We start from the raw sequence: 288,358 nt of genomic DNA, 5'->3' as shown, positions 1-288,358 counted from the left end.
AACTTTTTCCAGGGGTGTTGAAGTCCAAGGTGGGTTTTGAAAATTTGATAGAAATTCCCCAGTGATGGGGGAAGGAAGAGGCATTCTCTTAGGCTTTCTAAGAGGACTGTTCAGGGAACTATAAGTTGCTTGGTATTATTTCAGCACAAATAGAGAAAGATTGGTAGCAGAAAAGCTAGAGAGTAAACAAACAGGAACCTCATCGTGAAGCTTCTCGTGTGCTATTCTCAAAATGAGGGCAGTAGAGAGCTAGTAAAGGATATTAACTGCAGGAGAGAGAGAGAAAAACACAAGTTTTATTAAGATCACTTAGGAGAGAGTGTAGGAGGAAGTAGCTATAAGCAAGGTGCCCTTTTCAATAAGTGTTTAGAGAGAGAGCGAACAAGAGTGAAAACTTGAAACAGACGATCTGTAATGGTCTCTTTATGGAAAAGTTTCAAAAGGAGTTTATTCCTACATGATGCTTTATGCTGCATACAAGTTCCTTCTATTTTGTTTGTGCTTATTTCTCCTTGAGAGATGTTGAAAGGAGAGACGCATCTAGTTTGTTTATAAACTAAAAAGTTTACAAGAAAGCAAAAGTAACAACCCTGTTCTCATCATTGCTAATGTGACCACAAGAATGTTATTTCTAGTGTTGCCAAATGTGGTCTCCTTTGCAGGAGAAAACAGCTGAAGCAATAATAACTAGGTCAGTGATTCTAATGATTGGATCTAGGAACAAATTAGCCAATGAAGAAACATCCCTTCTTCTGATGTAGCCATTTTTGAGGGAGGTGGATTAGTGAGCAGTGGGGCCCTGTGTGGAGTAGGGGCTAGAGAGAGGACAGCCTGAATCCTGGGCACAGGAGGAACTTCCTATGTGTATCCTGCTTGTCTGGGTGATGATTGAGACTGGGTTCTACCTTTTCTTGCTTCCCCCTGAAGATGAGAGTCAGTTGCAATTGAAGTCACAGTCCAGGAAAGGTCACTAACATGACACTTGCCTCCAGACACATCTCTTCCGTGAGAAAACACCTAAAACAAGAGACTACACTGCTCTGGGGTCCATGGTAGGAGAATATGAACAAACAACAGATATTCCCTGTATACAGGTGCTGGCTCACAAAAAGAGGCTGACAGCTGTTGGCACTACTTTCTTTTTGGATTGCTACCTCTCGAATAAACAGGCCTATTTGTTTTTAAAAACCTGGTGGATAGTTGAGAGAGAATTGGGATAAATGGGTCCCACCCCACCCCTGTTCTCAGGGCCGAGCTCCAGCTGAGGTAGGTGGATAATGTTTAAGCTTAGTCTTAAATTGGAATAGTGAGAGAAATGGACATTTATAGGTAAAAGAACACAGTAGTGGCATTGAGGGACATAAATTCTAGCAACCGAACTAGGGGACTTCCCTCTCATCCAGGCATCCTGAATGGAAATTAGGAAAGTTCAATAGCAGTGCAATAAGGGAAAACTTCCAAGAATTCCCTTTCAATCCCGTTTGATGTATGTTTGAATTATCGGTATAATGAGAAGAAGAGAAAAGGATATATTGAATGGGTACTGTCACAGGCACACAGTCGGGCCCTGTAGTAAGATCTTTATATGTGCTATCTCATTAATTCTTTAATTATTGAAATTATTTTATGGCCTAGGAAAATGAGCTTTAGAAAAGACTAAGTAAATTGCTGACGACTACCAGCCAGTAAGTGGCAGAACTGGAATCTGAATCCAGGACTCTTTGATTACAAAGGTCTTGGTTTATATTAGACCTCGACTATATTTAAAACAAAAATTTTTTAAAACAAAAATACACATAACCTTACCCATCTTAACCATTTTTAAGCATGCAGTTCAGTGGTATTAAGTCCACTCATATTGTTGTGCGACATCAGCACAGCCATCTCCAGAACTCTTTTTTACCTTGCAAAGCAGAAACTCTATACCCGTGAAACAATAACTCCCCATTCCCTGCTTCCCTCAGCCCCTGGCAGACACCATTCTACTTTCTATCTCTATGAATTTGACTACTCTATGTACCACCTAAAAGAGGAATCATACAGTATTTGTCTTCTTGTGCCTGAGTTATTTCACTAAGCAGAATGTCTTTAAGGTTCATCCATGTTGTAGCATATGTCAGAATTTCCTTCCTTTTATGGATTAATAATATTCCCCTGTGTACATATACCACATTTTGATTATCCATGAATCGATCAGTGGACACAAGTTTCTTCCACATTTTAGCTATTATGAATAATGCTGCTATAAACTTGGGTGTACAAATATCTTTTCAAAACCTTGTTTTCATTTCTTTGGGGTATATACCCAGAAGAGGAATTGCTGGCTCATATGGTAATTCTATTTTTAATTTTTTGAGTTTTCCGTACAGTTTTCCACAGCAGCTGTACCATTTTACAGTCCCATCAACAGTGCATAAAGGGATCTAATTTCTCCACATCCTTGCCAGCACTTCTTATTTTCTGGTTTTTGGTTTTGTTTTAGATAGGAGCCATACTAATGGGTGTGAGGTTGTATCTCATTGTAGTTCTGATTTACATTTCCCCAGTGATTAGTGATGTTGAGCATCTTTTCAAGTGCTCCTTGGTCATTTGTATATCCTATTTGAAGAAATGACTATTCAAGTTCTTCACCCTTTTTGAATTGCATTTTGTTTTTGTTGAATTTTAGGGGTTCTCTACATATTCTGGATATTAATCCCTTATCAGATATATGATTTGCCAATATTTTCTCCTGTTCTGTGGGTTGTCTTTTTACTCCATTGATAATGTCTTTTGATGCATAAAAGTTTTTCATTTTTATGAAATTCAATTTGTCTATTTTTTTTCTTTTGTTGCCCGTGCTTTTGGTGTCATATTCAAGAAACTGCCAAATCTGACTTTTGCCCTTTGTTTCCTTCTAAGAGACATTTAGTTTGTGCTCCTATGTTTAGGTTTTTGATCCATTTTGAGTTAATGTTTGTATATGGTGTTAGGTAAAAGTCCAACTTCACTTGTTTGCATGTGGATATCCAGTTTTTCCAGTATACCTCAGTTATATTTTCAAAAATGTTTTGTTTAACATAGATAGCAAATAAGTGCCTCAGGCTAAGTTAAATTTGTAATTCAGTATGAAAGTACAGTATAAGTAATTGCATCCTCCATTATTGGAAAGGAGATACTGTTTTGTAGCATAAAGAGAGACAAATCTCTCAGGGTTAGGAAAAAATAAAAAAAAGAAGAAGAAGCCAGCCTATTTAGTATAATATTTATCTATCTTTTTGTTTCATATACTTGTTCATCTATCCATCTATGTGGTACATGTGGGTAGTTGTAACTCAGTTCCAAAATTAAAAACATGAAGAATGGAAAGATCTGTAAGAAATAACTGGCAATCTACCAAGGGAGAAAAAGTATTCATAAGATGAAATAAACATGCTATACTTGAAGGTGATTGAAGCATACAAAGAAAACAACCTATTTTTTCCCCCCTAAAACATACAGATTTCAAACACTTTGGAATAAATCCTGTTATTATCACTAAAATTCAGAGAGACTCATAGGACCAAATTCATATTTTTAAAGTTCAAATGCAAACTTATGAAAGTTGAGATTTTCTTTACATTCACTGGGCTCCAATATAATGTAAAATACTGTCAGGACAGGGAGGTCAAGGAGCAAGTACTGTGATGTGTTGAGCCTCATCTCCTGGGGCTAAATCTTGCTAGCATCTTATACCACTCCAAAATGAGCTGACAATTTTCACTTCAGCCATTAATGGGAAAAATATTCAGTACAGTGAAGTCATAATTGTTTGACTTCCATTTTCCTGTTATCTTTAAAGAAGATGATTTAAGGTTTTGAAAAATCACTAGAATTTCCAAGTTCAGGGCCTTTGTCTTGGCACCCTTTTGCTAGAAAAGAAATATACTTGAGGAAAATTTTTAAATGATATATCAGTTTTGTATGAAACTTTTAATACTCCTGTTTTTTTTTTTTAAATGGCACTGCCATTCGCTTTTTTTTTTTTTTTTTTTTTGGCTGCTTTGGGTCTTCGTTGCTGTGCACGGGCTTTCTCTAGTTGTGGTGAACCGAGCCTACTCTTTGTTGCAGTGCGTGGGATTCTCTTTGCAGTGGCTTCTCTTGTTGTGGAGCATGGGCTTTAGGCACGCAGGCTTCAGTAGTTGCAGCACGTGGGTTCAGTAGTTGTGGCGCGTGGGTTCTAGAGCACAGGCTCAGTAGCTGTGGTGCCCGGGCTTAGTTGCTCCACAGCATGTGGTATCTTCCCGGACCAGGGCTTGAACCCATGTCCCCTGCATTGGCAGGTTGATTCTTAATCACTGTGCCACCAGGGAAGTCCCTCCTGTATGTTTTTAAATTACAGAAGAAAATTATAATTAGTCAGCTTTTATTTAAAATACTTAAAGAGGTGAATGTTCATTATTTTTAAGACAGTTAATCAAGATATAGTTTAATACAGCAACGTTAGTTGGGGTTCAGTCCTAGTGATTTTTCAGATTTAGAACAACTGTCTTCTCTATTTTAGGTTTTAAATACCAAATTTTATCCCAAAGAAGAATTTTACAGTAAGGTTGTAAATCCTTGCCCCTCCCCCAAAATACTAAAATAGAATTTAAAATGGAGACACAGGCATGGTTTACTCTGAAGCTTTAAGCACAATGATAAACTGTAACTCTCATAAGTTTGATATTGGAGCATCAGTGATCTGTGGGCCAAATCTAGTTTGCTGCCTGTTTTCATACACAGGGCAAGCTAAAATGAATTTACATTTTTAAATTATTGAAAACACTTTTTTTAAAAAGAATGCTATTTTGTGACACATGAAAATTACATGAAAACCAAATTTCAATGCCATAAATAAAGCTGTATTGGGACACAGCCATGCTCATTTGTTTATGTAATGTCTATGGCTGTTTTTGTCCTACAATGGCGGGGTTGAATAGGTGCCACAGAGACATGTGGCCCACAAAGTCTAAAATATTTTATGGAAAAAGTTTGTCAGCTTTTAGAGCCTCACAGAAGCAGCTTGCATTTTAGCATGAACATACGAAGTAAACAAATGCCATTAAGGAGTGCAGAAGAAATTTTTACCATACAGTAAATCAGCTATTTAATACAGAGAAAGAGAGGATACAAATGCACTAGGATTTGTTGATTACAACAGTTAAGAATTGAGACTAGTACTTTCTAACGGTAGTTTCTTTTTCTTGATAGGAGAGCCCCAATTCACCCTCTCTGTGTGAAAAAAATACAGAAGGCAGAGTGGAGGAAATATGGCACAAATCCATATCCTGAAGTCTTTAACAGTGTGACTCTGGATGGACAATGACTTTGGTCTTTAATTTTTTTTTAATATTCTTTTTAAGACTCTTGATAACCAAGTGACATTATTTTTTTAAAAAAATAATTAGTTAATTAATTTTTGGCTGAGTTGGGTCTTCATTGCTGCTCGTGGGCTTTCTCTAGTGGCAGCGAGTGGGGGTTACTCTTCGTTTGCTGTGCGCGGGCTTCTCACTGAGTGGCTTCTCTTGTTGTGGAGCATGCGCTCTAGGCACGTGAGCTTCAGTAGTTGTGGCTTGCAGGCTCTAGAGCACAGGCTCAGTAGTTGTGGCGCATGGGCTTAGCTGCTCCGTGGCATGTGGGATCTTCCAGACCCAGGGCTCGAACCACCCGTGTCCCTGCACTGGCAGGCGGATTCTTAACCACTGCACCACCAGGGAAGTCTCTGGTATTTAATTTTGATATGAAGAGGGAGAAGGCAGCAAATACTCAGTGCCTCTTTGAAGCGAAGGCAAAGATCCACTGAGCCTTTCCTTCCTGCATTTGTATAGCTGGTAATGGGTTATGGTAAAGCCTGTAAAATTACTTCAGTGTTCTCATGAGCAATGATTCTAATCCTTCTTAACAGTTTAAGTCACACTTATGTTGTTACTCATGCATTCTAATACAGGCTTTCTCCCTATCCACATGAAAAGGATTGAGTAGCACATGTGTCTTAAAATTTGGAGCAAATTATAAGCTACATCATAAACTTTCTTGGAGAATTTTTATGGCGCCTGTATAGAAACCTGCAAGTTCCTCAGAAAGGGTAACTCTGATCTCAGAATATGTTAGAGGGACCTAAAGAGGGTCCCTTGCCTACTAGCCATCCTTGAAGGTAGTGAGTTATTGGCTTTAAGAAGGTACAGCCACTGTCTCTTGAAGCCATCACGTAGCTAAGAAAGTGGCAGAGGGTGGCAACAAAAATATAAAAGAGAAGGGAAAATAGAGGCCCAGAAATGAAAATGATTGGTGCCTTCTTTCATGTGACACACACATGAAGCATAACAACAGTCTTACCAAAAATGATTAAAATAAAAATATATATATTCTAGTTTTAGATCCTATAAGACAAACAATTGATTATATAAATACTCATCGTCTATATTGCAAGAAATCACATCTCCTTGATCTATGCTCAGCTCCAGTATGTCAATAATTCTGGTCAGATGAATCACATCTGGAACTTGTCAAAGCAAGTCAACTTTACAAGATAGTTCCTTGTAGCAAGACCCCTTCCAAGAAGCAAGGCCAGTGCATTCTTTCCACACATTTCCACTGCAGCTTCCCATGGATAGTTATCATGAATATTAAAAATGAAGGATAAGTTCCCTAAACTTTACACTTTGCTTGAACAAAGTGAACACTTTATTGTAAAATTGGTTTAACAGCCAGCATCCCAAATTTTCCTGTCTTTTTCTTATTTTTTTTTTTTAGTTAATCTTGAGTAGGCAGTTATAGAAACTAATGTATTCATGGAATGAATATGCCCACTTCTCTCTTCCATGCTCTTTTGTGGTTATCAGTTTACATTTTCTCTTTTTCAATATGAAATTAGGGAGTCCTATGAAAGAAATTAAGAGAGGAACTAACCACTCTTCTTAAGGCACCTGAAAAGCATTGGATTCTGTTAGAACCCAGGATTTTTGCACTAAACAGCTTAGTCCCAACACTGATAATAATAACTCTTCAAATATTCCAGACATTAATTTACAGGAAAATAACAATTGCTAAAACCAAGACATGTAAGATGGTGTCTTTGTGTGGGTTCCCCTTAAGGCCAGTAACATTTATTAAACTGTGTTATTCCAGGGAGCAGGTATAACAGGCAGGAAGTTGGAGAAGCCAAGACAAGGATGTGTTAAGGGTCTGGCCACCCCTGTGGGTGACTGGTGCACAATCTTGCAGAATCCTCTGAGGGGGCTTTTGAAATGTGTTATAGAGCATTTCACCCAGGTTTAAAAGAGGAAGCAAGTATTTATTCACTGCTTTCTCTTCCCCGTTGGTCAACTCCCTCCTCCCTTCCAGGTTGCACATGCCAGAGTGGCCACAAGCAGACCTGCTCAAACTTTTCCCTGGTGAAAGACATGACCTTTATTTTATTGGTCAGCAAATAAATCTGTCCTCTACTCCAGAGACAAATACTATCTCAGTCGTCCCACGCTGTTTGCTATATAGACATCCTTAAAAAGACAGCCTAGAACAATAGTTATCAGTGATTCTATTAACAGGATGTGCAGAAAAGTGAGAGATCGATAGAAAATTATCTCCCAACATTTACGAGTGGTATTCAATAGAAATGGAGTTTAACAGGTTTAAGTAACAGAAATGTTAAGAGTCTTTTGAGACTGGTCACCCTGCTTAAATGAGATAATCTCTTCAGAGTCTCTTGCTCCTGGGTTGGGAAAATTCACACAATGATCTGAGCTAAACTATGAAAAAACTTAGAAGTTCTATGGGTCTGCCTTGACCCTTACCCATTCCCACACATTATTGTCATGACTAATAACTACATGTACTTATGTCATATTGACAACTTGTTCCATACATACATGTAAAACAGAGCTTATGTAAATTTATGTTTCACACCAAGGTGGGAAATCTTCATTGTTTGAATAGCAGTAAAGAGCAGAAGGTATGAAAATTTTAGCAACATTACATTATCGATGGTTAAAGTGTTTGAACAATCTATTTTATACAACTTATAAGCTGTAATTAATTTTCCTTTTGGAGTAACTTGGATGGGAATAATATCTTATTTATTTTTATATCACTATCACCTAGCACATTACCTGGCACATATGAATTATTAAACGAATAAATAAAAAACTAAGGTCACCTAAAGGAAAAGTTAAAAGATTAAAAAGAAACATAAATACCAATATTGAAGTGTAGCACTCCTTGACATACTTAATAGGGTATTGCCATCTTATCTCTACTTAAACATTCCTGTCCCTTCAATTAGCAAGCAGGTGGAAAATATTTATGAACACTTATATGGTGACACTACTTTGTATGTTTATGGGTTAAAAAAAAAACTTGATTTTTTTTCAATGTCACATTCTCTTTAAATAGCATAATGTATTTGACAGGTAACATGATACAATGGATAGTGTATGAGCTTTATGATCAAAGTTATTAGATTTAATCTCAGCTCATCATTCATTAACTCTGTGACTGTGGATGAATTACTTCATCTAAAAATAGGCACTGATTGTAATACTACCTGAACAGGTTCTTTTGAGGGCTAAATGACACAGCATGTTTGAAGCTCCTGTAAGACTGCTAGCATGCAGTAGATGTGATTTCTTTTTTTTTTATTTTTTTGCTGTATGTGGGCCTCTCACTGTTGTGGCCTCTCCCGTTGTGGAGCACAGGCTCCGGACTCGCAGGCTCAGCGGCCATGGCTCACGTGCCTAGCCGATCTGCGGCACGAGGGATCTTCCCGGACCGGGGCACGAACCCGTGTCCCCTGCATCAGCAGGCGGACTCTCAACCACTGCGCCACCAGGGAAGCCCCAGATGTGATTTCTTATATCAGTACCTGTGGCTGCTATAATAAACTACCACACACTGGATGGCTTACAACAGAAATTTATTCTCTCACAGTTATGGAGACCAGAGGTCTGAAATCAAGGTGTCAGCAGGGCCACCCGCCCTCTGAAAGCTCTAGAGGGGTCCTTTCTTGCCTGGTGCAACTTCTGGGGGCTCCAGGTATACCCTGGTTGGCGGCAGCATAATTCCAATCTCTGCCTCCATCTTCACGTGATCTTCTTGTTTTCTCTCCCTGTTTCTCCTTATGTGTCTCCTATAAGGACACTTGTCATTGGATTTGAGCCCTACCCAGATTAACCAGAATGATTTCATCTTGAGATTCTTGGCTTAATTACACCTGCAAAGACATTTTTTTTCAAATAAGGTCACATTTTTGGGTTCCAGAGACTTGGAGCTGGGCCTGTCTTTGTGGGGCACTATTCAATCCACTATAGTTACTGTCCCATTTTCCCTTCCTTCCTTAAATGTACACAGCATTTATCTTAAATTAAATCAGAGTATGTTCAAAAGGATATTAGCAAATTATACCTGATTGAGTGGCAGCTGAAGTCTCAACAAAAAGAAAAAAAAATGAACAAAGCAGTCAAGTGATTAAAAACAACTTCTTATGACTGATGAAAAGAGGTTTTATGTAGACAGTGACGTTGAGTGGGGAAGCAGATAGTATGAAAAAGAAGAAAACTAACTTTGCCTATTATGAAACAGACACTGTGCTTTTTTTCACATTAAATATTTTAGTGTAATATTTCAATAATCCTGTTAAGCAGGTATAAAACCAGGTTTTTCTTTTTTTCAAACACAGTGTGATGGTTAAACTTATGTGTCAACTTGACTGGGCTACGGAATGGCCAGATAGCTGGTAGAACATTTTTTTCTGGGTGTGTCTGTGAGGGTGTTTCCAGATTAGCATTTGAATCAGTAGACTGAGTAAAGAGCACCCTACCAATTCCGATAGGCATGATCCAATCCATTGAACCAAAAGAGAGTAGAGCAAAAAGGTAGAGGAAGGGTGAATTTGCCCTCTCTACTTGAATTGAGACATCCACCTTCTCCTGTCCTTGAACGTGGGTGTTCCTGATCTCAGCTTTCTGACTCAGACCAGGACTTCCACCATCACCCCCCCTCCCCCCTCCCCACCCCCATCTTCTAGTGATTTGCAGACACACTCAGACAAGTCTGGTCTGCAGAGTGACTCACTGCTTAGACTGTGCTCCCTACTGCGCCAACAAAACAACAGTATCATTTTATAACAGATACCAAACCTTGGAAAGAAAAGGCACGAATCTCTTTGTTTTATGATGGAAACGAAGTCACTATCTTTTCTCAGTTCCTCTTCTATTCCCTAATATGGCCATTCAGTGGTACCTACCATGTGTTTACATTTTTTAATGACAAATTGAGGAGACTGCTATTTTACATTTTTATCCAGTTAGGACTATTCTGCTTATGAATTTGGGGTGAGGGAAGAAACTGAGAGCAAGAGATCATCTGAACTTTCTTTTGACTTAAGCCTTTGGAGCTGGCAAGACACTCCCTTAAAAAGCCATTCCCCGTTTATGCTGCCAGATGCCCAGCTGTCCTACCTTACAGAGAACTTCAGTTGTTGTAGGACAACCTCAAACATACTTAGCAAACAACGTGGGGACAGGGATAAGACAGGAGGCTGTTTCTTAGCAGGGCACGGAAGTCCCTCATTAACCACCAGCCAGCGGTATTTTAAGAAAGGAAAATACAAAAACTTAAAAGGTAGCTTTGGACTTCCCTGGTGGTGCAGTGGTTAAGAATCCACCTGACAATGCAGGGGACATGGGTTTGAGCCCTGGCCCGGGAAGATCCTGCATACCGCGGAGCAACTAAACCGGTGCGCCATAACTACTGAAGCCCACGTGCCTAGAGCCCGTGCTCCACAACAAAGGGAAGCCACTGAAATGAGAAGCCCGCGCACCGCGACGAAGAGTAGTCCCCGGTCGCCGCAACTAGAGAAAGCCCATGTGCAGCAATGAAGATCCAACGCAGCCAAAAATAAATAAACAAATACATAAATTTATAAAAGAATAAAAATAAAAGGTAGCTTTGAGGAAAGCAACTGAGCAAGAAGTACTGTGCTGGATATTCTCTTTGTTCCATATCCCCTCTTCACCCTTCTGCACTCTGTGCCCTGGGAAGCTGATCTCTACTGACTGGACCACATCACCCAGGATCCTTTAACCTCTAGACTCTGGGCAAGGTTGGTTAACCGGCAGGAGAGAGGTGAAAAGGAAAGAGAGGTTGGGGCTTTGTTTCCCCATCTCCCTCCCTGCTGGGCCCCAAATTGACTGGCTGTGTTCCCTACATAAGGCTGCAGCAACCCATATCTCCTCTCCCAGTTTTCTCTCTCACCAGGTTGCAAGAACAGCTCCTCCATTCACCTTCAGGTCTAGAAAATGGAGAAGGTTCCCTGCCCCATCTCCCCATCTCTCCCACTGTTGTTAGTCCCCCCAGCAATTTCATTAGCCCTTAATTTTCCTCATATCTTTGTAAATAGTCCTTCACTAAACTCTCTTCAATTACCCTTTTAACTCTGCCTTTCTTTTTTTTTCCCCAGGACATCAAGCCTTACAAATTTTGGTAACTTTTTTTTTTCAGAGTAATTCTACTTATAATATTCTCACAAGGAAATAATCAGAGTTACAAAGGTATATGACCCCTTCTCCAGTGGTGAGCCTAGTTCCCTGTATTTTGTTCCTCTGACAATAGTGATTGTTTGGAAAATAGCCACATGACCTAAGCATACTCAGTTGGGGTGAATTTCAGGTCTCAGGCGTCTTGCTTGGAAACCCCCTGTCAATCAGGGGATGCTTTCTGTCTTCCAGACCAGGAGGCACAGTGGAGTATGGGAAAGAAATTGGATCTCTGATGACAGTCACTGGCTTCTTTGAAGCCCATCCTCACTCTCCCTCCTTTTAAAAAATAATGATTTAAACTGCATATATTTAAATTGTATAATTTAATGAGTTTTGATGTATGTATACCCTGTAAAACCATCACCACAAACAAGACAGTGAACCTATCCATCACTTCCACAAGTTTCCTCCTGCCCCTTTGTAATCAGTCACTCCCACCCCTCCCATTCCCCAGGCAACATCTGATATGCTTCCTTTCACTATAGACTAGCTGCGTTTTCTGGGTTTCATATAAATAGAATGTACTTTTTATATAAATAGGTGTACTTTTTTCCATCTGTCTTCTTTCATTCAGCATAATTATTTAAAAAATTTATTCACGTTGTATGTATCAAAAGTTCATTCCTTTTTATTGTTGAGTAGTGTGCCATTGTATGGATGTACCACAATTGTTTACCCACATACCTGCTGATGCACATTTGGGTTGTTTCTAGTTTTTGGCTATTACAAATAGAACTGCTATGATCAGGGCTTCCCTGGTGGCGCAGTGGTTGAGAGTGCGCCTGCTGATGCGGGGGACACGGGTTCGTGCCTCAGTCCGGGAAGATCCCACATGCCGTGGAGTGGCTGGGCCCGTGAGCCGTGGGCGCTGAGCCTGCGCGTCCGGAGCCTGTGCTCCGCGGCGGGAGAGGCCACAGCAGTGAGAGGCCCACGTACCGCAAAACAAAACAAAACAAGACTGATATGATCATTTGTATACAAGTCTTTGTATGACATATATTTCGTTTTCTTTTAGGTAAATACCTAGGAGTAGAATGGCTGTATAACACAGTAGGTATGTGTTTAACTTTTTAAGAAACTGCCAAGCTGTTTTCCAAAGTGGTTATACACCCCACTAGCAGTTTATGAGACTTCCAGTTCCTCTATATCCTTGCCAGTGCTTGGTATGATTAGTCTTTTTCATTCTAGTCATTTTAATGAGTGTATGGTAGTATCTCATTGCGCATTTTCCTAATGACTCATGATGCTAAGCATATTTTCATTTGTTTGTATGCCAAATGTATATATATTTTTTGTAATGTGTTAAAACCTTTTGTTCATTAAAAAGAAAAAAATTTCTGAGTTTTGAGAGTTCTTTGTGTATGTTAGACACACAAGACCTTTATCAGGTATTTGATTTGCCAATATTTTCTTCCAGTCTGTGGCTTGTCTTTCCATTTTCTTGACATAAGAGTTACAGGAGCCAGTAAATCTCCTTTATTATTTAAGGCAGCTGGAGGCCTAAATTTATAGGTTTATTTGTAATACTGAAAATCTGGAAACAACCTATATGTTCAAGAGAAGGGCATAGTTAAATAAAGAATGAAACATCAAGTTAAATAAAGAATGAAACATCAAATGGATGATTATATAAACTATATAATATATAATTATATATATAATTAAATATATTAATTATATATAATTAATTATTAAAATATATAATTATATATATATAACATTATATATAAACTATATAAAAAATGAGAAAGAAGGAGCCCCTGATATACAAGAGCTAGCCTGGTACTGTTGGCTAAGGCCTTACTGTTCCCCCGCTCAACATAAACAGTTTCACAAAACAGCAACATCCGACGAGGCCAGTCTGTGAAGGGGATGGATCAAGGCAAAAGCAAGTCCACTCTATACTAATGTCAGAACAGAACATGAACCTTGTCCAATTCACATAAACAAATGTTCCCTGGTCCTGGTTAGAGTGAATGACTCCTTGAACTCCATTCCCTTCCCTCCCCTGCTCTCCCCTTCAACTCACCTCATCTCACCATCACATCTCCTTCTCTGACTCTGAGTCTTCTGCCTCTCTGTTATAAGGACCCCTGTGATTACATTTCACCCACCAGGATAATCCAGGCTTATCTCACCATCTCAAGATCCTTAACTACATCTGCAAAGTTTCTTTTGCCATCTAAGGTAACCCATTCACAGGTTTCAGGAATTAGGGCATGGAGATCTTTGAGGGGACCATTATTCTATCTACCACACCACATAATTATGAAGATTAAATAAGAGAATACATGCAAAATGTTTAGTTTGATAAAATATTATTATTAAGCCTGTGAATTTGAAATTCACAAGCCAAGAATTTTTATATGGGCTGCTAGGTCATCTTTTCTTTGAGGTAATACATGCCTCATATTCTATCTGCCACCTGTGTAAAGAGAACGGTTGTGAGGTATGAGGAAATGTGGAGTAAAAACTGTCTGTTAAATTGCAAAGATTCATTCCTGCCACACCTGCAGACATTTTCATTGTGGCCCAAATGCAAAGATGTTTACTCACCAGTGAACTAGTTGGCTTCAACGTTCACTCCTACTCTAATGGATCTTCAAATTTAGATCCTCTTTTCTGAGTGAGTGTGAAGCTCATCTGGGACCCGCTCCTGGCTTTTCTTTGCACTCTTTTCCTCTCTTCCTTTCCCTTCTCCCTAAATTCCTGAGGAGAAGGCCCAGAAGTGTCAGGAGGGCGGGAGTATGAAGTCAGGGTGGGAGCACAGCTGGGACTGGCATCCTAAAATTGGGCACTGCTCATCTGGGTTGGGCAGCGCCAACCCCACCCCACCCTGAAATGGGAAGCAAATATTTTATGGTACCCCATGAGCATAGAGAACATGAGCATTTCCAGGTGCTGCGGAGAGGGGCTGGAGAGTGAAATTGAAGGTTGAGGGAGTCTTGCTTAGTTCATCTGAGCAGAGCCAGCTGCTTCTCTCACAGTCCTCCATAGCTGTGTGTAGGCAAGGCTGTAACTCATCAACTCTTAAAATGACAAGAAGCAGGCAGCATCCAGTTTCTTAAAGCCAGGAAGGAAATTCTTTTAAAATGCTGGGAAAAATGTAAGAATGTATTCTGCACAGTGGGGTCAGGAGGTCCCCAGGGGGGAGCTGTGTCTCATTTTGTGAAATGACCTGTAGAAATTAGGAATGTGGACCTTGTGGGAACCAAGGGTTAACACCAAGGATCAGAATGAACACTAAAGAATGGAAGTAACGTTCTTAGGAAAAAAAAAAAAACAAGACATTAATTTTAAATTATGAGCAGATGTGGTATATCTGGACCAGCTTTGACATATAGTTAGGAAACATTAATAAGTCCTGGTACTTACAACAGATCAATAATTGTAAGGATCACCAGTTATTGAGTTACTGCTATGTTTAGTACTTGGTACTTATTTATGTTATTTTTTATTTTTTATTTTTTAGCGGTACGCGGGCCTCTCACTGTTGTGGCCTCCCCCGTTGCGGAGCACAGGCTCCGGACGCGCAGGCTCAGCGGCCATGGCTCACGGGCCCAGCCGCTCCACAGCATGTGGGATCTTCCCGGACCGGGGCACGAACCCGTGTGCCCTGAATCGGCAGGCGGACTCTCAACCACTGCGCCACCAGGGAAGCCTATTTATGTTATTTTTAATTCTCAAAAAATCCTGCAAGATAATACATTATTACCTTGTTTTATTCTTTATGCACTTCTCAGTTTCAGTTTTCTTTATCTTTAAAACTGGAATGCTAATGACTATCTTATAATATTGCCGGGAGAATTGAATTTGAAAGTATTTCAAAGTGCCTGGCATTTATATTTGTGAAATTATTGTTGAATTGAGCCGAATGGATGAGGATATGAAAGATATTTTGATTATTTCATTCTGCAATTGTATTGAGTGCCTGCAACATTCTGGCCCAATACAAATAAAATCAAATATAGCCTGACTTTAGGATGCTCCCAGTGTAGTGGGGAAGATAGACAAAAAATTCACTAACCAGACAAGAAAGTTACTGATTAGAATTTATTATTATATATTTTAGGTTAGGATCATAAAAAAACATGCTTCCAAAACGCAGGAAGCTCATAAGTGAACGCTTAAAAGGAGCAAGTGGGAATTTGGGTGTGTGTGTGAGTGAGACATCCTGTCCATTCATTTGGGTCAGGGAATATTGCCAGTACTATATGTCAGGAAAATTCTAGGAAAATTCCAGGAAAATTCTGCCAGGAAAATATGCCTATGGGATGGGACTGGACAGGCAGGAGCTGAATCATGTCAGCTTTCTAAGAAGTTTATATTTTATGCTATAAATGATGGGAAGCCTTTAAAGGATTTTATGAAAGATGTACTCTGTTCAGATTTATGGTTTAGAAAGATTATGTAGGTAATAATGTGGAAGAGAGAGGCACAATGTTAGATGCAGGGAGAGTTAGGAAACTAAGAGGTAGCAGTATAGAGTAGTCATTTGAAATAGCTCTGGAGACAGGTGTCTGGGCTCAGATTTTCTGGCTTCATCATTTTCTAGCTCTATGGCTGTGGATGGTTTACTTAGCCTCTTTGGGCCTCAGTTTTCTCCTTTGTGAAATGGGAATAAGGATAGTAACTACCCCATAGGATTGATGTAACAATTAAAAGAGTTAGTAGAGATACAGCAAACAGCACAATGCCTGCCACATAGGAGGTCCACATAAATGTTAGCTTGTTGTTGCTGTTACCATTATTATTATTAATACAATACATTAGTGCAAAAGAGAAATGGTGAGTGCTTGGGCTAAAGCAGTGGCACTGGAGATAGAAAGAAGGGGATGGTGTCAAGGAAATGGCATTGAAAGGACTTGTTAACACAGTGGTTAAAGTGGTTTGAAAAGAATGGAAGGGCGGAGGACCTATCTGAATTCACTGTGTGAGTGGAGGAGGTCTGGATTCAAAGCTGTTCTGGTTGATATCCTTCCTCCTCGTTCTTTTTGCGTAGGTCGCACTACGATCTGTCATTTTGCATGTCCTTGTCTATATGTACTGGGCTCAAATTCTCATCCACAAACACATATGAATAAGAAATACAAATGTCTTTTCCTCTAGCTCAGCCTAAGTTCTGTTTTGAACTTTCCCCTCAGATGGCAGAAACATAATATCAGTTAAGTTGGGGTTTCTCCTCCCTTTTCCCATCGTTGTACTTATGTTCCAGGAGTGCCAGGGTGTGAGGTGGGGGTTGGGCATTAGATCATCTGGCCAAACTGACATCCTCTGGGGCCACCATCGCCTCACTGAGTCCTCAGTCTGTGCTCCACGCGGGCTGTCGTTGAGTCAGCTCTCGGGCTCATTCCTAAAGCCCCCTTTGGGTCTGGCCTCTTCTTTTGGGCAACAGTGGTCATTCTGCTGCTGAGTCAAGTGCTCCCATGACCTGCTGGGCAGTGGAAAACTCTGTAAGGTGTCAGGGTCATTCATCACCCTCTTGGGCACACAGAAGGTATTCCATGCTTTCTGCACCCTCTTGGGGAATGGGTGAGGCTGTCTAAGGTGCCTGTTCTCCAGGGTCTTCCCACCTGCAGGACTTCCCCTCTGTTCTTGGCTCTCCTAAACCTATCCCAAATTTCTGTAGACCCCTGCAGGTCTCAATTCAACCTGAGGGATGGGGTGAGGAAGTGCAGATGCTCTTTTCTCAAGGACCCCAAGCTTCTAAGATCTTATTTCTTCCCCTTGACTCTCCTCTCCTTCCACCCTCCAGGCCTGAAGCGGGTTCTTATTTTTGTTTCTTTTCTCCTTTTTCCTTTTTTTCTGAAAACTGCCCTGAGTCTGTTCAGGTCTCCTGAGGGCCTGGGTTTTGAAACTTAAAAGCAAGGAATAGGCTCTTTTAAAATATGTTTTCTTCTGTAACACCCCTTCCCTGAGGCAACGAAGGAGGGGAAGTGTTAAAAGATGGGAAAGTGTCAAAGAAAAATAATCTGTTAATACTTCATAGATAATATTCCACCACATTTTAAACAGAGTCATCAGGTGATAATCTACAATCTTTTTTGTCTTTAGTCTTTGAAAGTCTTTTATCTTTTCTCTAGTTGACAGATATGTTGTATGTAATTTTGATAATCATTTGATTTATTGATGCTGGACATGTAGGCAAGTGCTGAATATTGCCAGTGAAGAAATCTCTCAAAGGGAAGATGAAGCCTCTTTGAATTAAGGGGGAAATTAGGGTAGGGGTGAAAGATGGACTTCTCCCTCCACACTACCTTACAGCCATGGGGTAGAACAAGGCTGAAACTGGGAAATGTCTATAAAAAGCTGAGATGGGAGAAGGGATTTATCTCCAGCTAGACTAGGAGTACACGCACTGGTTTGCCTGGGACAGTCCTAGTTTATGCCTCATTTCCTCATGTTCCATCTGGTCAGTGCCCCCTTTCTCTCTCAAAATTGTCACAGCTTGGACAATAAATTATGTGATCACCCTATTTCTAGTTTATATAAGCCTATTAAAATGTTCCCATTTGGAGCTATGCTAGAGACACCAAAAGCCTTAATTATGAAGATTTTTCCTGATGTAATCATTCAAGAGCCTGAGATCAAGAAGGATCTTTGTTTTTAAATCTAGGATGATGTAAGTCAACAGCTACTTTGATATTAAAATCATAACTTCAATATGTATATAAATAAATGTATACTATTTAGTCATTTCTCCTTTGTTTCATTATACACATCTATCACTGTGGTTTTATAAACCTTTGCCCTTTCAACTTGTAGTGGCGAAGAGAATCTCAAATCATCTGTGGTTCTATGTTTCATACCAATATATTTAGAGTTCTTAATTATCCATGAGTAAAATAAAAGTAATGCTACCTAGATAACATCCTCCTTCTCAACCACTGTGTGATCTTTCACTAAGACAATTTCTAGAAAAATTACCAAATTTGTATATGTTAGCCATAGATAGCATATATGTCTGTATATTTTGTATTCTATGAGGCTGATTATATTCTGAAGACCAAAATAAGAGACCTGAAGCCATGATGATTTCCAGTAAACACAGATTCTCTGCTCTAGTCCACTACCCTCTTCCCATGAAGCACCTCTTGCCTTTTTAGGAGATCAGGTTGTCAGGAATGGTCAGAGAGTCAGCAGGTCAACTAGTTGTCCTAGAACCTAATGAACTAACTCTAGAGCTTAGAACGACTCCCTGCCTTCTTTCATTTTTTCTTGTTGCTAGACAATTTTGTTGGTTGTCCTCATTGGCAACCTTTGGTTTTATGTCGGAAATTATGTTTTTCAGCTTTATTATTAGGAAATAATAGTTCTTTGATTTTTAATAAATAAGCTTTTTTGTGTGTGTACATGGCACTACAGTTACCCTTTTAAATGTCTCACTCTACCTTTACAGTATATTTAATGTAACTTTTTTTTTTGTCCTTGCCAAGCAGCTTGCAGGATCTTAGCTTCTGACCAGTGATTGAACCTGGCGGGCCACAGCAGTGAAAGCACCGAGTCCTAACCACTGGACCACGAGGGAACTCCCTAAAGGTCACTTTTTTTTTTTGTGGTACGTGGGCCTCTCACTGTTGTGGCCTCTCCCGTTGCGGAGCACAGGCTCCAGACATGCAGGCTCAGTGGCCATGGCCAACGGGCCTAGTTGCTCCGTGGCATGTGGGATCTTCCCGGACTGGGGCACGAACCTGTGTCCCCTGCATCGGCAGGTGGACTCTCAACCACTGTGCCACCAGGGAAGCCCCTTAAAGGTCACTTTTGATGAAGAAATATATTGACTCTATTTCTACAAATTTATGTCTACTATTCAAACAATTTTAAGAGGTCACGTGTTATGAAATAATTCTTTCTATAATTTACAGTATTTCAAAGATAAAATTTAATTGTTCTTTGCTTTGAGGAACTTGTAGAATATGGCAGGGACTTCCCTGGCAGCTCAGTGGTTAAGATGCTACGCTTGTAATACAGGGGGTGCAGGTTCGATCCCTGTTTGGGGAACTAAGATCCCACATGCCATGCGGTGTGGCAAAAAAAAAAAAAAAGAATTTACATTGAAACTGGATAATGTAACTTGTAATCAAATTATTATCAAGACAAGCACATAAAAATCATATGAGTGAAATTTTTTTTAAGAAACAGTGCATACTCCTGTAATTTGTTATCTTTTTGTTATTGAGTAAGTTACCAGCAGAGACTATTAGAAACATGAAGGAGCTCATTTATTCCTTCAGATCATACGTGGAGAAGATGAAATACTCCAGTTCGTAGCGAAGAGACAGGAAAACTGAACATCCTACTGGGCCATCATTAAATGTCTATTGCTAGTATTTTGAAGATTTGGGGGAAATTCTCAGGAGATAGCAGGTTCTGCCTGGCGGGGAAGGGGTGGGAAATTAGAATAGGTGGCATATTTTCCATTGCAAATAAGACAGAAGATATGTTTTATTGGCTAAGTGAAGTGAAATCTTTCAACTGGACTTCTCTGACACTTTGCAACATTGGAATCCAAGATGGCGGGAAGACTAAAATAGGAAGCATGGGCAGGTATGTAGAAGAAGCTGGTATTCTGGTTGAATTGTTTAGAATGAGATAAACATAGGCAAAGAAAAGGTAAAACAGGGTACTTATAAAAAGCAAGTGGAAGGCAGTTTCTGTGACAAGGTCTTTGTGATGATTGGCTCTTCTCATAATGATAACAGCAATACACATCTTTTGTGAATACTATAAAGTGCCTACAAAATGCCAGGTGCTCTGCTAGCTAATTTTCTATGCATTATCTTGAATTCTAACAACTGTCCATAGTAATTTAACCTGAGTTTTTCTGGCTTTTGCTCTTACCTACTAATGCTTTTCAAAACTCCCTGCTTACCCTAAAATATTTCTGAGAGTCCTCAGTGGGGCCTCACGTGTTCACAGACAAGTTCAGCCAGTGACCATCTTTCCTGGGTACCGCTGTGTCTGCCGTACACACGTTGTTGCGGATTGCCAGGCACTAGTGCTGCTTCCTCTGGGCTTTGATGGGCATCAGCACTGTCCTACACTGCTGCTCCTGATTGGTACCATTGTTTCTGCTGGGCATCACTATCAATTCCATTGGCTACCACTGTCAATGGCCTGAAGTCTTGAGGGTTTCAAATTTATATGGTGTTCTATGGAGAAGTGAGGGAGAATGTATCTGCCACACACTGATAAAGGGGTACCAGTGTATGATAGCATTTTTTTCTTTTTTTTTTTTTTTTTCGGTACACGGGTCTCTCACTGCTGTGGCCTCTCCCGTTGTGGAGCACAGGCTCCGGACGCGCAGGCTCAGCGGCCATGGCTCACGGGCCCAGCCGCTCCGCGGCATGTGGGATCTTCCTGGACCGGGGCACAAACCCGTGTCCCCTGCATCGGCAGGCGGACTCTCAACCACTGCACCACCAGGGAAGCCCTATGATAGCATTTTTAATGAAAATAGTTCTCTCAGCTTTTTGCTTTTTATTTCTAATCACTCCCTTGCCACAGTAGGTTTTATTTGACAAATTAGGAAACTGAGTTTCAAAAGAGCTAAGTAAGTTAAGTAACTTGCTGGATCACATGGCTAGTAAGTGGTGGAACTGAGGGTTGGATATCAGTTTGTTTAAAGCCTGGACTTTCTCAATATACCATCATCCTTGGTATTTCTAGGGCATTTGATGGCTCTGAGTCTGTTTGGAACTTGAAACTCTCTCTTCCTTTTGCCTTTAAGATTGTTTAGACAAATTCTCCTCTAAATTAATTCTTCTTTGTTTCCATTCCCTTTTCTCACCTACTAACTATTGTTCAGTTCTCTTCCTCTTTCCATTACATTCTTTTTTGTACTGACTAGTTTTGCCTGTTACCCCTAAATAAATTTTTCCAACATCACTCATTAATATTTACTCTTATAAGATACCAGGTACTGTGCCAAGCAAAGGAAATGCAAATTTAGCAAGGAATTTATAGTCTAGTGTGGAAAATATTCTGATTATTAACTATAGCACAGTATGATAGGTGCTGTGAATGAGCAGGTATAGAGTGTGATGGGGGCAATAAAAGTAAGGTTGTAAGAGTTGAAAACTACAGAGAAGGGCAAAGAAATGAGCCTGGGAACTAAGGGGAAATTAGAGAAGGAGCCCTTGAACTGTCTTGAAGGAAAGTTGGTGTTAGATAGGTAAAGGGTAAAGGCAGAATGTTCTAAACAGTGGAAGCAGCGTTTACAAAGTCACACAGTCTGGAAGCTACATTACCTATTGCAATATTACCTCTTATAAGTAGTTCAGTAAAATAAGGGGTGTGGGAAGAAGTAATAGGGGATGATATGAGGGTATCCACAGGAAGCAAACAAAAGTGCTTCCGAAGCTAAGCAGATAAGGTGAATGAGTGAAGCAGGTTGGGTAAAATACAATATGGAGAGTGGAGACAGTGATAAACCAGAGAGCACATGCTTTGTCCAAATGGGCAACGATTCCTCACTCCAGCCTGATGTAGTCATTATGAATGAAGGTCTAAATATTGTCAGATATTTTTTTTTTCAAGAGAAATCTAACATACAGATTTTTATGTGAATTTTCCCAAACATATTAAAATATGTGGTCAAAAATATACATCTATCTGCAACATCTGGGCCAAATCAAGATAACCTTTGTATATTAGGATAAAGAGATTGAACTTCCTTCTAAACACATTTAGCAGGAAATCACTAATATTTTAAAGTGGAATTGCAATAGTCAGACTAGAGTTTTGCAAATGTTATCAGTTCACTGATAGAAGTATGGAGTATATATTGGAAAGGGGCAGGACTGGAAGATGGGTGATGTGTTAGGTATCTATGGTAGGAACCCAAATGCAGCAATGAGAACAGAGGCAGTGGAGATGGATGAAAAAGGGCAGATACGAGGGAGGTTTGGGATCTGCAGGGCTTGATGACATTAAATATGAGGGACAAAGAGGGAAAATCAAGGTAATTTTCTTGCCCTGTGGGCCAACAATTTTCTAGAAGCTAGAAATCTTTCCCCTTTCCCTTATCTGCAGCTCAGATAGGGAACAGGAAAATGTTCCAGAATTTTGAGTCAAGGCATATGTGATGAATGAAAGCCAAGGTGGGTGCTTATGAACATTTTATGGACCCCATTGAGAGACTCATAGTGCTAGGCCCTACACTATCTCTTACGCATGATAGCTGGTTATAACTATAAATTGGGTTATTTTCTACTGCACCATTTTCCTTTCAGAAATGTCTCTCTTTCTTACAGCGGCCAGTTTAGTTCACATCCTTAGACCCTGGTTATTACAATGGTCATCTGGTTAGTCTTCCTGATTCTCGGTCTCTGTTCTCCAAGCTGTCCTCAAGATGCTCCCTTTTTCCAACCAGTCAAGATTAAAGTCCTTTACCTGGCTTTCAAGGCCCTCCACAATCTGGCACCAACCCTCCATTTGCACTGTGTTCCGAACTTTGGCCTGATTTGTACCTTCTGATTTCTGCAGACTGGTCTTCTTAAAGCTCATTTTTGCTTCCAAAACTTGTCTCTGTCTGGAATGCCCTACCTTCTCCTCTTGTACTCAGGGAATGCTGTTTCCTCCTTGAAGTCTGTCTTTTTTAGCCTCATTGCTTATCATCGTTCTGAGTTCCTAAAGCAGTTTGTGGTTTCTACTGAATGGGCCACAAAAGGTGTCCTTGAAGCCCTAAAATGCCTGCCACACACAGAGAATGGCCAGTTGTTTCCCACGTAGGCCGCAATGATTCCAACAGGATGCTTTTAGTGAACCCAGTTCAGTGTTGCAGCCATGGTGAACTTGACTTGGATGGGCACTGTATATGCCAGAGTCAGCTGTATTTGGGCTGAACCATCTCTGAGGTTATTTGTCACAAAATGGACCCCAAAGGCATATTTCATATGGTGGTCAGTCCTCTTTGGGAGAAGGATAAAATGTTAGATGAAAAAAGGCATTTATATTCAGGTTGCTATTATGAGAAACACCACATTGTTAATTCTCTGTGTAGCCACTATATTTACCAGTGTAGGAGGAATACCACATCCAGGCACTCTGAATGGCTGGTGAAGCAACTCCCTTTGCTATCCCAGCTTCTGGCATATTTTTGCAAATAATCCCCATCACCAAAGGAGGTCTGTGCATGCATTATACTAAATCAAGCAATTCTGTATATTTTTTTTCAACAAATGTTCAAGGGCTTTACGTATCTTCCCAAGAAGACCTCAGAGGCATTGCAAATGGAAAGCACATGGGTATCTCTAGGCAAGATCAACTGGCCTCCTTTCAAGAGTCTTCGCAGGATGGATTATCTTGGTGAATTTACCACAGCCTATGATCTGGCTCTCAGTCCTGTAGATTTAGAAACTGGATTTTATCAACTCTTACAACGTAGATCTATTTGTCATTAGTGGCTTATATTAATCAGCCCACAAAGACTGATGGAAAAAGCCAGAACATCTATATATTAGTTATATACAGATGTTATATATATATTAGTAACTGTCCCAAAGACTGGAATGTTTGCTTAGAAAATGAAATCTGAGTATGGATTACAGTAAGGAGAGTTCCATGTGTCATACATCTGTGAGAGAGAAATGGATGAAGTTGGTGTTAATGCCAGGAACTGCACATAACCTGCAGCTGATGTTACTGCTGCGGCATCTGGCAGTGAACTACCATCACTGGGGGAGTGTTTGTCACAGATGTGATGGTCTTTCTTCAGTTCCGTGTTTGGTAATAGATAGATATACCTATCCCAAGGACTAAGATGCTTGCATCTGTGGCCAAGGACACTCTCCATTGGACGATTACAATGGTAAATCATATCTAAGAATTTGATTGGCTGACTGGATGGGAGGGTTGAGGGAGAAGTAAGAGTCAAGGATGGGCCCCAGGATTACGACTTGAATAACTGGATGAATAATGGAGCCATAAACTCAGGTAAGAAACACTGATCAATGTGTTCAGTCTTGGACATACTGAATGACTTGGGGATGCCTTTGAGACATCCACACTGAAGTGTCCTGTAGGCAGTTCCATATTCAAATCTGTCACTCAGAAGTGTGATCTGTGCCAGAGATACAAATTTGGGATTTGTCAGTGTATAGACAACTGAACTCATGGGAATTGATATTTTCTCAGTGGAAAGTATAGAGGGCAAAGAGTGGAAGGCCTAGGACAGAATTCTGAGGAACACTGACACTTAATTGTTGGGTAGCAGATGAGAAGCTGACATAAGAGACTAAGAAAGAACAGCCAAAAAAATAGAAAGAAAATGAGGAGTGTGCTAACATGGAAACCAAAACCAGAAACCATTTAAAGACAGGCGTGTAGGTACTTCCTGAACAGTGATGTAAGTTCCAAGTATAAAATGGCTTGGCACTGCATGGAGTTAAGTGTCTCGGATTTAGCAAGATTCCACCTGGTGCAGATACAGTCACTGGCAGCAGTATGTCCTGTGGGATTTTGAGGAGTCTTGGAAAAATCCACTGCATCTATCCGGCCATGGTAGGGGGTGGGAGGCATTTCATTTGGACTAAATTTATGTATGTTTCACTATATAAAAAGGGGATAAGGAACTTGACTGGATTAGCAACAACAATAAAACAACTAAAAGAAGATCTTAGAATGTAGCAATATAAAGTTTTCTGGTGACCTTAACAAAGCAGTTTCAGCATAGTGATGAGGCTGGAAGGAGAATGGGATGTGAAACCAAAGGCCTGCTCCTAGAAGAGTGGGTGGAGAGTGTGTGTGGCAAATATATGTTACTTAACATGAGGGGAAGAACTGGATCAGAGTTTTGCAAAATACCTTTTAAACAGTTATTGTATACTCAACCTTGGACATTTCACTTTAGCATGCTAGTTGGAGCTTTCTTTTCAAGAGCCATCAGTGATGACTTTAAAAAATTAAGTCTGGAAATGCCAGACTTTTTCTGGGAATATCTGATGCCCAAGGAGTATGACCTGAAACACTGAAACGAAAGGAATGCTGGTATCCCCATTTAGCTGCATATGCCTGCCCAGATTAAGGTCAAAGTTCAAAACTGAGAAAAATTAAACACACACTTAAGATGACATCTAACAACCTCAGTCTGCAGGATGGAACTCTAGTGAAATTAAGGGATCACATGCTGCACTCAGCCACATACTCAACTTTCACTGCTGTCTAGAAGCATCATTCTTGGCTTAAACTAGCAAAAAGAGATCTAAAAGCATGCCATTCCTTTGTACTCCCTTTGGGGACAAATTAACTTTGAAAACTTCCCAGAGATGTCTGATTCCTGCAGTACCAGGTAAAGAGGAAAATCCAGGTGCACCCATGAGCAGTAGGGTAGTGGGTATTTTCTCCTTTGGGGCTGGAGAGGGTCAGGGAGAGGGTCCCTTTATTTCTCCTTAAACAGTCATCCCCACATCCTCATGCTCACACAATTTAAAATAGCTCTCTAGACTTCCCATTCTCTTTCATCTAAACCTCACAATTGAGCACAACTGTTTGTAACCCACTTTCCAAAGGGCAAGAATCCAGTATACCAGGATGTAGCAGCTACTGTAGTGCACTAACCCTGGAAATGCAATAGCTTCTAACTCATTCTCCTGTTGTACCATTTCTATTTACCTCTGGCAAACAGGCAAATTCTAATCTGTATTGAAGACCTGGAAGGTATGCCAAAGCAATCAATCTCCCTCAAGGCTTTGCCTTTCTAAAATGCCCTCTCTCAGGACTGTGTTACTAGAGGACTTCGCCATAATGTTGCAGATTTGAAAACTGGAGGCTTTGGCATCAGGCAAATCTGGTTTCAAATCCTGGTCCTGCCATTTGCCAGCTGTATGATCTTGAGCACATTGCTTTGTTTCTCAGTTCCTGTTTTCTTATCTGTATAATGGGCACAAATAAGGTTATTGTGAGGCTTAAGTAAGATAATTCATGTAAAAGCCCCAACATAGTAACTGACATAGACCAAGGACCCTGAAAAAATATTAGCTATTAGTATTATTAGATATAGTTTAAAAGCTTGAAAATATTATCATAAATTTAACATCATTGGCAATAAGATTTCCAATATTATAAGTGAAAATTTATTGGAATCTTAGCTTAGTGAAAGAGCCTCATACATTAAAAAAATCTATTTCTAAACTTTAAAGAATATTTAAAGAGATTTTGATTATGATTTTTAAAAAGGCAAGGATTGAATGACCCTTTAAAAAGACAGCCCTTTTCCACTACAAAAGTAGCCTGAGAAAGCTTCATCCAAAATTTGTCACGGCATCAGTTTTAGGAACTCAGGCTGAGACATCATGCCTCCCCTGCCCCAACGCCACCTTGCATGCATGACAGTTAAAGAGTTGAATAAAATAATTCAAAGATCACTATGCCAAGATAAAACATATTTTAAAATTCAATACGGAAGCAGTGAATAAGCATTATAAATTTATACAGTAATGTAAAAACTGAAAAACCTTAACACCAACATTTTTAAAATATAATTTTCTTTTTTAGAGAAGATAAAAGAAAAGGGTAGAAAGACAGTTATGGAATTAATAATATAGAATAAATTTAGTTAGCTCAACTAGGTATTTTATTTTCTTGAATTACTTTTAAAATTAATTAACCTATATCTAACTCCATTTAACGTAGCTGTCATTGACTGGAAATGCATGATTCTCTTACTTTCCATATTTGTTCATTCATTCATTTAACAAGTATTTATTGATATCCACATTAAAGTTGGTTTATGTGGTGAGCTAAAACAGATATAATAGATTTCATAGTAAAATATTCCTTTGACAAGAGTATCTTCATACATCGGCAAAAAATGTTTATGCTTACATCATTTTTTGGTGTTGTGATTCATTATGACCTTTCAAAAGACAGATTTTAGAGAATGAAGGTCAAGGTATTTTGTATCTGTGACACAAAATAATGTGAGAACAGACTCGAAAGAATTTAACTTGAAGTGGTTGCTCTTATAACATACAAAACAGGCTTTGTCTCATTTTACTTGGCTAAGCTTGATAAAGAGGATAAGCAACAGTATTGTCCAGAGGCCAAAAGATCCTAGAGGCAAAAAATTACAGATGGCTTCACAATACAGCCCAAGTTACTGGCATCTAGTAAAGGATGGATTTAGAAATACAGTAAACTTTTGTTTAGCTTGGAATTCAAACAACCAGCATATGCAAATAGTTAAGATATTTTCCTGTCATATTCTGTACTCCATTTTTATGAAAAAAGACAAATAGGAAATATGCTGTTGTCAGAATTTTGGTTTAAAAACCAGCACCAACATATGCCATAGGGTCAGTATAGGTTTAATGTGATTTCTCACATCTTCCATATAGCTATACTGTGAAAACTGTTCAAGGTCAAATAAATCAAGTTATGCCAGACCGACATTTACTCTGCATTTATTCATACAGGAAACAAGTATGTATTGCTTCCCAGGTGCCAGATATACAATAGACCTGCAATACAATTCTGTGCAAAGCATTCAGGGAATGTGTGTGGATTAGAACCTTCATTAAGGAAATAGAGAAAAGGTTGGGAAAATAACTTGGAGCCTGACTCTGAAAGATCTTTGAATATCAGGCTAAAGAATCATGGAAGAATTTTTGAGGCAAGGCGTGATATGATCAAAGAAGTGTTTTAGGAATATTGTACTCATCTGGAAGCAGTTTGCAGGCTCATGTTCTCCCTCTTCCCTCTCATGGGACCATTGCTGAAATGGGCAGAGGAGCAGGGAGTGGGGTTCTGAGGGATTAGGACTATAACAGAACCTTTCATCTGAGATGGCCAGTGGATTTGCTGGACCAAGGGAAGTAAGCTGAGTCACAAATCATAAGGGAAAGTTGAAGTTTAATGTGACAGTGAGTGGTCAAGGGTCACAAAGTCACAAAGAGACCAGGAGCAGAAATAAAAGCTGGGATATGAACCAAAAATTTAAAAATAAAGAGGTGAAAAAGAAGCTCAACATCACTAATTATCAGGGAAATGCAAATCAAAGCCACAATGAGATACCACCTTGCACCTGTCAGAATGGCTATTGTCAAAAAGACAAGAAATAACAAAAGTCACATGAGGATCTGGAGAAAAGGGAGCCCTTATGTACTGTGGGAATGTAATCAATGCAGCCACTATGGAAAACAGTATGGAAGCACCTCAAAAAACTAAAAATAGAACAACCATATGATCCAGCAATTCCACTTTTGGGTATTTAACTGAAGAAAATGAAAACACTAATTCAAAAAGATATATGCACCCCATGTTCATTGCAGCATTATTTACAATAACCAAAACATGGAAGCAACCTAAGTGTCCATTGATGGATGATGAATGGATAAAGAAGATGTGGTATATATACACAATGTAATACTACTTAGCCATAAAAAAGAATAGAATCTTGCCATTCGTGACAACATGATGGACCTTGAGGGCATTATATGAAGTGAAATAAATCACAAAGAGAAAGACAAATACTGTATGCTTTCACTTATATGTACAATCTAAAAAAACAAAACAAATAAGCAAGCAAAAGAAAACAAAACAACCAAGCTCATAGACAAAAGGAACAGATTGGTGGTTGCCAGAGGGGAGAGGGGTGGGAGGAGGTCAAAAGGTACAAACTTCCAGTTATAAAAAAAATAAGTCATGGGGTTGTAAGGTGTAGCATGGTGACTATAGTTAATAATACTGCATTGCATATTTGAAAGTTGCTAAGAGAGTAAATTGCGGAAGTTACATAAGAAAAAAAATTGTAACTATGTAGAGTGACAAATGGTAACTAGACTTATTGTGGGAATCATTTTGCAGTGTATACAAATATCAAATCATCATGTTGGAACCTGAAACTAATATAATGTTATATGTCAATTATACCTCAATTTTTTAAAAAGTGAAAAACAACAACAAAAATAGGTGAAAGTGAATGAAAAAAGTCAGAGATGGAAGAGAAAGGAGGAGGAAAGCTTTGGGGGAAGTGAATGGGAAGGCCTACCTGACTTGAAGGGCCAGGAATGGTGGCAGTGGGAATGGAAAAGAAGGGAAGAATGGGTGAGACATGATGTAGGAGACACCATTCAGGTCTGATGACCCACCTCTTCTGTGAGAACATAAAAGTGGACCCTCTGTTGCCATATTTGTGTTACTTGAATCTGCCCCTTGTCCATAGCTGAATGGATCAAGGTGGATTACACCTGACCTAAACTGGGCCAATCACATCCTTTCCTGAGAATTTGAAATTTGGATTGAGTAATCTAGTAAGTTGGAAATCTTCCCAAGAGCAAAGATGGTGTAAATTTGGAAGCTATGTTGGCCACATGAAAATAAAAACTGAGGGCAGCTTTGGAACAAAGAGAGATAGAGGGGGTGGGGGTGATTTATAGTAAGATGTATGTATTTGGTCTTCATCCTCATTTCTGGCACAGAGCTCCTAAAACTCTTGGAATTTCCTAAGTGATGTGAGCTATAAAGGTGTCTTAAGTTATGTTAATGAGGTAATTTTTGGAGCCCACCTAAGGATAAGGGGTGGTGGCCAGGAGAACTAACCTTGTGATTAGAGCGTCAGAACTTTTATTCCCCACCTCCACCCCCCACCTCTGAGGGACTGAATCAATTGCCCATGGTCAATGATTTGGTCAATCATGCCTCTTACATAATGAAGACTCCATAAGAACCCCAAAGAATGGGATTTGGAGAGCTTCCAGGTTGGTGAACACATGGCAATTTGGGGAGCGTAGCATGCTTGGAGAGGGCATGGAAGCTCCATGCCCTTTCCCCATACCTTGCCTTGTATATCTCCTCCACCTGGCTGTTCCTGAGTTATATCCCTTTATAATAAATTGATAATCTAGTAAGTAAAATGTTTCTCTGAGTTCTGTGAGCTACTCTAACAAATTAATTGAACCCAAGAAAGGGGTTGTTGGAACCTCCAATGTATAGCAGGTTAGTCAGAAGCACAAGTGATAACCTGGACTTTTGACTGGTGTTTGAAGGAAGGGTTGGACAGTCCTGTGGGACTGAGCCCTTACCCTGTGGAATCTGACACTATCCCCGGGTAGATAGTGTCAGAATTGAGTTGAATTGTAGGACACTCAGCTGGTGTAGGAGAATTGCTTGGTGGTGTGGGGAACCACCCCCATGAACACACACATATTGGAATTAGAGTCAGAATCATTACCAATAAATTCCTTTTGCTGAAGCTAATTCAAAATGTGTCTGTTACTTGTATCAGAATTAGTAGAGTCTGGTGCCCAAACTTTCTCTACCATCAGACAAGGCTCTAGCAAGGGTGGAGGTGGTGTGTTGGTTACTTCTTTTCTTTGATAAGATTCCAGAAATTGTGCCTTGAAGGGATGCCAGGATTATAGCTATGACTAAAAGCAGGGTTACTAATCCATAGGGGTAGGGGAAGAGTGGGGGAATCAAGATATGGATGGGAAATAAAAAGATATGGAAGGCAGAGAGAGGGCAGACTGAGTCTGGTAGAAATATTAAGGACCCTTAGATGGGGTTTTGAAGCACTTTTGTTCTAGCTTATATAGGACTCCTGGGTGCTCTCAGAGTTGTAGGTGATAATGGTGACTAACTGGATATAGGGGACAATGACCTTGAGGTACTTCCAGGTTCTGAGTTAACTTCTGAATTATCTAATAATGATATAAATTTGTTAGTAAGTACTATAAATACTTAAATAGTTAAGACTACTGTCATTGCTGAATATATTTTATTATAGTCTAATTTATTGAGCATCTATTAATATGCAAGGCATTGTGTTACATACATTATCCATGTCTGTAATTCTCTAATAATATCCTCTAATAACTCTGCAAGGCACTTGCTGTTATATTCACCTTATATATTTGTGGTTAGATTAATTGGGAATATTTCAGTAAGTCTGAACTTTTGTGAATGCAGCCAGGGTAGCCTTAACTTTCCATGTGCTTTTTATGAAATAATGCAAACCCAAGAATATACAGTAAAACGGAGGTTTTATAGAAACATGTACATTGCCTGTGTGCTACTTTTCTGGGCTCACAAAATGGAACGATCACGGAAAGCACCAAAGTTCAGGCAGTTCTAATCATGCTCGCAAATATGAATGGAGGGAAATTCCAAGATCTGGAAAAAGATCTTATATATTTGCTTTTTAAAAGCAGGACTTGCCTCAGTCTTGCTATGTCTTTGGGGCCTGGTACAGAGAGCTGTGCCAGACATATCTCATCTTTAATTCTTTTCTATCTACTTCCTTTCTAAATAAAGGACATGGGTTATTGCAGCACCAGTCATTTATATTCCAGGAGTGCGTTTAGAAAAGAACAGACCTTTTGTTTTCCTTGTCCATCCTGTGGTCAAGGTACTAATGAGCAGGGAAATAACCTAAAGGCCAGTTGCACTTAAGAGAAGAATAGGGATTTGAGGTCTCCGAATTAGCTTACAGAATTAGTGCTCAAGCCCTGAATAATTGCAAGTTCTATGAATGTAAAGGGAGAGAAAATTATATCTAAGGGTGTTTTAAAATTTTTTATTTATTTGTTTATTTTTGGCTGTGTTGGGTCTTTGTTGATGCGTGTGGGCTTTCTCTAGTTGTGGTGAGAGGAGGCTACTCTTTGTTGTGGTGTGTAGGCTTGTCATTGTGGTGGCTTCTCTTGTTGTGGAGCACGAGCCCTAGAACACGAGGGCTTCAGCAGTTGCGGCACGTGAGCTCAGTAGTTGAGGCACATGGGCTCTAGGGCATGCGGGCTTCAGTAGTTGTGGCATGCAGGCTCAGTAGTTGTGGTGCACAGGCTTAGTTGCTCTGCACCACGTGGGATCTTCCCAGACCGGAGATCTAACCCGTGTCCCGTGCATTGGCAGGTGGATTCTTAACCACTGTGCCACCAGGGAAGTCCCTATCTAAGGTATTTATTAAAGAATTTTAATGCTTTATGAACTCCAAAGGATTTTATGACAGGTATACAGTCTTTTTTTAAAATGAAGCCTCCTCATTTTTTTCCTTAATGAAATGCTTAAAAGGCAATGAGTATCCTTCCAATGATGAAACTATAACTATGTGGTTTGAAAAGAGTGTGATTATGGGAATTATACAGCTTATTCCTAATCATTTCCATAGCAAGATATTCTGAGAATTTTAAAAGGCAAATAGCATATACCATGTGGAAAATGATAAAATATAATAGTAGAAGTGGGAATAATCTTTTAAAAAATATATCAGGAAAAGTTAATTAAAGCTCAATCATTTCAACAAAAATATCTCAGCCCCATACCCTTACTTGAACTTAGTTCTCTTTACATACAGGGCAATTAATGCCAGTCTCCAATATAAAATTGCTCTTAGACATTTTTTGAGAGGATCAGGCCGTCTAGTGGTAAGGAGACCTATCTATCACATGGGGCAGTGTAAATTCACTGTGGTTTACATCCGATGCTGAATGAGGATGGGGTAATTTTTAATGGATCACTTACCTTTATACAACAAAGAACTGTCACGTAAATATCACCTTAGCCCCAGACAGTATTTCATAAAAGCATACTGTTTTTCCTAACATAGAGAAAGGGAGAAATTCATCACAAATATTGAAAAACAGCACAAAGGAAATACCTGATTTGACAGTTCAAATAAAAAATTTAAATAATTGCTTATATATTTGAGAATCAGTTTCATATAATTGAGTTTCTTTTATCAAACTAAATGTTGGAGAATCCAGACAGCTGCCTAACAGCTAAGATTTAGTCCTGACAGATTTTAATTTGCATTATGTACTTACATCATCTAAAAATTATAATTCCTTTTTATGGCTGAGTAATATTCCATTGTAAGTCAGAAAGAGAAAATAAATACTGTATGCTAACACATATATATGGAACCTAAAAAAAAAAAACGTTCTGAAGAACTTAGGGGCAGGACAGTAATAAAGATACAGATGTAGAGAATGGACTTAAGGACACGGGGAGGGGGAAAGGTAAGCTTGGAAGAAGTGAGAGAGTGGCATGGCACATATATACACTACCAAATGTAAAATAGATAGCTAGTGGGAAGGAGCCACATAGCACAGGGAGATCAGCTCGGTGCTTTTTGTCCACCTAGAGGGGTGGGATAGCTAGGGTGGGAGGGAGACGCAAGAGGGAGGAGATATGGGGATATATGTATATGTATAGCTGACTCACTTTGTTATAAAGCAGAAACTAACACACCATTGTAAAGCAATTATACTCCAATAAAGATGTTAAAAAATATATAAATAAATAAACATGATAATTCCAAATAATCAGGGGCTATTACTTGATTAATTTAGTAAATAGTTCTTATGTTCTGGGAACTCTGTGTTGAAGGTAGAAATGTAACCAATTTATCTAGCAGTTTGAACTTACTGGAGAATAAACACGGAGTGGTTTTATTTTTCTCCAATCATTGCTCTCTCAATAGAATCGTAGGCAAATACATAACTTTCTAGTCACCCTCAGTTATTAAACAATCAGTCTGATCAGTTTAAAACTCTAACATCATCTTCTTTCCTCCCCAGCCCTGGCTTGATTGTGGCTCAGGGGACAAGGACAGGGAGGCAAGAGCTGCTTTTTCATGCTCTCTTCTCCCTCTCCCTCTTCAAGCTCTCTTGGGCTTGAGGGCCAGGAGAAAAGATAAAAGGAAAAGTGCACTAGTCTTTTTACTTAGCTGAGCCCATTACTGAAATGGATGTGCATCATTTCTCTGGTTAATGTTGATTCGACATTTGTGCCCTCTGTGCCAGATGTCTGACTGCTGTTTCTGGTGGGGGCATTTGTGGGATTCTTCAGAGGAACCACTTCCTTGACACCCTCAAGGATGGTTTACCCCATTGATTGCCTCTTGTTACTGGTGTCATGTCAACCAGCAGAATTCCCATCTAGCTGGGGCACTAGTACGATGGTTAAAGCCCTCCTACTCTCCTGATATTTGACCCATGGGAAATTCATGCATTCTTACTATGCCTATTCCCTAAAACCCCTTCTCTATAGCCCATTCCAATTGCTTTTCCCTGCTTAGGTAGATACAGGACAATCAAAAGGACCACTGCCTAGGAATCTGCCCACTTGGAGAATGAGATTCCAGTCTCATTGTATCATGAGCACCCCAGTCTCTATAAGTTACAGAATTAATAAGTTAATAACTCTTTAATTTTTTTTGTGCTCCATTCATGACTTGGGGGTGGGGTATGCTCTGAGAGAGTTTCTAGGTCCCAGCACAGGAAGGAGGAACCCAGATGGAGTCTGGAAGAATCTCTGAGTTAAGGAGATAGAGCTGAAAGTATAGGGAGACCAACACAGCTAGAGCTTACAGGAAGGAGAATCGCAGAGACGAGAGATATCAGAGAAAGAACTCCATAGATCTGCAGAGGGTCCTCTCAAGTATTCAGCTGAGTACTGATAAGCATGATCATGAAAGTAAAGAATCTCACCTTTGGCCAGGAAACATGTGCCTTTGGCTGGGAAGAACCACCCGCATGGATTAGAAGTAACAGGGCTAGAAATAATGTCCATTCCCCACCAGTCAGACAGGAAAACCTCCAAGTTTATGGGACACTAGGTACAGTATACAAATGCTACTTGCCGCAATAGTGGGTAATAATTAGCTCTAGACTGGGCACTGTTCTGCTTCTAACAATCTTATAAGCAAGACACAATGGGACCAAATTGTTTCCAAGTAACTTAACAGAGCCCAAAAATGTTTATAGACATACAAAAATATCTAGGACCCAACAAGTTAAAATTCACAATGCACCCAATCAAAAATTACCAGCTATACAGAGAAACAGGAAAATATAACCTGTCATGAGGAGAAAATTAATCAATTGAAATTGACCCAGAACTGATACAGAGTTAGAATTAGCAAAGACATTAAAAAATAGTTATAATTGTATTTCATATCATCAAAAAGTTAGAGACACTGACAATGTAAAAAGGACCCAAGTCTAACTTCTAGAGATGAAACAATATGTGAGGTAAAAATATACTAGATAGAATTAACAACAGATTAGATATGCAGACAAAAAAATCAGTGAACTCAAAAATATTAACAGAAATACACTAAAATGAAACAAAGAGAAAAAAGAATTTAAAAAATAGAGTCAAACAGTTTAATATACAGGTAACTGGAGTCCCTGAAGGAGAGGAGAGAGAGAGAGACAGAGACAGAGAGAGAGAGAGAGAAAGAGAGAGAGGGAGAGAGAGGGAGGGAGGGAGAGAGAGGAATGGAAAAAATATTTGAAGAAATTGTAGCCAAAAATTTTTCCAAATTTGATAAAAAGTATGAACACACAGAGCCAGGAAGCTCAATGAAACCAAAGCAGAAGAAACCTAAAGAAAATTACACAAAAGAACATCATATTCAAACTGCTCAACCCCAATGATGAAAAGAAAAATCATAAAAGTTGCCAAAGGGGGGAAAACAAAAGGACATGTTATGCTGTACAAAGGAACAAAGATAAAGATGACAGCAGATTTCTCACTGGGAGCAATGCAAGTGAGAAGATGTTGGAGCAACATCTTTAAAGTACTGAAGGGAAAAAACTGTCAAACAATTCTATAAGCAGTGCAAATATCTTTGAAAGGCAAAATAAATACTTTTTCAGACATATAAAAGATGAAAGAATTCATCATCAGCAGACCTTCACTGCGAGAAATGTCAAAGGAAGTCCTTCAGGCAGAAGGAAAATGACACCAGATGGGAAATATGGGTCTGCACAAAATAACGAAGAGCAGCAGAAATGTTACCTACACAGGAAAATACAGGCATGCCTCAGAGATATTGTAGGTTCAGTTCCAGACCACCACAATAAAGCAAATAATGCAATAAAGCTAGTCACATGAATTTTTTGGTTTCCCAGTACATATAAAAGTTATGTTTACACTATACTGTGGTCTATTAAGTATGCAATAGCATTATGTCTAAAAAATGTATACACCTTAATAAAAAAATACTTTATTGCTAAAAATGCTAACCATCATCTGAGCTTTCAGTAAGTCACAATCTTTTTGCTGGTGGAGGGTCTTGCCTCCATGTTTATGGCTGCTGACTGGTCAGGGTGGCGGTTGCTGAGGCTGGGGGTGGCCGTGACAATTTCTTAACATAAGACAACAATGAAGTTTGCACATCAAATGATCCTTCCTTTCAAGAATGATTTCTCTGTAGTGTGCAATACTGTTTGATAGCATTTTACCCACAGTAGAACTTCTTTCAAAAGTGAAGTCAGGGGGCTTCCCTGGTGGTGCAGTGGTTGAGAGTCTGCCTGCCGATGCAGGGGACACGGGTTCATGCCCCGGTCCGGGAAGATCCCACATGCCGCGGAGCAGCTGGGCCCGTGAGCCATGGCCGCTAAGCCTGCGCGTCCGGAGCCTGTGCTCTGCAACGGGAGAGGCCACAGCGGTGAGAGGCCCGCATACCGCAAAAAAAAAAAAAAAAAAAGTGAAGTCAGTCCTCTCAAACCCTACCACTGCTTTATCAACTCACTTTATGTAATATGCTAAATCTTTTGTTGTCGTTTCAACGATCTTTACAGTATCTTCACCAGGAGTAGATTCTATCTCAAGAAACCACTTTCTTTGCTCATCCATAAGAAGCAATTCCTCATTCATCCAAGTTTTATCATGAGAGTGCAGCAATTCAGTCACATCTAATTCTAGTTCTTTTGCTATTTCCACCACATCTGCAGTTACTTCCTCCACTGAAATCTTGGATCCCTCAAAGTCATTCATGAGGGTTGGAATCAAGTTCTTTTAAACTCCTGTAATGTTGATATTTTGACCTTATACTGTGAATCATGAGTGTTCTTAATGGCATCTAGAAAGACAAATCTTTTCCAGAAGGATTTCAATTTACTCTGCCCAAATCTATCAGACAAATCACTGATAGTGATTTGTCTTATAAAATGTATATTTCTTCAATAATCTTATAGCCTTATAAAATGTATTTCTTCAATAATAAGACTTGAAAGTCAAAATTACTTTTCAATCCATGGGCTGCAGAATTGATGCTGTGTTAGCAGGCATGAAAACAATAGAAACCTCATTGTACATCTCCTTAGAGCTCTTGGGTGACCATGTGCCTTGTCAATGAGCAGTAATATTTTGAAAGGAATCTTTTTTTCTGAATAGTAGGTCTCAACAGTGGGCTTAAAATGTTCAGTAAACCATGTTGTAAACAGATGTGCTTTCATCCAGGCTTTGTTTTTATAGAGCACAGGCAGAGTAGATTTAGCCTGATTTTTAGGGCCCTAGGATTTTTGGAATGGAAAATGAGCATTGGCTTCAGCTTCAAGACACCAGCTCCATTAACCTCTAACAAGAGAGTCAGCCTTTCCTTTGAAGCTTTGAAGCCAGGTGTTCACTGCTACTCTCTAGCTATGAAAGTCCTAGATGGTATCTTCTTTCAATATAAGGCTGTTTTTGTCTAGATTGAAAATTTGTTGCTTAGTGTAGACACCTTCATTAATGATCTATCTGGATCTTCTGGAAAACTTGCTGCAGCTTCTACAATCAGCATTTCCTGCTTCTTCTTGCATTTTTATGTTTTGGAGACAGCTTCTTTCCTTAAATCTTATGAAATAACCTCAGCTGGCTTCAAACTTTTTTTCTGCAGCTTCCTCACCTCTCTCAGCCTTTATATAATTGAAGAGACTTAGGACCTTACTCTGGATTAGGTTTTGGCTTAAGGGAATGTTGTGGCTGGTTTGATTTTCTATGCAGATCACTAAAACTTTCTCCACATCAGCAATAAGGCTGTTTCTCTTCCTTATCATTTATGTGTTTACTGGAGTAGCACCTTTTGTTTTTTTTTTTTTTTTTTTTTTTTGGAGTAGTACTTTCAATTTTCTTCTTTTCCTTTGCATTCACAGCTTGGCTAACTGGTGCAAAAGGTCTAGCTTTCAGCCTATCTCGGCTTTTTGACATGCGTTCCTCACTAAGCTTAATCATTTCTAGCTTTTGCTTTAAAGTGAGAGATATGCAACTCTTCCTTGCACTTGAACACTTAGAGGTCATTGTAGGTTATCAATTGACCTACTTTCAATAGTGTTGTATCTTGGGGAATAGGGAGGCCTGGGTAGAGGGAGAGAGATGGGAGAACAGCTGGTTGGTGGATCAATCAGAACACACACATTTATCAATTAAGTTCACTGTCTTGTACGAGCATGGTTTGTGATGCCCCAAGACAATTACAATAGTAACATCAAAGATCACTGATCACAGATCACCATAATAAATATGATAATACTGAAAACCTTGAAATATTGTGAGAATTACTAAACTGTGACACAGAGACATGAAGTGAGCAAATGCTGTTGGAAAAATGGTGCAGATAGACTCGCTCGATGCAGGGTTGCCACAAATCTTCAATTTGTAAAAAAATGCAGTATTTATGGAGCACAATAAAGCGAAGTGCAATAAAATGAAGTCTGCCTGTACATTTTGTGAGGAAAAAAGAAGGAAGAATTGAATTAAGCCAGCCTATCTAAGTTAGGCAGAAAACTAGAGGAGATTTTAGGGCAATGATGTGCTGGGTTGATATTAAACAAGATCCTCCAGAGAAAACATGGCAAAAGTTAGAAGTAAGGCAGCAGCAAAATGGTACAGGAGGAAGGGGAAGGAGTAAGGGTTAAGTTCTTCCTATAAAAAGGTATTTTGGGATGGGGTAAGTTTAACTACAAGTAAGAAAGAAAGAGTCAAGAGTCATTATATTAAAATCTCTAGATGACATTATAAGGTTAAGCTGGAACAGTGCTTATTGCTATGTATGTTTCAGGAAGACTTTTTTTTTTTACCTTTTTTTTGCTTTACTCTGGTTTTTATAACCTTGTAGACTAATTAATTTCAATAATTATTAAGTTTATAGAATGTCATTGAAATAAAGAGTATTAAAAAGTGTGATATGGCCTTCAATTGGCTCTTTCCAATGGATAACTTATTATCTCTAGTGGACAGTGAAAATATATTACAGTGTAAATTTTTAAAAGCCAGAGGAAAAATTTAACTATTGTTATTTAACTCAGAACCTTAGAAGGATTGAGTGGATATTACATAAAGGCTCAGGATTTTTTGTTTTTGCATTTTCCCCTCAGTGCTTGTCCTGGTTCCATATACATGTAACTATATAAAAAATAATCTTTATAATTTAGTTAATAGAATCTAATACTTCAGTATATTCTCTAGAAAATAACAGGATCCTCATGTTCTTCATAGCACATGTAGAAAGTGCTAATTTAGTATAAATAGAGAAGACCTACCTTTATAAATATATTAAAACTTATGTTTGTTTTTCTTCTCTGACACTTCAGGTATTTGATAATAATGACAATAATAATAACGATGCTTACAATGTAAGTTACTGGGCTAGGCTCTACATGCATAATCTAATGTCTTTACCAACACCTTTTTTTTGGTGGAGGCGGGGGGATTTTTTCTTTTTTAAAAAAATTTTATTGAGATATAGTTGATTTACAATGTTGTGTTAGTTTCAGGTATACAGTAAAGTGATTCAGTTATACATATATATAAAAATATATATATTCTTTTTTTATATTCTCTGCCATTATAGGTCATCAGAAGATATTGAGTATAGGTCCCTGTGCTATACAGTAGGTCCTTGTACCAACACCTTTTGAGGTGGGTATTTTTTCTTCCATTTTATAGGTGAGGAAACAGATGCACAGAGAAGTTCAGTGACTTATCCAGGTGCTCTGGGCTCCAACACAGGTCTGGGTAATGCCAAAGCCCATGCTCCTAGCCACACCCTGTGCTGCTCCCCCATACCTCTTCCCAATAATAAACACCATGACGGCTTTGAAATTCTAATTTCAGGATGTGGTAAGTAATCAGATGCTCATTAAGCATAATTATTCTAAGTCTGTGAGAGTTTTGAGGATAACTTTGGCATAATAATAATTTTGTGGCCAGAAGAAGGAAGAAACTCCTGATGGCCTCAAAAGAAAGTAATTAACATGAATTTGTTAAGCACCTACTATGCACCAGCCTTGGAAAACACTCTTCCAAGTTAGTTTTTCCATAATATAACTTTGTCTACTTAACTTTCATTTGTAAGAAACCAAAATCTATAAACTTTTAAGTCACAAAGATTACGGATTTTAAAAGATCTTCTTCTGTACTGCTTAGGTGAAGAGTAAGCTGTAATAAGGTTTCTGCTTGTTTTTCATTCATTTCCAATATGAAAAAAAGGTTGAGGGTTTATAAGAAAATTATTTTAAACCCCATGAGAGAACAAAGAAGCACATTCAGAGAAAATCTTGCTTTACCCCTAAATACAACAGCTTGTCAGAAGTGTATAGAAATCTCAGCAGCCAAATGTGAAATGTTTTTGCCATACCCAACAGACCATCTACTGAAACCCTGAGACATAAAGCAACTCATCAAAGCAGGAATCATCTAGAGAGAGGAAGATAACCAGTATATCGCTTAAGGCACCGGGTTTAAAACATTAAAGATGAGGAAATACTTTAGAAAAGATTCTGTGGCTATTGTTAAAATAGAATTTGCTCAGGGATTGTGGTTTAGTGTTCCAAAGTAGCTAGTTCCTTGAAGCTGTTTTTGTATATCCCCACTCTTCTCCTGTTCTAGGAACACTTAAAGGGCTACAGAATTGCAGAAAACTTTGGACCCTGTTTATTCCCACTTACCCTTGAAGTTCTGTTTCTAGTGAACATTATAGTATACCAAGGCCAGGCAAACTTAAAAAAAAGGAAAAAAGGAATTTTTTCAGCATTAATGTTGCCAATTTTGGATTGAATAAACTGGATAAATGGTATCATAAAATTCTTAATTTTACCAAATATGATAATAATTTATCAACACATTGTTATGAAACATTTAGTTGAGTCATATGATCTAGCATGTTTTTCTTTTCTATTTTTTGGCATGGAAATGATGTTTACCCTTTTTTCCTGATGATGATAAAATTTCATATTAATTTTGGGTTACAAAAATTATAAAGAAGACATGCATACTTTTCATATTAAAGAAGTTATTGTTGGGACTTCCCTGGTCATCCAGTGGTTAAGAATCCGCCTTCCAATGCAGGGGACGCCAGTTCGATCCCTGGTTGGGGAACTAGATCCCACATGCCGCGGGGCAACTAAGCCCGCACTCTCTAGAGCCCATGCACCACAACTAGAGAGCCCTCTTTCCCCAGTGAAGAGCCCGTGTGCCACAGTGAAGACCTGATGCAGCCAAATAAATAAATATTAAAAAAAAATTATTGACTTCTACCAGGAAACACATTTTTAGAAAGGCATTCTATTCTTCCCTCCATTACTAACAAGTCTTACATTATAATATGCACTGTGGCTCTGGGTCTGGCCAGAAGACTGCTCAGAACTGTGTTCAGTTTCATCTTCAAAATGGTCCACAGAGGACAAAGCCCAAGGCAACAGTAATAGCTCTGAATGAGTGGTTGAATATAGAGAGTGACTCAGAACTTAGCCTCCTGTAGGTACTCAACCACATTTTAAAAGTGGATGAGAAAAAGAAAGACATCTTTGGAAAAAATGGTGAAAGTAAGGAAGATGTTCAGGACTGTTTTTGGTCCTCTTTTTAAAACTAAAAATAAAATGTTGAACAACTTCATACTCAGAACCTAACCAAATATTTGGGGTTACTATTAAACAATACTTCTCAAATGGAGAAGTTGAAGGGAGGAAATTCTATGCCTACATTTAAGAAAAGGAAATAATGTCTGTTGTTAATCCACCAACCATGGGAAAAGGAGCACCTCATTTAAACTGATATTTACCAAAATGAAGGGTACTAAATATTGGTTAAAAGGGATTACTGTTTCCTTCCACTAGGCAATAAATATTTGCTATCCAGGCAGATAGATATGAATGCTATCACTGGTCAGTATAGCAAACCGATAACAATATAAATATGGCGTTTAAATGAGTCTTCATGGAACCTCTAAGATGTCAAGGAACCCCTTCCTATGAATAATCATCTGGAGCACGGGAAGGTAGATACAGAAAAACCGAAATATTTGGGCAGCTGGAGTTCTGGGCCCTGGCAATTGCTTCAGCCTTAGAAAGAGACACTCTGCTTACTGCTTGTTTCTTACTTTGGGCTTTTATACAAGATTATTTTTGAAAACAGATTAGCATCATTTTTTTAAAAAAACCTTGGAAATGCTCCATCTTAAAAACCTTCTACTATGTGCTGAATAAGAAGAAAATGTGAGAAATCTGGTCACTTTTGCCCTCACTCCCAATCAGGGGCAAAGTTCATTTGAAGTTGAATTTATAGCTCATACCATTACTCACTTTCAGTTGCCCTCATTCTTATCTCTATCTGCATCCACTTTCATCCTCTTTCTATCATATCAATAATACATATTTTTTTAAAAAGTCAGTATATGTTAATTTCTTTTCAAACTTTTTCAATGACATTTCTGTCTTCGAATGTTTGAATACCAACGTTTAGAGTCCTTAGGATTCTCTCACCAATTTCTCAAATGGAATTTTTGAACTCAGTTTATTTCTAAAAATCAACAAACTTATTACATGGTGTGGTTGATCCTGTCATTTCTCACTTTACTCATATTATAGCATTTTAATATTGTTTAGTCAATTTATTTTTTGATCCTTCCCACATACTTCCCTATACTTTCTTATTGATGAAAGAAAGTATGAATATTATTTGAGATATTAAACATACAGTTGAAATTAGTAATCTTTTCCAGAAATCCTCATTTCCTTTCCACTAGTTTGAACAGAAGGATGTCAAATCTTTCTGCAAACTGTTATCAACTCAAAATACCAATTGCTCCTTGTTTAAAGCTAAAATTTAACATCTCATCTGTGATAAAATATTTTGATTCCTTCTGATATTTTTGCTAAGCTTTGGAACATTATTTGCTATTTTTTATCAATTTACCAATTTCAGTTTTCTGTTATCAATCTTCAAATGGCATGTCAGCCTTTTAAAAATATTTAAATTTAAATTTCTGGTTTTTAGTGGTGATACTATTGCTTTGACTAGATTTGAGTTCCTTTTCATCCTTTTGGACATAATTTTTAATTTTTCAGCCTTAGGGTATTTTTATTATTCTTCTAACTCATTGGCGTACTGGTATGCATTAGAATACAGGTTCAGTATCTAGATTGAGACCCAAATTAGTGACTGAAACAAGGTAGATATTTATTTCTTTATTTCCTCTTGTGTAACAGTCTGGTGGTTGGTGCTTCAGGGCTAGATGGTAGCTTTACTCCAGGAAACCTGGTGGTTGTCCAGGAATCCAGGCTGCTTCTATCTTGTTGCCACAAGTTATTTCCCACACACACATTGCTCAAAACTATTCAGCATCACTTCTGCATTCCAGTTAGCACAAAAAGGGAAAAAAACATGGAAGGCATACTGTTCCCTTTTAAGGGTAGATCAAGAGGTGCATACATCACATCTGCTCAAATTCCATGCGCCAGAAGTCAGTAATGTGACTATACCTAGCTGCAAGCAGACTGGGAAGTGTAGCTTTTATTCTGAGCAGCTAAAAGTCAGTGGTTTCGTTACAAAATAAAGAAGGGGAGAATGGATACTGGACAACAACTAGCAGCCTTGACCACACAGACTTAATTTTGTGTTTCTAGAAATTGGTAACCACAATATTTCCATTTCTTATTAATGAGATTGCTCTGGATACTTCCTAAGCAATTTCATATTTATGGGGAATATACATTCACAATATGGGGGCTCTCAGTTGTGTTTAGGGAAAAAGGGAAAAGAATTTGGTTATTTTCCATGTTTCAGCCAGAGCCAGGTTTCTAAGTGGCGTGAAATCTGGGCGTGGTGGTGGTACAAAAGAAACTTAAGGGGCTGTTGGAGCATACCGAGACATTCTGCTGTTCCCATCTGCTTAAATCTTGATGAGATTGGGAAAATGTTTTAAAAAGAAGGACCATTGTTTTCAAAGCTCCCCTAAGGATTTCCCTTCCCTTGCCTTCCTCTTTCTTCTTTTTTTTCTCCTTCTCCCTTTCCTTCTATTCCCATACTAGCAGTTACCACTAAAGATGTCATAAGTAGTTTTACTGCCCTGAAGATCTTTAATAAAAGCTCAACAGCACTTTGATTGAGTTGGCTTAGACATGGTTGATTTAGTCTAAATATGAACAGGGCCAGTTCGGAAAGCAAATACAAGACTTCCCATCTAAGCTCTGGAGATGGTGGTGGCAGGGGAATCGTACCCAAAGAGGAGTCCAGAGATTTGCTCAGCTATCTGTTCAGCTAATGGGAGCAAGATATTCTTTTTTTAGAAAGATAGGCTTCCTTCATAGATAAGGGTCAATTTTTCTCCTTAAAAACAAAACAGGGACTTCCCTGGTGGCGCAGTGGTTGGGAGTCCGCCTGCCGATGCGGGGGACGCGGGTTCGTGCCCCGGTCCGGGAAGATCCCACATGCCGCGGAGCGGCTGGGCCCGTGAGCCATGACAGCTGAGCCTGCGCGTCCGGAGCCTGTGCTCCGCAGCGGGAGAGGCCGCAGCGGTGAGAGGCCCGCGTACACGCAAAAAAAAAAAAAAAAAAACAAAAAACAAACAAACAAAAAAAACAGGGTCAGAGGTCAGAATTATTTAGTAGCGAAAGATTATTTAGAAGAGAACTTTCAGTTGAATATGGCTCATCTGACTATCTTATCTGTGCTTGACAACGTTGAGAGGAAAAAAGTGTTTTCCCAGAAGGAAATTTTGAAGGTTGCCTCGTTATCATTTAAATATTATTTTAAAAACATCTCTATATATGCACATCAGTATCCAAAATACAAAATAGAGTATGTTCAACAGAATTAGATCCTGCCTTCTAGCAATTCAAATATCAAAATTGGTATTATTGACTCAAGCTAACAAGTAAACAGAAACCAGCAAATTCTACACATAATAGAAACAAATAGCAAATTATTTATAGTTTGCATAAGTTCAGTGACCAGCTCTGAGTTTTTGTGGTCTGAAAATAAGCCATAATCTTCTGACTCCCACTCTGGAGTTAAGACTTTTAGATTGCCTCTTCACAGAGAATTAGCTAACATTTTTAAGACTATGATGTCTTAAAAGATGTGAAAATTAGCTACATTTGTGCAACCTCAATTCCAGGCTTTCTAAGTATTTTATACTACAATATATTGCATTAGACAAGAAAACAGAACCCAGCAGAATATCACTTTTTTTTTTTTGGCTGCGTTGGGTCTTCATTGCTGTGCATGGGCTTTCTTTAGTTGCGGCGAGCAGGGGCTACTCTTCATTGCGGTGTGCGGACTTCTCATAGCGGTGGCTTCTCTTGTTGCAGAGCACGGGCTCTAGGCGTGCGGGCTTCAGTAGTTGCAACACGCAGGCTCAGTAGTTGCGGCACACGGGCCCTAGAGCACAGGCTCAGTAGTTGTGGTCTTAGTTGCTCTGTGGCATGTTGGATCTTCCCGGACCAGGGCTTCAACCCATATCCCCTGCATTGGCAGGCGGATTCTTAACCACTACGCCACCAGGGAACAACCAGAACATCATTTTTTTTTTTTCCTGAGAAAATCTTGAAAGGAATCTATAAAATGTTGAACAAGGCATACTTGTTAGAAGTTGCTCTTTATTTTAGGAAATGCAGTGTCTATTATTTATAAAAGTATGACCAACTTGTGAACATGTTTCTAATATGAAAATAAATGCAAGGTAAATGTTTTTATTTATAAGAAGAAAAACACCATTATTATCAGCATGGACTAAATTTGTAAATCAAGCTGATTAAATAAGTTACATAATCATAATCCAATTTCATTGAGATCAAACAGAAGACAGTATTCTGAAAGAAAAGGAATTGAAACATACACACTTTTAAGACCATCACCAAAACCTTTCAATTAATCAAAGTTTGAGGCTTCAGTTCTTTGATTTACATGAGTCATTCTTAACTTTTAGAAATGGAGACTACCGTTCTTACTTGAAACCAAAAGAGTGATGGAATTAAAAAATGAAGGCTGAAACTTTACAAATAATATGACTCTGCTCTACAGATGTCTCTTAATAGAGACTTCTATATATTTTAGTACGAAAGAGACTTGTTTAAATTACAAGTTTTAACAAGGAATGTGCTTGCAAAAGATCAGAAGTTGTAAGTGCCCTGTGGATGACATTAGTTATATTTTAGATTTTCTAGTGATTGTTTTGATAATGGCTTTCTAATATGAAAATTATAAGTAATATTATTTTCTGTTTCTGTGAAATTATGAAGACTTGATCAATTAAACATTCATTTACTTCTCTCTGTGCCAGGGACTGTACTATGAATATGACACAATGCCTTCAAAGGACAGATATGATATGTAAGCAAATAACAGTACAATATGGGGTGCCACAAGCTAGCATAGAAGTATGTACAGCAGCTATAAGGACAGAAAGGGGAAAGACCCCTCACTCGGGAAGGTGGAGTGGAGGAAGGATACAGAGGCAAAGAAGAGGAAGGCTCCCCAGAAGTGGTGAAGAATATTAAAGAGAATATTGAAGAGAAATTATTTACCAATAAAACAATTGGGGAAGAAAAGGGCATTTGCCCAGAGAGGATTCAATAAGTGTGGGAGCTTGGAACCTGTATGAGGAGTAACAAGTGATTAGTATGGCTAGAGAATAGATCTATACTCATAGGTTGGTGACTGATTCTACTTTGTCCCTTATCCACCACATCTACATTTATCAACAAGTCCTCTTGTTTCTACCTCAAAAATACCTCTGGAATATGGCTAATATCTCTAATTCCATCTCCACTGCACCAGCTCAATCCAAGCCACTGCCATCTCTAACCTGAACGATCGCAATAGTTTCCTTAATGTGTTTTTTCTGCCACTTTTATTCCCACTAAGAATAATCTTTAAAATTAATCAGATGGAGTTATTCCCTAATATGGCTCTGTTAAATGTAGCTTCTGTCTGTCCATTCATATTCTTCTTTGCATTTATCTTGACTGTGTTAATTAATTAATTAATTAAACTCTTCATTTTCAGTTATCCTCACTAGACTTTTAAGGAAGAGCCATGCTTGTTTATATGCCCAGTGTTTGGCACCGAGAAGAAGAAAACAAACAAATAAGGAAAGAAGGAAGGAAAAGGAAAAAAAAGGAAAAGAGATAAAAAGAAAGATATCAGATGACTAAATGTAATGGGGTATTCTGAATGAGATCCTGGAACAGAAAATAGGAAAAAAACTAAGGAAATCTTAATAAAGAATGACCTTTAGTTCATAAGTACCAATATTGGTTTATTAATGGTGACAAAGTATAGTACTCATGTAAAATGTTAATAAGGGAAAATTGGGTTTAGAGTATGTAAGAACCCTCTATACTATCTTTGCAATTATTATATGAATCTAAATGTATTCTAAATTAAAAGTTTATTTGAAAAAAAGAAAGGAGGAGAAAATAAAGAGGAAAAGTAGGCAACTGGGATTGCAGCTGGGAAAGTAGGCAGGGGTTAGTTAAGAAGTTCCTCATAAGTCATGCTAATAAGTTTGAACCTTTTGCTGAAGTGCTTAGATTTGTATTTTAGAAAAGAAAACTCTAAATGTGAAGGTTGGAAAACTTTGTCTTAAAGTACCAGATAGTCAATGTCTTAGAATTTTGTGCTGTATTAATTTCCCAAGATGACTGTAAAAATTTACCACAACCTTGGTGGTTTAAAATATCAAAAAAAATTTTTTTTTTCTCACAGTTCTAGAGACCTTAAGTCCAAATTAAAGGTTTCAGTAGGACTGCACTCCCTCCAGTGGCTCTAGGGGGAGATTCTGTTTCTTCCAGTCTCTGGTGGCTCTAGGCATTCCTTGCTTTTTTTGGCTTGTGTCCATATCACTCCAATCTCATCCTCAGATCACCTACTCCTTTGTGTGTATCTTCTATGTGTATCTCTAACAAGGACACTTATCAGTGAATTTAGTGCCCACTTGGATAATCTAGAATGTTAAGATCCTTTCTTTAATTACAGCTACAAAATGCTTTTTCTAAAAAAGGTAACATTCACGAGTTCCAGGGATTTGGAGGTGGACATATCTTTTGGAGGGCCATCATTCAACCCACTACCCAGGCCATCTGGTCTCTTTTGAAACTACTCATTTCTGCAGTTGTAGCACCAAAGCAGCCATGGACAATATGTACATGAATGAGTGTAGCTATGTTCTAATCAAATATTATGGGTTGGCTTTTTTTGGTCCATGAGCCATAGTTTGCTGACCCCTTATGGCAGTGCAAAAGAGGAATTGGAAGGCAGCAAATAAAGGCAGTTAATCAAGGCAGGAGGGAATTCCTTTTTTTTTTGGCCATGCCTTGCAGCATGTGGAAAGTTAGTTCCTTGACCAGGGACTGAACCCGTGTCCCCCGCATTGGAAGCACGGAGTCTTAACTGCCAGGGAAGTCCCAGGAGGGAGTTCTAAAGGTCAATATTAAGGATGAGAACGGTTTGAATAAGACAATGGCAATAGAGGTGAAAGGGAGAGTAAGAAATTGAGAGCTAGCGATTAGATTCAATAGCACTGGGTGTTAGACTACAGGGGAGAGGTCATTAAAGTTCATTACAGAAGTGGAAATCATTATTACACTGAATAGGTTAATACTTTTAGCTTTTCAAGAGGACAACCTGAGACTTTTCTACTTTCATTACCTGAAAAATATTACTTTTACCAAGGCAATTTTGTATAACCCATGCAGATAAGTAGTAAAAAATAGAAAGGTTCAAAAGTGTTAAGAGATTTTAGAGAATTCCCTGATGATCCAGTGGTTAGTACTCAGTGCTTTCACTGCTGTGGCCCAGGTTCAATCTCTGGTCAGGGAACTAAGATCCCACAGCCATGCAGCACGGCCAAAGGAAAAAAAAAAACAAAAAACAAAAAACGATTTTACTGTGCAGCTGGAACTACACAGTATGGGACATTTTGAAGTCAGAGAAGACAATAGTTAGCCAGCTGGTTTATTTCTTACAAGGAATGAAGCAATGCTAGGAAGGATGTCCTTTCCCATTAAACTCACAGTGTATAAATAGTTCCTCTTATCATGCAAAGAGTTGGATGGTTGAGATTATTAATTATAATTAATATTTATACACCCGTTTATAGTTTACAAAGTTCTGACACAATACATCATGTCATTTGATCCTCACAATATTTCTGAGGTAGGGAGGGCAGGTATTATTACGCCTGGAGTAAAAAGCAGTTAAGTGACATTTTCAAGGTCACGCAAATTCTGGTTTTCTGTCTCAAAATTCCCTAAATATTGAGCTATTTCCTTTTTAGTGTCTTTGAAGTTGGATCAGAGAGCTGTGACATCATGTGGCCCCTCTAGCTGGGGTGGTCAGCACGACCAGAAAGATAAAGATGAGATTAATGAGGTTCTTAACTAGGCAGTCAGGGTGGCCTTCCAGCTGTCCTTGGAGGGCAGATGGCCAAAGAGAAAATGCAGCCTTGAGAGCAGAACATGATATGGGCAGGCACGATGAGAGAAACTGGACCCAGAGCTGTGTTACAAAAATTATGGCATGCAAGAGATAAAGCAACAATGTCATGAATGTAATCCAAAGAAGTGAGTGCCAAACTCACCACTGCAACAGTTACTTGCAGAGTTTGTTAGAAACATACCATCCCAATTTCCAATTTAGGAGTCTTCTGATTCAGCCAATCTGGGGTAGGGGTCCTGAAGGATCCCCTTCCCACCCAGGAAATCTGGTAGAGAATGTCCACCAAATAATCCAGAGGAAAAAATCAGTAGACACATCTAGAAAGATTTTTGATGTTAGGGTAGCAAAGCGTTGGTAATATAATAACTTCTATTTTTAAGAAACAGCAGAGGGAGTCTAGGCCTCTTCTAGAGAATAACTGAATAATTTTTTTGACACCTGCCTTGTGTATGGCACCAGGCCAAGTACTGGGAGTATAGCAGTGAGTAAGAAATTAAGACAGAGTTGGTCCTTGTACTCACAGAGCTTACATTCTGTATGGGAGACTGATGTCAACTATTATTATTACAAGATAGTTTGTAGGTAATTGCTAAAAAAAAGAGAGAAGTACAGGATGTCAGAATAGGTGACAGGTAACAGCGGAGCCTGTCCCAGTCTGGAGATCAGGTAAAGTTCCCCTGAGGATATGGCATATGATTTCAGATCTGAAGGATGAGGTGGATTGACCAAGATAAAAGGGGAGAGGAGGATAAAAAAGACATCTCAGTTAGAATATTAATTAATTACTTCAAAAGTATTTTGAGAACCTACAACATGCCAGGTATTATTCTAGGTTCTAGGTTTTGTTTATTGACGGAACAATAAACAAAATGGATAAATTTCCTGTTCTCATGGAGCTTATATCCCACTTTATGAGACAAGGAAAATAAAAAATAAATTATTAAAGAAGAAATCATCTGATATCTGATAATAACAACAGTGTAAGATTTCAGTTCTCTCCAAATCAATCTATTGATTGAATGCAATGCTAATCAAAATGCCAGCAGGATTTTTTTTTGTAGAACTTGATAAACTAATTATAAAATTTATATGAAAACACATACAAAGAGAAAGTCTTAAAAAATAAAGTTGGAAAACTTTTATTACCAAATACCAAGACTTATTCTAAAGTGATAATTAAGACAATGTGGTGTCACAAGGGTAGACAAATAGCCCAATGGAATGGCACAGAGTTCAGAAAAAAACTCACACTTAATACAGAGCAAAGATGCCACTGCAATGCCACAGGGAAAAGGATGTTCTTTTCAATAAGTAGTGCTAGGTCAATTGAATATCCATGTAGAAAATCAGTAAACAAAAATCAGTTCTTGTGCAAACCAGAGGAGTAATACTCCTAGAAGTTAACATAGGAGAATATCTTTATGAACTTTGAGTCGGCCAAGATTTCTTAAACCAGGTACTAACCAAAAAGGGAAATATTGATAAACTGAACATTATTAAAATTAAGAACTTCTATTTATCAAGAGACACTATTAAGAGGGTGAAAAGACAAGTCACAGGGTTGGAGAAAATATTTGCAACATATGTAGCTGACAGGAGACATGCCTAGAATATATAAAGAATGCCTACAAATCAGTACAAAAAAGTGGGCGGGAGTGACACAGGCATTTCACACATGCCAAAAAATAAATAAATAAAAGATTACATAAAAGACCAATAAGCATAAGAAAAAAATGCTAAGACTTCTCAGTAATAAGAGAAATACAGATTAAAACCACGATGGGGTATTACTGCATACCTGTAAGGATGGTTGACATTAAAAAAAAATGAACAATATCAAGAATTAGCTAACTAGAAAAAAAAATAAAAAAAGAATTAGCTAGGATGTGGAGCAATTTGAGGGGGGTGTATATTGATTGGTACAATCACATTGAAAAGTGGCCTGGCAGTGTCTGCTAAAACTGAATATGTGCATATTGTATGCCCCAGAAATTCTACTCCTTGTTATATACCAAAGAGAAATACATTCTCAAGTGCACCAAGAGACATGTATATAAATATTTATAGCAACACAACTTGTAATAGGTCCAAAATGGAAACAACCAAAATGTCTGTCTTAGTCTGTCAGGGCTGCAATAACAAAATACCATAGACTGGTTGACTTATAAACAACAAACATTCATTTCTCACAGTTCTTGGGGCTAGGAAGTGCAAAATCAAGGTGCTGGCACATTCAGTGTCTGGGGGTGAGGGTTGCTTCCTGGTTCAATGTCCATCAACAGAAGAAAGCTTAAATAAATTTGGTATATTCTTTTTTTTTTTTAATGTTTATTTACTTTTTTATCAGTTATCCATTTTATACACATCAGTGTATACATGTCAATCCCAATCTCCCAGTTCATCATACCACAACCCCTACCCCCCACCACTTTCCCCCCTTGGTGTCCATATGGTTGTTCTCTACATCTGTGTCTCAATTTCTGCCCTGCAAACCGGTTCATCTGTACCATTTTCTAGGTTCCACATATATGCGTTAATATACGATATTTGTTTTTCTCTTTCTGACTTACTTCACTCTGTATGACAGTCTCTACATCCATCTACATCACTACAAATGACCCAATTTCATTCCTTTTCATGGCTGAGTAATATTCCACTGTATATATGTACCACATCTTCTTTATCCCTTTGTCTGTTGATGGGCATTTGGGTTGCTTCCATGACCTGGCTATTGTAAATAGTGCTGCAATGAACATTGGGGTGCATGTGTTTTTTTGAAATATGGTTTTCTCTGGGTATATGCCCAGTAGTGGGATTTTGCTGGGTCATATGGTAATTCTATTTTTAGTTTTTTAAGAAACCTCCATACTGTTCTCCATAGTGGCTGTATCAATTTTCATTCCCACCAACAGTGGAAGAGGGTTCCCTTTTCTCCACACCCTCTCAAGCATTTGTTTTTTGTAGATTTTCTGATGATGCCCATTCTAACTGGTGTGAGGTGATACCTAATTGTAGTTTTGATTTGCATTTCTCTAAGAATTAGTGATGTTGAGCAGCTTTTCATGTGCTTCTTGGCCATCTGTATATCTTCTTTGGAGAAATGTCTATTTAGGTCTTCTGCCCATTTTTGGATTGGGTTGTTTGTTTTATTAATATTGAGCTGCAGGAGCTGTTTATATGTTTTGGAGATTAATCCTTTGATGATTCATTTGCAAATATTTTCTCCCATTCGGAGGGTTGTCTTTTCGTCTTGTTTATGGTTTCCTTTGCTGTGCAAAAGCTTTGAAGTTTCATTAGGTCTCATTTGTTTATATTTCCATTACTCTAGGAGGTGGATCAAAAAAGATCTTGCTGTGATTTATGTCAAAGCATGTTCTTCCTATGTTTTCCTCTAAGAGTTTTATAGTGTCCGGTCTTACATTTAGGTCTCTAGTCCATTTTGAGTTTAGTTTTGTGTATGGTGTTAGGGAGTGTTCTAATTTCAGTCTTTTACATGAGCTGTCCAGTTTTTCTAGCACCACTTATTGAAGAGACTGTCTTTTCTCCATTGTATATCCTTGTCTCCTTTGTCATAGATTAGTTGACTATAGGTGCGTGGGTTTATCTCTGAGCTCTCTATCTTGTTCCATTGATCTATATTTCTGTTTTTGTGCCAGTACCACATTGTCTTGATTACTGTAGCTTAGTCTGAAGTCAGGGAGTCTGATTCCTCCAGCTCTGTTTCTTTCCCCTCAAGACTGCTTTGGCTATTCGGGGTCTTTTTTGTCTCCATACAAATTTTAAGGTTTTTTGTTCTGGTTCTGTAAAAAATGCCATTGGTAATTTGATAGTGATTGCATTGAATCTGTAGATTGCTTTGGGTAGTATAGTCATTTTCACAATATTGATTCTTCCAAACCAAGAACATGGTATATCTCTCCATCTGTTGGTATCATTTTAAATTTCTTTCATCAGTGTCTTATAGTTTTCTGCATACAAGTCTTTTGTCTCCCTAGGTAGGTTTATTCCTAGGTAGTTTATTCTTTCTGTTGCAGTGGTAAATGAGAGTGTTTCCTTAATTTCTCTTTCAGATTTTTCATCATTAGTGAACAGTAATGCAACAGATTTCTGTGCATTAATTTTGTATCCTGCAAATTTACCAAATTCGTTGATTAGCTCTAGTAGATTTCTGGTGGCATCTTTAGGATTCTCTATGTATAGTACCATGTCATCTGCAAACAGTGAGAGTTTTACTTCTTCTTTTCCAATTTAGATTCTTTTTCTTCTCTGATTGCCGTGGCTAGGACTTTCAAAACTATGTTGAATAATAGTGGCGAGAGTGGACATCCTTGTCTTGTTCCTGATCTTAGAGGAAATGTTTTCGGTTTTTCACCATTGAGAATGATGTTTGCTGTGGGTTTGTCATATATGGCCTTTATTATTTTGAAGTACATTCCCTCTGTGCCCAGTTTCTGGAGAGTTTTTGTCATGAATTGGTGTTGAATTTTGTCAAAAGATTTTTCTGCATCTATTGTGATGATCATATGGTTTTTATTCTTCAGTTTGTTAATATAGTGTATCACGTTGATTGATTTGGGTATGTTGAAGAATCTTTGCATCCCTGGGATAAATCCCACTTGCTCGTGGTGTATGATCCTTTTAATGTGTTGTTGAATTCTGTTTGCTAGTAGTTTGTTGAGGATTTTTGCATCTATATTCATCAGTGATATTGGTCTGTAATTTTCTTTTTTTTTGGAGTATCTTTGTCTGGTTCTGGTATCAGCGTGATGGTGGCAACATAGAATGAGTTTGGGAGTTTTCCTTCCTTTGCAAATTTTTGGAAAAGTTTGAGAAGGATGGGTGTTAGCTCTTTTTTAAATGCTTGATAGAATTCACCTGTGAATCCATCTGGTCCTGGACTTTTGTTTGTTGGAAGATTTTTAATCACAGTTTCAATTTCATCACTTGTGATTGGTCTGTTCATATTTTCTATTTCTTCCTGGTTCAGTCTTGGAAGGTTATACCTTTCTAAGAATTTGTCCATTTCTTCCAGCTTGTCCATTTTCTTGGCAAAGTGTTGCTTATAGTAGTCTCTTAGGATGCTTTGTATTTCTGTCATGTCTGTTGTCACTTCTCCTTTTTCATTTCTAATTTTATTGATTTGAGTCCTCTCCCTCTTTTTCTTGATGAGTCTGGCTAATGGTTTATCAATTTTGTTTACCTTCTCAAAGAACCAGCTTTTAGTTTTATTGATATTTGCTATTGTTTTCTTTGTTTCTGTTTCATTTATTTCTGCTCTGATCTTTATGATTTCTTTACTTCTGCTAACTTTGGGTTTTGTTTGTTCTTCTTTCTCTAGTTCCTTTAGGTGTAATGTTAGATTGTTTGTTTGAGATTTTTCTTGTTTCTTGAGGTAGGCTTGTTTTGCTATAAACTTCCCTCTTAGAACTGCTTTTGCTGCATCCCATAAGTTTTGGGTTGTCGTGTTTTCAGTGTCATTTGTCTCTAGGTATTTTTTGATTTCCTCTTTGATTTCTTCAGTGATCTCTTGGTTATTTAGTAACGTATTGTTTAGCCTCCAGGTGTTTGTATTTTTTACGTTTTTTTCCCCTGTAATTGATTTCTAATCTCATAGTGTTGTGGTCAGAAAAGGTGCTTGATATGATTTCAATTTTCTTAAATTTACTAAGGCTTGATTTGTGACCCAAGATGTGATTTATTCTGGAGAATGTTCCGTGCGCACTTGAGAAGAAAGTGTAATCTGCTGTTTTTGGATGGAATGGCCTATAGATATCAATTAAATCTCCTGGTCTATTGTGTCATTTAAAACTTGTGTTTCCTTATTAATTTGCTGTCTGGATGATCTGTCCATTGGTGTTACTGTTGATTTCCTCTTTTAGAGCTCTTAGCAGTTGCCTTATGTATTGAGGTGCTCCTATGTTGGGTCCATATATATTTATAATTGTTACATTTTCTTCTCAGATTGATCCCTTGATCATTATGTAGTGTCCTTCTTTGTCTCTTATAATAGTCTTTATTTTAACGTCTATTTTGTCTGAAATGAGAATTGCTACTCCAGCTTTCTTTTGACTTCCATTTGCATGGAATACCTTTTTCCATCCCCTCACTTTCAGTCTGTATGTGTCCCTAAGTCTGAAGTGGGTCTCCTGCAGACAGCATATATATTGTATTGTTTTTGTATCTGTTCAGCCAGTCTATGTGTTTTGGTTGGAGCATTTAATCTATGTACATTTAAGGTAGTTATCAATATGTATGTTCCTCTTACCATTTTCTTAATTGTTTTGGGTTTGTTATTGTAGTTCTTTTCCTTCTCTTGTGTTTCCTGTCTAGAGAAGTTCCTTTAGCATTTGTTGTAAAGCTGGTTTGGTGGTGGTGAATTCTCTTAAATTTGCTTGTCTGTAAAGCTTTTGATTTCTCCATCGAATCTGAATGAGATTCTTGCTGGGTGGAGTGATCTTGGTTGTAGGTTTTTCCCCTTCATCACTTTAAATATGTCCTGCCACTCCCTTCTGGCTTGCAGAGTTTCCGCTGAAAGACCAGCTGTTAACCTTATGGGGATTCCCTTGTATATTATTTGTTGTTTTTCCCTTGCTGCTTTTAATATTTTTTCTTTGTATTTAATTTTTGATAGTTTGATTATTATGTGTCTTGGCGTGTTTCTCCTTGGATTTATCCTGTATGGGACTCTCTGCTAGGGAAGTTTTCAAGTATAATCTCTTCAAATATTTTCTCAGTCCCTTTCTTTTTCTCTTCTTTTTCTGGGACTCCTATAATTCAAATGTTGCTATGTTTAATGTTGTCCCAGATGTCTCTTAGACTGTCCTCAATTCTTTTCATTCTTTTTTCTTTATTCTGCTCTGCAGTAGTTATTTCCACTATTTTATCTTCCAGGTCACTTATCTGTTCTTCTGCCTCAGTTATTCTGCTATTGATTCTTCTAGAGAATTTTAAATTTCATTTATTGAGTTGTTCATCATTGTTTGTTTGCTCTTTAGTTCTTCTAGGTCCTTGTTAAACGTTTCTTGTATTTTCTCCATTCTATTTCCAAGATTTTGGATCATCTTTACTATCATTACTCTGAATTCTTTTTCAGGTAGACTGCCTATTTCCTCTTCATTTCTTTGGTCTGGTGGGTTTTCACCCTGCTCCTTCATCTGCTGTGTGTTTCTCTGTCTTCTTACTTTGCTTTACTTACTGTGTTTGGGGTCTCCTTTTTGCAGGCTGCAGGTTCGTAGTTCCTGTTGTTTTTGGTGTCTGCCCCTAGTGGCTAAGGTTGTTTCAGTGGGCTGTGTAGGCTTCCTGGTGGAGGGAACTGGTGCCTGTGTTCTGGTGGATGAGGGTGGATCTTGTTTTTAGACTAATTTTGAAGGCGAAATATGAACTATGTGACTAGAACAAACTACTTATTTATTTATTTGTTCTTTCATTCATTCATTCCCAGCTTTGTTTAGGTATAATTGACATATAGTATTGTGTAAGTTTAAGGTTACAATGTATTGCTTTAATACATTTATATATTGCAAAATGTTTACCACCATAGCATTAGCTAACACCTCCATCCTGTCACATAATGACCATTTCGTTTTTGTGTTGAGAACATTTAAGATCTATTCTCTTAGCGACAAGTATATAACAGTGTATTATTAGCTAAATCACCATGCCATACATTAGATCCCCAGAACTTATAAATTTTATAACTGGAATAAACGTCCCCATTTTTTGGATGCTTTGTTCAGAGGCCCATGTTACAACTCACCATGTGGTCTCCATTGACAATGTGAGGGGTACATAGTCTCACTATTGTTGGGTGGTGGTGAAAGTCCTGATTCTCCATTAGGTATCTTCTGATACCTTTACAGCAGGGAGGAGGAATCTTGGGGATGCTCGAAATAATCTGTATTTTTTATTAAGATTGTGATTTCACAGATGTATATAACTGCCACAGCTCATTCAATGGTATGTTTTAAATGGATGCAGTTTTGTACATAAATTATTTCTCAATATGTTTGGTAAGAAAAAATGAGAAGGCCTTTTTAATATCATTCTTCATAACTGAAATCTATTTCTCAGTCAGTAATAACCCTAAACCAATTCTGTGATCCTGGTTCTACCCTCTGAAATCATGCCTATCAAGGCATGAACAAATTATTTATTCCACTGCAAGAATCTTTCAAATATTTGAAAAGAGCCAGCTTTTCTTCTCCATATTAGGTAGTACCTTTCCCCAATTCCCCACCCCTGACTCTCTTTAAAATATATTCTTTAAATCCTAAGCTATTTAAACTTCCTGTTTTGCCACCTTGAAATATAATTTGGTTTGTCAACATTACTTATAAAAAGAATCATCCAAAACTGATTGCAATTGTCTTATATATTATCTATTAAGTCTTGTTCAAGGGACAAAGAATAATTGTAGAAAGAGCAGAGAACCAGGTGTAGGCAAATTTGAGCTCACTGTCTCTGCCAGTGAGTGATTAGCTTGATCTTAAGCAAATCAATCCCTCAGTATAATGAGGGAGCTGGAATTATTTATTTGACCTAAGATTTGATTCAGGTCAAATCTTTAGCATCCAGAAATGAAAGCACAGGTAAGAAACCTCTGAGAAACTTTCTGAATTAGGAAATATAATTCAACTGAGACATTCTGCTTATAAGTGATAGAAGCTAAAAAAACCCCAACATTTTGTGACTTGAAAATAATTTTTTTTGTTTTGTATCAGATATGTGTTTGGAGGGATGTTCATTTTTCAATTTGCATGTGGATCAATGACCCCTAACTTCTGATATTAAGAAATTTTCCAGTCATGTGGTTTGTGACTTGCTATGCAATCTCTGTGGATTGGAAAAATTCAAAACATATGGCAGCTCAGATGTTAGGCTGGAAGAAATAAAAAAATTCCAGAGCTGTTTAGAAGATGCTTTGCTATATGTATATATAATGTTATTGGTATATATGAATATGTTGGGGAAATGCCACTTGGGAATGAAGTCTAAGGAAAGATATATCTTCTTTATACTTTAAGTCCACTCTAGGTAACAGCATATGTTGCAAATAAAATACGATTTGTTCAAAGCCAGAGATTTTAAAAATAAACTTTTTCTAATTGAACATTTAAATAACAACAACTACCAAATCAGTGACAACCATTGTTCAAAGGAAATAGTATGGTATGTAGAAGGAGCCAGGGGCCAGGTAAAGAGAAATTCAGGCAAAATTACTATATTAAAAAATCAAGTACTAATTTCTAGAATATTTCTTGAGTTGGAGAAATTTTCAGATAAATTGTGTGAATGGTACTTTTTTTAATCCAGGAAAAAATTTCTAATTCTCCAATATTATAGATCATAACCTACCAAATAATTTATTTAGTTAAAATTTCCCCAAATGACTTGTGATACAAAGCATCCTGCTGGAAAAAGAAGTTTCCTACTGGTTGGTTACTTGCCCATTTCTACAAGTGTGGGTGGAATATAAAGTGTAAACACAGGCTACAGGGTTTGGAAGGACTTCTTTTTTGGAGTTAATGCTGTAATTGTTTCCCTAGGATAGCATGGTTTAAGTGTTCTGTTAATTAAGGGACACATAAAATAGGAGAATATAGTTCCTAATGATCAATGACACCTGAAAATTTGACAGCTCTTTTATTCCACGATTATCTGAAAAAATTCTGACAGTACACATTAACTTGCTTCGCTTTTATATTAATCATTCTCTTATCTTACTTGTCGTTTACTAGGCTTGTAGCATTTTTATTTCCCTCCCAATCTCCATGTATTTCCTTTTTATATATATATATAAATTTATTTATTTTATTTATTTATTTTTGGCTGTGTTGGGTCTTCGTTGCTGCATGCAGGCTTTCTCTAGTTGCAGTGAGCGGGAGCTACTCTTCATTGCTGTGCACGGGCTTGTCATTGCAGTGTCTTCTCTTGTTGCAGAGCATGGGCTCTAAGCACACGGGCTTCAGTAGCTGTGGCACGTGGGCTCAGTAGTTGTGGCTCACGGGCTTTGTTGCTCCGCGGCATGTGGGATCTTCCCAGACGAGGGCTCGAACCTGTGTCCCCTGTATTGGCAGGTGGATTCTTAACCACTGCACCACCGGGGAAGCCCTCCATGTATTTTCTTTTTTTTTTTTTACATCCTTATTGGAGTTTAATTGCTTTACAATGGTGTGTTAGTTTCTGCTTTATAACAAAGTGAATCAGTTATACATATACATATGTTCCCATATCTCTTCCCTCTTGCATCTCCCTCCCTCCCACCCTCCCTATCCCACCCCTCCAGGTGGTCACAAAGCACCGAGCTGATCTCGCTGTGCTATGCAGCTGCTTCCCACTAGCTATCTACCTTACGTTTGGTAGTGTATATATGTCCATGCCTCTCTCTCGCTTTGTCACAGCTTACCCTTCCCCCTCCCCATATCCTCAAGTTCATTCTCTAGTAGGTCTGTGTCTTTATTCCTGTCTTACCCCTAGGTTCTTCATGACATTTTTTTCCTTAAATTCCATATATATGTGTTAGCATACAGTATTTGTCTTTCTGACTTATTTCACTCTGTATGACAGATTCTAGGTCTATCCACCTCATTACAAATAGCTCAATTTCGTTTCTTTTTATGGCTGAGTAATATTCCATTGTATATATGTGCCACATCTTCTTTATCCATTCATCTGATGATGGACACTTAGGTTGTTTCCATCTCCGGGCTATTGTAAATAGAGCTGCAATGAACATTTTGGTACATGACTCTTTTCGAATTATGGTTTTCTCAGGGTATATGCCCAGTAGTGGGACTGCTGGGTCATATGGTAGTTCTATTTGTAGTTTTTTAAGGAACCTCCATACTGTTCTCCATAGTGGCTGTACCAATTCACATTCCCACCAGCAGTGCAAGAGGGTTCCCTTTTCTTCACACCCTCTCCAGCATTTATTGTTTCTAGATTTTTTGATGATGGCCATTCTGACTGGTGTGAGATGATATCTCATTGTAGTTTTGATTTGCATTTCTCTAATGATTAGTGATGTTGAACATTCTTTCATGTGTTTGTTGGCAGTCTGTATATCTTCTTTGGAGAAATGTCTATTTAGGTCTTCTGCCCATTTTTGGATTGGGTTGTTTGCTTTTTTGTTATTGAGCTGCATGAGCTGCTTATAAATTTTGGAGATTAATCCTTTGTCAATTCCTTCATTTGCAAATATTTTCTCCCATTCTGAGTGTTGTCTTTTTGTCTTGTTTATGGTTTCCTTTGCTGTGCAAAAGCTTTGAAGTTTCATTAGGTCCCACAGTCTTCACCTTTTGGAATATATTCTTGGCCAGAATGGTTTCACCTGGACTTGCTTTAGCCCACACCACTCTTATTTTCTAGTGGAAGAACAATGTTCCTTCTGCTTAAATATATAATTTTTTTCTCCATCGACTCTGGGCCCACTCTATTCTCTTGCTCTTCCCATAATACACACAGACAATGCATCTACTCTCTCACACCCTCACTCAGACATGCACACACACTATTTGTGTGAATTCTTAGACATTTTGCCCATACATCAAATGAGCAAATGTTTGTAAACTGTAGAGCAGGGGTCCCAAACCCCTGGGCCATGGACCGGTACCTGGGCCATGGCCTGCTAGGAACCGGGTCACATAGCCGGAGGTGAGTGGCAGGCAAGTGAGTGAATCTTCATCTGAATTTACAGCCACTCCCCATCGCTCACATTACCGCCTGAGCTCTGCCTCCTGTCAGATCAGCGGTGGCATTAGATTCTTACGGGAGCATGAACCCTACTGTGAACTGCGCATGCAAGGGATCTATGTTGCACGCTCCTTATGAGAATCTAATGCCTGATGATCTGAGGTGGAGCCAAGGCGGTGATGCTAGTACTGGGGAGTGGCTGCAAATACAGATTATCATTTGCAGAAAGGTCTGACTGCACAGAGACCATAATAAATCAATTGCTTGCAGACTCATATCAAAGCCTTATCAGTGAGAATCAAGTGAAAACATGCTCAGGGCTCCCACTGATTCTGCATTTTGGTGAGTTGTATAATTATTTCATTATATATTACAATGTAATGATAATAGAAATAAAGTGCACAGTAAATGTAAGGCGCTTGAATCATTCCGAAACCACCCCCCACCCTGGTCCGTGGAAAAACTGTCTTCCGCGAGACTGGTCCCTGGTGCTAAAAAGGTTGGGGACTGCTGCTGTAGAGTGCTGTATACATTTTGTTGTGACACTGGTGTTTCATAGGCCACTAATCTGAGTTAGTTAAAGCAATGTAATAATGCAGGTGACTTTTTCCCCACCAAAGGCAACAAAGCAAGTTATTACTTTGAAACCATACCTCCTAACTGTTGGAATCCCAGCTCCTCTAACACTCCCTACCCAACTGTTTCCCAGCTGACAACTGGAGGAAGGGGTTTCATAAACTCTCCTGGCTTTAGCAATCCATCCTATTAACTATCGTAGGCACACTTTCCTGGCTGATTTTGCAGCTCTTACTTAGGCTGCCACTGCAGCCATGGTGACAGTTCCGTTCCTCATATCCCTGCCTGTGTTTGGGCAGTGTGCTGTTCCGAGGCCAGCAGGGACCTACAAAGGAGGGACCTTCCATTCTGGAAGGCTTAGCGGCACCAGGCCCTGGGAACGGTCTGGGAGCACTGCTTAGCTGCCTCTCCTCAGCAGCCTGATCCCCACAGCTTCTCTTGCTGCTTCGTTCTGAGTCTGATGCTCCCCGGATGTGAATGAGTCTTTCTCCTGTGCCTAGTACCGGGGGTGAGGGGAGCCTTAACCTCAGCAGTAAGCTACTTTTATTCTTTGTGCACTTCAACATGCCCACCTTTCCTCCAGAAAGTTATCTCATGTTCCCAGGCCTGGAAGCAGACAAGAACAGCCAGAAATGCCAAAGAACATCTTCAGATTTAGCCCTTTCCCTTCTCCGATGATTAGTAATGGTGGCAGTTGTTGTGAGAAAACCAATGTGTCTACTTCTCTTTGTGGAGGCTTCAGACTGGGCAGACGTGGATGCAGCACTCCCAGCTTTGTTCCAGGGATCACCAAAAATGTTAAAATATACGCTATTACATGCCCTGTGCTTTCTCAATGCTTTGACATATTTAAACATGAGATAACCCATGCTTAAATGCATTCTAACTCAATATATATCACAAATGAGTAATTATCTGCCAGCTGTAATAACATCTCTCACCACTCTCTCCCCCTTCCTGGGAAGGATTCTAGGCAGATGCATTATTATTGTTCCTTCATGGTGTTTCTTATTTCTGTTATTCTGTCTGTACTCCAATCTGTCTAGTATCTTAACTGGTTACTTGTAACACTGAAAATCTCTGTATTTGTAATTATGATACAATGGTGATACAAAATTATATCACCTCTAGAAATGATTTTGTTTCTAAGTAATATATAAACAACTTAATCTTTGATCATGTGATATCTTGCCAATTACTCTTTTGTCTTTGATAAAAAAAAATGCCTATTCTTAAAATCTGTTTTATACTCTGATCCCTGATATTTAGATATCTTTTAAAATGTCTGTCAGTGGCTTTTAAAAGTTCCCTCAAAGAATCTTTTTGTAGATGGAATATATCCCATGTTTCATTAAAATGGTCTTACAGGGCTTCCCTGGTGGCGCGTGGTTGAGAGTCCGCCTGCCGATGCAGGGGACACGGGTTCGTGCCCCAGTCTGGGAAGATCCCACATGTCATGGAGCGGCTGGGCCCGTGAGCCATGGCCGCTGAGCCGTCCGGAGCCTGTGCTCCTCAACGGGAGAGGCCACAACAGTGAGAGGCCCACGTACCGCAAAAAAAAAAAAAAAAAAAAGATGGTCTTACATAAATACTGGATGCCAGAATCTTGAGTATAACAGTCAGGTAAAGCCTACCTCCTTCAGATACTAACCATCTGAAGGAATGTGTTAATTCCTATTTACACTGGGACTCTATAATAATGGCAGAAGAATTTGTTCAATTTGTTACACAAATCTAAGTACAACTACCCATAGAGAATGTGCACTGGTTATCCCTTTCCCACTTACTCATTCTGAAGAAACTGGTTTTAATTTTTAATTAGGAAATAATTCTATGCCAGTGTGGAATACTGCTATTTGTCCCAAAGCTGCTGTTCTGGGATGTTTGCTTCTTACTTCAGGGTTTGTGTTACATTTTAGACTCTACTTACATAGTTACGCAAAAAACAGCCATTGAATATTGAGTCTTTATCGACTAATTTCTATGGAAGGCTTATACTCTTTGTAATAATACACTCTGGCTAGCTGTGGCTGGGGTCTGGGTCTAACTGGAGCACACTATCTGGCAGTCTCATTAAAATCAACATTTTTGGCTTTGGAGAACAGAAGATACTTTAAATTCATTTCGGCTGAAGAAGTCAACTTCTGCCTAAAAACAAGCAAATGGATCTCCCAAAATATAGGTACTAGTCTCTTCTGCATCATCATTAAACATACTCCTTAGAAGCTGGAACTCAAGGAATTACTTTCTAATTAACATTTGTCTTTTATTTTCTTGGTTACATAGAGACTTACTAAATCCTTCCCTAAAGAACAATTAACCTTTGATTTTCATTCATTCATCTTTTTCTATTTAAGCATCTACTAAATGTATAGATAGCACTGGACTCTTCTGCACACAATTGTGCATAACCCTCTAAATTTTTTTTCCGCCCAAGAATCCCATCCTACCAGACTTGATTTCTTTTCTTTCTGTTTACTTTCTCAGATATTAACTGTACAATTTTCAGAGTCTCCCAAATGCGCTTACCTTTTCTTTTCCAAGTCTGACAACAACACAGCATATTTCTGGCTGTCATCCAGAGAAAAACAGTCCTGAAACTACAACATGTCTTGGTTCCTGCTTCTCTAAAGCCATCAGCACCAATATTTCAATATCAGTTCCTCCTGATCAGAGTTTAAAAAGAGTGGAGGTTACAAAGTAGAGAAAAATTTTGATTATGTTGAACTTATGAGACAGAACCTATGGCATCAGTTGTATCAGCAGAAATCTATCTTCCTCCTGTGTCATGAATACCTATTATTTGTCTTTCAAGCTCTTCCAGTCTTTCAAGAAACTATATTTTGACAACAACCCCCCACCTTTATTTGAAATAAATACACCTTGTTGGTCCATGGCATGCCCAAAATGGATCAAAGATGTAAACTTAAGAGCTAAAACTGTAAATCTCTTAGAGGAAAACATTGGAGTAAATCTTCATGATATTGGAATTTGGCAGTGACTTCATAGATACGACACAAAAAGCACAGGTGACAAAAGAAAAAAGATAAATTGGACTTCACCAAAATTAAAAACTTTTGTGCATCAAATGATACTGTCAAGAGAGCAAAAAGAAAACCTACTAAATGGGAGAAAATATCTGTAAATCATATATCTGATAAAGATTAATATCCAGAATATTTTTAAAATATATAATAAAAAGATAATAATCAATAAAAAATAATAAATAACAAAAAATTGGCAGAGGACTTGAATAGATATTTTCCCCAAAAGATATTAAAATAACCATTAAGCACATGAAAAGATGATCAACATCGTTAGTCCTTAGGGAAATGCAAATCGAAACCATAATAAATGAGATACCACTTCACATCTGCTAGGATGACTAAAATTTGTAAAAGATGGAAAATAACAAGTGTTGGCGAGGAAGTGGAGAAATTGGAATGCTTCTGCATTATTAGTGGGACTGTAAAGTGATATACTAACTGTGGAAGACAGTTTGGTTGTTTTTCAAAAAATTAGAGTTATCATATGACCCAGCAATTCCACTCCTAGGTATTTATCTAAATAATTGAACGCAGGGACTGAGAACAGATTTTTTTTTTTTCTGCTTCAGATGCTTTTTATTTATTTTTTTTAAACTTTTTATTTTGGGGGCTTCCCTGGTGGCGCAGTGGTTGACAGTCCGCCTGCCGACGCAGGGGACACGGGTTCGTGCCCTGGTCCGGGAAGATCCTACATGCCGCGGAGCGGCTAGGCCCGTGAGCCATGGCCGCTGAGCCTGCACGTCCGGAGCCTGTGCTCCGCAATGGAAGAGGCCACAACAGTGAGAGGCTGGCGTACTGCAAAAAAAACCAAACAAACAAACCCTTTTTATTTTGTATTGGAGTATAGTTGATTAACAATGTTGTGTTAATTTCAGGTGTACAGCAAAGTGATTCAGTTACACATATATGTGCATCTATTCTTTTTCAAATTCTTTTCCCATTTAGGTTGTTACATAATATTGAGCAGATCTCCCTGTGCTATACAGTAGGTCCTTGTTGGTTATCCATTTAAAATACAGCAGTATGTACATGTCAATCCCGAACTCCCTAACTATCCCTTCCCTCCACCCTTCCCCCACTGGTAACCACAAGTTCCAGAACAGATTTTTACAAGTTTTATAGCTGCATTATTCACAATAGCCAAAAGGTTGGAAACAACACAAATGTTCATCCGTGGGTGAACGGATAAACAAAATGTGGTATATACATACAAATGGAATACACAGCCTTAAAAAGGAATGAAACTCTGATACTTGCGACAACATGGATGAACTTTGCAAACCTTATGCTAAATGACGTAAACCAGACACAGGACAAATACTGTGAGTTCACTTATATGAGGTACCTAGGATAAGCAAATTCTTCGGGAGGGAAAGTAGAGTTACCAAGAGCTGGGGGAAGGATTAAGATTTCTATTCAATGAGAATAAGCCACAGTATCCTGAGAGGCATATATTAAAAAGGAATTATAAACTTCTGGGGAAAAGGAGAGGAGGGAAGATTGGGGGCCCTGGCGATCCATTGCTTGGAGCTCGGCTTAGCCAGGCTGGGGGGTCCTCCGGGGACCGGTGAATAGGCGCTCGGCTCTGAGGGCCGGCGGGGAGGGGAGAGCGGGCAGCTGGGACGGCAGCTGGGGAAGGTGGGGACTGGGGCCTGTTGCGTCTCACAGGGAGGAAGGGACGGGAGAACGGAGACCCCGCGGTGAGAGGGGTCAGGGTGTCCGTAGGGAAGTGGTTGAGCTTCCCAGCCGAGTGTCGGGCGGCAGCGGACGGGCGCGGCGAGGTATAGGACCGCCGGCGCGACCCCGACCGCGACCCCAGCCCACGCGGCTCCTCAGCCGCCTTCGCGTCAGAAGGGGCGGGCGAGGCCTGAGGCGGCTCCGCCTCTTGAGGGGCCGGCTGGCGGACTTTTGTTTTGCTTTGATAGCTCCTGGAGCCCCACGTGTTTACTTCCAAGTGTGTTTCCCTCCTGGGGCGGGAGCTGGTGGCCAGCGCGCGTGTAGCCGCGTGCCCACAGCGACGCGACCTGCAGCCCCGCGGGCCCGGTGCCGGCGCCCGCGCTCGGGTCTCGGCCACTCACCCGGCCGGAAGTCTTCCGCCCTGCGCCCAGGAGTCTGGGGTGGGCTTTCTCGGATTTAGGGAACATCACGGGGGTATTTTTTCTTCAGACCCAGATTCGGTTCCTGCTGGAACTTCCCTGCCCCGGGTTCCCCTGGAGATCAGGCGCTCCGACTGTAAGGACCTCTCGGCCGAGACTCGGGGTATTAATTTGTTCCCACGTTCATTCTCTTACTTAGTCAAATTCCCTGCAGTCATTTGTGATGGTTGGTTTTTCCAGTGAATGTTGGTCTGAGTCTTCACTGATTAACGGTTTCTGGCAAATCAATATTTCGTGTCTGGGTTTCTGCACTTTTGAAATAAGTATATTTCTGAGAATAAAAATTGTAAGAGATAATAGATCTGAACATCTTATACAGTAAGGATTATAGAAGGTAAGAAGATGCTAAATTGTCACTAAAATAATTAGGTAAGGTGCAGGTCATTTCAACAATCAGCAAATTATGTAGTTACAGAAACAGTTTAAGTATTTTAAGTGATTAGTTAGAGCAGAAGCAAGCACTTAAAAAAGGAAAACATAATTTTATACCACATGCTGAAACTAGAACTTTGTAAAGAATAGTCTAATGTGGAAACTTAGAAAATCTGACTCTAAACCTAAAACTTAAAATTAATTAATCCAAAATCTATCATCTCCTACAATAACAAACTCATATTGAAATATGGTAACGTCCCTTGTAGGACCTATGTTTAGAAAAATATATTTATTTACATAATTCAAGTGCCGAATCCCACGGTCTTTTAGAACCTTCATGTTTTGATTACGTGAATCCTGAATTAGAAAAACAAATCACATTTTTAAACTGAATATTAAAGATTGGGGGATAAAATTTTAAGCCTCAGAATTGACGGAAAATTATTTTTATTTAAAATTATTTTTATAAACTGAACATTGCTAATGTATTTATTCCACAGTGAATTGTTATGGACCATCTGCTATGTATCAGGCACTGTTCTGGGTTATAGGAATACATTAATGAGTAAAAAGTCCCTGCTTCCGCTACAGGGAGAAAGATAAACAACTGAACAGTTATAAATTAGTGCTATGAAGAAAAATAATGCAAAGTATAAGGATGGAGTATTTTAGATAAAGGAGGTTTTCTTTCGTAGGACTGCATCACAACTAAAATATATACATAATGTTTTTATTCTGGACCCAAACAAGTTATATTCTCTTTTATGCCAGAACTAGGAGTCAAATCAAAAGTTCTCTTGAAAATATTTGCTGTTTATATAGGAGGTTTTTAGATAAATTTATGAAATTTTTTTTTCGGAAACAAATATTTTTAATTTGCAGTTTTATTGTTTTGTTTGCAGCTTCTTTTAGAATAAAGAGTTCAAACATGTGCGTGTCAGCCTTAAGAGTTTCTACTTAAATTCTGAGGTACCATATAAAAGTGGTCTGGAATGTTTTAATTTGGAAAACTCTTTTTGTTGTTTAAAATTATATAATTTTCCTAAGACTAGAAAGGGAATATTTTGTTACTTTTTGTATAATATAGAAACATGATTGGCATTTTAATTTATACTTTATCGGGTAATTGTTTTCAGCTTCTGAAATTCTTTACTTAAATAAGTTGTTAAAGACTCCAGTTAGCAATTTCTGAGTGACTCCCTTCTGCCTCCCACTCTGTTATCCTAGGCTTCTATTGTCCACATAATTAAATTGTTTTAGACATTTGTAGAACCATGCTAATTTGTTTCAACTTTACTGTTTCTTTTTGTTGGTGACTAAACGATTAATAAATTGAGAAAAATGAAGAGGACAACTAAGCTAAACAGGTAGAAAGGGGAAAAGCCCAATAACTAAACCAATGAAAAACCCCACAGTATTCTGATAAAGTAAGAACAGTCCTTAATGTAATCAAATTTAGCCCTCTTGTTAGTAGCATTTTGTCAAGGGGTGCATGTGGAAGTGTTCCTCTTTCCCCCACATACTTCCATGCGTGTTTCACTATCACATCAGGGAGGACTCAAAATTGAAGGGACTGGACTTCCCTGGTGCAGCAATCAATCAATCAATCAATAGGTACATACATACATACAAACATACATACACACACACTGCTCTAACTTGGTAATATGGATTTCTCCACGAGATGGCGCTCATATAGTGTCAGATTTTAGTTTCCATCCTAAGGAAACCTTTGCAATGTATTAACTATCACAGAATAAATAGAAATGTGATTTTATATTTTTTGGTATGTGCGTCTGATTTCATGTTTTGTCATATAGAATCTTATATCATGTTTCATCAATTAGAAAAAAGTTGAGTTGTAGTGTTGACGTGCAGGGGGAAGAATTACAAAGTATGTATCTGTAGAAATAATTCTACTCTCTCCTGTTAAATTTGAGGCTTTGCTCAGCCCTAGATTTTTGCTATATTCCCAGGTAGCCAGTGCTGAATGCTTTTATCCTTTACATTTAGATAACATCTTTGGATGTAAAAATTATCCTTTTAAAAAGCAATGTAAACATTTATATATATGTTAGGTAATATAATGTAAACATACGTATATATGTTAAACTAGTAAATTTGTTTATTTTGATAAATTCAAACATATATAAAAATAAACATTGAGGAAGTCCACGTACCTATTACGTAGCTTTAGCAGTTATCAACTCATTGCCAATCTTGTTTCATCAATAACCCTCAACATTTCTCTCTTTATTTTGAAGCAAATCTACTCTATCCCTTGATTTTGAAGGAAATCCCTGCATATGTACACAGTACATTGTTAGAAACACACGCATCCACAATAAAATGCACTATCCTAACTCAAAAATAATGGTATGAACAAAATATTTTAGGAGCCCGAAAGGAGCCATTAATTCTGCTTTTGGGTAATTCAGAGAAAACTTTGAAGAAGAAATGGCGTTTGACCTGTGCCATTAAGAATGGGTAGGAATTTGTCAGGTGGAGAATGGAAGAAAACACTCTTAAGCATTGGTGCAGAATGAAGAGAGGGGTACATATGTGAATATGTATGAATGAGTGGAGAACAGAGAATAATGTATTTGAATCTTTTAGCACTTTGGAGGAAGTTACAAAAGATGTTGCTGAAAGGCTATCTGTGGTTATTTTGGGAAATTAATGATTATAGTTTATGGATCCAGAAATTTTGTTTCTACATCTTTGTAAATAGAATATAAACTACTTTCTTTTGGGTATTTTTTAGATTTGTGACAAAGTCCAGTTTTTAACAATGCTGAAATCAAATGACTCCTTGTTTTCCTTGGATAATTTGTTTTTTGAAAAAACAGATGAAGCTGAAAAGTAAGTCTGCTTTAAAGAATGATAACAGTATATTGCTTAAGTGTTTTTGATTTTTAAGGCATTTTAGTTTTCTCTCTGGTAAATTTATAAATAAAAAATGAGAGAACAACAGAATGGCATTTCAGGTATATGCTTGGTAAACATGGAATTCAGATATAAAGGAGTAACTGAAGTTTAACATGTTACATGTTACAATTTTAAAAACAGAGTAGATTCTTGTCTGTTTGGCTTTCGTTCATTTGCATTTCTGGTTTGTTCAAATTATTTTTGGCTAAAGTAAAGACTGAAAGTAATGGTCAAAGAGTAGCTCAGGACAAGGAGTGATGATGGCACCTTTTGGAAACAGAAAGGGCAGTGTGCCAAAGGCCAAGTGTGATAGGCAGATTCAGTGCAGGCAGGAAGTAGGGGTGGAAATAAAGATGTGGTACCAAAGGAAATATGAATGGGGAATAGGGAGTCTGTTAAATACTGGCTTTTATGGATTTTCACATGTGAATCACTTTAATTCTAAGTTTTCTATGTATTTGTTCTATCGTATTACCCTTTTTAATGAAGCATTGAGTAAATTATTTACTGCTTCATTTATTCTTCCATTCATTCAAATATTCAAATATTGACTGAATGCTGAAAGGGATATAAAAAGAATGAAACAGACTTTTACTTTAAAAAACTTAAAGCCTATTTGAGGTTAAATACACATATAGAAAGGTCATTCATAAATAATGTGACCATGTAATTCAGACTGGGACACTTTTGAGAGTGAAAGAGTGCATTCAAATGAAGCAACAGGTGTTAATCAAGACTGACCTGGGCAAATTTGGAACATATGGTTGCTCTTCTAACAATACAAAAAACAAGTGCAAAGCAAATTATAAGCATATATTCACACAAAGAAATTTCAGATTTGGAGAGAGACTTGGGCCAGACTGTTTAGGTCAGGCTTTATGGTAGTTGGGGGAGACTTAAGGCTTTGAAGGACTGGATAATTCTTTTTTTTAAAAAAATATTTATTTATTTATTTGGTTGCACCGGGTCTTAGTTGCGGCAGGCAGGCTCCTTAGTTGCAGCATGTGGGCTCATTTGCTGTGATATACGGACTCTTAGTTGCGGCATACATGTGGGATCTAGTTCCCTGATTTTGTGAATGTAAGATTAGAAATGGATTTTGAATGAGCATATGCTCTGCTGCCTAAAACAATGCCTGGCACATAGTACTCAGTAAATAATTGCTGAATTGATTAATGAATGAAAAAAAAAACAGTTGAACTTCTATAGTTGGATATAGGGGTAGTGTCGGGTATAGGGGCAAGCCAAATAAAGAAAATAGTTTTGAACAAAGATAAGGATGGACAGAATGTGTTATCTGTTTGGTATACAAGTAGTTCACTTTGGTCTGTACTATAAGGGACATGTAGGAGAATTGAAACTGTAACATGACCTAAGGCCTCTAGGTAGTTTTGTGTTATTTAGAAGCCACTGAAGGATTTTGAATGGAATAACATGAAAACAATTCCAAATTAATGTGATAGGAGTACATGAAATATAGAGAGAAAGCCCAGAGGCAGTGAGGTCAATTAGAATACTGTTGTTCTCAATCAGACATAAGTTGCTTAGAGCCTTGATTAGGATAGTGCTAATGGAAATACAAGGAAGCGATGTATTCAAGAAGCTTTATAAGGAAGATGCAATAAGAGACATGGATATAGTGGGTAAAAGACTGTACTATGGTTTGGATTCTGGGTGATGGGGAGAATGATGACACCTCTGGAAAATACGGATATCAAGGAAGATTTGATTTTATGGGGAGGCTGAATAGAGAGCTAGATGTGTGCTTTTTGTATCTTGTTAACGTCTTTCTTGGATTTTCAGGAATAGTCTCTGTGCAGAAAGGAGTTAATATACCAGGTCCAAAACACTATCTTTGAAAAGGCCTACTTGTAAGGTTGGCCTCTGTCTGGAGTCTGAGAACTTGGATTTTAGGAAGCTTCCTACCGTTAACTTATAAATTGGCTCACTGTGTAAAAACTGTTTATAAAATTAATGTGATTTAGGGCTTCCCTGGTGGCGCGGTGGTTGAGAGTCTGTCTGCCGATGCAGGGGACATGGGTTCGTGCCCCGGTCTGGGAAGGTCCCACATGCCGCGGAGCGGCTAGGCCCGTGAGCCATGGCCGCTGAGCCTGCGCATCCGGAGCCTGTGCTCCGCAACAGGAGAGGCCACAACAGTGAGAGGCCCGGGTACCGCACCAAAAAAAAAAAAAAAAGAAAGTGGTTTATAATGAACATCTGCTCTTCTGGGAATCTGGAATTTAGGTATGTGCCAGAGAGGGATGCCTACATGAGTAGCCCTCAATAAAAACCCTGGGCATTAAGTCTCTAATGACTTCCTTGTTGGCGACATTTCACGTGTGTTGTCACAACTTGTTTTGGGGGGAATTAAGCACATCTTGTGTTACTCTAGTGGGAGAGGACCTTTGGAAGCTTGTGCCTGGTTTCCCCTGGACTTCACCCCACAGTCATGAGTAGGACTATATGCTGAGTCCTGTAAGTCGTCCTAGGGAATCATTGACCCTGGTAGTGATCTTGGGGTCTCTGTGACATAGTCCTAAATTTCAGTTGCTTTGGTGTATTGTCAGACAATCTGTCAGACATTGTCAGGTGATGTGTTGCAGATTTTTGATTTAGAAAATAGAGCTGTAGTAGCTATGTTTGAGGTGCTGTGAGAGGCAGAAAATTGAAAGACTGGGCCTCTCACTTCTGGGAGTTTAAAATTCTAAATAAAGAGAGAAGAAAAAGTCATAAAATCCTTGGGACTTGGCTTAGACAGTTTATGTGGTATTATTCTCAACTTTATTTTGTTACCTAATGCTTATCTTTTTCTTCTAATGAAGGACAAGCCAACTTTGGTTGGAAAGGAAACATTAAAACATTATATATTAATAGGATTGCAGCTGAAAGATAAGGAACGGTAGTTAACAATGCAAACAGGGTGACAAAAATCTCATCAATTACTGTAGGTTTACAAAGTGATTGTCAGTTTCAACTGTTTTCTTGGAATTTCCATGGTTATGGATGGTTCTGGACCAAGAATATTTGGGTTAAGACATTAATTCGTAATAATGTTTTAGGAGTACTCCAGAATACCAATACTGGTGTCATTTACACACTTGTGACTCATGATTAGATGTCAGGTGTATCATCAGTAATTTGTTACTTGTATTCGTTAAGATGCTAAAGTTTCAGAATGATTTACTACTTTCTTTTTTATATTGGAGCAGATTTAAGATTCCTGTCACAAGCATTTGAATTGGAGAAAAGAAAATGGAGTTATAGCCATTATTTAGGTAGAATATCTCACATAGCATTGTCATTAATCACATGACACACAAGGAAAAAAAGAAGGCTGCTATATAGGGATAAGTCAAAGCCACCGCAGAAAGGTAGTATATTAAGTTTAAGAGTCTATAATTGAGTAATGTTTCATTAATAAATACATAGTTTCTTTGTTTTTTCTTAAATAAAATTATTTTATTTTATTTTTTATGGCTCTGAAAATTCACATTTTAAAAAACACATATGGAGAGGTATTACAAAACATTTAAGGTAGCCCACGATTACATTTATTTGTTCATAGGCTGTGTAAATCTTTGTTTTTGAATTTTATTTACTTTTTTATACAGCAGGTTCTTATTAGTCATCCATTTTATACACATTAGTGTATACATTTCAATCCCAATCTCCCAGTTCATCACACCACCACCCCCATCCCCCTGCCGCTTTCCCGCCTTGGTGTCCATACGTTTGTTCTCTACATCTGTGTCTCAATTTCTGCCCTGCAAACCGGTTCATCTGTACCATTTTTCTAGGTTCCATATATATGCGTTAATACTCGATATTTGTTTTTCTCTTTCTGACTTACTTCACTCTGTATGACAGTCTCTAGATTCATCCACGTCTCTACAAATGACCCAGTTTCATTTCTTTTTATGGCTGAGTAATAGTCCATTGTATATATGGACCACATCTTCTTTATCCATTCATCTGTTGATGGGCATTTAGATTGCTTCCATGACCTGGCTATTGTAGATAGTGCTGCAATGAACATTGTGGTGCATGTGTTTTTTTGAATTATGGTTTTCTCTGGGTATATGCCCAGTAGTGGGATTGCTGGGTCATATGGTAGTTCTATTTTTAGTTTTTTAAGAAACCTCCATACTGTTCTCCATAGTGGCTGTATCAATTTACATTCCTGCCAACAGTGCAGGAGGGTTCCCTTTTCTCCACACCCTCTCCACCATTTGTTGTTTGTAGATTTTCTGATGAAGCCCATTCTAACTGCTGTGAGGTAATACCTCATTGTAGTTTTGATTTGCATTTCTCTAATAATTAGTGATGTTGAGCAGCTTTTCATGTGTTTCTTGGCCATCTGTATGTCTTCCTTGGAGATATGTCTATTTAGGTCTTCTGCCCATTTTTGGATTGGGTTGTTTGTTTTCTTAATATTGAGCTGCAGGAGCTGTTTATATATTTTGGAGATTAATCCTTTGTCCGTTGATTTGTTTGCAAATATTTTCTCCCATTCTGAGGGTTGTCTTTTCGTCTTGTTTATGGTTTCCTTTTCTGTGCAAAAGCATTTAAGTTTCATTAGGTCCCATTTGTTTATTTTTGTTTTTATTTCCATTACTCTAGGAGGTGGATCAAAAAAGATCTTGCTGTGATTTATGTCAGTGTTCTTCCTGTGTTTTCCTCTAAGAGTTTTATAGTGTGTGTCCGGTCTTACATTTAGGTCTCTAATCCATTTTGAGTTTATTTTTGTGAATGGTGTTAGGGAGTGTACTAATTTCATTCTTTTACATGTACCTGTCCAGTTTTCCCAGCACCACTTATTGAAGAGACTGTCTCTTCTCCATTTTATATCCTTGCCTACTTTGTCACAGATTAGCTGACTATAAGTATATGGGTTTATCTCTGGGCTCTCTATCCTCTTCCAATGATCTATATTTCTGTTTTTGTGCCAGTACCATATAGTCTTGATTACTGTAGCTTTGTAGTATAGTCTGAAGTCAGCGAGTCTGATTCCTCCAGCTCCGTTTTTTTCCCTCAAAACTGCTTCTGCTATTCAGGGTCTTTTGTGTCTCCATACAAAGTTTAAGATTTTTTGTTCTAGTTCTGTAAAAATGCCATTGGTAATTTGATAAGGATTGCATTGAATCTGTAGATTGCTTTGGGTAGTATAGTCATTTTCACAATATTGATTCTTCCAATCCAAGAACATGGTATATCTCTCCATCTGTTTGTATCATCTTTAATTTCTTTCATCAGTGTCTTATAATTTTCTGCATACAGGTCTTTCGTCTCCCTAGTTAGGTTTATTCCTAGGTAGTTTATTCTTTTTGTTGCAATGGTATATGGGAATGTTTCCTTAATTTCTCTTTCAAATTTTTCATCATTGTGTACAGGAATGCAAGAGATTTCTGTGCATTAATTTTGTATCCTGCAACTTTACCAAATTCATTGACTAGCTCTAGTAGTTTTCTGGTGACAATTTAGGATTCTCTATGTATAGTATCATGTCATCTGCAAACAGTGACAGCTTTACTTCCAATTTGGATTCCTTTTATTTCTTTTTCTTCTCTTATTGCCATGGCTAGGACTTCCAAAACTATGTTGAATAATTGTGGTGAGAGTGGACATCCTTGTCTTGTTCCTGATCTTAGAGGAAATGCTTTTAGTTTTTCACCATTGAGAATGATGTTTGCTGTGGGTTTGTCGTGTATGGCCTTTATTATGTTGAGGTAGGTTCCCTCTATGCCCATTTTCTGGAGAGTTTTTATCATAAATGGGTGTTGAATTTTGTGAAAAGCTTTTTCTGCATCTATCGAGATGATCATATGGTTTTTCTTCTTCAGTTTGTTAATATGGTGTATCACATTGATTGATTTGTGTATATTGAAGAATCTTTGCATCCCTGGGATAAATCCCACTTGATCGTGTTGTGTGATCCTTTTAACGTGTTGTTGGATTTTGTTGAGGATTTTTGCATCTATATTCATCGGTGATATTGGTCTGTAATTTTCTTTTTTTGTAGTATCTTTGACTGGTTTTGGTATCGAGGTGTCCTTCCTTGTCTCTTGTAACATTCTTTATTTTAAAGTCTATTTTATCTGATATGAGTATTGCTACTCCAGGTTTCTTTTGATGTCCATTTGCATGGAATATCTTTTTCCATCCCCTCACTTTCAGTCTGTATGTGTCCCTAGGTCTGAAGTGGGTCTCTTGTAGACAGCATATATATGGGTCTTGTTTTCGTGTCTATTCAGCGAGCCTGTGATTTTTGGATGGAGCATTTAATCCATTCACGTTTAAGGTAATTATTGATATGTATGTTCCTATTACCATTTTCTCAATTGTTTTGGGTTTGTTTTCGTAGGTCCTTTTCTTCTCATGTTTCCCACTTAGAGAATTTCCTTTATCATTTGTTGTAGAGCTGGTTTGGTGGTGTTGAATTCTCTTAGCTTTTGCTTGTATGTAAAGCTTTTGATTTCTCCATCGAATCTGAATGAGATCCTTGCCAGGTAGAGTAATCTTGGTTTTAGTTTCTTCCCTTTCATCACTTTAAATATGTCATGCCACTCCCTTCTGGCTTTTAGAGTTTCTGCTGGGAAATCAGCTGTTAACCTTATGGGAGTTCCCTTGTATGTTATTTGTCATTTTTCCCTTGCTACTTTCAATAATTTTTCTTTGTCTTTAATTTTTGCCAATTTGATTACTATGTGTCTTGGCATGTTTCTCCTTGGGTTTCTCCTGTATGGGACTCACTGCGTTTCATGGACTTGGGTGGCTATTTTCTTTTCCATGTTAGGGAAGTTTTCGACTCTAATCACTTCAGATATTTTCTCAGGTCCGTTCTCTCTCTCTTCTCCTTCTGGGACCCCTATAATGCGAATGTTGTTGCATTTAATGTTGTCTCAGAGGTCTCTTAGGCTGTCTTCATTTCTTTTCATTCATTTTTCTTTATTCTGTTCTGCAGCACTGAATTCCACCATTCTGTCTTCCAGGTCACTTATCTGTTCTGCCTCAGTTATTCTGCTATTGATTCCTTCTAGTGTATTTTTCATTTCAGTTATTGTATCGTTCATCTCTGTTTGTTTGTTCTTTAATTCTTCTAGGTCTTTGTTAAATATTTCTTGTATCTTCTCGATCTTTGCCTCCATTGTTTTTCTGAGGTCCTGGATCATCTTCACTATCATTATTCTGAATTCTTTTTCTGGAAGGTTGCCTATCTCCATTTAGTTGTTTTTCTGGAGTTTTATATTGTTCCTTCATCTGGTACATAGCCCTCTGCCTTTTCATCTTGTCTGCCTTTCTGTGAATGTGGTTTTTGTTCCACAGGCTGCAAGATTGTAGTTCTTCTTGCTTCTGCTGTGTGCTTCTCAATAAATACATAGTTTCTGATGTTATATCTTTATTGACATATATTCATACTTTTATATTTTATATAGCCATCCAGACAATGAAAAATCTTTGGATTGGTTTCTGCCACCTGCTCCATTGATTTCGGAAATTCCAGAGACTCAAGCATTAGAGGAAGAAATGGAAAGTCATAAACTGTTAGGTAAATTGTCCCATATTTTTTGGGAAGCCAAACCCATTCAGCTCGTGTCAATGTAAAAAAGTCTAATATTGAAATATTAGTTCTTTTATTTTAATGGAATAAAATGAAAGTTAGAGACCCATTCAAAATAGTGCTTAGCAAATCTTAAAATCTGAAACATTTTCCCTCTCCATACTTACATATACACACATACGTATATTATATGCATAAAATATACTATCACACACACCTGTTATATTGTTCTGTGAATTTGTTTCCTCTTACCATTAAAATTGTCAGTGCTATTTAGTTTTTGCCTTACCCTTTACTAAAGGTAGGATCCTCTCATTTAGGGAACCAGATTCATGAAATATATTGAGTGAAAAAAACAAGATGCAGATTATATATAGTTTGTTACCATCTTTACAAAGCTAGAAAACCAGCACACTCAAACAGTATTTGTGGTCTAACGTGATATTGTTGGTAAACCTGATTATTAAATTGAGTGGTAAGTTCATGCATGTACATTTTATTATTAAGCTTCATAATTTTTGTATATTTTATATATGAAAATACATATTATATACTCTTGTATGTACCAAATAATATGTAGAATTATTACATATATAGAATATGATAATTCTCTTATATGTTATATTAGAACACCCATATATAATACGTATTTGTAGTAGTATAGTATGTACACCTAAATGATAAAGCAAATTTAAGCCATGGGCTTCCCTGGTGGCACAGTGGTTGAGAGTCTGCCTGACGATGCAGGGGACACGGGTTTGTGCCCCAGTCCGGGAAGATCGCACATGCCATGGAGTGGCTAGGCCCGTGAGCCATGACCGCTGAGCCTGTGCGTCCGGAGCCTGTGCTCCGCAATGGGAGAGGCCACAACAGTGAGAGGCCTGTGTACCGCAAACAAAAAAAAAAAAAAAAAAATTTAAGCCCTAATGAGGCCTCCAGACTCCTTCCAAACCTTTCAAAGATGCTTATAAAGTCTCTGTAAAGACACCTTTAAAATTCTGTCACCTTGATGAAAGCATTCCTTTATCTTGATGTTAGAAGCAAGATTACAAATTTAAAAGCATTGTGTCATGTATTTTAATGCTGAATCTATTCAGTAACATTTTATATGATTGGTTGCTGTATTTTTGTGTGTAAATTATTTATATAATTTTTTAAATCTTCATAATTACTTATATAATTATATCATTTGTAGTAGGTAAATTGTAGTAGGTAAATACTTAAACATTATAAACAAAATAATTATAATTATATCATTTGTAGTAGGTAAATACTTAAAACATTTGTAGTAGGTAAATACTTAAACATTATAAACATTAACATATAATTTATGTGGGTCATAAATTAAACCTATTTTATAATGTAGGTTTAATATAAATTTCAAATTTAATTTCATTAATTCTTAACTAATTTCTGAGTATCCTGTAGTGTTATGATATACCATAAGAGTAACAACTACCTGTATTTCAAAATCACATATAGTATTACAGATTATCTTGTTATATTCATATTTACCTAGTAAGTTGTTTTGAAAAATTTTATTAAATTTTTCTATCATTATTTTGAAAATTTGTTTTCCAGGAGAACATGTAGTAATTAAAATATTCCATTTTTGTAGGTCAGAGAAAGAGGTCAAAAATGTTACCATCAAATTTGAAGATCACTAATGAAGACACAAATTATATTTCACAAACACAAAAATTCCAATTTGCCTTCCCTTCTAATGAATATGAAGAAGATGATCTAAATTTTGGAGGGGCAGGTAACAATGACTTACATGTTGCTGGCAAGCTGACATATGGTTCTTCTCAGAAATGGAAAAATCACACTGGCACTGAGATAGCACTTGAGAAAAATGTTCCGGATGATACGAAGTTAATTAATTTTGCACAAGATAAAGGAGAGAGCACGTCAGCCTTCTGCAAGAGGTAATTAATTAAATGAAATAAATAATATTCAATGATAAAGTTGAATATTTATGTGTATGTCCAGACGTATGAAGTATGGTAGAATCTGAATGAGAAAAATATCAACAACAAAGAGAGTCTACCAGGGACTTCCCTGGTGGTCCAGTGGGTAAGACTCCGTGCTCCCAATGCAGGGGGCTGGGGTTCAATTCCTGGTTGGGGAACTAGATCCCGCACACATGCCGCAACTAAGAGTTCACATGCTGCAACTAAGAAGTCCGCACACCACAACTAAAAGATCCCTCACACTGTAACTAAAGATCCTGCATGCCCCAATTGAGAGCCGGTGCAACCAAAATAAATAAATAAATATTAAAAAGCAAACAAAGAAAAAACCAAACAGAGTCTACTATGTACTAGACACTGTTAACTGTGGGATTCTAGCCATAGGTTCTTGCCTTCAGAGAACTTACAGTTTATTGAGGGAAAGGCAGATAGTAAATAAAAATAATTGATTGAATACTTTTTGCACCACAATTATTTTGATGAGATATATGGTTAGAGCAGAGGTTCTCAAACTTTGTTTACAGGACCCTTTTACCCTTAAAAATTACTGAGGATTCCCATAGAGCTTTTGCTTATTTGGGTTATATCTATTGATATTTAACCATATTATAAATTAAAATTATGGAAAAAAGTGTTATGGAAATTGTTTTGATCATATGAATTCTCTGAATCTTGACCACCATTTGAGAACTGTTGTTAATGTGAGGTCCTAATCTGCTCTGCACAATCAGGGAAGACTTTCCTGAGGAAATGGTATTTAAACTTAACATTAAGGAGGAATAGAATCAAGCTGAATGCAAATAAAGAAGGAGAGTGTGCCAGGCAGAAGGAATAGTATGTGCAAAAGTACTAAGGTAACACAGAGCTTGGCTTATTCTTAGAAATTTTTCTTTAGTTTAAGTAAGAGAGAATGCTAAGAGATAAGGTGTGGAGGGGCCAAGTCATTCAGAGTCTTGTAGGTCATGAAACACTTTGTACATTTAGGCAGTGCTTATTAAACTGTGGCCCATGAACTCTCTGCATCAGAATTACCTGGAGTGCTTGTTAAAAATTTGGATTCCTGCTTTCTACCTTAGACGTATTGAATCACAGTCTGGATAATGGTGGGGATGGGACCCAGGAATCCAAATTTTTAACAAATTTTCTAGATGATTGTTATGCACACTAAAGTTTGAGAACCGTTGTTCTAAGGTCCTGGGTTTTAAGTAGAGGAGTAAAATTAGATTTTCTTTTTTATTTAATGTCCATTTTGGCCCCAGTATGATAAATTAGAAGAGAGCTAGAATACATTGTGAAGGGTCACTTAGGCTATTTTATTAGTGTAGGTGAGAGAAGATGGTAGCCTGACCTAGGACTGAGATAATAGGAATGAAAAAGTTCAAAGTTTTTTAGGAGATAGAATTCCCACAGGACTTAAATGACGTTTGGATATGAGACCTGACTCCTAGGTTTCTGGCTTGAGCCAGAATGATGAAGGATGATGGTGTTCTTTCATGATACAGAAAACTGAAAAGGAAGAATAGGGGAACTTGGTGAGTACAGATTTCGACATGTTGATTTTGGGTACTTACAAATTGTCCAAAAGACAATTGGATGTATGGGTTAAGGATTCAGAAGAGATCTAGTTGACAGTTTTTGTTTTCTCTGTGACATAAGAGGCAAAGTCATCTGTGGAGTTTGAGGGGAAAAGTGGGGTTATTGAGCAGGTGTGAGAAGAGTGGAAGAAATTGCAGAGAATGGGAAAGCAAATAATTAGAATAATGGTAGGATTTTTGGACACTGTAAAGGGCCCAGTTGAGGTTGATGTCTATGAATTTTAAAATAAATTTTATTAACATGTAATTAACATATCATAAAATTCATTATTTTGAAGTGTACAGTTCATGGTTTTTAGTGTAGTCACAGAGTTGTGCAACCGTCACTACTCTCCAATTTTAAAATGTTTTTGCTGCCCCAAAAGAAACTCTATACTCATTAACAGTCCCTCCCCATTCCTCCTTCCCCCATCTAGCCCCTGACAACCACTAATAGTTTTCTGTTTCTGTGGGTTTACCTATTCTAGACGTTTCATATTAGTGGAGTCATACAATATCTGACCTTTTGTGTCTGGCTTCTTTCACTTAGCATAACATTTTCAAGGTTCATCCGTGTTATGTCATGTATCAGTATTTTATTCTTTTTTTATGGCCAAATAATATTTCATTGAATGGGTATATCACATTTTGTTTAATGATCTGTCAATTGATGGACGTTTGAGTTGTTTTCACTTTTTGGCTATTATGAATAATGTTGCTATGAACACTCACGTATACGTTTTTGTGTGAATATATGCATTTGACCCTTGAACAACACAGAGGTTAGGAGTGTGTTGACCTTCTGGGAAGTCAAAAAATGAAGTATAACTTTATAGTTGGCCCTCTCTATCCACAGTTCTGCATCAGTGGATTCAGCCAACCTCAGATTGTGTAGTACCATAGTAGTATTTACTGAAGAAAAAAATTCCAAGTATAAGTGATCTGGTGCAGTTTAAACCTATGTTGTTCAAGGGTCAAATGTGTTTTAATTCTTTTGGATTTATACTTAGAAGTGTAATTGCTGGGTCATATGGTAACTCGATATTTATCTTTTTTGAGAAACTGCCAAATTGTTTTACAAAGTAACTATACCACTGAACAGTCCCACTAGCAATATATGAGGAATCCGATTTCTCCAGGTCCTTGCCAGCACTTGTTGTCTGTCTTTTTTATTATAGCCATACTAGTGGGTGTGACGTGTACCATTGTGGTTTTGATTTGCATATTCCTGCTGACTAAAGATGTTGGGCAACTTTTCATGTGATTATTGGTTATTTTTATATCTTCTTTGGAGTAATGTCTATTCAGATCCTTTGCCTGTATTTTTAATTGCGTTGTCTTTTTATTGTTGAGCTGTAAGTGTTCTTTATTAAAATCCCTCATCAGTTATATGATTTACAAATAATTTCTCACATTCTGTGTGTTGTTTTTCACTTTTTTGTTCGTATCCTTAGCAGCCCAAAAGTTTTTAACTTTAATGAAGTTAAGTCCAATTTTTCTAATTTTTGACTGGACTTTTGGTGTCCTATGTTGATTGGACTTTTGGTGTCCTATCTAAGAAGCCATTGCCTAATCCAAGTTTGCAAAGACTTACTCCCACATTTTCTTCTAAGAGTTTAATAAATTTAGCTCTTAAAAAACAAAAACAAAAACTATTCTTTCCCCATGGAATGTCATGGCACCCTCACTGACAATCAATCAACCATAAATGGAAGGTCTGGGGGTTTTCTTACACCAGCCAATTATCTGATTCATCAACACCAATGGGTGTCCAACAGTTCAATTCAGTTTTCATACTAACTCCTGGAGTTAGCATCAGACCACATGGGTTAAGGGTTCAGTCCTTTGCCCTACTTGAAATGCCAGCCACAAATAGGGTGCCAGGCTACTGACATTTCTGCCTTGCAGACTACAAATTTGGGAGTTCCCAATATATTCCCACACACATTGGGTGTAATAATTTGCTAGAATTACTCACAGAATTAGAAAAATGCTTTACTTATGTTTACCAGTTCATTATAAAGGATACAACTTAGGAACAGCCAAATGGAGGAGATGCATAAGGCAAGGTATGGAGAGGAAGAGTGTGCAGAGCTTCCATATCCTCTCTGAGTGTCACTCTCTCAGCACCTTGATGTGTTACCAATCTAGAAGCTCTCCGAACCCCCTGTCATTTAGGAATTTTTTATTCATGGAGGTTTCATTACATAAGCGTGATTGATTAAATCATTGGCTATTGGTGATTGAACTCAATCTCCAGCCTTTCTCCCTTCCTTGGATGTTGGGAGTGGAGCTGAAAATCTCAACCCTCTAATCAAGTTTAGTTCTTTCTGGTGATCGGTCCCCATCCTGAAACTGTCTAGGTGACAAGAGTCACCTCATTAGCATAAACTCAGGTATGATTGAAAGGGGCTTATTATGAATAACAAAAGATGCTTCTATCACTTCTGTCAAGCAGGGAATTCCAAAGGTTTCAGGAGCTCTGTGCCAGGAACTGGGAACAAAAACCAAACATATATTTTCTATTATACCACACAAAGGTTTTTTTCCATGCTCTCAATTCTATTTTATTGATCTGTATGTCTGTCCTTATGCCTGGCATAAGGATATTTTTCACAATGGCATATCCTACATTTTCTTGATTGCTGTAGCTTTGTATTGATAGTAAAGTTTTACGTCAGGAAGTGTGAGTCCTCCAACTTTGTTCCTTTTTTTCAAGATTTTTTTGCTATTCTGATTTATTTGCATTTTCGTATGAATTTTAGGATAAGCTGGTCAATTTTTGCAGAGAAGCCAGCTGGGATTTTGATAAGGATTGTATTGAATCTGTAGGTAACCTGATGACTATTGCTATCTTAATATCATTAAATCTCCCAATCTATGAACTGGGATATCTTTCCATTTATTTAGGTTTTCTTTAATTTCTTTCAAAGATGTTTTGTGGTTTTCTGTGGACAAGTCTTATACTTATTTTGTTAAATTTACTCATAAGTACTTTATTCTTTTTGATGTTATTTTAAATGGAATTTCAGATTGTCCATTGAAAGTGTATAGAAATACAGTTGATTTTTGTATATTGATTTTGTTTCTTCAGTCTTGCTAATGATGACTTTGAATTTTAATATAACTCATCTACCTAACAGTTGTACTTTTTCCAGTAGTGTTCCACCACCCGGCTGCAATTATAAAAAACAATAGATAGTTAGATTCATCTAGAATTGCAGATTTGCAAGATAGTATGATAAAAGGCTAAAGGGGAAGAGGAGTTTAGAATATTGGTAAGAGAGTGGTTGAAAAGATAGGTCGTGGTATTAAATTCATTAAAGGTACGTGAGAAAAATGAAGGGGAAGATGGTTTGGGAAAAAATAAGGAGATTAATTATAGTAATTTTGTTCTTTGACCTCATTGGTATCTTGAGCAAACAAGCTAAAAGGATAGGAGGTTGTGTTCAGAGAATGATATGTCGGAATCGTTGATTTGAAAACAGGAGCAGTTCTGGATAATGATAATGTCTAAGGTGAGAGAGTAGGTGACTGAGATCATGTGAGGGATAAAGCCACTGAAGATAAAGCCTAAGAAACTGAGAGGGTAGGATTTTGAATGGGTTCTCTACATGAGTGTTGAAGTAACCCAGATGATGGCAGAGTTTGGGATTGAGAGGAAAAGATTCTAAAGTGACCAGAGGTTGATATATGATACATGCCATGAGGAGGGTTACAAGGTGGTATAGCTAGACAGCACAGATACTTTTGTGAGAGAGTGGAAAAGTAATGATGTAGATTTGGGGTGGAGAAGAAGGCTCTCAACCATCAATACATTGCATGTGGGAGAGTTAGCAGTTTTTTCCACTTAAGAGTTTTTTAAGCAGCAAGAGTTTTCCAGGAAAAATAAATATTTTTGTTAAGACCAGGAAGTAAATATAAAATTCAGTAAAGAAGCTGAGGATATGGAGAATGTGGAGTGGGAGTTCCAGAGGACCTAGGAAGAATCTGAGGTTCAGAGAATTTAGATAACTAGTATGTGGATAATATTTTTATGGTTTGAAAAACCTATTTCAAACTCTAAAGTCATGCAGCTAGAAAGTGGAGGAGCTTTGGATTTATATTCAGGTTTGTCTGATTCCATTTTAACTGATATCACAGCATGTAGCAAGGAGTCATCTTGTGGCATAAGGGTTTTCCTTGTCCTCAATACCATTTCATAATGGGATTCTATTATATTATCTAAGACTAACCATCTTCTTTTGAATTTTCTGTCTTCAAAAATAGAACTGCTGGCCTTGGAGGATGCAACTCTACAGTTTGTTCTAAAATACATTTCTCTCTCTAGTTTTTTGAAAGATTGGTCTTTCTCATACAAAAACCTGTCATTAAGATTAATAGTCAAAATAATTTAGAAAGTATTCTGTATTTGTACAGTACTTATTTGGGTGTCATTCCTTACAGAATTCTGTAAGACTGATAACCTGCCATCACCCTTTTACTTATTCTATAAGGTGCTAGTGTTGTATTAGGAACCCTATTGGACACTTCTTCCCTTAGGGCTATTGTGAACAAATTACTTTGATGGATTGTCTTTGAATCAGTCGAATATAGAAAATTACAATCATACAATGGCCTTTCTTTGTTTTCTAGAACTTTATAAAGAACTATTTCTTACACTAAAATGATTATTGAACAGTGTTTGGAAAGTTGGTGCTAGATACTGACAAGAAGTCTTAGTACCTGTCCACATGGGCCTCTCTATAGGGTTGCTTCAGTGGTCTCATGATATAGTGGTTAGCTCCCCTTAGAGTGAGTGATCCAAGAGACCATGTGGAAGTGACAATCTTTTATGACCTAGCCTTAGATGTCACACGCTTGTCCTTCCACAGTACTCTGCTAGTCTCATAGGCCAGTCCTGATTCAAGGAAGGTGACTAATAAAAGGGGTGAGCACCAGGAAGCAAGGATCATTGGAACTATCTCAGAGGCTGGCTACCACAGATGGATTTATCTGAGTGTTAGGAAAAGAAATAATTCAGTGGTAAATTCAGCAAATTATACTTTAGGAGAATGATTAGCTTTTGTGTTCTAATAAACCAAAATCTGTAGGTATTTTTAAAGGGACCAATTTTATGCTAGTTTTTCACATTCTAAGTAACTATTATAAATGCAAATATGTTTTGTTTTGCAGATTATTTAAAATATCTGACAATATACACGGAAGTGCTTATTCCAATGACAGAGTAAACTTGGACTCTCATATTGGCTCAGTGAAAACTGTCCAAATGGAAATGAGCAAAGGGAAATCATGGAAATATAGCAATAGTAAGCAGAAACCTCAATATTCAGACATTAATATGTTTAGAGCCAGTGATACTTTTTCTGCTTCTGAAATCAGAGAAGGCATAATCAAAGGACCATCTTTTTCAGTTGCCTCCCAGCCTCATGAAGTTCAAGGTAATTCCTTGCTTTTTCAGTTGGTTTTCTAAAAGTACAGTCTAGTCTGTTTTTCTTAGCATAGGTAAGGATACAAAAATTTGAGTAGGCTGTCTCTATGTACAATTTCTTTACTATATTGCATTGTTTTTTTAAACTGTGATCTAATATTGTTTTAACTGTGCTCTCAATGAAAAGTTATACAAATTTTATTGAAGTAGCTTTTATGGAAAAAGTTAAAAATATGCATAAGTATGTAGGATTTTTTTTTTTAGGGGTAACAGAAAATGGTTTCAATTCCTTGAAGGCTGTCACAGAAATCCGTATCCTTTAAATTATTTTACTATAGCAGCATTATATTTGAAGTCATAATTTTAAAACATTTTGTATCATTGTGTTTCTATTTGTTTGTTTTGGTTGACAAAGAAGAAGAGGGAAAAGTGAATCTTTTGGGTCATGTAAGAGTCCCAATATGTGTGATAGTGCTACTGAAAGTGTGATCTGTGGACTGGTACCAGTTGTGAACTGTTTGTTACCAGTCTGTGACAAGTACAGATATGAGATTTGTATTACTGAATGAACTGTGAGCATATTTACTTACAAATTGATACAGATAATTTCCTATATTTTGTGTAAGAACAGCGTATTGGTATAAACATGGGTAGGGGAAATGACTGAGAATGGGATATTCTATGGACTGGGGACATTTTTACAAATCTAGTAATTTTTGAAATAACCTAATTTGCAGATTATACCTATTTACATGTCTGGGTATTTCCAACGTAATTATTTTGAGTATATATGTGTGTTCTGGAGGTAACATTCTCTTTGCTTCTTTGATACTTTGTATATGTCTGTAACAGTGTACTTATTCTATTTTATTATAACTCATCAGCTGTTTCTGTAACTACTTCCCTATGACCTATGAACTCCTTGAAGGCAAGGACCAAGCCTTATGTATCTTCTTATCTCCAAATTCATTGAAAGCCGTATAAAGAGGAAAAGGTGTTCTGGCAAAAGAGTAGCCATGAGCAAGGGCAAGGGTAAGAAAGTATGGAATATGTTTGGAAAGAACAAGTATTCCAGTTTGGGTGAAAAAAGTCATGATTAAGGGAGTAGTAGGGGGACTACCCTGCTGGCGCAGTGGTTAAGAATCTGCCTGCCAATGCAGGGGACACGAGTTCAAGCCCTAGTCTGGGAAGATCCTACATGCCGCGGAGCGACTAAGCCCGTGTGCCACAACTGCTGAGCCTGCACTCTAGGGCCCATAAGCCACACTACTGAGTAGTTGTGAACCCCACAATTACTGAAGCCTGCAGGCCTAGAACCTGTGCTCTGCAACAAGAGAAGCCACCATTATGAGAAACCTGCACACCACAATGAAGAGTAGCCCCCACTTGCCGCAACTAGAGAAAGCCCACGCACAGCAATGAAGACCCAACGCAGCCAAAAAAATAAATAAATTTTTTTAAAATGCAGTAAAAAGGAATTGTATTTTTTTTTAAAAAAAGGAGTAGGAGGAAATAATGATGGATAGGTATTTTAGGATTAGATCATTTAATGCCATGAATACCAAGAAGCTTTTATTTTTAATATATTTACTAAGCCATGAAGAGAAACCATGCAATATTTTTGAGCAGGTCAAGTTACATTACCTAAGCCATGCTTTAGGATTATAGAATTAGTGACTCAAAGCTGGGGAAGGCTCTAGAATCCACAAAAGTTACGATCTAGTTGGCAAAACAGTGAATTCCAGATATGGGGCCGTTGAGCTAGAGAAATCTAGGGATGAGTGATTCTAATCCTGGGTACTCTGGGGACTGAGAATTCTGAAGTTTAGTTAGAAAATGTTTGGTTGACCACTTGTGAAAAATTGCCTCCAGTGCATATAACTGAACTGAATTAGAATGGGAGGAGGGGACAATAAAAGGATTATATATGATATAATAATGTCAGAAATGGCCAGCCATTAGTGCTCCTCTTCATCATGTTGTCTCAGTCTTGTTGCACTTCCTTCTCTCTGATGATCTAAATAGTGTGGGAATGTAGGAAATAGGTTAGCAGTAAACAGTTAAAAGTAGTTTCATTATGTGTATGATGGAAAATTCTTATCCCATACCTGAACTTGCCATAATGTGACTAATTTTTGAAGAGTTTTATAAAGATTTTCTTGCTATCTTAGCATAGCTGAAGTGCTTCTGTTGTTTAGGTCTCTTTGTTAGCTAGAGTACTGCCTACTCTTGTGTCCATTGATTTATTGTCCAAAAAGTTCATTTGCTGTCAAACTTGTTGAACTTGCTGCACTTTATTGTTTCCAAGTGTATATTTAAAGTGGAAGATTGAATGCTAGTTACGATAATTTGAGAGTCTGGGGATTACTTGGACTTATTTTCTGATTATTTTACAATAGTTTACTATATTTGAATCCTCAGGACAATAGAAGTTTGGTCAGATTGATCCTGCTACAGTACTGTTGTCATTTTCAGTTCTGCAGACATCCTGCTCCTTCCGCCCCGCATCCCGTTATAACATGTAATTGCAGTGAGACTGCTGAGAATTCTTAGGACAAAAGGAAAAATTTGGGGCTTCCCTGGTGGTGCAGTGGTTGAGAGTCCGCCTGCCAATGCAGGGGACACGGGTTCGTGCCCCGGTCCGGGAAGATCCCACATGCCGCGGAGCGGCTGGGCCCGTGAGCCATGGCCGCTGAGCCTTCACGTCCAGAGCCTGTGCTCCGCAACACGAGAGGCCACAACAGTGAAAGGCCCGCGTACCGCAAAAAAAAAAAAAAAAAAAAAAAAAAGGAAAAATTTGATATCAAGTGTTGACAGTGATGATAAATGCTATACTTAGTACCTGAGTTTTCTCATGAGCTAGAAACTGATTTTACATCTACTCTGAATCATAGATTCATTTTTGTGAGTGTAAATTGATGTGGAATTACCTGATGAGAGAAAAACCAGCATGATGACCCACTTGTGGGCTTGTTACAAATAAATATTTTAAAGGAAGAGATATATTTTGAAGGAAAAATGAGATTCGTTCAAAAACTGATGGATTGACAAACTCAGTATTACATTTTTGTTTTGGAATGAGTATTCTGACACAGTGCACAATTGAAAGTAAAATGAAGGTTTATAAATTATCTGCTTGATTTAATAAATGCAGGCCTGTATTAATTGAGTTCTTAATGTGTACCAGGCATTTGGGATATGTCAGTTAGTAAAACAGGCAGTGAATTCTTGCCCTTGAGAAGTTAACATTCTTGGGATGGGGGTGGAGAAGAGGATAGATCAGAACAATTGTAATAGTATATAAATAAGTCATATAGTATTTTAGAAGGTGATGAGTAATATGAAAAAAGAAAAAAGTGGGGCAGAGTAAAGGAGATTACATTGGGAATTCTGGAATGGGGGCTCAGGATTAGAATTAAATAGAGTAATTAGGGTATGTCTTCTTTAGAAGTTGAGATGTAAGCACATGAAGGAAGTGAAAGAGCCAAGGAAATATGGAGGGAAGAACAATCTAGGCAGAGGGAAGGCTTTACAGCAAAAACATGGCTGATGTTTTTGAAAAACATAAAAGAGTCCAATAAAGCCAGAGGAAATGAGTCAGAAGCAAGAGTAGTAGGACATGAGGTCAGAAACACAAAGGTTGAGTGGGGAGGCAAGATTATGTAGGGCCTTGTGGCCATATCCTTTGAGAGAAATGGGGAAATTTGAGCAGAGAAGTAATATGCTCTGATTTAACTTTTATCAGGATCACTTATCACAATCCATCAGTTTTTTAATATCTTCATAAAAATATAATTACTTAAATAACTATGTATTTGTGTTCTCAGATATATTATCTGTTTTATATCTCCTAATTGATTGTAACAGCCTCAGTTGCAGGAACTCATTTTCTTCTTTATTTACAACTTCCTGCAGCTTTCTGAGTCTAGTATTCTGCACAGTGTTTCATAAATGTAGTTGACAAATGTGATTCAGACTAATAAGAATCCATGCAAGTACAAATATCTCCCAAACTGGCAATAGACTCTTAACTTGGAGAGGGGACAGCTTATTCTTTATATCTATTAATATTTTTGAGCTTTCTTAGAGGAAGGACGATTTAAGTCCTTGTTGAGCCAGTATGCTGATAATTGCAATTAAATCCACCACTTAGCACAACGAAATTACCAAAAACAAAGGAATTCAGGGTTAGGTGACCAGCAGCAACACACATCAGCTAATGAAACATAATCAACAATTAAAAAATGAAATTTGGAATTTTAAAGAAGAGATAAATATCAAATGGCCTCATCAAGATGAATAAGAAAAAAATATCACTCTGGAAAAGATAAACTACATTCTTAGTTCTGATATACTTTTACATATGTTTTTGCATCTCTTCTATCAGATCTAATTGTCAAAGTATAATCCTTATATAACCTTGTTTCTCCAAAAGGACTTTACAAGTTCTTTTCAGAATATGGAAGGTGACTGGGGACTGGAATAATTTTAATTCCTCCCCCACCCCAGCTTTACTGAGGTATAACTGACAAATAAAATTATAGTACATTTAAAGTGTTCAATATGATAGTTTGATAAATGTATACATTACAAAATGTTCCCACCATCGAGTTAGTTAACACATCCATCACCTCACATATTTACCTTTTTTTTTGTTTTTTTGGATGAGAACAGTTAACACTTAAGTTCAACTCTCTTAGCAAATTTCAGTTATACAATACAGTACTTTCAACTCTACTCACCATTTTATACATTAGATCCTCAGATATTACTCATCTTGTAGCTGAAAGTTTGTACTCTTTTACCAGCCTCTGTTTCTCCCATACCCCCAGCCCCTGGCAACCACCATTCATTGTACTATTTTTATGTCTGACTTTTTTTTTTTTAATTTCCACTTATAAGTGATATCATGCAGATATCACAGAAAGGATCTGTCTTTCTCTGTCTGGCTTAATTCACTTTGTATAATGCTCTCCATTTTCATCCATGTTGTCACAAAAGGCATAATTTCCTTCTTTCTAAAGGCTGAATAATATTCTGTTGTATACATATTTTCTTTATCCGTTCATTTCTTAATGGTTATGTTGTTTCCATACTTTGGCTACTGTGAGTAATGCTGAAATGAACGTGGCTATACAGATATTTCTTTGAGATACTGATTTTGTTTCGTTTGGATATAACCCAGGGATTGCTGGACCATGTGGTACTCCTATTTTTAATTTTTTGAGGACACTTCATAATGTTTTCCATAAGGACTGCACCAGTTTATATTCTTACCAGTAGTGTACAAGGGTTCCGTTCATCCATATCCTTGCCAGCATTTATCTCTTATCTTTTTGATTATAACCATTCTAACAGGTGTTAGGTGCCAACTCACTGTGGTTTTGATTGGCATTTTCCTAATGATTACTGATGATAAGCACCTTTTCATGTGCTGTTAGCCATTTGTATGTCTTCTTTGGGAAAATGTCTATTCAGGTCCTTTGCCTATTTTTATTTTTATTTATTTATTTTTTTGCAATACGCGGGCCTCTCACTGTAGTGGCCTCTCCCGTTGCGGAGCACAGGCTCCGGATGCGCAGGCTCGGCGGCCATGACTCACGGGCCTAGCTGCTCTGCGGCATGTGCGATCTTCCCAGACTGGGGCACGAACCCATGTCCCCTGCATCGGCAGGCAGACTCTCAACCACTGCGCCACCGGGGAAGCCCTGGATATTTGGTTTGCAAATATTTTCTCCCATTCCATAGGTTGTCTTTTCATTTTGTTGATGGTTTCTTCTGCAGTGCAAAAGCTTTTTAGTGTGACGTAGTCGCACTTGTTTATTTTTGCATTTGTTGCCTTTGCTTTTGGTTTCAAATCCAAAACATCATTGCTAAGACCAGTGTCAAGAAGCATTTCCTCTTTGTTTTCCTCTAGGACTTTTATGATTTCAAGTCTTATGTTTAAGTCTTTAATCCATTTTGAGTGTATTTTTGTGTATGGTGTGAGATGGGGGTCCAGTTTCATTCTTTGGCATGTGGATATACAGTTTTCCCATCACCATTTATTGAAATGGTTATGCTTTCCCAATTCTTGACTCCTTTGTTGAAAATTAATTGACCATATATGCATGGGTTTATTTCTGGGCTGGATATTTTGCTCCATTGATCTATGTGTCTGTTTTTAGTGTCGGTACCATACTGCTTTGAGTACAATAGCTTTGTAATATAGTTTGAAATCAAGAAGTGTGTTACATCCAGCTTTGTTCTTCTTTCTTAGTATTGCTTTAGCTGTTTTGTTTGTGTGTGTGTGTGTGTGTGTGTGTGTGTGTGTGGTTTCATATGATTTTTAGGATTGTTTTTTCTATTTCTGTGAAGATGCAATTGGAGTTTGGATAGGGATTGCATTGAATTTGTAGATCATTTAGGGTAGTGTGGACATTCAGCAATATTAATCCTTTGAATCCATGAATATGAAATATCTTTCCATTAATTTGTGTCTTCAATTTCTTTCATCAATGTCTTATAGTTTTCAGTTTACAGATCTTTTACATCCTTGGTTAAATTTATTCCTCAGTATTTATTCTTTTTGATGCTGTTGTTAATGAGATTATTTGCTTCATTTTTCTTTCTGATATTTCATTGTTACTGTATAGAAATACAACTGATTTTTGTATACAGATTTTGTATTCTGCAACTTAACTAAATTTGTTTATTAGTTGTAACAGTTTTTTAAATTTGTTTATTTGTTTTGTTTTGTTTTGGTCTGTGTGTGTGGAGTCTTGGTTTTTCTATATATAGTTTCTTGTCGCCTGGAAATAGAAACAGTTATACTTCTTTGTTTCCAATTTGGATTCCTTTTCTTTTTTTTTTTTTTGTTGTCTGATTGCCGTGTCTAGGATATCTAATACTATGCTAAATAAAAGTGGCAAGAATGGACATCCCTGTCTTGTTCCTAACCTCAGAGGAAAAACTCAGTTTTTCATAATTGGGTATGAATGTTAGCTGTGAGCTTGTTATATACAGCCTTTATTATGTTGAAGTGTATTCCTTCTGTACCCAGTTTCTTGAGAGTTTTTATCATGAAAAGATGCTGTATTTTGTCATATGCTTTTTCCTCATCTATTGAGATGATATGATATTTATTCTTTGCTTTGTTAAAGCAGTATATCACGTTGATTGATTTGTGGATGTTGAACCATCCTATATCCCAGGAATAAATTCCATTTGATCATGGGGTATGATCCTTTTAGTGTACTGTTGAATTCAGTTTCATAATATTTCGTTGAAGTTTCTGCATCTATGTTTATTAGGGATATTGTCCTGTAATTTTCTTTTCTTATGGTGTTCTTATCTGGCTTTGGTATCAGTGGAATGCTGGCCTCATAAAATGAGTTTAGAAGCATCCCCTTCTCTTTTAGTTTTTGGAAGAGTTTGAGAAGGATTGGTATTAATTCTTTTAAAATATTTGGTAAATTCACCAGTAAAGCCATCTGGTCCTGGACTTTGTTGGGAAATTTTTGATTACTGATTCAGTCTCCTTACTAGTAATTGATCTGTTCAGATTTTCTATTCTTCATGATTCAGCCTTGATAGGTTCTTGTTTCTAGGAATTTTCCTTTTCTTCTAGATTATCTACTTTTTGGCATATAATTGTTCATAGTAGTCTCTTATGATCCTTAGTATTTCTGTCTTATCAGTTGTGTTTTCTCCTCTTTCATTTCTGGTTTTATTTATTTGAATCATCTCTACTTTTTTTCTTAGTTATCTTAGCTATAGTTTTGTCAATTTTGTTAATCTTTTCAAAAAGACCCAGCTCATTGTTTCATTGATCTTTTCTATTGTTTTTCTGGTCTCTTATTTATTTCTGCTCCAGTCTTTGTTATTTTTTCCTTCTACTAACTGTGGACTTATTTTGTTCCTCCTTTTCCAGTCCCTTGAGATGTAAAGTTAGGTTGTTTATTTGTGATATTTTGTTTTTCTTCATTTTTGTACTTATCACTATAAACTTCCCTCTTAGAACAGCTTTTTATTGCATCCCAAAAGTTTTGGTATGTTGTGTTTCCATTTTCATTTGTCTCAAGGTATGTTTTTGATTTCCCTTTTGATTTCTTCTTTGACCCTAATAGTTGTTCAGGAGCATGTTGTTTAATCTCCATATATTTGTGAATTTTCCAGTTTTCTTCTTTTAATTGATTTTTAGTTTCATGCTATTGTGGTTGGAAAAGATGCTTGATATGATTTCAGTCTTCTTTTAAAACTTAAGACTTGTTTTGTGCCCTAACATATGATATTTCCTGGAGAATGTTCCATGTGCACTTAAGAAGAATGTGTATTCTGTTGCTGCTGAAGGGAATGCTCTGTGTATATCTGTTAGAGCCATCTGGTGTAAGGTATAGTTTAAGTCTGATGTTTCCTTATTGATTTTCTTTCTGGATGATCTATCCATTATTGAAAGTGGGGTCTTGAAGCCCCGTACTATTATTGTATTGCTGTCTATTTCTATGTTCAGATCTGTTAATATTTGTTTTATATATTTAGGTGTTCCAGTGTTGGGTGCATAAGTATTTACAGTTGCTGTATCCTCCCAATGGAGGATTATATAATTATAATGACCTCTTTGTCTCTTATTACAGTTTTTGGCTTCAAGTCTATTTTGTCTGATGTAAGTAGAGCTACCTCTACTTTCTGCTGATTTCCACTTGTATAGAATATCTTTTTCCATCCCTTTACTTTCTTTGTGGGTCTTTAAAGCTGAAATGAATCTCTTATAGGCAGTAAATAATTTAGTCCTGTTTTTTAAAATCCATTCAGCCACTTTATGACTTTTGATTAGAAAATTTAGTCCATTTACATTTAAAGTATTTATTGATAGGTTGGACTTATTGTTATTTTATTGTTTTCTGATGTTTTGTAGTTCTGTTGCTCCTTTCTTCTCCTCTTGCTCTTTTCCTTTGTGATTTGATGATTTTCTGTAGTGGTATGTTCTTACTCTTTTCTATTTATCTTTGTGTATCAACTGTAGAGTTTTGTTTCGTAGTTACCTTGAGACTCGCATAAAAAAATCTTACAGTTTTAACAGTCTCTTTTGAGCTGATAAAACTAACTTTGAATGCGTACAAAAGCTCTACAATTTTACATTCACTTTCTCACATTTTATGGGGTTTTTTTTGTGGTACACGGGCCTCTCACTGCTGCGGCCTCTCCCGTTGCAGGGCACAGGCTCCGGACACGCAGGCCCAGCGGCCACGGCTCACGGGCCCAGCCACTCTGCGCGGCATGTGGGATCTTCCTGGACCGGGGCACGAACCCATGTCCCCTGCATCAGCAGGCGGACTCTCAACCACTGCGCCACCAGGGAAGCCCTCACATTTTATGTTTTTAATGTCACAATTTGTATCTTTTAATATTGTGTCTCCATTAATAAATTATTATAGATACAGTACTTTTGTCTTTTAACATTTATACTACAGTTATAAATGATTAACTACCACCATTACAATATTAGAGTATTCTGAATGCAACTATGTATCAACCTTTATCAGTGAGTTTTGTACTTTTATATGTTTTCCTGTTACTAATTAGCATCCTTTCATTTCAGCTTGAAAGAACTTCCTTTAGTATTTCTTGTAAAGCTGGTCTAGTGATGAACACCTTCAGTTTTTGTTTGTCTAGGAAACTCTTTATTTTTCCTTCAATTCTGAAGGACAGCTTTGCCAGGTAAAATATTCTTAGTTGGCAGTTTTTTCTTTCAGCACCCAGAATATATCATTCCACAATCTGGTCTACAAGGTTTTTGCTGAAATATTCACTCAATCTTATGGGAATTCCTTTGTATGTAGCAAGTTACTTTTCTCTTGCTGCTTTTAAGGTTCTCTCTTTGTCTTTAACTTCTGGCAATTTAATTACTGTGAGTTTCAGTGTGGGTCTCTTGAGATTCACCTTCTTTAGTAATTTCTGGGATTTTGGGATCTGGATGTCTGTTTCTTTCCCCAGGCTAGGATAGTTTTCAGCCATTATTTCTTTAAATAAGCTTTCTTCCCCTTTATCTCTTTTTCTTCTGGAACCCTTATAATGTGTATATTGGTCCACTTGATGGTGTCCCATAAGTTCCTTAAGCTGCTTTCACTCTTTCTCACTCTTTTTTTTTCGTTTTGCTCCCGTGATTGCATTAATTCCACTGCCCTGTCTTCAAGTTCACTGATCCTTTCTTTCAGTTGATCTGTCTTCTGTTGAAACCTTCTATTGATATTTTCAGTTCAGTTATTCTGTTCATTAGCTCTATGATTTCTGTTTGGTACTTTTTAATATTTTATATGACTTTGTTGGAATTCTCATTTTGCTCATGCATTGCTTTCCTGACCTTGATGGGCATCTTTATGTGTTATTTTGAACTATCAGGTAAATCACTTGTCTCTGTTTCATTAAATTCAGTTTCTGGAGATTTATTTATTTATTTATTTTTTAAACATATTCCCCTGTTTCTTCATTTTTCTTGACTTTCTGTCTTGGTCTCTGAACGTTAGACAAAACAGGTACCTCCCCAGTCTTGAGAGATTGGTCTGGTATAAGAGATGAACCTTGTCAGTCAACCTGGCCTGGGCTCTTAGTTACCTGTCAAACCTTTGTGATTATCCAAGCCTCTGCCTTTGTTCTTAGTGGCTCACAGAAGTTAAGGGTGTGCCAAGATCCATCAGTGTCCCAAAGGGGAGGATTGCAGTCAGTCAGCACCTAGATGCAGGTTGATTAGAAGCCAGAACTTCAGGCAGCAGCTGAGAAAGTATGCAATAAAATTCCTTTCAGGGAGAAACTGAAGATGGGCATTTTTGCCTGCCCCCTCTGCACTGAGCCTGGATGTATACCTGCGGGGGTAGTGGGATGTTCCTGTGCCCATTTAAAAGATGCTTATTTTCTTTGCTTATAAATGCAAGCCCTTCTGGCTTCTAGAACTGGGTGTTCTGAGAGCCCATCCCTCAGGCAGGAGCCTTAAAAATTGGGGCACTAGATGTGTGGTCCAAACCCTCTGCTCCTCAGGGAGGATCTGGGAGTTGGAGGTTTCTTCCCAATTGTATGGTGATGTGCCAGGAGTGGGATTTATGGCAAGAGTTTCTCAGCCTTTCCCACCCGTTTTGATGTAGGTATTTTCTCATTCATCTGTTGTAAAGGAATCATTCAGCTAGTTTGGGGATTTCTCTCAGAGGGAATTGCTCCACGTGTAGCTGTTTGTTCAGTGGATCCATGGGAGGATGGAAGTTCAGGAGCCTCCTATGTTGCCATCTCGGTGCTTCCCTCTATATCTGTTAATTCCTTTCTTATGATAAAATAGCAAGTATTAAGCATCATCATTAAATATTGTCAAAGTCAATATTAACTTAATTTTTAAGTTAAGAGTAACTGATTTTTAAAATTCTGAAATATTTAACTCCTTAATGTTATTCTCAGCAGCAAAATTTAGAAGTATTTTCAAAGAATTCCCATATTTCAACTATATACAGTCCAAAGCCTTTGATGATGTAAGTATTTTGTTTAATTATTTACTTATCTGCCTTTTCTTACTAGATTGTATGCTCTCTAAGGGCAGAGACTAGATCACATTCATCTTTTTGTCTTCAGTGCTACACTCAGTGACTGGTACATTATAAGAGCTCAAAAAATGTTTGTTAAATGAATGCATGTAATTTTCATAGGTGGGTTTTTTATATTTATTAGATTTATAACAATTTTTCTGGAAGCTAAAGAAATTATTTTCTTCTAGGTCTATCTAGCATATTACTTTGACCAAACAAGATGATAAATTATTAATAGTTTTATTTTTTGAGGGTGATAGACCTAGAGCCAGCTTATAATTTTAATAAGTTTAGAGGTAAAGATGTTTGAACTATTATTCCATAGAGTCTTCTTAAGGCATATTTTCTAACAAATTGAGAATTGAAAATTTCTGTATATTCTATGGTTGATTAAATTTTATTTTTTAGCTTCTTTATACAGATAGGAATTTTGTGATTTGTGCTCCAACTGGTTCGGGGAAAACTGTATTGTTTGAGCTAGCTATAACAAGATTGTTAATGGAAGTACCATTGCCATGGTCGAACATTAAAATTGTTTACAGTAAGTATTTATATATTGAAAGAGTGATAATTATAATAATGATAAACCATTGAGGTAAAAGTAAGAAATAAGTTCAAATTCAAGACATAAGAATTATTATTTGGTTTTCCATACTTTTTAAATAAAGACCTGTCACATTTGGTCTTATCTGTTAACATTAAATTCAAAACACATTTTCCCAGATTTACAAATAAAAATAGTATTGGAATTGAGAATTTGGCCTTTACATGTTTATTTTTAAAAGGACAGGGAAGATGAACAAATAGAATCAAACATTTTGTAATCTGAGAAATTTCCATAGGAACCTCTATTCTCTTTTTTTAGGTATATATTAAAAATTTTTCATCAAAATAATTTATACACATGGTTAAAAAAATCAGTGATCACAAAGGGTGATAATTTCCACCCTACCTTTCTTCATTCTTAGTTACAATCTCCTGAGGAATCACTTCTTTTTCTATTTTTAGTTCTGTTTGGTGATTACTTTTATAGTTCTAAATAATATGTTTATATTGTTAATTTTTAATTTATAAATACTAGGCAGCACCTAGATGTGTGCTAACTTTATTAACTATTTGTGAAAATAATTTTCAAATTGCACTGATATTTAAAATAAATATCTTATATTGTTGTAGTGGCACCAATAAAAGCCCTGTGTAGTCAGCGTTTTGATGATTGGAAAGAAAAATTTGGACCAATAGGATTGAACTGTAAAGAACTCACTGGAGATACAGTAATGGATGACTTATTTGAGATTCAGCAAGCCCATATTATTATGACAACTCCAGTAGGTGTTGCTTATATTTTATTATTTCCTTGGTTTATTAGCAAATATCTCTTTCTCTTCACCATGGAAAAAAGTTAAAAGAAAATACAAAGTAGAAGACTATAATTGCAATGTGAAGCAAACAAACAATACGTACTAGTATTCAGGGTACATACGGAATACTAACAAATCAATTAAGTAAAAGACAAACAACCAAATGGAGTAAATAGGCAAAAGATATGAATAGGCAGTTTGTTATTGTGGATGATTTGTAATCATACTTATTGCTTGTATTCTTTATCCAAATATTATGTATTGTAGCAGGAGGACCTTGGTAGAGCTTAGAAAGGGTAATTAGACTATACTTTTGAATATTTTTGATTAAACTTAAAAAATAAATGGGAGTTCAATTTTTTAAACACATGATTATCAAAATTCTTTAAAATTTTAAAAATCTTTAAGTATCTTTTGGGATACTTTTAAGACATCAACTAAAATATTGCCCATCATTTGTAACAAGTCATGTTAAAATTTTTACCAACATCTTAATAATACTTATTATAATTCCTTATCATGTTAAACCACTTGCATTTTTTCTCTAGGAAAAATGGGATAGCATGACTAGGAAATGGAGAGACAACTCTTTGGTCCAACTGGTTCGATTGTTTCTCATTGATGAGGTAGTGAACGCGTTATTCACTTTCAGAGATAAACATGAAGAGATGATTTGAATGGATATAAAGAAACAAGACATTTTCAACCAAACTCTATGTTTGCTTTATCCCTTCAAGTGGAAAATGCTTATTTTCTTAAGAAAGAGTGTTTAATATTGTTTTACATTTTAATTGACTAGATAGATTTTTATTTTTATAGCTAATGAGTCTTAATTTTTTTCTCAGATACACGTTGTAAAAGATGAAAATCGTGGACCAACTCTTGAAGTTGTAGTCAGCAGAATGAAAACTGTGCAGTTTTTATCTCATGCTGTAGAAAATACCAGCAGTATTATTCCAATGAGATTTGTAGCTGTATCTGCAACAATTCCAAATGCTGAGGATGTAAGTTAGAATTTTAGTCTATCAGAATTTTTTATGACTTAGTGAAATATTTAATCTTAGAGAAAAGTGAGGGTTTTTTTTTTTTCCTGTAAATCACCTAACCAACTTAATAGGAAAAGTATATTGTGGAAAGTTATGGTTAGATCTCATAGGGTATGACAGCATTAAGGCCATAAAATTTGGTTGATTGGGCTTAATAAAATATGTTTGGTGCAAGTCTATTGTTTAATAGTATCTAAAAGTCATACTTTCATGGGTTTTAGACACTTCATAATATGAGGTGTTATGTTACCCCCAATTCTATGTGCCTGGAATTGTGGTAAGCACTAATGATAGATGCAAAAGTGAAAACATATAGACCCTGCTCTTGAAGAGGATCTCATGGTTAATAGGGTACATGAACATGTAAAGAAATAATTGTACAGTATTATACTTTCTATAACAAACACATGTCCTAATTTTCTTCAGTTTTTTGGCAAACTTGAAAAGTAGTACAATTTCACTCTGCTTTCTTACTCCTATGTACTTCTCAGCCTACTGTAATATGACTTTTCCCCCAGCTAATTCTTAGAAATTGTTTCCACAAAAGCTGTTGTACAGTATTCTCTAATCCAATGTAAAATTTTGCCTTTATCGTTAGTTTAGCACAGTTAATCCTTTTTGTTCTTAAAATGACTACTTGTTTTGTTTATATTCAAGAATAATAGAGAAAATTTTAAAGTATGTGTAAATTAAAAAAAACCCAGCATTTGTCCTTCTAGATGTATTGATGGAATCATAATATACATACACTTTTATGACTTGCATGTTAGCTACAAATGTTTCCATGTTATTAACTACTCTTCTTTAATACAATTTTTTGTGGTTTTATTGTAATTTATTTAATACCTTAATGGTGAAAGATTGTTTCCATTTTTTGCTATTGTAAATAGTCTTGAAATTATATCTAAGAAAACATTTATTTCCTTAGGATGGTCTGCTAAAGTAGAATAACTGAGTCAAAGGGTATATAAAACTCTAAGAACACAGTGCTTTCAATAAATGTTATATTCATTTATACCTCTACCATCAGCCATTTCTCTGTATTCTAATGCTGGATAGTATAATAATGAAATTATTATTGTTATTACTTTTAAATAGTTCTCAAATTTGTTATTTGAAATGGTACCTTATTTTACAATTTTGTACTGCATTGATTACTGCATTGATTTACTGAAGTAAATATTAATATATTTGTCAACTATTTTAAGTTCTTATTTTGCAACCTGCAAGGTCATAGACTTAACCCTTTTTTCACATTGGGATACTAAACTTTTCTTATTTATTTGTAAGCAGTGACAAAATATCAATACTCTGTAATTCTTGAAACTCTCTTCCCCTTTGTGATAATCACTACTTCTGTGAATGCTATCTCTCTGTCTCTTTCTACAAGTCCTCTACCTCAGTTTTCCCCTGAGTTAAGGCCTTCAACCTTTGCCTTCTGCTCTGCTCAAACTGTAAATTCTTGTTCTCATCCCTACCTATGAGAGCCTTGAAAATGTTTTAATATTTCCTTCCTGTGCCATTAAAAACTCATTAATTTATCTTCCTGTCAAAGAAACAATCAGTTTCATAGCAGGGCACGGAAGCCTGATTACTAACCAGGCTATGTGAAGTTAAGGATGGCTCTCCACAGCTCCAGAAATTAACTAAGGACTCTAGCATTGAGTCTGAAATGTGCTTTTGGCACTGCTATCTCTCAGTGTTTATTTGTTCTTTGTTTAAAAAAGTTGTCAGCCTTTGCCAGTCTAAGCCAATCATTACTTTGCTACTCTTCAGCTAATATTTAGGATAACACAAGAGAAGTGTCAGCCATATCTGGGCATCATTCTGAAAAATAGCAAAGAAGTTACAGTGCTAGTGAGAAATTTGACTTCTCTGTTGAAATTAATTTTAATTTTACTTTAGACTCTTAGGAGGAAAATAAAACAAAATAATAATAATTAATTGGAAGTTTACCATGTTAAAAGTGGGTATAATCTTGAACTACTGTTATTGAAAATATTTACCAATATATCAATAGAACAGTGTCACTAGAATATGTAATGTTGAAAAAGACTACTTGACTAAATATTTTTAAACTTGACTTTAAAGTGAACTATAATTGGGCTTTTTAGCCATAAAACTTTACTAGAAAAAAATTTAATGTGTATGTTTCTGTCATTTAAAGATTGCAGAATGGCTTTCAGATGGTGAAAGATCTGCTGTATGTCTGAAAATGGATGAGGGACATAGACCAGTGAAACTTGAGAAAGTGGTCCTTGGATTTCCCTGCAGTAATAACCAAACCGAATTTAAGTTTGATTTAACCCTCAACTACAAAGTTGCCAGTGTTATACAAACGTACTCTGATCAGAAACCCACGCTTGTGGTATGGTTTGTTGGTTGCTTATTTTTTAGTGTAATGTTCAGTTTTTAATATGATTAATACAAAAATTATTCATTCATTTTTAGTTTTGTGCAACAAGGAAAGGTGTGCAACAGGCTGCTTCTGTTCTTGTGAAAGATGCGAAATTTATTATGACTGAGGAACAGAAACAGAGGTATATTTTAAATTTTTTTCTTGGAGGTAGAAAGACTTTTAGGGATAACCTAGATGAGATGAGAAAACTGGGTTGACCTTTTCAAGTTACTTGACCTCTCTAAGCCTTAGTTTCCTCATCTGTAAAATAAGGATAAAAGTAAGTTGGATGATTAAGACAATGAATCTTGATGCAACTGTGATCCTGTCTTCTTTATTTCATAGCCAGATTTGAAAGATTATTCATATTGCTGTCTTCAATTTTTTACTCACTTTCAATCCAGTATCTGTTGTAATCTTTTACTAAAGCTGATCTTGTTAATTGATCTCTCAGGAGCTTCTAACACATTTGACCACTCCCACCCAATTTAAAAATTCCAGACTCTGTGTTTCCATGATCATTTCTACCATGTTTCTTGCTACTTTGCTTTCTATTCATTCTCAGTCCCTTTTCACTTATAATACCTGATTCTTAAATGTTAACATTCTAGGGGTTCTATCCAAGGTTCATTCTTTCTAATGCCACACTCCTAGGTATTTGAGTCTCATTATCACATGGTTCAAAGAATATATGTATACACATATTTATATATGTCTGTGAATTTACAAATTTACAGCTCCAACACAGATCTCCATTCTGAGCTCCAGGTCTACCATCCACCTGCCTGACATCTCCGATTGTATATCTGTGGGCATGTCAAGCTCAGTATGTCCAAAAGAGAACCTTGTTTCTTTCTCTCAAGTCAGTTCCTCCTCCAGTGTTCCCCATCCTGATTATTTATCATCTCCCTAGTTGCTCATGCAGAAACCTGTCATTGACATCTCCTTCACCTTCTTCCCCATAGGCAATCAATTACCAAGTCCTGTCTATTCTTACTTGTAAATATATCTCAAATATATCATTTTATCTTCATCAGCACTGCCACCTTCCCCATTCAAGTAATTATTAATCTCTTGCCTTTTATCTGATGACCACAAACACACTCTTATCCCACTTTAATCTGTTATATTCATAGCAGAGTGAATGTTTAAAATTACAAATCTAAACATGTCATTTTTCTGCCTAAAACACTTTAATAGTTCCTTGTTGTCATTAGGCTAAAATCCTAAATACTTAATATTGCCTGCAATACCCTGTATAATGTGTTCTGTGAATACACCAAACTGTTATCCTACACAGAGCTTTCCTGAATCATATTTTCTTTGCCCAGAATTGTTTTTTACCTCTTATTCATCCTTCAAGTCTCACCTTTAATATCAGTTTCTTAAGAAGTTTTCCATGATTCTTAGTGTCCCTTTATTTGCTTTTACAGGCACCCTATATTTTTATTTCATAAAACTTACTGTAATTATAATAAATATGCTTTTGTTTAATTGTTATTTAATATCTGTTCTATTCCTTAGATTGTAAACGTCTTGAGGAAAGAAGGACTCATGGTCATCTTATTTACCCCTCAATCTTAGCAAGACTCAGCAGAGTGCCAGCACATGCTTACTACTAATATTAGCTTATTATTAATAACAATTTTTGGAAATAAATAAGTTTAGTGGTAGACCTCAAACCAAAGTTGGATTAGATCATTACATGTGGATATGAGCAGATACTGATTTTTCTGACTAATTTTCTATGGTGGGGGATGTACTTTTCTTCACTTTGGATCAGATCAGCTTTCCAATTACAGTCTACCCTGTGGCTACACCTCTGGTTACTTTTCAACCAAAGATGTGTACCAAACCTGGAGGATACCACTTTAACTTTCTGACATTTGACTTTCTATCCACTAAAAGGGTGGATCTCGAGTCATTTAGTGCATTAAAGAATTACATATGCAGACACCTATCCATGCTGTATATACTATTTTCATAATTTTACTTCTGCTTTAAGGATTTAACTTGATCTCCTTAGTTACAGCCATAAGATAAAAACTCTCTGTGGTGCAGCTTTTGTTACAAACATCAGCAAAACATGATTAAACAATAAGGTACAGTAGAGAGCCAGAGAAAGAGAAACCAAAATAGAGCTTATAGCCAAAAAAGTACATGAGGTCTAAGAGGTAGACAGAAAGGGAAAATGTGAAATTAATGCTATCAAGATAACAATAACATAGATTTCTTTCTACCTACCTCTTTGTTTTATACTCTAGAGAATATTTATCATATATCACGGTCAGTCTGTTACTCAGGCACAATAAACAGTTGAATAGATTCTCATTTGTATGTTCGGCTTTTACTTCATTCCCTGAGAAAAGCATAAGTGAAAAGGAGTGGAATGCCATTTTTGAGTTGCTATAGACTAGGGGAAGAGACTGCTGCTTATGTCAATTCCCCTTTAACCAGTCACATTCTAGCAGCTCCCACAAGATTTCTTTTTGCCCATAAACCCCAGATTCTGTTACTAAGGTTTCTAAACTTGTCTAACATGCCCAACTTTTTGTGTACTCTGGTCTCTTTAGCTTTTTTAAAAATAATTTTTCTGTTGTATCATGCATTTAACTTAAAAAAATTTTCTATATTTTAAAAAATTTTACTTAACTTCAGGAAGTTAATTGGTAGTATTCTCATTGTGAAAATGTTTCCTGAGCCTTTGGGGGTATTTTTCTCTCTTTTTTTTTTTTTGTGATTTTATTTATAATTATTTATTTCCCTATTTTCCCCAGTTTTTTTGAGATATAATTGACATATAGCACTGTATAAGTTTAGGGTGTACAGAATAAAGATTTGACTTACATATAGCATGAAATGATTACCACAATAAGTTTAGTGCGTATTCATCATCCATACATATAGATACAAAATTAAAGGAATAGAGATGTTTTTCACTTGTGATGAGAACTGTTAGGATTTACTCTTTTAACAACTTTTATATGTAACATGCAGCAGTGTTAATTATATTTATCATGTTGTACATTGTATCCTTAGTACCTATTTATCTTATAACTGGAAGTTTGTGCCTTTTGACTCCTTCATCCAGTTGCCCCTCCCCACCCCCTCAACCCCTCGCCTCTGGTAACCATAAATCTGATCTCTTTTTCCATGAATTTGTTCATTTTTGAAGTATAATTGACCTTCAACACTGTGTTAGTTCCTATTACACAACACAGTGATTTAGTATTTCCATACATTTCAAAATGATCACCATGATAAGTCTAGTTACAATCTGTCACTATGCAAGATATTATATAATTATTGACCATATTCCCACACTCTACATTTTGTACCCATGACTCATTTATTTCATAACTGGAAGTTTGTTCCTTTTAATCTCCCTCACCCATTTCTTTCCTCCACCCACCTCTCTCCCCTCTGGCAACCACCTGTTTGTTTTCTGTATCTATGACTCTGTTTTTATTTTATGTTTGTTCATTTGTTTTGTTTTTTAGATTCCACATGAGTGAAATCATGTGGTATTTGTCTTTCTCTGTCTGACTTATTTCACTTATTTGTCTTTCTCTGTCTGACTTATTTCACTTAGCATAATACCCTGTAGGTTCATCCAGTTGTCACAAATGGCAAGATTTCATTCTTTTTTATGGCTGAGTAATATTTTACACACACACACACACACACACACACAAGTACCACATCTTCTTTATCCATTCATCTATTGTTAGACACTTAGGTTGCTTCCATATCATGGCTATTGGAAATAATGCTGCAATGAACATAGGGGTGTATATGTCTTTTTGAATTGGTGGTTTTGTTTTTGTTGGATAAACACCTCGGAGTGAAATTGCTGGATCATATGGTAGTTCTATTTTAAAATTTTTGTGGAATCTCCGTATTGTTTTCCATAGTGGCTGCATTAATTTACATTCCCACCAATAGTGCATGAGGATTCCCTTTTCTCCACATCCTCACCAACACTTATTTGTTGTCTTTTTGATAATAGCCATTCTGACAGGTGTGAGGGTATATCTCATTGTGGTTTTGATTTCCATTTCCCTGATGATTAGTGATGTTGAGCACCTTTTCTTGTTCTGCTGTCCATTTGGATGTCATCTTTGAAAAAAAAGTCTATTCAGGTCCTCTGCCCTTTTTAAAATTGGATTATTTAGGTTTTTTTTTTCTTAGTTATAAATTAGGGACTTCTCAGTATGAAAGTTAGATATTCTCTGCTTCTTAAAGATGGTTTTCAAAAAATGATGTTGTGAAAATATTTTGATATCTGTAATCTTCAAAATAATTAACTAATACACTAAGAGTTTTTATGTTAATGGGAATAACTCAATAATTTTGTGTTTTTTAAAATAGGTTACATAACTGTGCATATTCCATAAGAGATTCAAAACTGAGAGGTAGGTTTAGAGATAATTTTTGAATAGTATTTTCAGCTATAGATAAAAAGAGCCAATTACTGATGAAATATCAACAGTACATAACAGATGATATATTTCTTTTATAGATATCTTAATACATGGTGTTGCTTATCATCATGCTGGTATGGAGCTGTCAGATAGAAAAGTAGTTGAAGGAGCTTTTACTGTTGGAGATCTACCGGTTCTTTGTAAGTAAAACGTATTCTTGTGAATATTATAAGATCTTTTGGAAAAAGAAAAAGCTCAGGTATTCTGACTCATTTCTGCTTTTCTTCCAAGAATCTAAAATTATATAACTATCCATACATATACGTGCTATAGTAAACTCTCTGGCAATTTTAGTTCTTTATCATCTTACTGAACATAGTGCAATTTGAAAAGTAAGAATTAGTAGCTTTTTGGTTTTAAGATATATTATTTTACGTTGTAATGTTTTCTTTTTCCTTTTTATTCTAAATTTCCTATATATGAGTTTTATTACATTTATAAGAATATATCTTCTATAAGAAAATGTTTACTTGAAGCAATAAAGTTATATGACTTAAAAGTAATATTCCATAATTTGATGCAGTTACTACCAGTACCTTAGCCATGGGAGTAAATTTGCCTGCTCACCTAGTAGTTATAAAATCTACAATGCATTATGCTGGAGGAATGTTTGAAGAGTACAGTGAAACAGATATTCTACAGATGATTGGTAGAGCTGGTCGACCTCAAGTAAGTGACAGTGTTTCACTTTTTGTAATTTATTTTAAAGACAAGATAAAAAGCAAAAAAAGGAAATAATTTTGTATTTTTTGTTAAACAAAAGATTAACATTTCACGTTTAGATTAGGTTTAAGCATAAATGTAACTAAGAAAATGTACTTTAACGGAGGAGTAGAAGTAAAACAAGTTTCACCAAAGGAGACATACTCCCTTCATTCCCTCTAAGCTCCCATTGGTTGATGAATGGTTGGGTTGATAAATGGTTGGGTTTATTAATGTGTATGCTTGTTAAAGAGTTTTTTTGGTTTTGAGTATTTTTGGTTTTGTTTGTTTTTTATTCTGAATAGGGATGCTATTGGCATTTTGGATGGGACAGTTTTTCATTGTGTAGGACTGTCATACATTGCAGAACATGTACCATCCCTGGATCCTAGCACAAAATGCCAACAGTGGTCCCAAGATATTGCGACAATTAAAAATCAGCCCATACGCATTATAAAACATGGCCTAATCTGACAAATTCTTGAATAAAGAAGTCATTCATATAGGTACTAAGGGAAAATTTAGGAAGAATATCTTTTCAAAGAATATCAAAATATTGTGTCATACAAATTTATAATTATTATAGGATAAATTAGATTATAAATAAATTGCCCCGAATCTTACAGCTTTTAACCAGTTACCTAAGTTTGTTTTGATATTACTACTGCCAAAATTATGTTACATTGAAACCAAAGTGGTACTTTTACATCTATACTCTTGGAAGGTTTTTAAGTCAAATTTTCAGTTAATATTCAAATTCAGAAGCATTTTTAAGGCCTTCTTGACCTGTTGTTTAAGACAGGGAACTGTTTAATATAAAATGAAAATCTTGAGTTATTGAAGAAGACTGGTATCAACATGTGCTTTTCTTTACTAAATTTCTCTGTTTTCTTTTTTTTTTTTTCCTTCCAGTTTGACACTACAGCTACTGCAGTTATTATGACTCGGTTAAGTACAAAAGAGAAGTATATTCAGATGCTAGCTTGTAGTGACACTGTAGAAAGCAGGTAATATGGAAAATATTCCCAAAAGATGTTAATACGTTAATGTTAATATAGGCTGTATTTTTCCTTTTAATATATTAGGGGATTTTCTTGAAACTTTTCAATAATCTAATTAGAAAGTGTGTACTTTTAAGAAATTTAATAGTTAAAAAAGAGACAGTGTAATATCTTTGTTCAGCAATGCTTCTTAGCATGCAGTTGCATGTATCCTTGTTATAAAAGGCCAAATTAGTAATGGGAGGAATGTAATTTTCACATCTTTTTACATCTTTAAAATTTGCATAATAGTAGGAGACAGGCAACCTGAGACCTTTTAGTAAAGTGTTTGATTATAATACTTTCGGGGAAAATAGGATGTAATCCACTCCCCACCCTTTTTTAAAGCAATAATGTCTTCTAGATCCATGGAGTAGAGAGAAATCTATAATGTTTTTAAAAGTTAAACTGACATTTTAAGGTTTTGTCATATTTTTGAAAATTAAGTTAACTTTCATGAATTATTAAAGTAACAATATTATTCAATTAAATTATTGAATTATTCAAATATTATTCTAAACAAGTAACAGTTGTATGGCACTGAAATATATATTACTAATGAAAAGGTTTTTTTTTTCATTAGTTTGCACAGACATCTTATTGAGCATTTAAATGCGGAGATAGTATTGCATACCATCACAGATGTGAATATTGCTTTGGAATGGATACGATCAACCTTGCTTTATATCAGAGCCTTGAAAAATCCATCTCATTATGGTTTGTTACTTTGATTTTGAAGAGTAGTAACTTTATCAAGCCAATTGGGCCTACTTTATACTAATAAGTCACAGAATAGATTATAGAAACTAATAGTTAGCAGAAGTAAAAACAATTATAACAAATACAGTTAGAGCAAGAGTAGAGAAACGTGAGAAATAGTTATCTGTTTTACTTCTAGTCTTTTAATAAGGTTTGAAATCAACACCATTAAAAATAGATCTTTTAGAAAAAAATTATCTCAAAAATTTTTTAAATGCCTAAAATTATTTAAAATAAGTTAAAGTCAAAAAGAGATTTTGAATTTTGTCTGAACTGGTGTTCAAATCAAAGTATATAGTAATACTGTTGCTGCTTGAATTTTCTTCTTGCTTCTAAAGCTAGCACACATATGGTTATGTTGCTTCTAGAGGGTTCTTTCATGTGGTACAGGTTATAAAATAAAAATGCTTGGGATTGCAGAATATCAAATTAAAACCTGACGTGTTATAATACCATTCTAATACACATAGGTTCAAAACTTTCAGACCTCTAAGGAAAAAAAATACATGTAGTATTCCTGGTCACTGTTATACAATAAAAATAACAAGAGATAGCCAATTGATATTGAAAGGATTTCACAACAGTGTTTATTTTCTATAGATGTTTAAGCCTTGTTTTAACTTTAAGCTACTTTTTTCTTCTATTTAAGATTGAGTTAGATTATTCTTTTCTAGTTAACTGGGGTATAAAGTGAGCTTATAAAGATGAATTCATCTCATTGTATTTTATTTTTAATAAATTGTCATAACTTATATAGGTTTTGCATCTGGATTGAGCAAAGATGGAATTGAATCAAAATTACAAGGTTAGATGCATTTCCTTCTAAAAAATTATATTCTATACATTTTAATGAAAAAGTTTAGTTATTTTGAAAGTAAGAATGCTCCGGGAAAGTATTTTTTAAAGTAACCTTGTTTGCAGAAAAGAAAATATGGATTTCTTTTTCACAGGTAAATAAAGCTTGGCACATGTACTTTTTTTCTGTATTAATCTATTTATTAATTCTATCAGAATATCTTCCTTTGTATAACATGTTAACTTGGTTTGTTTTTATTTTTAAAATGATCCTGGTCTTTGGAAATGTTGCCTATAGATACTCAACTCTTTATGTTCCTTTTCTAGTTTACTTTTAACTGAAAATATAAGCCAAGCTTGATTATGGGCTTCTTATCTTAATCTGTGCTAATGAAATATTCCTATCAAACCCAGTTTTAGTTTTCAGTTAATCACTCAGTATTTCATTACCTATCTTTTAAAATATCAAAATATTGTTAAGCATTTATTAGGAGTAGAAATTGCTGCCCCTTCATTGTATTGAGACTGTCTTCCAGGAAAAGAAAACATGTTCGATCCCAAAAAATATTTAGCCAATTTTAATTTATTCTCTACTTGGATATACACATATGGCAAATAAAAATGCAGAGATAAGGATGAAGCAGTAAAATTGTCTTTCTTAAAGAATAAATATATTGTTAAAACATGCTGATTAGGGGCTTCCCTGGTGGCGCAGTGGTTGAGAGTCCGCCTGCCGATGCAGGGGACACGGGTTTGTGCCCCGGTCCGGGAAGATCCCACATGCTGCAGAGCGGCTGGGCCCATGAGCCATGGCCACTGAGCCTGCACGTCCAGAGCCTGTGCTCCGCAACGGAAGAGGCCACAACAGTGAGAGGCCCGCGTACCACAAAAAAACATGCTGATTAGCAATAGCTTATGTTCATGATGCAGCTGTTGAGAAACAGATCTATAATATAGTTGTATTATTCTTTATGTATTGACCAAATTTGTAATGGAGTTTTAAAAGCATATATTTTTAATCATAATGATCAAATACACAAAATGAGACAGACCAAGAAATATCTTGCTATGTTCTGGTAACTGTAAAGATTTAACTTTTCTTAAATGTTCTTTTTTTTTTTTTTTCATTTTAACATCTTTATTGGAGTATAATTGCTTTACAGTGGTATGTTAGTTTCAGCTTCACAACAAAATGAATCAGTTATATATATACATATGTTCCCATATCTCTTCCCGCTGGTGTCTCCCTCCCTCCCACCCTCCCTATCCCACCCCTCCAGGCGGTCACAAAGCACCGAGCTGATCTCCCTGTGCTATGCGGCTGCTTCCCACTAGCTATCTACCTTATGTTTGGTAGTGTATATATGTCCATGCCTCTCTCTCGCTTTGTCACAGTTTACCCTTCCCCCTCCCCATAGCCTCAAGTCCATTCTCTAGTAAGTCTGTGTCTTTATTCCTGTTTCACCCCTAGGTTTTTCATGACATTTTTTTCCTTAAATTCCATATATATGTGTTAGCATACGGTATTTGTCTCTCTCTTTCTGACTTACTTCACTCTGTATGACAGACTCTAGGTCTATCCACCTCATTACAAATAGTTCAATTTCATTTCTTTTTATGGCTGAGTAATATTCCATTGTATATATGTGCCACATCTTCTTTATCCATTCATCCGATGATGGACATTTAGGTTGTTTCCATCTCCGGGCTATTGTAAATAGAGCTGCAATGAACATTTTGGTACATGACTCTTTTTGAATGATGGTTTTCTCAGGGTATATGCCCAGTAGTGGGATTGCTGGGTCATATGGTAGTTCTATTTGTAGTTTTTTAAGGAACCTCCATACTGTTCTCCACAGTGGCTGTATCAATTTACATTCCCACCAGCAGTGTAAGAGGGTTCCCTTTTCTCCACACCCTCTCCAGCATTTATTGTTTCTAGATTTTTTGTTGATGGCCATTCTGACTGGTGTGAGATGATATCTCATTGTAGTTTTGATTTGCATTACTCTAATGATTAGTGATGTTGAGCATTCTTTCATGTGTTTGTTGGCAGTCTGTATATCTTCTTTGGAGAAATGCCTATTTAGGTCTTCTGCCCATTTTTGGATTGAGTTGTTTGTTTTTTTGTTGTTAAGCTGCATGAGCTGCTTATAAATTTTGGAGATTAATCCTTTGTCAGTTGCTTCATTTGCAAATATTTTCTCCCATTCTGAGGGTTGTCTTTTGGTCTTGTTTATGGTTTCCTTTGCTGCACAAAAGCTTTTAAGTTTCATTAGGTCCCATTTGTTTATTTTTGTTTTTATTTCCATTTCTCTAGGAGGTGGGTCAAAAAGGACCTTGTTGTGATTTATGTCATAGAGTGTCCTGCCTATGTTTTCCTCTAAGAGTTTGATAGTTTCTGGCCTTACATTTAGGTCTTTAATCCATTTTGAGCTTATTTTTGTGTATGGTGTTAGGGAGTGATCTAATCTCATACTTTTACATGTAGCTGTCCAGTTTTCCCAGCACCACTTATTGAAGAGGCTGTCCTTTCTCCACTGTACATTCCTGCCTCCTTTATCAAAGATAAGGTGACCATATATGCGTGGGTTTATCTCTGGGCTTTCTATCCTGTTCCATTGATCTATATTTCTGTTTTTGTGCCAGTACCATACTGTCTTGATTACTGTAGCTTTGTAGTATAGTCTGAAGTCAGGAAGCCTGATTCCTCCAGCTCTGTTTTTCGTTCTCAAGATTGCTTTGGCTATTCGGGGTCTTTTGTGTTTCCATACAAATTGTGAAATTTTTTGTTCTAGTTCTGTGAAAAATGCCAGTGATAGTTTGATAGGGATTGCATTGAATCTGTAGATTCCTTTGGGTAGTAGAGTCATTTTCACAATGTTGATTCTTCCAATCCAAGAACATGGTATGTCTCTTCATCTATTTGTATCATCTTTAATTTCTTTCATCAGTGTCTTATAATTTTCTGTATACAGGTCTTTTGTCTCCTTAGGTAGGTTTATTCCTAGATATTTTATTCTTTTTGTTGCAATGGTAAATGGAAGTGTTTTCTTGATTTCACTTTCAGATTTTTCATCCTTAGTGTATAGGAATTTATCAAGTATCTTTTCTGACCACAACGCTATGAGACTAGATATCAATTACAGGAAAAGATCTGTAAAAAATACAAACACATGGAGGCTAAACAATACACTACTTAATAACGAAGTGATCACTGAAGAAATCAAAGAGGAAATCAAAAAACACCTAGAAACAAATGACAATGGAGACACGATGACTCAAAATCTATGGGATGCAGCAAAAGCAGTTCTAAGAAGGAAGTTTATAGCAATACAATCGTACCTTAAGAAACAGGAAACATCTCGAATAAACAACCTAACCTTGCACCTAAAGCAATTAGAGAAAGAAGTACAAAAAAACCCCAAAGTTAGCAGAAGGAAAGAAATCATAAAAATCAGATCAGAAATAAATGAAAAAGAAATGAAGGAAATGATAGCAAAGATCAATAAAACTAAAAGCTGGTTCTTTGAAAGGATAAACAAAATTGATAAACCATTAGCCAGACTCATCAAGAAAAAAAGGGAGAAGACTGAAATCAATAGAATTAGAAATGAAAAAGGAGAAGTAATAACTGACACTACAGAAATACAAAAGATCATGAGAGATTACTACAAGCAACTCTATGCCAATAAAGTGGACAACCTGGAAGAAATGGACAAATTCTTAGAAAGGCACAACCTGCCAAGACTGAATCAGGAAGAAATAGAAAATATGAACAGACCAATCACAAGCACTGAAATTGAAACTGTGATTAAAAATCTTCCAACAAGCAAAAGCCCAGGACCAGATGGCTTCACAGGCGAATTCTATCAAACATTTAGAGAAGAGCTATCACCTATCCTTCTTCAACTCTTCCAAAATATAGCAGAGGGAGGAACACTCCCCAACTCATTCTTCGAGGCCACCATCACCCTGATACCAAAACCAGTCAAGGATGTCACAAAGAAAGAAAACTATAGACCAATATCACTGATGAACATAGATGCAAAAATCCTCAACAAAATACTAGCAAACAGAATCCAACAGCACATTAAACGGATCATACACCATGATCAAGTGGGGTTTATTCCAGGAATGCAAGGATTCTTCAATATACGCAAATCAATCAACGTGATACACCATATTAACAAATTGAAGGAGAAAAACAATATGATCATCTCAATAGATGCAGAGAAAGCTTTTGACAAAATTCAACACCCATTTATGATAAAAACCCTGCAGAAAGTAGGCATAGAGGGAACTTTCCTCAACATAATAAAGGCCATATATGACAAACCCACAGCCAACATCGTCCTCAATGGTGAAAAACTGAAAGCATTTCCACTAAGATCAGGAACAAGACAAGGTTGCCTACTCTCACCACTCTTATTCAACATAGTTTTGGAAGTTTTAGCCACAGCAATCAGAGAAGAAAAGGAAATAAAAGGAATCCAAATCGGAAAAGAAGAAGTAAAGCTGTCACTCTTTGCAGATGACATGATACTATACATAGAGAATCCTAAAGATGCTACCAGAAAACTACTAGAGCTAATCAATGAATTTGGTAAAGTAGCAGGATACAAAATTAATGCACAGAAATCTCTGGCATTCTTAAATGTTCTTAACAGTTCATATTTGTCTTATTTTCAGTTATTATAGGTGGCTAAGTTTTGCCTATAAAGAATAGCCAAATTTATTATATAACTGGATAGAATGTTTTGGTTTGCTTGGAGCTCTGCCTTAAATTTCTTAGGAAGCGTCTTTAGCATACAATATGCTGTTTCCTAAATTTTGTTATACTTTCTTACTCAGTATCCTCCAGTACCTCTCCCATCACTCTTAGAATAAAATGCAAACTTTCACCAGAACCCACAAAGTCCTATTTGGTATCCCCATGCCTATTTCTCTAACTTCATCTCTTGTCACTTTCTCCTCATTTATTCCACTCTGTCCAAATTGGCTATCTTGCTGTTTCTTAACCACATCAAGCTTGTTCGCACTTCAGGTCCTTGCACTCTCTTTATTCTTGAAACACTTCTTGCATATTTTACGTGGCCTGAACCTTCATTTCATTCAGGTCTTTGTTTACATATCAACTCCTCAGAGAGACCTTCCTGGACTACCTTATTTAAACCCACATTTACAGAGACAAAGGAAAAACAATTTCCATAGTTAACTGCTGTTTTCCTGCTCTTGGAAAAGGTGATGTGTTTATGTTGAAAATTAGGATGACTACATCCTTACTTTAATCAGAAATTATAAGCTGTGTATCTGAAATACACGTAAGCTTAATTAAATAAAAGCTTAAAAAACTGTTATTCTTTAGTTCCTGTCTCAGCTTTATTTTCCTTCATAATACCTTTCTTTTTTTTTAATTTTTATTTTATATTGGAGTATAGTTGAGTAACAATGTTGTGTTAGTTTCAGGTGTACAGCACAGTGGTTCAGTTATACATATACATGTATCTATTCTTTTTCAAATTCTTTTCCCATTTAGGTTATTACAGAATATTGAGCAAAGTTCCTTGTGCTATACAGTAGGTCCTTGTTGGTTATCTGTTTTAAATATAGTGGTGTGTACATGTCAATCCCAATCTCTCCCTCCCTCGTAATACTTATCAATACCTGAAATTATTTATTTGTTATTGATTGCTTTCTTCAGTAAAATACAAGTTTTATAGAAGAAGAACCTTGCCTTGTTCACTACTATAAACTTTAAGCTTAGAATAGTGCTCAGCATATAGTAAGCATTCTTGTTTGATTAACTTACTGAATATTAATTTTTTTGAAGTTGAAAGTTGAGAGCATTGGTTTTTTTTTATTTAAGTGTAGTCGATTTACAATGTCATGTTAGTTTCAGGTGTACAGTATAGTGATTCAGTTTTATATATATGTATATTTTTCTTCAGATTCTTTTCCCTTATACATTATTACAAAATATTGAGTATAGTTTCCTGTGCTTGTACAGCAGGTCCTTGTTGGTTATCTATTTTATATATAGTAGTATGTACATGTTAATCTCAACCTCCTAATTTATCCCTCCCCCTCTTTCCCCTTTGGTAACCATAAGTTTGTTTTCTATGTCTGTGAGTCTCTTCCTGTTTTGTAAATAAGTTCATTTGTATTACTTATTTTTTTTAGATTCTACATATAAGTGATATCATGTGTTATTTGTCTTTCTCTGTCTTGCTTACTTCACTTAGTATGATAATCTCTGGGTCCATCCATCCATCCATGTTGCCACAAATGGCATTATTTCATTCTTTTCTATGTCTGAGTAATATTCTATTGTGTGTGTGTGTGTGTGTGTGTGTGTGTGTGTGTGTGTGTGTATATATATATATATATATATATATATCTCACATCTTCTTTATCCATTCATCTGTTGATGGACATTTAGGTTGCTTCCATGTCTTGACTATTGTAAATAGTGCTGCAATGAACATTGGGGTGCATGTATCTTTTCAAATTATAGTTTTCTCTGGATATATGCCCAGGAGTGGGATTGCAGGATCATATGGTAACTCTATTTTTAGTTTTTTAAGGAACCTCCATACTGTTCTCCCTAGTGGCTGTACCAATTTGCATTCCCACCAACAGTGTAGGAAGGTTCCTTTTTCTCCACACCCTCTCCAGCATTTATTATGTGTAGACTTTTGTTGATGGCCACTGATTGTTAATTTAATAGTGGGTAATTAAGAAAATTAGCAAAGACTTCAAAAGCCTTACTTAACCAAACACTTAAAACTATCAAGCTGCCTTAGCAATGTTGCTTAAACTAAAGTATTTTTCAAAGAACCCTGCTTTCTAAGGGCTATGTTTTTGTGAGTGGCTATTCTATATAACATTGAATAGGTTGTGGTATTCCCATTCTCTGCTGTTAACCGCCTCCAATCTCCTGGGCTTTTTTTTTTTTTTTTTAACATCTTTATTGGAGTATAATTGCTTTACAATGGTGTGTTAGTTTCTGCTTTCTAACAAAGTGAATCAGTTATACATATACATATGTTCCCACATCTCTTCCCTCTTGTATCTCCCTCCCTCCCACCCTCCCTATCCTACCCCTCTAGGTGGTTACAAAGCACCGAGCTGATCTCCCTGTACTATGCGGCTGCTTCCCACTAGCTATCTATTTTACGTTTGGTAGTGTATATATGTCCATGCCACTCTCTCACTTTGTCACAGCTTACCCTTCCCCCTCCCCATATCCTCAAGTCCATTCTCTAGTAGGTCTGTGTCTTTATAGCAGGGAACAGAGAGAACACTGAATGCAACAGGTTACTACAATTGCTCTGATCCCCATCAATCAGTGAGAGTGAACTTGCATTGCTTCCTATTCAGAGGTTCCTTCCAGGTGCAATAGTGTCATATTCAGAGATGCTGAAGTAAATACTAGAAACATCAGCTAAAATAGTCATAATGGTTACCTTAAGAGAGTGTGGCAAACTAGGAGGAGGGGAAAGACTGGTGTTTTTTGAACAATCTCTGTAGAACTATTTGACTCTTTATACTTTGTGTGTATATATCTTAAAGCTTTTTTAAAAAGAAAAACTACTGCCGTATTGGAAGTCAAATGGCAAAACAGTTATTTAGACCTGGAGCAAGTCACTTAGCTTCTCTATTCTTTAATTTTCTAACTTGTATATGAAATAATACTAATACCTGCCATGTTGTGTTTTGAGGATTAAATGAGATAGTACAAATATATCATTTTAAAAGCTCCAAGTTGTAAATGTTATCACTTGAGTGTTATTTTTATTATTTGTATTATTTTTACTGTTAGAAAAATTTTTTCAGCATATTAGTCAGCTCTTTTGTTTAAATGAGTTTTTTTTTTTTTAACCACTTAAATAGGGACTACAGTTCTTCCCAGAACAATTACACTGAAATACACCTTCAGGATATTTTATAATAAATTCTATTTTGTGTTGATTCTTTATTTTACTAAAGTAAAAAATGTGTTTTCTATAATTGAACAGAATTATGTTTGAAGAATCTGAATGATTTATCATCTCTGGACCTGATAAAGATGGATGAAGATGTTAATTTCAAACCAACTGGTAATTTTTCCATCATTGTTAGTAAATTTAACAATTGCTTACTTAAGGCTAAATTAAAATTTTTTTTCTACTAAAATTTAGATGATGGTAAAATTGTGGTTTCAGTTCTCAGTAGGGTATCATCATTATTAGCATGATCAATTTATACGAGTTTTATTTCTGAAATTATAGATCTTCTTTTTGACAGGCACAGAATTTGTGTTCGCTAACGCCAGTGACTTTTAGCAGAGGATTAAAATGCTCAAATCTTTGGGTTGCTTCAGTCCTGTCATAACTCTTGTAGCTATCCTTTTGCCAATTCTTAATTATTCAAACATTGCTTATATGGATGGTTACTTAGGCTCCTTTTCTCTCTGTCTCTCTCCTTTTGATTCTATATAGGGTATAACAGAAGCAAGAAAGAATGTTTTGTAGTTTTTACGACTCATGATTAGAAGTTTCTTAGGGGAAAATATTGACTTCATTATAACAAATTAAACTTTTTAAGAAGATATACTTTACTGAATAAAAATTGGGAAGTATAGGAAAGTTTAAAAAAATCAGACTATCTGTTAACATTTCATGTATCCTTCCATTTTTAAATGCGTTTTTACATACTTGCAACTGTACTATAGAAATGTATGATTTTGTATTATGTTTTTATTTGTATTTATTTGTATAAGGTTTTTAAAAGCAATTTACCTCCCTAACTCTCAGCCCTAGATTTATAACATTTGTTTCCTCTCCCATGGTTCTCATTCTGATAAACCTAATTTGTTTGTGAGAATTACCTTCTTTGTATTCTAGGATGTCTCACTAAAGGGGGCATGAGAATCACTAATATAACTTCTTCATCTATTCTTCAGATATTTTAATTCTCAAGAATCTTATTCCCACTATAATTCTTTCCCTGTGGAACTTCTTGAATCCACTGACAACATTCCTTCTGCCTTTAAACATACTTAATAAATGATATGTGTAATATTTGTCTTCTTTCTCAATCATCAGTGAATACTACCTGATTAATTTTCTTCTTTTTAACATTCTTTTGATTCTCTTTCTGCTTCTTTAATCAATTTCTCTTTGCTGACCTTTTTTGCTTTACTATGGGCTTCTTAAATGTGTAGATGTTGGACCTTTATTCCCAGTTTATGATAATTTCTTTGAAAACATAATTTACCTTCACAGCTTAAGCTATGGTCATTATGTAAATGAATTGTAGTTTTGATCCTGGTCTCTCACCTTTGCTATGACATTTGAACGTTAGTTTTCTATTGGAAATCTTTTCTTACATATATGACATGAAACTTGACACTCAGAGCATATAACAGTTAATTTGACCTGGAATACTATACAGTGGAATGAACATAAAATTTGTGTTCCAAATGCCTGGATTTCAGTCCCAGTTCTGCCACTATGCTTGCTGTGACCTTATGCTTACTGAGCCTTAGTTTATTTATCTGTAAAACAAGAATATATTACACATCCTACTTACCTTACTGGGTTGTTGTGATGATGAAATGGGATAATGAACATTTACAGCAAAAAAAGTTCCTCTGAAAACATGAGTCGTTGCTCTTTTTTGTCCAAGGTTAGGAAAATGTATCTCTACTTGCCTCGTATTCTCAATAGCATAACCGGTTTGTTAAGCCTATTAAAAAATGTTTGATATCTTTGGTTTCTCTTTCATTCCTCACTCATTCCATGTCCAGGCAGGAATGTCCAAAAGGACAATCCAATCTTGGAGCTGAAAATATTCCTTATCACGTAGCAGGGTAATGTTTCCTAAAGTGTGGTTGGGTTAACTACTTCCTCTCAAAGTCAACTGAGGGTGCTGTTATGTTAAAAATGAAATTAATGAACCCTACTCCAGACCTGCAAACCTCACCTTCTAGGAGTAAAACCTAGTAATTTAGATTTTAAGCTTGTTCCCTGGATGCTGCTTTTGCACATTAAAATTGAGAACTGCCTTGGGATTGATGTTTCAATAAATGGTATAGTGAAAATCTATTTAGATCTTCATGTCATACACCAATTTATCTTAGTGAGTGTTCTGGGGTGGGGGGTGAGAGACTCCAAATTAAAATAGAGAATGCAGTTTTACTCTAAACTATCTTCTCTAGGAGATTCATGGGGTTCAGTAGCATACTAAATGTGCTAAGAAGAAAGGTAGTAAAAAAGAGATGAAATTGATTAGCCTAAGATTTTTACTTTCTTATTTGTCCACAGAAATCTTTTAAATGGAAATCCATTAATATTGCAAAGAGCACTAATATTCTATCAGTGTTCAGTCTATCAATTTAAATGTTAATATCATCCAAAACACCTTTACAGACATACCCAGAATAATATTTGCCCAAATATCTGGGCACCCTATGGCCCAGTTAAGTTGGCGCATAATATTAATTATCACAGCAGCTTAACATAAAATATATATTCTAGCTGAATGTAGCTGAATTTTCAGAGGAATACAGAATTGTACATGATGCTGTTTTACCTGTTCCTCCTCTGGACCCAGTTTGGTCATGTACTCTTCTTTTAAAGCACATATTATGCAATGCCCAATCATTGGACATTTTGTCCTCTGTATTTATTAATTCAGCAGCCTCAACTCTTGTTACACCCTACACCATCAAGCTACTTAAAACACACACACATAAAGTGTTACATACATGTATGTATATATAACTTTATGAGGAATTTAACATGTCTTTTTAACTGTGCCAGTATTTTTATTAGGATCATTTAGGTTAGTGCTCTTGTTATAAGGTTGTATGAATTTTTTAGTTGTTTGCCTCAATACTTTTTCCCATAAACCTTGTTATTTTTAGTATGTAGTTTATAGAATACAAGATTTTATAGGAATGCATATACTATATATTTACAGGAAATAAAGGTTTATGTAAATGTATAGGAATACTATATATTTATTTAAGGCTAAGAATTTTTATTAGCTGTGATTTGTAATAGTTTCATTATCAATCAGTTTGTTGTATTTTCTAATTTTCATTATTTCTTCTTTGACCTATGGGTTATTTGGAAATCTAGTTCTTAATTTCTGTACATATGATGGTTTTCTAGTTATTTTTCTTTTCAATTTTTTTGTTGTTGCTGTTGTTTTTGATATTTGATACAGTTGCTTTGTATCAGATAATATTTTCAGTATGATTTCAATCTTTTGAGAATTGTTGAGACTTGTTTTATGGCCCAGTATGTGGTCAGTTTTTATAAATATTTTGTGTGTGCTTATCCCTTTGGTTTTAAGCCCTCTCCCAGATAAATATCTTGTTAGTTCTTTGCTGCCTTATAAAAGATATTTCATATGTTTCATTTATCTGACTTAGTTGCCTTCAGCAGAGGCATTGGTTCATAATTACTTAGCCTGCTGTTAATGTGGATGGAAACTCCTTACATATTATTTCTAATTAATTCTTTCTTTATGACTTCTTGTTCCTTTGTGTTACTATTACTTCATCTCTTTGAATATTTATTTTTTTGTATTTAAATTTTTAGTCTGTATGTTCCAGTAATTCTGCTTCATATAGTTTTTGCTTTTTTAGTTTGTGGTTATAATACTCAAGTATCTAGGTATTTTTATCTGTATGCTTGTGTTCTTGTCCAGATTTTTGGCTATTCTGCCTGCTAATGTGTATAGAAGAAGGTCTCAAAAGGCCAAGTCTTAGTTTGTGCAAATTTATGAAGGATTAACAACCTTATGAAAATGGGCAGTAATTGCAAAAGGCATGGAAAGTCATTAAACTGGGATGCAAATCTTACCTCTGTGAAGGAGAGTGAAGGAAGGAAGGAGAAAAGGAAGGAAAGAGAGAAGGAAGGAGAATTTTATCCTGCAATGCAGTCCTAAGACCATTTGGCAAAGTTGATGGGGAATCTTCAAGTCAAAGTTGCCCATCCTAAGAGTCCCTTGGCTTATAGATCTTTCTTAATATTCCTGCCATGCTCAGTCATTTGTTTGTATCTCCTGAGAAGTGTGATCTTGGTGTGTACATAGTGATAGATTCAGAACATAGCAGTTGGGGCCATCCATCAGAGCACTTCTTGCAGTAGGATATGTGAGAGGTGCATTCTCATGACCTCTGCTTCCACTCTCCTTACCCCAACTCTATGACTTTTACTTTGAAATACCCTGTATTTGCTATTATTCAAAAGCTATATTGATAGCAAGTTGCCTCTTTATTTCCTCTCTTCACTTGCAAATTTTAAAAAATTATTTCCATTGCTTCTGCCTTGACTCATTTTCTTTATAGCTTTCTTTCTTGTTTATTTTTATACCTTACCTAGGAAACCTTCATCCTTACTAATAAGCCAGCAAATATCAAGCCTTTTCTCAAAACCTTTCATTTTTCCTAGCAGGGAGATACCCTATATTAAGTTATAAACATCTAGGATAAGAGGAGCATCTTAAAATTTACCCTACATATAACATATACTAGTTCCCTTGGTAACCATATTCTCGCTATCTCACACACTGCTCTTAGAATCTCCCTTTGGTGGACCACTGCATTACTCACGTTTTGGCTGAACATATTCACTAGACTCCTAATTGAGAAAGTGGCTATTCCTGAGTCTAAGTTCTGTCTACTGTACCTTATTCTTGGTGCCTATAAGTGATGGAATGTCAAATTCTTTCCTCTTCAGCAAAACCTGTAGCACATACTTAAATATTAGCCTTTTCCTTGAGTAACAGTATGCCTTTTTCCTCTTCTCAGCTGTTTTTTTGTGTGTGTTCACAAGACTTGAAATTCTTTGTAATGTTCTTGACAACTTATAATTGAAGCCAGTAACCTTTTAAATGAATTCCATTTCATCAATTACTTATCCTCACTCTACCCATCCTCCTACCCACAGCCTACCTGATGTTTTATTTCCAAAACAATTTAGTTTCAGGTTCAAATTTAATTGAAATATTGCTCAAGAATTTTAAGTGGTCTTCTGTTATTTTACAAATCAAAACCAAAATCTAAACTCCTTTATAGCATTTAAAGGCTATTTCAGGGCCTCTGTATTCTACCTTTCATCATGTTTTGATAATAAAAGTAGGCAACATTTATTTAACGTTGGGCACTATGCTAAGTACTATGCATGTATTATTTCATTTAATCTTCTTCACAACAAACATATGAGATGCATACTTTTATTATTCTCACATTACATTAAGAAACTGGTAAAGTAACCTGCACATGATCACCTAGTAACTAGTAAGTGGTGGCCCAAAGATTCTAAGCAGGTCAGTTTGACCTGAATTTTAGTCTTATGTTTATCAAGCCATATCTCTCATTACATTATTCTGAAGAGTCTTTTAAACTTTACTCTTTTGATAAACAAGTTTTGTTTTTTCCTGAGGTCTAGAAGGTAATCCCACATGGACCATTCTTTTAGGCTTAATTTCCTCTGTACTTAAGTTTGTGTATGTAAACAGTATCATTAACTGGATTTTGTACTCTAGTCTAGCTATTTCACATGTGGTTATCTCCCTAGCTAACCTGTAGGTTCCAGAGACCGTGTCTTCTAGATTTTTTGGTGTCTTTTGTACCTGATGCTGTTAAAGGCACAGCAAAGATGCTAAGGAAATGTTTGTTAAATTGATGAAAATTCAAGTTGTTTCAGCTGATGGGGAATGTTTATTTTTCTGTCTTTTCCCACAGAGGCAGGAAGATTGATGGCTTGGTATTATATTACATTTGAGACAGTGAAGAAATTTTGTACAATCAGTGGAAAAGAAACTTTATTGGATCTGGTAAATTAATTTTCACAAGAAAATAAATATATAATGATATAGTATAAAATAATATTGGAGTAAATAATTTGTGTATCTCATGCAATTTAAGAATAAATGAGCAGAAAAGAAAGCATTTCTAATAGTGCTTATGTTTTTCCTCCTCATATGCCTTTGATTGTAAGATATAGAATAGTACTCCTTAGAATATATTTCCAATTGTATCTCTGTGTTAGGGCTAAGAAAATTCATATACATACCCAAAGTCAGGATGGCAACTGCCTTTCAACTTATGTGGTAATGCTGATTACCTTGGTAGTGGTTACCAAGTGTAATATGTTGAGAAAGAATGTGCTGAGAAAGATTCCAAGATGGTGTGGCATGGTATATTAGGAAAGTCTGCCATGAATGAGGGACACTGAGGGACGCATGTGCCTCCTACTTGCAACTCTTCCCTAAATCCTTTGCATCAGAATAATGATAACAGTAGAAAGAGAATAGTATTGGTGATAGACCAGGAAAAAGAACTGATTTTGGAGAAGATGGGAGTAAAAACAGGCTATACTAAGATATCACCAGTGGGGGCAACTTTGTAGCTGTAGCAGTGAATAGAACCATAGTCATGTTTTTGGCACCTGGTAACTGTATTGGTCCTTTCTTCCATTACTGGGGATATGAACATGAAACATGACATTTATATTTATTGTCAAATCCAAACTATTTATTTTTATTTAGAATATCTAAGTTGATTATTGTGATAAGATTATTATACTAAAAATTGCATTAAAATTGATGAGTAGAAGGCTTGTATTTTCATGTAAATATTATTCTTTTTAAATTTATTTTTTATTGAAGTATAGTTGATTTACAATGTTGTGTTGAATATTATTCTTAACTGAGAAGAAATCAAGAATAGAAACTCCCTAATGTTAACATTAACTCATCTGATTTTGAGTTCAGTAAGTGTGAAAGAGAATTAGAAAGGGTGTTAGTTTCATTTTACAGGTGTGAAAAACCAAAGCAGAGTCATTTGACAGAATTAAGCTCTAGAATACAGATTTCTTAATACCTACGCATTGTTTTCATTACAAAATAATCCTCAATAGGAATAATAATTTGCAAACTATAGAAGGGTAAATAATAATATAATAGTAGTAATAGCGATAGTAATGAAATCTTCATTTATTGAGTGCTTATTATGTGTTAGGTGCTACGCTGAATATTTTAAATTTTATCTTGTTAATCTTTACAATGTTACTGATATAGCCCCAGTGTGTAACACAGTGTCTGACATATAACAAGTGTTCGTAAACTTTCGTTAGTGAATGAATGAATCCTTAAAGAAGCAAAATGCATAAGGCAGGTTTTTAACTCTATTATGCTAAACGTGATGTCCCAAGGCAGCATTAAAAATAAATAAATACAGAAAAAATAAATGAGAGAAAAGAAGTAAAGAATGGAAATAACTAAATGAACAAATGCTGAAATTTTATAGGTCACAATGGTAGCCAGCTGCAAGGAATTTCTAGATATACAATTAAGAACAAATGAAAAGAAAACACTGAATACTTTGAACAAAGATCCAAATCGGATAACTGTCAGGTACAGAAATTAAATATGTTTTAAGTAATTTTAAAAAGGTTTCATTCAGTTAAAATAAATAATAATAAAAGTTTTGCCTTGTTTATTTACAGATTTCCAATGGGAGGAAGAATTAAAACAAGAGAAATGAAAGTAAATTGGTAAAGAAAATCAATTGTTAAATGTCTTAAAATACTGATTACCTGTCCCTGATTCATATTTATGAAGGTTTTTTTTTTTAAACTTATTTTAAATTTCTTTTCCTTAATACAAAAAAGAACATATTTACATAAGAATGAGGAGTCAGAATGTAGGTGCGAAATTAATTTCCCAAAACTCAGACTTTAATTAAAAGAGATAATTTGTGAATTTTTAAATCAACAAATGTTGAGAGTGTAATCTGTTGAGGGAAGTTAGACAATAGAAGAAGATATGCTTCTCATCCACAGGAACTTTCAAGTTGGCTTGAATGAGAACCATGTGTATAAAAATAATGGACAGTATGAAAACACATACACTAAATGTCTATTGAATGATAGTGGTATTCTGGGAAAGACATACTAAATGCAATGATATCAGTGAAGGAATGTTTTTGTGACAATGGGATGACTATTCTCCCAGGAAAGGGAAGTTTGTATAGAGGAGTAGTAGCTGGAAGAGTAAACTAAAGTTACATTGTATTTTAATGACTTTACCCAGTTTCCAATCACAAATGGTGCCAAGTGCTTGGTTTTCTGAGTATTTAGGTCTTAGTGTTAAACCATTTGATTTAGATCATTTCAGGTAAAAATGATTTTTTTTATGTGGCTCAATAAAACCAGTTGGCCAAAGAATTTCCTTTTTCTCCTTAGCTAAAGGAGGTCACTCGTTCTCTGGGATACTTCCTAACGTCTCATTGAATTTTATCTCCCAAATACCATGGCATCTCATAAACAAACTTCCACTGCTGTGTACAACTCATCAGGCAGATCTACAGCTTGGACAACAGAAGTTAATGTTCTGTTTCTTAGATCTATTTCTTTAGAAATTTAAATATCCTTAGAGATCATACAGAACTTAGAGATCCTGTACCCAGGTCCTCTCATTTTACAAATGAAGTAAGTGATGCCTAGATAAGTTGTGACTTGCTCGAGGCTATGTTGCTATACTGGGGGCTGATCTAGAACTAGAATCTAGATCTCTTGATTCTCACAATGTTTTTTTCAATATACTCTGTTGTATCAACTACTGAGTCAAATTAAATCAAGGTATTTTTCCACAAGCACCTTGTTGGGAACACTCTATTTGCAATTTTAACGCTTTCATTTACCTTACCTTAGATTGGGTCATACGTTCTTTTCATTGGGACTGTCAGATTTTAAAATTGATGACTTTATAATTGTTTTTATATGTATCATAATTTAACTTCCCATTATAATTTCCCACCTTTATGCAACTACTTGAGTGTGGCTAGGAAGAGTGAATGTGTGGGGGGTATTTTCTTAATCCAAAATGTACAGTCTTTTGGTGGGTGATGATGGCTAATAGTTACCACTTTTATGTCTCTCTCATATTCCTGTTACTTTGCTGAATTTCAGATCAGTTCTTTTTCAGGTAGGTGTTAATCCTTTTAATTTAAAAATTTTATCCTTCACCTTTCTGCCCTTTAAGGCTGTTTTTTAATTTTTCATAATTCCTGGGTCTTTCATCTTAAGCACTAGCTCTGTTTTCTTTATTTGGTATTTTTCAATGAACTTATAGGGTGTATTTCCAAGTCAGTGATTTCTTTTCACATTTGTTTGTTTCTTCTTATTATATAAGTAACGCATGGATTCATTTTTAAAGATTCAAAAATAAAATTTATAAAGCAAAAAGTCAGGTCTCCCTTGACCCCCAGAAGTAACTGTTATCAGTAGTTTGCTGTGGGTCCTTCCAATTTCCTTTCTATTTATTTCGTACATATATATGGGCTAATAAACATATGTTATGTCTACATATAAAAAAGGTCATACTATAATTATTGCTCCTGTCATGAAGTTCTTCTATATCAGTACATACACATCAACCTCATTTATTTTGATACCAATGTGTGTGTGTGTGTGTTGTTTTTTTTTTTTGCCGTACGCGGACCTCTCACTGTTGTGGCCTCTCCCATTGCGGAGCACAGGCTCCGGACGCACAGGCTCAGCGGCCATGGCTCACGGGCCCAGCTGCTCCGCGGCACATGGGATCTTCCCGGAGCGGGACACGAACCCGCGTCCCCCACATCGGCAGGCAGACTCTCAACCACTGCGCCACCAGGGAATCCCCCAATGTGTGTTTTAATAGCAGTGTATTCCATAGTATGAACATATTGTAAATTTTTTTTTTAACATCTTTATTGGAGTATAATTGCTTTACAATGATGTGTTAGTTTCTGCTTTATAACAAAGTGAATCAGTTATACATATGTTCCCATATCTCTTCCCTCTTGCGTCTCCCTCCCTCCCACCCTCCCCATCCCACCCCTCTAGGTGGTCACAAACCACCTAGCTGATCTCCCTCTGCTATGCAGCTGCTTCCCACTAGCTATCTTTTTTTTTTTTTTTAAACATCTTTATTGGGGTATAATTGCTTTACAATGGTGTGTTAGTTTCTGCTTTATAACAAAGTGAATCAGTTATACATATACATATGTTCCCATATCTCTTCCCTCTTGCGTCTCCCTCCCTCCCACCCTCCCTATCCCACCCCTCCAGGCTGTCACAAAGCACCAAGCCAATATCCCTGTGCCATGCGGCTGTTTCCAACTAGCTATCTACCTTACTATGTTTGTTAGTGTGTATATGTCCATGACTCTCTTTCGCCCTGTCACAGCTCACCCTTCCCCCTCCCCATAACCTCAAGTCCGTTCTCTAGGAGGTCTGCGTCTTTACTCCTGCCTTACCCCTAGGTTCTTCATGACATGTTTTTTCTTAAATTCCATATATATGTGTTAGCATACGGTATTTGTCTTTTTCTTTCTGACTTACTTCACTCTGTATGACAGACTCTAGGTCTATCCACCTCATTACAAATAGCTCAATTTCATTTCTTTTTATGGCTGAGTAATATTCCATTGTATATATGTGCCACATCTTCTTTATCCATTCATCCGATGATGGACACTTAGGTTGTTTCCATCTCCGGGCTATTGTAAATAGAGCTGCAATGAACATTTTGGTACATGACTCTTTTTGAATTTCGGTTTTCTCCATATTGTAAATTTTAACCACTCCTTTACTGATGAAGAGTTAGATGGCTTACAAACTTTTGCTATTACAAATAGTGCTGAAATGAACTTCCTTTTATTTACACCGTATTTTTCAAGAATTTCTGGGTGAAAAGGTATATACATGAAAAGATTTAATATTTAATGCCAAATTGCCTTCTAAAAAGCTTACCTTATTTACAGTTCCCACCCACAGTGTAAAAAGAATGACCATTTCCATAAATCCTCCCAATACTTGTTTTTTTATCTTGAACTTTTGTCAATCTAATGAGTGAAAAATTTTAAACTTTTCAAATCCCTAATTATTAGGAGGGAATATATATATTATTTGGTTTTATACAGAAATTTTAAATTGTTATAAAATCATGCATGTCAGTCATTTCCTTATGACTTCTAGGTTTTGTGTCTTGCTTACTTAGGAAGGCCTTTCCCATCCTGTATTTCTTTTTTTTTTTTTTTCATCCTGTATTTCTTAAGATTAGGTTCAACTACATAAAATGGTAATAAAATGAATTAACAGTAGATTCAACAAAATAGGCTACTTTTCTCTCACAGAATATACAACTCAAGGTAGATAGTCTAAGGTAGATATAGTGGCTTCAAGGTGTCATGAATACTATGTTCCTATCTTTCTGCTCTGCTATCCCACACATGACTTCTATTTCAAGGTCACCTCATTGTCCAAAATTACTACTAGAGCTTCAGCCATTACACTTGAATATCCTCTCTCTTTTCAGTAGGTTTCTTGGAAGTCCCAGATAACCCTTTCTCACCTAATACAGCTAAGTGCAAAAGAGACTGGGAAATGTCTTGGTGATAGTGTGCCTATATTAAAATTAGGATTCTGCTATTAATAAGGAAATAAAGAATGAATGTTGGGTAGATAAAGCAGTCTCTGCCACACATCCTAAGATCATAGGACTTTTTCTATCGTTTCTTCTAATACTTTAAAATCATTTTATTTTTACCTAAAGGCTTTTCATAGGCATCTGGAGTTAATTTTTATATGTGGTATATTAAGAATTTAATTATATTTTGTCCCTGAAAGATAGTCAGGAATGTTTGATAACTATGTTGTCTTTCTCTCTTTGCCTATTGATTGGGAATGCCACCTTCTCATAAACTAAATTCCTAAGGATCTGATTCTGGACACTTACTGTTAGCCTGTTTATTTTGTTGCCGTGACAATACCACATTGTTTTACTTGCTATTCTTTTATTGCATGTTTTGTTATCTGGTAAGGCAAGTCCGTTCTTACTGTTATTTAAAAAATGTTTTTGGATATTCCTGCATTTTTCCTCCCTGTGAAATTTAGAATCAGTTTGTCAAGATTTATAAAAAGTCCTATTGAAATTGGCTTTATCGATTAGTTTGTGGAAGAATTCTTCCTTTAACAGTTCTGAAATCTTTCTATCTAGGAATATGGTATCTCTCTCCATCTATTCAGATCTTTATGTCTTTCTGTGATATTTTATAACTCATCATTTAGGTTTTATATTTCTTGATAGGTTTATTTCTTGGTATTTTATGGAGTTTGATATTGTGAGTCCTTCTTTACATTGCATACCATTGCATTTTATGGTCAGTTATTGATGGTATATAGGAAAGCTATCAATTTTTAAAATTTTGATTGTTTTATCTGGCTATCTCACTGAACTCTCTTAATAGTATGAGTTGTCCTTTAGTTGGTTTGCTGGGATTACCTAGATAGACAATCATATTATCTGTAAATAGTGATAGTTTTATCTCTCGATTTCTAATAGTTGCAACTCTATTTTTCTTAACTTCTTGTAGATAGAAACTTTAGTATATGTTCTCTAGTTTTAGAGAGAGCAGACATCTTTGTCTTTTTACTGTTTTTAATTGTCAAGTTTCCAGTGTTTCACCACTGGGGAATTTCTCACACTTTTTGGATTCGATTGTGGAATCCATTAACCTCCTTCTCACTTATTTGTAAAAACAGATTTGAATTCAGAGAGAAGAGCAAGCAATCCATTTTAGCTCACCATTGTCTCTGGATCTAAAAGTTGGGTTTCTCTACAATTTCTTTCATTTTTTGTTCTTTGCAGGGTTACTAACTTTTTTTGAATCAATTTTTCTTACTTTATATGTTCCTGAGCTATTCATTTCACCCAGCTTGTCAGTTTTTATGGCATAAAGTATTTTGTCCTCTAATAAGTTAAAAATTTCCTCTAAATATATAATGTCTTTTCTAATATCTAATATTATTTGTATCATCTCCTTTTTTCTTAATCAGATTTGCTAGAGGTTTCTATATTTTGATCTTTTCAAGCCATTTATTTTTGACTTATTGATCATGTTTAATAGTCCTATTAATTTTACATATTTAATCTTTACTTTCTATTATTTTTTATTTCATTAATTTCCCATTTTGTCTTTATTTTTTTTCTTCTACTTCTTTTTGTAATCTTTTAAATTGTATTTTTCTCCATTTATTATTTTTTTAAATTTTCTATAAAATATGTAAGACTACAAATTTTCCAGTGAATACCACTTTGACATTGTTCTATAGATTTTCTAAATCTATTGCTATTCTTTCTAAATAGCTTGTAATTTCAGTTTTAGTTTCCTCTTAAGAATTATTTAAAATTATGTTTAAAATTTTTAAAGTAATACTTTTTAAAAATTGTCATTCTTTTATTGTTAATTTCTAATTTTATTGGATTGTAATTAGAGAATGTGGCCTGTTAGAGTTCTGCTTTATGATAGATATTGTGGTTTTACTTGTGGCTTAATACATGGTTAATTTTTATCATTATTCCATGTGGATGGTAAATGGATAAATGAATGATGTGTTCCTTAGGCACTAAATTGCATATTTTGCCATTAGGAAGAGTTTGCTAATTGTGTTACTCAAAGTGAAATATCACTCATTTTTCATGTAAAGTTTTATTAATCAAGAGAGTAATTTATTATATTGGAAGAGGAAAATATATTGAAAATATAGCCAGATTATATAATGGATCTAAAGATGTAATGTCAGATAGTTCAAGGGAATATATATATACCACCAATATATTTGGAAAAGCAAACAGAAAAGGAACAAGTACACAGTAAACAGAAGAGTGACATATTGTCTGATCAGCTGTGACTTGTGGAAATGACTATAAAAGTATAGGATGGATTATACAATAAAGGAACAAATCATAAGGAAATTGTCTTCTTAGGATTGTACATAAAAGGAGTTGTACTTAACCTGTGTATTTACACATTTGTTAGGTACTACAGGCCTATTGGCCCGTTTGTCCATGTTGCCTTTCTTGTCCTGTCTTGTAGTTTCTGCTGATGGAAAGAGGCAGGTTAGATGAGTCAACTAACTGTCCTATTGAATACTTTTTGCTTTTAATTCCGTTTTGTCTACTATTAATAATATTGCCATACTTGTTTTATTTAGTATATCATTTAATCTTTTTCTTCTTAACATTTTCATATTGTTTTATAATTTGTATAGATTGAATATAGTTAGATTTTATCACTTTTCTTTTTACCTGATCTCAGAATTCTTTTAATTGAGAATCAGTTCATTCACATTTATTATAATTACAGTAGTCCCCCCCCTTATCCATGGTTTCGCTTTCCACGGTTTCAGTTACCAGTGGTCAACTGTGGTCCGAAAATATTAAATGGAAAATTCCAGAAATAAACAATGCATAAGTTTAAAATTGTGCACTGTTCTGAGTAGCAATTCATAAGTTTAAAATCTCACTTCGTTGTGCTCTGTCCCACCTGGGACATGAATCATCCCTTTGTCCAGTGTATCCTGCCTGTTCTTCACTTAGTACCCATCTCAGTTATCAGATGACAGTTGCCATATTGCAGTGCTTGTGTTCAACTAACCCTTATTTTACTTAACAATGGCCCTGTGGAATTAAAGGAACCTCAGCTAAAATTGGAATCAGGACAGACCTGTAGGGGAAGCTCTCACACTCTGCCATGCATCACCAATTGCTCCAAGCAGAAAGAGGTGTACACCTACCTCTCTGATAGGAAAATCCCTCTACTTTACTATCCAGCAGGAAAAAGAAAACTTCTCTCTGCCCTGACAGCCCAGCCAGTCGGAGACTGTACCAGCCCGACTAATGAGAAGCCTCCATACTTTGTACTACCAGCTTCCTCCAATGGACTCTGGTTTTCACAGCCCCTCCTATCTCCCCCCTTTTCCCTGTAAAGCAAATTCCTTGTTCTCTTGATTTGCCTATGCTTTGCCATAGTTTGCATATCCTGAATTACAGTTCTTTTGGCTCTTCCTCAATAAACTTGCTTTTGCTATAAAGCAAGTTTATAAATAATACAGTAGCCAGTTATTTTATAACTGGCTACTGTATTATTAAAGTTGACAGCTCCAAAGCGCAAGAGTACAATTCAGATATGCCAAAGAGAAGCTGTCAAGTCCTTCCTTTAAGTGAAAAGGTGAAAGTTCTAGATTTAATAGGTTCTAGATTTAATAATTTAGAGGTTGCTATGCTGGTTAATAAGAGGTTAATATGCTGAGGTTGCTAAGATCTACAGTACGAATGAGTCTTCTGCCTGTGAAATTGTGAAGAAAGAAAAAGAAAGGAAACTGTAAAGAAGGAAAAAGAAATTTCATGCTGGTTTTGCTGTCGCACCTCAAGCTGCAAAAGTTACAGCCACAGTGCATGTCAAGTGTTTAGTTAAGATGGAAAAGGCATTATATTTGTACAATAGCATATTCTGAGAGATAGAGACCACACTCACATGACATTTATTAACACTATTAATTGTTCTATTATATTATTAGTTATTGTTGTTAACTTTTAGTGTGCCTAATTTATAAGTTCAACTTTATCCTGGGTATGTATAGGAAAAAACAGTATATGTAGAGTTTCATACTATCTTTGGTTTCAGACATCCACTGGGGAATCTTGAAATGTATCCCCTGAGGATACTGTGTTTGGACTTAATCTTATTGTATGTTTTCTAATTTGCACGATTATTGCTTGTTTCTTTTTTCCTCACTTATTTCTTTTGCCTTTTCTGCCTCTTTTTGGATATGTCAAGTTTCGTTTGTTTTTGTTCTTCTAACTAGCTCTTCTTTTAAAATTTTATATGTTTTTAACCAATGTCTATAGAAAATGAACATTTAAAAACTTCCCATATGAGATAAAACTTTTATCATATTTTCAATTTCCTCTTGCCTCTTGCTCTCTCCCATGTTCAGATCATCTTGGATTTTAGTTCCAGATTGTTAAATTTAAAATATTTTACTGTGCATTAAAAATTGTAGACTTAACCTAATTTCTTTTTTTACTGATTGCTTTGCTTACTTTCTGCTTTTTAAAATCTCTATCTTCTTTTTCCTTAGATATATAATTTATTTTTTTTGGATACATTCTCAAATAATTTTCTGAGTCCTTCTGAGTCTTTGTAAGCCTGAAATGTATTTTGCCCTATCATTTGAATAAGTTTGGCTAAATCATTCTTCAGATGTTTATACTGCTCTTCTTGCATCCATTGTTGGTGATCTAATCTGTTTTCAGTACTTTTTTAAAAAATTAATTAATTTATTTATGGCTGTGTTGGGTCTTCTTTGCTGCACGCAGGCTTTCTCTAGTTCTGGCGAGTGGGGCTACTCTTCCTTGCGGTGCGCAGGCTTCTCATTGCAGTGGCTTCTCTTGTTGCAGAGCACAGTCTCTAGGCATGCGGGCTTCAGTAGTTGCAGCACACGGGCTCAGTAGTTGTGACTCGTGGGCTCTAGAGCGCAGGCTTAGTAGTTGTGGTGCACAGGCTTAGTTACTCCGCGGCATGAGGGATCTTCCTGGACCAGGGCTCAAACCTATGTCCCCTGCATTGGCAGGTGGATTCTTAACCACTGCACCACCAGGGAAGTCCCCATGTTTTCAGTTCTTTATTAATAACTTTTTTCTTTATCTGATTTAGGAAATTCACCAGAAAGTCTGCGTGTGTCTTTATTCTTTATTTTGCACAGCATTCTGTGGACCCTCTTAATATGTAGACTTGTATCTTTCTTCAGCTCTGGGAAATTTTCTTCTATAATTTAATTATTTCTTCTCTATTCTCTCTGTTCACTCCTTCTGGAACTCCTGCTGGATGAATGTTGGAACTTCTGACCATCTCCTCCACATATTATACTTATCCTTTCATATTTTTTATCTGTTTGTGCTTGGCTTTTAGGAGAATGTCTTAGCTCAGTTAGCCATCTCACTAATTTGCTCTTCAGCTTTATGTATTGAGTTTTTTCAGTGATAAATTTTTTTGTTTTTTTGCATTAAATCATATCAGGGATTTATTAGAATTCTTCAAAGAATTTTAGGTGAAATTTTAAAGCATTGATATTTTGAAAGCTCCTACAACATTACAAAGAAAATAACTGATCAAATTTGTATTTTACTATATCTCTGCTTGGCTTTCTAAAATATACATGGTATTTCTTTTTCTGTGTGTGTGTGATTTTAAAAGTTTATTCTGATAGCAATACAAAACAAATTGCATGAGTAAGATTAACGGTAAGGACAGGGTTAAGAAATAAGTTTCTTTCTTTCTTTTTTTTTTAAAATTAAAAAGAAATTTTTTAAATTTAATTAATTTTTTTACACAGCAGGTTCTTATTAGTCATCAATTTTATACACATCAGTGTATACATGTCAATCCCAGTCTCCCAATTCATCACACCCTCACCCCCACCCCCCACTGTTTTCCCCCCTAGGTGTCCATACGTTTGTTCTCATCTGTGTCTCAATTTCTGCCCTGCAAACCGATTCATTTGTACCATTTTTCTAGGTTCCACATATATGTGTTGATATATGATATTTGTTTTTCTCTTTCTAACTTACTTCACTCTGTATGACAGTCTCTAGATCCATCCACACCTCTACAAATGACCCAGTTTCATTCCTTTTTATGGCTAATAGTCCATTGTATACATGGACCACATCTTCTTTATCCATTCATCTGTTGATGGGCATTTAGATTGCTTCCATGACCTGGCTATTGTAAATAGTGCTGCAATGAACATTGGGGTGCATGTGTCTTTTTGAATTATGGTTTTCTCTGGGTATATGCCCAGTAGTGTGATTGCTGGGTCATATGGTAATTCTATTTTTAGTTTTTTTAAGAAACCTCCATACTGTTCTCCATAGTGGCTGTATCAATTTACATTCCCACCAACACTGCAAGAGGGTTCCCTTTTCTCCACACCCTCTCCACCATTTGTTGTTTGTAGATTTTCTGATGAAGCCCATTCTAACTGGTGTGAGGTGATACCTCATTGTGGTTTTGATTTGCATTTCTCTAATAATTAGTGATGTTGAGCAGCTTTTCATGTGCTTCTTGGCCATCTGTATGTCTTTTTTGGAGAAATGTTATACATGGTATTTCTAATCTCTCTGAAAAAAATTTTAATTATATAAATCAATTATGCTTATTTTGAAACTCTTTTTCTGTGCACTTAACTCTGTTTCCTCAATTGTTATTTCATTTATTAATATTGTGTGTCTTTTTAAATTTTTTTCTCAAATTTTAGGTAGTTCTTCATTGTTTGCTTTTGCATTTGTAAATATATTTTTGCCTACCTATTCTGTTACTTACTATCTCTAATGATTGTGGAGAAGTAATTAGATTGACTCCCATAAAAGTGTGGAAATACCTTGCAATTTAAGAGTAAAGTCTTTCTACTTCTACTGGGGTTTTCATTTCTACCTGGAGAACTGTCCTGCCTCTCTGGCCTCAGTGTCTACACTCCCTACTTTAGCCTCTCAATACATACCACAACTGCTTAATGTTTTCCACAAATGAGAGAGAGTGACAGGGGTAGACTAAACTGCCTGCTCAGAATACAGCATTCCAGTGAATTGCTCCAACAAATACCCTAGGACCCTCTCTCCTTCTTGATCTATTAATTCTTCTGCATGTACTATGGATAATCTCCGGTTTTGTTTTTCTCATAGATTTGATCTTTTTCATAGATATGATTTCTAACATTCAACTTTCTGGCCCACCAATGGCATGCTTTCTTGCTTTCCTGTAGTTTTGTGGATAGAGACTAACACACAAAAACACACCTATATAGTTGTCCATCATTTTATGGAATTTAAAGAGGAGTTATATGTATGGAAGGCTCCATGTGCCATCTTGATTTTTTTCTCTCATTTGATTCTTTGGGCATTCTTATTCTATGTTTAGGCAGAAAAAGATGACTTCAGAATAACTTTTTCTCCTCTCAAGAGAGTTGTACAGCTTTATAGTACACCTTTAACTTATCTTCATATGAAGGATTTCTACTCTTTCTATACCTTCCTTTACTAAGTTGGCCAGTATACAGAAGTCTTTTGGGAAGTTCTGGTATCATTTTTATTAGTTGGCTAACTGTGGAAGCTGAGAGCAGGTCATAAATGGCTCAACCATTGATAATAACAATAGTAATAACCATTTCTTGAATATTTGCTGTGTTCCAAGCACTGCATTAGATGCTTTACAGGCATACCTTGGAAATATTGTGCGTTCAGTTCCAGACCACCACAATAACATGACTATCTCAATAAAGCAAGTCACACAGTTTTTTTGGTTTCCCAGTCCAGTGCATATAAAAGTTATCTTTACACTAGACTATAGTCTGTTAAGTGTGTAGTGGCACTGTCAAAAACACAGTGTACATACCGTAATTTAAAAATTCAAAACAATTACAACAGTAACATCAAAGATCACTGATCACAGATAACCATGACAAATATAATAATAATGAAAAGGCTTGAAATATTTCGGCACTTAACAAAATATGACACAGAGACATGAAATGAGCAAATGCTGCTGGAAAAATGGTGCTGATAGACTTGCTTGCTGCAGGGTTGCCATAAACCTTCAATTTGCAAAAACCCCACAATATCAGCAAAGTGCAATGAAGTGAAGTGCAATAAAATGTGGTATACTTGTACATACCTATGGCAGAAACTGTTAGCTTACTGTCCAATATTTATCTTACCTTCACAGGGAAAAGATTACATTTCCCAGTCAACTTTGTAGCTAAATAGGGCCCTGTGTCTAAGTTTGTCCAATTAACAAGATGTAGGCAGAAGATGTAAGTCTTCCTAGAAGGCTGCTTAAAGGAAATGGAGTCAGGTGGTAAAAAGGGCATCAATTGTTGTCTTCCACCACTTCCTCCAACATGTTGTATGGAGTGAATGTGTAATGGCTGGAGATCCAACAGTCGTCTTAGACCATGAGATGGTCTGAGAATGGAAGCCATACATGGCAGAATAGAAATATAGTAGGATCCTAGGTCTCTGGTGACTTGTTGGACTACCATACCAAGCCCTAGACTGCCTAACTCTGGAGTTCTTTTACATAAGAGAATAAACCATTTATATTTAAGCCTCTATAGTCTGGTCATGGTTGAACCTAATTCAAATTGCATCATTACTTTATTTCATTTAATCCTTACAATAACCCTGATTTAGTCATTACATAACTATCATGCAAGTCTGACCCCATTAGTTGAGATGGCAGAGGTGCCATCTTACCTGAGGCTGTGAGACTTTTACTTCTACTGAGGATAAGCTCAGGCTGGCCTTATCTGGTGGAGAGAGACAGACAGCCCTGCCAAGGTTCTGTACCTACTAGAATAAATCCCTGTTCTCCCTTCCATTCCTGCTTATTGTTACCAAGTTCAAGCTTGTACTGCTCGCCGCATGACAGGACAGTAAAACGAGAGACAGGTGTTGGGGCAAGGAAAAGCCACTTATTTGGAAAGCTAGAAGACCAAGAAGATGGTGGACTCATGTCCCAAACAACCATCTTACCCGAGTTAGAATTCAGGCTTCTTTTATACTAAAAGGGGAGAGGGTGTAGCTGGTTGTTGTTGCAGACTTCTTGGTGCCAGAATCCTTTGTTCTTGCAGCTGTCCACGTAGGTTTGGTCCCAATGTTCCTGTAAACCTCCAACATGACAATCAACAATCATTATTTTCTGTTCTGCAACTTTTTATCTCTACATGAATGTAAACATGTTATACTTTTAAAGGTCAAGCCTAGGAGGCAGAGCATTGAGAAAGGGCTATTATGTATATTTGAAGCCATAGGCAACATTTTTACAAAGGTTCAGAGCCAGCATGACTAAGTATGGGCAACAGAGCACAAAGGTTAGAGCTAAAGGAATAGATCCAATATGGAGTCAGGTTTGTTCTTCTCTTACATACTGCTTTTTGTGGTAAAGTTTCTGACAGAGAAGTATGATGTTGAAAAGTGTACTATTTTTTAAGGTATATTGATGTTAAACATAAATATTACCTCAAAAGTCTTATTTTTACTCTATAATTTTGTATATATTCTTCATTTGTGCATTCCAGAATAGTTTCACAAGTTTTATTTATCCAGCACTTGAAAGCACCCCATCCACATTTTCCCATCAGTTCCTTCTTTGTTAACAAACCATGTAACTTTATAACCATTTCTTTCTTTCCTTTTTTTTTTAGTTTCCAACTTTCTTTAATGCTAATCTTAATGCTAATAGGTTGTGAGATATGTTTTTTTAATTGAATGAAATATTCTTTAAATTCTATAGTGCTTTACAATTTTCAGAGGTTTCACACACATGATTTCATATAATCCCATAATAATCCTATATTTCCCCACCTTTGTATTGCCCCTCCCCCTTCCCTCTTCCCATGGGTAACCATTAATTTGTTATCTATATCTGTGAGTCTGCTTCTTTTTTTGCTTTATTCATTAGTTTGTTGTATTTTTTATTTTTTTATTTTTTTTGTGGGACGCGGGCCTCTCACTGTTGTGGCCTCTCCCGTTGCGGAGCACAGGCCTCGGACGCGCAGGCTCAGCAGCCATGGCTCATGGGCCCAGCTGCTCCGTGGCATGTGGGATCTTCCCAGACCGGTGCACGAACCCATGTCCCCTGCATCAGCAGGCGGACTCTCAACCACTGCGCCACCAGGGAAGCCCCTGTTGTATTTTTTAGATTACACATATAAGTGATATCATATAGTACTTGTCTTTCTCTGACTTATTTCACTTAGTATAATGCCCTCCAGGTCCATCCATGTTGCTGCAAATGGCAAAATTTCATTCTTTTTTATGGCTGGGTAGTATTCCACTGTGTATATATATGTGTGTGTATATATATATATATATATATATATATATATAAAATATATCTCACATCTTCTTTATCCATTCATCTGTTGATGGACACTTAGGTTGCTTCCATACTTTGGCGATTGTAAATAATGTTGCTATGAACATGGGGTATACAATCATTTCTAAGTAGATGATATAAAATAATTTTCAGAAGCGTATATTATAGCCAAAAGAAGTCATCATTCAGCTGTATGCACCCATTCTGTGAAGTTAGTTGCTTCTTTCTATTTTCATATATTGTTTGCTAAAACTAAACCATAAAATATAACTATTCTACCCTTTCTCTTTGTGTACCTGTTTTTGGTCTTACAAGAGATCCCCCCAGAGAGTAATACAAGTCTAATAATTTTAGTTAGAATCATAGGGGGATTTGCATATCAAGGTCCGGTTAGATAAGTAAACAGACGAAAGAGGTAGCAAAGACCTGGGAGATAGTAGGCACAATAGACGGTAACTTCTTTTCTCCCCTCTTTTCACCCCTCAAATTTTGTAGCCAAGCAACTGCTTGTTGCTAATAATCAACTAATAAGCTACCAACCTTCAAATGTTGAACAGAATTTTATCACCTAACAGTATGCTTTTTACTCAATAGGTACTTAATAAATATATGGTGATTATATAAATTGTGTTGTTTTCTATAATACCTATATATAGTAAAGCCCAAAGTCAGCTGCACTGGAGAAGAATATGATAACAAATTTTAGATGTATTGAGATGAAAAAAACAAAGTGCAAGTGCCCTGTGATCATTTGAAATTTATCAATCTAGAGATTATAACAAAAATCTTGAGAAGAAATGAGATTTTTGAGAGAAAGAGAGGTTGAGTGAATAAAGAAGAGTAGAAAAATGAGAACTGACCTTTTAGAGGCTGGGAAGAGGAAGTCAACAATTACAATAGTCAACAATTGCAATAATGATGATATAAGATGCAGAGTCATGTAGTGTCACAGAAATCAAGGCAGAGAGGAATTTTAAGAAGAGATACTTCAGTCACTGATGTCAAACACTGTGAGATAGTAATTTTTAAAAAGAAATAATAAAATTTCTTCTTTCCTCAGTCTTATTCAGGCTCAGCTAGGATGCATTCCCATACAAGACTTTGCTTTGACGCAAGATACTTCGAAGATTTTCAGAAATGGCTCACGAATTACAAGATGTATGTTATAGGATTAATGGATTTTCAATATTTTTCCAGTAAAATAGTATACTAGATTTAATATTGGAAACTCTTTTTTAGGGTTGTCAGATTTTATGGCTATTCAAGAAAAGTTTGCTGTACTGTTGAACAGTTTGATTTTAGCGAAGTGTTTTAGATGTAGACTTTGGGAAAACTCTCTGCATGTATCCAAACAGCTGGAAAAAATTGGTAGGTACTGAATACAGGTAGGCAATGTGTCAATGTCTGCAATTTATTTTGTATTTCATTGTTAGAAAAATTGTTCTAAGATGGTTATAGACCTTTAAGGAAAAATGTGTTTATGGGCCTAAATAAGTTACTATACTTTCCTTCTCTTGAAAATCTGATTTTCATTTGCTTATGCTTAAAGGATTCTATTTGAAATCAATTTGGAAACCTAATAAAAATTAATGTTCTTATTTTTAAATTTGTTCTCAAACCAAGAGTGAAATTTTGTTTTAGTAATTAGGTAACTATGTGTTGTTCTCTCTTCTACTTTTATGACTGTTTTGTTTTGATCTCAATGACAAGGTGCAGAGCTAGCAGTCCTGGTCATTCCTAATTCATTACAGAAAATTGTCACTTATTTATATCTTAACTTTTTCTCTTTTTTCAATAACATTTCAATATTAGTAATGATTTTCATAGAGATTCTATAGACAGGTTTCTTTCCTGTCTGTTGGGATCTAGCTCAGGATGTGAACTGAAAAACTCTACACGGTGCCATTTACAAAGACTGGGATATGCCTAAAGCACTTCGGAATTTTTCACTTTGGTGTCTTTGGCTTTGTGACCCTGTTCCTTCTTAGATAGCTAGAACTCCAAAAAGAGAGTTATTTCATGGCTGACAGTCTTATTAGCTTTATAATTTTGTATGCATCTTGGGGACATTAAAAAATTAGGTAATGGGTCACTGGGGATTGTCTAATTATTCCTTAGAACAAAGATCTCCAGCTATTTTGTGAGGAAGTACTACTTTGTATTTCCTTGAAGTTTGAAATCGGTGGGGGAAATCAGTCAGAGAGCTGACCAGTCCTGAGAACTGGGGTGAAGGTGGAGATTGAGTGGTGAAAGCAAGGTCAAAGTAGAAGAAAGATTCCTGATTAAAGGCTCACCTTCCTATCAATACATAAGTCCTGGCAAACCAAATGCCACGCCCATCCCACAGAGATAAGAGTTCTGAATTGGGAAGAAGGTTACATACAATATTTAGGAGATTTCAACTTACAGAAAAATTTGAAATTATATAGAATGATTATTAATAGTATAGCACTAAAACACTTATATTAGAAAAGTAGAAAGTTCTCTAGAGTGATTTCAGTTTCCATGTGATAAGATGAGAAAAAGAACAAATTAAACCCAAAGTGGGAAGAAGAAAAGAAATAATTTTAAAAGAGCATAAATAAATTGAAAACAAAACAATCAACAAAACAAAAAGGTGATTATTTTGAAATATCAATGAAATTGATAACACTCTAGTCAGACTGATCAAGCAATAAAGAGAAAAGACACAAATTTCCAAAAACAAAAATGTGAGATATAACTATGGATCTTATAGATGGCAAAATGATAGAAAGGGAATGCTATAAACATCTAATGTCAATAAATGCCACAACTTTGATGAAATGGGAAAATTCCTTAAAAAACACAAACTGTCAAGAGTCCACTCAAGAAGAAATAGACAACATGAGTAGGCTTATATTTATTAAAGAAATTAAATTTGTAGTTTAAAACCTTACAAAGAAAATCCCAGGCACAGAAGTTTACACTGGTGAATTCTACTGAACATTTAAATAAGAAGCAATATCAGTTCTACACAGACATTTTCAGAAAATTTAAAAGGGGGGGTAATACTTCCCAACTCATTCTATGAGGCCAACATTGCCTTGTTATCACAACCTCACAAAGACATTCAAGAAAGACAGACCTCAGTAATATAAATGCAGTAATTCTTTATAAACTTTTAACAAATTGAACACAATGATAGATAAAGGGGCTAACATATCATGGCCAAATGTGGTTTATTCTAGCAATACAAGATGAGTTTACCACTTGATGTCAATCAATGTAATTCCTCATATTAACAAACTAAAATAGACCATATGATCATCTCAATAATGCCCCAAAAAATTGACAAGATCCAAAATCCATTTCTAATTAAAACTCTCAACAAATTTAAAATAGAAGGAAATTTCTCAAATTGATAAAGGACATCTATGAAAAACCTACAGCTAACATCATATTTAATAGTGAGAGACTGAATGCTTTCCTTCTAAGATCAGGAGCAAAAAGGATGCTCACTGTAACTACTTCCAGTAAACATTGTACTAGGGGTTCTAACCAGTACAGTAAAGCAAGAAAACGAAACTAAAAGCATACAGATTGGAAGGGAAAGAAGTAAAAATGTTTTTATTCATACATGATCACATGATCATCTATGTAGAAAATTCCATGGAAGGTAGGAAAGGTTTAGCATGGTTGAAGGATGTAAGGTCACTATATAAAAATTAACTTTATTTCTACATACTAGTAAGGAAAATCAGAAACTAAAATTAGAAAAACTATGCTATATTAGTTTTCTATTGCCATTGTAACAAATTACCACAAACTTTGTGGCTTAAAACAACACAAATTTATTACTTAAAGTTCTGTAGATTAGAAATCTGATGTGGTTCTCACTGAGATAAAATCAAGGTTCGGCAAGGCTGTTTTCCTTTCTAGAATCACTAGGGATGAATCCATTTTCCTGCCTTCAACTTCTAGAGAATACTTGATTCCTTGATCACAGCCCTCTTCCTCTACCTTCAAAGTCAGCAGGTGATCTTGGATTTGGCAAAGAATTTCTTAGATACAACACAAAAGCACGAACTATATAAAAGAAAAAAAGTGGATTTAATCAAAACTGAAAACTTTTGCTTTTCATAGAATACTATTAAAGAAGGAGGAGGAGGAGAAAACAAGCCACCAGACTGGAAGAAAATATTTGCAAAACATATAACTGATGGAGGACTTGTACCTAGAATGTATAAAAAATTCTTATAACTCAATAATAAGACAAACCACTGAATAAAACAATGAGCAAAAGATTCAAACAGACACATCACCAAAGAAGATATGTATATGGCAAATAAGCACCTGAGAAGGTGTTCAACATCATTAGTCATTAGAGAAATGCAAATTAAAATGACAACGCAATACCAGTACACATCCACTAAAATAATTTTTCTTTTTTTTTTTAATTTTTTTTTGGCTTTGTGCAGGCTTTCTCTAGTCATGGCGAGCAGGGGCTACTCTTTGTTGTGGTGCATGGGGTTCTCATTGTAGTGGCTTCTCTTGTTACGGAGCACAGGCTCTAGGAACATGGGCTTCAGTAGTTGCAGCGCGTGGGCTTCAGTAGTTGCGGCACATGGGCTCAGTTGCAGCATGTGGACTCTAGGGCACGCAGGCCTCAGTAGTTGTGGCGTGCAGGCTTCAGTAGTTATGGCTCATGGGCTCTAGAGAGCAGGCTCAGTAGTTGTGGCACATGGGCTTAGTTGCTCTGTGGCATGTGGGATCTTCCCGGACCAGGGATCGAAATCGTGCCCCCTAGCCTTGGCAGGTGGATTCTTAACCACTGCGCCACCAGGGAAGTCGCCACTAAAATAATTAAAACTTGACAGAGTGCTGGAGAGGATATGGTTCAACTGGAACTCTCAATGTGGGAATGTAAAATGTTACAACCACTTTGGAAAACCATTTGATTGTTTCTTTAAAAGTTCAACATAAACCTACCATGCAACCGGCCCTTTCATGCTTAAGTACCCAAAAGAAATAAAAGCATGTAGACACACAATTCTAATAACCAAGACATTTGAAAACAGCCTAAATATCCATGAACACGCAAATGGAAAATAAATTGTGGTATATCCCATAGTATGGATATATATACTCAGTAATAAAAAGGCATGAAGTGTTGATACAAACAACAACATGGATGAATCTTACAATAATTATACAGAGTAGAAGAAGCCAGACTAAAAAGAAAACTATTTAATTCCATTTAAATAAAAGGCTAGAAAATACAATAGTGATAGAAAGCAGATCAGTGGTTGCTTGGGGACTGTGTGGGAGGGGACAGAAGAGGTAGCGAAGAATTACAAAGTGGCACAAGGAAACTTTTAGAGGCAATGGTAATGTTTATTAGCTTGGTTGTGGTGATAGTTTCTCATGCACACACATACATAAACACACAAAATCACATGTCAAGTATATTGTATGTGAATTATACTTCAGTCAGTAAAATTGTAAAAATAAATCCAAAGGAAACTATATTCACTCACCAAATGAGCAAAAATTAAAAGTCCTGTAGTGGAGATAGTATAAGGTTATGAACATTCTCATGCAGTGTTGGTTGGAGCCTAAGTCTCATGATATCTACCAATTAAAATGCACAATCTCTTTAAAACAGCAATTTCACTTTAGCAATTAAATTTATAGAAATATTTCCACATGGATACAAATATAAACATTGTTTATAATCACATAATCTTAAATGTCCATCAATAGCAGAATGATTAAGAAAAGTATGAATTATCCATAAAAATTGATTAATAAAATTTCACTATACTGGAAGAAGCCAGTCTTTCTGACTTTCTGGAATATTGTCAGTCTGGGCATCAGTTGCATTCTATCCCTTCCAAATTGTTGAACACGAACATGTTTTTCACACTTAGTACAGCTGAACAAAAAGAAACAAATATTGACCAGCAAAATTCATGTAATAGAAAAGTGAGAGAATCCAAACAAAAAAGTAAATCTAAGTTCTTATTGAGCACCAGGAAAAAATAATGAATGCAAATTGATTTTCAACAATGTTTATAAACTAAAAATTAAAAATCAGGAAAGGTTATAAGGGAAAATGGAAATGAACATTAAGGAATTAAGAATACTAGGAGTTGTGTCTAAAGATTGAGTAAGAGAAATTCCCAGGAATAGTTAAAGATATGAGTAAGAAAAGGAGTATCATACCCTCATCAGTAATATGTGTGCCTTAAACAAGGTGGTACTAGTTTAGGATTTTATGCTTCTGACAATATCTTCTATTTTGGGATTTGGTTAAAATCATTCATATGAGTGTAAGAATTAAAAATTACAGTTTCTCAAAGCATGAAGAAACAGAGAATATCCAAAGATGGAAGAGCACTTGATGTATTTAAGGAGCAAAATTAAAGCCGGTGTGGCTGGAGAATAGTCAGCAAGAGAGGAATGGTAGGAAATTAAATGGGAGAGGTAGGCTGTGTTCAAGTCATATAGGTAAGGGAGTTTGGCCATAGTAAGGAAATTGCCATTTTATTCTAAATGCAATGGAAAGGCATTGGAAATTTTAGGCAGAAGAGTAAAATTATCTGAATTAGTACAGAAACAGAGAACTCAATTTCTTGAGTTCCTGTTTCTTTAAAAGTTCAACATAAACCTACCGTGAACTCATTTCAAGACAGAAATGCTCAGAGAGCCATAGCTTCATGAAACAATATTCCCATCCCTGAATAATGTTGCCTTTTTTAAAAACATGAGTATAACCATAGATGTTTCTTGGTACTTGCTCTATGACATAAGGTAAAACTAAGGGTTGAGACATCATGTGGACCAAAGAATTCCTCTTTCTTTTATAAAGCACATGAGTGTTTTATTTGAGTTTGAAAAAATAAATATGAACAATCAAATAACGTCACAGCCCAATTAATCCAATTGAGAACATTTTTTAACAACTTTAAAAATAAGTCATTAGTCTGGCTCTTTAAATTTTTCTTTTTTACTAATGTAGTTGTTAAATATTTAAGTGTAGATTTAGTTTTAAGTGGATTGTTTAAAAACTATTTGATTAATTTTCCACAGGTGTAACATTATCAAATGCTATGGTAAATGCAGGTTTGACTACCTTTAAAAAGATAGAAGAAACAGATGCAAGGAAACTTGAACTGGTATTTAATATTTACTTATTCCTAATGTTACCTGAATTCTGTATAAATTCTAAAGCCTGACTTTTGTATCTTTATTTCTGCCCAAAAATGATTTCCCTCTCATAGTCATACATATATATATATGTATTTTTTTTTTTCGGTATGTGGGCCTCTAGCTGTTGTGGCCTCTCCCGTTGCGGAGCACAAGCTCTGGACGTGCAGGCTCAGCGGCCATGGCTCACGGGCCCAGCCACTCCGTGGCACGTGGGATCTTCCCTGACCGGGGCACGAACCCGTGTCCCCTGCATCAGCAGGCGGACTCTCAACCACTGCGCCACCAGGGAAGCCCAGTCATATATATTTTTAACTTAAGATTTTAGATAATAAGCATGTTAAAACTATTGACTCTAAAAAATATTTTACTAAAAGAGTTTTTAGTGTTGTAATAAGAACATAATGACATAAATATGTTTTAGATTTTAAATAGACATCCCCCTTTTGGAACTCAGATAAAAGAAACAGTGATGTATCTACCAAAATATGAACTTGAAGTGGAACAGGTAAGTATTTTCTATTTTTCATATATTTTGATTTTCAGGAATAAAGCTACCCATAGCTGACTTGGAGGTGAGTATGAGTAGTAAGGTTATTTTTAACACTTTTTATGCCTATCCTTTTTTAAAGATTGCAAGATATAGTGATACCATGGCAGAAATATTAGTGACTGTTATATTAAGAAATTTTGAACAGCTACAAACTAAAAGAACAGCACCAGATTCCCACTACGTTACCTTAATCATAGGTGATGCAGATAATCAACTGGTTTCTAAGCACAAAATTATGTAAGTGTGAAATTTCTATTTTATTTCTAAGCATATACTATAAAAGAAAAATTCTGCTGAGGAAAAGAGTAATAAAATCATGGTGCGATCAATTAAATTACATTTTCCTGATTCTATAACGGGATAGTTTGTCTATTAAAGAAGATACTAATATTGGGTCTGTTGGTTTAGATAATATTTAGTACTCAAATGAACAAAGTGTAAAGTCTATCACCATGGTTTGAAACAAGTAATAGATGACCTTTAGGAGTAGCTCTAATTCACTGTTGCTGAACTTTCTTATTTTGTTGCTTTTCTCCTATCATTCATGACCTTACTACTCTTTGAGTGCAATCTTCCTCCTACTTACTTCAAAATATATCTTCTATTTCCAAATTAAAATCTAACAAACTACTACCGCCATTGTAGGATCCAGACAACCAGATCCAATAGATAAAGGAGGTACCTTGCCTTATATCTAGTTCTCTAGCATGTCATTCTATAATTTTACTTCAGCCTTTTTTCTAATACTATTGCATATTGATATTTTCTCTCAGGATGTCATAAACAAACTCTAAAGATAATAGTTGTAGCTACAGCTAATATTTTTTGAGCACTTAGTAGGTTCCAGGTATTGAATTGTTTAGTCTTTGTATGAGATAGGTGCTATCATTATATATACTTTATAGAGGAGAAATTTGAGACCAAGTTTATATAGGTAGTTTACAGCAAAAACTAGTTTTGAAGCCAAGCATTCTTACTCCAGAGCCTATGCTCCTAGCATATAACTGTACCTGTAAGTTCAGGATGGCAGTGATTCTGAAATGGGAATCTCCTAATTTTTGCCAGTGTACTGGAATATGGCTTCCTAAAACATCCTGTGCAAGGTTCCTAATGGGACTGCAGTGACTGATAAGGATATCCTTTTCACTGATAATTACTCTCCTGCAACTAGCCATGATACACTTACAGAGAATATATAATTATACAAATCTTTATTCTCTGTGACAACTAAATCTAATGACAGCCTTGACTATAGGAGGCTAAAATAAGTTCAATCACAAAATTGGTTGCTGGTGTTGTGTTATTAGATACAGACTATTTCATATCATTTAAAAAAATACTGTTGAAGTTCTCACAAATCCATGTAACTTATGTATAGCCATTTTAAAGTGGTAGTGATTTAAGGTCAAGGTCATAGGTTATTGATAGCAATTATATATTCAAGCAGGCCTGAAATGATTCAGTGCAACTTAGAACCAGCTGTTGGGTGAACATATAGTTAAGAAAATTATGGTAACGGTAGCTCCATTGATACTCCATTTCCCTATTCTCAGAACTTGGGGAAGGTAGTTTTCAGTCTCACTTCAGTTTACTACCAGATAGGACCTATCTTAGGATCAGTTAGCCCTTGAACATTAATTTAGTATTTCATTTCATTTAGTGTTCAAGATCACTATTAAATGATGCATTACTCTTTTTCAGGGATTCTGTTTTGCTAAAAGCTGGAAATTGGGCTAAAAAGATTGATGTGAGGCGAGCTCTTAAATCTGAAGATCTTAGCATAAATCTAATTAGTTCTGAATATGGTAAGTTCATTGAAGTAATGAAGACATGAATGTAAAAAATATGATAGCATTTAAAAATTATTTCCTTTATGTAAAACAGAAAAACAACATAAATGATATTGTGTAAAAATAATTTATTTAAGTAAAATGAATAATTTTAAAGGAAGCTTCATATATTTGGATATGTAAAAGATGGCAGAGACTAGGATAATAAAATTAAAATTTTATCTGTTCATTTATAGACATTTTATTTTTTAAGATATATTTCAGTTACTGTAGGAACATTGATTTTTATGACAGATGTATAAATTTTCATTTGTTATACCTTTTAAAGTATCTTTAAAACATTTCTATCTCCTGGACTTGTTAGACTTTCCAGTTCAAAAAGGTATAAAATATAGCAGGTATAAAAACAAATAAATGGTCTCATGTGTGGATTTATATGACTTAAATAAGCATTTGTATGCTTTTTTTTTTCTTTTTTCAGTTGGACTTGATATACACCAGAAATTTACAGTCTTTTACTTAGGACCCAAGAGATTTGGAAATCAAATACTTATGCGAAAAAAACCAGAAACAGAGATGTCCCATTTTAAACATTCAATAGCAGGGCCCAGTAAAGGTAAATAGCTGTATTTAGTCCTGTTTTGCATTAAAGCAAAGATATGGCTGAGGGTAGTATCATCAGTATAGTACTGCTTCATTCAGATTGTGGATACTGTGGAATTAGATGTTTAGACTTTCTAATAATTGCATTAATAATGTATAGTAGGAATTCTTAGTGTTAATATTTGTCAAAATTGGGGTGATTTTTGGAGCAAAGAATTATTTGACTAGTTTTTTGTATACATTTCCCCCTTTTCATACCCACTCCATTCTTATGGCCATGTCAGGGGGAGAGCAAGTGATATACAAGAATTAATGGATTTGATAAGGCAAAGCAGGTGACAATTTTTTTTTTTTATTATGGGACATTCAAATAAAGACGAAAGTAGAAAGAAGTGTATATTGAACCTTCATGTACTCATCACCCACCTTAAACAATTATCAACTCAGGGCTAATATAGTTTCATCTGTACCTCTGTTTAGATTTCCCCTTGTATTTTTTGAAGAAAATCAGATATCATATTATTTCCTCTGTAAATGTTTCAGTATATATTTGTAAATGGTAAGGATTTAAGAAAAAAATACTGCATTACTCTTAGACATAAAAAGCTAATAGTAACTAATAATTATCCAATATTGAGTTAATGTTCAAACCGCTGATTACTCATAAATGTTGTAGATACATCATCTTGATACCATCTAGACATACCAGATTGGCTCCTGAATCATTTTGCTATGTCCCTAGTAGTCTTGACAGCTTCCTTGCTTTGTGAGGTTATATGATGTTCTAGGCTTAACCTTTTGTAATTCCAGACCCAGACCTGTAATAAGCCTTTTCTCCAAAGATACCTGGTTTCTTTTCATGATAAATAGTTTTCTGTGTGCTGGAAAAGCTCATTGCCATTGACTGATTATTATCTCTTGCCTTTTCCATGCACAGATTTAAGAAATATGTGATTTTTTTCTTTTTGAGATAAAATACATAATTGATTCATGGTTAAATGTCCAAATCAAATTCAGGGCTATAGTATTTATCCTTAAATTCAATAATCTGTTTCTCCTTTCTGCCATGCTGAGAGATTTGTTTCGCAATAACTCCCAAACTGATAGAATGTCACTAATTTTCTTTTTTTTTTTAACATCTTTATTGGAGTATAATTACTTTACAATGGTGTGTTAGTTTCTGCTTTATAACAAAGTGAGTCAGCTATACATGTACATATATCCCCATATCTCCTCCCTCCTGCATCTCCCTCCCACCCTCCCTATCACATCCCTCTAGGTGGTCAAAAAGCACTGAGCTGACCTCCCTGTGCTATGCGGCTGCTTCCCACTAGCTAGCTATTTTACATTTGGTAGTATGTATAAGTACATGTCACTCTCTCACTTTGTCCCAACTTACCATTCCCACTCCCCATGTTCTCAAGTCCATCCTCTACGTCTGCGTCTTTATTCCTATCCTGACCCTAGGTTCTTCAGAACCTTTTTTTTTTTTTTTAGATTCCATATATATGTGTTAGCATACGGTATTTATTTTTCTCTTTCTGACTTACATCACTCTGTATGACGGTCTCTAGGTCCATCCATCTCACTACAAATAACTCAATTTCGTTTCTTTTTATGGCTGAGTAATATTCCATTGTATATATGTGCCATATCTTCTTAATCCATTCATCTGTTGTTGGACACTTAGGCTGCTTCCATGTGCTGACTATTCTAAATAGAGCTGCAATGAACATTTTGGTACATGACTCTTCTTGAATTATGGTTTTCGCAGGGTATATGCCCAGTAGTGGGATTCCTGGGTCATATGGTTTTTCTATTTTTAGTTTTTTAAGGAACCTCTATACTGTTCTCCATAGTGACTGTATCAATTTACATTCCCACCAACAGTGCAAGAGGGTTCCATTTTCTCCACACCCTCTCCAGCATTTATTTTTTTATGATGGCCATTCTGACTGGTGTGAGGTAACACCTCATTGCAGTTTTGATTTGCATTTCTCTAATGATTAATGATGTTGAGCATCCTTTCATGTGTTAGTTGGCAATCTGTACATCTTCTTTGAAGAAATGTCTATTTAGGTCTTCTGCCCATTTTTGGATTGGGTTGTTTGTTTTTTTGACATTGAGCTGCATGAGCTGCTTGTAAATCTTAGAGATTAGTCTTTTGACAGTTGTTTCATTTGGAAATATTTTCTCCCATTCTGAGCGTTGTCTTTTCGTCTTGTTTATTGTTTCCTTTGCTGTGCAAAATCTTTTAAGTTTCATTAGGTCCCATTTGTTTGTATTTGTTTTTATTTCCATTTCTCTAGGAGGTGGGTCAAAAAGGATCTTACTGTGATTTATGTCACAGAGTGTTCTGCCTATGTTTTCCTCTAAGAATTTTACAGCGTCTGGCCTTACATTTAGGTCTTTAATCCATTTTGAGTTTATTTTCGTGTATGGTGTTAGGGAGTGTTCTAATTTCATCCTTTTACATGTAGCTGTCCAGTTTTCCCAGCACCACTTACTGAAGAGGCTGTCTTTTCTATATTTTATATTCTTGCCTCCCTTATCAAAGATAAGGTGACCATATGTGCATGGGTTTATCTCTGAGCTTTCTATCCTGTTCCATTGATCTATATTTCTGTTTTTGTGCCAGTACCATACTGTCTTGCTTACTGTAGCTTTGTAGTATAGTCTGCAGTCAGGGAGCCTGATTCCTCCAACTCTGTTTTTCTTTCTCAAGATTGCTTTGGCTATTTGGGGTCTTTTGTGTTTCCATACAAATTGTGTAATTTTTTCTTGTAGTTCTGTGAAAAATGCCAGTGGTTGTTTGATAGGGATTGCACTGAATCTGTAGATTGCTTTGGGTAGTATAGTAATTTTCACAATGTTGATTTTTGTAATCCAAGAACATGGTGTATGTCTCCATTAGTTTGTATCATCTTTAATTTCTTTTATCAGTGTCTTATAGTTTTCTGCATACAGGTCTTTTGTCTCCCTAGGTAGATTTATTCCTAGGTATTTTATTCTTTTTGTTGCAGTGGTAAATGAGAGTGTTTCCTTAATTTCTCTTTCAGATTTTTCATCATTAGTGTATAGGAATGCAAGAAATTTCTGGGCATTAATTTTGTATCCTGCTACTTTACCAAATACATTGATTAGCTCTAGTAGTTTTCTCATAGCATCTTTAGGATTCTCTGTGTGTAGTATCATGTCCTCTGCAAACAGTGACAGCTTTACTTCTTCTTTTCCGATTTGGATTCCTTTTATTTCTTTCTCTTCTCTGATTGCTGTCGCTAAAACTTCCAAAACTATGTTGAACAATAGTGGTGAGAGTGGACAACCTTGTTTTGTTTCTGATCTTAGAGGAAATGGTTTCAGTTTTTCACCATTGAGAGCAATGTTGGCTGTGGGTTTGTTGTATATGGCCTTCATTATGTGTAGGTGAGTTCCCTCTATGCTTACTTTCTCAAGGGTTTTTATCATAAATGGGTGTCGAATTTCGTCAAAAGCTTTTTCTGCATCTATTGAGATGATCATATGGTTTTCTCCTTCAATTTGTTAATATGGTTTATCACATTGATTGATTTGCATATATTAAAGAATCCTTGCATTCCTGGGATAAACCCCAATTGATCATGGTGTATGATCCTTTTAATGTGCCATTGGATTCTGTTTGCTAGTATTTTGTTGAGGATTTTTGTATCTATGTTCATCAGTGATATTGGCCTGTAGCTTTCTTTCTTTGTGACATCTTTGTCTGGTTTTGTTATCACGGTGATGGTGGCCTCGTAGAATGAGTTTGGGAGTGTTCCTCCCTCTGCTATATTTTGGAAGAGTTGGAGAAGCATAGGTGTTAACTCTTCTCTAACTGTTAGAATTCTCCCGTGAATCCATCTGGTCCTGAGCTTTTGTTTGTTGGAAGAGTTTTAATCACAGTCTCAATTTCAGTGCTTGTGATTGGTCTGTTTATATTTTCTGTTTCTTCCTGGGTGAGTCTCGGAAGGTTGTGCTTTTCTAAGAATTTGTCCATGTCTTCCAGGTTGTCCATTTTATTGGCATATAGTTGCTTGTAGTAATCTCTCTTAATCCTTTGTATTTCTGCAGTGTCAGTTGTTACCTCTCCTTTTTCATTTCTGGTTCTATTGATTTGAGTCTTCTCCTTTTTTTTTTCTTGATGAATCTGGCTAATGGTTTATCAATTTTGTTTATCTTCTCAAAGAAACAGCTTTTAGTTTTATTGATCTTTGCTATTGTTTCCTTCATTTCTTTTTCATTTATTTCTGATCTGGTCTTTATGATTTCTTTCCAACTGCTTACTTTGGGATTTTTTTTGTTCTTCTTCCTCTAATTGCTTTAGGTGTAAGGTTACGTTGTTTGTTTGAGTTATTTCTTGTTTCCTGAGGTAGGATTGTATTGCTATAAACTTCCCTCTTAGAACTGCTTTTGCTGCATCCCATAGGTTTTGGGTTGTCATGTTTTCATTGTCATTTGTTTCTAGGGATTTCTTGATTTCCTCTTTGATTTCTTCAGTGGTCTCTTGGTTATTAAGTAGCATATTCTTTAGCCTCCATGTTTTTCTATTTTTGTATCGATTTTTTTCCTGAAATTGATATCTAGTCTCATAGCTTTGTGGTCAGAAAAGATACTTGGTATGATTTCAATTTTCTTAACTTTACCAAGGCTTGATTTGTGACCCAAGATATGATCTATCCTGGAGAATGTTCCATGAGGATTTGAGAAGAAAGTGTATTCTGTTGTTTTTGGATGGAAAGTCCTATAAATATCAATTTAGTCCACCCTGTTTAACATATCATTTAAAGCTTGTGTTTCCTTATTTATTTTCATTTTGGATGATCTGTCCATAGGTGAAAATGGGGTGTTAAAGTCCCCTACTATGATTGTGTTACTGTCGATTTCCCCTTTTATGGCTGTTAGCATTTGCCTTATGTATTGAGGTGCTTCTATGTTGGGTGCATAAATATTTACATTTGTTATATCTTCTTCTTGGATTGATCCCTTGATCATTATGTAGTATCCTTCTTTGTCTCTTGTATTAGTCTTTATTTTAAAGTCTATTTTGTCTGATATGAGAATTGTACTGCAGCTTTCTTTTGATTTCCATTTGTATGGAATATCTTTTTTCATCCCCTCACTTTCAGTCTGTATGTGTTCCTAAGTCTGAAGTGGGCCTCTTGTAGACAGCATATATATGGGTCTTGTTTTTGTATCTATTCAGCCACTCTGTGTCTTTTGGTTGGATCATTTAATCCATTTACATTTAAGGTAATTATCGATATGTGTGTTCCTATTACCATTTGTTTTGGGTTTGTTTGTTATTGTAGGTCTTTTCCTTCTCTTGAGTTTCCAGCCTGGAGAAGTTCCTTTAGCATTTGTTGTAATGCTGGTTTGGTGGTGCTGAATTCTCTCAGCTTTTGCTTGTCTGTAAAGTTTTTAATTTCTCCGTCGAATCTGAATGAATTCTTTGCTGGGTAGAGTAATCTTGGTTGTAGGTTTATCCCTTTCATCACTTTAAATGTGTCTTGCCACTCCCTTCTTGCTTGCAGAGTTTCTGCTGAAAGATTAGCTCTTAACCTTATGGTTATTCCCTTGTATGTTATTTGTTGTTTTTCCCTTGCTGCTCTTAATATTTGTTCTTTGTATTTAATTTTTGATAGTTTGATTAATATGTGTCTTGGTGTGTTTCTCCTTGGCTTTATCCTGTATGGGACTCTCTGCACTGCCTGGACTTTATTGACTATTTCCTTTCCCATATTAGGGAATTTTTCAACTATAATCTCTTCAAATATTTTCTTGGTCCCTTTCCTTTTCTCTTCTTCTTCTGGGACCATATAATTCGAATGTTGGTGTGTTTAATGTTGTCCCAGAGGTCTCTGAGTCTGTCCTCAAATCTTTTCATTCTTTTTCCTTTATTTTGCTCTGCAATAGTGATTTCCACTATTTTATCTTCCATGTCACTTATCCGTTTTCTGCCTCAGTTATTCTGCTATAGATTCCCTCTAGAGAATATTTAATTTCATTTATTGTGCTGTTCATCATTGTTTGCTCTTTAGTTCTTCTAGATCTTTGTTATTTTCTCCATTCTGTTTCCAAGATTTTGGATCATCTTTACTATCATTACTGTGAATTCTTTTTCAGGTAGACTGCCTATTTCCTCTTCACTTGTTGGTCTGGTGCATTTTTACCTTGCTCCTTCATCTGCTGTGTGTTTCTCTGTCTTCTCATTTTGCTTAACTTACTGTGTTTGCGGTCTCCTTTTTGCAGGCTGCAGGTTCATAGTTCCCATTGTTTCTGGTGTCTGCCCCCAGTGGCTTAGGTTGTTTCAGTGGGTTGTGCAGGCTTCCTGGTGAAGGGGACTAGTGCCTGTGTTCTGGTGGCTGAGGCTGGATCTTGTCTTTCTGGTGGGCAGAACCGCGTCCGGTGGTGTGTTTTGGGGTGTTTGTGACCTTATTATTATTTTACGCAGCCTCTCTGCTAATGGATGGATGGGGTCGTGTTCCTGTCTTGCCAGTTGTTTGGCATAGGGTGTCGAGCACTGTAGATTGCTGGTTGTTGATTGGAGCTACGTCTTAGCATTGAGATTGAGAGCTTTCGCCGTTTGATATTACGTGGAGCCGGGAGGTCTCTAGTGGATCAAAGTCCTGTACTCGGCTCTCCCTCCTCAGAGGCACAGGCCTGACACCCAGCTGGAGCACCAAGCCTGTGTCAGCCACACGGCCAGGCACGTGGGGAGTTTCTTGCCTTTTGGGCGTCTGAGATTCTGCCAGGATTCAGTAGCTGTTCTGTAGGAGTTTTTCCACATGTAGTTGTATTTCTGATGTATTTGTGGGGAGGAAGGTGATTTCCATGTCTTACTCCTCTGCCATCTTGAAGGTCTCCCCACTAATTTTCTTTATTCTACATTATACACACAACAAAGTCTCAGGATAACAACACCAAAGTGCACTTTTTTTTTTTTTGGTCACACTGTGCAGCTTGTGGGATCTTAGATCCCTGACCAGTGATCGAACCCATGCCCCCTGCTGTGGAAGCACAGAATCCTAACCACTTGGCTGCCAGGGAATTCCCCAAAGTGCACTCTTAATGTCATTATTAAAAATACTTTAAGGTTTTTATGGTAAATATTTTTATTCTTAGACTATATCTCACTAGGCATGTGTAATCAAATTACTGTGTTTTAACATTACTTGGAATAGATCTTCTGTGTGTGGGTATCCCACCAACTGGCTACACATGTACTATTTTATTTATTATTTTATTTTCTGTTGTTTGAATAGTTTTTAAGAATTAATTCTGACTGATAGTAATGTAAAACATTTACAGTGTTCCATAGCAAGTCTACAAAACAAACACTAAATGTTGTTAATACTTGAGGCATAGGCAGTCTACCATACAGCTCTTCCTTATTCACTTGGTTCTATTTTCACTGCTTTGTGAAAGGCCCGGTAAAGGGAGCAATTAACAGGTACTGGGGAATGTGAGAGCAGCAGCTACCTACCAAAGTAATCTAAACAGTCATGTTCTCTGAATAGTATAGGTAGTTATAATAAACAGTAATTGCAGTGAATGATGGCAAAAGAGGACATACAGAACTACTCTGTGAGCCGAGGAGCACTCATCCTCCTCTTTAAAGAATTCAGAGGAGCTTCCACTTCTGGGTAGGATGAGGTAATTTGGGACAGGTCAATGCTCTGATAGCAGCAATTATAAAAGCCTACATAAGTTATAAAAATTACAATTTTTAGGACATCTATGAAAGCGAACTAAAGGGACTAAAATTCCAGAGAGGGAGAGCCATTCCAGGGCTGAGGAGTCAAGGATCCATAGGCTCTTAATTAAAAGGCCGGGTAAGCCATGCCTTAAAAAGGGTTTATATGATCAGCTACTCACCATGTTTGCCTGACAGAGAAAAAAAGAAACCCTCTATGGTGGAATATAACATAATCTGGAATCTGTAGATATAATGTCTGCCATACAATAAAAAAATTGTGAGACCTGCAAAGAGGAAGGGCCATATGACTCATAATTAACTATATAAGAAAATGAAGCAACTCTGTGGATGATTCAAATGGTGGCGTTGGCATTTAAAGATTGTAAAACAACTATGATTAATATTTTCAAGAAAATAGAGGAAAAAAAAGACGAAATGAATGAAATGATGGAAATTTTAACCAGAAAATTGGAATCCATACAGAGATTTAAGTGAACTTCCTAGAACTGAAAAATAAAATATCTGAAGTGAAGAACTCTTTGGGTAGGTTTAGTAATAGATTGGATATGGTCAAACACAGGATTTGTGAACTGTTATACATATCAATAGAAAATGTCTAAATGGAAGCCCAGAGATAAGAGAACAGAAAGAACAGAAAAGAGCATAATACTCAAAGTGCTAACATATGCGTAAAGGCTGAGAAGCACTGTAGAGAAAGAATGGGACAAATGCAATATTTAAAGAGACAATGGCTGAGAACATTCCAAAATAATGAAAGACATCAACTCACAGAGTTTAGAATTTCAGCAAACCCAAGCAGAGACAAATACATAGAAAACCACACTGGGGCACAATATAGCAGAACTGCTGAAAATCTTCAAAAGCAAACACAGAAAAACTACACACTACCCTCAAAGGGCAACAGTGAAACTGATAGCTAACTTCTCAGCAGTGATGATGGAAACCAGAAGATAATGGAACAATAGCTTCAGATTGTTGCCAGCCTAGATTTCCATGTGCAGTGAAAAATATCCTTCAAAAATTAAAGTGAAATTGAGACATTTTGAGAAAAAAAATAACTGAAGGAATTAATTATTACTGCTAAATTTATCAGCCAAATTTATTGGATTTGGTTCTTTGAAAAGATGAATAAATTTAAGAAGTCCCTACGAAGACTGATAAAGAAGAGATAAAACATGAATTAACAATATCAGACTTCCCTGGTGGCACGGTGGTTAAGAATCTGCCTGCCAATGCAGGGAACATGGGTTCAGGCTGTGGTCTGGGAGGATCCCCCGTGCCGCAGAACAGCTGGGCCCATGTGCCACACCTGCTGAGCCTGCACTCTAGAGCCTGTGAGCCACAACTGCTGAGCCGCATGCCACAACTATTGAAGCCTGCGTGCCTGGAGCCCGTGCTCCGCAAGGGGAGAGGCCACTGCAGTAAGAGGCCTGCGCACTGCAGTGAGGAGTGGCCCCCACTTGCCACAGCTGGAGGGGGCCTGCATGCAGCAAGGAAGACCCAATGCAACTAAAACTAAATAAAATAAATTAATTTAAAAAAAATATCAAGAATGAAAAAGGTGATATTATTACAGATCCTACAGGCATAAAAAAGACCCCAACAAGATATGAATAACTTTATACCAATAAATTTGACATAATTTGGGTAAAAAGGAACAAATACCTTGAGGAGAAATCTTACCAAAACTGACAGAAGAAATAGAAAATCTGAGTAGTCTTAACACTAATAATGAATTTGAAGCAATTTAAAAAAAAATCTTTCCATAAAGAAACCCTGAGCCTTAGATAACTTCATTGGTAAAATTTTCCAAATATTTAGGAAGAAATAACATCAAACTTACCCAAACTTTTCCAGAAAAAAAGAAAGAATATTTTCTAATATTTTAATTTTTTTGAAGGCCAGCATGACTTTGATTTCAAATCCTGACAAGGACATTAAGAGAAAGAGAAATTATTCATCACTCTATTCATGAATATAAATCCAAATGTTCTTAACAAAATATTAGCAAGTGGAATCCAGCCACATATTTAAAAAGCATAATACAGCACAGTTAAGTATGCTTATTCCATACATGCAAGAGAGCCTTAGCATTTAAAAATGGATCAATATAATCCTTACATTAACAGGGCAAAGAACAAAAAGGAAAAAAAACATGTGATCCTCTTGATAGATGTCAAAAAAACTTTGACAAAAATTCAATGTTAATTTTTCATTAAAAATATATAGCAAATGTATATATATAGCAAATATACAATAGTGAAATATTTTTAAACTTTTCTATTTAAATGGAGAATGATGAATGTTCTCTCTTACTATTCAATACTTCTTTTCAACATTGTGCTAGAAGTCCTAGTCAGTACAATTATATAGAAAAAGAAATATAAGGGATAAGGGTTAGGAAGAAAGAAATAAACTGTCATTACTTGAAAGCAACATGATTATGTACCTAGAAAATATAAAAGACTCTATGGACACACTATTAGAATTAATATATATATTTAGAAACATCACTGGATAAAGAGTCAATATTAAAAATTGTACAATAACATCAAAAAAGAATAAAATACTTCATAAATTTAACAAAATAAGTGCAAGATGTGAACACTGCAAACTTCAAAACACCATTGTAAGAAATTAAAGAAGACCTAAATAAATGGAAAGATATGCCATGTTCATGGATTGGAAGTCTGAATATCATTAAGGTGGCAACATTTCCCAAATTAATTCACAGATTCAATACAGTCCTTATCAAATTTCTAGCTTTTTTTTTTTTGGCAGAAATTCACAAGCTGGTTCTAAAATTCATATGCAAATGTAAGGGACTCAAAATAGCCAAATCAATCTTTAAAAAAAGAACAAACATGGAGACTCACAATTCCTGATTTCAAAACTTACTATAAAACTACAGTAATCAAGGCAGTGTAGTACTGGCATAATAATAGACATATAGATCAATAGAATATAATTGAAAGTACAGAAATAAATCTATACATCTATGGCCAATTGATTTTGAACAAAGATGCCAAAACAATTCGGTGGGGAAAGGATAGTATTGCAACAAATAGGGCTGGGCATCTGGATAGCCAGTTGAATTAGTTTGAACCTCTACTTCATACTATATATAAAAATTTTCTCAAAATAGATTAATGACCTAAAGATAAGAATTAAAACTGTAAAACTCTTAGAAGAACACATGGGTGTATATTTTCTTGACGTTGGATTAGGCAGTAGTTTATTAGATATGACATCTGAAGCTCAAGCAACCAAAGAAAGAAAAACAGATGAATTGGACTTTATCAAGGTTAAAAATTTTTGTGCTTCAACTGACACTATCAAGAAAGTGAAGTACAACCCAAAAGATGAGAAAATATTTGCAAATCATATATCTGATAAAGGACTAGAATCTAATATATATAAAGAAATCTTACAACTCAACAATAAAAACACAAATAACCCAATTAAAACTGGTCAAAGAATTTAAGTAGACATTTTTCAAAGAAGAGCTACAAATGGCCAATATACAACATGAAAAGATGTCCAACATCATTAATCAATACAGAAATTCAAATCAAAACCACAGTGTGGTATCACCCAGTAGGATGGCTTTAATAAAAAGATGGACAGTAACAAGTGTTGGCAAATGCAGAGAAATTGAAACCCTCATGCTTTGGTAGTGGGGATATGAAATGGTGCAGCTGCTTTGGAAAACATTTTGTCAGTTCCTCAAGAAGTTAAACATAGAATTACCCAGGAATTCCTCCTCTAGGTATATATCCAAACAAATTGAAAAATATTCATACAAAAACTTGTACATGAATGTTTATAGCAGCATTATTCATAACAGCCAAAAAGTAGAAACAACCCAAATATCCATCAACTAATAGATAAGTAAAATGTGGTACATTCATTCAATGGAATATTATTCAGCCACAAAGAGGAATAAACTACTGATACATGCTACAACATGGATGAACCTTGAAAATATTATGCTAATGAGAGACGCCAGTCACAAAAAATCAGATATTGTATGATTCCATTTATGTGAATGTCTAGGATAGGCATATACATAATGACAGGAAGTAGATTAGTGATTCCAGGGGCAAGGGGTAGGAAGAAATGAGGAGTGACTACTAGTGGGTTCATGATTTCTTTTTGTGGTGATGACAGTGTTCTGGAATTAGATAGTTATGATGGTTGTATGACCTTGGAAATATACTAAAAACCCACTGAATCAGGTACTTTAAAAAGGTCTTTGTGGTATGAATTCTATTTCAATTAAAAAATTTAAACATCAGTTGTATTACTACTTACCAGCAAAAAAAAATGATAGAAATCATAATTCTGAAAATACCATTTACAATAGCATTAGAAATCTCAAATATCTAGTAATATAGTAGCAAAAGATGAAAGACCACACTACAGGAAAACTAGAAATCTCATGGTGTATATGTTTAGATATAAAAAAGGAAGAAGGTTTCTGTCTATCTTTCAATGACTCCCTTTTTCTTAGAACTGACTGCCACATCACAGAAGTAGGTTGTTTGTCTTGTTTGTACTGCATTCTCCTCGGACCCCCGTTCTGGCCACTATTTTTCTGACAGCAAAATTATCAGCAACCAGGGTGACCTTCTTTCATTCAGTTCGAAGTCCAAATTCCTAGAAGAAAAAAAAATACCTCAGTTTAAGAAAGACAATTTAGAATTAGGACTGCACTAAGAGAATATAAAATCAGAGCTGTCGGTGGCCATCCTTTACCATGTACAGAAATAATCAAAGTTAGCTGGACCATGTAAGAGAAGACTAAATCAGAGGTATAGAAAGAAGCAAAGGTGAGAAGGCCAGAGCTGAAGTTCTGATGACTTTCCATTTCTTGGTTTCAGTCCCTCGTGATACCTAGCTGCATTGCTGCTTTTGGATTCTGTGAGATAGCTATGTTCATGTAATACATTTCCACCACCCACCACATGGGTTTTTTTTTTTTTTTAATAGCTTGAATTGTTTCTGTTGCTTGCAACTGTAGTGAAAATTACGATGTTTACTATACTTCCTACTAGCATGAGACTTTTTTTTTTTTTTTTTTTTTTTGCGGTACGCGGGTCTCTCACTGCTGTGGCCCCTCCCGTTGCGGAGCACAGGCTGCGTCCCGGACGCGCAGGCTTCGTCCGGGACGCGCAGGCTCCGCGGCCATGGCTCACCGGCCCAGCCGCTCCGTGGCATGCGGGATCCTCCCAGACCGGGGCACGAACCCGCGTCCCCTGCATCGACAGGCGGACTCTCAACCACTGCGCCACCAGGAAAGCCCTAGCATGAGACTTTTATGAGAGCAAAAGTCCCCCACATTTTCAGCATAACCCTGTGGAAAACAGATAAAAGATGCTCCCTATCAGGCAAATGTTTTATTATACACATACCCCCTTCACATACATATATTATATATAAAACCATCCCAAATCTTATGAACATTCTGATTATATAATTCAGTTCTTATATGCAAATTCAAGTATCCCCAAATAAAGCTGGATAATTATACCTTTATATATAACATACATACACTATCTGCATTTTCTTTCTCAGTAACTTACACAATGAAGGGGTCATAGATTTACCCTACTAAGGTTGTGACAACAGCCTTTTCAAAACAATACAGATTTCAGTTTTTCTGACCTCTTGTCAGACCATTTTATTAAATGATAAAAACTGATATTTAGTTCAGAGAATACAGTTGCTAAATGATTGTTTCCAAATGTGCTTGTAGGTTCAACAAATATTTTAATATTTTATATTGTCAAATTGTAGGACCATATTTAAAAACAGAAGTATGCACCTTAGAGTACAAATATAATTAGAAATTTTTTTTATGCTTCCTACAACTCTTTCAAAAAAATTTATTTTTTAGTTGTTTCTCACAGTTATAGTCCAAGAGATAAAATTTTTGTAAAATTTTAGGAAAAATATTTTTGCTATTTTTAAGATTAGACAGTGTGAAAAATACACCTTTTTAGTTGTAAATTTTTTTAACTTTTATTTTTATCATTTAAACTTCTTATCCTTTAAATGCATTCTCAATAAGAAATATGGGCTTTGTTTACTTTGAAGAAAATTGATTTGACATTAATAAGTTCATCTGCATTTGCTATGCCATTTTGAGTGTGAAAATTTAATGTACTTGAAGAATGCAAGGATAATACCAGTGCCCAAGCAGTTTGGAAGTGTGCACATTTAAATACTAGTCAAAAGGCAGTCTGCTTTTCTTTGTACTCTTTGGTGTATACATGCATTAAATTGCAAAATCAAGGACTCCAATTCATTAGTGCTATCCTTTTCTTGATAAATAACAAAATGATAGTGTAATATTTGACAAAAAAAAAGAAAGGAGATTTGCTTTCTCATTTAAAAAGTAAAATTATAAAGTGCATAAATATGATTAGCATATATCAGGAACTGCAAAATAAAAAGTAATATTCTTTTAAAAATATTAATTCCAGTAGCTTATGCACAGACCACATTATTTGAATTTATAGTTAGGATGTGAAGCTGTGTCAGGGATGCCTCCTATTTTTAATTTTTTTCTGGATTTTTTTTTTTTTTAAGCAACTGACCCTTACCCCACTGGTCATTATCGACCCTGTTAAAGTAATTTTAAGTATTTACTTCAAATATATTTCTAGTTCACATTAATGATTTATTTTGCTTTAAATACTTGGAAATGGGAACTTTAAAAACATGTAAATTAATATATTATGTGACAGAACTAAGAAAATATATGCATTTCAGATTATGATAGTGATGGGGTATGGGATCTGTTAATTTTATACCTAAGTGTACAGCTTAGGTCAGTTTTCTCTCAGAACCTTATTTTTCCCTCAGAACCTTATTTTTCCAATTGACAATCTCTGTAAGCTGTGTTTGTTAATAAGACAAATTCAGACAGTTCTCAGACTTAAGGAGTGGAGTTGCACTTATATATAAGTGGAGGAGCACTTATATTTTCTAAGTATCATTTCTAACAGAAATACAGTAGAAGTTTTGTCACTTAGGTAGTAATAGCCGTATGCTAGTATTCTGTAAACAAACTTGTATATAGTTCTCATTCCTAGCAAGGCTTGCCAACACTGCCTTGAAATTTTGGGGTGTCCCCAGAATCTCTATAATTAGATTTCCAGATCCTAGTTAGTTTCCACCACTGGGAACAAATGTGTATAGTCATTGTGCACCATCTTGTGGTAATGTTTAGAAGTTCATCTATTAGAAATTGTTGGATAAGGGACAAAGTGACTCCTTATCACTTACTTCAAAACAACAACCTTCAAGATGTTTCCTCCTATTCTTCCCACCCCACAAACTGTAGATTCCTTGCCTAAGTAAACTAAATGCATTATATGGGGAGAACTAAGGCAGCTAGTATAACTAGTAAAGCAGGGTAGTTGAGAGATCAGGCTCTGGAATTAGACCACCTGAATTAGAGTCTCAAATTTGCTACTTATTATTTCATAGTTTTGAACATGTTACTTAACCTCTTTATGAATCAGTTTTCTCATCTGTGGAGATATAATAGGACTGCTGTATAGGCAGACAACCAAGGATGAAGAGACATTTGAGGAAAATTTGGAACATGTGAAAGAAAGCCCAAAATAAGTAAACAGAAAGTGGACGAAAGAACAACCGGATAATTCAGAGATGTAATAAAACGTAATATAAACTAATCAGTAACATCAGAGAAATTAAAGACTAAATTGAAACCATAAAACAGAATAGCATGCTGTGAAAAAACTAAAAATTAAAGAAGAAGAGCGAGCACAGGGAAGTAAAAATTATGATTTGAAAAAAAAAAAAAAAAAAAACAGCTTAGCTGGAGAGCCAGAAAATAAAATCAGTATAATCTGAATGAAAGCAAAAAGACAAGGAGACAGAAAACATGAGAAAAGAGGGCAATCTGGAGTCTGATACCCGACTAATAAAAGTTTCAGAAAGACAGAACAAACAAATCAGAATAAATAATTTGAGAAGATTCACTAGACTTAAAGTGAGACATATATCTGCGCATCAAAAAGGCTTACTTAGTGCTGGTTAGGATGAATGAAAGAAGATCTACAAAGGAAGCAATGTTTCAGAACATCATGGATAGAGAGAAAATCATAAATGTTTCCAAGGAACAAAAATTGAAGTAGTTTTAATGTTTTTATCAGCAACACTGGATGGTAGAAGACAGTGGACTTAAAAATCCAGGGGGAAAATGATTTCCAACCCCGTGTTCTATACCCAGGAAAACTATTAATTAAGTGTGAAAGTAAAATAAAGACATCTTAATACATTCAAGGATTCAGAAAGTTTAACTCTCATACATCCTTTCTCAGGCAGTTGTTCTAGGATGAGCAGAATCAAACAAAGCAGTTAACCAATAAAGAAAAAGTCAAAGAATCCAGCAATAGTGGATTCAGCCCAGAAGCTTAATGAAAGGAAGTTCCAGGATGACAACTATAGCACAGGCCTAGATTGCATTGGGAGGAAGATGGAGGGCTCAAGAAAGGAGATATATATTGGGGGAGTAAATGGGTAAGGTGTTTTCATATAGTTGCCTTTATCTTTGAAATACTGAATGAACTAAAGAAACTTTAGGTAGATATTGCTAGACTAAAAGTCAGTAAAACTTCAGGGAAAATAATATGTTGCTCAAGAAAGAAAAGCACTCCACTTGATTCTGCATTAAAAATATTTTTACCTTCTATGTATCTCTCAAATTAGTCATTCTCTTTGAATCTACTAATACTACCACTCTAGACTGTTACTGTAATTTTCTTTTATCTGCTCCGTCCTCTCTCAAATCCGTTCTCCTACAGTAGCCTCTTAACTAGTTTTCTTTTTTTTTTTTTGCGGTACACGGACCTCTCACTGTTGTGGCCTCTCCCGTTGCGGAGCACAGGCTGCGGACGCGCAGGCTCAGCGGCCAGGGCTCACGGGCCCAGCCGCTCCGCGGCATGTGGGATCTTCCCGGACCGGGGCACGAACCCGTGTCCCCTGCATCGGCAGGCGGACTCTCAACCACTGCGCCACCAGGGAAGCCCTTAACTAGTTTTCTTGCATCTACTCTGTCCTCTCTCAAATCTGTTCTCCATACTACACTCCATAGATTGCTTTTTTCAAAATTCAAATTCAGTTATGTCCCTTCTTTGGTTAAAACACTTCAGTGGCTCCCCATAGCTCCTAGAATAAAAGATCCACATCATTAACATCCACTACAAGGTTCCATACTAACACTAAGTCAATCAGTTCCTAAGTAGCAGTGGGGTGCCAGCTGCTATGTAGTCTTGCCTCACCTCCATAGGATTGACTGGTAAAGACACAAGAGACCCAAATATATTTAGACAGTTTACTACTTACACAGACAGCAAAACATGATCAGCATGGTATCAGTTGCATGCATCCATAATCCCAGAGGATGACACGGAACTGGAGGGACCAGATGAAAATGATGGGTTGCTTTGTTTTTGAGGAGTCAACTCTAGGCTGCAGCTAAGCAACTTTATAGCCTACAGCTGTACCTGAAAGGGTCAAGGTGGAAAGTCCTATGCCTTACTAGAACCAGGAGACAGATGAGAAACTGCCTCATTGCAGCCTTATGCAGGATAGGCAGCCTCCTGCAAGCTAAGGAGGCAGATGAGAAATAGCCTTTAACAGTTCCTCGCAAGACTGCCTATCTTGACATGTCCCAGGGAGGATCCGAGGGCATTCTGTAACTAACTGAGCCTTGCCTAGGTGGAGACATGCAATCACCAGGGTGCCATGGTGGAGCTGTTTCCCTAGGAATATAGGCTGATCTTACTACCACTGTAGTCTCATCTCATGCAGTCTCATTTTTTGAGCATCAGCCACATTGACCTTCTTTTAATTTCTCCATGTGTCATGCTTTCTCTTGTTTTTGAGCTTTTTCTTGAAAAAAAGCTTTCTCTTGAAAGCTTCTTCATTTGCTATCCCTTTCTTTCTCCTACCCTTTGCCTTGTTAATGCCATTCTTTTTTCAGTCCTCAGTCCAATTATCACTTCATTAGGAAAGTCTTCCAAGACATTCCTGACCAGGACCATTCCCCCTGTTATGTAGCATTGTGCCCCTCTCCTTCATAGCACTCAGAACAATTTTATATTTACTTGTATAATCTTTAATTAATGTAATAATAGAGATAATACATACACTAATATATTAGTTTATTACTTAATTTTAAAATGCTATCACATACGTAATTTCATTTTATCTTTTTACCTCTGTGAGGTAACAAAACAGGTATTATTATTTTTTTTAATAAATTTATTTATTTATTTATTTTTTTTTTGGCTGCTTTGGGTCTTCATTGCTGTGTGCGGGCTTTCTCTAGTTGGGGCGAGTGGAGGCTACTCTTTGTTGTGGTGCACGGGCTTCTCATTGTAGTGGCTTCTCTTGTTGCGGAGCACGGGCTCTAGGTGCACAGGCTTCAGTAGTTGCAGCACATGGGCTCAGTAGTTGTGGCGCACGGGCTTAGCTGCTCCGCGGCATGTGGGATCTTCCCAGCCCAGGGCTCGAACCCGTGTCCCGTGCTTTGGCAGGCGGATTCTTAACCACTGCACCACCAAGGAAGTCCAAAACAGGTAGTATTATTTTTAATCCCTGCTGTTATTGTTGTTTTTAACAGAGAACAATCCATATTAGAACTCATGTTTTCTTACTCTAGTTTAGGGTGCCCTGTACTTCACCACTGTGTTTTTCATGTAAATACATTAAATATAAAGCAGCATACAGTAGGTGAGAGGGGCAAAGAAAATGCCATAAGGGCTTGAAGGAGAGAGAAATCACTTCCAATTTAGGTGATCAGTATAGATCTCCATGATGGAGGTGCCATTTGAGTTGGTCGTGAAAGCAGATAGATAGGCTTCTGGTAGACAAAGAAGGGTCTTCTAAGACAAGAGGTAATATCAAAGGTACAATCATAGAAAGGCTTGGGACTATTTGAACACTAATGGCAAGTGAATGTATGTTTTTGGATGTAGGGTTAATATGGGTGCTAGAAGGGAGGCTAGAATTACGTTGTAGAGGACCTTAAATGTGGAATTAATTTTATTGGCAGCAGGAAGTAACTAACGTTTCTAAGTGGGCAAATTATCTGATCAGAGTTGAATTTTGGGAGGATTAATTAAGGAACAGCATATAGATAAATTGTAGCATGGTAGGACTGGATTCAAGGAAAACAGAGATCACGAACTGGGGCAAAACTTCTCAACCAGTAAGCCGTGACATACCTTGTAAAGTATAACGTTGAAACCTTTCAGACAAGGATCACTAAGAGCATACCTATATTTGAGGAAAGTTAGGTATTTTTTAATTTGCTGCAGCAAAGGAGAGCACAGCACCTGCAGAACTGTGGGTCATCTCAGGGAATTGCGAGGAGCCTATTATAGGAGTTCAGCTTGTGCCAGGTGATTCTTAGAAGGGTTTGGGAGAAGCAGAGGTCAGTTCTAGATTGGGTGCTATCAGCAAGTGGGATATTGGATATTTTGGTATATCTTATCTTGGAGATGGGAGAATTAAAAAAATAGTAGTCATTTGTGTTAGCCAGAAGAGGGAGATGTTTAGTTATTTTTGTGGTTCTTCAGCGTCCTTGTCTCTACTTTCAGAAATAATTACACACTAGTCTTATATCTGTCTTCTACTACGATCATAGAGTGGCCTTATTTGATTATTGTTTATATTCTGCCGAAATTGTTTATGTTCAGTTGGGAACACTATGGTTCAGCTGTCAGCTACCAGCTGCCAGGGTTATTTTATTACTTTTTCAGTACCCAGTACATTGATCTGCTCACCCCCAAGGCATCTAACCAGTTGCCTCATATGGTGAGCAGCCTTATTCATTTACCCCTGGGTGCTATACATATATTATCATTGTTCAGATGTGCCATGCCTTGAAAAAGTTGATTGAGCAACACACTGAAAATGAAGAGTAAAGGACCGAGAAAGATTACAAAAGTTTTCAGAGCTCTTCACTACCTCCAACATTTCTAATTTAAAATCTGTGCTCCAGCAAAAATAAACTGATGTGTTTCTATAGTCTGTGGTTGGTTGCCTTTGGATATTATGCTGTCTATCTGGAACATCTTCCTCTGGTCCCCTTCTCATGTCCAGATCCTGTCTGTCCTTCAAGGACCACTTCAAATGTCTCTCCCTTCTCCCATGTTACTCGGAGAGTTAAAATCAAGAAAAAACCTACTTAAATATAATAAATGAAGAATAGATTATATATTTCGATATATTAAATCTAGCTTAGAGGGGTCAAGCTGGAAGCAATCTCTCCTTTCTATGAATTCATATAGCAAATTTGTTTATATCCCTAAAGCACTTATTTCTAACATTTATTAAATATGCATGGTGTCCTATCTACTAGCTGCTGTCAGTGGTACCATCAAAATGCCATGAGGTTTCCTTCTTTCCGGGTTCTTCAGGCTTAAGTATAAAGTAGAAAAAAAAAGTTTCAAAACTCCACCCTCATTCTTATCTCATTCAGCAGGAGTTAACTGATGTTCAGTGATATTTGGTTCTATTTATATCAGGGAGGTTAAGAGAAGCTTATAGGTGACTCAGTGCTCCTTGTGAAAAGCTGGGATGGGCCCCATAGTGGGCAGGGACTGATTGTTATCAGAATATCTTTTTAAAAATACATATTAAAGGGGTTAACTTTTGAGGGAGTGTGAAAATCATAATCTTTTTGTACTGCCAGAAAGGACAGAGCTGGATAAAAATTAATTATAATTAGTCACATTAATAGATGTAGTGAAAAAGAGGCTTTCTTTTCTTATATTAATTTAGGAACGACTGCCTGCAAAAAACCTGGGAACCGAGAATGTAAACATCACTGTAAAAATAAACATACATGTGGACACGACTGCTGTGAGTTCCATAAAACAAGTTTATTTCAGGTTTTAAAAATGGAAAGGTCATTGAAGAATAGTAATAATATCCTAATTATCTATGTATGATATTTATATTATGCAGCTTATAACTCAAATAATTTTCTTTCTTTTGTGGTTAACATTTTAAAAGAGTAAATATTAGATTAGAAATTTTGAAGAAATTTGGCTTTATATGAACAATACATAAAGTTTAACTTAAACAATCTAGAATTTCTTCTCATAGGTAAAAATGGAGTTGCACAGAAGTCAGAAATGAAAGAGTCAGCAGTTTCTTCATATTTATCTGATTTAAGAAACAGAAATGCTGTTTCATCTCTTCCTCCAGTGAAACGTCTAAAGGTTAGTTTTAATAACATTTATCCCTTGTTCTGTAATTAAATGTATATGAATATCCCTTTATTCTGGGTATCAGGTAGGTATCCACAGAGTACTTTAGAGTTACATAAAGCCTTGAGTAGGAAAATGACTATTATTCATAATACTATTTCTATAGGAAAAGATACTATAGTTTTTAATAATTAATCTATAAATTCACTTTTGGTGCATAGGGGCATAGTTATACATCCCTTTGCTTCATTAGCCTTTTTTTTTTTTTAAACCAGAGAAGAGGGATATGCAGCTTGCTTTGGTTCAGCAGTTGAAACTAGAAACTCTTGCCCTTTTGTGGCTCCATCTGTGGTGGACTGCGCTGGAAAGTCTGAAGTTGATTTTGATTGATGAATATAGATGAGTACTGAGCAAGAGTCTCCCTTTCAAGTGGTGAAGAAATGGGAGTCCCCACTGGTTGATAGGCTAGTCACTAGCAGACTTACTCTAAGCCTAAGTCATCATATCCAGGGCAAAATAATTGATCAGGCCACAAAACAGAACGAAGAAAATGGCAGAGTGCCTGATTCTTTTCTAGGTCTTTTTTTTTTTAACATCTTTATTAGAGTATAATTGCTTTACAATGGTGTGTTAGTTTCTGCTTTATAACAAACTGAATCAGCTATACATGTACATATATCCCCATACCTCCTCCTTCTTGAGTCTCCCTCCCACCCTCCCTTTCCCAAACCCTAGGTGGTCACAAAGCACCGAGCTGACCTCCCTGTGCTATGCAGCTGCTTCCCACTACCTATCTATTTTACATTTGGTAGTGTATATAAGTCCCTGCCACTCTCTCACTTCAACCCAGCTTACCCTTCCCCCTCCCCGTGTCCTCAAATCCATTCTCCACATCTGCGTCTTTATTCCTGTCCTGCCCCTAGGTTTTTCATAACCATTTTTTTCTTTCTTTTTTTTAGATTCCATATATATGTGTTAGCATACAGTATTTGTTTTTCTCTTTCTGACTTACTTCACTCTGTATGACAGACGCTACGTCCAACCACCTCACTACAAGAAACTCAATTTCATTTCTTTTTATGGCTGAGTAATATTCCATTGTATATATGAGCCATGTCTTCTTTATCCATTCATCTGTCAGTGGCCACTTAGTTTGCTTCCATGTCCTGGCTATTGTAAATAGAGCTGCAATGAACATTGTGGTACATGACTCTTTTTGAATGATGGTTTTCTCAAGGTATATGCAATGTGAAGTAGTGGGATTGCTGGGTCACATGGTAGTTCTATTTTTAGTCTTTTAAGGAACCTCCATACTGTTCTCCATAGTGGCTGTATCAATTTACATTCCCTCCAACAGTGCAAGAGGGTTCCCTTTTCTCCACACCCTCTCCAGCATTTATTGTTTGTAGATTTTTTGATGATGGCCATTCTTACTGGTGTGAGGTGATACCTCGTTGTACTTTTGATTTGCATTTCTCTAATGATTAGTGATGTGGAGCATCCTTTCATGTGTTTGTTGGCAATCTGTTTATCTTCTTTGGAGAAATGTCTATTTAGGTCTTCTGCCCATTTGGGGATTGGGTTGTTTGTTTTTTTGATATTGAGTTTCATGAGCTGCCTGTAAATTTTGGAGATTAATCCTTTGTCAGTTGCTTCATTTGCAAATATTTTCTCCCATACTGAGGGTTGTTTTTTCATCTTGTTTATGGTTTCCTTTGATGTGCAAAAGCGTTTAAGTTTCATTAGGTCCCATTTGTTTATTTTTGTTTTTATTTCCATTTCTCTAGGAGGTGGGTCAAAAAGGATCTTGCTGTGATTTATGTCATAGAGTGTTCTGCCTATGTTTTCCTCTAAGAGTTTTATAGTGTCTGCCCTTACATTTAGGTCTTTAATCCATTTTGAGTTTATTTTTGTGTATGGTGTTAGGGAGTGTTCTAATTTCATTCTTTTACATGTAGCTGTCCAGTTTTCCCAGCACCACTTATTGAAGAGGCTGTATTTTCTCCATTGTATATTCTTGCCTCCTGTATCAAAAATAAGGTGACCATATGTGCATGGGTTTATCTCTGGGCTTTGTATCCTGTTCCATTGATCTATATTTCTGTTTTTGTGCCAGTACCATATTGTCTTGATTACTGTAGCTTTGAAGTATAGTCTGAAGTCAGGGAGCCTGATTCCTCCAGCTCCATTTTTATTTCTCAGGATTGCTTTGGCTATTCAGGGTCTTTTGTGTTTCCATACAAATTGTGAAATTTTTCGTTCTAGTTCTGTGAGAAATGGCATTGGTAGTTTGATAGGGATTGTACTGAATCTGTAGATTGCTTTGGGTAGTATAGTAATTTTCACAATGTTGATTCTTCCAATCCCAGAACATAGTATATCTCTCCTTCTGTTTGTATCATCTTTAATTTCTTTCATCAGTGTCTTATAGTTTTTTCATACAGGTCCATGTCTCCTTTGGTAGGTTTATTCCTAGGTATTTTATTCTTTTTGTTACAATGGTAAATGGAAGTGTTTCCTTAATTTCTCTTTCAGATTTTTCATTAGTGTATAGGAAGGCAAGAGATTTCTGTACATTAATTTTGTACCCAGCAACTTTACCAATTTCATTGATTAGCTCTAGTAGTTTTGTGGTAGAGTCTTTAGGATTCTCTATGTATAGTATCATGTCATCAGCAAACAGTGACAGCTTTACTTCTTCTTTCCGATTTAGATTCCTTTTATTTCTTTTTCTTCTCTGATTGCTGTCACTAAAACTTCCAAAACTATGTTGAATAATAGTGGTGAGAGTGGACAACCTTGTCTTGTTCCTGATCTTAGTGGAAATGGTATCAGTTTTTCACAATTGAGAATGATATTGGCTGTGGGTTTGTCATATATGGCCTTTATTATGTTGAGGTAAGTTCCCTCTATGCCTACTTTCTCGAGGGTTTTTATCATAAATGGGTGTTGAATTTTGTCAAAAGCTTTTTCTGGGGCTTCCCTGGTGGTGCAAGTGGTTGAGAGTCCACCTGCCAATGCAGGGGACACAGGTTTGTGTCCCGGTCTGGGAAGATCCCACATGCCACGGAGCAGCTGGGCCCGTGAGCCATGGCTGTTGAGCCTGTGCGTCCGGAGCCTGTGCTCTGCAATGGGAGATGCCACAGCAGTGAGAGGCCCGCATACTGAAAAAAAAAAAAAAACAGCTTTTTCTGCATCTATTGAGATGATCCTATGGTTTTTCTCCTTCAATTTGTTAATATGGTGTATCACGTTGGTTGATTTGCATATATTGAAGAATCCTTGCATTCCTGGGATAAACCCCACTTGATCCTGGTGTATGATCCTTTTAATGTACTCTTGGATTCTCTTTGCTAGTATTTTGTTGAGGGGTTTTGCATCTATGGTCATCAGTGATATTGGCCTGTAGTTTTCTTTCTTTGTGACATCTTTGTCTGGTTTTGGTATCAGGGTGATGGTGGCCTCGTAGAATGAGTTTGGGAGTGTTCCTTCCTCTGCTATATTTTGGAAGAGTTTGAGAAGGATAGGTGTTAGCTGTTCTCTAAATGTTTGATAGAATTCTCCTGTGAAGCCATCTGGTCCTGGGCTTTTGTTTGTTGGAAGAGTTTTAATCACAGTCTCAATTTCAGTGCTTGTGATTGGTCTGTTTATATTTCTGTTTCTTCCTGGGTCAGTCTCGGAAGGTTCTAAGAATTTGTCCATTTCTTCCAGGTTGTCCATTTTGTTGGCATATAGTTGCTTGTAGTAATCTCTCATGAACCTTTGTATTTCTGCAGTGTCAGTAGTTACTTCTCCTTTTTCATTTCTGATTCTATTGATTTGAGTCTTCTCCCTTTTGTTTCTTGATGAGTCTGGCTAATGGTTTATCAATTTTGTTTATCTTCTCAAAGAACCAGCTTTTAGTTTTATTGATCTTTGATATTGTTTCCTTCATTTCTTTTTCATTTATTTCTGATCTGATCTTCATAATTTCCTTCCTTCTGCAACTTTGAGGTTTTTTTATTCTTCTTTCTCTAATTGCTTTAGAGGTAAGATTAGGTCGTATTTGAGATGTTTCTTGTTTCTTGAGGTAAGATTGTATTGATCTAAACTTCCCTCTTAGAACTGCTTTTGCTGCATCCCATAGGTTTTGGGTGTTGTGTTTTCATTGTCATTTGTTTCTAGGTATTTTCTGATTTCCTCTTTGATTTCTTCAGTGATCTCTTGGTTATTAAGTAGTGTATTGTTTTGCCTCCATGTGTTTATATTTTTTACCTTTTTTTTTCCTGTAATTGATATCTAGTCTCATAGCTTTGTGGTCAGAAAAGATACTTGATATGATTTCAATTTTCTTAACTTTACCAAGGCTTGATTTGTGACCCAAGATATGATCTATCCTGGAGAATGTTCCATGAGTATTTGAGAAGAAAGTGTATTCTGTTGTTTTTGGATAGAATGTCCTATAAATATCAATTTAGTCCATCCTGTTTAACATATCATTTAAAGCTTGTGTTTCCTTATTTATTTTCATTTTGGATGATCTGTCCATTGGTGAAAGTGGGATGTTAAAGTCCCCTACTATGATTGTGTTACTGTCGATTTCCCCTTTTATGGCTGTTAGCATTTGCCTTATGTATTGAGGTGCTCCTATGTTGGGTGCATAAATATTTACAATTGTTATATCTTCTTCTTGGATTGATCCCTTTATCATTATGTAGTGTCCTTCTTTGTCTCTTCTAATAGTCTTTATTTTCAAGTCTATTTTGTCTGATATGAGAATTGCTACTCCAGCTTTCTTTCGATTTCCATTTGTATGGAATATCTTTTTTCATCCCCTCACTTTCAGTCTGTATGTGTTCCTAGGTCTGAAATGGGTCTCTTGTAGACAGCATATATGTAGGTCTCATTTTTGTATCCATTCAGTCAGTGTATGTCTTTTGGTTTAAGCATTGAATCCATTTACATTTAAGGTAATTATCGATATGTATGTTCCTATTTCATTTTCTTAATTGTTTTGGGTTTGTTATTGTATGTCTTTTCCTTCTCTCGTGTTTCCTGCCTAGACAAGTTCCTTTAGCATTTGTTGTAAAGCTGGTTTGGTGGTGCTGAATTCTCTCAGCTTTTGCTTGTCTGTAAAGGTTTTAATTTCTCTGACAAAGCTGAATGAGATCCTTGCTGGGTAGAGTAATCTTTGTTGTAGAGTTTTCCCTTTCATCACTGTAAATATGTCTTGCCACTCCCTTCTGGCTTGCAGAGTTTTTGCTGAAAGATCAGCTGTTAACCTTATAGGGATTCGCTTGTATATTGTTTTTCCCTTGCTGCTTTTAATTTTTTTTCTTTGTATTTAATTTCTGATAGTTTGATTAATATGTGTCTTGGCGTGTTTCTCCTTGGATTTATCTGTATGTGACTGTGCTTCCTGGACTTGACTGACTATTTCCTTTCCCATATTAGGGAAGTTTTCAAGTATAATCTCTTCAAATATTTTCTCAGTCCCTTTCTATTTCTCTTCTTCTTCTGGGACCCCTATAATTCGAATGTTGGTGTGTTTAATGTTGTCCCAGAGGTCTGTGAGACTGTCCTTAAATCTTATTTCTTTATTCTCCTCTGTGGTAGTTATTTCCACTATTTTATCTTCCAGGTCTCTTATCCGTTCTTCTGCCTCATTTTTTTTTGCTATTGATTCCTTCTAGAGAATTTTAAATTTCATTTATTGTTGTTCATCTTGTTTGTTTGCTCTTTAGTTCTTCCAGGTCCTTGTTAAACGTGTCTTGTATTTTCTCCATTCTATTTCCAGGATTTTGGATCATCTTTACTATCATTACTCTGAATTCTTTTTCATGCAGACTGCCTATTTCCTCTTCATTTGTTTGGTATGGTGGGGTTTTACCTTGCTACTTCATCTGCTGTGTGTTTCTCTGTCTTCTCATTTTACTTAACTTACTGTGTTTGGGGTCTCCTCACAGGCTGCAGGTTTGTAGTTCCTATTGTTTTTGGTGTCTGCCCCCAGTGTCTGCTTGGTTCAGTGGGTTGTTTTGGCTTCCTGGTGGAGGGGACTAGTGCTTGTGTTCTGGTGGATGAGGCTGGATATTGTCTTTCTGGTGGGTAGGACCATGTCTGTTGGTGTGTTTTGGGGTGGCTGTGACCTTATTATGATTTTAGGCAGCCTCTCTGCTAATGGGTTGTGTTGTGTTCCTGTCTTGCTAGTTGTTTGGCATAGGGTGTCCAGCACTGTAGCTTGCTTGTCGTTGAGTGGAGCTGTGCTTTAGCGTTGAGATGTAGATCTCTGGAAGAGCTTTTGCCATTAGATATTATGTGGAGCTGAGAGGTCTCTGGTGGACCAATGTCCTGAACTCGGCTCTCCCACCTCAGAGGCACAGGCTGACACCTGGCCAAGAGCACCAAGACCCTCTCAGCCACACAGCTCAGAAGAAAAGGGAGAATAAAAGAAAGAAAGAAAACAAATAAATTAAAGTTATTAAAATAAAAAATAATTATTAAAAATAAAAAAAATTAAAGTAATAGGAAAAGAAAAAACAGAAAGAAAGAAAGAGGAGAGCAACCAAACCAAGAAACAAATCCACCAATGATAACAAGCACTAGAAACTATACTAAAATAGAAAAAACAAACCAAAAAAACCCAGACAGGCAGAACCCTAAGACAAATGGTGAAAGCAAAGCTATACAGACAAAATCACACAAAGAAGCATACACATACACACTCACAAAAAGAGAAAAAGGAAAAAAATATATATATCTTTGCTTCCAAAGTCCACGGCCTCAATTTTGGGATGATTTGTTGTGTATTCAGGTATTCCACAGATGCAGGGTACCTCAAGTTGATTGTGGAGATTTAATCCACTGCTCCTGAGGCTGCTGGGAGAGATTTCCCTTTCTCTTCTTTGTTCGCACAGCTCCCAGGGTTCATCTTTGGATTTGGCCCCCACCTCTGCCTGAGGGCGTCTGTTCTTCACTGATACAGGACGGGGTAAAAGGAGCAGCTGATTCAGGGGCTCTGGCTCACTCAGGCGGTGGGGAGGGAGGGGTATGGAATGAGGGGCGAGCCTGCAGTGGCAGAAGCCAGTGTGACGTTGCAACAGCCTGAGGCATGCCGTGCATTCTCCCGGGAATGTTGTCCCTGGATCACGGGACCCTGGCAGTGGCGGGCTGCACTGGCTCCCAGAGGGGAGGTGTGGATAGTGACCTGTGCTCGCACACAGGCTTCCTGGTTGCTGCAGCAGCAGCAGCCTTAGCATTTTATGCCCGTCTCTGTTGTCTGTACTAATAGCCGCAGCTCGTGCCCATCTCTGGAGCTTGTTTAGGCGGTGTTCTGAATCCCCTCTCCTTGTGCACCCTGAAACAATGGTCCCTCCTGGCTAGCTGTGGCGCACTAGCCCCCTTCAGGCTGTGTTCACGCAGCCAACCCCAGCCCTCTCCCTCAGCTCCCACCGAAACCCGAGCCTCAGCTCGCAGCCCCGCCCGCCCTGGCGGGTGAGCAGACAAGCCTGTCGGGCTGGTGAGTGCCGGTCAGCACCGATCCTCTGTGCGGGAATCTCTCCGCTTTGCCCTGCGCACCCCTGTGGCTGCGCTTTCCTCCGTGGCCCCAAAGCTCCCACCACCACCACCCCCGGTCTCCAGCAGTGAAGGGGCTTCCTACTGTGTGGAAACTTTTCCTCCTTCACAGCTCCCTCCCACTGGTGCAGGTCCTGTCCCTATTCTTTTGTCTCTGTTTTTTCTTTTTTCTTTTGCCCCACCCAGGTACGTGGGGAGTTTCTTGCCTTTTGGGAAGTTTGAGGTCTTCTGCCAACATTCAGTAGGTGTTCTGTGGGGGCTGTTCCACATGTAGGTGTATTTCTGTTGTATTTGTGGGGAGAAAGGTGATCTCCAAGTCTTACTCTTCCGCCATCTTGAGGGTCTCCTCTCTAGGTCTTTTATAAGAAAGAAGATTCTCAATCATGAGGCTAAAACAAGGAGAATATTGGGAAACATGGAGAGGTTTACAGTTTGAAATGGCAACCACCTTTTCCGAGACAATTATTTTTTAGTGTCCCAAGTTTTTCCTACTTTTTTTTTGTACTTATTCCATATCATCCATCCTTCCCTTCATCCCTCCCTCCCTCCCTCCCTTCCTTCCTTCCTTCCTTCCTTCCATATTCATCGAGCACCAAGAATGTGCCAAGCACTATAGTAGGTGTAGAAGATCCGGTGATAAGACCATTTTAGTCCCAGACCTCATAAAGCTTACAGTTTGAGTGAAGGATACAAATAAGTAAATAGGCTTTTTCAATACAGTGTGATGAGTGATTCTGTGACAGAAGTGTAAGATAACTTGAACTTATAGAAAGTGCATTCACTCCACATTTGATAGGCCAGGAAAGGATTCCTAATAAACGTGATTGAGACCTGAATGATATATGGGCATAAGCAAGTATGGAGAGGTGAGTACCAGAGTGGTGGTAAAGAGGGATAGAAAAGTATTTCAGCTATAGAGAATATGCAGTGGTTCAGAGCTGAGAAAGAGATAGAGATCTTTTTAAAAACTGAAGTAATACGGTATATCTGGAGTTCATTTACAAGTAGGAGGGTGGAGAAAGATAAGGCTGAAGAAGTAGGAGCTAGATCATGAAAACATTTTTGCTATTTTAAGGATTTGGATTTTATCCTGAAAGTACTGAGAAATCACTGAAGGGCTTTAATCAGTGGCATGATTGGAACCGCATTTTATAAAGTTCACTCTGGATGCAATGTAGAGAATGCATTAGAGGATAATAGAAAAGGAACATAAGGACTCATTAGGGAGGTTTTGCAGTAGTGCAGGCAAGACGATGGCCTAGTCTACTGTAATGGCAGTAGCAATGGAGAGAAGTGGCTGGGTTTAAGATATTTTTCAGAGGTAGAAACAACTACCTTGCTACTTATTGGTTTTAAGGGGTGAAGTAGAAGGAATAAAGATGATGCCCTTCTGGCTTGAGCAACTGGGAAAAAAGTGGGGCCTCACTAGGGTAGAAACTCTAAATGGAAAACAAGTTTGGAGGAGTAGAGACTTGATAAGTTCATTTGGGAAATACTGAATTTAGAGGCCTACAAGATGTCTAGGTAAAGATGTTCTATAGACAGTTGGATAATAGCTGTTTGAAAGTCAGGAGAGAGTTGAGCTAGAAAATCAAGAAAGAGGGCTAAGCTCAAATCTACAGAGAGCTATAGATTTGAGAGTCATTCATGTGTAGATGGTAATTGAAGCCATGGGAGTAAATGAGATCTATGATTGAGAATGAGTGAGAGTGAGAAAAGAAGAAGGCCTTGTGATGAAGAACCATGAAGAATATCAACATTTAAGAAGGGCCTGAGAAGGAGATTTGAGTTGAAAACTAGCTTGAGTTTCTCACAATTTATTGGTTTGGGAACTATATGTATCAGCAGGAATTTTCTGTTTGGCTTATTTGTTAAAAGGTGTATTGATATGAAATTGATAGTTGAACTTGTTAATTTTTCATTAATAGATGCAGATGAATAAATCTCAAAGTGTGGACCTTAAAGAGTTTGGTTTTACTCCAAAACCTTCTCTTACCAGTATATCAAGGTAAAAATATAATGTTAATATCGGAGGTAAAATATTCATCATAAACTCTCTGTTCCTCCAAATAGTCATTTATTCAGAGAAAGATGGTTACTGGCTACCTTTGAATCACAGTAATCATTTAGTTCCATAATGAGGTAATTACATCAGGAGAGTTTTGTTATCTTTTACACCCCAAATTTATTTAGAACTCTGCAGTCATAAGGATACTTTAACATTGATCTAATCTGCTCTTTCCTGGAAAACTATCCATCCTATGTGTCATGCCTCCAGGCTCTCTCTGCCTTCTAAACTTAACAGATGACAAGAGTATACTTTAAAAAGAGAAGTCATGTTGGTGTATAAAGTCTAATATTTTCCATTTAGGGGCCCACTCTATATTAATAATACCTCAGATTTATAAAATACTTTATAATTTAAAAATTGCATGTTTGTGCATTCTTTCTTTTGAACTTAACAACAACCTGGCTCATAAACCAAGGTATTTTTATCCTATTATATAGATGAAATAACCAAAGCTCATATTCAGAGGGCCCTAGATGATAATTCAGCATTCTTTTCCTATTATGATACCTAAAAGGTAACAGTATATGTAATTTCCCTTCCAGATAAGGGCATTCTGTATGCTGGGATGACATTTAATACACTTAACAACCAGTACAGAACAGCTGCTGACCAATCAGAATAGATGCCAACACTACTTCAAGAGATCCTAACTTTTGTTATCTAACTGAAAGAAGCATTAGAAATAAATTTTTAAGGCTACACACAAATAGCAGAAATCTACCCAATGGGGGAATGTAAAGATGACTAAGTGACCTAAGTAGTTGTCACTTCCATTAAACACCTATTTTTTTACCTTTTACTACTCAGGCTAGTACAGTTTATCATAGAAGTGTTGAGTGGCTGAACCAGTTTTTTCCCATTTATATGAATCAGTAGTTTTCAAAGTCAGATTAATTTTAATATTTTCTTTAACATTTTTATGGTTTTATTTATCTTTATAAAGGTCAGAATATTTAAACATACCCGAATTGCCTATAATGGAGCAGAGGTATCAGCATGAGATCTACACAAAAGGTCAACAACCAGAACCATCTGCATATCAAGACAAAGGTAAATTACTGTTGATATTGACTTGAGAGAGAAAATGATTTCTCACTACTTTGGATTGACAAGCAGTGTTATTGAAAAACCAAAATCTAAAATTATGATTATTAACTTGGCAACATTTTTCTCTTCAGTTATTGAAGCAGTTTCAAATTCTTAGGTCTGTTATTTCAGATGGTCTTGTTGTGTCTATCATAGATTCCTAAAAAATCTTTTCGTACGTAGCATTGACTATTTTAATTTAAAGATAATATGAGGGGGCTTCCCTGGTGGCGCAGTGGTTGAGAGTCCGCCTGCCGATGCAGGGGACACGGTTTCGTGCCCCGGTCTGGGAAGATCCCACATGCCGCGGAGCGGCTGGGCCCGTGAGCCATGGCCGCTGAGCCTGCGCATCCGGAGCCTGCGCTCCGCAACGGGAGAGGCCACAGCAGTGAGAGGCCCGCATACTGCAAAAGAAAAAAAAGATAATATGAGGAAAAGCTGAGAATATAAGGGATCTTAGGATATGCAAAGTATTAAAATGCTGAACGATTACTTTTATATGTCTTTAGAATTATTTGAAATAATTTTTTATTTATAAAATTAGTCCATTTTATAAAATAGCTGTGTGACCTTGGGAAAATTATTTAACCTCTTTGGGCGTTAGTCTTATCTTTAAAATTAAGGGATTAAATTGGGTGACCTTTAATATCTCTCCAGTTCTTAAACCTATGATTCTTACAATCTCTATGATATGTGAGACTATAACCTAGTTTGTGGGATATAGCTGGTTTGTAATATAGATTTGCTTTTTATCTGTGTCTGTCATTAAATTAAAGAGATAATGCATATAAATTCTTCAACTTTGGGCCTGTTTCATCATTTCTCCGGGTCCTGCCATTAATAGCACCATTTCTCTGGGTCATGCTACTATACTAATAGCAGCCTGTTAAAACGTGTGAGAAATAATTCTGGCCACAGAGTTGTTTGTTCAAGTGGCTGTATGTAGAAATGGTAAACTTGGGATTTTCTAAAAACAATTAATTTCATGTGTGTGTTGTTTTTGACTTCTATTGCCACTCTTTCCTTCATTCTTTCACTCTATTGCTTTCTCTGGCCATAATTTAAGATCTTAGGTAGGCAAGGGCTGGAGTACCCATCACCCCTTATGACACCGTGGCAGCCATTAGGCCCAATATCAGATCAAGAAAAATCCCCTGGTCTTACCTAGACTATCAGAACATTTATCCAATTTGTTCAAAGCCTGAAAATATTATTACAACATGAATAGAAGGTGTAAGAGTGTCAATCCTCTTATTTTTATCTCTCTTCAACCTGTAGCCCTCTAACTTACTCCTTGTATGGCTGATCTATTCCCTGCCCTTCTCCACACCAGAGTTTGTCCTTCCCTACTTTCATGTTGTCTTTACATAGTTTTTCTACTTTTATTTCTTTCCCACCCACTATTCCAAATGTGATTTGTATTATGATATAAAAGTCTCATCTAGATACTTTAAACCCCAATAATAACTGTATCCCTCTTTTACTGAATGCCCCCCCACCTTTTTTAAAGAAGCTATATAATATAGTAGTTCAACTTACAGGATCTAGAGATTATCTGTCTAGGTTCAAATCCTAGCTCATTTAGTAGTTGTATGACTTTTCATAGTATACTTACCCAGTTCATCTCAATTCCCTCATCTGGTTATATTTTAGGGATTTTAGGGTTAAATGAGATAATATATATAAAGCTCTTAGCATAATGTCTGGTACTGTTATTAATAGTAATTGAGTATATTCATTATACTTTTTCCACATTAGTCTTTGGTGACAAAACATACTTTAAATGTATTCAAATACTGCTCTTAAGAATGTTTTAAGAAAAACATGGCAATTTTTATCATCTGTATTCCAGGTGCAAAAAGAGAAGAAGAAAAAATGTCAGAAATTTTGAGAAAGCATGTTGAATTGTAAAATTTAAATTGTAACAGACCTTTGTGCAATTTCTCATTTTACAATGAAAGAAGCCAAGACTCAGAGATTAAATAACTTGCCCAAAATTACATATCTAATTAATAGCAGGACTAGAAATGGATTTCATATCTCTTGATTCCCAGGCAATGCCATTTCTATAAAATGAAATTGACTTTTAGTTATCAGTGGAGAATTGAAAATCAAGCCTGTAATATACAAACTCTTTCAACTTTCCACCCCCCCAACTATTATATTTCTCTGTTTCTGCACCCATCCATAACTCTCTATTTATTTTGAAAGAAGAATTATCTTTTCTTCTATTCAAAGTTTATCTCTCCACCTGTAATCATAATCTTTCCAATTCTGCCCCCTCTGGGTCTTTAGAAGACCAGCTATCTCTCTCCTCTTGCCCTTATTTTCAGTGTCTTCTCCCTGTGGCCTCTTTCTTTTCAGCATATAAATATGCTCAAGTCTCTTCCTTCTTTAGCTGCCAGTCCCCATCTAGCCAGATGGTCTTCTTCTCTTTATATTTCCACTGCACTTTGTACCTACTTCTCTTTTCAGGACATAGCATACTGTGTATGTGTATCAAGGCACAAAAGTAGAATAATGTGTACTGGAGTTGTAGGTACAGTTGAAGGATAGAGAAGGATTTGGATAGTGAAGAAAAGGATAGAGGTTATTTAAAGTGAAGGAAACTCACTTTAAATTTTACTGGAGCAAGCCTGTACTAGCTTGTGAGATGATTATTAAATTTTGGGGAATCAGGCATCATTAAAGTTTAATTATATAAACTTTCAATTAAGTTATATTAAACACAAAGGTTATAAATATTAAAAACTAACCATTTCCTAATTATTCTACTACATTTTACTGTTATCTGTATTCTTGAGATTATTTGCATCTATATTTATATCTGTATGGTGGAAATACTGTATAAAGGGGTGCTATTTTGTATTTCTTCCCAACTTTGCTTTGAGTTACATCACATTTGTAGCTTGAAATCAGTCATGGTGGGAATACTTATAGAATGGAAATCAGCAAACACTACAGATCAGGGCCTAACTTATTGTTTTGTTTATTGTTTATACCTAAGAAAGTGATGGAGAAAATGACAGTAGTGCAGATTTAATTTATCAGTGTGTCATGTCTGTAGCCCTTATATTGTGGATAGCAAGAAAAATTGAAGGAATATTCTTCTAGCATTTGAAAATTATTATCTAATTCAGCAAGGAAATTGCTTAAGGCTATGGGTGAATGAGTGAAATCCCAACATATGTCTTTATTGTTTTACTTTTATTAAAGTCAACAAAAATATCAAACAACGCTCGAATTGACAAATGAATGTGAGAACTACATTCATTTATAAATTGTAACCATAGGTTGATACAGATACAAGAGTTTGGCAAAATTCAATGAAAACGTTCAGTGATAATCAATTAGCTATATGGAATTTACAGTTAAGCATGCTGTATATTTTATCATTATTTGTAAATTGTGTGCTATACATCCTTTACATATAATACATATATATGCATAAAATTTTTTGGAGAAGCGAGTTATTGAATATTTATTAACCACTGCTATGGAAAACTGTACAAGTAAAGACATTTAGTCCCCATAACAATCATATGTATTAGGTACTATTATTTATTTATTTATTTGGTTGTGTTGGGTCTTAGTTGCGGCAGGCAGCCTCCTTAGTTGTGGCTTGCCAGCTCCTTAGTTGTGGCATGCGAACTCTTAGTTGTGGCATGCAGGTGACATCTAGTTCCTGGACCAGGGATCGAACCCGGGCCCCCTGCATTGGGAGCGGGGAGTCTTAACCACCATGCCACCAGGGAAGTTCCATGTTAGGTACTATTATTATCCCCATTTTGCAGAGGAGAAAACTAAGCTCAGAGCTTAAATTACTTGTCTAAGATCATCCAACTAGTAAATGATAGAGGTGGAATTTTCACCCAGGTAGTCTGGCTCTAAACCCAGGCTATAAACAATGGATAACACTGAGGATATTTTAGAAGGAGAAAAATAACGATATATTTTCGTAACAATACTCAAAATTAACCGCTTGTAGGGAGAAGAGATGGGGGAGGAAGCCCATTTTAGAAGCTATTACAATCCAATCTTGGAGTAAGATTATTCTTATGTAGGAATTAAGAGGGAAAATTAATTCTGTCTAGAAGAATACCTTGAAAATTAAATTTAGTGCAGCAGTCAATCACTACATGTAATACAGTAAATAAAATTGTTGAATACAATACTCAGCAATGCTTTAGAACACTACTACTCAAGACCTCTGTTTAGTACTTGAAAGATGTGTTTGATATGTCAATAGATAATGATGCTTAAGGTTTAAAAAATGCCTATACTCATTTATACATACACATGACAGATTTTTCTAGACGGACCTATTCTACAACTTCAAATGAGAAAGCCCCTCAAACAATGCTGTTCAACAGAAATCTTAATGCATCTGAAAACCAGGATTTGACAGATGCGGTTAAAAGTAATTCTTCATTTTCAGAAGTTTTGAATGTGAACTTTGAATTGGGAAATGAAGTTTGGGATGATTTTGATGATGAAAGCTTAATAGAAGTTACTAGCTTTTCAACTGATACCGAGAAGACAAAAACATCAGGTAAATAGCATGAAATATATTTCATTTGTATGTATGTATTTTTGTATATATGTGTGTATTGTATTTGAAATATATGTTAGAATGAAATAATTTTATGAGAAATGATTTGAATATTTTTCAGTTAAGCTTTTGGGACTAATTTTCTTTTTCTTTTTTGTGTGCTTGCTTAATTAGTTTCAGTTTGTTAAGATTATCATTTTTAGCAAAAGTAAAATTTGACCCTCCCACAAATAACATTCCCTATCCCTAGGGACAGAGGTCAAGGTCATTCCATGATGATGATATAGGAAATGAGCTTTTTCTATTCTATTGCTCCTTATCTTGTTAAAGGCTCTATTCAAATTCAGATTGTTTATCGAATTTTCCCTCATAAAACAGACTATCCTGCTCTCCATTTTAAGATCTCACGTAGTCTGGTAATGTTTGTGAAAAACAAAAATGTTCCAATTTAAAAAATATTCTTTTTTCACATGCTAGCAAAAAACATAAAAAGATAACTTTTATTTCTAATAGAAATATTGACTTTTCAAGTATAAATAAATAAACAGGAAAAGATTATTTTCTCTTGTATTAGATATTGTGCTTAAATCATATACAATCCAAAAATAATGGGACTAGGCCTTTGAGTTACTGGTGAATCCACTCTATTTCACCAAAACAGAGAAGTGAAAATCTTGGTAAGTATAAGACAAGATAGGGAGACGGAGATACTCTTTCCCAGGATGGCTGACAGATGGAAATCAGTCCCTTGCAGACCATTGAAAATATTGAATGAACTCCGACTTGATCATTTACATGGCTTAAAAATAAATAAATAAATAAATAAATAAATAAATGATAGTGGTTGGGGACCTTTTAATATAGTGACTAATAAGCTAACCTATGTGTTTTATAGTTTTATTCTCTTAGCTTTGCTCCTTTGTTTTGTCTATGCACATTAAATTTGATTATTGAGAAGAATTTTTCATTCTCTCCTTAACCAGATCATATCTGTTTGGAGAGATATTCTACTCTAGAATAGAATACAGATATTCTATTCGATTTATTTCAAAATGTTATCTTTTTACCTAGGATTTGGAAACCCTTTGAGTTCAAGAACCAGGGAAAGTAAGCTACCCTTTGAAGAATCAAAAAGCAAATTCCAAAGAGAAATGTCAAACAGGCAAGTTTTAGAACTTTATTTTCAAACACTTACAACTTTATATCCTCCTGACATGTAAGTGGAGATGGGGATAAAGTCATTAGATGTCAGAGAAGCAATAGGGTATTAGCCAACTTAAAGCCTCTTAATCTTAGAGCTGTGTTTCTCAAAGTGCTGTTGTCAGACCACCCCAAAATCAAAATTACCCAGGGGTGCACATTAAAAATGCACATTCTTGGGCCCTATGCTAGACTTACTGAATCATGGTCTCTGGGGCTGGAGCTGAGGAATCTTCACTTTTTATAAGATGTGAAAACTGAATAGGAGTTTGACAGGTAGAAAAGAGGAGACTAAGGCATTCCAGGTAGAAGAGTACATGTAAAGGGATAAGGCTTGAAAAGGCATCCCATGCTCAAGGGTCAGTAAAGTGTGGTCTATGTAGCCATAGAATTAAGGCTAAGATTGCTGAGGTCTGTGAGGGGCCATGAATGCCATATTTAGATACCTGTGCTGTATCCAGTAGGTCAGGGGTCACAAGCTCAAACTGCCTTTGGGATTTCATGGGCCAAGGTTAACTGTAGAGTGTCCCATCTAAAGGAAATAACCACTACTCAGCTCCAACCAGTTGTTGCTGTACAGGAAATGTGAGTCTAGTGTTGTCAAATATCCTGATTTTTAAAAAAAGCTAAGATCAAGAATTTATGTAACATCTCCTAACTTTTAAAATTTTTTAACATCTTTATTGGAGTATAATTGCTTTACAGTGGTGTGCTAGTTTCTGCTTTACAACAAAGTGAATCAGTTATACATATACATATGTCCCCATATCTCTTCCCTCTTGCATCTCTGTCCCTCCCACCCTCCCTATCCCACCCCTCTAGGGGGTCACAAAGCACTGAGCTGATCTCCCTGTGCTATGCGGCTGCTTCCCACTAGCTAACTATTTTACGTTTGGTAGTGTATATATGTCCATGCCACTCTCTCACTTTGTCCCAGCTTACCCTTCCCCCTCCTCATATCCTCAAGTCCATTCTCTAGTAGGTCTGCATCTTTATTCCCATCTTGCCCCTAGGTTCTTCATGACCATTTTTTTTTTTAGATTCTACATATATGTGTTAGCATATGGTATTTGTTTTTCTCTTTCTGACTTACTTCACTCTGTATGACAGTCTCTAGGTCCTTCCACCTCACTACAAATAAATCAGTTTCATTCCTTTTTATGGCTGAGTAATATTCCATTGTGTATATGTGCCACATCCTCTTTATCCATTCATCTATTGATGGACACTTCGGTTGCTTCCATGTCCTGGCTACTGTAAACAGAGCTGCAATGAACATTTTGGTACATGACTCTTTCTGAATTATGGTTTACTCAGGGTATATGCCCAGTAGTGGGATTGCTGAGTCATATGGTAGTTCTATTTTTAGTTTTTTAAGGAACATCCATACTGCTCCCCATAGTGGCTGTATCAATTTACATTCCCATCAACAATGCAAGAGGGTTCCCTTTTCTGCACACCCTGTCCAGCATTTATTGTTTGTAGATTTTTTGATGATGGCCATTCTGACCGGCGTGAGATAATATCTCATTGTAGTTTTGATTTGCATTTCTCTAATGATTAATGATGTTGAGCATTCTTTCATGTGTCTGTTGGCAATCTGTATGTCTTCTTTGGAGTAATGTCTATTTAAGTCTTCTGCACATTTTTGGATTGGGTTGTTTGTTTTTTTAATGTTGAGCTGCATGAGCTGCTTGTAAATTTTGGAGATTAATCCTTTGTCAGTTGCTTCATTTGCAGATATTTCTCCCATTCTGAGGGTTGTCTTTTGGTCTTATTTACGGTTTCCTTTGCTGTGCAAAAGCTTTTAAGTTTCATTAGGTCCCATTTGTTTATTTTTGTTTTTATTTCCATTCTCTAGGAGGTGGGTCAAAAAGGATCTTGCTGTGATTTATGTCATAGAATGTTCTGCCTATGTTTTCCCCTAAACTTTGATGGTGTCTGGCCTTACGTTTAGGTCTTTAATCCATTTTGAGTTTATTTTTGTGTATGGTGTTAGGGAGTGTTCTAATTTCATTCTTTCACATGTAGCTGTCCAGTTTTCCCAGCACCACTTATTGAAGAGGCTGTATTTTCTCCACTGTATATGCTTGCCTCCTTTATCAAAGATAAGGTGACCATATGTACGTGGGTTTATCTCTTGGCTTTCTATCCTGTTCCATTGACCTATATTTCTGTTTCTGTGTCAGTACCATACTGTCTTGATTACTCTAGCTTTGTAGTATAGTCTGAAGTCAGGGAGCCTGATTCCTCCAGCTCCGTTTTTCTGTCTCAAGATTGCTTTGGCTATTCTGGGTCTTTTGTGTTTCCACACAAATTGTGAAATTTTTTGTTCTAGTTCTGTGAAAAATGCCAGTTGTAGTTTGATACGGATTGCATTGAATCTGTAGATTCCTTTGGGTAGTAGACTCATTTTCACAAGGTTGATTCTTCCAATCCAAGAACATGGTATATCTCTCCATCTATTTGTCTCATCTTTAATTTCTTTCACCAGTGTCTTATGGTTTTCTGCATACAGGTCTTTTGTCTCCTTAGGTAGGTTTATTCCTAGGTATTTTATTCTTTTTGTTGCAATGGTAATGGGAGTGTTTCCTTAATTTCTCTTTCAGATTTTTCATCAGTAGTGAATAGGAATGCAGGAGATTTCTGTGCATTAATTTTGTATTCTGCTACTTTACCAAATTCTTTGATTAGCTCCAGTAGTTTTCTGGTAGCATTTTTAGGATTCTCTGTGTTAAGTATTATGTCATCTACAAACAGTGACAGCTTTACTTCTTCTTTTCCAATTTGGATTTCTTTTATTTCTTTTCCTTCTCTGATTGCTGTGGCTAAAACTTCCAAAACTATGTTGAATAATAGTGGGAGAGTGGGCAACCTTGTCTTGTTCCTGATCTTAGTGGAAATGGTTTCAGTTGTTCACCATTGAGGACGATGTTGAGTGGCTTTGTCATATATGGCCTTTATTATGTTGAGGAAAGTTCCCTCTATGCCTACTTTTTGGTGAGTTTTTATCATAAATGGGTTTTGAATTTTGTCGAAAGCTTTCTGTGCATCGATTGAGATGATCATATGGTTTTTCTCCTTCATTGTTAATATGGTGTATCACGTTGATTGATTTGCATATATTGAAGAATCCTTGCATTCCTGGGATAAACGCCACTTGACCATAGTGTATTATCCTTTCAATGTGGTGTTGGATTCTGTTTGCTAGTATTTTGTTGAGGAGTTTTGCATCTACGTTCATCAGTGATATTGGCCTGTAGTTTTCTTTCTTTGTGACATCTTTGTCTGGTTATGGTATCAGAGTGATGGTGGCCTTGTAGAATGAGTTTGGGAGTGTTCCTTCCTCTGCTATATTTTGGAAGAGTTTGAGAAGGATAGGTGTTAGCTGTTCTCTAAATGTTTGATAGAATTCTCCTGTAAAGCCATCTGGTCCTGGGCTTTTGTTTGTTGGAAGATTTTTAATCACAGTTTCAATTTCAGTGCTTGTGATTGGTCTGTTCATACTTTCTATTTCTTCCTGGTTCAGTCTCGGAAGGTTGTGCATTTCTAAGAATTTGTCCATTTCTTCCAGGTTGTCCATTTTATTGGCATATAGTTGCTTGTAGTAATCTCTCATGAACCTTTGCATTTCTGCAGTGTCAGTAGTTACTTCCCCTTTTTCATTTCTAATTCTATTGATTTGAATCTTCTCCCTTTTTTTCTTGATTAGTCTGGCTAATGGTTTATCAATTTTGATTATCTTCTCAAAGAACCAGCTTTTAGTTTTATTGATCTTTGCTATCGTTTCCTTCATTTCTTTTTCATTTATTTCTGATCTGATCTTGATAATTTCTTTCCTTCTGCTAACTTTGGGGTTTTGTGTTCTTCATTCTCTAATTGTTTTAGGTGTAAGGTTAGGTTGTCTATATGAGATGTTTCATGTTTTTTAAGGTAAGATTGTATTGCTATAAATTTCCCTCTTATAACTGCTTTTGCTGCATCCCGTAGGTTTTGGGTGTCGTGTTTTCATTGTCATTTGTTTCTAGATATTTTTTGATTTCCTCTTTGATTTATTCAGTGATCTCTTGGTTATTAAGTAGTGTGTTGTTTAGCCTCCATATGTTTGTATTTCTTACAGATTTTTTCCTGTAATTGATATCTAGTCTCATAGCGTTGTGGTTGGAAAAGATACTTGATACAATTTCAATTTTATTAAATTTACCAAGGCTTGATTTGTGACCCAAGCTATGATCTATCCTGGAGAATGTTCCATGAGCACTTGAGAAGAATGTGTATACTATTGTTTTTGGATGGAATATCCTATAAATATCAATTAAGTCCATCTTGTTTAATGTATCATTTAAAGCTTGTGTTTCCTTATTTATTTTCATTTTGGATGATCTGTCCATTGATGAAAGTGAGGTGTTAAAGTCCCCTACTATGATTGTGTTACTGTCAATTTCCCCTTTTATGGCTGTTAGTAATTGCCTTATGTATTGAGGTGCTCCTATGCTGGGTGCATAAATATTTACAATTGTTATATCTTCTTCTTGGATTGATCCCTTGATCATTATGTAGTGTCCTTCTTTGTCTCTTGTAATAGTCTTTATTTTAGAGTCTATTTTGTCTGATGTGAGAATTGCTACTCCAGCTTTCTTTTGATTTCCGTTTGCATGGAATATCTTTTTTCATCCCCTCACTTTCAGTCTGTATGTGTCCCTAGGTCTGAAGTGGGTCTCTTGTAGACAGCATATATACGTGTCTTGTTTTTGTATCCATTCAGCCAATCTATGTCTTTTGGTTGGAGCATTTATTCCTTTACATTTAAGGTAATTATCAATATATATGTTCCTATCTCCACTGTCTTAATTGTTTTTGGTTTATTATTGTAGGTCTTTTCTTTCTCTTTTGTTTCCTCCCTGGAGATGTTCCTTTAGCATTTGTTGTAGAGCTGGTTTGGTGGTGGTGAATTCGCTTAGCTTTTGCTTGTCTGTAAAGCTTTTAATTTCTCCATCAAATTTGAATAAAATCCTTGCTGGGTAGAGTAATCATGGTTGTAGGTTTTTCTCCTTTATCACTTTAAATATGTCCTGCCACTCCCTTCTGGCTTGCAGAGTTTCTGCTGATAGACCAGCTGTTAACCTTATGGAGATTCCCTTATGTTTTATTTGTTGTTTTTTCCTTGCTGCTTTTAATATTTGTTCTTTGTATTTAATTTTTGATAGTTTGATTAATATGTGTCTTGGCATGTTTCTCCTTGGATTTATCCTATATGTGACTGCCTGTGCTTCCTGGACTTGATTGACTATTTCTTTTCCCATATTAGGGAAGTTTTCAAGTATAATCTCTTCAAATATTTTCTCAGTCCCTTTGTCTTTCTCTTCTTCTTCTGGGACCCCTATAATTCGAATGTTGGTACGTTTAATGTTGTCCCAGAGGTCTCTGAGACTGTCCTCAATTCTTTTCATTCTTTTTTCTTTATTTTGCTCTGTGGTAGTTATTTCCACTATTTTATCTTCCAGGTCACTTATCCATTCTTCTGCCTCAGTTATTCTGCTATTGGTCCCTTCTAGAGAATTTTTAATATCATTTATTGTTTTGTTCATCACTGTTTTTTTTCTCTTTAGTTCTTCTAAGTCCTTGTTAAATGTTTCTTGTATTTTCTCCATTCTATTTCCAAGATTTTGGATCATCTTTACTATCATTACTCTGAATTCTTTTTCAGGTAGACTACCTATTTCCTCTTCATTTGTTAGGTCTGGTGGGTTTTTGCCTTGCTCCTTCATCTGCTGTGTGTTTTTCTGTCTTCTCATTTTTCTTAACTTACTGTGGTTGGGGTCTCCTTTTCACAGGCTACAGGTTTGTAGTTCTCGTTGTTTCTGATGTCTGTCCCCAGTGGCTAAGGTTGGTTCAGTGGGTTGTGTAGGCTTCCTGGTGAAGGGGACTGGTGCCTGTGTTCTGGTGGATGAGGCTGGATCTTGTCTTTCTGTTGGGCAGGTCCACGTCTGGTGGTGTGTTTTGGGGTGTCTGTGGACTTATTATGATTTTAGGCAGCCTCTCTGCTAATGGATGGGGTTTTGCTCCTGTCTTGCTAGTTGTTTGGCATAGGGTGTCCAGCATTGTAGTTTGCTGGTTGTTGAGTGGAGCTGGGTCTTGGCATTGAGATGGAGATCTCTGGGAGATTTTCGCCATTTGATATTACGTGGAGCTGGGAGGTCTCTTGTGGACCAGTGTCCTGAACTCGGCTCTCCCACCTCAGTGGCACAGCCCTGTCACCTGGCTGGAGCACCAAGAGCCTGTTCTCCACACAGCTCAGAATAAAAGGGAGGAAAAGAAAGAAAGAAGATAAAATAAAGTTATTAAAATAAAAAATAATTATTAAGAAAAAGAATTTTTAAGTATTAAAAAAAAATTAAAACAGACAGAACCCTAGGACAAATGGTAAAAGCAAAGCTATACAGACAAAATCACACACAGAAGCATACACATACACACTCACAAAAAGAGAAAAAGGGAAATATATATATATATTGTTGCTCCCAAAGTCCACCTCCTCAATTTGGGATGATTCGTTGTCTATTCAGGTATTCCACAGATGCAGGGTACATGAAGTTGATTGTGGAGATTTAATCCACTGCTTCTGATGCTGCTGGGAGAGATTTCCCTTTCTCTTCTTTGTTCACACAGCTCCCAGGGGCTGAGCTTGGATTTGGACCCGCCTCTGCGTGTAGGTTCCCTGAGGGTGACGGTTCTTGGCTCAGACAGGACGGGGTAAAGGAGCAGCTGATTTGGGGGCTCTGGCTCACTCAGGGAGGGGTACGGATGTGGGGCAACCTGCGGTGGCAGAGGCTGGTGTGACGTTGCACCAGCATGAGGCGCGCCGTGCATTCTCCCGGGGAAGTTGTCCCTGGATCCCGGGACCCTGGCAGTGGAGGGCTGCACAGGCTCCCCGGAAGGGGGGTGTGGATAGTGACCTGTGCTCGCACACAGGCTTCTTGGTGGCGCAGCAGCAGCCTTAGTGTCTCATGCCCGTCTCTGGGGTCTGCGCTGATAGCCGCGGCTCATGCCCGTCTCTGGAGCTCCTTTAAGCGGTGCTCTTAATCCCCTCTCCTTGTGCACCGGGAAACAAAGAGGCAAGAAAAAGTCTCTTGTCTCTTCGGCAGTTCCAGACCTTTTCCCGGACTCCCTCCCGGCTAGCCGTGGTGCACTAGCCCTCTCAGGCTGTGTTCACGCAGCCAACCCATAGTCCTCTTCCTGGGATCCGACCTCTGAAGCCCAAGCTTCAGCTCCCAGCCCCTGCCCGCCCCGGAGGGTGAGCAGACAAGCCTCTCGGGCTGCTGAGTGCAGGTCGGCACCAATCCTCTGTGTGGGAATCTCTCCGCTTTGCCCTCCACACCCCTGTTGCTGTGCTCTCCTCGGTGGCTCCGAAGCTTACCCTGTCCAACACCTGCAGTCTCCGCCCGCGAACGGGCTTCCTAGTGTGTGGAAACCTTTCCTCCTTCACAGCTCCCTCCCACTGGTGCAGGTCCCATCCCTATTCTTTTGTCTCTGTTTTTTCTTTTTCTCTTGCCCCACCCAGGTACGTGGGGAGTTTCTTGCCTTTTGGGAGGTCTGAGGTCTTCTGCCAGTGTTCAGTAGGTGTTCTGTAGGAGTTGTTCCACATGTAGATGTATTTCTGATGTATTTGTGGGGAGGAAGGTGATCTCCACGTCTTACTCTTCCGCCATCTTGAAGCTCTCCTGACTTTTAAATTTTGACAGCTAATTTTTTAAAATGTGATATGGTCTGCAGCACCCTCTCTCCAAAAAATAATAATAATGCTTTTAGACCATATGTAGCCTAGAGGCCTCTAGTATTTGATCTCCATAGTAAGTAGTGAGGGCCCATCCAAAATATTTAAGCACAGTTTATATAATTTAATCAGAAAAAATCATTCTAGCAGTGATATCTAGAATGATTTGTAGAGGGTGGGACCAGCAGGGGCATGGTGGCCAATGAGAAAGGCAGGCTATGATGAGGCCTCAACTAGGGTGGAGGTGATAGAAACTGAGAGGTAGAATTGGATTTTTCAAATATTTCATAGATAACACAGATTAGATTTAGCAATTGCTAGAATATGGTAGTAAAGGAAGAGGGAAGAATAAATGTCAAGTGGGTAGATTGAGGTATTATCTGAGAATATAGAACATAGACGTTTGGGAAAAAAACAATAATTTTAGAAATGTTCAACTTAAAGTATTTTTTTTAATTTTATTTTTTATACAGCAGGTTCTTATTAGTTATCTATTTTATACATATTAGTGTATATATGTCAATCCCAATCTCCCAATTCATCACACCACCGCCACTGCCCATCCCCGCAACTTACAGTATCTTTGTAGAAATGTAAAATGCATTTGGATATTGGACCTGATTAGAACTCAAGGGAGTGAAATTATAGCCAGAGCCAAAACTTTCCCACAGAGAAGAAACATTGATAACTTTTTATTCATGGTCCAACTTTCTACTTAAGGATTATTTATGTCTCCTGCTTTAAAAAAGTTTTAAATTTGTAGTGTATTTTGATACTTTTGCTATTATTTAGTCATTTTACTGAACATTAGTATCAACATCACAGAATCATAGATTTCAGAGAATTTCAGAGTTGAAGGGGGTTTAACTTAAATGTCATTTAGTCTCCCCACCACTGGATCCTTGAATAACCATCCAACATCACTGGCAAGTAATCATGCTATTTATACCAAGACAACTCCAGTGTCCAGGAGCTTATTCACTCTTCAGTGCTTGTTCCATGTTTGTATCTCTCAGATCACTCAATAGCTTTTAAAAATATTTGTCTAAAATTTGTCTTTTTATCATTTCCATTCATTGCTTCTAACTCTGAGTCATACGGAATAAACAGATTAGAAACATCAAAGTGGAACAAAGCCGGGGGTATAGAGAAAATAGGCAAATCACAAGTCTGAAGATAACAGGCATATGAACAGTTTTGTGCACCACACTTTTAGAAAAGTACAAATAATTCTGGGAGAGTTTAGAAGTGACCAACAGAAGATAAGTGAGTTTAAAAAGGAGTCCTATCAAGAAACCTCTGAGAAACCGATGCCAGAAGTTGCTGCTAGGAAGAAGGCCTGTGGAATCTGAGGGTCTGAGATGAAAAGGAAACACATGCTTTTCCTTTCATACCCTTTTTACTATATTAATTCCTTGCCATTCATCAGAGATAAAGAGATTCAGTTCTTATCAATATATGTGATTCTTCTCTACCCATATCTACTGTTTATTGCTCCTTGTATGACTGTCACATTTTAGCCTGTGTCAGCTTAAATTGTCTCCTCCTCATAGCGGCATCCATGACCACCTTTTTAAAGTGGGTTTGTGCCTCCACACTGTCATTTCCTATAATATTGCTCATTTCATTTCTTTCATATCACTTCAGGATCTATAATTATATTTATTGTTTATTCATTGTCTGTCCCTCTATAGATGATAACCACCTGAGGCTGTGTTTACTATTTCATACTTAGCTCCTAGTATAATGTGTGGCATACAGTAGTGAATAATAAATGTTTTTTAATGAATTAATTTAATACAAAAGATTAAAGGTGAATTCTAGTATACAGTTATACATGAACAGATAGGTAGAGATGTCTGTCTACAGTGAGACCAGAATAGGGAAAGGAGACTAAAAGTTAAGCAAGTGGAATTTAGAAAAGATTTACAAACTGCTAGATGATAGATGTAGATGATAGATGATTAAACGTAAGAGAGTTTTAATGAAAATTGTTGAATGATTATTTCTGTAGGCCTTTAAAAGTAACATTCTTATTTTATTTGGACTATATAAGTTGTTGTTTTATCTAAAAGAGAGGAGATACACCAAGTTCTCCATGAGTCTAAGAAATGGAGCATTAATTTTGGGGTTGATAAATATGATAAACTCTAATCATATTTTCCAAAGAATCACTGTTGATCTAAATTAGAATGGTTTGTTTCTCTTATTTGCTGTATTTTATAAATAATTCATTTTGATTTTTAGTTTTGTTTCATCACATGAGAAGCCAGATATTTATTTATCAAATTCTGCTATGTCCAAGTTTGCTGCATCCTCCATGACAAAACTACCTCAACAAGCTGGAAATGCAAGTATTATAAGAAGAAGCACTTCTTTGTTTTTCTTTTAAATACCACCTGAATAGTTAAACCTTCAATGATCGTTAATTTTTTTAACCTCAAAATATAGGTCCATTTACAAGAAATAAAACAACAAAGTCTGTCGCCAGAGATTGAAAAGCTGTGCTTTACTCACTCTGAAAAAATACCAAGCTCTTCAAATTTTGTTAAGAAAGTGGATTGCTTTATTAGAAATGGTGAACATAAAAAGGAGATTGATTTCAGGTAAGAACTCTTTAAAAATATTTTGAAACTACACTAGTAAGAACTTTTTACAAAGAAGTTCAGTATTCCTTGTTTCATTTTAAAGATCAGAACCTAAATGTTTTATTTACTTAAAGACATTAAAATTTTAGACCACTGGTGAGCTAAGCTCCTTAAGATAATTCAAAATATCAAATATCTCAATTTTTGAGAACCCATATATTTGATGCTAGTAATTAAAACATTATATTATGTTGATAAACTTTTTTTACTGATTTGAATACACTATGTTGATAATATGAAGTGTAAGGTCACTTGAGAAATGAGATCAGCTAATTTTTTTAACATTCAAGTTGTATTTTAGCCACCAAGTTCTGTTACAATTCTACAGATTCAAAGTGAAGGTCAGACTAAGTTTAATCAGTGCCCCGACTGCTGGTCATTTTTATGGGTAACTCTAGCAGTTTCCCTCTCCTTGAATAGTCAAGGTTTATAGACCTGTTGACACTGATTAAATGGCATTACTTTCCAATATGTTTAAAGAAATATCTAAGACACTTGTCTCTATCTTTCACAGTTTATGAAATCTTAATTTGCTCCAGACTTTTTACAAGGTTATGCACATTGAAGTTTGTTTAATAAATTAACCCTCTCAGCAATCTTCAAGTTTATCCATTTTATATTTATTATTATTTATTGTAAATTTAAAAATAAATTGTGTTACAAAAATAGTTATTTTTACATTTGCTTTTTCCTCCAGTCGGTATTATCCTGAGGATGAAGCTGATGAAATGAAGTCTTTTCTGGGAATATTTGATGGTATTTTCTAAAACAATCAGACAAAAATGCTTTTTATATTAATAAGACAAAGTATTAAAGACACCTAATTACAAAGCATGATTTTTATTTTTAAAAAGTAGTTCATATTTGTTCAGATTTTTTTTCTCTTGGATTTGACTAGCTTTGTTGACTCTTTTGCAACAAAATATTTGGACTGATTTTTTTCCCCATCATATTGATAACTTCATATAAAGCACTTTTGCAGTGGCTTTGTTTCATAAGTTGATAATTGTTTCATTTAGAAATAATTATTGGTTATTAATTGGGTTTTGATGGGAACCAATTTTATATTTTCTTAACAAGAAGAAAGGTATTCTGTGAAAGCAAAATGATGGTAGGTCAGTGAATCTATTTACTCTATCGATTTTTCACCATTATTGTTTTGTTTTACTAAAGATTTTTAAGAATCCAATGGCTGTCTGAACCTATTGTTATATCATTTCAAGCAACAATAAATGAAACATTAATCAATATAGACTGTTTAACTTGTTTCTCAATGTGACAAATTCTAAAACTTTGTTATGTTGACTTTTACTATAGCAAAAGCTATTTTATGTTATTTTCCAGTGGGATATATCTCAAATTTCTTTACTGTTAAGTAGTATATAGGCACTGTAAGCAATGTTTGTTTTTATATAGTTGGGTTTTGCTTTCTAATCCAGTCTGGCCATCTTTGACTGTTTAGATCGTTTACATTTTTTAATTTTCCCATGAATCCATTAAGTATGGGTTAATTTTATCTTTTTTCTTATTAGTTACTTATTTTATACATAGTGTATATATATCAATCCCAATCTCCCAATTTATCCCATTACCACCACCCACCTACCACTTTCCCCCATTGGTGTCCATATGTTTGTTCTCTACATCTGTGTCTCTATTTCTGCCTTGCAAACTGGTTCATCTGTACCATTTTTCTAGATTCCACATATATGCATTAATATACGATATTTGTTTTTCTCTTTCTGACTTAACTTCACTCTGTAGGACAGTCTCCAGGTCCATCCACGTCTCTACAAATGACCCAATTTCATTCGTTTTTATGACTCATTGTCATAAATATACACATAAATGACTCATTGTATATATGTACCACATCTTCTTTATCCATTTGTCTGTCGATGAGCATTTAGGTTGCTTCCATGACCTGGCTATTGTAAATAGTGCTGCAGTGAACATTGGGATGCCTGTGTCTTTTTGAATTATGGTTTTCTCAGGGTATATGCCCAGTAGTGGGATTGCTGGGTCATATAGTAATTCTATTTTTAGTTTTATAAAGAACCTGCATACTGTTCTCCACAGTGGCTGTTTCAATTTACATTCAAATCAACAGTGCAAGAGGGTTCCCTTTTCTCCACACCCTCTCCAGCATTTGTTGTTTGTAGATTTTCTGATGATGGCCATTCTTACTGGTGTGAGGTGATACCTCTTTGTAGTTTTGATTTGCATTTCTCTAATAATTAGTGATATTGAGCAAGTTTTCATGTGCCTCTTGGCCATCTGTATGTCTTCTTTGGAGAAATGTCTGTTTAGGTCTTGAGCCCATTTTTTGATTGGGTTGTTTGTTTTATTAATATTGAGCTGCATGAGCTGTTTATATAATTTGGAGATTAATCCTTTGTCTCTTGATTTGTTTGCAAATATTTTCTCCCATTCTGAGGGTTGTCTTTCCATCCTGTTTATAGTTTCCTTTGCATGCAAAAGGTTTTAAGTTTCATTAGGTCCCATTTGTTTATTTTTGTGTTTATTTCCATTACTCTAGGAGGTAGATCAAAAAGATCTTGCTGTGATTTATATCAAAGAGTGTTCTTCCTGTATTTTCCTCTAAGAGTTTTATATGTCCCATCTTACACTTAGGTCTTTAATCCATTTTGAGTTTATTTTTGTATATAGTATTAGGGAGTGTTCTAATTTCATTCTTCTACATGTAGCTGTCCAGTTTTCCCAGCACCACTTACTGAAGAGACTGCCTTTTCTCCATTGTATATCCTTGCGTACTTTGTCATAGATTAGTTGACCACAGGTGTGTGGATTTATCTCTGGGCTTTCTGTCCTGTTCCACTGATCTATATTTCTGTTTTTGGGCCAGTACCATATTGTTTTGATTATGGTAGCTTTGTAGTATAGTCTGAAGTCAGCGAGTCTGATTCCTGCAGCTCTCTTTTTTTTCCCTCAAGATTGCTCTGACTACTCAGGGTCCTTTTTGTCTCCATACAAATTTGAAGATTTTTTGTTCTATTTCTGTAAAAAAAATACCATTGGTAATTTGACAGGGATTGCACTGAATCTGTAGATTGCTTTGGGTAGTATAGTCATTTTCACAATATTCATTCTTCCAATCCAAGAACATGGTATATCTCTCCATCTGTTTGTGTCATCTTTGATTTCTTTCCTCATTGTCTTGTAGTTTTCTGAGTACAGGTATTTCGTCTCCCTGGGTAGGTTTATTCCTAGTATTTTATTCTTTTTGTTGCAATGGTGAATGGGATTGTTTCCTTAATTTCTCTTTCTGATCTTTTGTTGTTAGCGTATAGGAATGCAAGAGATTTCTGTGCATTAATTTTATATCCTGCAACTTTACCAAATTCATTGATTAGCTCTAGTAGTTTTCTGGTGGCATCTTTAGGATTATCTATGTATTGTATCATGTCATCTGCAAAGAGAGACAGTTTTACTTCTTCTTTTCCAATTTGGATTCCTGTTATTTCTTTTTCTTCTCTGATTGCTGTGGCTAGGACTTCCAAAACTATGTTGAATAATAGTGGCGCGACTGGACGTCCTTGTCTTGTTCCTGATCTTAGAGGAAATGGTTTCAGTTTTTCACCATTGAGAATGATGGTTACTGTAAGTTTGTCATATATGGCCTTTATTATGTTGAGGTAGGTTCCCTCTATGCTCACTTTCTGGAGAGTTTTTATCATAAATGGGTGTTGAACTTTTTCAAAAGCTTTTTCTGTATCTATCGAGATGATCATATGGTTTTTATTCTTCAGTTTGTTAATATGGTGTATCACATTGATTGATTTGCATATATTGAAGGATCCTTGCATCCCTGGGATAAATCCCACTTGATCATGATGTACGATCCTTTTAATGTGTTGTTGGATTCTGTCTGCTAGTATTTTGTTGAGGATTTTTGTGTCTATGTTCATCAGTGATATTGGTTTGTAATTTTTTTTTTTTGTAGTGTCTTTGTCTGGTTTTGGTATCAGGATGATAGTGGCCTCATAGAATGAGTTTGGGAGTGTTCCTTCCTCTGCAATTTTTTGGAGGAGTTTGAGAAGGATGGGTGTTAGCTCTTCTTTAAATGTTTGGTAGAATTCACCTGTGAAGCCATCTGGTCCTGGACTTTGGTTTGTTGGGTAATTTTTAATCCCAGTTTCAATTTCATTACTTGTGATTCATCTGTCCATATTTTCTGTTTCTTCCTTGTTCAGTCTTGGAAGGTTTTACCTTTCTAAGAATTTGTCCATTTCTTCCAGGTTTTCCAGTTTATTGCCATAGAGTTGCTTGTAGTAGTCTCTTATGATGCTTTGTATTTCTGCAGTGTCCATTGTAACTTCTCCTTTTTCATTTCTAATTTTACTGATTTGAGTCCTCTCCCTCTTTTTCTTGATGAGTCTGGCTGAAGGTTTATCAGTTGTGTTTATCTTCTCAAGGAACCAGGTTTTAGTGTTATTGATCTTTGCTATTGTTTTCTTTGTTTCTATTTCATTTATTTCTTCTCTGGTCTTTATGATTTCTTTCCCTCTACTAACTTTGGGTTTTGTTTGTTCTTCTTTCTCTAGTTTCTTTAGGAGCAAAGTTAGATTGTTTATTTGAGATTTCCATGTTTCTTGAGGTAGGATTGTATTGCTATAAACTTCCCTCTTAGAACTGCTTTAGCTGAATCCCACAGGTTTTGTATCATCATGTGTTTGTTGTCATTTGTCTCTAGGTATTTTTTGATTTCCTCTTTGATTTCTTAAGTGATCTCTTGGTTATTTAGTAACATATTGTTTAGCCTCCATGTGTTTGTGTTTTTTCCCCTGTAATATATTTCTAATCTCATAGCGCTGTGGTCAGAAAAGATGCTTGATATGATTTCAGTTTTCTTAAATGTACCGAGGCTTGATTTGTGATCCAAGATGTGATCTATCCTGGAGAATGTTCCGTGTGCACCTGAGAAGAAAGTGTAACCTGCTGTTTTGGGATGGAATGTCCTATAAATATCAATTAAACCTATCTGGTCTATTGTGTCATTTAAAGCTTGTGTGTTCTTATTAGTTTTCTGTCTGGATGATCTGGCCATTGGTGTAAGCGAGGTATTAAATTCCCCCACTATTATTGTGTTACTGTCAATTTCCTCTTTTATAGCTGTTAGCATTTGCCTTATGTATTGAGGTGCCTCTACGTTGGGTGCCTATATATTTATAATTGCTAGATCTTCTTCTTGGATTGATCCCTTGATCATTATGTAGTGTCCTTCCTTGTCTCTTGTAACATTATTTATTTTAAAGTCTATTTTATTTGATATGAGTTTTGCTACTCCAGCTTTCTTTTGACTTCCATTTACATGGAAAATCTTTTTCCATTCCCTCACCTTCAGTCTGTATGTGTTCCTAGGTCTGAAGTGGGTCTCTTGTGGACAGCATATATATGGGTCTTGTTTTTGTATCCATTCAGCAAGCCTGTGTCTTTTGGTTAGAGCATTTAATCCATTCACATTTAAGGTAATTATCGATATATATGTTCCTATTTTCATTTTCTTAATTGTTTTGGGTTTGTTTTTGCAGGTTGTTTTCTTCTCTTGTGTTTCCCACTTAGAGAAGTTCCTTTAGCATTTGCTGTAGAGCTGGTTTGGTGGTGCTGAATTCTCTTAACTTTTGCTTGTCTGTAAAGGTTTAAATTTCTCTGTTGAATCTGAATGAGATCCTTGCTGGGTAGAGTAATCTTGGTTGTAGGTTCTTCCCTTTCATCACTTCTGGCCTGTAGATTTTCTGATGAGAAATCAGCTGTTAACCTTATGAGAGTTCCCTTGTATGTTATTTGTTGTTTTTCCCTTGTTGCTTTTAATAATTTTTCTTTGTCTTTAATATCAATTTGATTACTATGTGTCTTGGCTTGTTTCTCCTTGGGTTTATCCTGCCTTGGACTCTTTGCACTTCCTGGCCTTCAGTGGCTATTTCCTTTCCCATGTTAGGGAAGTTTTCGACTATAACCTCTTCAAATATTTTCTCAGGGCCTTTCTCTCTCTCTTCTCCTTCTGGGACCCCTATAATGCAAATGTTGGTGTGTTTAATATTGTCCCAGAGGTCTCTAAAGCTGTCTTCATGTCTTTTCATTCTTTTTTCTTGTTCTTTATTGCCAGCAATGAATTCCACCATTCTGTCTTCCAGGTCACATATTCATTCTTCTGCCTCAGTTATTCTGCTGTTGATTCCTTCTAGTGTATTTTTCATTTCAGTTATTGAATTGTTCATCTCTGTTTGTTTGTTCTTTCATTCTTCTAGGTCTTTGTTAAACATTTCTTGCATCTTCTCGATCTTTGCCTCCATTCTTTTTCTGAGGTCCTGCATCATCTTCACTATCATTATTCTGAATTCTTTTTCTAGAAGGTTGCCTTTCTCCACTTCATTTAATTCTTTTTCTGGGGTTTTATCTTGTTCCTTCATCTGGTACATAGTCCTCTTCCTTTTCATTTTGTCTATCTTTCTGTGAATGTGGTTTTCGCTCCACAGGCTGCAGGATTATAGCTCTTCTTGCTTCTACTGCCTGCCTTCTGGTGGATGAGGCTATTTAAGAGGCTTGTGCAAGCTTCCTGATGTGAGGAACTGGGTGGTGGGTAGAGTTGAGTGTTGCTCTGGTGGGCAGAGCTCAGTAAAACTTTAATCCACTTGTCTGCTGATGGGTGGGGCTGGGTTCCCTCCCTGTTGGTTGTTTGGCCTGAGGCCACCCAGCACTGGAGGCTGTGGGCTCTTTGGTGGGGCTAATGGGGGACGCCAGGAGGGCTCATGCCAAGGAGTACTTCCCAGAACTTCTGCTGCCAGTGTCCTTGTCCCCAGGGTGAGCCACAGCCACTCCCACCTCTGAAGACCCTCCAACACTAGCAGGTAAGTCTGGTTCAGTCTCCTACGTGGTCACTTCTCCTTCCCCCTGGGTCCTGATGTGCACACTAATTTGTGTGTGTCCTCCACGAGTGGAGTCTCTGTTTCCCCCAGTCCTGTTGAAGTCCTGCAATCAAATCCCACTAGCCTTCAAAGCCTGATTCTCTGGGAATTCCTCCTCCTGTTGCCAGACCTCCAGGTTGGGAAGCCTGACGTGCAGCTCAGAACCTTCACTCCAGTGGGTAGACTTCTGTGGTATAATTGTTCTCCAGTTTGTGAGTCACCCACCCAGTGGTTATGGGATTTAATTTTATTGTGATTGCGCCCCTCCTACCATCTCACTGTGGCTTCTCCTTTGTTTTTGGATGTGGGGTATCTTTTTTGGTGAATTCCAATGTCTTTCTATGGAAGATGGTTCAGCAGTTAGTTGTGATTCTTGTTCTCTCACAAGGGGGAGTGAGTGCACGTCCTTCTACTCTGCTATCATGAACCAATCTCAGCAATGTTTATTATCTAAGTTATTCATAGTTACAGTGTGAAGTTGAAGCCACTTAAGATATTTTAGGAATTTTTCTTTAGATATAAAAGCCTTAGAGACAAGAGAAGCAAAGAAAAAGCTGAGGTTGTTAGTTATTATTAGTAAATATTTATGAGGCATCATATGTATTAAACTTAGAACAAATCTAAGAGGCTTTGTCTCTGTTGAAAAATAAGAGCAACCAGCCCTTATTTTAGTCATCTTTACAATTGGTGTTTCTTCATCTGAATCCATCATACTACAACCTTTAAAAGTTATTAAACATTATTAAAATGAAAAATTGGTACACTACAATCTGCTCATCTAGCATATATAGACTTTGATACTAAGGAAATAGCAATTTAGCTCAATAAGACTTATTGTGATCTGCTAAGTGAAAAGTACTGTGCTTGTTAATGCAAAGGACACCAATGATGAAAACACTGTTTTTGGTCTCATAGAGCTTACTTTACATTCTGGTAGAGAAATTAAGACCTATAATGAAGCAATAATAAAATAAAGAATACATTAGAGAAGTGGTTCTCAAGCTTCAGGGTGTGTTGGAATACTCTAGAGAGTATGTTTGAAAACAGATTGCTGGGCACCATACCCAGTTTCTGACTCAATAGGTCTGGAGTGGGACCTGAGAATTTGCATTTCTAACAAATTCCCAAGTGATGCTGATGCTGCTGTTCCAGGGATCACACTTTGAGGATCACTGCAATAGAAATTTAAAGAACTATGGGAGTTCGTAAGAGGGAGAATATTATCCTGACTGTGGGGTCAGGGAAGCCTTTACAGAGAAGTTAAAATTTGAGCTGAGCCTTGAAAGATGAATAAGATTTTGATGGGAAAATACATGAGAAAAGGACATTGTAGGCAGAGGGGACAGCTTGAGCAAACCTCCGAGGGAGGAAAGTGTCTATGTGGGGTACAATGAATAGATAATTCTAAACATAAGTTAATGTTGTAGGAGATGTTTGAACTGTACCTAAGGTCACTCTGTGGAGGACTTTAGATGTTAAAATAAGAAACCTGAGCTTTACTCAGCAAACTGATGTTTCCCAAACTTGCCTCATCATAAAAAACATATGGATAATATGTTAAGTGTACAAACTCCCAGACTTCATCTCAGAGCTACTGATTCAGAATCTCCAGTGGACAAAACTGGGAGTTCTGTAGTTTTAACAAGCACTCTAGGTCATTCTTTATGATCAGGACAATTTTAGAAACACTTGGGTAGATAATTTGCCATTTGTACAAGTGCTTACCTGAAAAATTATATGTATGTTAAATGTATTAATTCAAAATCCTGTTACGTATACTGATCACTTAAAGGAGTACAGTCACTGGGTATTCTTTCCATGAACTGAATAATAATCCTAAGTTTTCCTATTTATTAGTTATGTTCTAAATATATTGGGTTTATTTATTCTTATAGAATGAACCATACAACAGAGCTTTCACAAAAATCTTTGTTGGGTTATATTTTTTCAGAAGTTTTTTTCAATTAAAAATGTCCTTAATTGGCTATATTTTTCTCGTCCATAATGTTAGCATAATGGCAGCTACCTCACAGGTATGGAGTGAGAATTTAATAAGCCACTGCATAGGAAGTTCTTAGTTTAAGGACTGATACATAGTATGTGCTCAATGAATGGTACCTGTTTGTGCTAAAAACAAAGTGTCCTTAATGGCACTTTAAATAACCCATTGGGAAGGGGTGAAATAATACAGTATTCAGTTGTCATATTTGAGTTGCATTAAATTGCATAGAACTTGAAAAATGAACTCTTGACTTCCACAGATTATCATCCATGGAAAAACATTAATCTTAGACCTCCCTCCTACATATACTTCCTCATGCTTTCAAATAGGTCCCCTCCACTCCCATTCCCTCCTTGCCAACACTCTTAGTTGGTTTATGGTCAGAGCATACAAATCTATTTTAATATTACCTTAAGTAAAATGTAATTATAAAATAAATCTTCGACATATTCTATTATAATACATTCTAAAGCCAAATCCAAATGATTGCTGGATTATTCACTCTTTTAGGTTTTGGCACAATTTACTTCTTAGTAGTTTATGGAGCATCCCTTACCAAGATCCCATTTCTTAAAAATGGGAACAACACAACAAGCACAGTAGAGAACCACTCTCTGAGGACCCCTAACCGAGAGGGAGAGCATTGGATAAATGGATAACATTTACGTTTGCATCCTAGATAATAACAGGTGTGTATAGAGAAGGCACCAGTGAGGAGGAAGTCAGGGCAAAGAGGAGTAAACTAAGCTAAGCTTAGAATTAAGCTAAGTAAGTAAGCTAAGAATTTAGTGTGAGTTTTGGTTAGTTAGTAGAACAAACAAAACAAAAAGGAAAATGCTGGTACTTCTTGTCTTTTGGCATTTCAACTCCGGGCTGCCAGTAGTTAAAGATCTTGCCACTCAAAGTCTGATCCAAAGACCAGTAACAAAGGAGATCCCTGGGAGTTGGTTAGAAGGTCTTAGGCCTCACTCCAGACCTTCTGAGTCAGAATCTGCATTTTAACAAGATCCGCGTGTGATTATGTGTCATGTTAAAGTGTGAGAAGCACTTGTTTTCGTTGGAAAGGAAAGGAAAGGGACGATATCAGACTTTTAAGAGAATCCATTCCAGAAGACAAGTATAAAAGAGTAATGATGATTACTTGGTTTTCTGCACATATATTTCCTATTTTAAATGTAACATGGTGGTATAGCTATTGTTTAATGACTTTCAGTATAGGTTGTTTCTTCACCAACTGTGTAAATTATCTTTATAATTCTCATACATCAACTGGGTATTTTGTTATGTAGCTTGAGAGGCACTTAGATGCTCTATAGAGTTTTGTTTTATTAACATAATAAAATCAGATAATTCAAAAGAGCAATCTTTGTCTTTCTTATTTTCACATTTCAATTCAGAAACCTTTCCCTAAACTAACACATGCCTTAAAAATCCCTACATACTTCAGCAAAACAAAATGAAACAAAATAATCCAAACCCCGTATAGCATTCTGAAAGATTTAGAAAAGTGTGCATAAACCTACAGTCACGAATTATATGTTGTAGCTATAAAATGTTTTATTAAAAGAGGAATTAAAATTCTGCTGACATTAGCATTTTGCCTAAAATACCTCCTTATGACAGTTAGATGGCTTCAATCCTTTAAAATTACACACACGGGATTTCCCTGGTGGTCCAGTGGTTAAGACTTTGCCTTCCAATGCAGGGGGTACGGGTTTGACCCCTGGTTAGGGAGCTAAGATCCCACATGCCTCATGGCCTAAAAACCAAAAATAAAACAGTAGCGATATTGTAACAAATTCAATAAAAACTTTGAAAGTGGTCCACATCAAAAAAAAAATCTTAAAACTACACACACGATAAAGTCACCTTTTTTTTTTTTTACTTTCCGAATTGATGTTTGGAAACTTAACCTTTTACCATTTAGAATTTTTTTAAAAGCTAATTTTACTGCAATATTTTTTTTATCATTTCAAGTTTATTAAAACTTTAGCAAGGCAAATTATCCAGGTTACAGATTATCAAATATCAATTCAACTAAGTCCACATTAAAAAGAAAAAAAAAGTCAAAAACCTAAAAACAATGAAAAGATGAAAACAACATAAAGGAAATTCATCAGCAAGTCTCCAAACTTAAAAATTTAGACAGAATGGAAATTGATTTGCACAACTCACTGATCCACTTTTGTCTTCATTTGTCCTAGAGCTTGATTCAAATTTTTTATTTTTGTCACGTACATGGTCATTTTCTTGACCATTTGATTTTTGGTTTTCCGTTTCCACTGAGGTTCTGGTCTTCCCATGCTCCTGATTAGGAATCTGTTTTCAAGTATAGGAGGATATCTTCTGGATGGACAATAGACTGGGGTTGTGCTTCAAGATTTTCAGCCTCATTTCACTAGATGCACTTTTCTTTCATTTTTCCTTTTTTGTGTTTTCAGGAATTTTTCCTATGTTTCTTTTTAAAAATTTCTCTTCAGAAGCACTTTCAGAATCAGAAGAATCAGAAGAGGACTGAGAATCTCTTCTGAGTCATGGGATGATGATGAGGATGGTGATGATGACTTATGCCTTTTCTTCGTTTTAGTTTGGGAATTAGCTCTCTGCAACTGAATATATGCACCTCAGCAAATGGTTTGCTAGCTGTATCTGTTTTCTGATTTTCTCTCTCTCACAACTTCTTGACCAGAAATCACTTTCCCCAAAACAACATGATGCCCATCTAAATGAGGAGTTGGTTTCACCGTTAGGAAGATATGTGAACTGTTTGTATCCTTTGCTTTCTTTGTTGGTCATTGATAAGAGAAATTTTCTCTTGTATTTAATAGCAAAACTCTCGTCCAAAATATCCTCCATTAATAGATTCCCCTCCTTCTCCATTTCCTTCACTGAAGTCACCACCTTAAACCATAAAATTTTTGACAACCCTGTGAAAAAGACAATTCTTAAAACATAATGGCTTCTGAGTTGATTTCTCTGTCCCCTTTTCACTGGCACAAAGACAATAAATGTTCTCCCATGTTTGGGGGCCCACATCAGAAAATAATTCAAAGACAACTCTTCCAGCAGGTTGATTATTAATGGTGATGTCAGAAAGAAAACATTGAGGGTGCTGAAGCTTTATCCCGATGGCTCCAATACTTCAATCTTTAAATAAAGAAAAATCAAGGAAAACTGATCCAAAAATCTTTTGGTTCCTGCACCAGTACACTCTCTTCTTCCTGGGGTCCTGTCCTTTAAAGTGTTTCAAATCTACCAGTGCCAGAAAAGGCTCTGAAGCCTACTACTACAATCCTTTTTAATGACTAATTTGCTACAAGAGTTTTATTTAAAAAATAATTTTTAAGTTTTTTTTTATCTGATATAGTTTTTAAATAAGGGAAATAATTGAATGGTGCAATGGTACAATGAAAAAAATGTAAAGATTCTAACTCAAAATTTTGATTTGCAGGAGGGAAAACTGAGCCCCCCCAAATACTAAATTACTTGCCCATAATTTCTCAGCTAATAATTGGTAGAACCAGAACTGAGCCTAGGTTGGTTCCATACTTTTCCTACTTCAGTTCTAACATTAAGGGTTATATCTCATGCTCAGTTTTGTAAACGTTTTTTGTTTGTTTGGTAAACTTTTAATCTTTTGATTAGAAATGTAAAATGTACTTCACTCTCTTCTTCCTTAAATGTATTAAGAAATTCTTCTCTACCTATGAACCATAATAACTCAATTCCAAACACAATTTTACTCATAGTTGTTGCTACACTTATATTTTTGAAATATTGTACACATATATTGTAGTATACGGTGTATGTAGATTAGAATGCTCTTGCTATGCATTACTGTTTAAAAAAAGGCAAATATCTTATTGTTCTTTCATTCAATGTAGTGATTAAACAATTGCTATACTATCTATTGTATCATGAATTAGTCCTAGAAAGATAAATATGACCACGCCATGTTTCAAAGGGCTCATAGATGATCCAGGTATCAGGGATCAAAATTCAACAAAAATATATGACCTTTCACGTTATCAAGTTTTTTAAAAAATAAACGTCATCACCATCAAATAATATTATCAAATGTCTCTGACTTCAAGACTTTTCTAGACTCTACATAAGATTTATAGTGTCTGGACTTCTTAAGAAGGTAATATGCAGACATAGTCAAATTTTACAAAAAGGAAAGCTACACATTCTTTTGGATAGCAAATTATAAATAAAAAATGTGAAGCTAAAGGGTGGAATAAATTCGGAGAGTAACAAGAGATCACTGAGGAACATTGACAAACAGGTTAAAGAAGGAGAAAAAAAGCAAGGAGAGAGTAAAGAAAAGAAGCATCCTCATCTGGCAGACTAGTGTTAGAATCATTATATGCATAAAATTTATGTAATTAATAATTATAAAGGAAATTATAAAACCAGATACTTAATAGTATATAAGGTAACCCATGTTTTTAACCAAAGACAAATATTTTAGTTGGGAGACTTTTTAATTCATTATGGAGAGTATTTAGAATGTAAGTTTAGATGAAAATGATAAAACATACATCCCTCCCGACTTCAGTGTATTCTGGTGTATTGAACTATCGTGTTTGTTTGTTTGGCTGGTTGATTTTGTTTGCTGTTGCCCCCTCATTGAAGCAACTAGACTATGAAGTAGATATTCCTCAAGGGAGATGTCAAATACTTGATTTTTTAAATTTCAAAAGTCAAGATCCAGACTTCAGATGAAAGAATTGGAAAAATACCTGATGAGTCAAAACCTTTTTCCCTGTCCCCAAGACTGAAGACTCTCTAGACTTGTAGAGAAGGAGAGAAGTCAGAGGAAAAGTAAAGATGCTAGATACCTGAAAAAGGACCTGTGCCCAGCTTTCTCCTGGATTCATCTGAAGTAGGGTGTGGTAAGGTTTAGGGAATAATAGAACACTCATCTCTGCATAATTTTGGAGATTCAAGAGCAGAAAGAATGTCACTTTTCCTACTTCCTTTGAGAAGGTGATAAGACCCCACAGTCGATGGTTTGGGAGCAGTAGAGTAGCAATGGCAGTGTTGTGTGTTAGAGTTGGAAAGGGGGACTGAGATAAGCTCACAGAGTCCCTTTGTGCCCCAGGATAGCATGGGGCACAGCAGAAGCATTTTCTATGAGCCAGAGGCTAGAAGGGGATGGAGTAGGGCCTTTTAGTGCCCTATTCATTTTTCCACTCTCCCAACAGTCACAGAAGCTGATGTCCAACACTAGGAGGACACGGACATAAACTTTGTACATCAGGACCAGGATGTACACCTTACCAGATAGTAGCATACAGAGAGGGTGACAACTGACAACAGGTAACAGCCCCCTGGAACATGGATGCAATCCCAATGTAAGGGGTGGGAAAACTTGAGTTGACTGTGATTGTTTTTCCAACATCTAGTGGAAGGGGGGCTTGAAAGAAAAATTAAAACTTAACATTTCTTGCATCCTTGAGCTAATGGACCGAGGTTTGTACCCACTATATTATTAATAGTGATAGATTTGTGCAAGGTCTCATTTCTTAATATTATTAGTAACAAACAATGTCTTCTTCAGATTCAATATGATCTATCAAAAACATTACAAAACACTAATCTCAATTGCTATAAAAATTCAGATCTGAATCTCAGGTGGATGCTCAAATGTTAAACATACTTCCTTTTTTTACTTCCTGCATAAGGCCATTGGGCACATAGTACATGGATGGCATATTTAGCTTAATCCTTACAATAGTCCTATGAGGTAAATTCTCTTGTTATGTATATATTTTATACATGAGGAAGTTAAATAAATTGCAAGAGGTCAAAAAGCTTGAACTTTGTGCAATCCAAGAATCCTTTGTGTAAACATTATGCCATTCTGCTTAGAAATGAGTGAAACACTAACATTTATAGCCGCATAAAATTATCAAAATCCATGTTTTTCCTAATCTTTAGAGTTTCTGTGTTAGAGAATTTAAGGCAAATTCAAGAGGGCTCTTAGCCAAGACACCTCCTACATTCTCAGTGGCCAGTTTAACTCTAGTTTCCAGAGAAGCAAGACTGCTGTGACCTCCTCCCTGGAGAACCTGGTCATTGTGCTGGGCTGTTCCCCTTTGCAGGTCACCTGTCAACATTAGTAGACATCTCTTCTTCCCAACTGACCCTGAGCCCTCAGGTCATTATTTTGTTTCTTGGTTCTCACACTTAAACTTCTGTACTTTAACCTGCTTTTTGTCCTGCCTCCTGATCCCTGGAGACTATTTGTTTGTCTTTACTAGGTCAGTGACTTCATTTTGAAACCCAATATTTTGGAGAGAGAGAGAGAAAAAAAAAAAGACCCTGTGTTCAACAAAATTCTTTTCGTAAAGGCAGCTTGGTTTTGTCTGCTAGTGGTATGTCATAAAGCTTCTCTCTGCTGCCAGTGAAAACTAACTTTAAAAAGAAAGAGAAGAAACCCAGTTCTTTGTGACCTTTTCCAGGATCGAAGGACTTAAGTAACATCTGCTTGAAATATGACTCTCATCTTGCCACTTTCCCCCATAATAAATAGTTATATGTGACTTTTTTCCACATCTCTCATCTAGGAATATATTGTTTTGAAGAAAAGTTTGCAAGTTAAACACAGTCTTGCTGAGAGTATTTGATATCTATCTTATAAAAATATGATTGAATAAAGTTATTCTTAAAGTTCTATTTTTATCCTTAAATTAAAATTTAAAGAAAAGAAAGGGATTATCAGTTATTATTAGATTTTTATGTTAAAGATTATGAACTTTCAATATATAAATTTCAAGTTTTTCCCAGTAGGCTTTATTACTTCCTCTGATTGTCTTTTCATTTTCCTGTGCTGTCCATCAACCATGTCCTATCCTTCTGGGATATTCCTCAATTTCTGTTTGTGTTACAATGTCATATTTCTTTTATTTTAAATGATTTTAATTTCATTTTTAATATATAGTGAGAACACTGTAATAAGTTCATTTCACTACTTTTCACTTTCAAAATAACTTTGTCTTTTGAAATTTTTGCCTCCTAAAATAAATCATTTTAGAGTCTTCATAGAAAGAAATAGTCTCTTTTCTCTTTGAATTTTCTATACTTATAGAAAAGAGTTCCATATGTCCAAACACTTTTCTAAAGTAGGTGTGTTTAGAAAAATAGAATCTTCAGTGTAATAAATATTTCTCCAGTTGGATATTTCATTTACAAAATTATGTAAAGCAGTTTATGCTCTTATGTTAGAAGAAATAATTATCTTTAATTTTTCCTTCTTCATAATAAAAAGAGCTTTGCTGGATTTTTTTCTGATTATGAAAGTAGCATATGCATATTTACAATGCCTATACTATGAAAATAGTTCAGCAATAGACTAGTACACAAACAACAGAGGCCTAAACAAACAGTACTAGGTGAAAAATGTTAAGGAATAGAATATGAAACTAAGTAAATTTAAAATATCTGAACAAGAAAATATATTTTATAGAAATATATGCAAACTAAAAAGATTTACATCAAATGCATTAGAATTGTTGTCAGTGGGGGGTGGTTTGGGTGATCTAAGTGGGAAATGTGGATAAAAGAAAATTTCAGATGATACAGAAATGTACAAAGAAGTTAAAATCACCCTCAAGGGCTTCCCTGGTGGCGCAATGGTTGAGAATCTGCCTGCTGATGCAGGGGACACGGGTTCGTGCCCCGGTCCGGGAAGATCCCACATGCTGCGGAGCGGCTGGGCCCGTGAGCCATGGCCGCAGACCCTGCGCTTCCGGAGCCTGTGCTCTGCAACGGGAGAGGCCACAACAATGAGAAGCCCATATACCGAAAAAAAAAAAAAAAAAAAAAATCACCCTCAATCCCACCACTTGATGATAATCACAGTTTGCATATTTTGGAATACAGTCATCCAGATACACACACACACACACACTTTAAAGTGGGATTATAATCTGTTTTTTAATCTTTATTTTCTTCTTCATTTAGCAATACAATATAAATGTTATACATAATAATTTTTCATGTAGTACAAGCATGGATGTGCATAACATTTAATGATTACCCTACTGATATATATTTAGATCGTTTCCAGTTTTTTTAATAACTAGTATTACAATGAGCATTCTTAAGCATACATCTTTATCTATTTGCCTTTTAAATTATTGAAACAAATTGTTATCAAATTGCCCTCCAGAAACTCCATTTTTACATTCCCAATATGAAACTTTCTGATTCTTGTAGGAATCTAAAACTTTTGTAAAACAAACCAACAGAAACAAAGTTATCTCCATATTCCAGGTCACCGAAATGTCCAGATCTTAGCAATAGAGTAAATTTGCTCACAGAGTCCTTTCTGTTCTGTGGAAAATCAAAGACTACACAACATGTTAATGTCAGGGTGCAACCGACAATTTAGCACTGACTTCTGATCTAAACATCAGGAATCAAGTGAACTACAGCAAGAGAAAACAGCAAGGGATGCACCTAGAACTATCGCTCATGCCATTTGTATGTATTCGTTTAAGTAGTACCTCAACGTTTTTGCACTTGTATATGTATCAGAATTCTGAAATTTAGCAAAAAAATTAAACCCTTTAATTACTAGGGGTGGGACTTTTGTTCTAAGTAACTGTGAGTTTTCTATTTTTTTTTTTTTTTTTTTTTTTTTTTTTTTTTTTTTTTTTTTTTTTTACGGTACGCGGGCCTCTCACTGTTGTGGCCTCTCCCATTACGGAGCACGGGCTCCGGACACGCAGGCTCAGCGGGCTCAGCCCATGGCTCACGGGCTCAGCCACTCTGCGGCATATGGGATCTTCCCGGACCGGGGCACAAACCCGTGTCCCCTGCATTGGCAGGCGGACTCTCAACCACTGCGCCACCAGGGAAGCCCGAGTTTTCTATTTTTGAACCTGATTCCTAAAGTGCCTTTAAACTTTTCTTGAAGGTTCTGACTTCATTAGTAACCTTATGTCCCAAACAGTCCGGTGAGTTTTCTAACACAGCTTTCAAAGGAGACAGCAATTCTAGTGCCCCCTCCCGCAATGGGGGTAGCCTGGTGGGGTGCACGGAGCCAAGTTGGAGCCAGTCAGACGCTGGGTTTCCTGCAAAACCCCATGCTGCGGGACGGTAGGCTCCTCACTAAGGTCCTCTATCTCAGTTTCCTCAACTGTTACATGGACATAGGATATCCACTTGACTATCTCCAGTATCTAGAGCAAATATTTCAACAAACATCTGTGTAGTGACTTAACTCATGGTAACAATTAGGAATAACAAATGTGAAATGTCTGGAACCTAGCAAATATTCATTGAGCGGCAGCTATTGTCAATATTAGGATAAAATATGGGGATGTTGTTGAAGGAGAGAAGCAGAGAGCAAAAAAATTCAGATAGTTGTGTCAGCAAGTGGGAGTCCCAGTTTAGGTGCTGGGGCCAGTGTGAGTCTAAAAATATGGGAATTCCTATTGACAGGTTAGAAAAAGAGAGGGAGTTGCTCTGAATTAGGCTCAGCATTCAGGGCTACCAACAGCTTCTCTGAATGGAAAATACCCACGTGGCTTTTAACAGTGTGTGAATGTGAATAATCAACTCATCAAGGTAAAGTCCTTAAGCTTTTTCTACCCAGTTTCATTGCTACACCCAAACCACATTGCAGAAAGAATTACTAAATGCATGTTTTTTTAATGCTACTATGTGGCAGGAATTTAAGTTGATAATCTCTTTTCAAGGCACATCTTTATTAAAAGGGAATTATTCAAAGCCATCTGACTGGTAATTACTACATAAAGGCTAATTGACCTAATTAATCTAATATGGGTCAATGGCTTTATAATACCCAAAGAAGAGCATTTTCAAATGAGAAAAAAAGAAACTCCAAAAGGAATTTCTTTAAGTGAACATCCTTAAATTTAGTGAGTCTGATTTATTTCTTGCACACAGATGTTATATTGCTGCATATTATATTGCTGGAGTGGCTGAGCTGGGATAAAGAGAGATAGAGAGCCTAATTCTCTGAGGGTACTGAGGAATATTCTGTTCATCACTCAGGGGAAGGCACTATATAAATTACATTTAAACAATACTGCCTCTTTCTGATAACATAGCACTGAAAGAAGAATTCAGCGTGACAAGAAGTCAAATTTACTATCATACTGTTTTGATTCTCTTGGTGATGTGATAAAGTGCATGCTGATACCTGCTTTATATTTGATTAACTTTGGCTTCTCTGAATGCCACCTTGTCCCATTTGAAGTATTGACTGTAAAATATAAACCAGTACTGCTAATGTCTGGGCCCCCTGCTTGAGGAAAGAATGTATAATCCACACCTGTGGTAGACAAAATAAGGCCCTCACAGATGTCCATATTTTAATCCCCCACATCTGTGAATATGTCAGTAACATGGCAAAAGGGACTTTGCAGATGTGAAGTTAGGGATCTTGAGATGGACAGATTATCCTGGATTACCTGGGTGAGCCCATTCTGAAAGTGAAAGCCCACTTCCATTTACAAGTGTCCGTATAGATGAAAGAGGGAGGCAGGAGAGTCAGAGTCAGAGGAGATGTGACGGTGGAAGCAGAGCTCAGAAAGAGAAAGAGAGAGGGGGACAGATTTGAAGATACCACAGTGTAGCTTCTATGATGGAGAAAGGGGTCACAAGTCAAGGAATGCAGGTGGCCTCTAGAAGCTGGAAAAGGCAAGGATATGGATTCTCCCCTAGAACCTCCAGAGGGAATGCAGCCCTGGTTTTTAAAATCAAGTAACCTTGATTTTAGCCCAGTAGCCCAGTGAGACTGGGTTTCTTTTGTGGTTTTTTTTTTTTTTTTGACCTCTGATCTCCAGAACTGTAACTAATAAATCTGTATTGTTTTAAGCCACTAAATTCGTGATCATTTGTTACAGCAGCAATAGAATCTAATGTACCACCTTTTGCCTCATGGCACTGAACCACACGGATGTCATTTTAATTGAATCGAAATGACTTTCCCATGCCTGTAATCCAAAACAGGGAGGCCCTGCAGCAGAAGCTCACTTTGCTCCTGTTTATTTTCAGGAGAATTGGAGTGTTAGTGAGGGTTCCTAAGTACGGGAAGAAACCAGTGAGCTAATTTCCCTCTCCCAGGTTTTTAAAACCCAAAAATATTTTCTAAAAAACTATTCACAGCTATACACAATGTCTTTGAATCAATTTGGCCCCTGTTCTGTACTCAAAATTAAACAAGAGTAAACCACTTGGAGGATGAGAATGTTCACAAAACCCTTAGAAAGTGGTTAAGTGTTTTCACTGGGGTCACAAGCTTCAGCTACACCCTTGGGCTGATAGTGTAGGCTGGGAAGGAGTTTGGGGCAGCTGATCAAAATCTCGCTGGGGGCCAAGGAGTTGAAGTTTAACAGCCACTGTGCTAAGGCACACTTACATCACATTAAGGAACATTTGCATTAACGTATTATCCCGTTCTTACCATCCCTATTTTCAATGGAGGAAATTAAAGCTTGAGAAATGTCACCATCTCCACATCGCCTACAGCTGACTCATGGTAGATTTTATGCACTCCAAGTGTGAGCTGTTAACAGCTACTCTACAGCCCTTCTCCACATCAGAAGCTCTATGGCTGACAGCCAAGAAAGTTTTCTATATAACAGAGTCATGGCATATTTATTGTTTTCTTGATATTCTAAGTGCACTACCCCAGCAGATTCCTTAGAATGCAGGAAGGTTTTGCTAGAGGAAAAACATATATCACATACAACACCAGGCAAAGTTCTACTGCCAAATGCAGTCAGAGAATGGGCTGATTGTGAGTGCAAGCCTGGCTGTCTCTGAGAAGTGTACTAGTTCTTACAGCCCCAATGGGAAAGTTTGCTAACTGATGTCATGATAGTGAGTCCATCAGAAGTAAGGCAAACAATGAAAATGATTAAGTGCACAATTTGATCCTGACTATTGCAGTGGTTCCACCAAGGAAGAAAAACTGGAGGAATCAAATGAGATCAATTGGATTGGACAATAAGCTTTCTGATGAGCATGGATGAAAGTTGAATGGGATGACATGTACCCAAGATTTGGAGTAGCTCAAGTCTTGGAGGAAGACTAATATTGGAACCAGACAAAAATAGTAAAGAAAATAAGAAATTCAGAGTGGGAAGAATTCTGAGAAGGGAACGGCCCAGGGCTTGAAAATAATGATGCTAGGTTGGCATGTAACAGCAGTGAGGAAGCAGAACCTCTCCACTCCTGTTGTACTACCTTTAAATATTTTTTCTGGGTAAGAAGACTGCTCATCAGACTTGACTGGAAAGGGTGTTGATGAGTGTTGATAAGAAGGAATTGGAGCCCCAGTTTATTCAAGACTCCACATCTGAACCACTGCATTCCAAGGGAAGGTAATATAGTATGTTGATTAGGAAAACAGGCTTTGAAGTCAGACCTAGAGTCCACTTTGTTTTCCTAGCAAGTTACTTAACAGATTTAAATTTCAGTTTCTTCACCTGTAAAATCGGGATAATGGTATATACCTCATAGGGCTAGGGTGACAATTCAATGTAAGCCACTTTAACACAGCACCTGGCACATAATAAATGCTCGATGTACAGTAGCTATTCATTTTATCATTATTATTTTTATAGACTAAAACTATAGTTGAAATGACATCAGAAATCTTTAAGAAATTGTAAAGAATAAATGTTGTGAATAAGTAAATCGTCAATAAAACTAGGACTAATTAAATTAAAGATAGTTTTAAAGATTTTCCAAAGTAAACAGTGATCTCTAGGAATAGTGTAGGTTCAGTAAAAATAAAGCCATATCAGTCTAAATGCATCTTGCTTTTTCTAAAGGGCTATATACTGGAAATCAGAGGAATTTTATAGACAGAGTATTGGGACTTCAGTATGACTAAGAATTCAAGATATCCTTATGAAAGAACTGTGGGCTCGTTGTATTAGGTAAGAGGATTTTTAACTTGTTGAATAATACAAACAATGCTAGTTAAGAAATATTATAAATTCAGAGGAAGTTTTCCAGGAGGAATAAATTAGAGGTTGATCCCTCAGCCCTAAAATGTTCAACACTTTCACTAATGACTTTTATGCTAATATCTGCAGCTTGGTGATCAATGAAAGAATGCTGGGTTACAAAATTAGAATTCAAAAAAATTCTCATATGGCTGAAACAACAGACCAAATCAAACAATACAAAATTTGCCTACAAAAAAATCTAGTCTTTTACTTTAGTCCAATATTAAACTTTATAAGCAGAGTATGGGGTACATGTCTTAGCAGCTTGTATTTCTTATAAATAGGTTTTATTCAAAAGCATATTACAGTGCAAGGATTTGAAAAGAAATAGTGTGTGGTTGGTGGTAAACAACTTCTCTCCATCTCCACTGATGAGCCCTTCTCAGACTGATGTGTATATGCCTTACCTGGGGGTCTTGTTATAAATGCAGATTCTGATTCAGTAGGTCTGGGGTGGAGCCCGAGATTCTCAGTTTCTAAGCTCTCAGGTGATGATGATGATGATGATGATGATGATAATGCTGACGGTGATGATGACCCAAATCCACAGTTTGAAAAGTAAGAGAGTAACAGATTTAAAATTGCAGTGGAATGGATACAGGGCAGCAGTGGTTCACCACACGGGTTGCTCACTAGAATCATCAAAATACTGACATCTGGGCCTGATCAAGACCAACTAAATGAGAATCTCTGGAGATGAGGCTTGAGCACCGACATGTTTTTCAGCTTTCCAGTGATTCTTATTCTCTAGATTGACTGGTTGATATATCTCAGAAGTTTTGTAACTAAGAAGCTTATTTTTTATAAAAAAAAAATATGTAACTAAGAAGTTATATATAACTAAGTTTTATACATATATAAAACTAAGAAGGTTTGTAATTTATATATACATATATAAATTATAAAACTTCTTAGGTATCACTATTTATATATGTATGAGTTACATATATAATTAACATATAAATTCTGGGGGGCAAATTTCCATTAAAACTATATATGTAAATACCTGTATATATATATATATATATATATATATATATACACACACACACAGGTGTTAGAGGAGCTCCTAAATTACTCTGTACTATAGTTGTAAACATACTTGGCAAATCTAATTTATGGTTAAAAAATATGCCATTCCAATATTTGTAATTACCTGTGAGGGAGAAAAATCTGAAAAACAAAATAGATATATATGTATGTATAACTGAATCACTTAGCTGTACATCTGAAACTAACACAACATTGTAAATCAAGTATACTTCAATAAAAATAAAATAAAATAAAATGTCATTCCAAATGTGAAAACTTTCATGATAATATTAGACAATGGTTCTTGTCCTTCATTGTATTAAAAATAAACCAATGTATACCACCTTATATCTATTAGGATGGCTGCTATCTAAAAAAAAAGAAAAAAAACAGAAAATAAGCCTTGTTGATAATGTGGAGAAAGTAGAACCCTTGTGCACTGTTGGTGGAAATGTAAAATGGTGCAGCCACTGTGAGAAACAGTATGGGAGGTCCTCAAAAATTAACAATAGAATTACCATGTGATCCAGCAATTCCGCTTCTGGGTATATAACCAAAATAATTGAGAGCAGGGTCTTGAAGAGATATATTCATACTCATAAATAGAATATATTCCTATTTTCCTATTCATATAAATTATGGCATTATTCACAATAGCCAGAAGGTAGAAGGAACCCAGGTATTCATCAACCCATAAATGGATAACCAAAAATGATTTATAGATACAATGAAATATTATTAAGCTAAAAAGGAAGGAAACTATGACATATGTTGCAACATGAATGAACCTTGAGGACATTATGCAAACTGTAATAAGCCAGACACAAAAGGATAAATACGGTATGATTCCACTTATATATCTAAAGTAGTCAAATTCATACAGACAGAAGATAGGATGGTGGTTGCCAGGGGCTGGAGGGAGGAGAGGAATAAGACGTTATTGTTTAACGGGTACAGAGTTTCAGTGATGCAAAATGAAAAGAGTTATGCAAATGGATGCTGATAAAGGTTGTACAATAATGTGCATATTTAATACTACTGACCTGTACAATTTAAAATGGTTATGATAAATGTTATATGTATTTCACCACAATTTTTTAAAAAAGTAAACCAATGTAAAATCTTAAATATACCAAGAGCAACTTGTACCATAATGTTATATAGATACATAATAATATATTATTATTACCTGGTATTTTGTATCTTTTACAATTTTGTTACTGATAATAATATTGTGAGATGCACAGGACAGACATGATCTCTGTTTTAAAAATGGAAGAAACTGAGGCTCAGAGAGATGAGCTTAGAGCCCAGGACTCCTGGCTCAAGGACCAGGTATCACTTCTTTCCAGCTCATCCCTGGCCACACTTTGGTCCTAGTGGCTGGAATTCTGGGGTGTGTGTGTGTGTGTGTGTGTGTGTGTGTGTGTGTGTGTATGAGATTTCAGTTATTAACATTAATATTGTGCTTGGATGTTTTTGCAGTTATAAACATCTCTGATAGGTTGATGTGGTAGAGGTGTTTGTCTCTTTGCCAAGCTGGTGACAATTTAATGATAGTATTGTCAACCAGTGTCTTCAATGATTATACACATTTATTAGACAGTATAATCATCTCTACTATGCCAGTTGCTCACACACCAGAAATGAAGCTCCAGGAATAGTCTATTACTCTGACAGGGATAATAGGTCATTATTACCAAATCAGCAGCACAGTGCTTTAAAAATAAATGACCCTGCTTCACATCAGTATTTTTTTTTCATAAATGCCTCAGGTTTGTCTTAGTATCTAAGAGCAGGAGAAAATTATCCCCTTAATATTCTTCTATTTTTTTTTGCATGTCTTAAGTGGTCTTAAATGGTAAATGGAACGTTTCTGTTGACCCCAATACAGAAGCCTGGGTGGTTTTACAGGAGCATTAATAGAAAATGGGTAGAATTCATCTTATATGCACACCAAATGCATATATAATCTTTTCCTTTTCCATCCAATTCTGTTGACAAATAAGGGTCAGCTAGGAAGATGGGAGTTGGAGGGGGAAAGGAGAAATACTAGGTACTTACTCCATGAATTAAGGTGAGTTTTTTTTTTTCCAGTGATATATATCAGGAATAAAAATAATTTGGCACCTTACGTTTCTTTTTTTAGCATGTTTATTGGAGAATAATTGCTTTACAATGCTGTGTTAGTTTCTGTTTATAACATAGTGAATCAGCTATACATTTACATATATCCCCATATCTCCTCCCTCTTGCGTCTCCCTCCCACCCTCCCTATCCCACCCCTCTAGGTGGTCAAAAAGCATGGAGCTGATCTCCCTGTGCTATGTGGCTACTTCCCACTAGCTAGCTATTTTACATTTGGTAGTGTATATGAGTCCCTGCCACTCTCTCACTTCGTCCCAGCTTACCCTTCTCCCTCCACATGTCCTCAAGTCCATTCTCTACGTCTGCATCTTTATTCCTGTCCTGCCCCTAGGTTCTTCATAACCTTTTTTTTTTTTTTTTTTTTTTTAGATTCTGTATAAATGTGTTAGCATATGGTATTTGTTTTTCTCTTTCTGACTTACTTCACTCTGTATGACAGTCTCTAGGTCCATCCACCTCATTACAAATAACTCAATTTCGTTTCTTTTTATGGCTGAGTCATATTCCATTGTATATATGTGCCACATCTTCTTTATCCATTCATCTGTCGATGGACACTTAGGTTGCTTCCATGTTCTGACTATTATAAATAGAGCTGCAATGAACATTGTGGTACATGACTCTTCTTGAATTATGGTTTTTGCAGGGTATATGCCCAGTAGTGGGATTGCTGGGTCATATGGTAGTTCTATTTTTAGGTGTTTTTTTTTTCTTTACCTTTCTCCCAAGCTTTTATTAAAATACTCATAAAGATTTTTAAAAAAACAAGACTGCACCAATTACTAAGACTGCACTTAGACCAATTACTAAGTATACAGAAACATGATATTCAAACATCATTAAAATGACAGAAATCTTTTAAGATCTGCTTCCCATCTCAGTCTAAATCAAGGATCTGGCATTGTCCTCAAGGAACTAACCACAAATAACTCAGTGCATGCCTAATAGCTTTCTTTGTGTTCTCTTTGTTGGTCCAGCTACTTGCTTTATAATTCTTCCTTACCTGAATGACATTATTAGCCATAGAAAACACACAAATATTACCGTAGGAATTAGCTAATTATTAAAAGTTGATTATCAGCTATATTTATCCTATAATTTAATTTCATCTATTTTTTTGTAATTTTGCTTTTACATACAAAATTTACCACCAAATATGTATCTCTGGCTCCCTAATATATAAACGACTTGTGTAAGAAAAAACATTTGATGACGTACATAAAATCACAATCACAGTAATTGAACCATAGTTAACACTAATTCAGAACAAAGGAATTTATGCTCATTTATAAATGATTATATAAAAGAAGAGAAAATGCGTTAGGTAACAAAATGATATTAAATTTTTTATATGAACAAATTACATGAATCCCAAGTTCTTAAAAAAGTTTATGTTCTATTTTTAGTTTTTTAAGGAACCTCCATACTCTTCTCCATATTGGCTGTGTCAATTTACATTCCTACCAACAGTGCAAGTGGGTTCTCTTTTCTCCACACCATCTCCAGCATTTATTGTTTGTAGATAAATTGAAGATGGCCATTCTGACTGGTGTGAGCTGATATCTCATTGTAGTTTTGATTTGCATTTCTCTAATGATTAGTGATGTGGAACATCCTTTCATGTGTTTGTTGGCAATTGGTATGTCTTCTTTGGAGAAATGTCTATTTAGGGCTTCTGCCCATTTTTAGATTAGGTTGTTTTTTTTTTTTTATATTGAGCTGCATGAGCTGCTTGTAAATTGTGGAGATTAATCCTTTGTCATTTGCTTCATTTGCAAATATCTTCTCCCATTTTGAGGGCTGTCTTCTCATCTTGTTTATGGTTTCCTTTGCTGTGCAAAAGCTTTTAAGTTTCATTAGGTCCCATTTGTTTATTTTTGTTTTTATTTCCATTTCTCTAGGAGGTGGGTCAAAAAGGATCTTGCTGTGATTTATGTCACAGAGTGTTCTGCCTATGTTTTCCTCTAAGAATTTTACAGCATCTGCCCTTACATTTAGGTCTTTAATCCATTTTGAGTTTATTTTTGTGTATGGTGTTAGGGAGTGTTCTAATTTCATTCTTTTACATGTAGCTGTCCAGTTTTCCCAGCACCACTTATTGAAGAGAGTGTCTTTTCTATATTTTATATTCTTGCCTACTTTATCAAAGATAAGGTGACCATATGTGTGTGGGTTTATCTCTGGGCTTTCTAACCTGCTCCACTGATCTATATTTCTGTTTTTGTGCCAGTACCATACTGTCTTGATTACTGTAGCTTTGTAGTATAGTCTGAAGTCAGGGAGCCTGATTCCTCCAGCTCCATTTTTCTTTCTCAAGATTGCTTTGGCTATTCAGGGCCTTTTTTGTTTCCATACAACTTGTGAAATTTTTGATTCTTGCTCTGTGAAAAATGCCATTGGTAGTTTGATAGGGATTGCATTGAATCTGTAGATTGCTTTGGGTAGTATAGTCATTTCCACAACGTTGATTCTTCCAATCCAAAAACATGGTATATCTCTCCATCTGTTTATATCATCTTTAATTTCTTCCCTCAGTGTCTTATAGTTTTCTGCGTGCAGGTCTTTTGTCTCCTTAGGTAGGTTTATTTCTAGATATTTTATTCTTTTTGTTGCAATGGTAAATGGGAGTGTTTCCTTAATTTCTCTTTCAGATTTTTCATCAGTAGTGAATAGGAATGCAAGAGATTTCTGTGCATTAATTTTGTATCCTGCTACTTTACCAAATTCATTGATTAGCTCTAGTAATTTTCTGGTAGTGTCTTTAGGATTCTCTATATATAGTATCATGTCATCTGCAAACAGTGACAGCTTTACTTATTCTTTTCTGATTTGGATTCCTTTTATTTCTTTTTCTTCTCTGATTGCTGTGGCTAAAACTTCCAAAACTATGTTGAATAATAGTGGTGAGAGTGGGCAACCGTGTCTTGTTCCTGATCTTAGAAATGGTTTCAGTTTTTCACCATTGAGAATGATGTTGGCTGTGGGTTTGTCATATATGGCCTTTATTACGTTGAGGAAAATTCTCTCTATGCCTACTTTCTGGAGGGTTTTTATCATAAATTCATATTGAGTTTTGTTGAAAGCTTTTTCTGCATCTATTGAGATGATCATATGGTTTTTATCCTTCAATTTGTTAATATGGTGTATCACGTTGATTGACTTGAGTGTATTGAAGAATCCTTGCATTCCGGGGATAAACCCCAATTGATCATGGTGTATGATCCTTTTAATGTACTCTTGGATTCTCTTTGCTAGTATTTTGTTGAGGATTCTTGCATCTCTGTTCATCGGTGATATTGGCCTGTAGTTTTCTTTCTCTGTGACATCTTTGTCTGGTTTTGGTATAAGGGTGATGGTGGCCTCGTAGAATGAGTTTGGGAGTGTTCCTCCCTCTGCTATATTTTGGAAGAGTTTTAGAAGGATAGGTGTTAGCTATTCTCTAAATGTTTGATAGAATTCTCCTGTGAAGCCATCTGGTCCTGGGCTTTTGTTTGTTGGAAGAGTTTTAATCACAGTCTCAATTTCAGTGCTTGCGGCTGGTCTGTTTATATTTTCTGTTTCTTCCTGGTTCAGTTGGAAGTTGTGCTTTTCTAAGAATTTGTCCATGTCTTCCAGGTTGTCCATTTTGTTGGCATACAGTTGCTTGTAGTAATCTCTCATGATCCTTTGTATTTCTGCAGTATCAGTTGTTACTTCTCCTTTTTCATTTCTAATTCTATTGATCTGAGTCTTCTCCCTTTTTTTTTTTTGATGAGTCTGGCTGATGGTTTATCAATTCTGTCTATTTTCTCAAAGAACCAGCTTTTAGTTTTATTGATCTTTGCTATTGTTTCCTTCATTTCTTTTTCATTTATTTCTGATCTGATCTTTGTGATTTCTTTTCTTCTGCTAAATTTGGGCTTTTTTTCTTCTCCTTTCTCTAACTGCTTTAGGTGTAAGGTTAGGTTGTTTATTTGAGATGTTTCTTGTTTCTTGACGTAGGATTGTATTGCTATAAACTTCTCTCTTAGAACTGCTTTTGCTGCATCCCATAGGTTTTGGGTCATTGTGTTTTCATTGTCATTTGTTTCTAGGTATTTTTTGATTTCCACTTTGATTTCTTCAGTGATCTCTTGGTTATTAAGTAGTGTATTTTTTAGCCTCCATGTGTTTGTATTTTTTCCGATTTTTTCTTATAATTGATATCTAGTCTCATAGCGTGTGGTCAGAAAATATACTTGATAAGATTTCAATTTTCTTAACTTTACCAAGGCTTGATTTGTGACCCAAGATATGATCTATCCTGGAGAATGTTCCATGAGCACTTGAGAAGAAAGTGTGTTCTGTTGTTTTTGCATGGAATGTCCTATACATATCAATTTAGTCCGTCCTGTTTAATGTATCATTTAAAGCTTGTGTTTCCTTATTTATTTTCATTTTGGATGATCTGTCCATTGGTGAAAGTGGGGTGTTAAAGCCCTCTCCTATGATTGTGTTACTGTCGATTTCCCCTCTTATGGCTGTTATCATTTGCCTTATGTATTGAGGTGCTCCTATGTTGAGTGCATAAATATTTACAATTGTTATACCTTTTCTTGGATTGATCCCTTGATCATTATGTAGTGCCCTTCTTTGTCTCTTGTAATATTCTTTGTTTTAAAGTCTATTTTGTCTGATATGAGAACTGCTACTCCAGCTTTCTTTCGATTTCCATTTGCATGGAATATCTTTTTCTATCTTCTCACTTTCAGTCTGTATGTGTCCCTAGGTCTGAAGTAGGTCTCTTGTAGACAGCATATATATGGGTCTTGTTTTTGTATCCATTCAGCCAGTCTATGTCTTTTGGTTGAGGCATTTAATCCATTTATATTTAAGGTAATTATTATGTATGTTCCTATTACCATTTTCTTAATTGTTTTGGGTTTGTTATTGTAGGTCTTTTCCTTCTCTTGTGTTTCCTGGCTAGAGAAATTACTTTAGGATTTGTTGTAAAGCTGCTTTGGTGGTGCTGAATTCTCTTAGCTTTTGCTTTTCTGTAAAGCTTTTAATTTCTCCGTCAAATCTGAATGAGATTCTTGCTGGGTAGAGTAATCTTGGTTGTACGATTTCTCCTTCATCACTTTAAATATGTCCTGCCAGTCCCTTCTGGCTTGCAGAGTTTCTGCTGAAAGTTCAACTGTTAACCTTATGGGGATTCCCTTATGTGTTATTTGTTGTTTTTCCGTTGCTGCTGTTTTTCCCTTCCCTTTTAATATTTGTTCTTTGTATTTAATTTTTGATAGTTTGATTAATATGTGTCTTGGTGTGTTTCTCCTTGGATTTATCCTGTATGGGATTCTCTGTGTTTCCTGGGCTTGATTAACTATTTCCTTTCCCATATTAGGGAAGTTTTCAAGCATAATCTCTTCAAATATTTTCTCAGTCCCTTTCTTTTTCTCTTCTTCTTATGGGACCCCTATAATTCGAATGTTGGTGTGTTTAGTGTTGCCCGAGAGGTCTCTGTGACTGTCCTTAATTCTTTTTATTCTTTTTTCTTTATTCTGCTCTGCATTAAAATTTCCACTATTTTATCTTCCAGGTCACTTATCCATTCTTCTGCCTCAGTTATTCTTCTATTGATTCCTTCTAGAGAGTTTTTAATTTCATTTATTGTGTTATTCATCATTGTTCATTTGGTCTTTAGTTTTTCTAGGTCATTTTTAAACTTCTCTTGTATTTTCTCCATTCCATTTCCAAGATTTGATCATCTTTAATATCATTACTCTGAATTCTTTTTCAGGTAGACTGTGTATTTCCTACTCATTTGTTTGGTCTGGTGGGTTTTTACCTTGCTCCTTCATCTGCTGTGTGTTTCTGTGTCTTCTCATTTGTTTAACTTACTGTGTTTTGGTCTCCTTTTCACAGGCTGCGGGTTCATAGTTCCTGTTGTTTTTGGTGTCTGCCCCCAGTGGCTAAGGTTGTTTCAGTGGGTTGTGTGGCTTCCTGGGGGAGGGAACTTGTGTCTGTGTTCTGGTTGATGAGGCTGCATCTTGTCTTTCTGGTGGGCAGGTCTGCATCCGGTCTTGTGTTTTGGGGTGTCTGTGACCTTATTATCATTTTAGGCAGCCTCTCTGCTAATGGGTTGTGTTGTGTTCCTGTCTTGCTAGTTGTTTGTCATAGTGTGTCCAGCACTGTAGCTTGCTGGTCGTTGAATGGAGCTGGGTCTTAGCATTGAGATGGAGATCTCTGGGAGAGCTTTTGCCGTTTGATATTACATGGAGCCGGGATGTCTCTGGTGGACCAATGTCCTGAACTTGGCTCTCCAACCTCAGAGGCACAGGCCTGACACCTGGCCAGAGCACCAAGACTCTGTCAGCCACACGGCTCAGAAGTAATGGAGAAAAGAAGAAAATAAAATTAAATTAAAGTTATTAAAATTTAAAAAATATATAGAAAATTAAAAAAATTTAAAGTAATAAAAAAACAGACAGAAAGAAGAGAGCAACCAAACCAAAAAACAAATCCACCAATGATAACAAGCACTAGAAACTGTACTAAAAAAGAAAAAACAAACAAAAAAACCCAGACAGGCAGAACCCTAGGGCAAATGGTGAAAGCAAAGCTATACAGAGAAAATCACACAAAGAAGCATACACATACACACTCACAAAAAGAGAAGAAGGAAAAAAATATATATATCTTTGCTTCCAAAGTCCACAGCCTCCATTTTGGGATGATTTGTTGTGTATTCAGGTATTCCACAGATGCAGGGTACCTCAAGTTGATTGTGGAGATTTAATCCGCCGCTCCTGAGGCTGCTGGGAGAGATCTCGCTTTCTCTTCTTTGTTCGCACAGCTCCCAGGGTTCATCTTTGGATTTGGCCCCCCCTCTGCGTAAAGGTAGCCTGAGGGCGTCTGTTCTTCACTCAGACAGGACAGGGTTAAAGGAGCAGCTGTTTCGGGGGCTCTGGCACACTCAGGCCGTGGGGAGGGAGGGGTACGGAATGCGGGGCGAGCCTGCAGCAGCACAGTCCAGCATGACATTGCAACAGCCTGAGGCACGCTGTGCATTCTCCCGGGGAAGTTGTCCCTGGATCACGGGACCCTGGCAGTGGCGGGCTGCACTGGCTCCCAGAGGGGAGGTGTGCATAGTGACCTGTGCTTGCACACAGGCTTCTTGGTGGCCGCAGCACAGCCTTAGCATCTCATGCCCATCTCTGGTGTCCACGCTGATAGCCATGGATCCCGCCCATCTCTGGAAGCTTGTTTAGGCGGTGCTCTGAATCCCCTTTCCTTGCGCACCCCAAAACAATGGTCTCTTGCCTCTTCCGCAGCTCCAGACTTTTTCCCAGACTCCCTCCTGGCTAGCTGTAGCGCCCTAGCCCCCTTCAGGCTGTGTTCACGCAGCCAACCCCAGTCCTCTCCCTGGGATCCAACCTCCGAAGCCCGAGCCTCAGCTCCCAGCCCCCGCCACCCAGGTGGGGGAGTAGACAAGCCTCTCGGGCTGGTGAGTGCCGGTCGGCCCTGATCCTCTGTGCGGGAATCTCTCCACTTTGCCCTCCGCACCCCTGTGGCTGCACTCTCCTCCACGGCTCCGAAGATTTTCCCCTCCGCCACCCGCAGTCTCCACCCGCGAAGGGGCTTCTAGTGTGTGGAAACCTTTCCTCCTTCACAGCTCCCTCCCACTGGTGCAGGTCCTGTCCCTATTCTTTTGTCTCTGTTTTTCCTTTTTTCTTTTGCCCTACCCAGGTACATGGGGAGTTTCTTGCCTTTTGGGAGGTCTGAGGTCTTCTGCCAGCGTTCAGTAGGTGTTCTGTAGGAGTTGTTCCACATGTAGATGTATTTCTGTTGTATTTGTGGGGAGGAAGGTGATCTCCATATCTTACCCCTCTGCCGTCTTAAAGTCTCCCCTAAGGTGAGTTTTTAACGTTCTTTTAATGCTGTTTGATCGGGCCGTCAGAGTGTACAAACATTTCCCAAATGCTGTCCCTTCCCTATGTAGAGTGTTTTAAAGGGAAACTCATAACTCATGAAAGGAAAAATTCCCCTCCACTTGCGGAGGGATTCCCCTCCTCCTCTTGGACAGGACAGCCTGTGGGGTCCTGAGGGGTCTTCCTGGGGCTGGACACCTGTTCTTACCACCTGGCAGGAGACTCTGCTCAGAGAGCAGTCCCCCTTTGTACTAAAGTCTGGATTAAATCACAACCCGGCTGGAGACTGGCGATACCCACAGCTGCAGTGGCAAAAAGGTGCCAGGAAGGACGGGAGCGTTTGTTTCCCAAGGAGGGAAGGAGCGAGCTGGCTGGGTGAGGAGTCCTGTTTCTTTGATAACTGAGAACCGTCCTCTTAGAGGTGGCCGCTCGCTTTCAAAACAAAAAGAAGCTTGTAACTGTAAAAGGCTCTGATGGGTTTCCTGCTCCCCCACCCTTTTAGAGGCAAAACCTATTTATGAGGCTTTATTAAGTGCAAATAAGTCCCTCAGCTTCAACGGAGAAGCAGCAGCTGCTGAAGATGTGGTCATTTGCATATAAATGACATAATTTCAGCTCAGAGAAGAATATTGAAAAATATACATGTCGACAATGGAATCCTGATAGATTCACACATACTAAGGTCAGATATTGTAATTTTTAAGGCTGCTGCATGCTGATGGCTGCATGCTGATGACTTCATCCTACCACACATTCAATTCTGTTTGGGTTATATGAATTTTATCTTCTATGAAATGGAAGATTTTTTATTGTGAATTAATTAGACTACATTTTTTTTCTAAACATGAGAACATTTAGGTCAATAAGCTAAATGCTCTACAAATGCATAGGCTGTGTGACAGCCAAAGTTATCAACTTCAAACTTGGTTTTCTGTACAGCTAACAAAGAGGGTTGTGTGCCCAGGGGTCTCCTGGGGAAGAGACAGTGGTGCTTTCTCTGCTTTCATTCTGTCCTCTGCAGAGTCAACCTTCTTTTGAAGGGTGAAAGGAAGCTCCAGTTTCCATATTCTAAAAAGTTTTTCCAACAGCCTGGCTAAAAGATTAGGGGAGAAATTATTGTGGCCTAGAAACCCCTGAAAATTTACCAAGTACCCACCATATGCCCTTGCACCATGGCCTGTGGCTTAAGGGTCACAGCTGGTGAGAAACAGCTCCTGGAATCATCTGCCCTGCTTCCAGGCAAGTGTCCCGCATGCTCTCTGGAGGAAGGAGATGGGTTCCTCTGAGATTTGCCCCAAATTTTGGCCCTGCATCAGTCCAGTGCTTATTGGCTCCTTCCCCATCTGCAAAATAGAGCTTGTTTAGAAACTGCTTGCTGTATACTGGCTGCTGGGAAGGCCAGAGAAATAGATAGTAGCACCTTCAACCTGCCAGCCAGTCCACAGTCTCCTCAGGGAGAACATCTTCCTGTAAATGATGATCCCTTAAGGGATAACTTTAGATTCTCTTATAGAAAAGTAGTATCTTGTGATCCTTTAAGTAACAGACTTTACTCATTGATTCAGCCTTTGATCATTGCATTATTTATTCATTAAATAAGTTAGGTAACTAATTCTCAACATATTTTTAAACCTTACATGTTAATATTTATTGGATGACAAAAGTCTTTGGTATACACATCCTTTTTAAAAGAGAGAAAGATGACTAATAAATAATTAAATAGCTAGCAGGGTAAAAGAAAAATTTAGAAACTCACCATAAAGAGATGTTTTTCATAGAGAACTTTAGAGCCTTTAGAGTACTCTATTATGCCAACTTGAAAAAAGAATCTCAATGTTGATTTGCTGAAGTATTCGATATATTCCCCATAAAGAGGTATATATAAAGCTTCGGGTTTTTTTTTTTTGGCTGCACGACACGGCTTGTGGGATCACAGTCCCCGACCAGGAATTGAACCTGGGCCATGGCAGTGAAAGCCCAGAATCCTAACCACTAGGCCAGCAGGGAACTCCCCAAATCTTTAGGTTTAATAAAGATTTTAAAACTATAAATTCTAAAAAGCTTAGTCCTGGTAATCGATCAGATTATACACATAGAAGATGATTATATTATCCAAAGTTTGACATCCCAGGATTAGAGAAGGGTGATTAAACCACCCAGGGGTAGATCCAGGTATTGTGAGGCCTGAAGCTTATTCAATTTGGAGGACTCTCTTTAAGAAAAAAAAATACAAAATCACTGATACAAAATTGAGTACAAAGTGAATATTTATTTAAGTGGAGGGAAAAACACAACAAATTATAAATTAAAAAAAGGAAGCAACACATTGTAAGCCTCACAAAAGCCACAAAACTAACCTATGTTAATTGATTAACTGGCTACACCTCTATGACCCTTTCCCTGCAATTGACTACCTACCTGTTCAGTCTATCCTTTAATGTGGTTGATAAAAATTCATTTCTTATTAATGATAGTTTTTAAAAGTTTACTTCATCTTTACAATGTGTTATATGTAATGTCATGTAAAGTTTTAGGATCATTATCAAACTGGGGAAAGCCTCTACTTCTTTCATACATGAGCTGTGAAATGTCAGGGAATTTCAAGTTTTCCTGTGGAGCAACTGATCCTAAATACTTTCACATATTCCTGGCACCTTGGGCCACAGAACACATTGGTTTCTATTGCAATGTGCTCTTGGGTACTGCACTGTTGTGTCCCCGAAACAGTGTTTATAGAAGCTGTCCCTATATCAAGACAGTTAGCATTACCTTGACTACACACAGAATTGACCATAAAACAGATAATTAAATGTACTCCCAACTCAACTGACCTGGGTGAAGGGAAAGAATCTATTAGAAGAGCTCTGCGGGGGCAGAAGTTGAGACACAGATGTAGAGAACAAACGTATGGACACCAAGGGGGGAAAACCGCGGTGGGGTGGGGATGGTGGTGTGCTGAATTGGGCAATTCAGATTGACATGTATACACTGATGTGTATAAAATGGATGACTAATAAGAACCTGCAGTATAAAAAAACAAACAAACAAAAAACCAACTAATACTAAACTTTCTTTGGGTTATTTGTATGGAAATATGTTAATGTTTCAGACATTACATGAAATTTCTAAAAATCTTATATGTTCTGGTATAATGTTATAAGTCATAATTCTAGTTATTACTTTAAAATGTATATCTCAGAAATAACTAAATTTCCTTGTCAATTACATTATTATGAACTTTCATCAAATCTTTAACTGTGGTCATTTTTAAGTCTTTTGTCATCTACAGACAGTTTTGAGTGTACTCTGATGCTTTTGAAAAATGTTCCTATAAAAGGGTTTCATCTTCAAGGAATTCATGGAAAAGACTCTGACAAGTACAGGTTTCTGGTAACTGACTGTACTGCTGAACTGAATGAATAAGCGTTTTCAGAACTCTAATGGAAAACTGATGAACTCATAAAAGTGCTAACAAAAGATCAAGGTGAAAAAATAATTAATTACATGGGACTGAGTGAACTGATGAGGTTGATTATAATTTTCGTGACTTTCTGTTTGAATAAAAAAAAAAATTCCCCCTCCCCAAAAAAAGGAGAGCCTCTGCGGAGAGCTTTCTGGGCCCTTTCTGCCTTTGGTCAGTCTGGTGGTTCTTATACACCTGGTTGTGGCTGATTTTCAAGGCACGGTGTCTGGGATGAGAGAAGAGGGGCTGCAAAAGCCGAAGACAGGTGAACATTTTCCCTCTGGCAGCACAAGCCCCTGAAAGTTAAAAAAAAAAAAAAAATGCTACTCCCTAAGTTCACAAAAACAATACCCTCCAGACTCCCTCCTACCAGCATTCTCTGTATACCAGTTCAGTTCCTCCAGAGTAGAATTTAAACCAGAAAATGCCACGAGAAATAGAAAGATAAGAGCCCCAGGTGGATGCAAGTCTCTCTGGGGTGTGATTGCCTGAACACAACCAATTCTCTGGTGGATCAATGGTCATCGTCTTTTGGCAGAGCTTTGCTAAAAGCAGCACCTCTCGGAGCTGCCAGAGAGGAAATGGACACTTTGATCTGTCCTAGATAGAAGAGGAAGCAGGTAGTTTAGACTGCTGAAAAACAGTTTGAGGGGAGCTTCTAGTTCAGTAGAAATTAATCCGTGCCTCTAGATAGCACATAAGCCTATTGGAAAGCTTCTTCAATTCAAGCAGTTAATAATTTATCAAGTCTTGTAGCTTAAGGGATACAGTTTTCAAAATTATTGTACTGAGGGAATCATAAATTCCACCAAGAGGAAGGTTGTAGTCCAGATATTTTATTTTAGATTTCCAACCAGGGTGCATTATGACACGCCACATGAAAGTCAAATCGTCAATGTAAAACGGTTTCCAGGTGATAAGTTTACCCCAAGGGGTCCAGTAAAGTAATACATTCAGAGTTATATCTGACTTTCACAATCTATAAAGACTAGTTATCAATTTTTTGAAAGATTTGATAAGCAGGAAGAAAAAAATAGCTTGTGGATGCTGACATCTGTCTCATTAATGGGAGCAGCATAAGAAGTACAAGCTCCTTCTGGATTTGGCTGTAAATACACCACTGACATACATTTTGGAAAGTTGCTGTTTTGTGCTGGTGGGAATGTATTTGTCTAACCTTGCCCTGACTCTAATAGACATAAGGAAGCAGTGATATTACTGTCAGCCACATTCAGCTTTTTAAAACAGGGGCACCCACTCTGCCAATATCTGCCAGGTTCCAGGCCACTGCATATTAAAAATTATGTTCAAGCAACACTATCTGGCCTAGTGAAAGTTTTATTAGGAAATAATTCTCCTGTTTCGCTTGGTGAAGGGAAGAAAAAAAACCCACTTCACCCAACAGGATTCCAAGGAATAATTAATGTTTCTTCCATCCTCAGAATAGGAATGCTGCCGCCTTCTCTAGTGTTTCACGTGGAAGACACAACCCCACATGGCAAGGACAGAACTAAGCAACATACTAGAAACAGGCAGAAGACGCAAGTTCTAATTAATCGTCAGTTTGAGTGTTGCCTGTTATTGCATCATTCTTTGTACTGTAGGCAATATTTACATAAGTTACTCCCTTGTCAACAGGGAAAAAGAACTAGACTCTTTTTTTTTTTTCTGGAAGATTGGTATGTTTGCTGAAGATGCTTATTAAAACAATAATAGTAATAACCAAGTGCTGAATTTTGCTTGGCTTTGGTTAAACTCTCTAGTTTAAAGTGAATTCCCTGGAGGATGCTGACTGCCCAAACTGCAGGAGAAATTCTTTGACCATCATCGCTTGAGCTCATCGGGTGAAATACAAGAAATGGGTGGGTACACTGTTCACCCGTGCAGAACTTATGACTAAACCCATTCTTTAAAAACTCACCGTGCACTTGAACAGAAGTATACTGCAGGGCTACTTCATTTATCTAGCTAGCACCATCAGGAAATGGGTTGTTTTCCCTAGAAGTAAATCATTCCTAAATGATATTTAAATTTTAATCCATTCAGTGTAAGCACATTGCATTTTAGCATTTCTACAATAATTGCATACTTGCCTACCTCTTATTTTTTTAACATCTTTATTGGAGTATAATTGCTTTACAAATGGTGTGTTAGTTTCTGCTTTATAACAAAGTGAATCAGCTATGCATATACATACGTCACCATATCTCCTCCCTCTGGCATCTCCCTCCCACCCTCCCTATCCCACCCCTCTAGGTGGTCACAAAGCATGGACAAAGCTGCTGTACTATGCAGCTGCTTCCCACTAGCTATCCATTTTACATTTGGTAGTATATATAAGTCCATGCCACTCTCTCACTTCGTCCCAGCTTACCCTTCCCCCTCCCCGTGTCCTCAAGTCCATTCTCTACGTCTGTGTCTTTATTCCTATACTGCCCCTAGGTTCTTCAGAACCCCCTTTTTTTTTTAGATTCCATATATATGTGTTAGCATACGGTATTTGTTTTTCTCTTTCTGACTTACATCACTCTGTATGACAGACACTAGGTCCATCCACCTCACTACAAATAACTCAATTTTGTTTCTTTTTATGGCTGAGTAATATTCCATTGTATATATGTGCTACATCTTCTTTATCCATTCATCTGTTGATGGACACTTAGGTTGCTTCCATGCCCTGGCTATTGTAAATAGAGCTGCAATGAACATTGTGGTACATGACTCTTTTTGAATTATGGTTTTCTCAGGGTATATGCCCAGTAGTGGGATTGCTGGGTCATATGGTAGTTCTATTTTTAGTTTATTAAGGAACCTCTATACTATTCTCCATAGTGGCTGTATCAATTTACAATGGAGCAAAGACAGCCTCTTCAATAAGTGGTGCTGGGAAAACTGGACAGCTACATGTAAAAGAATGAAATTAGAACACTCCCTAACACCATACACAAAAATAAACTCAAAATGGATTAAAGACCTAAATGTAAGGCCAGACACTATAAAACTCTTAGAGGAAAACATAGGCAGAACATTCTATGGTATAAATCACAGAAAGATCCTTTTTGACCCACCTCCTAGAGAAATGGAAATAAAAACAAAAATAAACCAATGGGACCTAATGAAACTTAAACGCTTTTGCACAGCAAAGGAAACCACAAACAAATTGAAAAGACAACCCTCAGCATGGCAGAAAATATTTGCAAACGAAGCAACTGACAGAAGATTAATCGCCAAAATTTACAAGCAGCTCATGCAGCTCAATATCAAATAAACAAACAACCCAATCCAAAAATGGGCAGAAGACCTAAATAGACCTTTCTCCAAAGAAGATATACAGTCTGCCAACAAACACATGAAAGGATGTTCCACATCACTAATCATTAGAGAAATGCAAATCAAAACTGCAGTGAGGTATCACCTCACACCAGTCAGAATGGCCATCATCAAAAAATCTACAAACAATAAATGCTGGAGAGGGTGTGGAGAAAAGGGAAACCTCTTGCACCGTTGGTGGGAATTGCCTACCTTTTAGATTTGAGTGAACACCTACTTTTTCTTTGTGAAAATGAATTCTTGTTACTGGTCACCACCCAGCAGTGGCTGCTGGGTCTGCTGGGCCGCATATGGCTCTTCGGTTGTGGCTTTCAGCCTCCTCCTTTGCTTGAGCATTTCCTTCTCCTGCTCACCCACTGTGTGCTGCCCTTAAATCCCCCTCACCACTTCTAATCAGACAAGGCAGGATTTTGCGGGTGAGACAGAGCAGGGGTTTTGGAGTCCAACATTTTAGGGTGAATTCCAGCTCCACCACTTACTTCCTGTGTGAACTTAAAACAATTAATTTCCTCAGTTTTCTCATTTATAAAATGGAGAAGAAATACTTGTCTAGGCTTGTTGTGAGATGGAGGGATGTGGGTACAGAACTTGGCACAGACTTCTGGGGGCCGCAGCTTACCACGAGGTACCCCGAGAAGTGAAATGTTTCTAAGAGAGGACCCGGGGCTTTGTGGCAGCTCAGTGGACAGTCGGGGGATGTTTTCACTCACTTGCGTGTTCATTGCTGGTCACTGGAGGGCTGACCTTTCCAGCACCTCACCCCCAAAGACATGGATACACAGACCATTGCTGTGCCTAGTGGTTTAAAGCAGCACCATCCAGCATCCTCTCCGTGCCTTTTTTGTTCATCTATCTATATAAATAATTTTTTTTTTTTTTTTTACTGTTTTCCCATTACATGGGAAGGATTGAGTGGATTTCACCAGACTTGGAGGCCTGACTTTGCATATGGGCTGTACAGAATGCCAGGTCGGTGGTCCTCAGACTTGAGCTGCATCAGTATTGCCTGAAAGGCTCATTAAAACACAGATTCCTGGGCTCCCCTGGTGGCGCAGTGGTTGAGAGTCCGCCTGCCGATGCAGGGGACACGGGTTCGTGCCCCGGTTCGGGAGGATCCCACATGCCGCAGAGCGGCTGGGCCCATGAGCCATGGCCGCTGAGCATGCGCGTCCAGAGCCTGTGCTCCACAACGGGAGAGGCCACAGCAGTGAGAGGCCCGCGTACCGCAAAAAAAAAACACAGATTCCTGGGCCTCACTCCCAAGGTTTCTGATTCAGTAGGTCTGGGGTGGGACATGAGATGTACCTGTCTAACCACTTCCCGAGTAAAGCTGATGCTGAGGCTGACATGGCTGGTCTAGGGACCATGCCCTGAGAACCTCTGCCTTGGGTGAGCCAAAGTAGAATGGGTGGTGTTGATCCGCAATCAGCCAGCCACACGCACTTCTCCTCTATGGGCTAACAATTCTCCAGAGGCGGCTGGAAGGCCAGCTAGCCCTCCTAAAGCAGCAGTCCCCAGCCTTTTTGGCACCAGGGACCAGGTTCGTGGAAGATAATTTTTCCACGGACGGGGAGGGGCGGGAGGTGGGGGATGGTTCAGGTGGTAATGCGAGTGATGGGGAGCCATAGGGGGTGATGGGGAGCGGCAGATGAAGCTTCGCTGGCTCGCCCGCCGCTCACATCCTGCTGTGTGGCCCGGTTCCTACCAGGCCAAAGACCAGTACCGGTCCATGGCCCGGGGGTTGGGGACCCCGGCACTAAAGTAAAGCCTGCTCTTAGAGGCAAGTGGGGTTTTTTGTTTGTTTTGTTTTTGCCGTACGCGGGCCTCTCACTGTTGTGGCCTCTCCCGTTGCGGAGCACAGGCTCCAGACGCGCAGGCTCAGCGGCCATGGCTCACGGGCCCAGCCGCTCCGCGGCATGTGGGATCTTCCCAGACCGGGGCACGAACCCGTGTCCCCTGCATCGGCAGGCGGGCTCTCAACCACTGCGCCACCAGGGAAGCCCAAGGCAAGTGGTTTTTTGCAACTTGATCCCTAAAAAGCGTATGACAGAGGTGAGGTGCAAGGCAGATTTTTTGTAGCTTTAATTCCTTTCCACACCCCGTTGTCTAGTGAGTGCAGATAGCCGAGGCACCCTCTCCAGTGCCTGACCTTCTCTTATTTCCTCCCCTGAATCCACAGTGGCTGAAAAAGTCGGGGTTTGAGTGTGGGTTGTGGTCTGAATTATTAGCTCTTGGGTAAGGTGAGACCCATTCAAATTGTTCTTAATTTCCCACCACAGGCTTGGGTTGAGAAGGAAGCAATTTTGTAACTATTTGCAAGTCAGAAATAGTGCTCACAAAATATCTAATTGAGATAACCCAAACCACATTTCCAAAATCCAAATCCCACATACTTAATTGAAATGGAAATAGCTGTGCGAGACCTGGTCTCAGTGTCCTGACATTGCAGGTGAGGGTGTTTCTGGGGACTCTGCCAGAGCCAAAGAGGAGAGCTATAGTCATGGGCCAGGCTTATCCTACTTGTGTCTGTGTGAGGTCTGAGGAGAAAAGTGGGTCAGTGAGAAATCCTGGGTTGGAGTGTGGATGGTCAGTGTGAGAGAAGCCAAGGAACTTTTAGGAACAGGGATAACGAATTTTCAAATAAAATGTGTGATGTATTGTTGTATAACCCCTAATTTTAGAATGAGCCTGCTGTAGTCACTACTCTGTATTACCAGGGCTCACAGGGGGGGTCTCCATGGGAAAAGAGAGGGGAGCAGCCCTCATGTCAGGTGAAGCGTTGGCAGGCCTGGGAGGTTAGTGAGAGAGGTGACTCAGCAGAGGCCCAGGGATTTACAGAGATCCTCTGGGGCAGTCACTGGACTTCCCATAGCTTGTGGCCCACAAGATTTGAGGTGTTTTCATTTAAGTAGTAAAGAAAAAAGTGGCCTAGCAAGGGGGCACCCAGGTGACAGACTCCTGGGTAACCTGAGGTTATAGGAAGATTCTGAAATCAACAACTCTGGTTGTTTTTGCCCCATTCCTTTTTCAGATTTCTCCAATCTAAAGAAAGTGTGTTCATTGCAACAATATTTCCGAGTGGCTGCTGGGGCCTGGCCATGTGCCAGATGCTGAGGAAATCTTGGGGACCATAAGGCAGGCCTTCATCTCTAGGAGCCTGTTTTCTTGGTTCCCCACCCCCCACCCGTGTCTTCTTTTCCTCCAAAGCCCAGTTCCATCATGTTTGCAGTGCAACCACCTTCCTCTTCTGTGCTCTCACCAATGACCCACTCCCAGAGCCTGGGGTATTCACCCATCTATTAAACAACTGTGTGCCAGGCACTGTTTGGGGCAATGGGGGGACTCAGTAGTGAAGAAAAGAGACAAAAATCTCTTGCCTTCTTGAAAAAGACAATCAATAGGATAAAATAAAGCAAAGACACAGTTTGTAAAACTTCAGTAAGTTAGGCAGTGATAAAGAAATAATGAAGCAGGGAGGGGAATAGAAGGAGTCTGGAGTGGGGTTTAATGGACCAGCCAGGGCAGGGGCTCTTTGAGAAGGTCTGAACTGAGCCAGGGAGAAAAGGCAAGTGCAAAAGCCGGAGGTAGAAGCTCACTCCTGGAGCCTGAGGAAGAGTGGGGAGGCCGCAGTGGCAGAAGGCAGAAGCCGATGCAGGAGGGAAAAGCAGGAGATGAGGTCGGAGTGGGGCAGGCTGGGAAGAGACCGGGTATGTCTTGCAGGGCCTAGTAAGGCCCTGGCTTTGCTCTGCACCATGTGGGAAGTCATAGTGGGGTTCTGAGCTGAGGGGTGGCCCAGCATGTCTTAGTTTTAGCAGGGTCATGCTGGGTGCAGTGTGGGGAATGAGCTGAAGGAGAGCAAGGGAGAATAATTAGGAGGCTACAGCAGAATCTAGGCAAGAAATGATGGTGGCCTGGACCAGTCTGTGATGGTGGAGATGGTGAGAAGTGATCAAATCCAGGATGTATTTTTAAGGTAGAGCCAACAGGATTTGTTGACAGATTATGAGATATAAGAGAAAGAAAGGACCCAAAGAACATCAATAGACATTTTTTCCAAAGAGGATGTACAAAAGGCCAACAGGTACATGAAAAGGTGCTCAATATCACTAATCATCAGGGAAATGCAAATCAAAACCACAATGACCTATCACCACACACCTGTCAGAATGGCCATCATCAGAAAGTCAAGAAGGAACAAGTGTTGGCAAGGATGTGAAGAAAAGGGAAACTTGTGCACTGTTGGTGGAAACGTAAATTGGTGCAGCCACTCTAGAAAACAGTATGGAAATTCTTCAAGAAATTAAAAATAGAACTACCATGTGATCCAGCTATTCCACTTCTAGGTGGATATACGAGGGAAATGAAATCACTATCTTGAAACGATATCTGTACCCCTGTGTTTATTGCAGCAGTATTTACAATCACCAAGACATGGAAACAATCTAAATGCCCACCAATAAATGAATGGATAAAGAAAATTTGGTATATTTTCAGACATAATGGAATATTAGTCAGCCATGAGAAAGAAGGAAATTCTGCCATTTGCAACAACATGGGTGGAACTTGAGGGCATTATGCTAAGTGAAACAGGACAGATGAAGACAAATACTGCATGATCTCCATTATACGTGGACTCTGAAAGACAAATCAAACTCATAGAAACAGAGAGTAGATAGGTGGTTGCCCAGGCACAAGAGTGGGGGAAATGGGAGAAGGTGGTCAAAGGGTACAAACTTCCAGTTACAAAATGAGTACGTTCTGGTTGTGCTAATGTACAGTATGGGGACTATGTTAACAATACCGTATTATATACTTGAAAGTTGCTGAGAGAGTAGAACTTAAAAGTTCTCGCCCCAAAAGAAAAAGGTAACTGTGTAAGGTGATGGATGTGTAATCATTTCCTAATATATACATTTATCAAATCATCACGTTGTACACCTTTAACTTACACAGTTACATGTCAATTATATCTCAATAAATGTGGGAGGAGAAGGACCTAAAGATGGCAACAAGTTTCTTGACCTGAGCAATTAGAAGAAAGGGTCACTATTTATTAAAACAGAGGAGACTGCAGGAGGAGTAGATGGGAAGCTTCTGAGCTTGATTTTGGACCAGTTAGAGATTGAGAAGCCCATTAAACATCCAAGTGGAGATGTCAAATAGACAAATGGATATGTGACTGGAGCTCAGGAGAGAAGTCCAGATTTAAATTTGGGAGTAATTGTTATGACCCACCACGGACTTAAGCTGGGAAAAGAGGACATGAGGGGTTTGAGGGTCAGTGAAACGGGGAAAGGATCAGTTGATTTGGAGCCGGGGAGCCACTACCACATAGAGCCACAGGAGAAGCAATGCCTCAGAAGAGCAAGTGTCAGCACGAAGTAAGGAGCATTCAGAAAAGAAGTGGAGGATCGAATAGAGGGATATTGCTGCCAACTGACTGAATTCCAGGGAGCACAGAGGAAGAGCTTCAGGAGAAAAGGAAAGGTGGGAGACAGGGTCAGAAAATGTGATATACTGGACTTAATGTGCATGAAGTGTCCAGGGCATGAGGAATGATCGCTGAGTTTCGGGCCTCTCTTGGGGAAAGAGGTAAACAGGGATGAAGCTGGGCGGAGACCCCGACTGCTGGTCCCAAGGCTCGAGGGGGAGGGTGGATGTGAGTGCGCATGCGCACGGGGAGGGGCGTGGCCGGGAGTGTCCTCCTTGCTCCCGCCGAGCTCCCTTCGTCCCAGTTCTTTTCAACTTTTACCCTGGGCTGGGCAGGTTGTATTCGTTCCATTTCAGCCTCCGGTCGGGGCTCTTTTCCTGCTGGACAGGTTGACTGCGTGTTCCCTAGGCGTCTGTCTGAGCTGGGGCTCCTCTAACACCTGCCCTGCTTTGGAAACACCAACCTTACAAAGATTCCTTCTGCTGATTCACACAGGCGCTGCACTCTCGCCTTCTTCAAGATCCTAAAAGTAAAGATGCATTTGGGACTCGAAGGATTGCCCAGTGTGTGCCTGAACCAAGCTCATCTTTTTTTTTTTTTTCGGTACGCGGGCCTCTCACTGCTGTGGCCTCTCCTGTTGCGGAGCACAGGCTTCGGACGCGCAGGCCCAGTGGCCATGGCTCACGGGCCCAGCCGCACCGCAGCATGTGGGATCTTCCCGGACCGGGGCACGAACCCGTGTCCCCTGCATCGGCAGGCGGACTCTCAACCACTGCGCCACCAGGGAACCCCCAAAGCTCATCTTTCATAATCCGTCACATTTCTGTCAATATATCCTTTCTCTCATGTCCACCCCCTTAACCAGCCATAAATGACGCCAGACTTTTTAAGGCCAGTGTTTTGCGTTCCTTATTTTTAATTTTTAAAGAATTAACGTCAACTTTCTTCTTTGTGGCCTTTTTCTTTTTTAATTCCTTTATGTCTATAAGATTGATGCCTTCTGTGATAAAAAGGATTCCCTTGTCCTCTTCTAGCACTTGGAATCATTTATTTCCCAACAATTTTTCTGGGGGCCTTCTCCTATCTGAGGACAGTGGTCTGACCACAGCCCTTCAACCGCCTGGGGTTTCCACCCTCTTGCCCACATTGTCTGGACTCCTCTTCCTGACCAACGACTTGGCACTGGATCTCCAGGACTGCATGGTCTTTGAGCTACGCTAGATGCAAAAAAGTCACCCAGCAGAAAAAAGAAATGAGAAGATGGAGTTTGATTTACTACCCACCCAAGGATGAGGATGAACAGAAAAGACTTATTGCATGGGACTCTGTCATATCTAAAATACAAGGGCAATTAGAAGGACAGAGAGAAGAGACCCCTTTAGTGGCCTGGTTATTCTCTCTAGAGATGCAGTCTTTTTTAGTTATTGGTTACAGCTCTGCCAACAGTTTTCCTGTCAGAGATTCCAGGGCGGAATGAAACTAATAATTATTAAATGTTCAATAGCAGCTACCACAAAGTTGGCTCAGAGCAAGTGATTGCTGGGTTCTGGCTTTTAGTTTTCTTCTAACACATGAACACAGAATTTGGTCATCCTGACCGACAGGCAGCTGGGCCTGCACCCGGCTTCTGCCAGGCTCTTCAGAAAGCATCTGTTACAGATCACGGAGGAATACATCTCTCATGATGTGCTGTCCATTGTTTCCTCACTTTGGTCACATCCCCTTTTTAATTATGATGACGACCCAAAGCTTGAGGAACTTTGGAAAGTCACCCACCTGTCTCTGCCTGTGTGCGCAAATGTATGTGTGCTCTCCAAGAAAAGAAAAACCACCCTTTGCTTTTTAAATTATCTTATCATGCTATTCCTTAAGAAAATAACCTGGGCAAAAGGCATGAGAGATGGTTATACTTAGGGTTTTTTAATATACAAAGTGATATATAGGTATAAAAATAAAGTTAATAGACAAAACCAAATTTTAAATTGTTTTAACCAACATTTATTTAATGCCTAGATGTTGTAGGCATTTTATATATAAGAACTTGCTTAAGCTATATAATAGCCCTGAGTAGGTAGTAGGCATTATTAACCTCATTTTATACATAAGGCAAAAAAACTTGCTAAAGAATATGCAGTTAATAAAAGACAAAACAGAGGTTTGGACCCAACTCTGACTTACTCTGAAGTCTATGTTTATTCCTCTACATCATGATGACTTTGAAAGAGACCATATGGCCTATCTAGAAGGTGAAAATGTCCTTTGCCTCAAGAATAACCAATACAAATTTACTGAGTACTGGCTGGATGGGAGCACTTCACGCATTCAAATGGGATGGAAGTTAATTCTCCTGAGTTACAGTTGAGTAGCAGCCAGGAAAGTGGCATGTCTTTTCTTATGTCAAGCTTGCGTCTCAGGTAGCAAGAGATGAAACTGCTGATATTGTTTGTCTGAAGGAGGCAGAAAAGAACTAGACATCTTCTACACAGGGAAAGAGCGGACTTGGGTTGTGTATCTGCTGTGATATAAATTGTGACGTTACCTGAAACTGTGTCTCCAACTCAGCCTAGCAGGCAATCCTAGCTGCACTGTATTCTGGCTGGAACACATATACACACTCCTCTTCACGCTTCACCTGCCCCTCGCTGGTGCTGGTGCAGATCAGGAGTGGTCAGCAAAGCCCTCCAAGGGTTTCCATTCACTCCAATGTCTGGGATTAGTATCATCAGTTACAGCAAGCTATTCCTGTCCTCTCTCTGGCAGTTTGAAAGGGCCACTGCCACATCTGGTCAAAGTAACTTTGTTTTTCCAAGATGGAATCTTTCTTAGAATATTTTCTTTTCTTGCAGAGTTCTACTAGATTTCAGATAGCTTCAGAACAAAACTAGAAATATATGTAGATAAATAGGTAGATATTGTTATATAGATAATATCTTAATAACTACATATTTTAGTAATCATTGCTTGTAATTCATAAGTATTATTATCTATGTTATATAGCTATACTAGATAATATTATATATTATACAACTATATATTATATATAACTAGCTATATAGATAGATATAGAGGAATATATAGGTATAGATATAGGTATAGATATATAGATAGAGATATATATCCTTTCTCCTTCATTGTTTTAAATAATATAATATAGAAATATTTCTGGCTTAGGATACCACATCTATATAACTGTACCTATATCTATAACTGTATCTACATATCTATATCTATATCATATCTATATATTCCTCTCTTGAGAGACACTAGTCTCCTCTCCTGTTGGCCTTGATGACAAACACTTTGCCTTCCTGCATTAAACACATAAGGGTGCGACTTAGACCCTATTGCTCTTGCTGGGCCCAGACAAGACTGTGGGCAAGCCAGGCTACTTGGTCACTCTAGGGGTCTTGCCAAGGCCACTGCCACTGAACTTCTTTGGGCAGCAACCCCAGGTCTTATCCTGATCTAAATAACAAGCCAAAAGCAAAGAGGTGACTCAGAGGCAGAGAAAATGTGTGCAGGGATCCCGAAATTTGTCCTGCTATTGGCTATCTTTCCTTGAAAGAAGCCACCAGCAATTAAATAGCAAACAAAAGAGAGATCACGCACATGCACATCCCCGCCCTGCCCAAGGTTCTGGAAGAGAGACCCCAAGGGGAAAATAAAATTTAGGAGGTTTGTTGAACCCACTGTAGAGCTGATCCAGAATTTAAATTGATTCCATAATTTATTGCATTTTAATTAGCAATCACAAGAGACCAAGTATTGTTTACTCTCTTGTTATAGGAGCTCTAGCTGGAAACAAATACCAGAGAGTCTTAATAAGGATGAGTTATATTTACTGTTTTCCATTTTACAGTCTTGTTATAATCATCACAAGAAGAGATTCATTTAGTGCTCATCTGTTCTTGGTATGACATTTGTTGACCACTAGGGTGACATAAAATCAGAACATACCCCGTAAGCCAAGAAAGAGCCTCCCCACCTCCACCCCACCCCATGTTTATGCCTTCATTGTTTTCAATCATATAATTTAATGTGGAAATACTTCTGGCTTAGGTTAGATGACATGAGTTCGCATGTGCCATTGTCACCCAAAATGCATCTAAATGACTGCTCTTGGTTATTTATTTAGGGCAGAATAATGCTACAAACAGCAGACAGCTGTATTTATATGCGCCACTCCAACAAGGAAAGAGCCACGTAAACAGCTGAGAAGCTGTCAATCTGTGGCAGCGTACACCCGGCAGCCTATTAGGCCCCCATCTGATGGGTTACCACACTTGTTTTGTTTCATTCCATTATTTTTGTTAGCTTCTAGAATATCAATTATTTTTAATGACATTTCCCCAGGGTCAGAGCTTTGGGGGTTTCTAAAGAGCTCTTGCTATTATTACTCAAGCAGGAAGAACCCTAAGCTTCTCTACTTGTGGGATGGGATTCTGGTACAATGTATTTCTTTGAGAGCATGCTGGGTCCTCACTGGGAACATTATGAAGTACTTTAAATACCACTGCATATTATTACAGTGATTCACATCAGTCAACCAGCTCTGCCTCTTGGATCAGACACCCTGGCAGGTAATCGAGCTCATTATCTCAATTCTAAAGGATATTTCATTAAACTAAGTGGGAGGACTTGATTCCAAAGGCCACTTTCAAAAAAGGCATGTTTTGTGTAATCTGAATACACATACCCTTTTGAGGCCTTTTCATTCAAAATGGACCTTCTTCCCCAAAAGTAGGTGAAGTAGGTGCCATTATTTACCCTGGTTTTTCTCCTTTAACCCAGTTTTTCCACCCAGGCACAGAGGCACCAATCCGGTGCTCGGGTTTTAATTAAACCTTGTTCCCTGTTAAAAAGCTCCTATTGTTCCTTTCATTTAAATAGGATTCTTCTTAGATCTTTAACAAGACCACAGAGGAGTAATAAATCTAAGTAATTGTCCTTATTAAGAGGAGATTATTCTCACAAGACTATAACAGTCACCAAAGTAACTAAAGCCATTTCCAGGTAGCAATTAGAGAATCCTCCTCCTACCCAAATACAGAAATGCCTCGTTAGTCACTTTCTTTGCGTCTCAAATTAAATTAGATGGCATTCTGTTTATTTTTCATATCTTTTGCTAACAGAAGAAGATTTTCCCTTTGATGATATTAATCAGGAAACCTGAAGTCCAACTGCACTGAGTTCATGGGATGGTGGTGACCTCTCCCTCCCTTCCTCCCTCCCTTCTTTCCTTCCTTCCTCCCTTCCTTCCTTGCTTCCTCCCTTCCCTCCTTCCTTCCTCCCTTCCTGCCTTCCTCCCTTCCTTCCTTCCTTCCTTCCTCCCTCCCTCCCTCCCTTCCTTCCTTCCTTCCTTCCTTCCTTCCTTCCTTTCACAGCTGATGCCTGGGTGCCTGCTGTGCTAGGCACTCTGCTAGGCACTAGTGGTTCAAAGATGAAAGACATAGTCCCTTGGATGGTATATTAACAAGTCATCTAATACTTACCAACCATCTTCCATCTTTACAGTGCAGGACACTGTAGTAGGTGCTGAGTTTTCAGAGGGAAAAAAAGCCAGACATAGTCCCTGCCTTCTTAAAACTTGAAATGTTGCAAGAATATAGACATTAACCCAACAATTCCATAATTGGTTAACTGCAACCATGGAAAAATGTTATGAGAGGACAGGATGCCATGTGAGCATATTTTAGGGAGTTATAAGCAGTCCCTTCAGAATTATCCACTTAGTTTGTTTTATTACATATGACCGGACATCTGCTTTCTTATCCCACAAAACTGCCTAAGAAACTTTCTCATTTCCCAAGTTCCTACGAAGGCAGTGGCTCCTGATGTTTTCAATTTTTATTTAAAACCCACGTCCTAAACTGGCCTCCCTTGGTTAGAGAAAGCTAACTTAACATGTGTAGAGTTGTCAAAGAAAAAAAAACGACAGCAGACTCAAGAACCCATCAAAGCTTTATTTCAGAAGTATACTCATGTATGCATGCATGTGCACATGGGAGCCTGCCAAAAAGCACATGCCCTAGAAAGCTTGGGGAGGGGGCTTTACACCAAAAAGGAGAAAGTATTGGTTGTCAACCTTATCCGCTGCAGTCTTTGTTTTCAGATCTGGAGGACGTAGCTTACATCAGCTCAGCTCTTATACTGAGCTGTGAGTACACTGTGATTTCTTTTTCAGAAATTGTTAATAAGAACTGATAAGTTTGTTGCCTCCAAAATTGCCAGTAATATAGAAATTTTGGGTGTTACGTGCAAAATTCATTCCTGGTGCACGAAAGAGAAGCAGCCTAGAGCTCTGCAGAGATGGGGATTGAAAACTTATAATTTGAAACAGAAAGTATCTATCATATGACCCAAAACACAAACAAACAAACACAAAGAACGCTCTCTTTCACTCACCCAACAAGTCAAAATGTTTTCTTGAAAAACAAGATCATCAGTCCATCTGCAGGGAAGCCTTGACTTGTGGCCACCACTACCTTTGTGGGTTGTCCGGGGGCTGGTCTAGATTTCAGCCTTGCGGACTCAGAACTTTAACAACCCGCCAGGAGCAGATCCATTTTTTTTTTTATTATTCTAGATAAAGATTCATTAGCCAAGTAGTGAGGCTGAAGAATAAAAGCAATATACCAGGGTACTAATTGGCAACAAGAAGTAACTCTCATAGGGACCAAGATGCTCAAAAGTCTACACGAGGGCTTCCCTGGTGGCACAGTGGTTGAGAGTCCGCCTGCCAATGCAGGGGACATGGGTTCGTGCCCCGGTCCGGGAAGATCCCACATGTCGCGGAGCGGCTGGGCCCGTGAGCCATGGCCGCTGAGCCTGCGTGTCCGCAGCCTGTGCTCCGCAACGGGAGAGGCCGCAACAATGAGAGGCCCGCGTACCACAAAAAAAAAAAAAAAAAAAAAGTCTACACGAGCACTACATTCTTTTTCTGAAGGCAGACACTACATATTCATCAGAAGATTGCCTGTGGGTAGAGGGAGGGTTATGGAATCAGAACAGCAGTGCTAAATGACCTGGATGTTTAGTGAAAGCAAACTAATATAAACTGATGCTTCCATCGAAAACTAACCAGGGCTAGTTAGAACATTAGAACTCAGCTGGCCTCAACCCTCTGTGTTCATCTTCATATTAAGGATGTCTTTGCCAAGGGGCCCAGTGACTCAGTTCGTTGGGCTGGATCTCCTTTAACCTGGATGAATCTTCCCCAAACAGCACTTTGCTATTTGCTATTCACAGTAAAGTAACTGAGAGAGCAGCTGCATGAGAGCCTTTTCGGGGTCTTATATATAAGGCTATTTTCTCATTACCAAGGGATCATTTTTTCTTTCTTTCTTTCTTTCTTTCTTTCTTTCTTTCTTTCTTTCTTTCTTTCTTTCTTTCTTTCTTCCTTTCTTCCTTCCTTCCTTCGTTCCTTCATTCGTTCCTTCCTTCCTTCCTTCCTTCCTTCTTTCCTTCCTTCCTTCCTTCCTTTCTTTCTTTCTTCCTTCCTTCCTTCCTTCCTTCCTTCCTTCCTTTCTTTCTTCCTTCCTTCCTTCCTTCCTTCCTTTCTTTCTCTCTTTCTTTCTTTCTTTCTTTCTTTCTTACTTTCTTTCTTTCTTTTGTTGCACCACCACGCAGCTTGCAGAATCTTGATCCCTGGACCAAGTATTGAACCCAGGCCCTCTACAGTGAACACACAGGGTCCTGGACTGCCAGCGAATTCCTACCAAGGGATAAACTTTTTAGGAAAAAAAATCCTCATCTTATATTTGAGCAGATATGATAGGCATTTAAAATTAAGAATCAATAATTAAGTATATTCCATATACCCTGAGAAAACCATAATTCAAAAAGAGTCATATACCATGATGTTCATTGCATCTCTATTTATAATAGCCAGGACATGGAAGCAACCTAAGTGTCCATCAACAGATGAATGGAGAAAGAAGATGTGGCACATATATACAATGGAATATTACTCAGCCATAAAAAGAAATGAAATTGAGTTATTTATAGTGAGGTGGATGGACCTAGTGTCTGTCATACAGAGTGATGTAAGTCAGAAAGAGAAAAACAAATACCGTATGCTAACACATATATATGGAATCTAAAAAAAAAATGGTTCTGATGAACCTAGGGGCAGGACAGGAATAAAGACGCAGACGTAGAGAATGGACTTGAGGACATGGGGAGGGGGAAGGGTAAGCTGGGACAAAGTGAGAGAGTGGCATGAATTTATATATACTACTAAATGTAAAATAGCTAGTGGGAAGCAGCCACATAGCACAGGCAGATCAGCTCCATGCTTTGTGACCACCTAGAGGGGTGGGATAGGAAGGGTGGGAGGGAGATGCAAGAGGGAGGAGATATGGGGATATATGTATACATATAGCTGATTTACTTTGTTATAAAGCAGAAACTAACACATCATTGTAAAGCAATTATACTCCATTAAAGATGTTTAAAAAATAATAATAAAGTATATTCCAGAATCATGACTTCTATAGGGTAAGATTCCTTGCCATGGTTTCCTATTGCATCCGAAAAGCTTGGTTTTTGGAAAAAAAGCAAGATAGCACAGTATTGGCCATCTGGAGGAAATGGAGGAAAAGCCGTCTTAAAAACAGTTGAAATAGGTAAAAAGGAGAAAATAGAAGGACACTGAAGACAAATGTAACTATTTCATCATTTTGGGGACCAGTTCCGATTCCTCTGCCCTAGTATTCGAGACCCTTTGCTTATGCCATCAGCACATGCCCCAGATTTTCTTTTTCTAGGCTTCCAGGGCTGACTAGCTGCTCTTCTAATGGACATATTCTTCCTTTGTATATGTCACACCTTCTCTGAATTGCTAGCGGGGCTCTACAGACTCCTGAGACATTTTGTCTCCTTTGAGTGACTTTGCTTCTCTTTGATGTTGATCTTGGTTCTCAAAGGGCAATCTTATTTCCTGGTTCTCGGGGAAGTGGGTGCAGTGAGGGAATACCCCAAGTACACAAATAAAGGCATTATCATCATAGCATATTTGAAACTATCAGCATTAACAGGGTTTGGACTTTGGCAGGTACCACAGTGCACATGTGTGAGAACACACACACCCAACCCTCCTCTTTTGTGGACTCTACCTTGAAATTCTCTAATGAGAATATTCCTTTGAATGAAGGTATGATTACCTGAAGTGACAAAGGGGGAAATTTGCATTTTCTCTAAACTTAATAGAGTTCATTAATAAAACTTTTTTAGGACAACTTAGCACAACAGATTTTCAATGACAAATATTTGCAGATAATGAATAGAAGACTATCAAGTGCTTTAGATCTAACCATATATTCCCAATTAGGAAGAGAATGATGTTTTTCAAACTTAAGATTGGGTCCCAGAAAAATAGGATGGATTTATCTTTCTTACCAGTTTCCCATATAGAATCCTTGCTGCGTATAGTTGCACTTCTTGTATTATCCCTTTCTTGAAAAGCAAAAAGGCTGTCCACCGTGAGCTGCCTGTCCAAACACATAGGGCTGTCCTGTGACTCGGGTCAGGAGGTGAGCTACTCAGAACACTTGTGTCCAAGGGTCTCTGGTTTAATGACTATGGATATAGAAGAAGAAAGGCCTAGTAGATGGGATATAAAAATTTTAGGAAGAATGAAAATGACCTTTTAGTTTCAAAATCATCCCCGGTGGAAATGGCTCCTTTACTGTGTGTGGCAGATACACGAGTGTAAATGCCATTTTAAGGCCTGGCCCCTAAAATGCCCAGCAAGCTCTTCCGTGGTCCCTGGCTTCACCATCTCTGTGCCTGGAGCAATGGACTCCGAGAGGTCAGAGCTGGACCCTTGAATTCATGACACAGAGTCACCTGACCAGTGACATTCACATTGAACTTCGTGTGGTTGGAGCCTAGCTCTCATTGTGTTAAGCCACTGAGATTCTTAGAGTTGTCTGTTACCCGCTTAATCCAGCCTAGCCTGAGTGCAGGAAGCAGGCTAGCCTAGGCGGGAAGGTGCTGCCAACACTCACGGATTTCATCCTCAGGTGCATCTGTTTATTTCGACCTGATGTATGAACATGGGATGGACCTACCACCCAGGACATTTGTAAATAATATTTTTAATCAAATCAATATTTCATATGGAAAAGCCCATCAGACCTCCTATTGTACCCAAACTCACGTGGGGCCTCTTCTAGGTAGATGCTTGAAGACCGGGTCTGAGCCAAGCTTGAGCCCAGGTGTAAGCCACTGCCTGGCGCACACCGGAATCTCCACTGCAAACATTGATCGAACGTCTGGGTCCTGAGGGACAAGCAAGAAACAAAGTCCAGGGTTCGGATCTGGCACAAAATATAGCGGAGCTGGAAGGAGCAATCTGAGGATACGGAGGGTTGGCAGGCCCAGGGCTGCTGGCATTGGCTGGGAAGGTCTGCGTATTGTGCTGAGCTGTCCAGAGGGTCTTATTTTTTTTAAGTCCCGTTTTAGGTTCATAACAAAGTTAAGCAGAAAGCACGTGCAGTTTCCATATACCTAGTGTCCCCACACCTGCATAGCTTCCCCCATTAGCAACCTTCCCCACCAGACTGATGCATTTGTTCTAATTGATGAACCTCGCATTCCACATCCTTATCACCCAAAGTCCATGGTTTACGTTACGGTTCACTCTTGGTGTTGTATATTCTATAGGTTTTGAAAGGTGTAGAGTGATGTGTATTCACCATTATAGTATCAAACATACTATTTCACTGCCCTAAAAATCAGAGGTATGTTTTTACAGTGGACACAAATAAATAGCTCTGTCCACAGCCTTCTCCTAGGAGGCATTTTCCCAGCACACAGCCAAAAGACCCCAAGAATTCTTCAGGTATCCATGTGGGAGAGAAAAGCCCATGTGGGATCCTGGAAGATGTGAATGGAGCTTGTGGCTCCGTTCCCAGCATTCTCTGGAGTTTAGCCTGAGAAAATAATAAGAATCCTATAGGATCAGTGATCTCACTCATTCGGACTACAGTAAATCTCTTCTATATTACTGCTCAGCCTCTGAGAATATTACGTTGGGTCTCACTTTATTAAAGAATGTCGTGCATACCCAGAAGTAGCTATTTAATTTTTAGCTGCAAGATACAATTTTGAAAAACCATTATCTAGAAAGTGCAATAATCAAACAATGTAATCATGAATGTTAAACCTTCTTGAAATACTATTTTAAATGCTTGCCAGCTGGAATCAAGGGTTGACAAGAAAGTGTGTGACTTGGTTGGCTTTCTAATTTGTCAAAGCATCTACGCTTTCCAACGAGTTATATTTGTTAAAATATGTTGTTTCTCTGCATGATTGCTTTGAAACTATCGAAGAATGCAAAATCCTTAAAGAAGGAAGGCAGATTTGCATTTTCTATTCGTTCCAGCCTAAGATTTAGTATGAAATCACTTTAAGAGACACAATTGAAGAATCATGTCTTGGAGGAGTCAGAAGGTCCACATACATCACCATTTGCCTCTGAGCTTTCTGGCTGCTCTGAGAGACTCGTAAATTTTGTGACATATGGAAAATATCAGAAAACCACAGCATGTGTTAAAAGGGCCCAGAAAGCAGGACTCATACTGTCATGAAACATCCCTGGTGATTCTTCCCATCACCCAACCCTGAATCTCTACAGAAAGGGCCACCTGGGTGTTTGGCCAGTGGCTGGGAAGCTCAGTGGCTGATCCAGCTGTTTGGTGGGTATGTGCCACCCGCCCCACTCACAGGAGGTCCAGCAGGGCTGTGGGTCACAGTGCAGTGCCCCAGGAAGGAAGGCCTCTTTCAAGGCTCTGAACTTTGGTACATGCAACCTCCCCTGTGTAACACCCTTCTGTCTCAGTGAATTCCCCATTCTGTTCCCACACACTTCCTACCTACCCTCTCTTAGCACTTGTTTCATTGTGCTATAACTTACATGTCTGTCTTCACTATCAGGCATTGAACTTACAGAGGCCGAGGCCTAAACCTTATTTTCTTTGTATGCCCTGAACTTAGCAGGTACCCGAAGAGATGAGTGGATGGATCTGCCCACCTGCTTGGGGAGTCTAGGGATGGAGCAGGGATTGATCTTAGCTCCTGGCTTCTCTTATTCACACTAGCTTCATGGCCTTTGGCAGGTACCTTGCTATGCCTCAGTTTCTTTATCTATAAAATAGGAAGGATAATGGTGCTTACTTCATAAGATTGTGCATATTGAATGATTTATACATCTATTATACTTAAAATGATATCTTGGGGCTTCCCTGGTGGTCCAGTGGTTAAGGTTCCGAGTTTCCACTGCAGGGTATGTGGGTTCGATCCCTGGTTGGGGAAGTTCCGCATACTGGGCGGTGTGGCCAAAAAAAAAAAAAAGGAAAGAAAAGAAAGAAAAGTGACATCTTGTAAGAGCAGGAGCTCAGTGAATCTTAGCTAACAAAGTGAGCTCTCAAAAAAATTGTAAGCTCTCCTTATCAGTCATAATAACGTCATTCCAGATGGCCCAACTCCACTGACCACGCTGCAACAGCCCAGGTCTCCATGTGAGTAAGAGAGGGTGACTGGATTTCTGGGAGGAGTGATTTGCTGGGGGTCTCAGGGATTCCAGGAAAGAGAAACGGGGAATTTTTTTCTTCCTGGAGCGAGCTTTCCTTAACTGTTTGAATGACCAAGTAGTGGTGCTTAATCAACAACTACCCCGAGAGAGGAAGACTAGAAACACGACCTTCTCTCCTCCCAGCACCGTTTCTAAGGGGTCCTTGGATGGACCCTGAGAAGGGTGGTGAAGTGCGGGCCTGACCTTGGCCAGCACTTCAGGCTCTAATGTCCCTGAGAGTCCAAGGACCCAAGAAGGACTCTGATGCGAAGTGGGAAATGACGGCCCATGAAAGCAATGAGCCTGCGCTGTGGAAAGCAGCAGGGTTGCCCTGGCCACCAGCTGGGGTTAGTTAGTGACTCAGAGGCAGAGCCTATCAAACCTCAAACATTTCTTGGCAAAATGAAAAGGGGGTGTTTGGAGGAAAGGAAGTGGGCACAGATTGGGGGTGGGGAGAGGGGTGAAAAGTCATCCTAGGCACGGAGGCCGTTCTCTCCATCCTCTGACCTGCATGGCCCTCTGGGCAGGGGCTGGAAATGGGGACAGCAGGGAATGGAGACTAAGGACAAGCTGCCTCAGAGCTGTTTTCACTAGAGATTCTCCTGAAATTGAGAGCCCACGCCCCCAGGGAAGAAACTCTGTGATGCGGGTCCTGAGTCCATAGACAGGTACCCCAGGAGTGAGTCCCAGCTCTCTGTTCACTTGTTTGGGGCATTTGAGTGGCCACTTAGCTTTGCTGAACCTCACCCTCTCCTCCTAGAAAACGGAGTTAATATGTCTCCCTCACAGAGCCATTGTCCGTCTCTAATGAAATAAGGCTGCTGATGCGTTCTGAGAACTGTAACGTGATAGATTAATACCAGGCATTTTACTCACCATAATCAGTATTTAGGATGGTTTAAAGAGCCCTGGCTAGATAGAACTGAGCCAGGTTTGGTCTTTGGAGGCCAGCAGCCGTGGTGGCAATGGAGAGAGGGTCCCACCAGCGTGGATGCCCCTTTCCAAACTGGCCTCTCTCCCTCCTTCTTCCTCCACAGACTGGAGAAGACTGGCAGTATAGGATGGTGGTTGAGGGTCTGGGAGACCAGACTGCCTGCCTTTGAATCCTGGCTTGGTCACTGAGCAGCTTCACGGCCTTAGGCAAGCCACCTAATCTTTCTACACTTCAGTTTCCTCATCTGTGAAATGGGGATGATAGTGGTGCTTGTACCTCATAGGATGTTGTAAACATTGAATTACATATGATAATTAATAATACATTATTATACTTAAAATGATAGCTAGTGAAGTGAGCCCTCAAAAAATGGGAGCCTTCCTTAATAGCCATGGTAATGTCATTCCAAATGGCCTGACTCTACTGACCTCCCTGCTCATTCAGAGAACACCAGGACATTTCCACCTTGGCAAATCAGCCAGAAACTGAGAAGAAAAAAAAAAAAACACTTTAGAAATCTCCGCAAAAAATGAAAATGTTTTTCTTGGGGGAAAGAAGATGGGGAGGTTGCAGACCATGGGCAGCTTGTATGATTTACTCAGAACCCCGTACATCCAAACTACGGGGCTGTTCCCAGTGATCCAATCTGACTTCCTATAATAGGAAGCTCAGATTCTCCACCACTGATTCTCTGATCAGTGAGACCAGCTCTCTTCTGCTCCTCAAATGCTATTTCCAGCGATGAATCATACACTTTAGGACTGTAAGGGATCCCAGAAGATCACTCAGGCCAATGGGATGGGAGGGTTCCTGGGGAAAAAGACAACTGACGGAGGAAGTTCCGTTCTTGAGTGGAAAACCACTATCTGCCTCCTAGAGCAGAAAGCGCCCCCCCACCCCCGCGCTGCTGAGGAAGGGTTGAGAATGCATTCCAGCAGTTCCACAAACACCCCTTGAGCACCTGCCTCAGTCCTGTGCCATCCAGAATTGCACAGTTCTGGAGACGGGGGCGCATGGCTAGCACATCATTGCAAAACCACGTGGTTAGAGCCGTTTTGCGGGTTTTCACCCTGTGTGGTGTTTGAGCCAAGGGCAAGGGCACCATGCAGCCCTGGGGGCGTCTACAGAAGGTGCTTTGGAGGAGCTGGTGATACTTGAGCTAACTCTGGAAGGAGGAAGAGGACTAAACTCAGGTGAGAAAAATGGAAAGACCCTCCCATCAGAGTGAAGAGATGAACAAGCAGATCAGTGCAGTTGGAGGCTAAAGTGCCAGAGATATTCGAGGCGGATGAGGCTGGGGAGACTGTGGGCCAGAGGGGTCGGGGCCTCGTGTGCCATGTTGAGGACTTGTGCTTGGAGAACGGGAGACATCGATCGGGTTTTCAGTAGAGCAATGTGCAGTGAAATGTGTGGAGCCTGGACAAGCCATTCAGGGGCTGGCTGGGTGGAGGGTGGATCGGAGTGCGAAGGCCTGGAGGAGGTTGTCGGGTTTGCTACTTTGAGGCTTGGTCCCTGGTAGGACTTCTCAGAGACGTAAGGTACCAGAGTCCCACTGACATTCCATGCGTGGCCACCAAACATCCACCCACCTCCCATGTTAACTCTTCTTAGTCACTCAGGTATTTCCCTCACCCCAACATAGCCCATGTACTTCGGGGGAAACTCAGCGGCTCCCCTAGGGCATGAAGCTCAGGCCCCAGTGCGTGAGCACAGCTCCATCCTCCCGTCACTGTGTTTGCTTTCAGAAAGGGCAAGTGATTCAATTCAGGCTGCTGAGACCCAAGGCAGCATTTGGGGGAGAGTATGGGGCAGGGGTGGGAGGTACTCCAGAAGGTGAAACATGCAGAGATGAGGCCTGGAACTGTTGTGACTGTTTTCCAGCGGGAGGGAAGGCAGTCCTAGGACCAAGGTGGCCGTGGACAGTGGAAAACGTCAGGAAAACAGACCCAAGGCCCTAATGATGGGATGAAACCAGAACAAATCCCTGGACTTTTCAATTATGTATGCCAATAAATTCCCTTTGTTTTCTAAACTTTTTTTTTTCTTGCTCTCGAAAGCTCAGAGCTCAGGGGCAATAATCTAGGGCATAGTGGCCAGAACTGACCATGTCTCAACATGTAAAACAATCACTACGAGGTTTTCCTGACATCATTTTTTTAAAACATAAATTGTTTTAAAGCCGTTTTACACAGCTCTCTGCTGGCTGGAACTTACCTCTCCAATCTTCTTTCCTGGGTCCCTTTAACGCAGTGGTGTGCTGCCACCTGCTGGTCACAACACAGAAGAACGTACCCCAGAACGTAGATTGAGACTATTAATGCTGGAAAAGGCCTTAGAGACCAGCGTGGGGAATAAAGGGGAGATTCATTTTCTGCTAAGGGATATTTCTGAGCTGTTTGAATTTTGATTAGCAAGCATTATGTTTTTCATCAGGAAAAAATATTCACTTTGGGAAATATAGTATTTCATACCTTGTGATGTTTATTACTCTTGGCTATTTACATCAATACCTGCTATTTCCTTGAAAAGTTCCAGGGCAGCCAGCCCATTTGAAGCTTGTTGGATCTTGTAGGCAGAAGGTAGATCCTAGTCCAGTGTCTTTCTATTCAGGAAACACTGATCAAGCCCTCCAAGCATTCTCCATAGAGTCTCTCTCTCTGGGCTTGAGGCAAGGAGCAGCCGCAGACAGCCCTGCACCTCCCCAACCCTGTGAAGGATGGGATTTGATAGCTGCTCCCTCTAAAAATTCTCTTTGCAAATCCTTTTTGCCTTTGCTTAGTGGGTAAGGAATTTAAGAGTTGTCTTCCTTGTTCTTGATACGACTTTGAAATTTCTGCACAGTGGCCCCTTTGGAATTTAGCATCTGTTGTAGTCATACCCCAAACAAAACAGAGATAGTAAGAATCCGATCATAAATGCTGTTACAAATTCCCTCCTGGCCTCTACTGGAGGTGGACCTGACCAGGACCAGGATGCTCTCAGCCGCTGAAGCCCACCGGTAGGTGGCGCCCGAAACAGCCTTATTGCCAGGGCTCTTGCCTAGGACTGAGGGACTGAGCTTGAGCTTGGAGCCGGTGCCCACGCCACCCCCACCCACCCCACCGCCTCCATCCCCTTTCCGCCGACCCTCCTCCACTACAGCCACCTTCAGTCTGTCCGTGTTCTCACCCAGCGATTACCTGGGCTTTGGCTTCTCTTACCCAGTTAGCCCTGAAATTCACGGAGTCCCTATTAACCTGCCCAGGATCTTTTCCCGTGTTACCCTAAACCGAGCCCCTTCACCACTAGCTCGGACTGACGTGGCCACGCACTTCCGTGGTGGACTCCCAAAGCCATATTCTGCTCTGCATTCAGGCACCTTATATGTCCGTGTCCCCTTATACCAAGCTTTGATTTTGCAGGTCCCTTTGGACACGACACCCTGGACTGTCAACCAGCCTCATAGGAGTTCACCCTATGGCCCAGCTAGTTTTCCCTGAGCCCTTCCCAGCTGGTCCAGGAACCTCTTGAGGGTAGTGTTGAGGCTGCTCCAATGCGTGTGCATTTTATATCCTGGAGGCTGCAAGGCCCAATATGTTCTGGTCCCCACCCAACCTCATCTCTTACCTTTCTTTCCCCAACGTTCCCCACTGACCACACTGACCTTCCTCCTTTCCTCAGACAGATGTGTTCAAAGCTGCAGGAAAATAAGCTCACACCTGCCTCAGGCTCTTTATACCACCTTCCCCTCTGCCTTCTGCACTCCAGCTCATGCCCACCCCATCTTACCATTCAGGTCTCAGCTTAGATATCACCTCCTCAGAGAAGCCTTCCCTGACTATTTTATCTAGATTAGTGACCACCATCACATTCTATGCTCCTCCCCCATTTTCTTCATATTCTTGTCACTCTCTGAAAATTTCTTATATAATTTTTGTTTGCTTGTGTATTATCTAGTCAGATAATAAACTGTACCTAGAATGAGCTCCCTGAGGGCAGGGAGTTCCCCTGTCTTGTTCACTGTCCCCAACATCTAGAACATGGCCTGTAAAAAGACTGCATCACTAGGCTGTGCACCTGAAACTAGTTTAATATTGTAAATCAACTATACTTCAATTAAAAATCTTGATTTAAAAAATTCTTTAATAAAAATAAAACAGAGCATGACACTCATGGGGACTCACTCAATTAATGTTTGTTGAATGAATGACATGTGCCCCAGGCCACCCTGGCTGAGTGTCACAGCCCCTGCATCTACAGTTGGGTTCATTTGCCTAAAACAGCGCTGCAACTCCTGCATGCAACTACATTTCTTAGTCTCTGCCCCATGCATGTTGGTAGAAGCTCCAGTCACTGTTGGAAGCCGCCCTTCCCACTATTTCAAGAGTCTTCACCTCGAGCCCACTCGGCTGCCAGGTGGTGCCTGACACCTTCTTCTAGTCCTATTGTGGGAGGGGTGTCTGTTGCTGAGGTCGCTAAGACCCACAAGCCCCATGCAGGTACCCAGGCCCTGCCACAGCTGCCACCTCCCTCAGATGTCCCTCCACATTGTGTGATGTCACCCTTCACTGTGCCACCGCTGGGCGTTGAGGGCTCCATGATATTGGCAGCCACTCTCCCCTGCCCTGTGTTAACCTGTTCTATGTGGCCAGTGGGACCTTCCCCATTTCCTCCATCTCTCATCCTTCAGGAATCAGCATTCATGACTGCTATGGACTGAGTGTTTGTGTCCCCCAAAATGCATATGTTGAAATCCTAACCCCCAGAAGTGATGGTATTGGGAGGTGGGGTCTTTGGGAGGTCGTGATGGTGGAGCCTCATGAATGGAATTAGTGCTCTTATAAAAGAGACCCCACCAAGCTTCCTCACCCCTTCTGCCATGTGAGGACACAAGAAGTCTGTGACCTGGAAAACGGGCCTCACCCGACCATGCTGGCGCCCTGATCTCAGACTTCCAGGCTTCGGAACTGTGAGCAATACATTTCTGCTGTTTACAAGCCACCCAGTCTGTGGTATTTGGATATAGCAGCTCGAACACACTAAGACGATGAGCTCTGTGAAACTGCCATGCGTTTGGAACAGGAGACGTGCAGGACGCTTAATTGCATGGAGAGTGGCACCTGGGCCTCAGTCCTGAGCCCCCCTCGCCCAGCCTCCTCAGCACTCCTGCCTCCCGAGCCCCATCGATCTCTGCTGGCTAATTACACCAGGGCTCTTGAAACCCCTCTGCCGTGGGCTCTGGAGTCAGTGTTTGTGGGCTCAAAACCTGGCTTCTCCACTCTCTGGTGCTGTGTGACCTAGGGCAAGATGCTGACCTCTCTGAGCCTCTGCCACCTCTTCTGTAAAATGAGGTTGTTAATAATATCTGCCCCATAGGGTTGCTGTGAGGCTCAAATGAAATAGCCAGAGAACACAGAGCACTTTCTAAAGTGCCTGGCAGGGAGTTATCATCTATGAACTGCAAAAACCTAGGCTGCTCCCAACATTACTCTCATCTCCAAGTAGAAGCTACATTGAAGACAGGAACTAATTTTCCTCAACTTTCTATTCCCAGCACCTAGGATGGTGCTGCGTGCACAGTGGGTGCTCAGATATTTGCTGAGTTGAAGTATTTGATAGCACTAAATTTTCTCTTCTCATTTAGGTTTTTTCTTGGTTAAGGATAAAAATTATACGTTTTTTTTTTTTACAGCTTGACTTTTTTATTGTTGTGAAATATAAATAACATAAAACTTACCATTTTAACCGTCTTTAACTGTACAGTCAATGGCATTAAGTATATTCACATTGTTATGCAACCATGTGGTTTTTTTTTTTTAACCCTAGCAGCCAGCATGGGGCCAGGACGGAAGCTGAGTCTACATAGACTCAGTGGATATGAATAAAGGAGCCTTCACTAGCAGATTGACTCCTTTCAAGTAGGGACTGTGTCTGCCCCCCAAGCACTCAGCACAGTCCCTTGACATAGTAGGTGCTCAATAAACGTAAAATGAGCCACCAGGAGATGTTGCAAACTGGTGGGAAAACAAAAGAAGGCCTTAAGACATGCTACTTAGGGCTCACAAAATTGTTTTTGTTTTTAGTTTTCAATAAGCTGTTTTGAATAAGTTGCAGTCTCACACACATACACACAAATCCATACTATGGAGTGAAAAAATGGAAGGCTCTGGTAACTCTGGACCTGAGTTCTCAGATGGCAGCGCCCTCTTTTGCTGAGGGTTGCTGCCCCTGTGGACGGGCTGTGTGGTCTCCAGGCCACTGCTCTCCCGTAATTACTACCCCGTTCTCTCAGGCATCTGAATTTGAGACCCCTGCATTAGAGTTAGGCAAAAGGGGCTTGAGACTCACTTCCTCAATTTAATAGTCAGTCAGTCAGCCCTTTGAACCTCCACATCCTCATCTGTAGGACGGGAAAGACGGCAGCGCCTTCACCAGGCTTTTCTGAAGAGTATTACAGGATAACATATAGGAGAGTGTGTAAGAAAATGTGAAGGCTGCTATACAAACCACAGCCCTCTATCACGGGCCTGTTGCTTCCCAGTCTTTCGTGCTCACGTTGAGGATGTGTGGGTTTGCCTGCCATTTGGCACCTCCATGTTTTTGCACATCAAATACTCACCTGGGAGGGCACCAGCGTCTGGAAAACTAGGGCACTATCTGTCAGCACACGGCAGCTGACAGGTACCCCTATCACCTGTCAGTCATCTCAAGCCTTCGCCAAGTCCCTGCCGGTGGCGGAGAGGGTTGGTGGCAGGGGGACGCAGTTGAGAGTAAGTCATGCAGGCACAGGCCTTCTCTCCAGCGTCATCCATCCAAGACCCTTCAACGTACTGGACAGTGGCCCAACAGGCATCTGACCCCACGTTACACATCAGGGCAGAAATGTATTGCCTATTCATCACATCTTAAAACAAGCTCCTAGGGTGCGGTTTTGGGCATCAGAGCACCATCAGTTTCCCTCCCCTTCCTTTAGAGCTGGGGCTTGGTTTCTGTGGTGTCCTTGCAGACACGAAGCCTAGAGGAAATAAGAGCACTTTCCCTTTAAGTCCTTTTGACAAACCCCTGTCTCACTATTCACCTCAAAACTCAGTCAAGGACTAGTATGGAGGTTCCTTAAAAAACTCAAAATAGAACTACCATATGACCCAGCAATCCCACTACTGGACATATACCCTGAGAAAACCATAATTCAAAAAGAGTCATGTACCACAATGTTCACTGCAGCTCTATTTACAATAGCCAGGACATGGAAGCAACCTAAGTGTCCATCAACAGATGAATGGATAAAGAAGATGTGACACATATATACAATGGAATACTACTCAGCCATAAAAAGAAATGAAATTGAGTTATTTGTAGTGAGGTAGATGGACCTAGAGTCTGTCATACAGAGTGAAGTAAGTCAGAAAGAGAAAAACAAATACTGTATGCTAACACATATATATGGAATCTAAAAAAAATTAAAAAGGTTCTGATGAACCTAGGGGCAGGACAGGAATAAAGACGCAGACATAGAGAACGGACTTGAGGACATGGGAAGGGGGAAGGGTAAGCTGGGACGAAGCCAGGGAGTAGCATTGACATATATACATTACCAAATGTAAAATAGATAGCTAGTGGGAAGCAGCTGCATAGCCCAGGGAGATCAGCTCGGTGCTTTGTGACCGCCTAGAGGGGTGGGATAGGGAGGGTGGGAGGGAGACTCAAGAGGGAGGGGATATGGGGTTATATGTATACGTATAGCTGATTCACTTTGTTATACAGCAGAAAATAACATAACATTGTAAAGCAATTATAGTCCAATAAAGATGTTAAAACAAAAAACAACTCAGGTCAACTGTGTTTCATTAGGAGCATCTTGATACCGGAAAAGAATTCAAGACAGGCAGTAAATAGAAAGGTAAGTCAGGTGATACGATTTTGAAATAAAACAAGTTTGCACAGTAAGTGGTTCCAGATTGCCCCGTACAGTCTTGCTTGGCAGGTAGAGATTTATTCCTGATAGCAAACCAGATGTCACACTTGCTCTTCTAAGACATGTGCTTTTATCTCCAGCCGTTCCTGATGAAATAGATACAAAGAAAAGACTAGAGCCTTGTTTAAGCATCCTGACACTGGAGAGGATCAGATCATCTGAGAGTTTCCAATCTAGGTCTTAACAGCTTTCAAAAATCAAACACGTTAAAACAAAACAAAACAAAACAATGCAAGACAAAGGCACTGAGAGGCAGTTGAGTATTTTGCAAGCCTTTGTGTAAGAGAGATAAGTGCCTGTGGTGCAAGAACCACCTACAATAAGAGATGTGTGGCTTGGCTCTTCTAGAAGAAAACAAGGCCTCCAGAAATTGGTTACTGGCATCATAGAAAACACGGAGTCATTTGACAACATATTGTAACAAGGAACCCGGAAACTCCTCTGAGACTCTTTCCTTCCAGGAGTGGCAGCCTTCTCCCACACCAGGGAGCAGCATCCTGCCCTGGTTTTTTTCTGCATCTCCCTTTCCTCCTCTCCAGTGCAGTCTCAGTGGGACTTTCTGGGTTAGCCAAGTGCAAGTGCTCAGGTTCTCTGGCAAGTCATACAAACTCGCTGCGAACTGTTATAAGCAGAGCAGCACAGCCCTCAGAACCTCAAGAGAGCTAAGCCACCAACCTTCTCTCCAGACCCCTGTCATTAACAGGAAGCAGCTCCCACCTCCTGGTCCCAGAGCTTCTTAGCTCGAGATCTTGAGAGACACCATCCTTCCTGCTCAACAGCTCAGTGCAGGCAGGAGGGTGTCCTGTAACCGTGCTGTCCAGGCTCACCCTGACGTCGGGGGGTGCACAGTGTAGTGGCCGTGGGCTGGCCAGACACTCTGCCAGGAATCTGACACTTCCTGACTCGGTTTTGATCAGTGGCTGTGGGGGAAGTTCTTTGGAGAGTGACTCCCAAAAGAGAGGCATTATTTATGGGGGATTGGGATTGCGTGGTGAATTTAGGGGCTGTGCTTGGGAGGGGGTTGTGTTTGTTTTCGATTGCTGACGGACATAGTGAATTACCACAAACTTAGTGGCTGAAAACAATACAAATGTGTCCTCTTACAGGTCTGTGGGTAGGAAGTCTGACAACAGGGCTCACTGGGCTAAGATCAAGGCATCGTCAGGGCTGAGGTCCTTCTGCAGGAGAATCTGTTTCCTTGCCTTTTCCAGCACCTGAGGCCACTGGCGTTTCCTGACTTGTGGCCCCTCCTCCGTCTTCAAAGCCAGCAACGTTGCTTGCTCTGACCGCTATTCTGTCATCACAACTTTCTCTCATGACCTCAGAGGGAAAGGTTCTCCACTTGTTAGGACTCGTGTGATTAGATTGGGCCCATCTGGATAATTCAGGGTCATCTCCCCATCTCACCGTCCTTAACCTTAATCCTATCTGCAAAGTCCCTTGGTATGGGTTGAACTGTGTCTCCCAGATTCAAACGTTGAAGTCTTCAACCCCAGAATGTGAACTTCTTTGAAAATAGGGTCACTGTAAATATAATCAACAAAGATTCGGTTCTTAGGGCAGGCCTCACTCCAGTATGACTGATTTCCTTATTAAAAGAGAAAATTTGGACACAGACACAGACACACGTAGAAGGAAGGTGAGGTGAAGAAATACAGGGAGAAGACAGCCATCTACAAGCCAAGGAGAGAGGCCTAGAACAGCAGAGACTTTCCTCACTTCCCTCAGGAGACCCAACCCTGCTGCCATCTTGATTTTGAACTTGTGGCCTTCAGAACTGTGAGAGACTAAATTTCTGCTGTTTGAACCACCCAGTTTGTGGTACTTTGTTACAGCAACCCCAGCAAACCAATATATCCCTTCTGCCATGTAAGATAACATATTCACTGGTCCTGGGGATTAAGACATGGACATCTTTGGGAGGTCATTGTCCTGCTAACCACAGGTTTAATCAGTGGATCCCAGTCAAATATTTTTATTTTATTTAATTAATTAATTTATTTATTTATTTATTTTTTGCAGTACACGGGCCTCTCACTCTTCTGGCCTTTCCCGTTTGTGGAGCACAGGCTCCGGACGCGCAGGCTCAGCGGCCATGGCTCACGGGCCCAGCCGCTCTGCGGCATGTGGGATCTTCCCGGACCGGGGCACGAACCTGTGTCCCCTGCATCGGTAGGCGGACTCTTAACCACTGCGTCACCAGGGAAGCCCAGTCAAATATTATTTACTTGACTTTACCTTGGGCCTGTGCTCAGTGGCTCCTGTACCATAAATGAAATACTGGACTGGACCACAGGCTTGCTGCTCAGAAACACCCCTGCAAGTGTAAGAGGAAACTCGAAACAATTGGACTTTGCACTGGAATGCTGTCCAGCTTCAGACACACTACGTTTTGTGGGCTACATGCAAAGGTGCTGGAATTTATTGCCTTTTTTGAGGGGGAGACATTGTGTTTGCAGAATTTAGTGAACTGGACATTATTAGCTATTTTCTTAGAATAAATAAAAACACACAGCAGTGATGTCAGCAAAATGGTGAAATCGGAGTTTTCTTGTAGTCCCCCTAAAGAACAGCAATTTTAACAGTCTCCCATGGAGGAGAGTGCCTTTGTGGCCATCTATGAGACCAGTGGAGAAGTTCCACGTAGCACTGGAACAAAAACAAATCCAACATTGGGCACACTGAAGAGGATAAGAGGAACAGTTTCCCTTTACCCACGTTATCTTTTCCCCAAGGTAGCACAGCTCAATGCAAGAGAGAACTTCTCACAGGGGAGAGTGAGCGTGTGAGGGAGCACCTAGCTTCCCCAGCTGTGTGGAACGCTGCCAAAGGGGCCTCCTTCTGTCTCACCCCATCCAGAAGCTGGAGGTGTGCTGCATGGCATGGGGGTGGGAGGGCCCTGGGAGAAGCAGACAGGGCTCTCAGAGGGCATCACAGGGACACGGATCCTACTAACTGCTTCACGGAATCCCCCAGGAAGCCTGCCCATGAGCTGCTGGGGACACCTCACCTGCAGGTCCCCCCAGCTGGCTCACAGACACCCTGACTGCTCCATTTGCCTCCCCCACACACACCCCTGCCCCGTGTCTGACTCCCTGTGTACCCTGAAGGTGGCAAGTATGAGCCTTTGCAGAGGGCTGGTGAGCGTGCACAGAAAACCAGCCTGCGAGATTCAGAGAAAGCATGCCAACTCAAGTATCAGCACCACACTAAGGGAAGCACATGGCCGTCAGCACATGGCCTGGCTCTGCAGGGTTGAGAGAAGATTTCCCCACAAAGGGGGAACCAGAGGTGTGAAGCAGGTTTATCCATAGAAAAGATCTGAGATAATAAGGGTCGGCAAGGATGTGGAGAAAAGAGAACCCTTGTGTACTTTTGGTAAGAATGGAAATTGGTACAGCCATTAGAGAAAACGGTATGGAGGTTCCACAAAACATTTAAAAATAGAACTACCATATGATCCAGCAATTCCACTTCTAGGTATAAATATGAAGAAAATATTTTTCAGAGATATCTTTACTCTCGTGTCCTTTGCAACAGGGGTCCCCAACCCCTGGGCCACGGACCAGTAGTTGTCCATGGCCCGTTAGGAACCGGGCTGCACAGCAGGAGGTGAGCAGCGGGCGAGTGAGCGAGCAAAGCTTCATCTGTATTTACAGCCGCTCCCCATCGCTGGCATTACTGCCTGAGCTCCGCCTCCTGTCAGATCAACATTAGATTCTCATAGGAGCGCGAACCCTACTGTGAACTTCGGATGTGAAGGATCTAGGTTGCACGCTCCTTATGAGAATCTAAGGCCTGATGATCTGAGGGGGAGCTGAGGCGGTGATGCTAGTGCTGGGGAGTGGCTGCAAATACCGATTATCATTAGCAGAGAGGTTAGACTGCAAAGAGACCATAATAAATCAATTGCTTCCAGACTCATATCAAAACCCTATCAGTGAGTGGCAGGTGAAAACAAGCTCAGGGCTCCCACCGATTCTGCATTATGGTGCATTATATAATTATTTCAGTATATATTACAATGTAATAATAATAGAAATTAAGTGCACAATAAATATAGTGCACTTGAATCATCACGAAACCATCCCCCCTCCCACGGTCTGTGGAAAAATTGTCTTCCATGAAACTGGTCCCTGGTGACAAAAAGGTTGGGGACCACTGCTTTGCAACATTATTCACAATAGCCAAGATATGGAAACAATCTAAATGTCCTAGAAAGGATGAATGAACAGATAAAGAAGAGGTGGTGTGTATGTATCTTGGCTGTGAGAAAGAAGGAAATACTGCCATTCCCAATAATATGGACAAACCAAGAGGACGTTATGCTAAGTGAAATAAGCCAGAGAAAGACAAATACTGTATGGTTTCATTCATACATGGAATCTAAAAAAAAAGCCGAACTCTGGAAACTGAGAGTAGAATGGTGGTTACCGGGTCCAGTGGCAGGGAGATAGGGAGATGCTTGTCATAGGGTACAAGGGTATAAGATGAATAAGCTCTGGGGATCTAATGTACAACATGGTGACTATAGTTCGTAATACTGTGTTGTGTACTTGAAAGTTGCTAAGAGAGTAGACCTTAAGTGTTGTGACCACACAAAAAAGGTAACTATGTGAGGGATGGCTGTGTTAATGAAGCTAACTGTGGTAATCATTTCACAAATATACATGTGTCAAATCATCATGTTGTACACTTTACAATATACAATTTTGTCAATCATACCTCAATATAGCTGAAAAACGGTTATAAAAATCTTGAAATTGCAGAATCTGAGTAATTAGTTATGAGGATTCACTACTGTCCTCTCTGTTTTATCTGTTTATGAAAACAGAGTTTTAAAAATGTGTCAACATAAAAAAGGAAACAAAAAAACTGTACACACTATGTGACCCTCCAATGTGAGTTCACCGTGAGAGAAGTGGTCTCCCCTACGTGACAGTGAGCAAGCATCCCTCACGGCTCTTCAAAGCCATCCCGCCCCCTACACGTGGACCACACAGAACTCAGCAAGGACCCTCTCCCCTGCAGATCACTGGGGCTGCTTGTTGGTTTAAGCCAGATGCCAGAGAGCAGAAACTGAAGTCAAATAATACTAGGTGAGACATGAAAACAACAGATTAACCAGAAAAGTAAATCCGTGACTAATAATACAATAACAGGTTCATGCTCACTGCAAAAAAGTGTTCACCTTCTCCATTTCCCCTGTCATTACCCTAAGCACATCCTTATCTTCTTTGATTTGGACCCTGCAACATTCCTAGTTGGTTCCCTGCTTTGGTCTCTTACTGCTTTTCATCCTCTAGCTGTTGCATTTCTAATCAGGGAAAAGAAGAGTAAAACACAGGCCCACACACGGACACACACAGATCTGATAGTGTCATCCGCCTGCTTAGGCTTTTAAGCGCCAGCAGTCCCCCATTACCCGTAGAGCCTATGTTTCTGACTGCAGCATACAAGGCCCATTCCAAATGGGTCCAGCCTCCTCTTCCAATGTCATCTTTCACTGTGCAACACCGGGAGAGTCTATTCCAGTGTTTCTCCAAGTCAGGTCACTCCGCACTAGAATTAGCATTCTGGAGTCCTTGTGAAAAATCCCAGCCCTACTGACTCAGAGTCTTAACAAGCACCAGAAGCAATTTTTATGTGCACATATCTGGAAGTCGCTAATCTAGGGTCACTGTACTCTTTCCCGCTGACCCACGCACCCTTCTCCTCCTTGTAGCATCTTCTCCTTCTCAAGTCCAGTAAATTGCTGCTCTCTCTCTATTCCCTCAGCACTTTATACAGACGGTCATAATACAGCTTTGTTTTACAGCTGTTCACTGAGATCTGTCTCTCCTGCTGGATTACAAATTCCTTGTCATTAGGAACCATGTCTTGTTCATCTTCCTCTCCCTAAGTAACTAAACAGTTTCTCTGATTCTGCAATGGGAAACGTGTATCCGACCATGTTTCCCTTTTCCCTTAGCCACTTAACGCACTTAGAGTCAAATTCACAGCTCAGAATCACAATTACAAAGGCTGTCACTGGCCATGTATCTGTGTCCTCTTTTTCCCCTGGATGTGACCTATTTTAATTTATATTTGCCTTACCCAGAGTTTTAAAAACCTGTATTTGGCCATTTTATTTTACAGGTTTCTGCTACAAGCTGCCTCAGATCCTTTCTGGCACAAGACGAGAGAGAGATATTACTGAGATTATTCCTCTCAGTATTCCTACCACCCAGGACAGCACCTGGCAGATAGAAAATACTCAATAAGTTTTTGTTAAATTTAATCAAAGAAATAAAGTTATGTGGATTCTGTGACAGCTATTTGACTCGTCGCTTTAGAAGACTTTCTTGTTTACTTCTGGTTTTTATCACATTGCTCAAGAGCTAATGCTGCTGGGAGAGGGTCTGATGGACCGGGTCCTGTTATGACACAAAATTCACTTAATTTCAGTGACCCAATTAGCTCAGTTTTCCACCTTGGTCTATGTGCGACCTATTTTAGGAACTCAGGCTACTCATCAACACTGTAATCTAGGATTAATCTTAAAAGATGGCGAACAGGTAGAAATCTGCCAGGAATTTGGGAAGGGAAATAAGGATAACCGTGTCTCAGTGAACAGGGAGAGAGGAGTTCAGAAGAGGTTGCACAGGATGGGGCCAGGGACGGCACATAGCACGCTGAGGAGGGGATGGCGGAGGCAGGGCGGCACCTCAGGAAACAACGGTCCAGCAAGTGTGGGGAGCCATGGGGAGGAGCGAGACTCCTGGTTCCCGAAGATGCCCCCCTGTAGTGTCCCCGGGTGCTGCTGGAAAGCACAGAGTTAAAGATGTCAACATCAAACAATAAAACTATGACGAGATAAGGGAAACATCTTGAGAAAGGAAAAATGTCACTTTTCATATTCATTTTAAAACATTTACATCCTAATGTTTCATTAAGAAAAGCCATCTTTTCCATTCTTACGCATTATATCTGAAGAAATGGCAGCAGCGCCCAAGTCTCTTTAAATTGGAGATGTTTTCCCCTAGGAAACACAGGAACATGTGTGGTCTTGACTTTCTGTTGTCACCTCAACTTTCTAAACAAGTCCCTCACGCTTCCAGTTAGCTATTTTCAAAGCATCATTCAATTGGAATTTTTTCCTTTGAAGAAAAATAAAGGGAAGCTAACTTATCATTTGTTACACAGCCAACGATTTATAAAACCACACGTCTCATTTAAATTTGCTTTCAACATCTTTGTTTCAATCAAAAACATCAATTCGTTGTGTTTTCTCCATGAAAACCTAGAGGATCTGAGATCATTCTTTGAACACCATAAAAGAAAGGTATTGATATTAAATAGAATAAAAATGGAAAGTTTGTCGAAATGAATTTGCTTACATTGTTACCGTGTGCGGTAGGATGCAACAGAGATCCTGGTCCATTATAATAAAATATGGCTCTTTCCCCCCAAATGAAATTAACAGAGGAAACATGAGTTACAATTTGGGATAGCTGGTGTGTTTATGCTGCCCTCGGTCAGTGAGCTATTAGTCCCAGCTGAGAGTTTGGTCTCAGCCTCAAAGGATTAGGTGTTAGTGGTGGGGCAGTCACCCTGCCAGTCGAGGCAAGGGGGCCTGGCTAACCTGAGGTCTGAGGGTCAACCGGCAGGTTATGTCAGATTGGGATCAGGGTCAGGGGTTATGTGCCAACCCCGCTAGGGCAGAGGCCTCCTGCTCAGCTGCAGTTGAGCTAAGAGTCAGGCAAGTTTCTAGTTTGTCATCCCCAGCCCCTGCCAGGGGAACCAATGCCCTCATTCTGAACCCGTGAATCACACCATGTGTTCAGGCGAACAGTCGATTCAGAGGGACCCAGTGCTTGGCGTGAAGTTAGTCTGGCTTCTGTAAGCCTGCGGATGGCGGTGGGGAAGCCTCTCTGTGCCCAAAAGGCTGTCTAAGCATTCTTTCAATCCTTCTGCAATCCCCCAATTTCTGAAATCTTACAACTGCTTCTATTTCTTCTGCAATGCTCTAGTTTCCCGTCTGCGACCTCAGTTCCTTTAGTGGAAGTCCTGGCACCTTGTCAGACTTGGGCCAGCCCCATCTCAGGGCCTGCGCTCTGACTTGTTGAAAAACAGATGCACCATCCTCCACCCCACATTCCAAACTGGGGGCCTGTCTGGTTCATCCTTGCTGCAGTCCGAGTCCCTAATAATTCCCTTCCGTGCTGTCTTATGTCTCATAACTACTGTTCTGATGTCAGAATCATAAGATGGGAACAACACAGCGTTCCTAGGTGGACAGCTCAAAATGCAGGACTGCTAACACTCTGGGGCCCCTGGTGATGAGGGGCAGATAAGAGCTGATAAATATGTGTTTCTTTCTTTCATCCCCTATGGACGTTCTGGAACACATTTCGTATGGATCCTCAGAAAATTCTGCAGGGTCGCCCAATTGCCTATGCCATGGTCAACTCAACAACACGTCCTTATGTTGGCTTTCCTTCCTTCTCTGTTGTTTTTCACTCATCTCTGCCCCTGGGACCACATTCTCAAGTAAACTACCTGTATGTAAGCCTTTGTCTCAGGCTCTGCTTTTAAGGCAACCCAGGTAGGTGGACAGAAAAGAAGTGACCATTTCTTGAGAAAACCACTCCACTCAGTTACATATTGCTCCCTGCTAGTGACCACAGTGATTTTTCTCTCTGTCTCTATTCAATCTTTTTTCATCTTGGAGACATGATGGGGTGGATCCTGAACTTCCTTCTCCTTTGGAAGTCACCACAGACTAAAATGCCCTGAAAATATTAGGAGGAAAATCTGACTGTGGCAGAAGGCAGCCAACATCTCAGCCAAAGCCTTAGTAAGGATGAGGCTTCCATAAGGCAGATGAAGATATCAGTTTAGACGAAAGATGAGAGCTTTTCCTGCTACAATGATAAAATAATTATTTTGAGAAGAAGACTCTCTCAGTACTGACAAAGCACAGAAAGATCATTGCTCATCACATAAATGCAGGCATCTGGGCTGGAGCTGCAAGTCTATCTCTAACCTGCTCCCACTGGGAGTCTCCACACCTCTCTCCTGGTAGCAGTCACGGTTCCAGACTCCTTGTTTCCTTAAACAATTGTTGCTTTTAATCAATGCCGTCTCCTCTTCTCCCCACATACACTCTCAGTGGGGAGGTCAGTGTTATCACTGTCAGTCTAAAGATGTGCCAAAGGAAATCAGGAAGATGAAACAAATCAAGAGAATCCCCATTGCAGCCACAATTTGCATCTTATCTCACAGCAGAGGTGTGCAGTGAACATCCCTGAGTGCCGTACTTGAATTCCTCCCAACTTCTTGAGCATAACCGAGGAGTTTGCCAGCCTCTTCCCAAGATCTGAAATAAGATTTATTCATTTGCCCAGTTGCTTATTTAGAAGTGATTTTATATGGAGACTTTCTGCTAAAATCGGCTTTATCCTTTCAGTTATTTTCATTATGGTGACCATTATTTGCTTTTGGATGAAATTGTTTATTCTCTAATTCTAAGAATCCCAGACTTTAATGAAATCATGTTACCACAAAAAAGACACTTCCTTTCTTTTGTAAAATCTAATAATAATCTAATGATTGCTCAAGAGTACCCTAAATCACTGCAGCCAAAATCATCTCAATGGTCATTATACTGCATTAACCTGACCTCAAAACCAGACAAAGACATTACAAGAGAAGAAAACCACAGACCTATATCCCTCCCTCAAGAACATCATGCAAAAATCCTTAACAAAATTGATAACATGTCATAACCAAGTGAGGTTTATCCCAGAAATCTGAGGTTACTTTCACATGAAAAAAATCAATTAATATAATTTACCATAATAACAAACTAAAACCAAAATACATATGCTCATCACAATAAATATTAAAAAAGCATTTGACAAAATTCAACACCCATTCATGATTCTAAAAATATATTTTCTAGCAAAGAAGGAATGGAAGAGAACATTCTCAACCTGATAATGAGGTTATTATCTCAAAAAAAATTAATCCTAATATCATGCCTAATGGTAAAAGAGTGTATGTTTTCCCACTAAGATTAGAAACAAGGAAAGGTTGTCAGCTCTCACCACTTCTATTCAGGATTGTTTTGGAGACCTTAGAGTAATAAAGAAAGAAAAAGAAATAAAATGTGCAGATTGTAAAAAAATAACTAAAGCTGTCTCTGTTTGCAAAACCGTCCCTAACCATTCATGATAGATAAACCTTAGAAATCTGCAAACTAGATAGATAGTTCTTGCAAATCTACAAAATAGATCACTAGAATTAATAAGTGAGTCTAGCAAGGCTGCAGGGTACAAGGCCAATATACAAAAGTCAATTGTTTTTCTCTATGCTAGAAATAAACAATCAAAAAATTGAAATTAATAAAACAATATTTAGAATCCTATCAAAAATATGAAATACTTAGAGATAAATTTAACAAACTAAATATAAGTCCAGGTCAATGTAAGCCGTATGTCGTTGTTGAGAGAAATTAAAGAACACCTAAATAAGTGGAGAGATACACCATATTAATGGATTAAAAGATTTAATATTGCACATTCTCCCTAAATTAATCAATCGATTTACTGTAATTGCATTAAAATACCATCAGCCTCTTTTGTAGAAAGTGACAAGCTGATTCTTAAATTTATATGGAAATAAGACTTCCCTGGTGGCGCAGTGGTTAAGAATCTGCCTGCCAATGCAGGGGACACAGGTTTGAGTCCTTGTCTGGGAAGATCCCACATGCTGCAGAACAACTAAGCCCATGCTCAGCAACTACTGAGCCTGCACGTTAGAGCCTGTGAGCCACAACTACTGAGCCCACGTGCCACAACTACTGAAGCCTGTGCACCTACAGCCCATGCTCCGCAACAAGATAAGCCACCACAGTGAGAAGCCTGTGCACTGCAATGGAGTAGCCCCCTCTCTCTGCAACTAGAGAAAGCCCACGCACAGAAGTGAAGACCCAATGCAGCCAAAAATAAATAAATAAATTAATTAATTAAAAAATTTTTATATGGAAATACAAAGGGCCTAGAAATAGCCAAAACAATTTTGAAAAAGAAGAAGAAATTTGCAAGACTTACATTCCCTGATTTTAAGATTTACTATGAAACTACAATTACCAAGACACTGTGGTATTGGCATAGACACATAGCTCAATGCAATAGAACAGGGTCTAGAAATAGACCCATAAACATAGGGTCAATTAATTTTTGATGGAGAGACCAATGGCATTCAATAGGGAAAGGATAATCTTTTCAATAAGAGGGGATAAAAAGAAAAGGAAAAGAGAAAGGAAGGAAAGAACAGAAAAGGAAAAAGAAAAAGATTTTGACAATTACATCATACAATATAAAAAATTAACTTGAAATGGATAATAGACCTAAAGGTAAGAAGTAAAACTATAAAAATTCTGGAAACAAGCATAGGATGAAATCTGAATGACCTTGGGGTTGGAAGATATTTCTTAAATATCTTTGTGTTGGTTACTCAAAAAACACAAAATAAGGGAAATAGATGGGGAAAAAAATCAATAAATTGGACTTCACCCAAATTAAAAATGTTTGCTCGTCAAAAGGCATTAAGAAAATGAAAAGGCAAGTCATAGATAAGAGAAGTATTTACAAATCATATGTCCAACAAAGACATATCTGTTATACTTAAAGAACTTCTTAGTCTATTCCAGCTGCAATAACGAAATACCACAGACTTAAACACAGAAATTTATTTTCTTACTATTTTCTTACTATTCTAGAGGCTAGAAGTTCAAGATCAAGGTTCCAGAATATTGGGTTTTGGTGAGAGATGTCTGCCTGGCTTGCAGAGGGCCCTGTGCCATCACATGGCAGGAAGAAAGAGACGAAGCTCTCTGGTGTATCTTCTTATAAGGGCACTAATGCCATCATGAGGGCCCCACCTTCATGGCTTCATCTCAACCTAATAGCCTCCCAAAGGCCCCATATCCAAACACCATCACACTGGGTATTTTGTTTTCAATGTATGAACTGGGGTAGGGGGGACACAATTCAGTCCATATCAAGTAGGAAAACAAACAACCCAATTAAAAATGCAGAGACATGATATCTCATTGTGGTTTTGATTTGCATGCACAACTACCAATGATTTTGAGAATATATTCCTGTGTTCACTCACCACTCCTGTTTCCTTTTCTAAAGCCTTTAATGGGATGTGTTGCTTTTCTTTTTGTTATTAATTTGTAGATGCTCTTTATATTTTTTGGATGCTAGTTCTTGTTATTTGTATGTCCTGAAAATATCTTCTCCTGTGATGCAGTTTGTCTTTTCACCTTTTAATATTTTAGTGGAAAGTAGTCCTTAATATAATCTAACATATTAAAATTTTTCTTTATGATTTCTCATTTTTATCATATTTATAATTTAAAATTCCCTATTCCAATGATGTAAGATGTTATTCTGATTTCTTTTAAAAATTGAAGTATTATCTTTCATTTTTAAGCCATAAAAAATGGGGAGAAAGATTTGAACAGTCACCCCACCAGGAAGATAATATAGATGGCAAATGAATGCATGAAAAGATGTTCTGCATCATTAGACATAGGAAATGCACACTAAAAACGAAATAAGACACAGCTACACACTCACTAGAATGGCTATAATAAATAAGAGAGATAGTATCAAGTTCTGCGAGGATGTGGAGAGACTGGAACCCTCATACGTTCCTGGTGGGAACGTAAAACGGCACAGCCAATTGGGAAAACAGTTTGGCAATTGCTTTAAAAGTTAAGTATTGACTTACCGTATGGACCAGCAATTCCACTTCTAGATATTTACCAAAGAGAAATGAAAGCATATGCCCAGCCAAAGATTTGTACATGGATGGTCACAGTAGCATTATTCATAACGGCCAAAAAAGTAGAAACAACCAAATGTCCATGAACTTGTGAATGGATAAACAAATTGTAGTATATGCCTATATTGGAGTACTATTTAGCAATAACAAGGAACAAGTTACTGATAAATGCAAAAACATGACTGAACATCAAAAGCATTATGCTATGTGAAAGAAATCAAACACAACTGACAACATATGTATGATTCCAATTACTTGAAAGGGAAAACCTGATTGAAAGCTGTTGCCAGGGGCTAGAGAGTGGTAACCAGGTATTAACTGCAGAGGGGCACAAAGAAACTTTGGGGAATGTTGAAACTCTTCTTTACCATGATTGTGGTAATGACATGACTATATACATATATTCTTGTGAAAAGTTATCAAATCGCCCAGCTAAAATTGGTGAATTTTATTGTATTTAAATTATACATCAATAAATCTGACAGAAGAAGAATGTGGGGTGGGTGGGGAGGAAGCAAAGGGGGAGGAGGATGGCAATAACACCGCCACCCACCGTCACCACCATCACCAAGTAGGAATGTTACTATACCTGAATTCAAGACTTTCTGTAGTAATCAAGACGGTGTAATTTTTGTGAACAGATAGACCTAGAGATGCATGGACCAGGGTGCCTGGCTACCAGGAGGAGCTTTTTACCACCACGCCTACAGAAGGTGATGGTGCATGTCATGGACCACTAAGCACTCTGTGTTCATTTCTTTTCTCTTTCTTAAATGGGGAATGAGGGACCTAATCATCATACCACTAACAGAATAAAGGTCAGCAAATCTTAACTAGAAGGATACACAGATTATCCAGTTTACCATGCAGGAATCCTGCACATCTAGAGCTGTTACGGTGTAAGTGTACGATGCGGAGAGTCTTCCTGAGAATGGGAACTTAATTCACAGGGATGCAGAGCTAAGAAATTAAAGGGGGGACAGAGCCTCTTGTGTGATATTGGGCTCGTGGATCTAGCGATACCTGAAGCCAACATCTCCTTGGACTGCTTAATTATTTGAACTAATAAATTCCCATTTCTGTGTAAGCAAGTTTGAGTTGGATTTCTGTTCCTTGTAACAGAAAGAGTCCTGAGTAAGGTACATGTGTACTCTGGGGTGATAACTAGAGAAGCACTGGCTTATGCACATACTAACTGGCCGCCCTAGGGCAGGCCTTTTAAAAGCTCTTTGCCCAGGTTTCCGATCTCTGAGTAGAAGTAGTTGGAACGGGACAAGAATTTTTCAGAAGACTTGCACAAATCTAAGGAACCACAGCGCCCTCAATGGGAAATGAGGAAAAGGCACAGCAAGGGACCCCAGCTTCTGCCTCAACTAAACCAGAAGTAACCCCTCCCTTAAAAAGAAATGTTTTAGATATTGGAATTACACAGAGTTTGATTTGAAAAAAAATTCCTTTGTTTAAAAAAGAGCAATGATCTCCTCTAGTTCCAAAAATTCCAGTATTGTCTGTTGATTTCTGACAGGCAGTGCAGCATAGGGCAAGCTTCTCTGTTGCTTGGTTTCTTCATCAGTAAAACAGGGACAATAATAATACCTACTCCAAAGTGCTGTTGTAAGGGTTAATTGACAATATGTGAAAAACCCTTCTGAAAATGTCTGGCACATGGCACGTGCCCAATACCTGTTAGCAGTGATGATGATGATGACAGGCCTGGGAGACCACAGTGAATCTGGTTTGGCTTCATCAACTCACCCAAGGAATAAGCTGGAAAAAGAACGGAGACCTAAGTAAGGTCACCTGCTTATTCCCTGTAATTGTGTCAACAGATTGGGGGTAGTGAAAGCTTTGGTCTTTGTTCTGTTTTTCTGAATGTAATCATCCTTTCAACTAATGACTATTCAAATGATAATTTTGTGTGTGTGGCTTAAATAAAATGTTTCCTGACTATATTCATAGTATACATGCATTGAGGAAAATTAGGAAAATTAATGAAAAACAAAAATATTAAAGCATTTGTAAACCTACCACCAAAAGACAAATGCTATTAACATTTGATTATTGCATACGGTCTTTGATTTGGAGTATTTTCTCCCAGGTTTTCTTTTAAAGCATTTAAAAATGTATATAAATACATACCCAAAACTTTACATATATGTATGTGTATGTGTTTGTGTGTGTGTCATTTTATGTCCTTTTCTCAAATAAGGTTATATTGTGAATAATTTTCCATGAATTAAATATCCTTTGAAAACATTTTTCCGACTTCTTAATAATTCATCACATGAATTATATACCATAATTTTATTTGGTAAGTTCCCTATAATTGGATCTTTCAGTAGTTTTACTTTGGATTTAATATAAATAATGCTGTGATAAATATATCTGATTAGGATACTATTCCCAGAGGCGGAATTTCTGAGTCAAAGCATGTGATCACATATAAGGCTCCTGGTACATATCGTCAAATAGTCTTCCAGAAAGTTTGCACCAACTTACCTATTGACCAGCCCTGAGGGTCTGTAAACAGCAGTCGTTAGAAGTTGTAATTGCTGATTTTCATTATAGGAACTACAGTTAGGGACTCGAGCTCTGGAGTATATTACCCTTGTTTGAGAGAGTGGACTAAATTTAAAGTTTATGAAACTAGGCTTTTTACGGCCTAAATCAGATCACATATTTCTTTCTAGACCCCTTAAAATTTACAAACTTATAGGACCATAAGTCCCTCACACCACACAGTGACTCAGTCTTTTTAAGCCACAATGTTTACTAACTACAAAATAAAGAAAAAATTATTATTATTATTATTTTAACTGCAACTTCATAGCCAAGCTTTTCATGCCATGCTTCATGAAGGACAAACATCCCATCACTTCAATATTGTGGTCAAAGGGATTCCATGTATCACACGATGCTGACTTCACTCTGGTCCTTGAACAATTAATGCTCTCTGGGTTACAGCAGCAGCCTGTGGTTCATTAGACATGAACATTTGAATTTAAGTGTGAAAGACAAGATGAAAATATTCCTTAAACATCTTTCCTTCAAGCCCTGGGAACTTAAAGTAGGAAAGTATTCCAAGGGGGCAATACTGTGATTGGAATACTGAGTTGTGAAAAGCAAAATGGCATCATCTAGAATTTAAAATAATTTTCTTAAGGCCTCGATTTCAGTTCCCTAGAGCCATGGTTGTGTGCTGACTGACATTCTGCTTCTCTATGAGACCTGAATGTGCAGCTGATGTGATCATTTCTTGGCCTCCTTTTTCTCAGTGTGTCTTTACTAGTGTTAACAGTATTTGTAACCCAAAGGAAACCAACAGAGAAGTGAATCTGATCATGTCCCATCCCTCACCCTGCTTAAGGATCTCGTCCAAACCTCAGCGTGACAAGCAGACCCCTGACAATCTGGGTCCTACTATTCCAACCCCACAGCCTGCCATCCCCCCCCACCATGCTTCTTGCTAGTCATACTGGCCTTCCCACATCCTCTGGACCCACCTTGACCGTCCATGCCTCTATACCTGGAGCAGCTGTGTCCCCTAGAAGAATCCTCTCCCCTGTGTGGCCTGGTAAATTCTAGTCATAAGTAAGATTTCCCCACACAGCTCCAATTCATAAATACTGAGACCAAGATTTACACATTGTTAGAAATTCCTTCAAGTTTCCTCAAGTAATGGGAGTTGTTAGTCACGTATCTATCACTATTACATGACGGTTATAGACAGGTAAAGAAGCTCATGGAAACCAGGAGCAGCTCCTTTTCAAGACCCAAGACAGGCCTAGGATCCCCTCTTCAGATACGAGAGTCGAAGGTCTTCATTCTCATGCTCTGTTGCTATGGTGATTCCTACTCTCACGAGCTTACCATTAAAAGTGTTAGTTCATTTTTCCTCCCTGAGCAGGAAGGGAAGTTTCCTGGGCAGAGCTTCCCAGACAAGACCATCTCACAGGTGTGTATCCATCCCCTGGACAGCTTCTTTGGTGGCCACTCCAGCCTGGTCCAGTCCGGTGGCCACCTTTGTTTCAACCCCAGCCTTAGAGTCAGCTTCCTGCACCAGGGAACTGTGGGAGGGCCGTTGTCCTTATCAAAGGATACAGAGCAAGCTTGGCATCTTTCCAGATAGCTCTGATGCACAAAATTCCTAGGTTTGGTCCTAAAACTCTTATTTTTGTGAATAGAAGATTGAGGACCATAGTTCTAATTTGCTTCATATATTATAAAGGAGAGGGTTTATAGTGTGATCTCCAAGCACTGTCCTAGAGCAAAATCAGAGAGAGAATTCGGGAAATTTGTTTTACTTATTCCTAGAACTATAAGGGACACATGTGCAAAAGAAAAAATGGTATCATTTTTCCATTCACAATTATCTTAGAGGTTTCTACCTGTGGGTCTTTGTAAATTAATCCTTCTTAAGCCTGTCCTTAAAGGCTTTGTTACACTGTGCTTGGAATGACTGCTGAAGATCTTACATTCAGAATATTAATGCATGGATATATAATTATTTGTCCCTCTCTTACTCTGTGAGGCTTCCGGATTCCCTCACCCCTCATACCCAGGAAATAGAGCAATGATTCTGAACTCTGACCTCTCTCTTCTCCCCAGGTTCCTTCAGACCAAAGGAGTCAATCTTAAGCTGCATCTGAGGCTTTTCTACTGACTGAGAGCCCTCTGAGGTTTGACTCCTCCTGCCCAGGGTCTAACCACCGAATTTTGCCAACCCTTGGACTAAAAGGGAGGAATTCCTTAAGGAAGGAATACCTGACTCCAAGTAAGAGCCTGGGGGGAGAGCAGAAGCCTGGCCCCAGATACCCCTTTGAATTCGTCCCTTTGAAAATTCATTTCTTTGCTTTCTCTTTTTTTTTTTTTTTTTGCAGTGAGTAAAACATATTTATTCCCTTTTAATTATAAAGGTAAAAAACTGTATCATAACAAAACAAAATCAAATGCAACAGAAGTATAAAAAGTAAAATTCTGTACCCAGTAATTTATTTATATATATATATATATAACAACTTTATTGAGATAAACTTCACATACCATACATTTCACCCAAAGTGTATAATTTTTTTTTCATTTCTTTGTTTTCTACTTCATATTGCCAAGTCATGCCCATGTGTGTGTTTGGGGAGATGGGGAGGGGTGGGAGGAGGTTAGGGGGTGCCAGGACTGGAGCATAAATGCATTGAGGGCAGAGCTCTGTCTACCCATATGCCTCTGCATCCCACAGCAAGTGCTCAACAAATGTTTTTGGACTGTACCAAGTTTCAAGCACACAGATTTAAGAGCAACAACTTGTTGTTGTGTGATTACCAGTGCCAGGCACTGTGATCCACGCATTGTAAAAATTATCTCTAATTCTTATAAGAACTCTCTTTGGTAGGTGAATCATTGTCCCCATTGTATAGACAAGGAAACTGAGGCCCAAAGTAGTGAAGGGACTTGGATAAAGTCACTGAACTAGTTTAAGTGACTGAACCATATAGTTTTTGCAGTGTGCTGAGCTGCAGAGCCAGCACATAAGTCAAACTCCAGGAAAAGGAGGGGAAGGGCAGCTGGCATCTCCTTCCAAGGGCTTAGCAAAACGCATTTCCCAGCCAAGTCTCTGCTCAGGCAGAGAGGCAATTGTGTCATCATCAGAGAGGAAGGAATCATTGACCTCCTTTTCAGACTCTCAGCTCTCTGAGACCATTTAGGTGCATTAGGAAGTGAGGGGTAGGGCCCAGACTAGGACCGGCTCTCCTGACTGCCTATCTGGTGTTTACCCACCCTGCAGAGACCAGCAAAAGATTAAAAAAACTCATTGTATCCATCAGAAGAGGCAAGCTGCTATGATCACACCATAAGTATCAGTAGCTTGAAGCAATAAGAATGTCTTTCTCATTTGTGTCACAATCCAGTGTAGGTAGGAGGTGGGCCTTCCTTATTCCCTCTGGGCTGGCCCTCTTTCAGGCTCTTCACGTCCTTGGTGTCCTCTCCATTCAGCCAGCAAATGAAACGGAACAAAGCTTGCACCTAGGAGGGTTTAGCAGGCCAGACTCGGACTTCACTTCCATTGTCCAGAATTCAATCAGGTGGCCACAACTAACTATGCGGGGGGGGGGGGGGGGGGGGGGGAGCTGGGAAATGTAGTCTGACTGTGTGCTCAGAAAAAGAGCACCCATCGACACTCGTGGGTTCTAGAAGTTTCCTCTGAGAACAGCAAGTATCACGGGGCTAGTTCTCATTTTTGTCCTGAATTTATCAAGGGCGTTTGAACTCTAGACCCCTATAACGTACAATATTTATACTATAACATACTAAATATATTTTACTTTGAGGTCACTGCAATTATCATGCTCGCAGACGGGGGTGGAAAGGAAGGGAACAGTGCCAGTTTCAAGTAGCTAAAAAATTTTCTGTAGCTCTTCAGGGCTTCTTATCCTACTTTTGTTGTTGTTTGGGTTTTAATTTGTTTTGCTTTGTTTTTTTGTTCTGCTAACATTTATTGTGTATTTACTGCACGCCAAACGCTGTCCATGTGTTACCTTTGTTAGTTCTCATAGCAACCCTGGGAGGTGGGTACTAATATCCTCCGCATTTTACACATGTGAACATGGAAACTTAACCTGGTTAAGAGACTGACTGACCAAGGTCATAAAGCCAGTAGGTGTGAGAGTTGAGATTCTAACCTGGGTCTCCGCCACTCCAGATCCTATGCCATCCACTCCATTGAGCTCTGGCTGGCAAGCTTCTGGCCATAGATGGAACCCACTCCAAGCCTGGTATGGTTCTCTGAAGTCCGTGCACCTCTGCCGGGCAAATCCCATTTGTTGACACACAGAGGTCACCATATATCGTCCCTCTATTGATGAAAGCTGCTGGGGCGTACAGGCTCTTTCAAATGTTCTAACCAGGGGAAGGGATGTCAGTGTTGCAGCAAGTCTTCCTTGAGTACAAAACAAGTGCTTTCATGTTCCTACATTTTGGTCCACATTTTAAAGACTAATCTTGCCCCAAATGAATTAATTTATGTTCAGCCCAATAACTCCTAAAAATTTTTTAGTTCAGTGGTATATTTCAAAAGGAATACTGTAGCAGCTCTCTTAAACCACCATGGTTACAGGCTAGTCAGATCTTTCCTTACATGCTTTAAAATACTTAGAATGCCCTGGGAATGAAGCACTGGATCAATTAGGGCAAACTGACTAAAGGTTAATTTAACAGAGCCCTGAGCAGATGCTCTGCCTGTCCTTGAGGCTCGATGGTATAGCAAGCTGAGCTACTTTGACTGTGTAAACACCATTAAAACTATAACTGGACCTGGGTGGTGTATCCGTCCCACCATTAGAGAGTAGATTAAAGAACCCTATTAGAGGTAAACCATTGGGTGGGAAAGTGGGGAGGAGAAGTGGGAGGGGGGGTTGTTGAGCTATTGAACTCGAACTGAACTATAAACAATGGTTTATTATAAGCACTGCTCCTGGAACTCTCAGCATGTGACCCCCTGGGGAGTTTCACCGTAAGAGGAATTTAATCGCACACCTGTCTTTCTAGGGCATCATGCCACTCCACTTGCCTCTAGTTCAAGTAACTGAAAGATGTGAAGAACAGATTTTGAGACGATGGTGCTTTAAAGGTGGATTATGCAAGGAACACTCAAGCATCACGAGCCTGAGACCACTCAGAGGTGGTCCCATGGCTCAGGAATCAGGCGTGGAGCTGCTTCCAGTCCCATGCATGCTTCTCTTGCAGTGACAGCCATCATGGCAACCAACAGCCATATGGTAATTTCTCAGGGACGCATTACCTGGTTTTTGACTCATTCTCATGGAGATAGGGGGAGCCCCATGAGCACCTGAGTGGCCCCCTCCTTGTCTGGCTCAGTGGTTCTGTATCCTGGCTGCGTATCAGAATCACCTGGGGACCTCCTCAGAATACTGATGCCTGGGGTCCTCCCTAGAGAGATGGTATTTTTCACAAGATCCCCGGGAGGACCTAATGTACAGCACTGGTTGCGAACCATGGGAGTGGCCCCAACCCTCCTCCAGCAAGGTGGAGTGGTTTGGCCCTGGACATCTTGGATATAAAAAATAGAAAGGGGATGGGTCTAAGAGCTGCTAACTGTGGCCAACAGCAGCCGTTAGGACAGGGAAGATGGTGGGGCTGGATAATCCTTGGTGGTCAGCTCCCAACTCAAGTTCTTTGCCTTTCCTTCTTCCTGCCACATTGCTTTATTTCTTCCCACATGACAATTTAATGAACATTCATTGAATGTTTTCTGTATGCCAGGTGCTGGGCTGGGCACTATAGACAGAAAGAAAGGAGGAGAAAGACATGGCGCTTATCCTCATAGAACTTACCAATCTTCACAGGGGAAGCAAATGCATTAGTACAGAAATCAATTTCCTACTTATTAGCAGCTCTTATTAAAGGTTCCATGGGATGAGATAAAAACATAGAACTGCATAACATTTTCAGATATTGTTAGCGCTTTGCCCCGTTATAGAAGTAATTAGGAATAGTCAGTGTGCCTTCCCCAGACCCATTTTCTCTCATGTGCACACGTGTACACGTACACACACATACACACACACACACACACACACGACTTTTTCAGAAACAGGAAAGAGCTGAGCATAGATACCAGCCACAGGCCTGCTATCTTTTTAATATGGAATCTGTTTGTGGGAAAACCTGGGTGAGTGAAAGTTTAATCGAGGTCTGGGAGTCATTCTAGCTGCTCCCAAATCAACAGGAACCTCCATCAGGCCTTCTCACATGTTGTTTTCAGAACCACATGTTTACTCAGTCAACAAAGACTTGAGTCCTAGTATGTACCGGACACCATGCCGGACACTGAAAATGTAATAGTGAGACCGTAAAACCCATCCCAACGCTACCTGTGCTTAAAATCTAGAAAGGAAGATAGATGCCAATGTAAATTACTATTGTGGTAAGTGAAGATGTACGTGAGATATGCGGGAATGTTTAAAGGGGAATAGACTTAGGAAGTCAAAGAAGGATCCCTAAGGCTGGTCATGAACCCGGGCATCATATCTACAATGATAAAGAGGTGGGGGAGGGGCTACACTCCAGCCAGAAGGAAAAGTATGAGTGCATTAGTGAGCACAGGCTGGATTGTAGTGCTCAAAGTGCGGTCCTCAGAACACTGTGTGTACCAGAGATCCTTCCAGAGGTTCTCTGAGGTCAACATTATTTTTATAATTATTACTAAGATTTCATTGCCCCTTTTCAGCTGGAATGACATTTGCACTGATGATACAAAAGCACTGGTGGGTAGCACTGCTGAGGCCTTAATACGAACGAAGGCAGTGGCACCAGACCGTACTCGTAGCCACTGTATTCTTTTTCCATGCACTTGCAGGGGGGAAAAAGTCAGTTTTACTTAGAAACGCCTTTAATTAAGCAGTAAGAGTTATTTCTTTTATTAAATCACTACCCTTGAGTACACAGCTCTTCAATATTCTCTGTGACAAAAGGGAAGTATGCACAAAGCACTTCTACTGCCTACAGAAATGCGATGGTTGTCTGCAGGGAAAGCAGTTGTTTGAGTTGTAAATGGAACTAGCTGCTTTTATCATGGAACACAGTTTTTACTTGAAAAAGAACTACTGCCAAACTATGGTTATTCCATCTTGGGTTCTTGGTAGATATATATATTTTTAAGA

At 37.9% G+C, this 288,358-nt stretch overlaps 1 protein-coding gene and 1 pseudogene across 1 annotated transcript; one reads left to right on the top strand and one right to left on the bottom strand.

Annotated features, from left to right (window-relative positions):
- Positions 1 to 67,461: 67,461 nt before the first annotated feature.
- HFM1 (helicase for meiosis 1) lies at positions 67,462 to 199,985 on the top strand. Its single transcript, XM_060006385.1, has 39 exons — positions 67,462 to 67,531; positions 70,568 to 70,665; positions 78,165 to 78,277; positions 79,908 to 80,217; positions 87,012 to 87,277; positions 87,532 to 87,579; positions 98,689 to 98,759; positions 99,222 to 99,354; positions 99,990 to 100,141; positions 100,723 to 100,800; positions 101,020 to 101,178; positions 103,388 to 103,588; positions 103,672 to 103,760; positions 107,990 to 108,033; positions 108,141 to 108,242; positions 108,626 to 108,771; positions 109,717 to 109,811; positions 110,428 to 110,561; positions 111,361 to 111,408; positions 119,420 to 119,500; positions 125,143 to 125,234; positions 126,709 to 126,815; positions 126,908 to 126,955; positions 142,223 to 142,320; positions 142,402 to 142,530; positions 148,216 to 148,301; positions 148,757 to 148,840; positions 148,965 to 149,122; positions 150,587 to 150,690; positions 151,157 to 151,291; positions 171,842 to 171,922; positions 172,169 to 172,284; positions 181,752 to 181,831; positions 182,838 to 182,944; positions 187,419 to 187,532; positions 188,604 to 188,694; positions 198,754 to 198,865; positions 198,958 to 199,112; positions 199,852 to 199,985. The coding sequence occupies exons 2-39, from the start codon at positions 70,595 to 70,597 to the stop codon at positions 199,919 to 199,921; spliced, it is 4,308 nt and encodes a 1,435-aa protein (XP_059862368.1). The 5' UTR covers positions 67,462 to 67,531; positions 70,568 to 70,594; the 3' UTR covers positions 199,922 to 199,985.
- Positions 199,986 to 210,253: 10,268 nt separating this feature from the next.
- LOC132421928 (peptidyl-prolyl cis-trans isomerase G pseudogene) lies at positions 210,254 to 213,345 on the bottom strand (annotated as a pseudogene).
- Positions 213,346 to 288,358: the final 75,013 nt, after the last annotated feature.

This window comes from Delphinus delphis, chromosome 1, assembly GCF_949987515.2.
Source record: "Delphinus delphis chromosome 1, mDelDel1.2, whole genome shotgun sequence".
Lineage (NCBI taxonomy): Eukaryota > Metazoa > Chordata > Mammalia > Artiodactyla > Delphinidae > Delphinus > Delphinus delphis.
The sequence above is the reverse complement of the archived record's forward strand: the minus strand, read 5'-3'. Positions and strand labels throughout refer to the sequence as shown.

What these genes read in the sequence shown, in the direction of transcription:
- HFM1 (XM_060006385.1), top strand. Translation starts at nt 70,595, where the DNA reads ATGCTGAAATCAAATGACTCCTTGTTTTCCTTGGATAATTTGTTTTTT. An exon ending in GGAAAGTCATAAACTGTTAG is followed by an intron (nt 78,278 to 79,907) that starts GTAAATTGTCCC and finishes CCATTTTTGTAG; the next exon opens with GTCAGAGAAAGAGGTCAAAA. An exon ending in CAATTCCAAATGCTGAGGAT is followed by an intron (nt 101,179 to 103,387) that starts GTAAGTTAGAAT and finishes TGTCATTTAAAG; the next exon opens with ATTGCAGAATGGCTTTCAGA.